This window comes from Rhinopithecus roxellana, chromosome 2 (genome assembly GCF_007565055.1).
Source record: "Rhinopithecus roxellana isolate Shanxi Qingling chromosome 2, ASM756505v1, whole genome shotgun sequence".
Classification (NCBI taxonomy): domain Eukaryota; kingdom Metazoa; phylum Chordata; class Mammalia; order Primates; family Cercopithecidae; genus Rhinopithecus; species Rhinopithecus roxellana.
Genome location: NC_044550.1, coordinates 48,330,518 through 48,618,875, shown reverse-complemented (window position 1 = coordinate 48,618,875; position 288,358 = coordinate 48,330,518). Strand labels below are relative to the sequence as shown.

The 288,358-nt window shown below is 36.7% G+C and overlaps 1 protein-coding gene and 2 pseudogenes across 13 annotated transcripts; 1 reads left to right on the top strand and 2 right to left on the bottom strand.

The window, feature by feature from the left end:
- The first annotated feature begins 57,279 nt into the window (after positions 1 to 57,279).
- Positions 57,280 to 285,709, top strand: PTPN13 (protein tyrosine phosphatase non-receptor type 13). Of its 12 annotated transcripts, none has more exons than XM_030919866.1 (48): positions 57,280 to 57,760; positions 96,273 to 96,392; positions 126,682 to 126,860; positions 140,750 to 140,815; positions 143,029 to 143,214; positions 147,548 to 147,635; positions 155,177 to 155,740; positions 176,136 to 176,231; positions 176,622 to 176,715; positions 181,946 to 182,168; positions 196,473 to 196,547; positions 196,670 to 196,844; positions 198,839 to 198,992; positions 199,269 to 199,407; positions 200,125 to 200,277; positions 206,299 to 206,481; positions 209,589 to 209,751; positions 215,063 to 215,480; positions 215,620 to 215,717; positions 217,578 to 217,634; positions 222,970 to 223,062; positions 223,391 to 223,498; positions 223,670 to 223,801; positions 227,484 to 227,947; positions 229,343 to 229,489; positions 230,176 to 230,269; positions 231,223 to 231,308; positions 232,589 to 232,748; positions 234,168 to 234,382; positions 234,500 to 234,598; positions 236,427 to 236,791; positions 238,031 to 238,214; positions 239,631 to 239,789; positions 240,302 to 240,473; positions 240,573 to 240,783; positions 244,520 to 244,590; positions 246,506 to 246,567; positions 249,468 to 249,612; positions 250,233 to 250,370; positions 250,845 to 250,933; positions 263,841 to 263,896; positions 266,049 to 266,161; positions 274,390 to 274,538; positions 275,957 to 276,047; positions 278,188 to 278,525; positions 280,593 to 280,808; positions 281,862 to 281,924; positions 284,991 to 285,709. In XM_030919866.1, exons 2-48 carry the CDS (start codon positions 96,278 to 96,280, stop codon positions 285,084 to 285,086), a joined length of 7,542 nt encoding a protein of 2,513 aa, XP_030775726.1. In that variant the 5' UTR covers positions 57,280 to 57,760; positions 96,273 to 96,277; the 3' UTR covers positions 285,087 to 285,709. The 12 variants fall into 12 exon arrangements, with proteins under 12 accessions (XP_030775726.1, XP_030775761.1, XP_030775733.1 ...); XM_030919901.1 differs by having other exon boundaries at positions 57,288 to 57,760; positions 222,973 to 223,062; positions 249,468 to 249,561; positions 266,049 to 266,152; XM_030919873.1 differs by having other exon boundaries at positions 57,288 to 57,760; positions 222,973 to 223,062.
- On the bottom strand, positions 186,792 to 188,947 carry LOC104677966 (annotated as a pseudogene).
- On the bottom strand, positions 247,398 to 247,894 carry LOC104677967 (annotated as a pseudogene). Its single transcript, XR_750112.2, has one exon. The product of XR_750112.2 is annotated as a 40S ribosomal protein S12 pseudogene (transcript).
- Positions 285,710 to 288,358: the final 2,649 nt, after the last annotated feature.

Here is a 288,358-nt window from a genome sequence, read left to right as displayed (position 1 = left end):
TTGTGCATTATACTAATCAAAAAGATATTTACATGGAAATATAAAGAATTATTTAGGAAATGATTTGATATAAGTAAAATTATCTTTAAATCATACCACATTCCCATAGATTAAAAAGACAATAGTAAAAATGAAACCATAAAGATTTAGAGGTAGCTCTTGCCTTTCTTCTTTCTTTCCTTCTTTTCCAGAACAATTTGGTCATAAAGCCTTTCAACAGAGACAAGTAGGATAGGATGGTATTTGCAGCAGGATAGGGAAACCCATGGTGGTAAGACGAGGGTAAGATGAGCATCTGCGTAGGAAAAGACCTAGCATAGATGTTGGAAGCTGAGCAGGGTGAGGAGGGTACGCAGGCATTAGGGTGGCCTGACTCAGGTTGTTGGAGCCTGTGTAGGCTGAAGAGGGAATGCAAACAGTGACGTCCAGCAATCGTAGCCCTGCAGGGGATGTTGGAGCTCAAGTGAGATAAAGAAGTCTTTGTTGTGAGAGGTGATGCTGGTGGCAAAGGCAGAGTGGTGCATATGAGAGAATTGAATATGTAAAAGTACTAAGGATAATGAGATCCAGGAATAAAATGAGACTGAACTTCGTGGTGATAGGTTGCAACTACAGATATCAGTGCAAATGCAGTGATTTTCAGTGTTAGTATGTAAATATCCCCTAGCTCTATTCACAGAGAAAGAACGGTGATATCCCAAGAGTAATAATTGCACCCAGCACACAAATCATGGTTTCTAAATATCATTCTTCCCCAAAGGAACCAGGGTTCCTTAGAGAAACAGCTGATTCAAGAGCTGGGGCAGAAAATGTGCAAAATGAGCATGCAAAATCTGATTGTGGCATGTCAAAAGGACGGAGAAGCCAGTCTATCGGGATTCAAGTCTCAAGGTACCTCCCTGAGAAATATTTATGGTTCTATCTCTTGCCTATTATTCTGTTAGGTTGTTTGTGTTTGTAGCATATTGCTTTTTGAGATTCTTTACCTATTTTGCAAACCACTCCTTTCTAGATTTATGTGTGGAAAACGTCATCACCTCCTTTGTGGCTTATCTGGCCACTATTTTTCAGTATCTTTTGATAAATGACCATTATTAATCTTAATATGGTTGAATTAATCTTTTTCTTTATGGTTTGTGCTTTCTGAGCCTTGTTTTATAAATCTTTTCCCACCCCTCATTCATAAAGATGGTGTCCTGTGTTCTAAAAGTTTCAAAGTTTTATCTTTCACAGTTTAGTCTTTAATCCACACAGACTCTATGTTCATGAATGGACTAGTGCAGCAATATAATTCTTTTTTTTTTTTTTTTTTTTTTTTTTGCATATAGGTAATCAATTAATCCAGCACCATTTACTGAATAGTCACTCCTTTCCCACCTAAGTATTTTATCCCAACGCAAATCCCACATTGTGTTAATTACTATAGCCTTATAATAAATCTTTTTTTTTTTTTTTTTTCTGAGACAGAGTTTCACTATTGTTGCCCAGGCTGGAGTGCAGTGTCACAACCTTGGCTCACCACAGGCTCTGCCTCCCAGGTTCAAGCAATTCTCCTGCGTCAGCCTCTCCAGTAGCTGGGATTACAGGAATGTGCCACCATGCCTAACTAATTTTGTGTTTTTAGCAGAGATGGAGTTTCTCCATGTTGGTCAGGCTGGTCTCAAACTTCTGACCTCAGGTGATCCACCCGCCTTGGTCTCCCAAAGTGCTGGGATTACAGGCGTGAGCCACCTCACCCAGCCCTGAGCCACTGCACCCAGCCCAGTAAATCTTAATTTCTGGGAGATAAACCTCCCTGTTTTGCTTTTTCTTTAAGTGCATTTTGGATGCTTTTAGCCTTTTCCTGTTCCATATAAATTTTAGAATAAACTTGTAGGGTTTTACATAGAACCTTTTTAGACTTTGATTAGAATTGCATTGCATCTATAAGCCAATTGGAGAGTAGAGCTGTCTAAAATATTCACGGTTCCTATCCATGAACAAGGTACTCCATGTTAAACTTTCGTACATATAAAAAAAAATGAAATGACCAAAAAAGGGGGAACTACTTCTAACTAATGTGATAGCTCAAGGGCTTATATATTTAATATTCTTAAATCTCACGCTAAAACATCTTGAGGTAATGACAAAGGACTTAACCAGACAATTCATAAACAAATTAAAATATACAGAAAAATGCCTGGTCTCCTTCATAGTACAGGAATGCAAATTTAAAAACCTACAAGATATTTTCACTTACCAAATTAAAAATCTTTTTTAAAAAATGCTGTAATAGGCACATCTGCCTGAGTCTAAGCGAAAATCAATCCCCATCAGTTATAGTTATGAGGTAGGCTTGCAAAAAACCGATTTGTATGCAAACTGAAGAGCTTCTTGCAAAAGAACACATTCTGAAGAACAAATCAGAAATAATGAGCTTAGCCCAGGAAAACAGGAGTTCTCCTAGCAGTCTGATGTGTCATTCAGATTTGTTCTCTAGCCCAGTTCCCTCACTGAACTCCTGCAGAGGAAAGAAAGGGCAACCAGAAAAAAAAAGATAAAGAAAAAAACCTGAAACAATTTCATCAACAACTTTGAAGCACTGGAACATACTAGTGTGTCTGGAATTGGTGGGTTCTTGGTCTTGCTGACTTCAAGAATGAAGCCGCAGAACCTCGCAGTGAGTGTTACTGTTCTTAAAGATGGTGTGTCCGGATTTTGTTCCTTCTGGTGGATTCCTGGTCTCGCTGACTTCAGGAGTGAAGCTGCAGACCTTGGCAGTGTGTGTTATACCTCATAAAGGCAGCCCGTCCACACCTTCGCAGTGAGCATTACAGCTCATATATGCGGGGTGTCCAAATTGTTCATTCCTCCTGGTAGGCTCATGGTCTTGCTGGTTTCAGGAGTGAAGCTACAGACCTTTGCAATGAGTTTTACTGCTCATAAAGATAGTACGGATCAAAAGAATGACCAGCAACAAGGTTTATTGTGAGGCGAGAGAGCAAACCTTCCATGCTCTCAAAAAAGACAAACCAGGGTTCCCTTTGCTGGTGCTGGTGGCCTGCTTTTATTCCCTTTTCTGGCCCCACTCACATCCTGCTGATTGGTCCATTTTACAAGAGCTGATTGGTCCATTTTACAGAGAGCTGATTGGTCCACTTTACAGAGTGCTGATTGATCTGTTTTACAGAGTGCTGATTGGTGCATTTACAAACCTTTAGCTAGACACAGAGTGCTGACTGGTGCATTTACAATCTTTTAGCTAGACAGAAAAGTTCTCCAAGTCCCCTACCCCATTAGCTAGACACAGAGTGCTGATTGGTGCCTTTACAATCCTTTAGCTAGACAGAAACGTTCTCCAAGTCCCCTACCTGATTAGCTAGACACAGAGCCCTGGCTGGTGCCTTTACAAACCTTTAGCTAGACACAGAGTGCTGATTGGTGCATTTACAATCCTTTCGCTAGACAGAAAGTTCTCCAAGTCCCCACCCGACCCAGAAGCCCAGCGGGCTTCACCTCTCACCAGCACAGCTTCGGGCCTATTAGAGTCACACACTGGGAGAAAAGACATCGTCCTACGCTTTTCACAAAACTCTCTGAAGCTCCAAATCTCAACTACTAGATGAGGCAAAGTCAATCAGAGGGAGGTTGGAGTGTAAGCACAAGCATGAAAGCCCTGGTGCTTTTAGAAACCCTTGGTCGCAGGGATTAGTGAGAATTTCCAAAAGCATTAGAGGTCTTACATCAGCTAGCAAGAGGGGAAAATGGCAATATTGAAGTTAGTAGTTTTTAATATATGCCCTTTCTGTTCCCATAAACTAATGAGGGCTGCAAGAGGCTAAGATTAAATCATTATTCAATGTCAGCAAGTGTGTAACAAGTCTCACACCCTCCTATACTGTTGGCTGCGGCACATGTGAGAACAAGCTTTTTGGGAACCGTTTTGCAACATACATGAAGAATATTTTCAAATTTTAACTTTCTGATCCAATAATTGTCCCACTAAAATGCTTGTCAAATAGAATAAGAGGCATATAGAAATGTGTGTCCAAGGATGTTAGTTACAATCTTAATTATAATAAAATCTCAAAATGTCCTAAATATTCAATCATCAGAGGAAGGTTAAATGAGTTGTAGGATGACTAAGCAAATCCGATGCAGCCCTGGATTAAAAAATTCTCTTGATAGTAGAAAACATAGGGTATCAAATTGAATGTGGAGCTGTCATTGGAAAATTTTAACTAAAGGGTTTTCTCCTTTCCACAAATTATTTCTGTTGCCCTGTAACAATTAGATTAATATTGAATCCATCCATTGGGTCAATCAGAGCCGTTGTCTTCAGGAGAGGAGAAATTCATTGCATGCTTAAATGTGTTTTAACTCATAGCAGGATTATCACCCTGAAGCAAAGCATCTTTGATATGTAAGAACTGGGCCATGCACAGTGTGTTAGCTCACACCTGTAATGCTAGCACTTTGGAAGGCCAAGTTGGGCAGATCCCTTGAGCTCAGGAGTTAGATCAGCCTGGGCAACATAGCAAAACTCTGTCTGTATGAAAAATACAACAAATTAGCTGGGCATGGTGTCGCACACCTGTGGTCCCAACTACTCAGGGGGCTAAGGTGGGAGGATCGCTTGAGCCCAGGAGGCGGAGGTTGCAGTGAGCCAGGATCACATCACCACACTCCAGCCTAGGCAACAGAGTGAGACCCTGTCTCAAACAAATAAACAAACAAACAAACTGGGTCATTGAAAGAGAAGGATTTTCTTTTGAATTAATAAAAATGAACATGATTGGAAAACTGATGCAGAATCTAGAAGACTAGAGCACAGAGATTACAAAAGTTAATCATAGAATAAAAATAATGCAGTACTTAATATATCCTTGCCTGATAGCAAGAAAGAAGAAAAATTCCCCTCCTGGGCTGCAGGGAAGAGCATGGAGAAAGAGGTAAAAAAGAGAAGAAAGTCAGATGTAGGAAAAGTCCCTGACGGGACTGGCCTCTTTCCAAATAGGTTTCTTGACATGAGAAAAGAAGGTACTTTTGGTTGAGTGTGGTGGCTCACTCCTGTAATCCTAGCACTTTGGGAGGCCAAGGTGGGAGGATCACTTGAGCTCAGAAGTTTGAGACTAGCCTGGGCAACATGGCAAGACCCTATCTTGAACAACAAAAGCAGTGGTACTTTTGTTAGATTTCTTACATGAAATCAGGAAGGAGCCACTTTCAGAATGCCCACTGATAATGCAGGGTGGCTGCAAAGAGTATGAATGGCACTAAGTCAGGACTGGGGTGGGGTGGGGGCTGAGAGAGGTTCCTACCCTATCAGCCCCCACAACCCCCATGGTTTCTTGAAAGGGGCATGGGAGAGATCTGGGAACAATGCAGCAGCTGGCTTCTGGGGAAAGCAGGGAGTAGGGGAAGGAATACAGCAGAGACTTGGGAGGCCCCACACTAACGCCAGGGGCGGTTGGTTCTCAGCAGCAGCAGGAGAAGATAACCAAACTCCTGGGAGTAATTGCTCTGCACTGCACTGCCCAGTGTCCAGAACAAACCCACAGGCAAAATCCATGTAAACAAGACTTCACAGCCAGGAAGGAATGGAGAGTCACACAAAGACCAGATATGCCTTCCTAGCAGCAGGGTGCTAGTATGAGCTTTCTCTATTCCCAAAGACCTCCACCAGGAAGGGGAGAAAAAGGGGTGGAAAGGAAAAATCTTGAGAGGGAAAAACAGCCCCGAGAGGAAAGCTGAACTTCAAATGTGATAATAACCTTGAAGAGACAGAATTGCACTTAACTAGTGACAAAATAAATTCAGTTACTGAGAAATTTAAAGAAACTCTATCCTCATCCAAGATATGATTGTGAATTTCAAAGCTGGGACATCTATCTACAGTGCTATTTTGGCCTACCCAGTAATTATTCTCTATTCTGAGAAAAACAGCTCTGAGTTTCTGCCACAGAGCTCCCTGAAGCTTCCTGGGTCCCATTCTTCCAAAGCCTGGGTGTTTTTTTATTCTGTAGACCGCCAAGAAATTCCTTTCCTTCCTTAAGTTTGTAACTGGGTCAGTTTCTGTTATTTGCACTAAAGAAGCCCAGCTGATACAAAATATATAATCCCAATTTTGTAAATGCACATGAATACACCAGCACACACACACACACACACACACACACACACAGGTGGGGAAAAAGTAGAAAGAAATAAAATATTAATAGTGATCCTATCTGGATAATCAAGTTATAAAATATTGTTATTTTCTTCTATGTTTCCAAATTTTCTATTTTCCATAATGAGTATGCATTGTAATTTTGTTCAGAATATTGAGAGAGAGAAGTATTATCCATAATGTCCAGAAAAACAACATTAACAAGTCCAATTACATTAAAAAGGCATATCGTGTCATAGGCCTTTGTCTCTTGGCACCCTGGGCCAGCCAGCAGATGCAAGCACAAGCACTGTAGGGCAGTGTGTTAATGCAAAGAATACTAGGCCAGGAGCCTGGAGACCAGAGTTTTAGCTCTGGCTCTGCCACTAACACGTTGTGTGATGTTTAATAAGTCTTTCAACCTCCTAGAGCCCCAAATTTCTTTATCTGTAAAATGAAGGCTTCAACTCCCTAGCTGGACACAGTGGTGTGTACCTGTAGTCCCCGCTACTCAGGAGGCTGGGACAGGGATCACTTGAGGCCAAGAATTCAAGGCTGTGTATGCTACAGCCTTGAGCTCTTGGCCTCAAGTGATCCATGATCACACCTGTGAATAGCCACTGCACTCTAGCCTGGGCAATGCGAGACTCTCTCTCTAAAAAAAAAAAGAAACTCCCTATGATATCACAGAGGTCATTGACCTGTCAACCATATCCTAGCTCAGGTTTCAACTCTCAACATTTCTCAGATATATGCACGACAAGACAAAATTTCCCAGTATGCTAGCCAAAGTCTTAGAGAACTGTCAAGGGAACACTACAGACACTGTTTGCTTGGCTTTTGAGACTGAAACGTAGCAATATCACTAATGTTTTTCATGTTGTTTTCATGCAATCTCTGTCTGAAGGGACACTTCACAAACTAGCATTGCCTGTCACCAGCATGAAAGTGCAGCTAGTGCTTATCGCTGGCATCAGCCCCAGATCCAGCCTAAGAACCCAAATACCATCATGCTGGGAGATACCTTGAGCACACTGCCTCATCATGCAGTTGGTCATCAGAGCCTCAGAGGGCAAAGAAGGGTTCACGTATAGAGAGAACCAGTGAAAGGCAAATTTATTACTGCTGCTTCAATCTGTGAAACTGCAAAGCCAAGGAAGCTAAAGGGATGTGGTGCAATATTTTACACCAGATACTTGATCCGTCCAGGTGGGGGGACCTAGATACCCAAAGAAGTAGGTGCATTGAGAAGAGTACACCAGGAATTGAGCTATAGGAATAACAGGGACCAAACTAGCAATTTTTCATATGTTCCAAACTATGACCTTATCAAACAATTTCTCAGCTATTTTTTTTCTTCTTCCATTCTTGTATCCATGTCACGCAACTTCCTCTGGGAATCTTCTTCCTCTCCCTGTAGTATATGATGTCTAAAAATCCTCCCTGGCTTGTTGGGAACAAAATTTTCCATACACCAGAGTGACACATACCCTGAGACTCTACACGATGGCTGAAGAGGCACGTAACTCACAGGGCTCTAAGGAAAATGTGAGCCCTAAACCTTTTCGCTCTGTGTCGTAAAAATCTACTGTCCTTTATTCTGTTTATCTTTATTTCTAACCTATGAGAAAAAAGCAGAATGGAACAGACTGGGTAATCTATTCTAAGAAAAGCTTGAATGTTTTAAACACAAAAAAGAGAAGAACTGAAATTTGAATGCAGAAAAGATACAATTAAACACATTTGCAATCTTGGCAAGTACATGAAGAGGAGTGTAAAGGGAATTCGACTGTGTGGGAGTCAAGCTGGGTCCAAAGAAAACAGGAACAGGAATGTTTCAAGATGGGATCTGAAGAGATACAGTGAGTCACAAAGTGAAGACGGGAAAGGAGAACAGAAAACACTGGAAGAAAAAGTCATTCCACTAAAAAACAACAACAACAACAACAACAACAACAACAAAACCTCACCGTAACTAGCAGTGAGAAAGTTTAATGACTCTGCATACTGGGTATATTCTGGATCCCTTCAGTAGAAATGTCATTTAAACTAAGACTGAAGAAAAGCAAAAAAGGAGAAACGGTGATTTGTCTCTTTGTCCAATATAGTGTTGCTCATGTGGAGGGAGAGAATGGAGAATGTGGGAAGGGTTGAGGAATTCCAATAAGAAGGTTATTACCCACAAAGAATGCCAGAGACAGGTTTTTATTCTTCAAGAGATTAAGTCATTATTCTTAACCCAAGAGGTGACGGATTGTCTTTCTGGTGCTTACTAGCATAATCCCTAAGCAGAAAATAATTTTCTAATGTGAAGTAGGGGAGCAGGAGATAACATAGAAAGGATAAAAATCCCTCAAATTAAAAACAAAAAGAGCATCAACATGATTTGTGGTTTCAAAAAAACTTTTTTGGGGGAATAAAACAATGCTGACTCTGCAGATGAAGCTGACATTACAGATCCATTATAGTTACTGCCTACATACTATTCTTACTGGAAATGCAGCAGTGTAGGAAGCCACAAACATCTAAATAGTCATTTCTCTCTCTTTCTTGTCAGTTGCTTCAAGTCACAAATGCAGCTTCAATTCAACAAATCAAAGTGTCACCTGTTTACAATCTCCACTTTCAAATCTTTCACCAAAATTAGTGAGCAATACATGCTAATTTAATAAACAGAGAAAATTTTAAAAAACTAAATAGAGTCACTTTTAGAGAAGTATAGTTTATTGATTACAGAAAATATCATTTATATTTTGTTGCCAATGCGGACTTCTGTTAGTATGTCTATCTGATAAGCTTCAGGAACAATAGTTGTATTGAATATTGAAAGGAAGTTGTTATGATCAGATTGCTTCCTGTGGTGAACAAAGGGCTTTTGCTGACATAGCAGCTTCATGGTTGCACACACAACTCGTAATATCCTTCTTCTTTTTTTTTTTTTCTCACTATTTCAACAGGGAACAAAATCTTCAGACTTGCTTCCAAAGGAGAAGTTTGAAATGGAAGGGAGAAAGAGAGGAAGGGAGGGAAGGCAAGAAGGAAAGAAGAGAGGAGGGAAGAAAGCAATGGCATGGCCATGTTTCTGTGTTATTTTTTCTACTACAAAATATGAAGATATTGGATAATAAAGGAGCCAAATAGTGTCACATGGCTCATGTGTGTATCAACAAGGCCCATGTGTGTATCAATATAAGGCTAAGCACACATGACAAGGCATGGATGGCCAAGGAGTCAGGGTTTTGAAATGAGTGCAAGGACTTGTTTACATGAAAATGTTCAAAGGTAGAATCAATGTATCAGGTTAAAGGATTGAGTCTGAAGAATGAGTGCATGAAAAAATGTGATACTTCATCTTTTTTGTCATTTCTTTCTTTCCCCTCATCCGGGGCGGGGAGAGGATCTTTGGTAAGACAGAATTAAGAGGGCATTTTAGTGAGGATGGGAGAAGCCTGAGGCAGGTGTGCTCTCTTCTGAGAACTTTCTCAAAAACCCACACCGTTTCCATGGTGGTGAAGGCGGTGACGAAAAGACCTCAGAAGAATTACTAAAATAGCTTCTGAGGTTGCTTTCCAATGGCACGATGCAGGAAATGGAAAAGGGGCATGTATTGATAGCATTGTCTTTAAATGAACAATATACATGTGTATTGTATTTTTCATAGTGGGCAAATAGTGGGACTTCGGGGAGAAGGACTGAGAGAAGTCCAGAAGTAGCATAAAGATCTTAACGGACAGGAAGGAGAAGAGAGGTGTTAAGGGAGAGAAGGAATACGTTTTAGCACTTTAAATACTTGTGTGACTTCAACTCTGCCCAGGGACATTTTGTCTTAGTGCCTAAGTATATCCAAGTAGAATAAGCACGAATCTCACATTTTAAAAAATTAGCCATGCATTAGACATACCTATCATTCTTCCTGATATTGTTAAAGCAAACCACGGAACAACACTGGCTACAGAATTTTCAGGGCTCAGTCCAAAATAAAAATGCAGGGCTCCTTGTTCAAAAATTACTAGGGGCCAGGTGCAGTGGCTCACGCCTGTAATCCCAGCACTTTGGGAGGCCGAGGCGGGCGGATTGCCTGAGCTCAGGAGTTCAAGACCAGCCTGGGCAACAAAAAATTCAGCCGGGCACGGTGGAGGGCGCCTATAGTCCCAGCTACTCGGGAGGCTGAGGCAGGAGAATGGTTTGAACCTGGGAGGCAGAGGCTGCAGTAAGCTGAGATGGCGCCATTGCACTCCAGCCTGGGCAACAGAGCAAGATTCTGTCTCCAAAAATAAAAAATAAAAATAAAGAATTACTAAGAATTTCAAGGTGGCGGCTGGGTGCGGGGGCTCACGCTTGTAATCCCAGCACTTTGGGAGGCTAAGACGGGCAGATCACCTGAGGTTAGGAGCTCGAGACAAGACTGGAGAACATGGCGAAACCCCATCTCTACCAAAAATACAAACAAACAAACAAACAAAAAATTAGCAGATCATAGTGGCGTATGCCTGTAATCCCAGCTACTCAGGAAGCTGAGGCAGGCGAATCGCTTGAACCCGGGAAGCGGAGGTTGCAGTGCGCCGAGATCGCGCCATTACATTCCAGCCTGGGGTACAAGAGCGAAACTCCAAAAAAAAAAAAAAGGAAGAGAAGGGGATGAGGAAGGAGAAGGAAAAATTTCAAGGTGGCAAAAATGGCATTAAACCAAGCAAGGGGCCCTTCTGAGTATAGGTCCTATGTGACTGCACAAGTCATATGCCCATGAAGCTAGCCCTATTTTAAAATTAAGATCAGATTTGAAAGGGTTTCATGCAATGTTTGGAGGGGGATTACAAAGTGCTGGGATTACAGGCATGAGCCACTGCACCTGGCCCCTAGTAATTTTTGAACAAGGAGCCCTGCATTTTTATTTTGGACTGAGCCCTGAAAATTCTGTAGCCAGTGTTGTTCCGTGGTTTGCTTTAACAATATCAGGAAGAATGATAGGTATGTCTAATGCATGGCTAATTTTTTAAAATGTGAGATTCGTGCTTATTCCACTTGGATATACTTAGGCACGAAGACAAAATGTCTTAGTATAAACTCCAAATGTAAATGTAAACTCTCACTGTGAAATGTAAACTCTCACTGTGAAAGTTAAAAAGGGGTTGGGCGCGGTGGCTGGGTCATGCCTGTAATCCCCACTTTGGGAGGCCGGGGTGGGCGGATCACGAGGTCAGGAGATCAAGACCACCCTGGCTAACAGGGTGAAACCCCGTCTCTACTAAAAATACAAAAAAATAGCCGGGCGTGGTGGCGGGCGCCTGTAGTCCCAGCTACTCGGGAGGCTGAGGCAGGAGAATGGCGTGAACCCAGGAGGCGGAGCTTGCAATGAACCAAGATCACGCGGCTGCACTCCAGCCTGGGCAACAGAGCGAGACTCCGTCTAAAAAAAATTAATTAATTAAAATTAAAATTAAAAAAGTTCAAAAGGGAGAGGCTGATTATTGAAGTCAGAAGACTAGTTATCCTCTGCTTTTCTAGTAGTGCTAGTAGATACTGATATGGTTTGCATCTCTGCACCATTAAATTTCATGTTGAATTGTAATCTCTAGGGCTGGAGGTGGGGTCTGGTGGGAGGTGACTGGATCATTGGGGTGGTTTCTAATGGTTTATCACCATCCTCCTAGTGTTGTTCTTGTGATAGAGTTCTCACAAGATCTGGTTGTTTAAAAGCGTGTAACACGTCCTCCCTCTCTCTCTTTCTCTTCCTACTGCTCCAGCCATGTAAGACATGCTTGCTTCCCCTTTGCCTTCCACCATGACTGGAAGTTTCCTGAGGCCTCCCTAGAAGCCATCATGCTTCCTGTATAGCCCATGGAACCATGAGCCAATTAAACCTCTTTTCTTTATAAATTACCCTGTCTCAAGTGCTTCTTCATAGCAGTGTGAGAACAGACTAATACAGGTACTCTCAGTACCACTCTGACCCTAGTGATTTTGAGAGTCCACTAGACCACAACTTGCACACTATGAGCAATGAGACAGCTTAGAAGGACATCTTATATAGCTCTCTGATATGTAAAGGCTAAAAAACACATTCTGAATAGATGTGTTTCCTTTAAAATGCCTTTATATTTTTGTAACACTATGAGGCCCAATTAAATATATGTTTTCACTGTTATGATTTAGTGATTTCCATTCTAGAGCAAAATGAAAATATTACTAATAATCCACTGTTTATTTCATGGAATACTAAAATACCAATATTAATGTAGTATTTTAATTTTAAAAGGCCAGTAAAAATATTTAATATATGTAAAATATAAAAGCTTATAAATATATTATTAAACATCAAATAAAAATAAAAACTGTAATTTTAACCATATCTTACCATTGTGATAGAAATTATCCAAAGTTTCAATTATTAAAAATAAAGTATTCAAAATACAATCCGGCATCACTTAATGACAGGGATATATCCTTCCAAATGCATTATTAAACAATTTGTCCCTGTCTGAACATCATAGAGTACTTACACAAATCCAAATGGTATAAACCACTATACACCTAGGCTGTATGGTATAGTCCATTGCTCCTACACTACAAACCTGTACAGTATGTTAACTGAATATGGTAGGGAATCGTTACACAATGATAGGTAGTTGTGTATCTAAACATAGAAAAGATACAGTAAAAACACCATACAAAAAGATAAAAAAGGGTATACCTGTATTGGGCACTTACCATGAATGGAGCTTATAGGACTGGAAGTTGCTCTGAGTGAGTCAGTGAGTGAGTGGTGAGTAAATGTGAAGGCCTAGGGCATTACTGTACACTGCTGTAGACTTTATAAACACTTAGGCTGTTTATTGAAACAAAATAATTTCCCTAAACATACTTTCCCATTAATGAAGAGCATGTTAGGCCAGGCACGGTGGTTCATGCCTTTAATCCCAACACTTTAGGAGGCCAAGGTGTGAGGATCAGGAGTTTGAGGTTATAGTGAGCTATGATTGTGCCATTGTACTCCAGCCTGGGTGACAGCTCAAGGCCCTATTTCTAAGAATAAACAACAACAAAAAAATAAGGGAGGAAAGGAAAGGAGAAAGACAACATAAGTCACATTATACCTTAAAAGTCAGGTTTCTAGGAATTTTTCAGAGCAGAAAATAAACCTTACAAGTGATTTATAAGTTGTTATGTATCGATACCTTTCAAGGATAGTTTTCAAGTAACCATGACTTCCAGGTGTATAGATTTACCATCTGCTTCAAAGACAAGAAACTTCTCCATGCAAATTTATATTAAGAGACGTCTTTCTCTCAAACCTTCAGGGCCTGTACCCAAGAGTGAACTACTTCATTCAGGACATGGAAACACATATATATAGAACTACTAGCCATACTCCCCGAGGACTCTGGATCTCACAGGGAGATTCAATGGCCTTAAAGTATGACAATGAACAGTTGTATATTTTTGGTGTGCTAGATCCACAGGGCTAATTTGGCATTCAGTTTGCAACAGAATTAAAAAGCTGTAGCAGCACCATTATATTAACCAGGATCGGCTAAGCAGAGCTTCAGAAAAAAAAAAAAAAAAAAAAAAAAAAAAAAACTCCAGGCCAGGCACAGTGGCTCATGCCTGTAATCCCAGCACTTTGGGAGGTTGAGGAGGGAAGATCACTTGAGGTTAAGAGTTCGAGACCAGCCTGGGCAACATGTTGAAATGCCGTCTCTACTAAAAATACAAAAATTAGTCAGGTGTGGTGGTGCATGCCTGAAATCCCAGCTACTCAGGCGGCTGAGGCACGAGAATCACTTGAACCTGGGAGGCAGAGGTTGCAGTAAGCCAAGATCACGCCATTGCACCCCAGCCTGGGCAACACAGCAAGACTCTGTCTCAAAACAAATAAATAAGTAAATACAAAATACACATACAAAAAAACCTCCAAATGTCATGGGCTTAACCAAAATTTAATTCTTGTTCACATAAAGTCCCTTAAGGCTCATATTCCTCTGTGCGTTGGTCCACCTTCTAGGCTACTTTGGTATTATGGCACCTCCTCATCAGCACATGTTTCCACAAGAACCCTGGCAGGGGAAGAATAGTCTGGGCAAGTAAACATTGGTAATAAATGCATTCTTCTGAAAGTGACATACATCACTTGGGCACACATTTCATGAGCTAAAGCTAGTCTAACTTCAAGGAGACAGATAAGTAAAATCCTCTTGTTTGCCTGAAAATAGAGAAGAACCCTGTGAACACAATAATGCCACCCATAGTGCACTACAGACATCCAGATTTGTGGCAATTTGTATAGTCTGACCTCACTCTTTAATATTTATAGTAAAAAGGATGGGTAGTTAACCAAACTGCCTATGTATATGTGTTAGCCTCTTAAATGAAACTACTTCATTTACATTACTTTAAAGAAATGTGTGTTTTCTACTATTTAATGATCACATCATATATGCTGAATGCAGTAATGTCAAGTTTTTAAATTTTGTTTTGCTTTTGCTTATGAATTTTCTAACTAGGCAAAATGAGATGAAAGAATTTTGAGGCCGGGCGCGGTGGCTCAAGCCTGTAATCCCAGCACTTTGGGAGGCCGAGACGGGCGGATCACGAGGTCAGGAGATCGAGACCATCCTGGCTAACACGGTGAAACCCCGTCTCTACTAAAAAACACAAAAAACTAGCCGGGCGAGGTGGTGGGCGCCTGTAGTCCCAGCTACTCGGAGGCTGAGGCAGGAGAATGGCATAAACCCGGGAGGCGGAGCTTGCAGTGAGCTGAGAACCGGCCACTGCACTCCAGCCCGGGCAACAGAGCGAGACTCCGTCTCAAAAAAAAAAAAAAACAAACAAAAAAAAACAAACAAAAAAAAAAGAATTTTGGCTGTGATTTTAGGAATTGCTTTTATTCGACGCATAATTTTAACTAATCATAACCAGTGAGTAAAATTTTGTCAAGATCATTCCTGATTGTGAATTTTCATTAAAGCTGATAAAGTATACTCTTCAAAGAATAACATGAGTTTCCTTCCTTGCTTGCTTTCTTGCTCTCTTGTTCTCTTTCTCTTTCTCTCTTTCTTTCTTTTCAAGATGGAGTCTTGCTCTATTGCCCAGATTGGAGTACAGTACTGCAATCTTGGGTCATGCAACCTCCGCTTCCCAGGTTCAAGTGATTCTCCTGCCTCAACCTCTCCAGTAGCTGGGATCACAGGAGTGCACCATCACGCCTGGCTAATTTTTGTATTTTTAGTAGAGACAAGGCTTCCCCATGTTGGCCTGGCTGATCTCGAACACCTGACGTCAAGTGATCCACCTGCCTCAGCCTCCCAAAGAGCTGGGATTACAGACGTAAGCCACCACACCCAGTCATGAGTTTTCTTTTTTGTAAATATTTTCTTGTAACTATTTGTTGCCATAACAGTCTGAACCTGAATTTTATTTTCATAGGATTAAAGGTAGATATTTATTTCTGAATTTTTTTTTTTTTTTTTTTTTTTTTGAGATGGTGTCTCGCTCTGCCGCCCAGGCTGGAGTGCAGTGGCCAGATCTCAGCTCACTGCCAGCTCCGCCTCCCGGGTTCACGCCATTTTCCTGCCTCAGCCTTCCGAGTAGCTGGGACTACAGGCGCCCGCCACGTCGCCCGGCTAGTTTTTTGTATTTTTAGTAGAGACGGGGTTTCACCATGTTAGCCAGGATCGTCTCGATCTCCTGACCTCGTGATCCGCCCGTCTCGGCCTCCCAAAGTGCTGGGATTACAGGCTTGAGCCACCGCGCCCGGCCTATTTCTGATTTTTTTTATTAGAGAATGCCTATTATTAAAAATAATTTGAATGGATTAAATTATATTTTAAAAAGAAACAAAGATGAGAAAATAAAAAATATAAAAGGGGGCCAGTTAAGAGAGGGAGAAAGAGGTAACTCTTGCCTGTAATCCCAGCACTTTGGGAGGCCAAGGCAGGAGGATCTCTTGAGCTTAGGAATTCAAGAACAACCTGGGCAACATAGAAAGACCTCATCTTTACAAAAAATAAAAAAAAAAAAATTAGCCAGGTGTGGAAGTGCATCCCTGTAGTCTGAGCTACTCAGGAGGCTAAGGTGGGAGGATTGCTTGAGCCTACGAGGTGCAGGCTGCAGTGAACCAAGATTGCACCACTGTACTCCAGCTCAGGAACAGAGCAAGACCCTGTCTCAAAGAGAAAAAGGAAGGGAGGGAGGGAGGGACGAAGGAAGGAAGGAAGGAAGGAGGGAAGGAAGGGAGGGAAAAAGGAAGGGAAAAAGGAAGGAAGGAAAAAGAAAAGAAAAAAAATAAAAAGGAAAGAATATGCGGAACCTACTTGTGGGGAGACAATCCTCTATGGGTCTCTTGCATTTCTGCACATTGTGTGAGAATAATTATTAGCTTTTTTTCTGGATTATTTTTTCAAGGATATTTTTATAGAGAACAATTTTGGAAGAAGAGAGCGTTTCTCTTTAGAGCTGAGGGCAGGTTTGTTTGCTGCCCAGTATAATTAAGATAATGTTTCCCTCCAAGGCAAAGTTTAGATAGGTTTGCTTGCAGGTCCCTGATGATTTATTAAGATTTCCTATGCTCAGGGTCCCTCAGCAGTGATACTAACCCACTACATGTGCAGCTTTCACCGCGGCTTCCACACATCACATCCATGAGACTTGTGGGGGCATGAAAGGTATGAACATGAAGTTCATGCTGCCTGTTGTCATATGAATAATTAAGTCCTCCTGACCCAGGAGTCTTCATGTCTTCTGCCGGCATCCATAAAACTGTGGCAGCTTACTTGAAAGCTTTTGGCAACAAAAATAGGATGCTGACAGACATGGCTTTTTGAAAGAGAAAGAATAACGCCTGAGTTAGAATTTATGAGATGACTCCCCATGGAGGTATTTACCCAGTAGTAAATACCTAGTAGTGGTAGGCAAGGGCAGTTAGGAAGAGTGAGGGTCTCCCACTGTTCTACCTGTTCTTGAATGTCTAGAGTCTGAGCAGCAAGAGATAAGATTGAAATAAATCATCTAAACGGTGTTTTAGTTGTTCACTCTCCTCTGGAAGGGAGGAGAAAGGATCAAGGGCACCCAAAGCTGAGAGAGGGCTTGGATAATCTGAAAACTTTGAAAATTAGTTTTGGTTGTACCAAGAACAGCCTCTGGGTCACTCAGAGAGGAAAGAAAATATGCTTTGCTTGCTGACATGAAGCCACTCTCTCCTTACACAGCCCCAGATTCCTCCCACCATTGCTTTTACCCTGATCTCAGCTGCTTAAAAGAGGAAGGTGGGGTCAGGGTCTCCCTGTCCCCAAGGGGGAACAAAAGCTATGTGTGCACTTCCAGGTGTGCTGGGGGAACTTAAGGGAGGTGAAGGACTCAAACTTAGATGCTCTGTTGAATACAGACATCCAAGTCACCCATTCTACCCAGTTATGTGAGGAGAGGAAGTGCCTACATTCAATTTGTAGGATTTGGTCAGGGTTTGGAGTAGCGATGTGATGTTAACATGACCTTGTTTTCCAGGATGTCATCCACCCCTTATTTTCCTTCTACTTCTCTAAGTGCCCCTCAGTTTTCTTTAATGGTTCCATCTCTTCAGACTACTTCTTAAATTAGAATTTTTTTTTTTAATTAAGAGACAGAGTCTTATTATGTTGTCCAGGCTGGCTTCAAACTCTTAGGCTCAAGAGACTCTCTTACCTCAGCCTCCCAAGTACCTAGGATTATAGGCACATTCCACTACGTCCAGTGACAGAAATTCTTAAAAGAACGAAAGGGGAGGAGAAGGCAGGAAGAGGGAGTAGTCATGGGCCTTTAAAGGGAAAGATTTGAACTGACATGATTATAGGTGGGCTGAGATTTTTATATTTTCAAAATGAGGCATGGGTTGAAAATAAATAAGGGACACTCTCTTAAATGCTGATTCTTCCAGGGTTTCATCCTTGGTGGTTTGTTCCACATTTTTCGATATATTATTTCATTCACATTCTAGAAGCTATTGCTTATAGTTCCCAAGACTGTATCTCCAATTCTAAACTATCTTCAAGTTCCAGACCAGCTTTTTCAAATGCTAGTTAATTTGTCTATCACAAGGGCACTTGAACCTAATACATTTTTTAAAAAAGAAGACTGAAGTAATTATACTCCTAAATATTCCGAACTTTCCCGTCAAGGTTAATGGAATCAACGTCCGCAAGTTTCCCAAGTAAAAAATTCATCCAGAGTCCCTCTTACCACCCACACCCAAATTGTGTCAATTTTATTTCAGAAATGTATAAAAAATCTGACCATTCTTCCCTATTTCCTCAGCCACTAATTCAGTTTAGGCTCCTACGATTTCTGTCCTAAATTATTGCCACATTGTCCTACCTAGTCCCTCCTCCATCAATCTCTCCTGTAATCCATCTTTTACATTCCTAACATCATTATTTTCTTACCAAGCAAATATGATTACACCCTCCCCTTTATTTAACAATTTCCCCTGATTTTCCACTAGCTGTCCTATAAAAGCCAAGCTCTTTTGTATGGGTACAATGCCCTTCATGATGTAACCCCAATTTAGTGTTCCAATTTCATTTCCTTCCACTGCCTACCACAGCCCTAAGCTCCAAACCACAATGAACTTCTCACATATCGTTTCAAAACTCTATGCCTTTGCACATTTTGTCTTCTTTTCTTCAGATGCCCTTTCTTCCTCTTCTGTATATAACAAATTATCATTCTGTCTTCAAGACTATCCAAAGTTCATCTTCTCTGTCAAGCCATCCCTAATTTTCCTAGACTTGACAATAGCACTTATTTCTGTGTATTCAATTTGTTTATTCATGTGTTTGCCTTTTCCATTGAACTAAGTTCCTTAAAAGTAGGGATCTGCCGGGCACGGTGGCTCATGCCTGTAATCCCAGCACTTTGGGAGGCCGAGGTGGGTGAATCACGAGGTCTGGAGCTCAAGACCAGCCTGACCAATATGGTAAAACCCTGTCTCTACTAAAAACACAAAAATTAGCCAAGTGTGGTGGTGCGCACCTGTAGTCCCAGCTACTCTGGAGGCTGAGGCAGGAGAATCTCTTGAACCCAGGAGGCGGAGGTTGCAGTGAGCCAAGATCGCACCATTGCACTCCAGCCTGGGTGACAGAGACTCTGTCTTGAAAAAAAGAGAAGTAGGGATCATAGGTTTTTTTTAATCTGGGGTGCCTAGCAGAATGTCTTGAATATGGCTGAATAAATGCTTATTGGCTGAATAACTTAATTTCTTATATCAAGTCAAGATTCACTGGATGCTTTAGCCTGAAATAAATTCTTGAGCAACCAAATGCTGGTATTCTGCATGTTTTGTATATTATATAGTATACACATTTTATTATTTGAATCTTTCTTTCCTTGACTACCTTCATTTTGGTTGTTTAAGTAAATATGATGAACTATAGCATAGGAAAGAAAACAACTTTAAATTTGCTCCTTATTAAAAGTGTAAGAAATTGGGTAAAGGAGAATATTGAAACAATTAGCTAAATTAAGGTTGAGGAGCACCTATGATTTGTTCTTGCATCCCTCAGAGTCAGGAAAATAAAGAATGTGACCATTTGATTAGATATAAATATATTACCATCCACACCATTCCTTATAACATCAGGAAGCTCATTAATAAAGTGGTTTAATTTGAAGATCCTCAGGAATGACTTTTAGCTGTAAAGATTATAATCTATTTAGAGTATGAATTTCAATGGTTTGAGTCATAACATTTTACAGTCCATTGCATTTTATCTGGTCCTTTAATCAAACTGACCAAACACCTTCTGTGCTGTTTCAGAAATAGGTGGGAAATGAGGGGCAATAAACAAATCCTGAAGAAGGATGAGAACAATTCATGCTAGCAATGTAATATATGTTTTTAATTTAATAGAACCTGTTCTGTATCCATAGGTTGATGAAATTTGAGAAAATATGAGTTATCTGTATCAGGTACCCTAGTAAATCAAGTTCCCTAACTACAAAGATGTATTCAGAATGTTTTACCTGGGAAGGAGTACATCTCTCCAAATAAAATACATCTTTGTTGAATTTTATTAAATGGAATGCTTTATTTTTTTTTTTACTAAATTCTAGATATCGTAATAAGCCTCACTCATTTATTGTTTGACATATGAAAATATAACACCCGTGCACCTAAAGGAATAAAAAAAATTACCTTTATGTAATATTTAGCACAAATAGAGAAATGTTTTTAGAACATCTTGAGGCAGAGGAACCTGCAAACTAATTGCGGATTCACTCACTGGGGAGAAAACAGTTATTTCTGTCAACTAAAAGAAATAATACATAAAACAAATACCAGAGAAAAGAGAAATATTTTTGTTTCACACAATACAGAGCTGTGATTGCAAAAAGAATTAAATGCTGAACAAAGCAAAAATATGTTTATTTATTTATGGAGCTCTTTCAAGTCTTAGATGAAAAAGGGTAACTAAACCAAATGATAACTTGGAAAATATCCCCTAGAATCTTAAAATCCTTAACATTTTAAATTTAATAATGTGAAAAATGAGAACCATTTTCATAGCACTGGCAAGAAAACAGGTTCTAAGATGTCCTTACAATTCCATGCTCAGTTTATATTCTGTCGTAACTTCCCCAAGTTTTATTTTTCTGAGTGGGCTGGGCAGTGAAACCCATAAGGTTTGCTCTCTGGGACAGAGCCATTTTAAATACAGTGCTCTTCCTACTTTTCAGACAAGAAAGCAGTGAATCATTCATCTTCTAACCAAAATTAAGCTGGTTAATTCCATGGCTATCAATCTTAACATTTAATGTTTACATTCAAAATTTGGGATAAAAGAAAAATGAGTAAAAAAAAATATGAAGTGGACCATTAGTGAAATTCTAACTGAAGTGAAACTAAATCTTTTGTTAAATGGCAATGGTAAATGTTGTAAAGATATAGTGCTTCCTGTTTCCCAGTCTGTCTTTTTCTTGACCACAACCAGTATAAGATATAATAAAACAACAACCTCCCAAGTTATGTTATTATAGAGTACTTTTACAGCCCAACCCAAGGCAAAATAAACATCAGTAATGAATTGTTCCCATGTACTGACATAAAGAAAGACTGTTGACAGTCACTAAAAACTAGTGTATTTTTATAAAATCTAAGAAAAGTAGAACTCTAAGGCACGACAGTTTCATTGTTAATTTATGTCATCCAAGATTTTGCCCAACTGAGCAATCAATTAGGAAGTAATATATCAAGAATCTTATTGGCTCTAGTTGTAATCATTTACAAATTACTGATAAATTTAATAATATTTTGAAGAGTAAATTGTTCATTTCCTCAGCACTAGATGTTGTATTTAATGACACCAAAATACTGTTTAGTTTCAGCCAAAGTAGGCAATTAATATTTTTTCCTAATATACAGTGTAGAGATGACTGACTCATCATCATATTTTCTGTTTTCATATTAGTCAGTTAGCACTCAAGAAACTCAATATGGCATTGGGAGTGCAACAGGAGTCATATTTCTGAAAATGAAATTTCTGTTTTTATATACACTCCTTCTGTTGGCTCCTAAATTTAGGTAGTTTAGAGAAACATACTTTTCCACATTTAGTGCCCTGACTTAGGTAGAAGTTAATAATATCTTTATTCTAAACTGAATCATTGGTATATTGATGCTAAATAGTTGCAACAAATTAAATGGCTTATTCTTTTATGTACACCCAAGAAGCAATTCTAGTCTCAGTCGTTCTTCTGAAACAACCACCTGATTAGTTTACTAAGACATACAGAGGTGAAACAAAAAGTAAATTAAAAATATATATTTTCAATTTTAACTGGCCATAATTTTAATTTTCAAATTAGTGTTCTCTTCTTCTATTAGCCCAGGCTGAAAAATTAAATATAGGATACCTAAATAAAACACATTTATGAACAAATTCATAAATTTAAGTCACATAAATTCAAGAAAGTATATTCTTATTTGATGTTTGAGAAATTTTCCATCAATAGACAAGTTTTTATATTCCATCAAATTCAGTGCTAAAGAGGAGGCTTTGTACTTAGTGTGCTGTCTTTCATCTTTGGCCTTCAAAACTCTTTATGGGCCTTGATTAATTCTCACCACACCCCTCTTAGGCAGGTTGGCATTATTATTCCCTCTTTATAGTTGAGGAAATGGAGACAAAAAGAGATTAGTATGAGATCTGCCCAATGACGTAGAATAAATCAGAGACACATTTAGTGTGAGCTTCAAAATGGCTCACAGATAAACATGTTGTTGGCATCTTCATTTCTCTCTCCTATCAGTATCAATGTTTCAACATTCTCAACAGAAAATGTTTCTTGTTTAGCAACATTGATAAGTTGAATTACTTTTTCACTCTGAGAAGTTTGTATTGCCTCTGCGAGAATTTATTTTATTGCTTTCTTCTTTGCTACAACATGAATTTTTGACATAATTTTGACATGTTGCAACTAAATGTACAGGTTGGTACCCTGACGAAATTAGAGTATGCATTACTTGCAATTAGATATAAAACTTTCAGGAAAAAAAAAAAAAACTTTCCGGAAATGTGTAATATGCTGTACCAGATCATTTATGGGGACATTTTAGGGTCCACGGAGGCCATTCACCTAGAAATCTTGATGGTAATATTATTATGATACCACTTCATGAAGTGACTCATGATGGCTTGTTCAAGCTTGTGTTCTTTGTGAACTGAAGACCTGCTGTAAACCCAGTTACAACTAGTTTCTCTGTTATTATTGCATTATACCTCATGTTAATGGCTAAAGTAAACCTGCATATTTTTTTCTATTGGAATTCAATGGCAAATGTCTGCTACTGAAGCAAAATGAAAAATAAGAAACACTGTTTTTCCTTTTCTTGTTGAGACATCCACAAAAGTTTATGTTTAGGTTTAACCAAATCCAACGGTTTTGCTGTTCTATCCCCTATGTGACTAGTAACTTTTTTTGAGGAGATAAGGCTATCTTTCAAAAAATATATATAAAAATCCCATAATTTTAAAAATTATGTTTAATTTGCCTTGTTTTGGTGAAAATGCCATTGAGAGATATCTCTGTTTTAAGATTTATTGCAAGCTTGAATTCCTTATGCTGTTTGGTTTTCTTATGATACCTTACTCTATTAAATTGTACTCAATCATAATACCAGCAAATAGTCTCTTTCTCCACAGTGAAGTTTCTTGTTTCCCCTGCTCTATTTTGGATAATTTGTATAAAATGCAATGCAAAGATTACCTTTCAGGAAAGGGTGAAGACAGGAAAGGCAAAAATATATCTTGAGTTTTCAAACTATACTACTCAAATATTTTGTTTCAGTCTTAATAGTCACTCACCGGCCAGGCATGGTGGCTCACGCCTGTAATCCCAGCACTTTGGGAGGCCAAGGCAGGAGGATCACGAGGTCAGGAGATAGAGACCATCCTGGCCAACATGGTGAAACCCCGTCTCTACTAAAAATACAAAAATTAGATGGGTGTGGTGGCACGTGCCTGTAATCCCAGCTACTCATGAGGCTGAGGCAGGAGAATCGCTTGAACCTGGGAGGCAGAGATTGCAGTGAGCCTAGATCGCACCACTGCACTGCAGCCTGGCAACAGAGCAAGACTTTGTCTCAAAAAAAAAAAAAAAAAAAAAAAAAAAAAAAAAAAAGCCACTCACCTTCCTTACAAAACCAGTCCATTTTTTTAATTTAAAATATTACTAATAATTGAATATCATGTTGTATTATAAAGACAAAAAATAAAATAAAATAGATTACTAATCATGTAATTTCAGCAGTAACCATTTTGCTTCAAAATTCTGCTAAATTAAATCATGGTGAACTTAAAGTTGTTAAATTTTACACATATTATATGTAAACACACAAACACACTTTAACAACAATGACAAGACTTTTCAATATAGAAAAATAGTTTACTCCAAGGTTCAGAGTCAGAGTGATACTTGTTGTTAGCAAACTTCAATAGGTAGATATTTTCAGTATTTTCCAAAGTCTACCAGTGTGTGCCCCTGTAGGTTGGATGTTACAAAATAATCTTTTCCTTTTAAAATGGAAATACTCTGTATTTGCCTTAAAAGATAGTTTTCAAATAAGAGATCCATCTTCTTTCAATATTTATTGCAACTTATAATGGAATTCTTGTTTAAAGGTTTGTATAGAATTAGTTACACTCCTTTGTCATATACTCCCAAATATTTATTTTAGGGAGTAGTTGATAAACCTGCTGGTTCCATCTGAAAGCGTGAAACTAGGTCAATTTCTCCACTGGGGCTAAGCACCATTCATCACCCTTATCTCTCTAACAGCTAATCTAAAGTAGTTAAGTAGTAATACATTGGCAATTCCCTTTTTTAAGTGATGCAGTAAGCTATAAACTTAGCATTGCAAAACAGAGGAAAAAACTGTTTAATAATCCTTATTGACCTCAGGATAGGAATCTTGGGAAATTATTCTCAGTTCAAAATAAAGAGACTTAAAATCATTTTCATACAGTTAATGGACTCTTTCCTGCACAGTCCTAGGACATGATGAAATATATTTAATGAACTGTGCAAGGAATGAAGCCTGTTTGCCACTATAGAGTCCGTGTCAGAAATAGAGCAAAGCATAGGAAATCCTGCTCACATGTAGTACAATCCCTGTTCAATCTCCTAGGTTAACAGTTGACAACCTTTTTGGCACCAGTGACTGGTTTTGTGGAAAATAATTTTTCCCATGAATGCGAGAGTAGGGGGAATGAAGCTATTCCATGTCAGACCATCAGGCATTAGATTATCATAAGGAGTGTACAACCTAGATTGCTCGCATGCACTGTTCACAGTAGGGTTCATGCTCCTGTGAGAATCTAATGCCACTGCTGATGTGACAGGAGGCAGAGCTCAGGTGGTAATGCTCACTCGCCTACAGTTCACCTCCTGCTGCACAGCCTGGTTCCTAACAGGCCATGGACCAATAATGATCCTGTCCTGCACGACTGTCAGTAGCTGTGTATTATGAGTTCTTAAGCTAAAATGTGAGCAATATAATGCTTATTAGAAGTAGTGGTAGTATTTCAAAAAATTATGCTATAATGTGTTAATAGTCCAGACTCTTATGTGTTTTCGACATATTTGAACCTAGTTTCAAAAGCTCTTTCAGTTTTTACTGAGAGCAATTCTCCAAAACCTCCTTCCTCTTATCTACAATCAACTCTTCATTCTTGCTTCCCTTGTTGATTTTCAGTGAATGAAGAACTAGTTTGGTGTTATTGAGATCTGTTTCTTATGAAAAATTAGCTGTGCTGGCTCTCTCTGTATATGAGGGAGAAATGAGAAGAGAAGGTGATTGATTAGTAGTCTAATAGTTAAGACTTAATTACTTAAAAGCAGACAATATGAAAGTAGATGAAACAGATAATTAAGGAGGATATTTATTCATTATAAGACACTTTTCTATGTCAAGCAATGTACAGTGTATTGGGGAGACAAGAAGCAGACATAGTACTTGCTCTCAGAAAACAGACAATCTGGTTGGAAGAAATATAAACTGTTTCTTCTTTTGCAATTCTTTTTGGATCATTCATTTTTCCCTATTCTAATTTTTATCATCTTAATTTGGACATTTGCCACTTCCTTCTTGGATCACTACAGTTCTCCCATGAAAGGCCTTCCCATGTCTGGTAAATATCCCTACTCGATCCTTTCTAAATTGACTCTTCCTTCTAACTTCTACTTTGATTGCATAACTATCCTGTTCAAAAAGCGCAAGAGTTGGGCCAGGCACAGTGACTCATGCCTGTTATCCTAGTACTATGGGAGGCCAAGGCGGAAGGATCCCTGGGGTCTTTGAGTTCAAAACCAGCCTTGGAAACATAGGGAAACCCCAAGAAGATTATTTGAGCCCAGGAGGTGGAGGCTACAGTGAGCTGTGATTATGTCACTGCACTCCAGCCTGGGTGACAGAACAAGAGCCTATCAAAAAATAAATAAATAAAATAGTTCAAGGGTTAATACTTTTGGAATAAAATTTTAATTGTTAATCTAGCCTCAGCATCAATGCTTCTAACATCAGATATCAATCTACTCATCAATTTTACCTGCTGCTAGGCTGGACACAGTGGCTCATACCTATAATCCTAGAACTTTGGGAGGCCAAGGTAGAAAGACTGTTTGAACCCAGGAGTTTGAGACCAGCCTGGGCAACATAAGGAGACCTTGTCTCAATTAATTAATTAATTAATTAATTAATTAAGCCAGGAATGGTATCCGACACTGTAGTCCCAGCTACTTGGGAGGCTGAGGTGGGAAGATTGCTTGAGCCTGGGAAGTCGAGGCTGCAGTGAGCTGTGATCCAGTCACTATACTCCACCCTGGGTGACAGGACAAGACCCTGTCTCAAAAAAATAAAAATAAAAAAATAAACAACTTTACCCGCTGCACTATCGCCCCACACACTGTAAGTTAAACTATGTTGCAAATCATTGCCTAATATACACTACACACTTTCCCATATTTCTACATTGGATTACACGGCTGCCTGTATTTAGAATGTTCTCTGTTGAAATCCTACCCATCCTACCCATCTAAGGTAATATTCATATGCCACTTCTTCCATAAAGCCTAACCAGAATTCCTCCAGCTGAAACTGCTCTCTGTCATCTAAATGCTTTAAGCTCCTTCTTTGTATAACTCTTAAGGTACCAGTCAAATATTACCTTGTATTGTTATGTTTATTTCTTTCCTCCTTACAAGCACATAAAAACTCCTACATAACCCTTGGTATGTGTCTTATATATATTGAGCACTTAGTAAATATTTGTGCGGTGTTGAATAATTGCAATGAGAGGAACAAGCAAGTGTGCATGAGAAGACAGCAAATATGTAGGCGGAGATAAAAGTCATGGAAACCTTTGTAAACTGAAAGAAGTGGGGCTTAAATTTAATATGGAAGAAAGGAATTTTATTCATAATAGTATCTTGATTTATAGTTTACTTACAGGAAACTTCTGATTGCCAACATAACCATTCATTTACAAAATATGAGGGTGGTAAAAAAATAAATGGTGCTGAGGTTAGCAGGTGAAATCATTGTGAAAATTCCAGGAGAGAAAAGAAATCAGAATATTTGAAAAAGAATTTGTTCAAAGTAGCAGCATTATTTATGCCCACATAATTAAATTACCAGATTTATGGACTGAAGTATCTATTTACTTTTCATCTTTTATGTTTCTGGTATCTAGGCCCATTTAGGATTGGAGTAATTTTTCTGATTACCTAATATAGTAGTGCTTCCCATTTGTCCTTGGGAGATACGTTCCAAGACCTCCAGTAGATGCCTGAAACCACAGATAGTACTGAACCATATATATAGTATCTTTTTGTTTTCTTATAATCAAGAGACCTACTAAGTGACTAATGGGAGGGTAGTATATACAGTGTGGATACATTGGACAAGGGGACATTCACATCCCAGACCAGATGGATCTGGACAGCATGCAATTTCATCATGCTACTAAGAATGCACAGTTTAAAACTTGGCCTCCAAGTTTTGGCCAAGGTAATGCTTGGCCAAGGTAAATATGATTATGGGAATTTATTATTTATTTATTTATTTTTGAGATGGAGTCTCATTCTGTCACGCAGGCTGGAGTGCAGTGGTGTGATCTCAGCTCACTGCAACCTCCACCTCCCGGGTTCAAGCGATTCTCCTGCCTCAGCCTCCCGAGTAGCTGGGACTACAGGTGCACGCCAGCACGCCCGGCTAATTTTTGTATTTTTAGTAGGGACAGGGTTTCACCATTTTCTCCAGGCTGGTCTCAAACTCTTGACCTCAGATGATCAGTCCCCCTCAGCCTCCCAAAGTTCTGGGATTACAGGGATAAGCCACCACACCTGGCCCAAAACGTATGAATTGCTTATTTCTGGAATTTTCCATTTACTATTTTAGGACCACAGTTGACCATGGGTAATTAAAACCATGGAAAGGAAAACTGTTGATAACAGGGACTACTGTACATCTAAACTACTTCTTTTTTGCATAGCTTTGCCTAGGTTTGTATGGCTTTTGAGATGAGCAGTCTCCTGGCCATGGAAAGGTGTTGGATGTATGGTGTTTTAAAAAAGAAATGCAAGAGAAGAGGAAAAGAACCAAAACTGTTAGTAGTACAGAAGTTGCCTCTCCAAAAGCAGCTTGTTTCAGAACCTCTTGCTTGCGTCCTCATTGACATCTTTCCCTCTACCCTCTCTCAAGATACAGTACACAACTGAAAAGGAATGCAAGCCAACCAAAGAAAGAAGATAAGGAACAGTTGTGTAAAACAATTATTTGCCTATGAATGAAGAAATGCGGAGACACCACCAAGTGAATCCAATTCCTGCACTCTCCACTCTGCAATGGAGAGAAATCTGTGTGATCCCATGCACGTATAGAGCCATGGGGAGATACTCCTTCCTCCTTTTCTACCACCTTTTTAAGGAGGTGAAACCGGCAAATATTCTTTAGGCTGGATTTAGATCTCAAAGCTCTGAAAAGGGTGCATTTTCAGTATAGCAGGATAGTCTTGGGGAGGAATTCTTCAAGTGTACACAATCTCAAATTACTCTGGAGAGTAATGCAATAGAGTATTCGCTTAGGCTTGTGGAACAATCTGCATTTATTCAAGCCTGAGATGGTGGAAGAAGTTCAAGGGCCTCCCACACTGGAAACTGTGCTTAATGATTTGGCATCTCGAGAACTTATCTAGACTAGCAGGAGGAAGTCTAACCCTACAAATGGGCTTCTGTGAGACTTCTTACATATACCACTCCTGCTGAGAGTGCAGCTCGGTGCAAATGTGGCAGCCAGATGGCTCCCATGTTCACTCAGAATGTGAGGTATGGGGGAGAGGGAAGATGACTCTGCCTCCTACTGTACACTAACAACACATTAAGCAAATCAAACTTATCTATATATGAATTTACTTTTAAAAACAGCTCAGAACAATATATTTTTATTGGTGAAATACTGAGTATATTCTCACATCATACATATCCTCATTTCCTACTTTGCGCAAAAGAATAAATTCATTTAAAAATGAACTAAAAATTTCCAATTCCAGCATTGTATTACTTTAATTTAAGAGTAAACAGGAACACATCTTAAATTTATAGAATATTAATAAAATATCTTCTTACACCGTTGTAGTCTATAAAGATACTCTCAAACACACAATTTTTCTCTAAAAGCTAGCATTTCCATTCATCCAAAATATAATGATTGATCCAACAAAAGGACAAATAGTTGAATCACAGAAAGATCTTCAAGGTTCCTCTAAAACATCAGTGATGAAATTGTATTTAGTTTTTTGATAATGCTAAGGGAAACAGAGCACAATGAAAAAGTATGCAGATATAGCAGATGCAGCACACATTTATATAGCAAAGATAATTAACAATATTCAATGCTTCCACCCAGGAATAAATTAGATTTAGCTTACATACAATATTTTTTGTGCTTATCTCAACTCCATCTTCCTATTTAAATTTCTTTGACAGCTTATCATTTTTTTTTTTTGCAGTAAACTATCAAACTCCTATATTTGTCCTTCCTCATCACATTTCTTCCTAACACTGAAAATGTATTTTCAACTACTTCCTTAAATAAAACTCCTGCTCACCACAGACTGGCCTATTCATTGTTTCCTGAACACACTCGCATTCTTTCTACCTTCATGGTTTTGCTCAAGCCCTTCCCCCAAGTGTCTTACAACCTCTTCATTGCCTAGACAGTATCCTTTCTTGAAGTTATAGTTTAACTTCTACCTCTTCAGGAAGTCTTTTCCAACCATCTCCCTATCAAAAGATTTTCACATATTAACATCCTTGTGGAACATCCTCTTCCTTGCACTCTTTTGGCAAGTATTGTCTTTACTATCATTTGGTATTGACTTTGTTCCTCCATCCATTCACTTGCTATATGGCACATATTAATTCCCTCTTCCCAAGGTCAAGGATCGTGTCTACTATTTTTATCCCTAGAAATTAGAACCAAAAAGTACTCAAATACTACCCCTGATAATAATGGTGATGTCATGATAGTGGATCTGTGGAAAACAAAGATTAGGATGGAATCTCTTAGGAAATTACTGGGAACAAAAAAAATACGAGTTCATTTCAGAGAAGCATCCTGTTTCCTTCCTATATTCACCAAATGAAAAGTAGTCTAGGCCAGGGAGCGGTGACTCACGCCTGTAATTCCAGCACTTTGGGAGGCCGAGGCAGGTGGATCACCTGAGGTCAGGAATTCGAGACCAGCCTGGCCAACACGGTGAAACCACGTCTCTACTAAAAATACAAAAATTAGCCGGGCGTGGTGGTGAGCACCTTTATTCCCAGCTACTCGGGAGCCTAAGGCAGGAGAATTGCTTGAACCCAGGCGACGGAGGTTGCAGTGAGCCGACACAGTGCTGCTGCACTCCAACCTGGGTGACAGGGTGAGACTCCATCTAAAAAAAAAAGTAGTCTATATTGTAGGTAATCATCATCAATGTCCTTATTTTTTCATTTAAGCATGGTAATCAGGCTGGATGCAGTGACTCTCACCTATAATCCCGGCACTTCAGAAGGTCAAGCGGGGAGAATCATTTGAGCACGGAAGTTCAAGATCCGCCTAGGCAACATGGCGAAACCCCGTCTCTACTAGAAATACAAAAATTAACCTGGCATGCTGGTGCATGCCTTAGTAGTCTTAGCTACCCAGGCAGCTGGGGTGGGAGGATCACCTTCGCCTGGGAAGTAGAGGCTGCAGTGAGCTGTGATCGGTCCAGCCTGGATGGAAGAATAAGACTGTCTCAAAACAAAAACAAAAACAAAAAACCACGGTAATCATATTCGGTTTGGTATACATCTTTCAAGACTGCATTTTAAAATTACCTAGATTGTACACTGTACATAAAAGTCTTATTCAAAAGTATAATTTTTCATACTTGAAAACTCAGTATGAAATATTAGTTCTAAATTTTCTTTTCTTTTCTTTCTTTTTTTTTTTTTTTTTTTTGAGACGGAGTTTCGCTCTTGTGGCCCAGGCTGGAGTACAATGGCACAATTTCAGCTCACTGCAACCTCTGCCTCCCTGGTTCAAGCGATTCTCCTGCCTCAGCCTCCCAAGTAGCTGGAATTACAGGCATGCACCACCACACTTTGCTAATTTTGTATTTTTAGTAGAGACAGGGTTTCACCATGTTGGTCAGGCTGGTCTCAAACTCCTAACCTCAGGTTATCCACCCGCCTTGGCCTCCCAAAGTGCTGGGATTACAAGCCTAAACCACCATGCCTGGCCGAAAATTCTTAAAGGAAAAGTAGTGCATAATGTCAAAGTAGTACTTAATCCCACTAATTGGGTAATGGTATGACTGAAAGCCCAGACTTCACCACTATGTAATACATCTATGTAACAAAACTGCACTTGTACCCCTTAAATTTATACAAATAAATATTTACTTATTAAAATCTTGAATTTCATTTGATACTTAATAGATCTACTGACATATGGAGAAATTTAAAAGAGAAATGTATTATAGAACGAAATTAGATCAGTAAAGAAGTTTATGTCAAGGTGATTTATTTTTTCTCAGGGAAGGTTAGATGCTCAAGAAGATAGCATAAAGGAAAAAATAGTCAACATCTAAAATATATGTAAAGTATTATTATTATAACAGAAAGTAAACCTTTGCAATAAAAATGAGAAGACAGAAAGTTCTAGCTAGAGCAATCAGGCAAGAGGGAGAAATAAAAGGCATCCAAACTGAAAAAGTGACAGTCAAATATCTCTGTTCACTGATGATATAATCTTACACATAGAGAACCCTGAAGACTCCTCCAAAAGACTCCTAGATTTGACAAATGACTTCAGTAAAGGTACAGGATATAAAATCAACATATAAAATTCAGTAGCATTTTTATATACCAATAATGATCAAGCTGAGAACCAAGTCAGAACTCAATTCCATTTATAATAGCTATGAATAAACCAAATACCCAGGAATATATTTAACCAATGAGGTGAAAAGTCTCTACAAGAAAAACTACAAAACACTGCTGAAAGAAATCATAGATAACACCAACAAATAGAAAAATATCACATGGTCATGGATTAGAGGAACCAAATCGTTAATACTGCCCAAAGCAATCTACAGATTCAACACAATTCCCTTTAAACTACCAATGTCATTTTTCACAGAATTAGAAAAAATAATCCTAAAATTCATATGGAACCAAAAAAAAAAACAGCCCAAGTAGCCAAAGCAATCCTAAGCAAAAACAGTAAAGCTGGAGGTATCACATCACCTGATTTCAAATTATACTATAACCAAGGCTATAATAATCGAAACAGTGTGGTACTAGTATAAAAATAGACACACAGATCAATGAGACGGAATACAGAACCCAGAAATAAAGTCACACACCTACAACCAACAGTTCTTCAACAAAGTTGACAAAGATATACACTGGGGAAAGCATACTCCATTCACTAAATGGTGCTGGGATAATTAAAGAGCAATATACAGAAGAATGAAATTGGACTGCTCTCTCTCACCATATACAAAAATTAACTCAAGATGAATTAAAAACTTAAATGTAACACCTGAAACTATAAAAATCCAAAAGAAAACCTAGGAATAGCTCTTCTGGACATTGATCTAGGCTAAGAATTTATGACTAAGCCTACAAAAGAAAATGCAACAACAACAACAAAATAGACAAATGGGACTTCATTAAACTGAAAAGCTTCTGCACAGCAAAACAAACAATCAACAGTATAAACAGACAACCTACAGAATCAGAGAAAATATTCACAAACAATGCATTTGACAAAGGGCTAATATCCAGAATCTACAAGGAATACAAACAACTCAACAAGAAAAAAACAAATAACTCCACTAAAAAGTAGGCAGAGGATATGAACAGACACTTATCAAAAAAAGACATACAAGCAGCCAATAAACATATGAAAATATGCTCAACATCACCAATCATCAAAGAAATGCATATTAAAACCACAATGAGGTATCACCTTATACCAGTCAGAATGACTATCATTAAAAAGTCAAAAAACAACAGGTGTTGATGAGGATGCAGAGAAAAGGGAACACTTATACACTATTGGTGGGAATGTAAATTAAGTCAGCTCCTATGAAAAACAGTACAGAAAATTCTCAAAGAACTGAAAACAGAACTACCGTTTGATCCAGTAATTCCAGTACTGGGTATCTACCCAAAGAAAATTAAATCGTATTTTTTTTAAAAAGACAGCTGCACTTGTATGCTTATCACAGCACTATTCACAACAGCAAGGTCATAGAATCAACCTACCTACCTGTGGGATTAAAAAAAATGTGGTATTGTATACACCGTAGAATATGCTCAGCTATAAAAAGGAATAAAACCATGTCTTTTGCAGCAACATAGATGGAACTGAAGACCATTATCCTTAGTGAAATGACTCAGAAACAGAAAATCAAAAACCACATGTTCTCACTTATAAGTCAGAGCTAAACAGTAGGTACACATAGACATTCAGAATGGAGTCGCAGACACTGGGGATTCCAAAATGTAGGTGGGTGGGAGAAAGGGTGAGGAATGAAATAATACCTGTTCAGTACAATGCACACTATTCAGATGATGGATACACTAAAAGCCCAGATATCCCCACTACACAACATATCCATGTAACACAACTGTACTTGTACCCCTAAATCCACAAAAATAAAGTATTTAATTTCAAAAATAAAAGGCGAAAACTGTTTATTTCAGCTGAGAAAAAAAGTCAAAGTACTATCCATCAAGATAAAAGTCTGAGATAACCAAGACTCAAATCTCTTCATTGCTTAAAACAAAACAAAACTTGTTTAAAGTTACTCAGCACCTATAATGTGCCAGGTAGTTTGTTGCCTGGGAATTCAAAGATGACTAAGACCCACAACAAATCCCATAACTCAAAATATGGTAGAGACAAATAGTTAAATAGATCCAGGCTCAGCAAACGACACTGCATGTTTTCGTAAGACTTGTGACCTAAGAATGGTTTTTACAGATGAATAGGAACAGGTAAATTTATTTTTACAGCTAAATATATACAGGTAAATATTACAGATAAATGTGATGACAGGGAACACTAGCTTTCAACCCCAATTAAGAAAAATGTTATCCCCACCGAAATAATTCCATTCTTCTGATTAGTATACTGGAATTATAAAAATAATACTCAATATTATATTTTTAATTTTGCCAAAAAAAGTTGTGGGAAATTGTTTTCTCTTTTGTTATATAAGTACCTACAGAATATCCTTGATTTTGCCTCTTGGCCTACAAGTTCTAAAATATTTACTTACTGTAAACTTCACAGAAATATTTTTGCTGATCCCTGAAATATTTATGAATAATTATAATTTGGTAAATACAGTGATAAAGAATATACCTATAACCTGAGAACTGAAGTTATTATGAAAATAATAACTTGAGGTAAGGAAGAACACCTAAATTAGCTTAGTAGAATGGTTTCAGGAAAGACTTCCTCGAGTAGGTGACATTAGTCTGAAAAACTACACAGGAGTTAACGAAATAAGGGGGATAGGCAGAAGAGTCACCAAGAGGTTGGAGGAGGGTCTTTAGTTGCCCCGGGCCAGTTTGAGTCTTGAGATAAGCAGACGCCAGGGTGGAATTGAATCTGATTAGTTTCAGTTGTTAATGACACCCAACTTTATATCTCTACCACAGACTCAGTTCCAGTTATAACCAGTTACCTGACAGTGTTTTTAACCAGCTAAGGGAGGTGGGGTGCGCAGAATTCCCTGCTGAGAAGATGCCATAATCTCTACTCTTCCTGTAGACATGGATCCTTCTTTCAGGTTCTATTATCTCTGCGGGCCTGTCCTGTTTATTTTTTAAAGTTGTATTGTTTTATATAAAAGACACTTAATAAAATACTTAGGGTGTTTTTTTTTAGTGATAAGAATCTGTAGAAAATAAAATTAATTTTTAAAATCTTTGCAATGACATCCAAAATTTAAATATAGATTTTTTTTTTTTTTTTTTTTTTACTGGATAGATACACATATATATATATTTACTGGATATATATATGTGTGTGTATGTGTATCTCTCCAGTAAAAGATAGTGAATAGAACACCTACATGAGCTTATCAATTCTCCTTCCCAAACATCACAAAAATGATGGCAGGAAATAAATTTTTAAAAATTTAGAACCTTAAAGAAAAGGAGAACTAGAGATAAAATAACAACAGTGAGAACTGTCAAAAATAGGTTAAAAACCAGAAAGCATATGATCAAGTAATAACTGACTTCTTAGCTGAACAGAGGAAGTTAAAAGTTAAGTATCTGTAGCTGGGAAAATCAAGAAGCAAACTAATTCATTCCTGAAAAGGAATGAATGGAGGTTTCTTTCCTAGAGAAATCAAGGAGAGAAAAGACCTCACACTAAAAATTGGTGGGCTGCCAAAGATATGGTTGGCTATCTCCTGACAACCTTACACGGAAGCCCAATAATTGGATTAACTTGTCTATGGTAAATGTATGTTTAATTTATACGGGGTCAGCTACATTATGTAATGAGCCCTTTGTTCAAAAAGCAGAAAAAAAGTATGATTAAAAATATAAAATATAAAGCTTTTTCCTTTCTTCCTTAGTCTTTTTTTCAGCTTGTCATGGTTTTTTATTTTTTATTTGCTAGTTAAAATTTTTTTGTAAGGAAGGAAAAATTTTAAATTATTAGGCTGAATTTTGTCATTTGTCTTTATATTGCATAATGCTAGCTTTAAATACAAACATGTACATTTAACTCCTATGTAGAATCACCAAAATCACAAAATTCTTATTTTGTGGTTCATACATGCTTATATATTTTATTCTTACCAGAACAGTGGAAACACTACACAAAATTAACTCAATTTTTTATTTCAAGTCTACCAACACATTCTACCAACACTCTCTACCTTTGACTTAATGGCATCATTACTTTCAGCAAAACCAGCTGTGTAATACCGGGAAACAACGGGAATAAGAAAGGATATCACAGGATTCCTTGCTCATTTGTGTTTCTTAGAATGCCATTGTCTTCTTTTTGCATTAGAAACAACTCTCATTCAAATAAAAAACATACCCTCAAGAGGTTATCAGTATTTATGTTTACTCAGACTTAGCTGTAACATGCTTACCTTGTGCTAGCTGTGAGTCTCATTAAACTTCTAGGCACCACTGGGTCTCTTGGAATTCTGTGTTCATGGGGTATCTCCAAAACTACATGCAAACAGGGTAGCAAGTACTGGCAGACGTATTTCATATTCCAGTGTTCCAACAGGCTTACTTATAAAACACAGGTTTAGAGATAAAATTATTAGAATTTCAAGATACTAACAGTGGAATATTAATCTGAGCATGGGACTCCTTTGAGCATGAGACCCTGTTCAGTTGCACAGGTCTCATTCTCATGAATCTGGGTCTGAATTTATAAGAAAATGCCAAATGGTTGTGCCATATTGCATTCCCACCAGCAGCATTTGAAAGTAACCGCTGATTTGCATCTTTACCAGTAATTGGCAGTGTCAAACTTTTAAAATATAGCCATTCTAGTAGGTATATAGTGATATCATCTTAATTTGCATTTTCCTAATTAATAATTTTGGTGAATATCATGTGTTTATTTGCTACGCGGATATCTTCTTTAGTAAAATATTTAAATCTTTTGCCCAATTATAAAAATGAATTGTTTTCTTTAGTTTTGAAAGTTCTTCATATATTCTGGATATAAATTCTTAATCAGATGTATTCTTCGCACATATTTTGTCCCAATCTGTGGCTGGTTTTATTCTTTTTTTTTTTTTTTTTTTTTTTTTTTTTTTTGCTTTTGCAGGAATCTTTTGAAGAGCACAAGGTCTTAATTTTTATAAACTCTAATTTTCCAATTTTTTAATAGTTCATGCCTTTCATGTCCTATCTAAGAAAGTTTTACTATCAAAGGTCCCAAAGAATTTCCCCTAGAAATTTATATAGCTTTAGGCTTCACATTTTTGTCTATGTAAAATTTTAAGTTAATTTCTTTATATGGTGGAGATAGGTTTTAGCTTCAGTTTTCTGTGTATGGATGTTCCAGCACCTTTTACTAACAATGTTTTACCTCATGAAATTACTCTGTCATCTTTGTTGGGATCATTTAATTGTATATATGTGGGCATCTTTCTGCACTATCTTTATCTATATATCTATCCTTACTCCCAATACTACACTGTCTTGAATACTGCATTTGAATAAGTACTGAAATCAGACAGTGTGAGGCCTTTCTTGTTTTTCTGTTTTAAAATCATTTTGTTTATACCAGGTCCTTTGCATTTCCAAACAAAGTTTAGAATATGCCTATCAATTTCCACTCAAAAAGCTACTTAGATCTTGACTGAAATTGCACAGATTCTATAGATACATGTGAGATAAATTTACCCATTAAAAGGAGTCTTTGAATCCATAAACATGATATGTTTCTCCACTTAGTAAGTCTTCTTTCATTTCTCTCACCAATGTCTTATAGGTTTCAATATAGAAATTTTCCACATTTTCTTAGATTTATCCCTTATTATTCATCCTTTTTGATGCTATTGTTATATTTTTTAAATGTCAATTTCTAATTGTTTAATTACAAGTATATAGAGAAATGCAATTTTTTTAAGTCAGACCTATGGCTAAGAAATACAACTTACTTTTGTATGTTAATCTTATGTTCTGTGACCTGGCTAAACTCACTTATTAATTTTGGTAGAATTTTAAATAATCTTTGGGAGGGGAAGGGGGGGAAATTATACCATCTGAGAATGCTGATAGCTTTATTTCTTCCTTTATAATCTGTATATCTCTTATTTCTTTTTCTTGCCTCATTGCTCTGAACAGGGCAGTTAATATATGATTTAACGAAATATGTGTCAACTTGATTGTGCCAAAGTGTGCACAAATTCACCATTATTTCTGCATGTGTCTATGAGGATGTATTTGAATGAGATGAGCGTTTGAATCAGTGGATTCAGTGTGGGTGGGCATCATCCAATCTGTGAGGGCCTGAATAGAACAAAATGACAGAGGAAAGAGAAACTCCCTCCTTTTCTTCCTGTCTGCCTGTTTGAGCTGGAACATTGGACTTCTCTTGCCCTTGGACTAAGATTTGCACTGATTCTCCCCTGATTCTCAGGCCTTCAGACTCTGACTGAAATTATACCACTTTCTTTCATGGGTCTCCAACCTGCAGATGGCAGGTTGTGGGTCTTTTCAGCCTCCATAATCATGTCAGCCAATTCCTCTAATATCTCAGATATTATGGATATTTGATATCATAATATGGATTATGGAGTCAGATGGGAGAGAGATCCATCCTATTGGTTCTGTTTCTCTGGAGAACCCTGACTAATACACAGAAGTTGTTAGAACAAATGTATTTTCTTTGTTCCTGATTTTTAAAAGAAAATAAACATCTTTCACTATTAAGTATATTAGCTCTAGTTTTTTTGTGGATATCCTTTATCAGGTTGAGGATGTTATCTTCTACTCCTAATTTGCTGAGTTTTACTTTTCTTTTTTTGAATCTTGAATAGTTATTACATTTATTTCAAATGCTTTGGGAGGGGATGACACAAGAGATCATATGTTGTTTTTGTTTTTAGTCTGTTGATAAGCTAAGTTACATTGATTACTTTTTAAATGGTAAGGCAACCTTGCATTTGTGTTTAAGAATGAGTTACTACATCATAACCAAATACACTCCATGATGTATGATGGGGTTATGATGTAGCAACTCGTTCTTAAACACAAAAGGGTAGACAAAGATCACAAGTCATTTGAGGGAAACCTCTAACATGAGAGAGAAGATAACAATAAACAGCAAAAAACAGCATTTGAAGTAAATAAAGTATCACTGTCACCTTCAAAGAGATGAAAGAAGATATTGTATGCTAGGTAACATAACATAATATTGTGTGTGTATGCATGTGTGTGTGTGTATTATATATTGCCCAGGCTGGAGTGCAGTGACACTCATAGCTCACTGCTACCTCAAACTCCTGGGCTCAAGTGATCTTCTCACCTCAGCCTCCTGAGTAGCTGTGATTAAAGGCACAAGCCATCATGCCCAGGTAATACTGTGTGTTTTTAAAAAGAATCATTCAAAGAACCAGAAAGAGCTCCTGTAAATTAAAAATAGGACATAAAAGTTCAGGGGAAAAAGGAAGGATGACATCTAAGATATTTCTCAGAAAATGCAAGGGGGAAGACAATAAGAATAAAATTAGCAAGAAGAAGCATAAGAAAATTAGAGGTTTATTTAGCATCTGATTAATGGTAGCACCACAGAGAGAGAACAGAGATACTATACTAGGGTGGGGGTGGGGCAGGTAGTTAATGGAGTTATAATGCAAAAACATTTCTTAAACTGAAGACCTGAATTTCCAGTGCCCAGCATGATTTTAAAAGATCTATAGTAGGTTAATTATTGTGAAATGTCTAAGCACCAGACAAAAGTTTTGGGATAAAGATCCCAAACCTTCCACTGAGGGAAAACAATTTACATTAAAAAACTCAGGAACTAGACTTTTCAGCTGCAATTCTGAAAGTCCAGAGACAGTAGAGCGCTGCTTTTAATATTTTGAGGGAAAATAATTTCCAACATTATATGTAGTATAAATGCATTTTTAGGCCCAGTATAGTGGCTTACACATGTAATCCCAGTTGTTTGGGATGCGGAGGTGGGAGGTTTGTGTTTGAGCCCAGAATTTGAGACAAGCTGAGCAACGTAGTGAGAACCCCAGCAACCACCCATCTCTACAGAAAATAATTGGCCAGATGTGATGGTGCACAGTTGTAATACCAGCTGCTTGGGAGGCTGAGGTAGGAGGAATGCTTGAGCCTGAGCTCACTGAAGTGAGCTGTGATGGTGACACTCCACTCTAGCCTGGGTGACAGAGTAAAACCCTGTCTCAAAAAAAATTTTTTTAAATTGAAACGAAAGATGTAGTCCATTAAATCAAAAGAGCAAACTAGAAGGAAAAGGACATAAGACTCAGAAATAAAGGATCAAACACACAATAAAGATAAAAAGAATCCCCAGAACAAGGGTACAAAGAAATTCCAGAATGACATTTATGCAGCAGGCCTAAAGAACAAGTACATATTGGAGTAGGAGAATGCAAAGCTCTAATAAGAAAGTCCCTGAAATGGAAAAACTTGTTTGCCAGCCTTCTTGAGAGGAGATTAATGTTTCTGATAGTTTAGGGATATTTAGGTACACAGAAAACCAAGCAAGCAAACAAAAAAGGACAATTATTTACTCTAGAAGGAAAATAAAATAGCACAAGAAAATTCATATAATACGAATACACTATGCAACTCAGTTTTGAGTAATTACATGGTTGCAATCGTTATAAAGGCTGAATATTGACAAAATTGAAATTGAGATCATTGAATTGGAAAAACAGGGGCATGGAAGTCTAATGGATAAAACATAGAGATGAAAAATGTTCAATGCCATTTTATTGAGTAAATATAGAATATTTTTTGTGGTCTAGGCAGTAAGTGCCTCACAAATACTGTCCATGATATTAGGATTAAGGTTGGTATTAATTCCAAGTTAATTGGAATATAAGGTTGGTATTATTAATACCTATATTAATAAGGTAATAATCTATAACTGGTATTACTAATCTATAGTTGGTATTACTAATTCCAAGTTTGTTGATGAGTGAGTAAAAGCACAGAAAACTTAGTTAATTTCCCCAAGATCGGTGGTTTTCAACTGGGGTGATACTGCTCCCGACCCCAGGGGACATTTGACATTTTTAGTTGTGATAGCTGGGGTGGCAGTGCTGGCATCTAGTGGGTAGAGGCCAGGGATGCTGCTAAACATCCTATAATGCAAAATACAGCTCCCTGCCACAAATCATTATCTGGCACAAAATATCAATTGTGCTTTGGTTAAGAAATAATATCCAGAATGAAAAGGAATGGCAGTGGGAGAGCTGGGATTTAAATACTAGCAGCTCTTGACCACCTTGCTACTCTGCCTTTCAATAGCAGTCTAATGATGTTGTTTAGAAACATGAAGATAAAAATCAGAAGAAAGAGCTGGAAGAATTAAAGTGGTTGCTTCTACAAAGAGATAACCTGAGATGGAGAATAAAGGCCGTAAACTATGATTGTGTTTCTGTGTGTTGTTTTTCATTGTTCTCTTAAAAGACCTGAAGCGCTATTTGAATTGTAATATGCTTATTTTCAAAGGTTAAAATATTTGTGAGCATTCAAATCATAGACAATTTTCAGCTTAATTATTGTTTTCCATATTTGAGAGTATTTATTAAAATGCAATTTATAAGAGTTTTATAGCAGCAAATATTTGTAATGAATGAAAAGAGGGAAAAGGGTTCATGGAGGAGAAAATAAGAGAACTTTTTGTCTTGATTGACATCTTGCACTTCAAGTTCCAACCTGTGACATAATGAAGTATTTTAAACAGAAAATCCTGAAGATCCAGATTTGTTATGGAAAAAGCTATTCAGACCTTATAGGCAAACAAAAAACAATGGCTTTACTAGATAATGATAGATTACCAATTCTATCATTACATGTATTAAAACATCAACATTAGAGGAACAGTGAAGTCATTCAAAAAACACTGGAAGTGAGTGAAATAAGGATGACACTTTTATTCTTAATAATTATTTCTAAGTTAATAAATGTGATATAATCTAAAAAAGCCATATGGAAAATACAAATCTAACTTGGAAATTCACCCAATATTTTCTGCCAGTAAGATTGTATCTTTAATTGAACAAGATATATGGCAAAGAATAGGAAGAAAGATAGAAAGTTTATGTTACTACTACAGCAGTACGTTGGATCAGCAGATTACCCCACTCCTTAGCCTCAGAGAAAACACAAGCCATCTACAAGAAACTTTCCCATCTCTATTTCCTTCCCCGCATCTCCATTTTCCTTTCTCAGGTGTTTCTCCTCCTGTATAAGGTGCTTGGTTTTTTGGGTTTTTTTTATGACTAGGTAATTTCATATGTTTCAAAAAGCAAAAGATACCAGCATACAGTAAGAAGTCTTGAACCTGTTGCCAGGCACATTTACCTCATTCTTCCCAGTTCTCTACAAATAACCATTTTTATAGTCTGAATCCTCTCAGTAATTCTTTATATAAATAAAAGCAAACATGGATATGTGTACACACACACAGAGACACACATTTTTCTTATATTTCCCGTATGCACTCTTCTATGTCTTGTCTTATTTCACATAACAATGTTTTGGGATACAATTTAATATAACAAAGTCTGACCACCTTGAAGATACTTATCATTTAACAAATGAGAAAATTTAATTCCAGAGATTATATTTCCATTAAAAATATTAACTACCATAATAATTACTGGACAATTTTTAAGTTTTTCAGTTCTCAGATACACTAAAAGAAAAATATTTTTAAAATCAGACATATATTTTCTATGTTTTGGATTTTTTTTTTTTTTTTAAGAGACAGGGTCTTGCTCTGTCACCCAGTCTGGAGTTCATTGGCATGATCATAGCTCACTGTAACCTCAAACTCCTAGGCTCAAGTGATCCTCCCGCCTCAGCCTCCCAAGTAGTTGGGACTACCAATGCCTGCCACCACGCAGACTCATTATTTTTATTTTTTGTAGATAGAGGTCTTGCTATGTTGCCCAGGTTGCTCTTGAACTCTGGGTCTCAAGTGATCCGCCTGCCTCCCAAACTGCTGGGATTACCAGTGTGAGACACCATCCGTGGCCTGTTTTTATGAGTTACTAGTTAAGCCAACTTAAAGAAAATGTGTACTTTTAGTAAACAGTATGTTTGGAAACAAATTCATAATTAGACTAAATATCCTTTGCATAAAAGTTGGGCGGACACTGTGGCTCACACCTGTAATCCCAGCACTTTGGGAGGCCAAGGTGAGCGGATCACTTGAGGTCAGGAGTTTGAGACCAGCCTGGTCAACATGGCGAAACCCCGTTTCTACTAAACATACAAAAATTAGCAAGGTGTGGTGGCACACATCTGTAGTCCCAGCTACTCGGGAGGCTGAGGCAGGAGAATTGCTTGAACCCAGGAGGCAGAGGTTGCAGTCAGCTGAGATCAGGCCACTGCATTCCAGCTTGCATGACAGAGCGAGACTCCATCTAAAAAAAAAGTAAATCAGTGGTCTTAATGTTCTTAATTTGCCTTAATTTTGCATCATTTTCTGTACTTCTTCTAAATTGTAATTACTAAAATTTTAAATTTGCAACTTTATCAAATATTTTAATTTCTCTATTTAAAAAATCCTACGATAGTCAAAGATCATTTTTAAAATGCTAAAAACCTAAATAATCACATTGAAATCAATTTTTTTCTAACAAGATTTTAATGGGAGCTAAGGAGTTTGAGATTGTATAAATAATTAAACCCTGCCCTCTACTCCATGCGACATGGACAACAACTCAGGTGGACACACATTTCTTTGAATGGAGCTCAGAATGCGAAGTTGGTAGGAGAGAGAAAGAAAAATGTAACACATGACAACCATACACCAAGTTAACCCCAAAATATCCCTGCTTCCTGGGGACAAACAGCCTGATTTGACCTAGAATTGTGAAATCAAAGGAAGGTGAGAGTTTCTTTGTGGCCCTTCTAAGATTCTCCCAGAGTGCAAAGCCTACTCTAATGCCACAGGAGAATCCTATTTCATAGTCGGTTGTCTTTCAATAAATGGTGTTTTGCTTCAGTTCTAAATTAATATTATCTTTTGGATACACATTAAATTAGCTGCCCCTCTTCTATTTCAAGTGAAAAATTACTTTGCATTTTATGGATTCAACTTATTCCCAGAAATGCTAGATTTGTACTAGCAGACAATCAGAGGGCATTGTACCATGTCTATTTGAATTTCTTATGGTATATGGACATACCCTTGTCTGAAATAAAAAAAAAAAAACTACAGAAAAAAGTGGAAAGATAAACTCTACTCCCTAAAACAGGAAGAGAAATAATTTCAACACATATAATAAAAGGAAATTCAATATCTATCAAATAACCACCATAGGCAAAGCAATCCAACCTTCCAAAGGTTGAAATTAGTGATGTGTTAATAGAAATATAATAAAAATGTCAAATACAGATTATATTAGTGCTGTAATAAAGAAAAGTCGAGATTCTTCAAAATTATGTATGTTCACGAGCACAAAAATAACAAAGAAAAATGGTAAGCATGTTGTCAAAATGCAATCAATGATATTTCAATCATGCTACATTTCCCCAGCAGAATTTTGTTATGTTTATTCTGGTTGTTTTGTATAACTGAGCTATCTTTTTTTTTCCCCCAGTTATTTTGTGTGTGTGTGTGTGTGTGTGTGTGTGTGTGTGTGTGTGTGTGTTATTTTGGTGAAGATGAAGTATAAGAACTCTAAACTCTTTATACAACTTATATGTATCTTTGAATAGACTATCAATTTTTTTTTTTTTTTTTTTTTTTTTTTTTTTTTTTTTTTTTGAGACGGAGTCTCGCTCTGTCACCCAGGCTGGAGTACAATGGCGCAATCTCGGCTCATTGCAAGCTCCGCCTTCCGGGTTCACGCCATTCTCCTGCCTCAACCTCCCGAGTAGCTGGGACTACAGGCGCCCGCCACCATGCCCGGCTAATTTTTTTGTATTCTTAGTAGAGACGGAGTTTCACCAGGTGTTAGCCAGGATGGTCTTGATCTCCTGACCTCGTGATCCACCGGCCTCGGCCTCCCAAAGTGCTGGGATTACAGGTGTGAGCCACCGCACCCGGCCTAGACTATCAATTTTTAAAAACATTATTAATTGGACATACCAACGGAGCTGTATGTTCTTATGTGTTATTTGCTGGCACTGATAAGTTTCTGGAAATTAGAAAACACTGTAAGCCATATATATATATATATATATATGTATTCTAATACTGCAGAGGCATGTGAATCAAGTGGTTTGCACAATTGATGTCCAAATAGGAACTTATTTTTTGTTAAAATATTATTTATCAGGTATAGGAATTCTCAAGAGTTTCATACTGAATCTATAGGCTTTTTTCTTTGTCTTCAAAAGTACAAGAAATCATTTATTGTCATCTGCGAAAATGAAAGTAATACCAAATATAAAACGCATTTAGGAAAACATAGAAAAAGTAAGTCAAATGTAATCTCTAGGTCTTTCAAAATTAAAAATCCCTTTTGGGAAGAAGAAATTTATAAGTACAAGGCAAATTTGCTAATACATTTTTGCTTACTTTGTTATAAGTACAATATAAAATTAGCATAATTTTCAAGGACTAGATGCCATATTACTGATATAAATACATGCTATTTAGAAAGTGATTACTATAGTCGTTTGAAACAGACAAAAATCAAGCAAGGGTTTTTGCACACATATTTTGCAAATAAAAACTTAGAACCTTGGTTTTACCAAAATTAAATGAACCTTATCTTTATTCATGATCATATCAAATAAGTACCTTGGCTCTTTGCTCTCCCAAAACAGGCCTCCTTTTCCTTAAAGCTATTCCATTTTACTTGGCTTAATCTATAGCTAGAGCAAGACTGAAATAATCATCTGTCATCTAAAAAAACCACTTATACGAACGACACTGTGAGAAAAGAGAGAGGCAGTGGCCTGGCACTGATGACCGTCAAACAGGAATTGGGAACTAAACCAATGAGCTCTGAAAGACTAGTAATTTGATAGGAAACTTTCTACAGTAGCTGAGAAAACAATGATACATTACATAAAATTTAATCTTTTATAAGATTTTTACATTTTAGTTGATAACATTTATATTTTTATCTTACTACTGTGGTTATAGTTGAATGTGTTATTAATATTATTAGGTGATATAAATAAAATTGACACATTATTTTATGAAAATCTTATTTTATTATTCAAAAACCAAAGAATCATTTAAAATTGTTTGTTAAATTGAAATAGTTCATAAAGATCTTTCTTGTTTATTTAATTAGTGATTAATGGAAAAACTTATTGTTACTACATCCAAATAACCTGTTCACCCTACCCTCACCACTCAGTGAACATTAACTCTGCCTATCGTACCCCCGTGCTGGGGATACTAAAGTGGCAGAGACTTACAGTTACCTAAGTAAACTAACATATATTTTCAATCCCTTCTTCTTGTGCCTACCTTTCCTAAAGGCTAGAAAAGCTATATACTTGTTTGCTTGCTTTCCTTGCAATCAGAAGTGATCATATGACATAATTCTGGTCATATGACATAATATGACATCAATATGTAGGTGAAAGAATACTGGAGAGAAGTCTTTTGGGGGAAAGTCTTAGTTTTTCTACATTAAAAAAAGGAAAAGGAACAGCCAAGTCTAGACACATAGTTTTCCATCATTCTTTTGGTCTTGAAAGAGGATAGAATGTCTGGAATTGCTGCAGTCCTGTTATGACTTTAGGAGGAAGGTAAAGATAATTGAAGTGATCCTGGATTGGATATTGTTGAGCTACTGCAGTGTCAGAAGCAGTTGTCTACTACCTGGTTTCTAATGTGAGAAAATAACCCTTTCTGTTTAAGCCACTTCTTATCAGATACTCCGTTACTTGGGGCTACTAGTCATTCTGGTGCACTGCCCTAAAAGAGTTCATATTCTGAGAAAAATATGATCACATGCCCAAAGTAGGTGACAGTGCTTTAAATAAAAAGATATCTCTTTTATCTTATCTAAATTAAGGTATTCCCCTTCCACCCCCTTGCAATATTCTGATTATCAGAGTCTAGCTATTTACTGAAAGAAAGGGCTGGTGATTTCTCAAAGAAAGTGCTGGTGAATGAGTTTATGCATAGATGTGTGTTACTTTTGGTTAAAAGATAGGTAATGAATGTATGAATGTGTGTGAGTGTGTGTGTGTGCATGCATGGATGTGTGTAGGGTGATAATCCATATAAAATAGTTAATTTCATCAGAGACTTTGTGATACAGTGAACACAATTGGTGCTGCTTCAAGAACCAAGTGACAAAGTATGGCACAGTGGTGGCCTCTCTTCTGTAGTTAAGCCCAGCCCAGCTCTAGCTCTTTGGTAGGCAGTTTGGGAATCACTGAGAGACAATCCCTATGACATCAACATTAATTCTGTCACAGAAGGCATAAGAGCAGCAGTAGACATGTCAGAAAACTCTACAGTAAGTGACATTCAGGTATTAAACTTTTAGGAGGTCTAAGTGGAAAAACAAAGATAAAGTTTACAGAGCACATATGAATATCTCTTGAAAAATCCTGGAAATATTGGGAGTGGTAAGAAATTTTTGGGTGTCTGGAGTTCTTATGAGAGGGTCTCACTCTGTCACCCAGGCTGGAGTGCAGTGGCATCATCACAGATCACAGCAGCCTCTACCTTTCAGGCTCAAACAATCCTCCCATCTCAGCCTCCCAAGTTGCTGGTACTATAGGTGCACCCCACTACACCTGGCTAATTTTTAAATTTTTTTTGTAGAGAAGGGGTCTACAGACTGTTGCCCAGGCTGATCTCAAACTCCTGGGCTCAAGTGATCCTCCTACTTAGCCTCCCAAAGTGCTGGGTTTACAAGTGTGATCCACCTTGCTTGGCCTAAATTTGCATTATTAATATAACTGGAATCTACTTTGTAGAAAAACTGATGGGGTTATGAAGAAGGTGATGTTTGGTTTACAGATACTTTAACTCTTCATCCAATTCAAGTTGCTATTGGTGAAGAGAAGCTTGAAGCTGCTATTGAGAAGACTTTTATCCAATAAAAGTCTTGGATTAAAAGTCCAAGACAGTAGCTCAACAATATCCAACCCAGGACTTTTACCTAACACTTTTATCCAACTTTTAATCCAATTCAAGCTGCTATTAAGAAGACTTTCCCATTAAGAGAACTGGACCAGAGAAAGGAAGATTATTCAAACAAGAAAGCAAGAGAATGCTTATTGAAAGCTGAGTAATTGGAGTATACTCTTTGATTAAAGGCAGCAGAGTTTATACTTCTTCAGGTTCATATTCATGGTATACTGTAATAACCATATCATTAGAAGGGTAAAAAAGTCTTTTTTTTTTTTCCTCTCCACACTCCAAGACTTTGTATGCAGTATTAATCTCTCTTCATTTTGTAAAAATGAAATTGAATGCTATGGAAAGACTAATCATTGCAATAAATTACTACGGGCAAGAAAACCAGAATAAATTGCAAAAATAAATTTAATGGAAGCATTCTAAACTCATATTGTTTCACAACTGTCCTCAAGTTATATGTTCCCTTTAACAAAAACTAAAAAAAAAACTGTAGGTTTTGCATTATGGAAAGTGTTTATGTAAATAAGACAATCTAGAACTCCCAACAGTAGATCCATGGTCAAGAGGCCCTGGCCTAGCATCAAAAGATTGGCTAATGAATGCATAATGGTAGGTTGTTAGTGAAAATACAATGCTTACATCATATGTGTGTAATATTTTACAGTTCTTTAACTTCTTAGAATAGCTGAAGAACTACTTATCCTAATCGATTCAGCTCTCTAAGACAAATTTCCCCTCTTCATGTTGTTGAACGTGGCAAGTTCCCCTTTTAATATGAATATCGTTAAGTCTGGGTTTGGCCCTAAACTAACAACTAGTCTCTGTAGATATGACCATTCTCCTCCTAAGTTTTCTACTGGACATTATGGGGGAGATGTAAAAAGCAAGATGATCAACTTAAAAAAAATTATTTTCAAGTGATACCTGTTTAAATTAAATGCTCTAATTCCACCTAACAAAGCCCTTAATGATCAATTTTCTTGCACAGCAGCTCACTCCCATCAGACAATATGAAATCACACTCTTTAAGCCAGAAGATAAACTAGAAAGCTTAACTTCTGTCTTGGTCTTCATTTCTGGGAACACTTTTACAAATCAAGATGAGCAGCCATGAACCCTAAGACAAGTCCCTATGGGTCAGGATTAGAGCATATTCACATTAAATTACTTAGTATATGTTCTAACATGGCTAAGTTTCAAAAAAACAGAAGGGTTATGCTTATTTGCCATATTCCCTTCAACCAAACTGAATAGGCAGTTACATAACTTGCCAGGACAAGTAGTAGAAATGAGTCAGAGACAGGACCAACCCTAGTAAAAATTGTGAATTAGGCAGTTTGACTTCAGTGCCACACCCCTTTAGTACTACATATACTTCCTTCATCCCCTCCCTTGGTATCATTAGCCCCGAGGGCCACCCTCATACCACATAACTCTCCCCCACCAAATTCCTCTCTCTCTCTTCCACTCATCATCGAAACTGTCTTCCCCTCTTTCCCACTTCCCCTTCATTAATTAGAATGTGCAGCTCCAGTATCTCTCTCCCTCAGGGTTTAAAATGACAACTAACTAATCTGATAAACTAATCCACATTAAGGTGTGAAGAGAGAAACCTAGAAAATAAAGTGAATTTTAACTATGACTTTCTAAAGATAACACCTTTGCAGTTTAACTCATTAATGACTAAAAGTGAGAATTTCTAGCCAATAAATTTAGGTGAGAGAAATGTTTTGGTTCAGGTAGAGCCTTGAAGCACCTGGAAAATCAAATAAGAATAGATGTTTGCTTTTATGGTGTAGCCAACTCTAACAAGCATAACTAAGTAGCCTTGGTCAGTTTGGGGCCAGTAGGGGAAAACTGGAAATGAGCTAAATATACAAAAGAAGTTCATTTGCAAAGAAAAGTGGAAGTTACAGGAGCACCACAATTAAATTTTTCTTAGTATTTCATAGCTCTAGCAAGTCCTGGTGCCTGTAAATATTTTCCAAAGTTTCTCTTAAGAATGAAAAAATTATGTCCAAAAATTATCTCAAGCCTAAAATATTCAGTAATTCCCAACGTAAAGCTTTTTGTTGTTTGGCTTTAAAAAATAGTGAACTAAAGCTTACAGTTTTCATGTATATATTGTATTTGCTCCTGCTGAATATTGAAAAAACAGTACAGGCTATCGTGTGGAACATATTCGCTACTCTTATTTCCTTCACTTTGTAAATGAGGAAGATACTGGGCAACAGAGCGAGACTCTGTCTCAAAAAAAAAAAAAAAAAAAAAAAAGAAGTTAAGTGACTTTCCAAGATTTGTACTTAGGTTCTGAGTGCAAACGCTGTGTTCTTTTCAACGTACTTTGTCCCAGTGTTTAGTTATCTGTGTCATTTCAGTCATGTGACTCTGCATCCTAGGAGAATTCTCAAATTTTAAAGAGGGTTCAGCTACTACCAAAAGAAAATAACTTGTGTATTCAATGGACCTGAAGGTAATTGTAGTCCTATCTGGTTTCTATCACTGTTTTTTTTTTCCCTAGCTAATTCTTGGTTCACTTGGAAGTGTAAGCATTGCCTCACAAAGTCTTCCTTAAGCACTGTCGGAGTCTGTGCTTCAATTACCTGCTCATGTTTTGGTGGATTACTTATCACGCTTCTGCTTCTCACCTGGGCAACGTTCCCATCACAGCTCTTACTCTGTAAGCAAGAAAGGATAATATGCTTCTGGGCTTAAAGTAGGGAAAAACACTAACATAGTTGGCAAGTCAGAATACAAATATTGCACATTGAGATGAACACAAGAAGCCAGCTGGGAAAACATTGCTATTTACAGATTTAGATTAGCCCAGAATTCATTTCAGCCTTTGAGGTAAAAGGTGGCATTTAAAAATCACTGGCATTTAAAACACACTCTTAACACTTTGGAGAGATATAGACCCCTTTGTGAATTTGTCAAAAAATTATGGAGGAAGCTGGATGTGGCGATGCATGCCTCTACTCCCAGTTACTTGGTAGGCTGAGGCTGTAGATTCATTTGAGCCCAGGAGTTTGAGGCCACCAAGCAGTATGACTGTGCCTGTGAACAGCCACTGCACTCCAGCCTGAGCAAGAGAACAAAACCCATCTTTTAAAAGGAGAAAAAAAAAGTATGGACATTTTCCCTAGAAAAAAGCACCATCACACATACCTGGAATACAGTCTGGGGGGTCCATTATGTGGTTGTTCATGGGTCCAACATAAAATATTCTTGATTTAGAGTGTGTCGTGAGTACAGTCCCTAAGTGATGAACAGCCTGAGGCCCCATATGCCATTAAAAGCCCAATATTTGTTATGGCCAGTTTTCTAATTTCCTTAGTAGTATTAGCAATAATTGATGTGGATCTTTTATAACAAAAGTAACATATGCTTGTTGTAAAGATTCTTTTTTAATTTCAGAAATGCAATGTTTTCCGTAATTATAATCCTCAAACATTGTTAATAGAAAAATATCTCCATGTGTATTTATAGATATAGGTATTTTTAAACAGAAATCAGATCATACTGTATGGCAACTTGATTCTGTTGCTAGATCATATATATTGGTTTACCAGAGTTTAATCATTCTATTAGTATGGACATTTATTTTGTTTTTGATTTTATAAATATCAACAATAAGGCAATGAATATCCTTGATCATATATCTGGTCATGTATATAAATATATATAGGATACATTTCTGAAGTAGAATAAATTACAGGATATAAACATAAATTGTGAAAGACATTGAAATTGTATTTCCAAATGGAACAAAGTAACCTATGATCTTTCTATTACTTACAGAAACTTTTTATTATATTTTATGTAGTAAAATGTACAAATTCTTTTAAGTTTTTGGTTTTTATCACGTGTGGAAACAAGACTCAAATGCTCTAAATGAATTCACTCATACCTCTTTCTAGTATGTTATGACTCAGATTTTTATATGGAAATCTAAATGTTATTAAACAGAAGAGAGCTTAGAAGTAGACCCTAGAACATACAGGAATTTGTATATGATACAGAGAGGATTTCGTTTCTGTGGGGGGCAGCTATCGCCAAAATAAATTCCATATGGATGAAAACATGTAATGTGAAAAACAGCCATAAAACTTTTAAAAGAAAATATAGGAGAATATTTTTGGTAACAAAAAAAAAATGGCTTGTAAGCATAGAAAAAATCCTCAAATAGAATCAAAAATTATACCTGTAATGAGATATCATTTTATATCTATTAGACTGGGAAAGATAAAAACAGTTTGATAATGCTGTATTGGTGAAGATGTGGGGAAACATGGTGTGCTACCAAACTTTCCATCTTTGTTAGGATGACTGGAACTTGTATCACTTATCTGGAAGGCAGCCTGGTTTTGTCTATCAAAATGTCAAACGTGGGTGGGCACGATGGCCCACGCCTGTAATCCCAGCACTTTGGGAGGCCGAGGCGGGTGGATCACCTAAGGTCAGGAGTTGGAGACCAGCCTGGCCAACACGGTAAAACCTCATCTCTACTAAAAATACAAAAATTAGCCGGGCGTGGTGGCTCGCGCCTGTAATCCCAGCTACATGGGAGACTGAGGCAGGAGAATCTCTTGAACCCGGGAGACGGAGGTTGTAGTGGGCCGAGATTGCGCCACTGCACTCCAGCCTGGGCGACAAGAGCAAAACTCCATCTCAAAAAAAAAAAAAAGAGTAAAACGTTCTTTTACCCAGCAATTTTACTTCTAGAAGCTGAACCTACAGATGATGTACACTACATGTAAACCAGAATCGGATACAAAGAGACATATTTCAACTTGAAACCTCGTCTCCACTAAAAATACAAAAAATCAGCTGGGCGTGGTGGCAGGCGCCTGTAGTCCCAGCTACTGGGGAGGCTGAGGCAGAAGAATGATGTGAACCCGGGAGGCGGAGCTTACAGTGAGCCGAGATCACTCCACTGCACTCCAGCCTGGGCGACAGAGCGGGACTCCATCTCAAAAAAAAAAAAAAAAAAAAAGGAATAGCAAAGGCTTGGAAACAACGTATAAACTCCTTGAAAAGTGAGGAGGTAAATCATGCTACATCTAAGCAACAGAATACTATACAGCCTTTCAAAAGAACTAAGCTCATCTAAAGCATCTGATAATAGAAATAACAGCTGGGAAGCTAAAGTCAAACAAATAGATATTATGAAGTTAAAAAAATCAATATTTTGGATGAGTAATATCCTTTGGAAAAGGATATTTAGGTGTGTGTGTCTGAAAAGATACACAAGAAATAACTAGGTTTCTCAACACTGTAACCTGAATGATACACATCATCCTGCCCTTTACCTGTACCTGGTTGACTGCTTGAGTCTGCTGCTAATCATTCGAATTTATAATTTATTTTAATATTTTTTATGTAACTCCCACTCATTTATTTTCTTTTTAAGACTCTTCTTATTTTTGAATGGCACTCTTCCAAATGAATATTTAAATTACTTTACCAAATTCCTAAAAGTATTCTGTTGGACGTTTGATTAGAATTATACTGGATAGGCCGGGTGTGGTGGTTCATGCCTGTAATCCCAGCAGTTTGGGAGGCCAAGGAAGGAGGATTGCTTGAGCCCAGGAGTTTGAGACTAATCTGGGCAACATAGCAAGACCCCTCTCTACAAAACTTTTTTAAAAAATTAGCTGGGCATGGTGGTGTGCACCTGTAGTCCCAGCTACTTAGGAGGCTGAGGCAGGAGGATAGCTTGAGCATAGGAGGTCGAGGCTGCAGTGAGCTGTGACTGCACTACTGCACTCTAGCCTGGGTAATAGAGCAAGACCCTGTCTCAAAAAAAAACCAACAACAGAAAAACCAAAAGAATTATACCGGATATATAACTTACTTTTAAAAGATAATTATACATTGTTTCAACCTTGGTATTTAAAAGTATATCTCTTTTTTATTTCAAACATTGTTATTTCTCATAAGTCTGTCATGATTCTAAAATTTTTTTTAGAGATGGGATCTTGCTGTGTTGCCCAGGCTAGCATGCAGTGGCTATTCATAGGCACAATCATAGTCCACTACAAATTATATCATTTTTAAAGTACGTCTTATAACTTTTGTTTATATTTTACATTATTTATTTATTTATTTAAAATAAATATGGGGTCTTACTATGTTGCCCAGGCTGGTCTTGAATTCCTGGGCTCAAACAACCCTCCTGTCTCAGCCTTCTAAAGTGCTAGGATCACAGGCATGAGCCACCATGCCCAGCCAGTTTTATAAATGTATTTTAGTGTTTTTTTTTAGCTACTTAAATTTTTGTGGCTACTGTAAGTGGGATGGATTCTTTTTATATTGTATTTTTAAATTGGTTATGATAATACATGAGAAAGCTCTTTTCGTATGTTTTTATTATTATTATTATTGTTATTCTTATTTTTGAGGCAGGATCTCACTCTGTTGCCCAGGCTGTAGTGCAGTGGTGTGATCATGGCTCACTTCAGCCCCAACATCCTAGCCTCAAGCAATCTTCCCACCTCAGCCTCCAGAGTACCTGGGACTACAGGTGCATCCCACCATGCTTGGCTAATTTCTTTATTGTTTATAGAGAAAGGGTTTCACCATGTTGCCCAGACTGGTATTGAACTCCTGGACTCAAGTGATCTGTCCACTTCGGCCTCCCAGAGTGTTGGAATTATAGGCATAAGCCACTGTGCCCCACTCCCTGTAGGTTAATTTTATAACTAGTTATCTTAATTCATCTTTTATTGCCTCTAAGAGTTTTTCAGTTGATGCTTTGGAGTTTTCATATTATTTGCAAACAAATGACAATCCTGACTTATTTACAGTACTTAATTTCTTATTTCTATTTTATATCTAATTGCATTGGCTATCATTTCTATTGTTACAATGTGATAGTGAACATTCTTGCCTGTACTTGACTTCAATAGGTATAATTACAATGTTATGTTTTAAAGGAAGTTGCTGGCTTTAGGATAACACATATATATTTAAATTATTCCAAATTCTAATTTTTACTGGGAATGATGCTGGACTTTACAAAATCCTTTTCAGCATCAACTGAGATCCTCGTAATGTTTTCCTCCTTTGACTTATTAATATAATCAAGCATATGAGAAAATTTTCTATTTTTGGACTATTGCCATACTATATAAATGAAATAATTTCTCTTACTTTTGGTATATCATTTGTAATGTAGTGCTGGGTTCCATTTGTTAGTAGTGACTTACATTATATCCAAAAGGAATTTAACCTGTAGATTTCCCTTGTGTGTACTTTTTATCAGATTGTATTTTAAAACCAGTCTTTCAGCTCATCCAAAACAGAGGGATTACTGGTGAAAATGCCTTGAGGGCAACCACCTGAAATGGCCTTAATGCAAAAAATAAATGAATAAATAAATAAGAAGAAGACAAAGAAAAGGAAAAAAGCTAACAACACTGTGGTTTGTCTACTTTTGTGGAAATTTACAACACTATACTTGCTATACCTTCTTTCTGATGTGAATCCACAAGCTATTGCAGCCATTAATTAAGGATATTGCTTTCTTTCCAATAAATACATGAGCTTTCTTTCAGAGGCAAACAGAGGCAGATGTTTCATGAAAGTTTCTGTTCTTCCCAACCTGCCTTTCCCACCTCCCTAAGAGATGAACCAGAACATTTAAAAACGGGAGAAGAATTCATTCACTTGTGTCTCCAGTCCAGGGAGCCTGGCCTGTTATTTACTTTCACCACTCATCCCTGCTGCTGCTCCTTAGTTTTTGTTGTTTCCCTCAACTGACTTTCCTCATCTTTGCTGCATTCATCAAAGCCCAGGGTAAATTCCCCTCTTTCATAAACTGAGGAATCTAGCCCATTTTACATAGCGGACTTTCTCTTATCTGCTACCTACTCAAAGTTCGGCTGCACATTTTAGCTATTATTATTCTCAAATTGTTTCAAGAGTGCTAGTTTTCTTTCTTAGGTTCCAGGTTAGCTCCTTGGGAGCAGGGACTTATCTTAAAAGCCTGCTGTGCATTTTCCGTTGTGTTTAGCCCTGTGAGTAATCACATTCAATGCATACTTGCAAGGCATATTTGACTGAAGATATCTATCATAGTTATTCATTTAGTAAATGATATAATGAAAATTCAAGTGCTCGCCAAAGATAAATCATTACTATTAATTCCCTCATTTATCATACATGTATGGCAGCCTCAGGGGCTAGGGAACGTAGGATTGCTGCTTTGACTTTCTTGGGGAAGCCAAATAAGCCTCAGATCCCTCCACTTTGGAGCCAGGCATGAAATTCAGATTTACCTAGGGCTCAACATTAACGGTCTCAGACTAAATTTATCTTCCGGTACCCTTTCCAGAGTGGACCAGTTTACCTTATACCTCTGAGAATAAACCAAAACTTTCAAAACTCAAATCACAGGATATTATTTGTTCATGAATTCAGCAAGACTCTTTTGTTTAACTATTGAAACTCAAATATTTCGGCTTGCAGCAAGGAGGGGTATAGCTGTCTGGATATACCTTGGCCAAGTTTTAGTGTATACAGAAAAGCTGGAAGTTATCGACTCTGTTAAACCTTTTCCTTAAAATTTTCAAACTTCGGGATTATTTTAGTCTCACAGAAAAAATAACAAGGCAAGTATTTACAAACTTTTTTCAAAAATATGAGAATTTGAGTTTTCCCTAGGGCATTTGGCGTTGTGCTGTCACCACACCTTTGAAGATCGCTTTACAACCGTGGGAAAACTCACCGGGTTTTTTTCGTTGACCCCGCCATTTCTAAGTTGCTGTATTGCTGTAGGGAGCTGGCAAAGCCACGCTCTTCCTCTCCCCCATTCTCCTCATCCTTTCAAAGTCCAAAGCGCCCGGTGAGAATATAGAAACAAGGCTGCGAGGCAGAGAAGGATAAGGGAGGAGCCAGCACTTATGCATTTTTCACTCTCCTCCTCACTCCCTAGGGTCATGAAGTTCTGTTTCTGAAGTTAGAAGTGTGGGGGCCGTCGGCTGCATTTTCAACTTGGCCTAAAAGTTGGAGTTCACACTGCAGGCGCTAGGAACTTTGCCGCTCGGTCACCAACCTGAGCCTTCGGCTAGTCCGAAGAACGCGAAAAGCCAGGCCCAAGGCACCGGTTGTCATGGCAACTGGGGCGCTGGTCTCCCCGGCTACCTCGTCCCTAGGGAGGAGGCGGAGCTGGGGGCCAGGCGAGCCAATGAGGTCGAGGGGAGCTCGGGGTCGGACATCTGCGGTCCTCCCAGAGCCGGGGAATGGTTGAGTGACACGACCGGGGGGGCGGAGCCGGCGCGGCTGCCCGAGGTGGAGCCCCAGTAGTGCGAGTAGCTCCGGCGGCCGCACTGAGGCGAGGGTGACACACCATGCTCCCGGTCCCTAGAGACCGTCGTGCTGGCGAGCTGCGCTCCGTAGCTCCCCGGTCCGCCTCGGCAGCGGTCAGAGTCGCCTACAGGAGTTGAGCCGCCCGCGCCGGAAGGTTCTGGGGAAGCTCTTGGAGGGGCGTCGAGCACAGTAGGGCGGCGGGGGTGCGTTGAGCGCTCGGGGGTCCGGCATTCGGCTGGGATCGCCGCCGGAGGGGCGTTTCCGAGGCGAGGAGGAGGAGGAGATGCTGCTCCTCTTCTCCCCCTCCCCAGGCTCCTTCTCCAGCTCCTTCAGCCCACGCCCGCAGCCGCTTGTGGGAGAAGAGGTGGTGGCTCTCGGCGCCCGCGGCGGCTGCCGGCGGCCCGCCCCGACGCCGCGTCCCCGCAGCCCTAGCCCGGCGCTCCAGTAGCAGGACCTGGTCTCGGCACCAGCCGGTAAGGAAGAGAGCCGCCCTGGGCTCTGCGTGGCATGTGCAGAAGTGCAAAACAAAGTACATTGCGCTAGCTCTCTTCCTCCTGTCTTTGCTTTTGCTCCAGTCCCTAAACCCAACTCCTCTGTTGCCCTGGTAGAAGGAACTTTTCTTTGGTTGTGGTGGTAGGGTGTTTTTGTACGTTAGAGTTGGGGGTGGGGTGACTGGAGTGGGGAAGAATGAGATGAAACTCCATTGCGGAGTAGGTAGATCCATCTCCTCAGAGAAAGAAAGCCGGATCTCGGGAACGAAACCCACAGGGGGAGTACGAGATTGTGGGGTAATAGGGAGTGACATTGCCCCGTCGTGCTTGCACAGCTCCGCTCTGTGCGTGCTTAAGGGAAGGGCTCCCGGAGTCTGTTTCTGATTTCTGCAAATGATTGTGGAGATGGTGTGGTTAGAGGCCGCCCAGAAGAATGTGTATGTGTAAGGGCTCGAGAAGGGGGTGGGATGGCGGGGAAGCGGAGGAAGAGGGGGCAGAGAGAGACAGACAGACACTGTCTAATGCAAGCTCTTTTATTGCTTTTCTTCTGCTTGCTAAAATTAACACTTACCCTCCGGCCCCCTAGCCCCACCGCTTTGCTCATTACGTGATACTGTAAGAGCAGACAACTGGGAAGCTAAAGTTAAACCAAAGTCAAGAAAATTCTTAAAAAGTTTAATTTCCTTGTGTTGTGAATATAATGGAGAGAGGAAGATGGGGAGAAATATCACTAAGAGATTTACAGCCATACAGTTTTCATTGGCCGACACGTATATGATCGACACCACCGCACACTTCCAACTAATCTGTTCGACAGCCTTGTGTCATTTTCATTTAATTGCATCTTTGAAACAACAAACGCGGTGACTTCATAGGGAGCTGCCTGGAGCTGAGCTCCCTCTCAGAAAATGGGGCAATCGGGTTTGTTTTCAAGGCAGGACCTGAACAAAATGTAGGGCACCTGATCTGTGGGATGAAGGGCGCTGGTAACTAATTATAAATTTTAAGATTTTAAAATTTATATCTAGAAAGTTTACTAAAGGATGGGGGAAAAAAGTAAAAGTGGATGTATTACGAAACAAGCTTTGATATTTTCCCAAATTCTTGATGACTGTGTTGGCAGCGTCCAGGTGAAAACTTGCTTCATGCTCATTGGCTGCTTGTAGTGGTGCCAAGATACAAATTATTTCTCGTTTTAATATCACTAGGAGCATTTTTTAGTAAATTCATACATACATTGATTTAGTAAATTTATACAGAGGCTCATTGACTGACGTCCAATCTTGTTTATTATACTTTGTTCATAACATTGTGTTCTACTTGATGTTCTTAGAGGCTTTGTGGGAGTATGTGTGGGGAGAGGATAGGATGGAAATTAGAACTAAAAATAGAAAAATATTTGAGGTTAGTTGTTAAGAAAAGGTCTGATTTCATAGTGTTTTTCACTTTTACAATTAGAAGTGTATAGCTTGCTTTACCATTCATTATGTAGGTTTATCTTTGAATTTACATTTGTCTCACCATTTTTACTTGCATGTTAAGCCTACTTATATTTTCAAGGGTGATTACCAGCATCCAAAAATATAAATGGTTTTTCATGTCACAAGTTACATACACGCACACCATTAAAACCAGTGTCAATTTAAAAGTCAGATTTTAATACTATGATGGGGTCACGTTATAAAACTTACATTATCTTTTTGTTGTTGTTTTTGAGGGCTGTCTCCTAAATACAGTATGTGAATGTGGGAATTAGCTAATCATTTGTTTTGGAGTAGAAGATGGTAGGTGATCATCTTTAAATGAATGAAATTTATGTATTCTTTGTTGTTGAGAAAAACAGATGTTGATTTGTTCTGTCTTTAATATGTTAAGGGTTGGATGGAGAAGTGTTGTAGCTTCTCCCATGTCAATTGAGTGTATGTTTTTCCAGCTCATCTTAGTGCCCAGCCCCAAATGTACTGGAGAGAAGGACTATAAGGGATAAACTATGACTTCTTTCTTTTTCCTCTTCACCCTCTTCTTTTGACAGAGGGTGTAATTTTTAAATAAACCCCAAAACATTTTATGTATAATTAAATTATAATTAACACCACTTGAAATGGAAAAGAAACACAACCATACTCCAAGCCAGTGCATTTAGTAGTTACTACTGTCAACATATACTTGTTTTGGAATATGCTTTGGGAGAACTGTGTGGTTCAAAGTGTTCTCCCATTGGCCTCTGATGCAACCAAGTATGACTCATTTGAGTTAATATCACTTTACAAGGTAGGGGCCTGAGAAAGGAGAATAGATAATGGGTCTCAGGATAGAAGAATCAGTGCTGATGGGAATGATGAGAATTTTTTGGTCTGGACTTCCTTTTTTTTTTTTTATCCCTGAAAAACTCTCTTTTAATTTGAAAATTAATATGGGTCAAACAACTCAGGAACTAAACTTTTTAGAGATAGCTTTTAAGATAGGGTCTCTCTCTGTTGCTCAGTTTGGAATCATGGCTCACTGCTGCCTCAGCTTCCCAGGCTCAAGCAATCCTCCCAACTCAGCCCCCAAAGTAGCTGGTACCACAGGTGTACAACACCACACCCAGCTAATTTTATTTTATTTCTTTTAAATAGAGACAAGGTCTTGCTGTGTTGACCAAGGCTAAAAGATAGCTTTTAATGAGTACATTAATGTAGGACTTTTGATGGTTTAAGTTAAAGTTGAAAGTTTCTTTTTGTTTGTTTGTTTGAGATGGAGTATGGTTCTGTTGCCCAGGGTGGAGTGCAGTGGCGCAATCTCGGCTCACTGCAAGCTCCGCCTCCCAGGTTCACGCCATTCTCCTGCCTCAGCCTCCCGAGTAGCTGGGACTACAGGCGTCCGCCACCACGCCCGGCTAATTTTTTGTATTTTTAGTAGAGACGGGGTTTCACCGTGTTAGCCAGGATGGTCTCAATCTCCTGACCTCGTGATCCGCCCACCTCAGCCTCCCAAAGTGCTGGGATTACAGGTGTGAGCCACCACGCCCGACCAAAAGTTTCATACTAGCTGTAAACGTCCCATCAAAACTCCGTCTGTAAACTGCTTTGGGAGATGGAATTCTAATAATCCTTGGAGTTTGGGGAAGAAAATGAAAACACCTTTAAGACCATTATTCTTGTTTAGTGTCAGGCACTGTGACTAAGCACCCTGCTCTATCCTGCCCAACCCTGTTCCCAAGAATGCGTGCCTGTCACTAGTAGTAAGGCAGGAGGTGGGCCATTGGTTAATTTCTCAGGATCAAAAGATAGCAATTCCTACATAATCTTGTATAGAGTTAAACCGTAAACTTAACATGTTTTTTTCCAGAGTTTGCTATCAGATGCATAGGAAATACAGGAATAGAGTCTGGTTTAAGTGCTTGTTTAGATGTGTTTGCCTTATCCTGTGCTCTGCCATTGAGTCCTGCTTTTTTAATTTTTGTTTTGTTTTGATTTGTTTTCACACTGGAAAAGTATGAAAATTCTCTGAAACAAGCTGTCTCAAAGAAAATCCTTCTGCCATAGTATAAAGAGTGTGGAGGACTCTGCTGTCTGACAAATATGTGTCCAAATCCTAGAGACTATTAAAGTTTATTTTTAGTAATTTAATAATATATACCCCTCAAGGCTTTTTTATTTTGGGGGGTGTGTGTGTGTTTTGAGATGGAATCTCACTCTGCTGCGCAGGCTGGAGTGCAGTGGCGCAATCTCAGCTCACTGCAACCTCTGCCCCCCATCCTGGGTTCAAGCAATTCTCCTGCCTCAGCCTCCCTAGTAAGCTGGGATTACAGGCATGCGCTACCACGCCCGGCTAATTTCTGTATTTTTAGTAGAGACGGGGTTTTGCCATGTTGGCCAGGCTGGTCTTGAACTCCTGACCTCAAGTGATCCGCCCACCTCAGCCTCCCAAAGTACAAGGATTACAGGCGTGAGCCACTGTGCCTGGTCCCTCTCAAGGTATTTTGAGGGTGAAATTAATATATGCAAACGTGGTTTAAGTGCAAGCTGACACTCAATATTTAATTTGCTTCCTTCCTTGCAAATTTTCTTTAAAAAATTAAAATTAAATAATCACAAACACCTATGACTACTCAAATCATTCTTGAATGTGTAACTTGAATCTGGCTGGGCAAAAGGCACTCTTTACCTACTAGCCAATAAATATCTTTGGTTGCATACTTCATCTGTGCTTAATAAACAGTTTCTTTCTTTTTCTTTTTTCTTTTTTTTCTAGTTTAGTACTATTCAAGTCTGCCCATACCTTAGAATCACCTGGATAGCTTTTTTAAGTTTGTTAAATTTTTTTTAAGAGACAGGATCTCACTCTGTCACCCAGGCTGGAATACAGTGGTGTGATCATACCTCACTGCAACCTTAAATTGCTGGGCTCAAGTGATCCCTCTGCCTCAGCATCCTGAATAACTGATACTACAGGCATGTGCTACTCAGCCAATTTTTTATTTTTTGTAGAGATAATGGTCTTCATATGTTGCCCAGCCTTGTCTCAAACTCCCTGGCCTCAAGCAGTTCTCCCTCCTTGGCCTCCCAAAGCACGGGGATTACAGGTGTGAGTCACTGCCCCAGGTCTGGATAGCTTTTAATAATTTCCATGCCCCGGCCTCAACTCATACTAATTAAACCAGAATCTTTGCGGATGAGACCCTGGCATCCGTATTTTTAGAAACTCCTTAAGAAACTATAGTCAACTTTGGAACCAATGTTCTAGACTCTACTAGAATTTAGTGTAGAAAATTTGGTTCCCACAAATGCAGCAACATTTTTTGTGTTGAACTGTATTTTATGTTTATGTATTTCTTTTACATAAATCTTAAGAATTTAAAACACAAAAATGTCTCAGAAGCATCTATATATATGCCTATCTACAGGACTTTTTACTATTTGGATGAGAATTTAAGGTATAAATATTTCCCTAGAGCTATACTGTCAAATGTAGTTTCCCTGGCCATATATGTTATGTAAATTTATATTTTAATTAAATGAGATAAAATTTAAAATTCTGCTGATTACAACTAGCCATATTTTAAGTGCTCAGGAGCCACTTGCAGCTAGTAGCTACTGTAGCAGACAGCTCAGATATAGAACATTTCCTCATCACAAAAAGTCCTGTACTGCTTAGAGGTTTTGAAATTTGTATATGTTTCTTATCATCTGAAATGGCATATGTATAATTCCTATGTTATTTCCTTCAGATTTATAATTTTAAAATACATTGTGTTTTTTTTAAAGTTACTTTTTTTTTTAAATCAGAAGAAATACCACATTTTTTATACATTTCCTCTTTCCTCAGTCTTTTGTACTTAGTTAAAGGTTTTTCTTTTCAAAGTTAACCAAGAAGAGGAAATTTAGTGTCCTTGTTTTTATTGCTTATATCAGTATGCTGTAAACCTAACTAATGGCTTAATTGCGCTTGTGTACTGCAAAAGTTTCAGGTCTGGAAATGTGATGTCCCAAAACACTGAAAATAGTCTCATTTCAACACAAATGTTAGGATTTGATTGAAAGTTTTCCTTTTTGATAAGGATCTTTTTTCTTTTGCATACAGAAATTCTGAATTATCAAATCATGTGATTGAGTTTTCAACAGAAAACTGTTTTATTAGTTTTAACATGAGCATAAAGGTGTGAGAGAAAATTTTTTCCTACAGGGGAAGACATCTCCTTGAAAATAATGAGATTCCTAAAGAATTCCCAATGTTTGGAAGCTAAGACTGTGTCATCAAACTTAATGGTATTTGACACTTAGGTAACTACTGATGCACAGCTTAGAAGAAACTGCTGTATGGTTCATCCTATACCTCCTCCTTACATACCTAAAAAAGATGTTTCCTAATCAAAGTTTTATTGGTTTAGTATGCTCTGAGTAGAATAGGAACAATAATTAATTTAAATTAAAAATATTCCTTCTTGGTGGATGATATTTTATTTTATTTTATTTTTATATAACCACATGTTTTTTTACCTACTCTGATCAGATAGATTTGTATACAGAACATTGGGAGTTATATTGTTGAAAGAATGCTTGATGGAATGTTTTGTGTACGATATCATTTTCATGTTTTAATGCTTCCCCACTTAGTTGTAATAGAGTCTGTGGAACAAAAGTGAAACATTCTTGTTGAACTTAAATTAAGGTTAGGATGATTATGTAACCTGAGATTGTGTTAAAGATATTCAAAGTTGTGTTCTGTTTTGTTTTTTGAAGAAAGGTATAGCCTGGGAATTTTTAAAAATTATTTTAGCACTATTTACGTATTTTTGCTTCTTCTAAAAAAGTGTAATTTTAAAAATAAACATTTAAATTATTTATGGGATGATTATTTTAGGTCTTAATGTAGTTAAATATTTCTTCTGGAACATGTAATTCAGTTTTTGAAGCAAAAATAATTAGTATTTTAGAACAGGAATTTCAGTTTTTAATGATAACTTCCCTTGTCAGTGTCTTTTATATTTCTGTCTTTAGCTGAGATGTAATTTCATGAAATCATTTGAACACAATATTGATTAAATTCGTTCTTTACACAATCTGTTCTAATTTTATTTTGATGCTGGTTTCTCTGCCTGGTTCAAGGAATGAGCTTAAAGCAATGTGTAACATATGTCAATTTTCTAGTACTGTAGGAAAATTTACCAAGACTGAAATGTATTTTTGTAGCTGTACTTCATGAAAGCTGTGACAGGTGTTTAAAAACAAACAAAAACCTAAAAATTAAATAAAAAATCACTACAATAACATAATAGAAACTTTAGTTCCAGAAGGTTTGGTTATCAAATCTACACCAGATAAAATTATTGTAGCTATACTATTCACTTGAGTTCCATTGGAGCTTAAATTCTGGCACTGTCTTAAGGAGTACAGAAATGAAAAACAGGATATGTGTTATTACATAATACCCAGAGATACTGTAACTTCAGTTATAATTCAAGGTAACATATTCCTCTATGTTCATAGTTTGTGGCATATGATTCTTAGAGTTACAATGAAAAATTTAGAATATATTATTCTGTAATATTAAAACAATATTAATGGAAATTTCTCAATTTTTAAACAAAAGAAAATATTTGAATATGGTTGCATAATATATCACACTCATTGGTGTGAAGACCAAATTGAGCTCTGTTTTTAAGGTAAAATTTTATCTGAATTTTTTTCAGGTTTACGTTAGTACATCAAACTTTCTAACTTTAAAGGGGTTTTAAGATTGTATTGAGATACTAAGATTCAACTGAAAAAATGAGTACTACTGTTCTTCCACCTGCGGGGATGCTTAAGAATCACTGTCTATGAACCACAATGTTTGAGTATTTTTCTAGATGACTCTGTAATGATAAATCTGGGCTTATGCAACATTTGTATACCTAGTTCCCTTTTTAATTGTTCCTTATTCATTAATTCCTGTTCTTTGCCAGACACTACTGGGCACTGGTGGTGCAGTTTCCGAGACATTTCCAAGGCCTTTCCAAGACAGGCAACTTAGTGGAATAGTCTGAGGCCACATAGCTTTAATCATCTGAGTTCATGCTGAATAAATCAATGTATTGGCAGGATGTATTGCACAGAGTAGCTGTGAAGATTAGATTAAATAACATGTAAATGGCCTTGTAAAACTTTACGGACATGTGGGTACCTATCTGAATATATATACAGGTGATTTGTTTTTAGATGTTGCTGTGCATGGTGTTGACCACTTCTGTTTGATTTAGAGAAACAGTATAGTATGGTATTTAAAGCATAGACTGGGAGCCAGAATGCCTGGGTTTTGATCTGACTCTGTGGTTTAGAAGCTCTGTGACCTTGCCCAAGTTGCTTAACCTTGCTGTACTTTATTTTCCTCATCTTCAAAATGAGGATGATAACCAAGCCTACTTTATGGGATTGTTGTGAGAATCAAATGAGTTAATACATGTAAAGCACTTAGAATAGTGCTTAATACATACTATGTATTTAATAAATATTAGCTATTATCATTTTTAGTATACTTATATTTGATTTATAACAGTGTTTTTTAACATTGGGTACAGGTAATACATGAACTTAAATATGAGTTCTTGTTTCAAAATTTATAGGCCTACTTTGTTCCTTGGGCCACATGTTCCTTCCACTCATTGCTTGGGCTTGTTGATATATGTGATGTGTGCCTGATTTTTACACACTTACTAGAACTTGTGAAATGAATGTAATCTTTTTCAAACTACTATAATTATTTTTCTGGTTTTTTTTTTTTTTTTTTTTTTTTTGAGACAAGGTCTCTGTCACTCAGGCTGGAGTGTAGTGGCCCAATCACAGGTCACTGCAGCACCTCAACCTCCCATGCTCAGCTGATCCTCCTACTTCAGCCCCGCAAAGCACTGGGATTACAGGCACCTGCTGCCACACACATCCAGCTAATTTTATTTGTATTTGTTTGTAGAAATGGGGTCTCCTTATGTTGCCCAGGCTGGTCTCAAACTACTGGACTCAAGCAATCCTCCTGCCTCGGACTCTCAAGGTGTTGGGATTACAGGATGAGCTGCAATGCCCGGCCTCAAACTACTCATGTTGAGAACACTGTATTTCCTGTTTGGGAATCACTTTTAGGCCATATGGCATATTGTTTTAAACATCCTTTTTGGTGGCATATCTCTTCTTTGAGAGTAGGTTTGATTTAATTAAATAATATATTTTTTCATGTTTTAGAAAGGTGTATAAGAAGTATAATTTGCATTAAAATGAAAATGATAAGAAGTATAATTTGCATTAAAATGAAAAATGGAGTATAAAGTAAAATGAATATTTTTAAAAATCTAAACATAATTAGAAAAGAAGATTCCAAAAATATTTTTGATAACATTGTCTTTGAGGACAAATGTACTTTACCCTTCTGAAGTGTCTATTTAGAAAGGTGACACTCTCAGATATGTAAATTGTAGTTTGTTAAAATGTACATGTTCACTGTCTCACACAGAATTATTACTTAATATTTGTGAATCTTATGTTGTGATGCTTCTGAGGCTAAGTACTGTGTAATATAACCTAAAATTCTTCAGAAAGTGTTTGTGATCTCATTTCCGAGCTGATATTGTGCATGCTTTTAGCAGTTTTTCTGTTTAAAATTATTTGGTATTTCTCATAGAACTTTAAATATGCTCTAATGTATGTTATGAGTCCCCAAGATATGATATGTATGATTTTTCATGTATTAACTACAGAACTCATGACACATCTCTTAGCACCTCTTACACCCAGTTCCCTTTTTTAACTATATAAAATGAGTCATTACATATATATGTTTTACATGTCATTTGGTCTTCACAGCTATTCTCTGCAATATACCCTGCCAATAAATTGATTTATTCAGCATGAACTCAGATAATTAGCATCACTCAGATGATGCTAATAAAGTACCTTGACCTAGTGGATATTTAAGAAACTGGATTTACTCTTCAGGGAGACTAGTTCATGGCCATTAAGATCATTTGTACTTTTGTGCTTTGCATTGTTTGATATTTAATTATTTGTAATAATGTGATTAATTTATATAATTAAAAAATCAGTATTTGACCTACTATTGAAATACTAAATTGAGTTTATTGTTAACCTTTTAACAAGACAAAATTAATGTCTATTTATATTCATTCTTAAGTATTTAGCTTTTGTGAAAACTGAACTCGGGTAGTGTTATGACTTGTTTATTCATGTTCAGACCTAAATTAGGAAGCACAGTATAATAGAAAGAGCAAACATGTTGAATTTGGGTAGTCCTCGGTTTGAGTTTTAGCTCTTTTAGTAATTAGAATGACTTTGGATAAATTTAATCTATGTCTGATCTGTAAAATGGAAATAATAATATATATCTCAAAAGGTTTTGTGAGCTTTATTCCTGAATTATACACATATAAAATGATTGGGCATAGCCTACTGATTCTGTTTACAGGAATTCTTTACCTTTACTTCCCTCTTCAACTGTGTTACTGAGAGAAATAGTCGCCTAATAAATCTGATTAATAATGCTGAGATAAAAGCAGTTTATCTCTTTATCACTCAGATTTTAGCCTCTTTAGTTTACATTGGTCTAATTAGGCCACTGCTATTGCTTTGGTTATCAGATTGTTTTATATGTAAGATCTTTTTAGGCAGAGTAGCTACATATAAGCTAGACTAAAATGGTTGACATTTTAAAGGAAACAAAATAGGTAAATCTGCCATGTCCCCTTGAATATGTGAAAAATACAGAAATTAACAGAAAAAAATACCACAGCATTATTTGACCATTTAAAAAAATAGCAACAATTATAAATGTCTTATAAATACGTTTAATTTTTTTGAGTGTCCTTTGTCTCTTGTGTAAACTAATTATACTACTGTAACGTATTTGACCACTCTATGTTCAGAATTATTTTCCATAATTTGAGAAATACTGAAAAATAAAAGAAAGTGGTTCCTACCAAAAAACTTAAAATCTTGCTTAAAACACACAGAGAAAAGACAGGAAACCATTGTATATTGTAAAATAATGATTAACTGCAATGAAAGTTTTAAGAAAGTGTGGTCTGATTTAATCAGGATTCACTTGGGGAGTAGAGCGTGAGCTGAGTCTTGAAGACATTAAATGTCTGTAGATGAGAATGGTATGCCATGGAGCAAAACAAAATATATGAGTAAGTGAATTCATTAGGGAAGTGCTTACAAAGAAATGCTGAAGATGCCCTGTCAAAGTGAGAAAAGGATGAGGACAGAGAAGGGAGTGCCTAAGAAACTAGGAAAATGTTACGTAAAAGAAAGTGCCTTAGGAGAGTCGAGAGTAAAGGACCAATAGTTCCAGATGCCACAGGGAGCCTAAGAGAGAAGGCTAAAGAAAAGTAGAACTTTGTGATCAGTTGACTATTGCAAGGATAGAAAGAAAATTGAAATGGGGGATGATATTTGGTTTCAAAATAGTTGAGAGTTGGATGATCTGATCTATGAGGTTTCATAGGATCAGAACATTTTTCCTTTTTAAGATTAAAGGTGGTGAAAGAACAGATTGGTTATATGAGATTAACAGATTTAAAATGGCAGAAAGAGTGAGAATCATCTCCTTTTATGAGGATTGTCTGGATGGTAAAGAATGAGTCCTAAATAGAGGTATTCATTTTAGTCAGGGAGAAACAACTTTTTTCTATAAGATTTAAGAGAAGGCTACAAAGATAGATGTGGACCTGTTAATGAATAGAAATAAAAATGAGATTTTATAGATAATTTATACTTAATGATAGTATCTTCAGAAGGTGCTGTCATAGGAGGCAAGATTATCGCCAGGTATTATTTGGGTAGTGGTGAAAATAAAGAGAGATAGGTAAAGTTGGGAATCATGACTGTTGGGAAAGTAATGAGAGGCTGATAAAGGATTTATAGAGGCTTTGTGAGTTTGAAGTTGAATAATTTGAACAGTGATGGCCTCAGTCCACATTTGCAGAAAATGAAGAGTAAAGTGAAGAAATTATTGCAGTCTATAATAGTCAAGTAAAATATGGGGCTTGTAGTAATGAGGAAATCCCACTGAGGCTGGGAGGACTGGGTGAAATAGAAAGTGATTTTTTAGCACTTTCTAAATTTGCTCAATAAGCCAACTATTAATTGAATTAAAGATATTTATCATTTTCCTCTATCTGCCACTTTTTTAGAACAAGCTGACAAAGGATCTTGATGCTAAAACAAGTATGTGATGTTTGTTTAATTGAATATGCTGTGTGGATTAGTTATTGATTGATTCACTTAACCTGGGATTAGGGATTGTATTTAAAATAAGCCACCTACACTATACATTTAGAAAAACTGTTTAAATAAAAATCTCATTCTGTTTTTTAATATTCTGCTATACTAGTATATTTGCCCCTAGTGTGACTTTACTGTTAGCCTTTATGCTTATTTATTATGATAATCACTAGGATTTATAATTTAAAATTAATTGGAAGTGCTTTCCACAAGTTGCTTTGACTACTTTCTATAGAAATAGAAATGAATGAATGAAATAATAAAAATAACACTCTATTCTCCTCTTACACATTAGCATTATGCTTGGCAGATATCCGTTCCTAAAAAGTTTCTAAATGAATGGCATCTTTCCATCTGAAAATCACATAAATGTTTTATTTGGTGTGCCATCAAGTGCAATGCAATTCAATAAATAGGTTTAGTATTTTACCCACTCAAGACTAGATTTTTTTCTTAATTCTTAAAATAACATTATGAAACCCCTTGACTCTACAAATACGTGGTTGTGTAAAGTCACCTAGTTGCTTGTTAAATAAGAGCAAAATTCAGTGTAGACCTCTAAAAGTACTATCTTAGCTAGCCGTATCATCTAAAGAATTGTCTTTGCCTTGATTAGTAACTGTCCATAATGGTGGCCAGTACATTTTCTGCTCCTTTTTGTATTTCTAAGAAAAATAACTCAAGAGGAAATAATGTTATTCCAGATGATAAATTAATCCTGGAGCACTTAGCGTTCTTTTAAATTCATTAAAGTTCTTAATCATATAAAATAAGACTTAAAAATTTGATTCTGTCTCAAGATAAAAACTATAATGGTATGTGCTATAAACAGCGAAATTCATGTTTATGATTCCTTTAAAACTATTAATCTCTTTTTTTAAAAAAGTCTTTAAATACCCTTACTACCCTAAGGAGGGATATTAGAAAGATTTTTATATATCCATCTACATTTCACAACCTTTTCGTACTACATGAAAATATTTTAAAAGATATCTATGCTGTCTGTAAATAAGATTCTATGCTATTATAATCTGTAGATTAAGCCAATAATTTATATGTGTATGTTTATATTGTCTTTCACATCATCTAAATGAACACTGAAAATGATTCCAATGATAAGGTACTATTTGGATATTATTGTGTGCTAGGCACTCTATTTTAAGAAATTGACACATAGTATATTGTTTATCTTTACAGTCCTATTGAGGTACACGCAATCCTCTGAAGTAAATGCTATTATTATTTTACAGATGAGAAAACTGGGGGCTTAGAGAGGCTTAATGAGAGGTAGTGGAGCACACACTTGAATCCAAGTCTGTCCTACTGCAGTCGGTTATCATAACTATAACTTCTCATATCAATAGTGTCTTTTAACATGAGCAGTATTAAGGTGGAGCAAAAAATCGCCTCAATTTCCTTAGAAAAGATGAAAGAAACCTTGGCAGTCTAATTTGGCATTTAAATTCATGAGATTTTTTATGAGCTTTCAAAACAGTTCTTGCAATGATATATTTTCCTTTTAGCTTTTCTTTTTTCAAGGTCTTCCTCTACTAACTTGTCACTTTTGGTCTTCACAGCACTGAGTTCCTATAAAACTGTTGAGTAAAGATAATGAAGTGCCCTTTTGAAAATCTTTTAACAATGTTTAGATGCTCATCATTTGTAGTAATATAAAATTGGAAACAAATAGGTTAGAGAATAGGAATGATTTATTCTAAATCCTTACAATAGAATTTTGTGGTCATCAAAAATTAGATTGATAAGGAGCTTTTTGTAACATGGAAATATAATGTTAAATAGATAAGGTTAAACCTGGCTAATAAAGCATGATCATAACTATCGTTTTTGTATTGCCTTATTTTTTAATAAAAACTTTCATTTTAAAAAGGCCAGAAAAAAACAATGAGGGACATTATAAAGATTTTTATAAGGAGAACCAACCTATTTTAGGAGTAGAAAGATTAGATTGTGAAGAATTCATTATGTATAGAATCTGATTTGTTAAGTTGGGAAACAAAGTATGATATTTTGCCTGAAGATTTTTTCTTCTAAATATGGAGGAAGCTTACCGATTCTAATGCATTATGTTATTCTAGTCAATTCTTGGAAGATTTACTTGAGGCTGGTTTGCTGCTTTACAAAGATGATTAGGTAATAATAATGATAGTACATGCTTATAAAATTAGGCTGGGTTGCTGCTTTACAAAGATGATTAGGTAATAATGATACTACATGCTTATAAAATATACTGTTTAATAAAAATTTAATTCCTCAAAACAACCTTATGGTAAATACTACTATTATCTTCCTTTTTATAGATAATGGAAACAGAGATGCACTTATATTAATTAATCTGCTCAAATACAGATGGTAAGTGGGAGAGCCAGCATTTTTCATCTAGGCAATCTGGTTCTGAAGCCTGTGTGCCTAAACACTACACACTAGGTAATTTAATAGTGAAAATCATTTATAACTATTAGTTCAGAGTTGGAAATGATTATCTTATTAAGGTAATAAGGTAATGACCTTTTTAAAATGAAAGTTTTTATTAAAAAATAAGGCAATACAAAAACAATAGTTATGATCATGCTTTATTTGCCAGATTTTACCTTTTATCTATTTAACATTGTATTTCCGTGTTACAATGGAGAATAGTTTTAAAAATCATCCTTTGGTTTGGTTAATGGCAGTTATTTAGAGCCCCAAACTGTTGCTGACTGCTAACAAAGTTTCTTTTCTTCTCCTTTGAATTGACTCTTTCAGTAGGACTGGATGCTTTGTATGTGATGTAAAAAGTGTCTGAGGAGAACTATGAAAGTTTCTAAATTTTAGTTTATCACATAGTTTTAGAATTCATTCACAATTGGTTGCCATTTGCTCTTGGTTGGAGAAGTGGACTTTGTAGCCTAGAGTTCTTTAAGACATCAAATTGGAATCACTATTAATCCTTTCCCTCAACTGGCTGTCTTCACATCTGTTTTTTTTCTTAAGAGTTATGTACTATTATCCTGATGCAAATAGTTTAGATGATCATGTAGTTCTTTTATTAAGTAAACAGTTTTGTTGTCCTCTGAAGAGGATGAGTTGTGCAGACTTTAGTTATAACTGATAAAGCTTATTATTAAGTATGTTATTTTATAGAATAGGTAAAACTTGTATTTATATAAGGTTGAAAATGTACAAAGATTGAAAAGTAAGTCATCTTTCTTTTGCTTCCAAGTCTCCTTCCTGGGGTGCTTTTCTGTATCCTTCCTTGTCAGTAATGTCACCGAAGCCAGGAGGAGACATTAATGTTGCACTAAACTGGTATTTTAGTCTCCCTCAGTGTGAAACTTTGTATGTACCCTCGTAGTATGCTATAAAGCTCTTGGCTTTTTAAAAGAATTTATACAAATAAAGTATTCATCTTTTATATATTAAATAGCATAACTTCTTTTTTCTGCTTTTCTTTTTTTTCTCAGATTACCTCATTAGTCAAACATGTTTCACATTTTTGACCTCTTAATCCCTTTCTTTTGTTAGCACTTAAATATCAGTTAGTAGTAAAAGCAAACGTGGATGTCTTAGCAGTACTAATTTTACAGTTTTGTTTAAGTTGAAAATTTTCTTTTAATTGAGTTTGACAAATATTGGATACGACTGAAGTTGGATTATTTTACAGTTGGAAGGAGAACTTAGATCTATTTCAGTTATTTTATACAGCATTGGGGTGCAAAGAAGCTAGATATACAGAAATTTTTAAAAACATGTTTGTTTTTCTAGTTTTCTTTCCTTGGCTTAAGTATGAATACTAAGACTAAATATGGAGTTAGTCTTATTATGTACTTAAAGTTTAGATTCAACATGGTGAAACCCCATCTCTACTAAAAATACAAAAATTAGCCGGGTGTGGTGGCACGCACTTGTAGTACCAGCTACTCAGGAGGCTGAGGCAGGAGAATCACTTGAACCCAGGAGGCAGAGGTTGCAGTGAGCCAAGCTCATGCCACTGCACTCCAGCCAAGCGACAGAGGAGACTCCATCTTAAAGATAAGATAAGAAAAATTTGGGGGGTACTTCCTGCAGCCCCAGTAATCTGTAGTTTAAAAATGTGCCCCAAAGACAGCTTTCCTACTATTAGTAGAAAATAAGAACTCTTTTCAAAGTATCTTTCTAGGAATCTATCTCCCCTTTAGAGAAATTAGAAAATTTGGTCATGCTTTTATGCAGTTATTCTCAAAGTCAAAAAATGTTAGTTTCTTAGAATATTATTGTACGTAGCCTAAATCAAGTGTCACTAGCCTAAATGCCTGCAGGGGCAAAAAAGGGGCCAGGGCAGTTAAGTGAGGAGGAAAACAATAGTGAGCGATGGAAACTGCAGTGAACTAAAGAGCTCAGACTAGGTAAAGTGGGAAGCTACTACCCACCTTCAGTGCTGCCACATTCCCCCCCCCCCCATTTTTATATGAAATCTCTCTAATTTGTGAAGACTTGTAATTTGTAAATGTTGGGCTGCAAAGTTACACTTTTGCAAATATGGTGTAGGCCGTTGTCCTATAGGCCAAATAAAACATGTCAGCAAGCCAAATAAAGCCCATGGGCCACCCGTATGGAGTTTATGCCATAGATTATCTTAACAACCTTACACTTGCATGAACTTGCCTATTTTGTTTTGACACTTATTAAGGGATAATGGTGATAATGATTCCAGCTGTATGTTTTGATTAATATTTTACCTTAACATATTAATGAAGTAAATAATTGGATTTTTTTGTGTAGGAAGAGAGAGCAAAAGACTAGTTCCTAAAATGCATAGAAGATGATGTCATATGTAAATATATGACTTGATTTCCATTATTTTTCTAGAAAAATTTTATTCTGAGTCCCTTTCATTCTCAAGTTCTGCTATTCCTTTTTCCTACTTTCACATTCAGCACCTCCCTGCTTCTCCCACGATTGTTATTTTCATTTGCAAGAGTTATAAAATAAAAATCCTCTTGTAGAAACCCTACAGAAAGTCAATCACTTTGTGATTTATTTAGCTGCACAAACTTCCAGACGTTCTTCCCCATAGCATTACAATTCCTTACTTAGTCTTAATATTACTTCTTTTAAAATTGCTTTTTAAGCAGAAGAATGGACTGCCTTTAAGGCAGTTAGTGAAAAGACCCACAGAAACAATCTAGAGGGATGATCTCATAACCATGTAAGATTTGACCCCACTCCATCAGGGATGATTGAACTGAGATGCCATTTACAGTGGTTCAATACAGAGAAATAAGCATAAGTTAGTGAAACTTGTAGCCAAGATGGAATAACAGGGATAAGATTTACCCTCCTGCCTGCAAAATACTAGAATAAGGACAAAATATGTGAAACAACAATTTTCAGGACACTGTATATCAGATAATAAAGGGCAGTGATCCGTGAGAGATGGAAACAAGATAAGCCTTATTACTACCTCTACTTACTACCTTGAGAGAGTTTCCAGGCTGTGGCATATAGTGGGAGAAACCAGATGGAGAATGGTAGACTCACTGAGTTCAGGAGATGGAGCTGAGAGTCTGAGGAGACCAAGGCAGTTAGAGTTAACAGGAAAGAGTACCAGAGAAGTGAGAACTGCAGAGAAAAATCCCTGGAGATCTACAGATGGTCCCCTTTGAGTATTCAGCTGAGTATTCAATATTACGTGCATGTCAGGAAATGACCAGAGACCTGACAAGGAACCACATGAAAGGATTCAAGGAAACCTTACTTGTGCTCACACAGGGCTAGGAATAGTGCCTGTTCCCACAAACTGGGCTACAAATGTTCAAGATTTATGAGGCACTGGGTAGAGCACACAGAAGAATCTTGCTCAGTAGTGAGGAATAGTTAGCCCTAGACTGAGTACTGCTCTGGACAAGTCCAACAAATCTTTAAAATAAGACCTGAAAAGATCAAATGTTGAAGTTTTCAAATAATTTAACTTCAAGCCTGAGCAAAACTCAAAAATATTTACAAATATTTGGCACCCAACAAGATAAAATTTACGATATATAGCATCCAGTAATTTTCAGGCACACAAAGAAGCAGGAAAATATGATCTATAATGAGAAGATAAATCAATAATCATAACTGTCTCAAAACTGATACAGGTTAGAATTAGCAGATAAATACTTTAGAAATTTTATGTAACTATATTTCATATGTTCAAAAGTTAAGTAGGAACATATTAAACCTCTAAAGACTCAAAAAATGAACAGAATATCTGAGCTGTGGGAACTTTAAATAGCTCAATATATGAAATTTGAGTCTCCGAAGCAGAGGAGAGAAGAAGCATGATAGAAAAAATATTGGAAGAGATAATGGCTGAGATTATTCTGGATTTGATGAAAACTATAAACCCACACCTTCAGAATCTCTGTGAACACAAAGCATAGGAAACATGAAGAACATTACACCAAGGCACGTTGTATTCAAACTGTTCAACACCTCTGATAAAGCGAAAATCTTAGAAGTAGTCAAAGAAAAAGAAAGCCAGAGGAAAAGGCAAGCAAGTATGTGGGACAGAGAGAGGAAACTGGGTTATGTACAGAGGAACACAGATGAGGATTACAGTATATTACTTGTCAAAAACAATGCAAACAAGAAGAAGGCACAGTGACATCTTTAAAGTGCTGAAACTGTCAACCTGAAATTTCTACCCAAGGAAAATATCTTTCAAAAACAAAGGTGAAATAAAGTGGTTTTTTTCCCCCCTAGATATACAGTAGCTGAAAGAATTGATAACCAGCAGATCTGCATTACCAGAAATGTTAAAGACAGTTGTTCAGGCAGTAGGGTAATGATACCAAATGGATTTACACAACTAAATGAAGAACACTGGAAATGCTAACTACATCGATAAATGTATCTGATACTTTCCTAATTATTGAAATTGATAATAGGCTGAGAAAAGTAAATTGGCCCACTTTATAAGACTTTTAAAGTGGAGTAATGAAATAATAATGGCTAACATTTTGACTACTTACTATGGGCAGGGAATATTACCTTGGGGGCCGATCATGTGGGTACCCTCTGCCGAGCACTTACCAAAATTCCAAATTCCCATAAGGAAAGCAGGTGTTCAGCATAAACCATATTGTTTGCACAAATAATTTAGACACACAGTGTGCCACTTTTAAGAGTTTGGGGAGTAGTGGCTGGGCGCGGTGGCTCACGCCTGTAATCCCAGCACTTTGGAAGGCTGAGGCGGGCGGATCACGAGGTCAGGAGATCGAGACCATCCTGGCTAACACGGTGAAACCCCGTGTCTACTAAAATTACAAAAAACTAGCTGGTCGTGGTGACGGGTGCCTGTAATCCCGGCTACTAGAGAGGCTGACGCAAGGGAATGGCATGAACCCGGGAGGCAGCACTTGCCGTGAGCCGAGATCGCACCACTACACTCCAGCCTGGGCGACAAGGTGAGGCTCCACCTCAAAAAAAAAAGAGTTTGGGGAGTAATGAGAGCCGTCCTGAAATCAAAGTTCTCAGATGCCAGCCAAAGGTTAACCTTGCGAGCAGGCCTGCTATGTTAATTCTTTTTTGCATTGCTAGACGAAGAATAAAGACATTTCCCGTCATGTATCTTTTTGTTAGGAAGGAAAATCTTTCCTGGTTTCTCTCTCACTACATTCTATCTCAATACCATTAGCTAGGCTGGGTTGCTTATATCCTCACCGCAGTAAGACTGGGAAGTTAAATACCTGGAATTTCTGACCTCTGTATTGGAAGACAGATTCTGCCAACAAGGAGGAAGGGCAGTGGAAATGGAAGAAGAATATCTGTTAGGAGTTGTGTGTTTTTCTAACTCATAATTGTCAATCCTATTGTTTTTAAGGGTAAGGGACTCAGAGATACATGGCTAGGAAAAATAAGCACCATGGCATTTACTTTTTATATAAAATACAATCAAATTTATTAGCAAATTTTTCATTATATAGGTTAGCTTTTGTTGTAATATGCAAGACACATTTGTAGACAAAGTGTTTAAGACAAAATCTATGTCAGTAAACTGAACAGAAAACCCAAAAATTACCCCTGTTTATAAACAGAACAAAATAACCCCACTCTAAATTACTCTGTTTGATTTATTAGTTTAAATGAATTGTTTTTACTAAAACTGTAATACTGCAATTTTATTTGCACACAAAAATTTTTGTCAACACTATTGTATGGTTGATTTTACAAATTGATAAGATACTATTCTTCAAAAAGGATTTTTTTTTTTTTTTTTTTTTTTTACTGTAAGAAGTTTAATCATTTCTCAGTAAAGCTATTATTTCTTGGTTTGACTTTTAAAAATTTCCTTTACTTCTGACAGAATACTTTTGACATAGTCAATTAAACAAACAGCCAATTCATGCCAAAAAAACAGTTGGAATTATCAGATAAATGTAAATGGGTTTTTACAGTGAAACAAAAACCATCAAGATATATTTCCTGGTAATAAGGTTGTGTTGTCTTGCCATGGACTAAAACAAAGCAATCCTGTAATGGAAAATGTAAAGCTTGCTTACCCGAAAATCTCAGTACTAAAGGAATGCTACCAATTCCAGTAAAGTATTGTTGATTTTGGAAATAACTTCTAACGTTAGACTGCTAAGATGTAGATTTAGATTTAAGAAAGCTGAAATGCCTTTCATAAACCTCAGACCTAAAAATTACACTTGGTTTTTGAATTAAGAAAAAAACCTGATTGTATTATAATTGTACTGATTACCTAAGATGTAATTACTAATTGAAGTTAAGGGATTGTCATCCAGATTCTGAGCATTAACTAACAAGTTTGAATCTGCTACTGAACTACATGTCTAGTCCTAGCATATATTATAGTACACAATTTGTTTTTAGCAGATTTTTCAAGTTCCTAGGAATTAATGGACCTATTAGTTGTAGGTTTTAAGAGTAACTCTTTCACGGTCTGTTGATTGGAACTAAGGATTTATCATGTTTTGTTAGTCCAAGTGAAATTTTAGAAGATGGCATATGCTATTGAATTGATTTTGTTTTCTGTTAGCCGAATACTTTTAAGAATGACTTTCTAATAATGCAGATACAGAAATTACATAGTGACTATGCCAATAAAACCTGACAAGCCATTTTTAAGTTGAACCATAAAGATGATCAAATATTATTAGTTTCATATGGTTCAATCTGATATTTATATGAGTGTATTTCTACAAGCACAGGTACATAGTGTGGTTATTCAGTAGAATATTTGTGTGTTAATTCTGTTTTGATCCTCATTTTCATTCCGTACTGTCTGTCAACCCTGAAAGTTATTACTTGTAACAAGTAGGAAGCAACTTGTTAGAAAATAACATATATTAATTTGTGTTCATTATAGCATTTTACAGACAATATAGTGTTAGACTTGGAAAACATGTTAGAGGTCCTCTGAGGCCACCCCAGTCACCTAATATAGGAAAATCCCTATGACATCCTCTCCAGATGGTTATTTCCCTCTGCTTAACCACTTAAGGACATTATCTCAAGAGTTTTTCTGTATTATTAGAACGTACATACACGATACTGAAAACTACCCAATTTTAACTCACTGGCCTCAGTTTTGCATTCTGTTAGGAATACCATAAAAAGACTACTTCTTCCAGATGGCAAATGTTTTAACATTAAAAGATAGACATCATATCTCCTACTCTCTTCCCCAAGAGAAACAGTTCCAGCTATTTCCAAGTCATAGGCTCGAAACTTAAGATTTAAAGAACTTTAAGGATTATTCCAGCAGTAATCTGATTTATAGGGTCTAAGCTACTTTCAATTCGAATTCCCTGCATTGTCTGATGCAGTGCCTTGTAAATAATGAGCACTGAATAGATATCTGTTATGTGACTGTAAGACTGAGAGGGCAAATGAGATTTGAGTTTATTGTCATTCAGTAAATATTTATCGAGAATCTGTTGTGTACTTATTGAGAACCTGTTGTGTACTGGCAGTTGTCCTAGACATTTGGGGATACTCTAGTTAACAAAAGAGACAAAATCTCTGTCCTCATTAATTTTACATTTTGTTGTCAAATACATTCAATAAAGATTAATTCTATAATATCAAGTGTTGTAAATGTCATGAAGTGTTATGTAATTGGTTAATGGTATGAGAGAGTGAGGGAGTGGGTGATGCTGGTATTTTAGATTGAAGTGGTCAAGGAAGGCCTTATAGAGATGTTACCTCATAGAGATGAGGTAAGAATTGATGAATGAACTGAATGAAGTGAGGCAGCTCAGACATGTGGATATTTCAAACAGGAATTAATATAGTTTAGATATTTGTCCCTGCCCAAATCTCATCCTGACATGTAATCCCCAGTGTTAGAGGTGGGGCCCGATTGGGAGGTATTTAGATCGTGGGGCCATGGCAGGTGGGTGGGCAGATTTCTCATGAATGGCTTGGATCATCCCCTTGGTGATAAGTAAGCTCTTGCTCTGGGTTCATACGAGATCAGGTTGTTTAAAAGTATACGACACCTCCCCACCTACGTTTTCTCTCCCTTGCTCCTGCTTTCACCATGTGACATGCCTACTCCCCCTTCTCCTTCTCAGCTTCCTGAGATCTCCCTAGAAGCCTCCCAACACCATGCTTTCTATAAAGCCTACAGAACCATGAGTCAATTAAACCTCTTTTCATTATGGATTAGCTAGCCTCAGGTATTTCTTTATAGCAGTGCAAGAACAGCCTAATACAGGAGTGTTCTAGACAAATGCAAGGGCTTAATTAAGAGTCACGAAGACTGGAGTTGAGTGTGTCAGGACTGAAGGGGAGAGTGAATAGTTGAGATGAGATAGTTTGAGGAAAAAATCTTGTAGGGAGTTGTGAGCTTGAGTATGAACTTAAATTTTTATTCTAAGTGTGATGGGAAGCCATGAAGCATTGGAATTACGTGATTAGACCTACATTGAAGAGTCACTAGTGAGAATAGACTACTGGGGGACAAGAGGGGAAGCAAAGCAACCTGTTATAATCCTATTGTCATAATTTTCTAGGGCTTTACTATCTAGTGTGGTAGCCACAAGTCCCATGTGGCCATTTAAGTTTACATTAATTAAAATTAAATAATTAAAAATTCAGTTCTTCTGTTGCATTGACCAGATTTCAAATTATATGTCTACAGACAGTCCTCGACTTACAAGGGTTCAACTTAATGATTTTTTTACTTTATGATGGTGCAAAAACAGTAGGCATTGAGTTGAAACAGTACTTGGAATTTTGAATTTTGATCTTTTCTTGGGATAGTGATATGCAGTAGGACACTCTCTCACAATGCCAATCAGTGGCAGAGAGCTACAGCTCCCAGTCAGCCACACGCTCACAAGGGTAAACAGTTGCCACAGTACCCTACAGTGTACTGTATTCAACAAATTACCCGAGATATTTAACACTTTATTATAAAATAAGCTTTGTGTTTGATAATTTTGCCCTGCGTAAGCTAATGTAAGTGTTCTGAGCACATTAGGCCAGGCTAGGCCTAATTCAAATGTAAAAAAGACATTTAAAAAATATTAAGTAAGGGCATTTGGGTATGGTAAGTTTATAAGGGGAGGATATAAATCCTAAATAAATTTTATTATTATTAATTATTATTATTTTTGAGACAAGGTCTTGCTTTGTTGCCTGGGCTAGAGTGCAGTTCAGAAGGTTAGGTATATGAATCAGGAGTAGAAATAAGGTTGATTCTAGAGAAAATAAATGGAAGAGTAAGCCCAGATAATTTCTCAAATCACAGATGAAACATTATAAATCTATGTATATTCCAGTAATTAAAACAATTTCAACTTAATATTTGGAAATTGTCAAAAATTCTATTCAAATTACTCCATTCTAAAAGTGATTTTGACATTACCAGTTTCCATTTTGAAATATTTTACACATTCTAGTTTTTAAAACATCTAATTTTTATATCTGAGCAGTGACATGAGATTTTATCCTGAATCTTTCCAAATATTGAGGCCTTTCATTTCTTAGGAGAAGTGGAAAAGGCGGTGGAGGGAGCGAAGAGTCCGGATTTCAACTCCTGTCACCATACCACATTTCTATATTTCTGAATGTTTTCTCTAACATCTCTGATTATTATATCTGGCTTAAGGTAGAGCTTTTCTAAGAGTAGTAGTATGGTAAGAGAGGTCATTTCTGCAGCTAAATTTCAGAAAATCAAATCCTGCAATAAGCAAGTTACTTTCTTTTCTTTCTTTCTTTTTTTCCCCCCCCAATAGTTGTCTCCATGATGAGGTCACAGAGAAAGTCCCAGTCTGGTGCTAGTTTGTTTGTTTGACTTGCTAATCTCCCTTTTTAACAAATGGAGACATGTCCCAAGCTTGGAGTATTGCTGCACAGGCAGGCCACACTCTTGTGGCTTGTATTCAGTAACATTACTGTGTTCTCATGTATCATATTGATAGTGACTTTTGTATTTACCTTCTATTTATGGAACATTTTACTGGTTTTCCATTTAAGAACATAATATTGATCTAAGATTTCCTTTTTAAATATATTCAAATGTAAAAAAGACATTTAAAAAATATTAAGTAAGGACATTTGGGTATGGTAAGTTTATAAGGGGAGGATATAAATCCTAAATAAATTTTATTATTATTAATTATTATTATTTTTGAGACAAGGTCTTGCTTTGTTGCCTGGGCTAGAGTGCAGTGGCGCAGGCCCGGTTCACTTCAGCCTTGACTTCCCCAGCTCAAGCAATCCTCCCACCACAGCCTCTCAAGTAGCTGGGACCACAGGCACACACCACCATGGCCAGCTAATTTTTGTATTTTTTTTAGAGATGGGGTTTCATCATGTTGTCCAGGCTGGACTCCTGAGCTCAAGCAGTCTGTCCACCCTGGCCTCCCCAAAGTGTTGGGATTATAGGTGTGAGCCACTGCACCCACAGAAATTTTATTCTTAAGAGAAAATAGGTGACTTAGCAAGATGGTTCATTAATGCAGTACACATGTGGGTTATTTGTAAAGGGGAATAGAGCAAAAACATTCTAGGACCTCTTTCTCCAAGTTTCATGACCTAGAACTGTACTAGAACATCATGTCTAAATAGCCAACATTACTGATATAATGAAACATAAATACTACACTGAAATTACATTTAATTTTCAAATTATATCACAAAATGTACTTATTTATGAATAGTTTATGTTTTCCAGTTTAACAAAGGAAATGATATTTCTACCAAGTGCTCTTCCCTAAATCAGTGCATTACTCTTTCTTTCTAGGGGGTCTAATTTCAGGCTAGCTAGCTATACCTCTGGGAATTATAGAAGTGATTTTAGAAATAAATGTCAAATAACGATTACTCCTGCTCTGTTTGCCTCTAATTAGCCAAGTGTTTACAACTAATAGGCATAGCTAAACATTTTTACGTTTTTGTTTAGGTATCTGTTGTCGCAAGAAGACTCACACTGCTATTTTTCTCTTGCAGCACCACCTGTTTCTCCCTAAAACACAGATTTATGACTTAATTCTCTGTCATGTAGGACACCTATTACCTCCATTTGGATCTTGTGCTTCCAGTTTCTCACTTGTTTAATGAATTCTGTATGATTAGAAGGTACACAAAGCCTGGGCTGGGGTACACATGTGAGGATCACACTGCAGGCTGTGAATGTATACAAAAATCCTTTGTTGTGGGTGTGAGAACTTTAACAATTAGTGGATAAAAATCTCTTGTATTCACAATAAGCAATTGCATATTTAAAAAATTTTTATCTCCATTTAAAAATGTAACCCTCATGTATTTAGACTTTACCATATAAATTTTAATTAAGTTCAGTTCCACTCTCAAGTCCCTAGAATTATGGCAAAATGCTCTCAAAGATAGCAGACTTTCTTATAAAGTTAACCAGCCTCCTTAGTGCAATATGTATCCGCAATTTCTTATCTGCAATTCAAAATCCAAAAATGTCTGAAAAAGCAAAAGTGTTTTTTATAACTCATTTGAATGCAAAACTGTCCTTGAGCTTTTTTGGTGGCAAAACCTGACTGAACTGCCATGAAGCTATTTACAGTTTTTATTTATCCCACTTAGTGTAAATATTCATAAGTTTACTGCAGAAATGTTGATGTGTTAGATTACTGGGTGTTGCCCCAGACCTTTGATCCGTGTGTTTCAGAATACAGAGTATAAGCACTGCATTACTTTTTTAAAAATAACACAGCTGGTCCAGAATTTCTCATAAGTAGTTGGAAACCCATGTGTAAATAAGAATATGCATAAGAGATAAAGTGAGGCTATTTTTTTTATTCTTTTCCTTTTCTGTCAGTCATATTCTTCTTTGTCTCTTCCTTTTCCTTCTCTCCTCCTCATCCTCCTTCCTAATAAAAGTCTGTAGCAATAACCCAATAAGCAATATCAAATGTGTCGTGTTCTGTCAATACATTTTAAGTGACCTCAATAAGATCTATAGTTCATTGTTTATAATAGAATCCATAACAGACAGAACCTTAAATAAACATTATTCTTTCCTAAACAACTTATCTGCTTTGTGTCTCCAAAAGGTCATTTGAGTTATCATTGCAACCGCATGTATTTTCTTCCTTCTGAGTTGCACACTGAGTAATTACCACACAAATTAGTAAAATTATGTTACATTTATCTTCAGACTAATAGCGTATGGAGAATAAGACCATTGCCCTTATTTTGTGTTCTGTGAATCAGCGTGAACATAGATTATAAATTTGACTTTTTAACATTTACTGTAGCTTAGATTTTTCTTTTAATTTAATAAAGGCTAATTCTTAAAAAACATACTGTGGTTTTGAGAGAGATAATTACAAGAATACAAGCTTATGGAGAGTCTTTGGTAATAACTAAGCACATAAAGCCCTTTTTAATGTAAGTTAGTAAAACGTTACCCATTTGCTATGAATTTACTTCATTTGTTTCTAATGATGGGACTCTAGGTCTTAAAATGAAAGAAAAAAAAACTGAACTTTAAAAATATAACCAATAACGAAGGGTTTACTGTTTTACATGAAAAGAGATACACAGTGTATGGACCTTGTTTGGATCCTCATTTCAACAAATGCAATTTAAAAGCCAAACCTATTCTGAGATAATCAGGGTTCTCTAGAAGTGGTGGTTTTTGGGCAAAGCCACTTAGTCTCCTTTTCTTGTTAGTCTTCATCTCTCTGTCCTTGGATGTGTCTTCTGTCTGTGTGTACTACTTTAGAGTCTCATGAAATTTCAGGGCGTTAAAATACAATCTGTATGTTGACTATTCTAAATGTTTATGCCCACTGCATATATTCAGTTATCTACTTAGCATCTTCACTTGAATGTCTAATCAGCATTGCAAACATAACATATAAAATCAAACTCTGAAACTTTCCCTCCAAACCAACTCCTTTCACAGTCTTCTGTCTTAGTTAATGGTAACTCCCTCCTGCCAATTTCTTAGGGCAAAGAGCATCAATATCAACAAAAACTTTTGGCCCTTCCTTCAAGATATTTCCAGAATCTGATCGCTTCCCACCTGTCCCACCACTACCAGTTTGGGAGCTGAATGTCCCAAATGTTTTTATGTTAAGAACCAGGGAAGCTGATGCTGTAACTCAAGTCAGAGGCTGAAAACCTCCCAGGGGTCTGCTGGTGTTAAGTCATGGAGTCTGAAGACGGGCAAGTATGCAGTTCTGATGTCGAAGGCAGTGGAAGAAAAGTTTGTTCCAGCTCCGAGAGACAGACCAGTTCACCTTCTGTGTGTGTCCTATCCAGGCCCCTGACTAATTGGATGGTGCCTGCCAGTATTGAGGGAAGATTTTCTCTACCAACTCCACTCAGACTCATATACTAATCTCTGGAAACCCCCTCACAGACACACCCGAAATAATGCTTTACCAGGTTTCTAGGTATTTCTTAATCCAGTCAAGCTGACGCCTAAAATTAAATCCACAAGTCTACTCCTTGTCAACTTGGCACTCACATGCATCTCCTCAAACCATAATTCATTTCCAAATAAAGACAATAACAAGGTAATAGTTTCACCTAACATGATGCAACTATCCTGTGATTGTGATTTTCAAAATTTTAGAATTTAGGGATTTTGATCTTTTGAAATTTCAACATTTGGGATTATGACTTTCAGGATTGTGTCTTTTGGAATTATGATCCAAATTCTTTACTTGCTGCCCAGAATGTTCTTTCCTGTGTATATGCACATCTCACTGTCTCACCTCCTTTAGATCTTTGCTCAGATGACAGACTCTCAGTGAGGCCTTCCTTGATTGTTTTATTTTAAATGTCTACTTTCTGACTTTCTTGCTATTCCCTAGGCCTCCTTCTTAGTTATTTTCCTCCATCACATGTATTAGCATACGATATTCTAGTTGTACTTATTTATTTATTGTCTGTCTTCTCCATAGGACCAGTTATTTTTGTCTGGTTTATTCACTCTTAAATCCTCAGCATTTAAAACAGTGCCTGGCTCATAGTAAATAATAAATATTTGTTAATTGATTAAATAAAAACCTAGCACCTATCAATGCATAACACATAATAGTTGTAATAAATATTTAAATAAATGAAGGAATTAATAATCTAATTGGTGGATCATCCCATTCTCTTCCAATTTATTTGACTTTCTTATAGCTTTATTTTCTTTTTTATACTGCATAGACCCCATAATCTTCCTCACAATAACTTCTGCCACAACTCTCAACTCTCTTGCTGCAATATCCTCCAAGCAAATCTTTGACTTCTCTGTACTTATTTGTTGGTTGCTAAATGCAACCAAGAATTAGCTGAGGATCTGATCTCTGGCTCAAGGGACAGCCAAAAAGAGAATACCCAGGGACCGGTGCTCTCATTATAAGATGATATATGATTCTGTGGTACCTGAGCTCTGCAGCTCTAATAGTCCCTTTGCTTTGTTTAGTTTTCTAGTTTTGTAGACTTAAAATAGCCCTTTGTTGAACAGTTAGTTCAGTTGCTAAAATCAAGGATGAGCATGGTAAGGAAGTATTCATCTAGCTGACCTCTGAGTAATTAGGAAAGTCTGGCATTGACTGCTCCTCTTAGAATTAACATGAGAGGAGTTATTGGAATTGAGGGTTAAAGCTTTATCCAAAAGCTGAGTGCAGTGGCATGCCTATAGTTGCAGCTACTTGGGAAGTTGAGGCGGGATTGCTTAAGGCCAAGAGTTTGAGGATGCAGTGTGACATGATCATGCCTGTGAATAGCCACTGTACTCCAATCTGGTTAACATAATGAGAACCTGACTCTAAAAATCAACAAAAAAGCTTTATCCAAAGATGCAATGGTTCTTTAACATTATTGTGTATGGGACTTACCTGGGGAGCTACAGATTCCTGAATACACACTGAAAGCCATTCTTTGAGGGTATATAGAAGCAAATGGGCAGGTATATATAGCATTTGAAATAGATCATGAGGACTATCTCACTAAGCCAATGAATGAGGCCATTAGACAAGAAGTCCTCCACCTAACTTATTTCCATCTCTACACATGCTTCTTTCCATTTGACTTCAGCAGACCAGATGAAGTATCATTGGAAAGATAAGCACTCTCTAATCTTTGTGACTTTACCTGTTGCTTACCCACCTCCTCCTGTACCTTGAAACTTGCATGATCTGACTGGTATTTACCACTTAGCTTCATCTCTTGTCTTCTCTTCCCCTTCTCTAGATAATCTACAGAATTTGAATACCTCCTACTGTTTCTTGTCTCTCTCTTAATACAGGTTATTTCCTCTACCTGGAAGACCTTAACTATACCCCCCTTATATCTTCTTTATCTACCTTCTTCCTGCTTATACCCTCTTCCCTCATCCCAACCTCAGAATCATTTCTAAAATCTTTCTTTCTGGTCTAATGAAATGCCCTTTTTGGAATCCCATGGCAGTTTGAACCATTATGACATTTAACACAATATAAATTGTAATCATTGATTTATCCTCTCACCTGCTAGATGTTTTTAGTTTTTTCTTGTTGTTGTTGTTTGTTTGTTTGTTTGTTTGTTTTTGTGTGTGTATATGTGTGTGTTTAATGTCTGGTACCACACCACACCTATTCAACTTTTAGTCCAAGACTCATGGTCCTGAAGTCTAAAGGCTTGTTGGTAGAATTCAGTCCTTGTGATTATAGGACCTTTTCTTCCTGGTCATTGGCTGGGATACACTTTTGGCTCCTAGAGGCCACCCTTAGGTCTTTGCTATATGCCTCACTACATGGGGAGTTTACAACATGAAAGGAATATTGAGGACAATCTCAGAATGCTGCTTAGCACGCTATTTTTTACAATGTAAAGGACAAATATGATTTTTTACTTGATCTTTTGTGTTTTATCCATATTTGTTTCCTTTGGTTGCTGTCCACTAGACATTTTAAGTCTATGTAATTTAGGAAGATCAGCAGTATCCTAAAGCAATGATCTTAATGTAAGTCTGTGGGTAGCAAGGAAAGGTGATATAGAACGACAATAGTCAACATCAAAATTCTACCATTGCATTGTTTTCTGTTGGTGCTTTCCAGTTAGTGAAGAGAAAGAACAAATGTGAAATTAGAGATTTTCCTCCTAGTTTTACTTTTCTCCTAAGTTTAAGTGATGCAGAGAGGGACTGAAGAATTCTAGAGTTTTTCTTCTTATTCTTTGAAGCTGTCCTTTGAAAGCAGGGAATAGGCATGGATGATTTCTATTTAGATAAGTAGTTGACATGAACCAGAGGCCCCGAAAGGCAATTTAGACTTGTGTTTATTTTAGTTTATCTTCTTTCACACGGAAAGCATAATGGAAAAGTTGACAAATACTAAACATTGCTCCAACTGCAACAAAAATATTTAGATACATGCTGTTTCTACCTTGTGGCAACATCCAATTAAAACTTAACTGAGCTTTGTCCCCTTTTCTCCTTAAAATTCCAATTCTTTCTTAGTTTTTTCTAACATATAGGCAATAATTTTTTTTCTCTACTACCTGATCTATAACTACTCCTAATGGAAATAAATATTAATGTATTTTTTATTAGGGAGATGAACCCTTAATCTTTTACACCTCTAATAGTGCTTTTATTAGTGAGAGTGCAAAGATAATTTGAACCCTTTGCATTGTTGGTGGGGATGTAAAACGGTACAGCTACTATGAAAAACAGTATTCCTGAATAAATTAAAAATAGAATTACCGTATGATTTAGCAATTCCACTTTTGGGTATACAGTTGAACCTTAAGTTTTGGGTGAGTCAAAAGTTATATGTTGATTTTCAGCTGTGCAGAGGGTCGGTTCCCCTAATGCCTGCATTATTCAAGGGCCAACTGTATATCCAAAATAATTCAAAGCAGGATCTCAAAGAGATATTTGCATACCCATGTTCATCACAGCATTATGTGTAATAGCCAAGAACTGGAAACAACACAAATGTTCTAAACAGGTGAATGGATACAGAACATGTGGTATATACATATACGGTAAAATATTTTGCAGCCTTAAAAAAGAAGGAAATCCTGTCACATGCTACAACATGGATGAACCTTAAGGACATTATGTGAAGCAAAATAAGCTAGTCACAAAAGGACAAATACTAAATGATTCCACTCATATGAAATATCTAAAATAGTCAAAATCATAGAAACAGAAAGTACAAAGTTGGTTACCAAGGGCATTAAACACCGTAAGTTGGTGTTTGATGGGTATAGAGTTTCAGTTTTACAAGGTAAAGTTCCAGAGTCTGTTCAATAATGATGTGAATATATTGAACACTACTGAACTATACACTTAAAAATGGGTTAAAATAGTAAATTTAACATTACATATTTTTTACCACAATAAAAAAAATGGGAAAAGTTAACTTTTAGAAAACAAATTTACCATTTATTATTATTTCTTAAAAAGCAAGTGTTACTTGAAGTTGTGCTTAGTTTCTTCTAACAATAAAAAAAATCCGGCAGCTTCATGGAACAAAGAAAAGGATTGCTGTTTCACCTTTGGTTGGGTTTAGTTTTTGTTTTTGTTTTTTTTCTTCTCTTTTTAAATAGCTTTATTGAGGCATGTTTGACATATTTAACTGTACATATTTAAAGTGTATAATTGGTTAAGTTTTGACATATGTATGCACCTATGAGATCATCATCAGAATCAAAATAATGGACATATTTATCACCTCCAAATGTTTTCACATTTCCTCATGCCACTTTTTAATCTTTCCCACGTGCCTCTCCGTAGGGCAATACCATCTTTAGGCAACCACTGATCTGCTTTCTGGAACTGTAAATTAGTTTGCATTTTCCATAATTTTGTATAAATATAATCATACAACATGTACACTTGCTTCTGTCTTGCTTTCTTCATTTAGCATAATTATTTCAGATTTATCCATGTTGTCACATGTATCAGTAATAATTTTTATTGCTGATTAGTATTCCATTGTGAGGATATACTAAGATTTTTTTTTTTATCCATTCACCTTGTGAATTTTGCTTGTTTCCAGTTTTTAGCTGTTACAATTAAAACTGCTATGAACATTTGTGTACAGGTCTTTGTGTGGACATATGCTTTAATTTCTATTGGGTAAGCAGCTTGGCATGGAATGGCTAGGTCATATGTTAAGTGTGTATTTAACTTTTTAAGAAACTATATTAACAGTTTTCAAAGCGTACCATTTTACATTTCCACTAGCAATGTATGAAAATTCCAGTTTCTCTACATCTTTGTCAACGCTTAGTATGCTTTGTCAACACATTGTGGTTAATCTTTTTACTTTTAGATATCCTCATAGCTATGTAGCCATATCTCATTGTTTTATTTTTATTTTCCTAATGACTAATGATGTTGAGAATTGTTTCATGTGCTCATTTGCTAGCCATATATCTTCTCTGATGCCCATTCAAATCTAAAAATACTGGATTTTTTAAAATTATATATCCTGGATATAAGTCCTTTATCAGTTATGTTATTTGCAGTATTTTTCCTTAGTTTGTTATTCATTTTTTAACAGTTCTTTATTTTCAGATAGCAAAGATGTTTAATTTTGATGAATTCCAGTTTATCAATTTTGTTTTTCTATTTTTTCTATTCTGGGTCATGCATTTGTTTTCATATATACAAAAACATTGGCTAACTGAAGCCACAATGATTTTCTCCTAACTTTTTAATGGCCTTCAAGACCTTATTGTGCACAGAAAAGCCTATTGAAAATTGTTTTTAAATGAACATTCTTATTAAATTAAAAATTCTAAAACCTAGGTCTTAAGTTGTTTTGTTTTGTTTTTAATGGGGTCTTGCTCTGTTGCCCAGGCTGGAGTGGAGTAGTGTGCTTATAGCTCATTGCAGTCTCCACTCCCAGGCTCAAGCAATCCTCCCAACTCAACCTCTCAAGTAGCTGGGACTATAGGTACGCACCACCATGTTCAGCTAATTTTTTAAAAAAGTATTATATGTAGAGACGAGGTATTGGTGTATTGCCCAGGTGGCCTTGAACTCCTGGACTCAAGTGATCTTCCCACCTTGGCCTCCCAAAGTGCTGGGATTACAGGCGTAAGCCACTGCACCTGGCCATAGTTCTTAAGCTTTTAATGTCAATTTAATTATATTTTCTATTTATACATGCAGAAAGTTTCAAGGGACCCTTTGTTTGAGTATATAATCCCATTTTCAAATCTACTCAATTAACATCCCATAAACATTTTCAACTGCATTAATACAATTAAAAGCCAATTTAAAAGTATTTCATGTATCTGACTGACAAAAAAACCTTCCCAAGTACCCAAATAAGACTTCTAATGAATGAAAACTTATATAGTAAGACTTATGTATGGCAAGCCTTTAAGGGTCTCTTGTATGTTCCAGTGGCATTTTGTATGTTTTAAAATACAAGCCTTAACCATTTTCTCATTACAGTATTTAAATTGGAATCACCATGCTAAACTGTTGTTCTAACTCACCTATTTCTCTTAGCTAAGATACTATGTATGTACAGATTCTTTAATTTAAAAAAATACTAATATATGGGCTTGTGTCTCAAACTTTTCTATACTTAATTCTGAATCTTCCTGAATGAAAAGATGCTTACAATTTTGGGGTTGCCTTCTCAACTCAGTGTGGTTTCTTAATGACCAAAGGTGTCCTTAGCCGGGATGCTGAGTGAATCTTTGCTCAAAACTAGTGGCATACACAGAGCTCTATTTTATAGCTGCTTTGTTCTTGAAACAGCATGTTTCTATAACCCTATTTCTTTAGATTCAAGTTAAACATTCCTAATTAATCTGTCTCCAGACAGGTTATTTTATCACTTGATTGGATTTAGTTAATCTGTTTACTATTCATTCTGTTCTCAATCACTCTTACGTGCTTCCTGTGAGTGCCACAGCCCTTCAGGATTAAAATGACATCTGTTAGAATCTCTTTGTGGCTTTGTCTCTGTGAGCAGTTTTAAGGTCATGTCAGTAATACCTGTGTTAACCAAAAACATAATAATGATTCTGGTTATGTGATAGAAATAATTTTTCTTATTTGAAATTTTTTCCAAAAACTTTCTAGTTATCATGTAGCATACAACTTTCAAGAGAATAAAAGTAAGTAATATGGCTATGTTTATCGTAAAATTTAGCCTTTGTCATAGGTTAACGTGATAACGCCTGTCATGTATCTGTACTCCCAAGTTATCTAGTACTGTTTCTAAAGGAAACAATTGAAGCAATAGGCTTTAAAAATTTTTTTGTAACTAATTCTGTCCTCATCTGTTGGTTGACTTCAAGCTTTTTTTCCTCCACTTTCCTTTTTCTTTTTTGCATTCCTCTTCAACTTCTGCATTTCCTTCATTCCCTTGTTATCTTTGGAGCTAATGATCTAAAGTGCTATAATAATGGTAAATAAACATATGTAAGAGAGAAAGATGGTGCTAGTAGGCAATTTATAAGCTGATAGCTTTGTTGTTTGTTTTCTAGGAAGCTGCTGTAATACTACATTAAATTCTGACATTGGGTGATCAGAGTGAGGCAGTTTTAAAAAAAAGTCTTTAAGTTCTTGCTTAGCAAAGCTGTAGATTAAAAATATTAAATCTATTCTGATAGCTTGATGATAACTTTGAAAAACAAATGTTCCTGTCTATGTTTTGGAGTTCTAAGATGTTCTAACCAGAAATGTTCATAAAGATCCTATATTGAATATACAAAAAAAAGTTTAAATAAAAATTAACAGGTTATTGTTATAATTTATACCCTTATCAATCAAGCAGCAGACATATAATTAGTAATCTTTGTAGCTAGAAAAATTAATTGCTGAAAAAATTCTATTGTGTGAGAAGTTACTTTTAACCTTTTCATTTTTTTATTTGTAGGGAATAATTATATTTTAAAATCCAATTTATTTTTAAAAAGTAAGTAAAAACAGTATCTTAGGATTTAAAACCTAGTCTGTCTCTTGTGCTCTCTATATATACACACATATATGTATGTGTGTGTGTATGTATATATAAAGCCAACATACTGGTTTTACAATGGGATACGTAAGATATCATCATAAGCAAGTTATTTTGTTCTCCTTTTTTCCTTCCTTCCATCCTTCCTCCCTTATTTCACCAGAGGAAGTTCTGCCTCTATATAAAAACCCAGGTCCATAATTCCCTCCTTGCCCTTTGGTAATACTAATGACTACAGTCACTTAAACTCCATAATTAAAAGTACCTAGTCAGTATATTAATCAATATTTCAATGTCCATTCAGAGCTAAAACTTTTCCCTTCCCTAGCTAAGATGATCTATAGATGGAAGACAGTGTGATTAGCTTCTCTTTTTGTTACTTTTCTCCTCACCCACTGGCAAGTTGCTGTATCTCACCCCATCAGGATCTAAAGAAGAGAGAAAGTGAGGTAAACAGTTTTTGTTGTTGTTTTTACCAGACTCCTATTGTGAAATTGCTTTACTGTTTTTGAACTTCATATGTGTTTAAGGCTGGCCCTTTTTTCTTGTATGTACTTTTGTGGGTTCTTCACAGTCCTTCACTGGAACTATACTACATGTGACACTACAGAAATTTTTCCCTCCAGCTAGCCAGTAACCCCTAACCCTTCTAGCCCTCAGCCTAGTTTTCTTTCAGGCCATTCCACAGTAGAAATAATTCTAATTTGAATACTTCTTCTTTCTCTTTCTCCTCTTCTTTCCCTTCTCTCCTTTTCCCCTCCTTCCTCTGCTCCTCCTCCCTTCTTCATTTTTCTTGGTGGTGGTCTGGGTACTTCCAACCCAGAGTTCTGGGTGGAACTCTGGGTAGAATTTTTTAAACAGCTTTTCGAGATATACTTCACATACAATAAAACTTATCCTTTAAAAAAATTATTTTTAGTTTTTTAGAAACAGTCTCACTCTGTCAACCAGGCTGGAGTACAGAAGCATGATCATAGCTCACTGGAACCTCAGACTCCTGGGTTCAAGTGAGCCTCCCTTTTCAGCCTCCTAATAGCTAGGACTACGACAGGCACCACCATGCCCGGCTAATTTTATATTTTGTAGAGATGAGGGTCTCCCTGTGTTGTCCAGGCCGGTTTTGAACTTCTGGCCTGAAGCAATCCTCCTGCCTTAGCCTCCCAAATTGCTGGGATTACAGGCATAAGCCACTAGGCTCAGCCTTCACCCTTATAAAGTATATCTTTAGTGATTTTTAGAATTTTTGTGCAACCACTGCCACTATCTAAATTTTAGGACATTTTAATCCTCTGGGTAGGATTTCGTATGGGTCCAGACTGGCCCTCTGTGTGGCTGTGCTTCCTTGCTGCTCTCTTACCCTGAGCAGTGGAAGTATAGCTGGCTCCTGATACCGTATGCCTCCTCACTCTTGTGTACCCTCACCTGTCTACCTCTTGTTGCTGCCTCAGAGTGATAGGCAACACCTTTAGATTCCTAAAGTGTGTATTAGGCACTGTCTGCTGTGCCCTCCACTAATTCCAGAGAACATATATCAAGGACTCCCAGGGGTACCATTGAAGCTTCTTTCACTGGCTTGAGGTAAAAGGAAGGTACCTTTCCACATCCCTCCCACTTTGGAGGAGACATGAAAATCAGCACACAACTCTCTTCAAAGAAATTCTTGTGCAATCTTTGCTCTGTTCTTTATACCCTGAGTATAGGCTTTAGAGCTATCTAACCAGTTCTCAGACATATTACTTTGGAAATTTGCTACAAGGTAGTCCTTCTTACAAGTCATGTTGGTGTCTGATTGCTAATAGTATCTGATCCCTCTGTTGAAACTTCCAGTTTATTAATATTTTTCATGTAGAAGATAACTCACATATCTTTAGAAAGGAATGAAGCTTCTACTTTTTTCTCTTGAATAAATATGCTATTATATCATAAAGTCAGTGAGAACCTAGAGACTTTGGCGTGGGCAGGGGTTCTAAATAAATAATCGCACTTCTTGTACAACCGAAGTAAAAGCGCTTTTGGCTTTTTTAAAGTAGTATCTTATATTTTCCTTTTAACTATCACATTGTGTATATAAGTAGACACCCTGGAGGCAGACTTTAAGCCTAAAATGTTTTAGTAAACATTTAAAAAGGAAAGTGAAAGGACAAGACTGGCCTCATTTGTAGTTGGAATTGCTTTTTTCAGTCAGGATTAAGTATCATAAATCTAAATTAAAAGAAAATAGTAGCTTGTCTTGTTAGTTGAGTAAACAAAGTCAACTTTTATCTAAAACAGATGTTTTTATAGGTTAACTTTTAAACTCCTTATTTGGCCTCTTTTCCAAATCTGCTTCTCCCTTACAATAGAAATATACTATATACGTTATGCTTAAATTGTTTTTTTCTGGGTAGAAATCTTACGAATCACTCTAAAGAACAATTTTCAAGCTGTGTCAATTTAGGAAAATTTATATAGAAGGATTTTAACTAGTTATATTTTCCTCTTTTAACATAAAAATAGGTTTATTAAGCTCCATAGAAAATCTTAAGTTTTATCAGTATATCATCTACTTAATTGAACGCCATTGGAAAAATTGACCTGACAAAAATTTCAGGACAAACACTTTTCTGATCTTTTATTAATCCACCGTCTGTAGAATCATATATCAAAGCATGTTCACAAGCATAACCACTTCCCTTGTCATAGCCACCCAAAATGACATTTTTATTGTTACTATCATTCCTATGTTACAATAGGGAAACAGAGGTTTAATGGAAAAGTGACTTTCCCAGGGAAAATGGTGAGTTGCCAACAAAACTGGGTCTGGAAATACTTAATTGCATTTAGTGCAAAATATACAGTTACAGTATATATAGGAGATAATAGAAATCAACTAAAGAATGGAAGAAATGTGTTCCATCTTATTCCCAACTTCCCCTACCATGGCTATAGGTTCTCCTGTCTATTTCTCTCTACTTTTATATCTGGGATGGATAGGATGAAACCTGGAACAGAAATCTGAAAGGCCTTCATTCAGTTCAGTCTGACTGCTTTGGTTTATGATCTGTATTTTTGTGCCTCCTAGTACCCTGGGGTCTCTGCCTTTTTCCATGAAGTAGTCAGTCACCACCCCCATTCTCCAGTTCTGTCTCTGAAGTTGACCATGTTGGGCTTGGGCAAGTGGTTATTTTGAGGATTTTTTCCTCCAATTCCTTTACCTTCTATGAGTTAAAGGTAACATTTAGATTGATAGCCATATTGAGAAATTAGGTAGACAGGGGGCTTATAGTCTGTCATCACTGATGTAGAGCTTTCACTACTGCAAGTACAGTTAAGTTGCTGATGCATCAACCGTCTGTTACCTTTGTTTCCCAGGTAATATGCACGTGTCACTAGCTGAGGCCCTGGAGGTTCGGGGTGGACCACTTCAGGAGGAAGAAATATGGGCTGTATTAAATCAAAGTGCCGAAAGTCTCCAAGAATTATTCAGAAAAGGTAAGCTGCTGATGCTGCTGCTGTTGTTGTTGTTGTTGTTTCAGTATTCCGTAGCTAAAAAACAGATACAGGGTCAGAGATTAGATTTTTGTTTCATTATTCCTGTGCCTTTGGCAGAGTATGAAAGGAATACTTTCCTTATCTCGTTTAGGGCTGAAAAAGCTCAGCTATTATCTATATTCATTAGAATATCTTCTATGTGCCCAGCATTGCACCAGGCAGCAAAAGTTTAATGGTGATTGAAACCAAAACAGTTCCTCTCAGTTTAGAGCTCACAGTTCAATGTGGAAAATAGCTATTAATAAAATATTTGGACCAGGCATGGTGGCTCACACCTGTAGTCCCAGCACTTTGGGAGGCTGAGGTTGGGGGGTCACTTGAGGTCAGGGGTTTGAGACCAGCCTGGCCAACATGGTGAAACCCCATCTCTACTAAAAATACAAAATTTAGCTGTTGTAGTGGTGGGTGCCTGTAATACCAGCTACTCAGGAGGCTGAGGCAGGAGAATCACTTGAATCCAGGAGGCGGAGGTTGCAGTGAGCCCAGATTATGCCACTGCACTCTAGCCTGGGTGACAGAGTGAGACTCCATCTCAAAAAATAAATAAATAAAATAAATAAATAAAAATTATACACACACACACACACACACACACACACATTTGTACTGCACAAACAAATGTAAAAAATGCAGCCATGTCAAGGGCTAAAAGGGAGGGATTCAGTGACTCTCTGAGAAGTCATAATAGGAGGATTTGACTTGGTCATGGGGCAGAAAAGGAAGGCACTCCTACACAAGTCATTCTTGTGCTAAGACCCAAAAGAAAAGTTAACCAGATGAGAGGGAGGGGAAAAAAATCTGGTAGAGAGAATAATACAGGCATCCCTGTTACTCTAAATTGGAATAATATAGGGTCGACAAGTATTTTGGTGTTTCCCTGTAGAGGGGATCTCTTGGTCCAAATGGTTGTGTGGCATTGTGGAGTTAGAAAAGTTAGAGTCATCTTTTGGTTGTCCAGAAATATTTGATATCATGCCAGGAGTTGCACATGAAGATGGTGTTTGCCATTCATAGCATGTGACCAAAACTTATTTAGAATGGTAGCTTCATCTAAAGAATTAGTCTCTAAAATTGATTTGAATGCATGATATATCAGGCACAAAAAAGCCTGACAGAAATAAGTAAGGATTGAGGGTAGTGATAGTTCTGAAAACATGGTACCAGCAACATTAGCATCTTTTGAAAACTTGTTAGAAATGCAACAATAAAACACACATTAGAGACCTACTGAATAAGAAACTCTAGGGGTACAGCCCAGCAATTTGTGTTTTAACAAGCCCTCAAGGACATTCCGATGCATGCTAAAGTTTGAGAACCATCTATAGGATAGAGTTGCTAAAGACCAGGAGCCATGGGAACCTTTTGAAAGATGTAGGGATAACTACTGATTGAGTACAGGAAAGTATAGAGACAGGGGAAGAGTGTTTGGGGACAAGTGGTAAAACTTTGTTGTTTTTGATGTAGTTTTTTAATTCAGAGACAGGATTGTGAAGAAATAGTGTTAGGGCCCATGCTCTGGTGCTATAACCTTTATGTTTGATGATCTTTAATTAGAGTTAGTATTAATTTAAAGAACATTATTCATTTGATCTAATATCACTTAACCAAAAATCTGGGTATTTTTAATAAACATTATTGCTTTGTTTGCTTTACTTTATTTTTCAGAAAATTGGAAAGTATAGACACTCCAGAGTATTCAGAATGTAGCTGTGCTCCAAAGGTGTTATTGAAGGAAAGATATGTTGATGGCATTATTTAGTCAATTAATAATTGTCAATTAATATTTAAGAAATACTTTCGGCCGGGCGCGGTGGCTCAAGCCTGTAATCCCAGCACTTTGGGAGGCCGAGACGGGCGGATCACGAGGTCAGGAGATCGAGACCATCCTGGCTAACACGGTGAAACCCCGTCTCTACTAAAAATACAAAAACTAGCCGGGCGAAGTGGCGGGCGCCTGTAGTCCCAGCTACTCGGGAGGCTGAGGCAAGAGAATGGCGTAAACCCGGGAGGCGGAGCTTGCAGTGAGCTGAGATCCGGCCACTGCACTCCAGCCTGGGCGACAGAGCGAGACTCTGCCTCAAAAAAAAAAAAAAAAAAAAAAAAAAAAAAAAAAAAAAAAAAGAAATACTTTCTACTTGTGAGGTATTGTGTGGAAGATCCTAATAAGTGGGTGTCACTTTTGCCCTTAAGGAATTTATTCAGATAAAAGACACAACTGCAAATTTACCACTTCAAAACAATGTGCCAGATGAGTGACATAGACAATAAGTACTGTAGACAATAAGTACTACAGATATTCAGAGGAGGAAGAGAGAATACCTCTTTTTATTATACTAATGGCAGGAATTATTGCTCAGGCCATGACTCATAGAATATAAAGCATCTTGCATACTGTAAGTACCTAAGGGTTTTTCCTTGTTTTCACATTTCATAATGTTAATAGAGATCAAATGAATATAAAGGTGTTGTCATTGAGAGGCAATTATTGCATAACATATTGGCACATTATAATTAAAAGACTTACCAGATGTAGTATAAAATTAATTGTGAGGTAGCTGTGTGTTAAATGCTGTGCAATAGGAGCTGGTTAGCATAAGGCCTCCAGTCTAATTCACAGAGTATTATCAGTAATACAGAGAGATTGAATTTGATTTCTTTGGCAGTTTGAAGATTACCAATTGTCATGATTGCCAATTGGAAATTTCTATGTATTTGGAGGAAATAAATTCTTATTTGATTTAATTTATCAGAAATTTATGAGTTTTCATTCTTTGTATTTGATTACACAATATCTTTTCATATATTTGATTACACAATATCTTTCTGTCACAAGTTCTTCTCCTGACTCTTGTAACAAATTGAAATAAAATATTAGTTTTTTTATTTTATGGATGAATGTTGGTTGTCTTAGTTCTCTCGTAGAGTCCTTTTGCATAACACTGGGAGTGGCGGGGGGAAAAAAGCTGGTAAAATATAATGGTGTCCAAGAAGTTTATTTGTTTTTTTAAAATGCTTTCTTGTCAATGACCTTTCCGCCATATCATCTTGAACTTGCACGTTGTTCCCGTTTCTTTTTCAATAGCATGAGTGCAAGCATGCTATTGACATTCCTATAAGAGGGGGCTGTAAATAAGCATTTCTATTGGGGTATTACTGAACAAAGGTCAAGAAAATTATCTGTTTCTTCATATTTTCGAGCCTCCCAGCAATTGAAGGCTTTCCATTTTTAAAAGCAAAATTGCTATGGTTATTATTCATAGGATAATGATATCTAAGCATGGCCTTGTTGAAAGACACCATCTTCAAGTGAACTTCTCTTCAGAGGAGGGAAAATGTAAAACTTTTAATATTCATGCACTTCTAAACATGTAGATGAAGGTGATGATGAAAGCTGGTTCTTCTTTTGGTGTAAGTTTCTTAGTTTTGTTGCCTTGTGGTTACTAAAACATGCCATCTGTATGACTACCCTGAGAAATCATAAGATAGTATTTTTTGAGATTTTCTTGTTATCTTACACATGATCTATCTTTGTAAATATTCTGTGGTTTGAAAAGAATCGTACTGTCTATTCCTAGGCTATAGCCTAAGCTCATTAATGTTTGTGCTTACAATTTTTTTAAACTTTATTAGTCTGTATTCTTCATCTTCAAATTCCTAGGGATAGTCAAAACTTCCCACTATGATTGTTTTTGTCTGTCTTCTTCTGTAGTTACATATTTTCATGCAATTTTGTGTGATACATGTGATGGCTAACAACTAATATAAATGGACAAGATATTTTATTAATATAAAGTAAGCTTTTTTCTTTCTACAAGTCATTGCAATAAATTCTGTTATCTGCTCTTAATATTGCCACCTTTGCGTCATTTTTGTTGACATTCACCCACCTTTCCTATCTCTAGTATAGCTTTCCTCCTTCCTTAATTTTCACATCCTCTGTGCTGTAATTTAGGTACTTTTTGTGAATAGTAGATAGCTAGATTTTATTTTTACCTAGCTGAGGAGTTGCTGTTCTTTAATTAGGAAGTTAATTGCAGTTATTGAAATAAAAGTTCTGGGAAACTTTTACTAAGAATCTTCCTGTGTTATGATTTCCCAGTTGTATGCCTTTCAGTTCATCTTTTCTTCTCTTTTTTTTTTTTTTTTTGAGATGAAGTCTCACTCTGTCACTCAGGCTGGAGTGCAGTGGTGCAATCTCAGCTCACTGCAACCTCCACCTCCCGGGCTCAAGTGATTTTTGTGTCTCAGCCTCCTGAGTAGCTGAGATTACAGGCATGTGCCACCACACCCGGCTAATTTTAGTAGAGACGGGGTTTTACCATGTTGGCCAGACTGGTCTTGAACTCCTGACCTCAGGTGATCCACCCACCTTAACCTCTTCAAGTGCTGGGATTACAAACGTGAGCCACCGTGCCTGGCCCACTTCATCTTTTTAACCGATTGAGAATCCTAGCTTATGTCAGAAAAACATATATACATTTAAGATTTTAACTTTTATATCATGGATGAATTCATATAGGAGCTCAGTCTTCCTACATAATAAAAAAAGATGCTATTCTCTTGCTTTTTATGAATAATCTTTAAAAGTGAGGTTATTGCTACCTTGGAAAACTTAGCTTACAAATGTAGTAATTGTCCAAAACAGTATTTTTTTGTTTGTTTGTTTGTTTGTTATGGAACTGTTGCTCTCTGCAGAAAACAGCTCTTTCGAATCTTGAGGTTCTAGGGTGTTAGGTTGATTGATTAGTCAGAGGAAGAGACTGAATTTCCCTCACTTAGGCAAGGATATAAATCCCTGTATAAGTAGTCACTTCTGGTTCCCTATTTAATAAATAAAAGAATAATTAATGAAATGAGTAATGTCAATAAACAGTTAAAAGATGATAGAATAGGCTGGGCTCGGTGGCTCACGCCTGTAATCCCAGCACTTTGGGAGGCCGAGGCAGGCGAATCACGAGGTCAGGAGATCCAGACCACGGTGAAACCCTGTCTCTACTAAAAAATACAAAAATTAGCCGGGTGTGGTGGAGGGCGCCTGTAGTACCAGCTGCTCCAGAGGCTGGAGAATGGCGTGAACCCGGGAGGCGGAGCTTGCAGTGAGCCGAGATCCCGCCACTGCACTCCAGCCTAGGCGACAGAGCGAGACTCCATCTCGAAAAAACAAAAAACAAAAAACAGAAACAAAAACAAAAAAATAATAGAATAAAGCATTTGATAAAGAGAAATATTAAAAGCAAGCCAGGTTCATTGTTTGCATTAAAAAGTTCCAACAGATACCAGCAAGTGCCCTGGGAACATTGAAAGACCACGTTGTGTTTCTTATATTCTTTGAAAGACAAATTTGGATCAGATTGTAGAGGACAGAGCATATATAATTATTTGGCTGTATTTCATTTTTATAAAGTCTTATTATAGTGAAAATGACAAATTACTATAGAAAGCTAAGACAAATATCAGACTTCTCTTCACTCCTAAAAAAGTGCTTAAAAATTAGAATTTATAGATAACTTTAAAAAATCTTATTAGGGAATAAATCTATTAAATAATATCAGCAAAATTTCGTGAATATTATGTTCTATTTTTTATACAATTACTTTTATTGCATAAATACTTTCAGGAAAATTCTCTTGCTACTAAAATGAAAAAGTATATATAAGAAATATCTGCATAAACTCAGAGCCACACACATATTTTTTAATTTATGGAATCAAACTCTTAGAGCTGAAAAGGTTTTAATCTGTTCAGTCTAACTAATTATCTTAGAGATAAGGAAACAAAGCCCAGTTTAAATGACTTATAGGAGTTAGTATTGGCAGAGCAGAAATAACTATTTTAAAGCAAGTCATTATGAACTTACACCTATTTAGAGCTATAAAATCACTTCATGTATAAAAAACAATAAAGTTTAAAAATTTAGCACTCTTATGAATACAGCAACAGGAGGTTTACAAAAACAGTATCAGGTGACATGATTTCAGATTCTGTAGTTACTAAAAAAAATAAGGGAAAATGATGAACAAATTGTTGGAAGTATTCAACAACTTACATGAAATGGACACCTTAAAAGACACAAACTACCAAAGCTCACTCAAGAAAAAAAAAGACAGCCTGAATTGCCCTATATCTATTAAGATGATTGGTTTTTTCTTTTTGAAGACAGAGTCTCACTCTGCCACTCAGGCTGAAGTGCAATGGTGTGATCTTGGCTCACTATAACCTCTGCCTCCCAGGTTCAAGCTATTCTCCTGCCTCAGCCCCCCGAGTAGCTGGGACTACAGGTGTGTGCTACCACGTTTGGCTAATTTTTTTTTTTTGTATCTTTAGTAGAGACATAGTTTCGCCATGTTTGCCAGGCTGGTCTTGAACTCCTGCCCTCAAGTGACGTGCTCGCATCAGCCTTGCAAAGTGTTAGGATTACAAGCATGAGCCACCACACCTGTCCAAGATGATTTAATTTATAGTTTAAAATACTCCACAAAGAAAATTCCAGGCCCATGTTGTTTCACTAGGGAATTCTACTAAAAATATAAGGAAAAAATAATAGCGTTCTATACAAACACTATTAGAACATTGAAGAGAAAGGTATACTTCCCAACTCATTCTACGAGGACAGCATTACTATGATTTCAAAATCAGACAAATACATTAGAGAAAATAAAACTACAAACCAATATGTCCCTCCTGCCTCAGCCTCCCAAAGTGCTGGGATTACAGGTGTGAGCTGCTTGAGTTCAGGAGTTCATGACCAGCCTGCGAAACATGGTGAAACCCCGTCTCTACAAAAAATACAAAAATTAGTCAGGCGTGGTGACATACACCTGTAGTCCCAGCTATTCAAGAGGATGGCTTGAGCTCAGGAGGTTGCAGTGAGCCAAGATAGCACCACGGCACTCCAGCCTGGGCAACAGAATGAGACCCTGTCTCAAAAAAAAAAAGAAAAAAAAGAAAAAAAAAAAAAAACCTCTCATATAGGAATAGAAAGGAACTACCTCAACCTAATAACAGGTATCTTCACATCATACTGGTAAATCATTGACTCTTCCCCTGAGATCAGGAATAGATCAAGCGTATCTGCTCTCATTACTTATATTGAACATTGTATTCTAAGTTCCAACTAGTGCAAATAAAACAAGACAAAAGGCATCCAGATTAGAAAAAGGTAAAATTGTATGTATTTGAATATGACATGTTCTATATAGAAAATTTGATAGAATCCAAGAAAAGCCACTTGAACTCATAAATGTTTAACAGGTTGAAAGATACAAGATCAATATGCAAAAAACAACTCTTTTACCATTTAGAAATAGTAAAAAAAAAAAAAAAAAAAAGTAAAATATGGAATACAAAATTTAATAATATGAAAAAATTAGGAATAAACCTGACAAAAGATATGAAGGCCTATGTAACAAAAACTAAAACACAGTGCTGAGAGAAATTAAAGAATACCTAAATAGATAGAGAGCTACAGTGTGTTCCTGTATGGAAAGACTCAGTATTGTTCAGATGTCAATTTTCTCTAAACTGATCTCTAGATTCAGTGCAATTCCAACAGGCTATATTTTTTTGTAGAAAATGACAAGTGGATTGTAAAATTCTTACGGAAATTCAGTGGACTTACAGTAGCCAAAACAACTTTGAAAAAAGAACAATGTTTGAGGACTCTCACTACCTGGTCTCAAGATTTATTATCAAGCTACAGTAATCAAAATAAACAACTAGATCAATTGAACATAATAGCGTCCAGAAATAAATCCACACCTATATGGTCAATTGATTTTCAAGAAAGAAAGGATGCTCTTTTCAATGAATGGTGCTGTAATAATTGGATATCCATATACCAAAAATTAAAGTTCTTAAAAAAAATGAGACAGTAGTTGTGTCCCTGAGTTAGGCAGAGATGTAAATAAGACAAATGTATGATCCATAAAAGAAAAAAAGAGATACAGTGGACTTCATCAGAATAAAAAACATCCACTCTTCTAAACATATTGTTAAGAGAATGAAAGGAAAAGACCTACACTGGGAGAAAATATTTGCAATTTTTTTTTTTAAGACGAAGTTTCCCTCTGTTGCCCAGGCTGGAGAACAATGGTGAGATCTTCTCACTGCAACCTCTGCATCCCAGGTTCAAGCGATCCTCCCACCTCAGCCTCTCAAGTAGCTGGGATCACAGGAGTGTGCCACCATACCCAGCTGGCTATTTTCTTGTATTTTAGTAAAGATGGGATTTTGCCATCTTGGCCAGGCTGGTCTGGATCTCCTGGCCTCAAATCATCTTCTGCCCACCTCGGCCTCCCAAAGTGCTGGGATTATAGGCATAAGCCACTGTGCCCAGCCAGCGACTGAAAGTTTCATAGACTGCTAGTGGAAATGTAAAATGATACAGCTTTACATTTGGGAAACTGATAGTTTCTTGAAAAGTTAAATAAACCTGCCGTATACATTCCTAGTTACTTAAAAGAGATGAAACCGTATGTCCACACAAAGACTTGTACATGAATGTTCATAGTACATTTCTTTGTGGTAACCAAAAGCTGGAAACGATACAAATGTCTATCAACAAGTGAATAGATAAACACATTGTGATATATTCATATAATGAAATGCTACACATCAATAAAAAGGAGTGAACTATTGATACATGCAACAACATCGATTAATCTCAAAATAATTATGTTGAGTGAAGGAAGTCAGACAAAAAATAGTACGTTCTATATGATTCTAATCTAAAACTCTAAAACATACAAACTACGCTGTAGTGACAAAGCAGATCAGTGGTTTAGGGATGAGAGATGATGGAGATGAAGCAGGGAATTATAAAAGATCATGAGGAAACTTTTAGAGGTGATGGACATATTAATTATCTTGATTTGATTGCCATAATAGTTTCACAGGCTTATTCATATGTCAGAACATCAAATTGTACTCTTTTAGTATGTACAATTATTGTATGTCAGTTATTCTCTAACAAATCTGCTTAACAAAAAGGAGTATCATCAAATATTTTTTCAAAAATTGTTTAAATTTAGAGCTTGATGTTTTTTCTTATTAATTTTAAACTGTGTTTTTAAAAGAAAAATGTTTTTCAGTCAAATGCTATACCTGACTTTTTTGAGCCAAATGTTCATTTTTTCTCTTTGTAGATCAGCAGGAGTAGACTACCCACCTTTAAAATATGTGTATAATAGAATTTTCTAATAAGTATATTTAAATTAGTTTATGGAGTTTAGTTTTTAAAATGACTAAAAACATTTTTTAAAATGAAAAAAATTCAGAACACTGAAAACATTAAAAATAGACAATGTTATGGGATTGTGTTCCTCAAAAATTCATGAAGTCCTAACCCCTAATACCTCAAAATAGGACTGTATCGAAGATAGGGTTTTCAAAGAGCTAATAATGTTAAAATACAGTTATTAAGGTGGGGCCTAATCCCATATGACTAGTGTCCGTATAAGAAGAGGAAATTAGGACATAAACACATACAGAAGGAAAACTATGAGAAGATACAGTGAGAAGATGGCCACCTATAAGCCAAGAAGAGAGTCCTCAGAAGAAACCAACCCTGCCAGCGCCTTGATTTTGCACTTTTACGAAAGTATAGAATTGTGAGAAAATAAATTTCTTTAACTTAAGTCATCCATTCTATGGTACTTTGTTATAGCAACCCAAAAAAATGAATACAGGCAGAATGAAAAATAATAATAAAACATCTAGAAATAAAATATGTGGTGACTAAATTTAAAACCTCAATGGAGATCTTCAACAGATTAAGCAGATTATCATTATTTATTTATTTATTTATTTGTATTTTTTTTTTTTGAGATGGAGTCTTGCTCTGTTGCCCAGGCTGGAGTGCAGTGGCGCAATCTTGGCTCACTGCAAGCTCCGCCTCCCAGGTTCACACCATTCTCCTGCCTCAGCCTGCTGAGTAGCTGGGACCACAGGCACCCGCCACCACACCCGTTTAATTTTTGTACTTTTAGTAGAGACGGGGTTTCACCTTCTTAGCCAGGATGGTCTCGATCTCCTGACCTCATGATCCGGCCGCCTCGGCCTCCCAAAGTGCTGGGATTACAGGCGTGAGCCACCGCGCCTGGCCATTTTTATTTTTAATTATTATGCCTACATACTAGTTATTTTTGAGGTACATGTGATATTTTGAAAAAAGCATACAGTGTGTAATGGTCAAATCAGGGTAGCTGGGGTATTCATCACCTCAAGCATTTATCATTTCTTTGTATTAAGAACATTCAAATTCTACTCTTAGATATTTTGAAATATGCAATAAATTCTTAATTGCAGTTGCCCTATTGTACTACTGAACATTACATCTTATTTTTTCTTTCTAACTATTTTTATACCCATTAACCATCCTCTCTTTATCCCCCTTCCCTACTAACCTTCCCAGTTTCTGGTAACCATCATTCTACTCTCTATCTCCGTGAGTTCAATTTTATTTTTGAAGCTCCCACCTATGAGTGAGAACATGTGAAATTTGTCTTTCTGTGCCTGGCTTGTTTCACTTAACATAATGTCCTACAGTTCCATCCATGTTGTTGCAAATGAAAGAATTTTATTCTTTTAATATGGCTGAATAGTATCTGTTGTGTATATATGCCACATTTTCTATACCCATTCATCTGTTGATAGATACTTGAGATGATTCCGTAACTTGGCTATGGTGAGTAGTGCTGCCGTAAACATGGGAGTGAAGATATCTCTTTGATACACTGATTTCCTTTGTTTGGGATAGATGCCTAGCAGTGGGATTGCTGAATCATATGGTAGTTGCTTTTTTTTTTTTTTTTTTTTTTTTTTTTTGAGGAACCTCCATACTATCCTCCATAGTGGCTGTAGTAATTTACATTCCCACCAATAGTATACAAGGGTTCCCCTTTCTCCTCATCCTCACCATCATTTATTATTGCCTTTCTTTTTTATATAAGTCATTTTAACTAGAGTGAGCTGATATTTCATTGTAGCTTTAAATTTCTCTGATTAATGATTTTGAGCATTTTTTATATACTTGTTGGCTGTTTGTATGTCTTCCTTTCAGAAATGTCTGTTCAGATCCTTTGCCCACTTTTTAATGGGATTATTTTTTTCTCTTAAGTTGTTTGGGTTCCTTATATATTCTGGTTATTAATCTATCAGATGGATAGTTTACAAATATTTATCCCATTCTGTGGGTTGTCTTTTTGTTGTTTCCTTTCCTACGCAGAAGCTTTTTAGCCTGATGTGATCCTATTTGTTCAATTTTGCTGTGAACAAAAATGGTTTGGTTGTCTGTACTTCTGAGATCTTACACAAGAAATCTTTGTGCACACCAGTGCCCTAGTGTTTTTCCCCAGTGTTTTTTCCTAGTAGTTTCATTGTTCCGGGTCTTAGATTTAAGTCTTTAATCTATTTTGATTTGATTTTGGTATATGGCAAGAGATAGGAGTCTATCTTCATTCTTTGACATATGGATATTCAGTTTACCCAGCATCATTTATCGAAGAGACTGTCCTTTCTCTAATATATGTTCCTGGCACCTTAGTCAAAAGTCAGTTCACTGTGCATGTACGAATTTATTTCTGGGTTCTCTATTCTTTTTCCTTTGCCTATGTGTCTGTTTCTATGCTAGTACTATGCCGTTTTGGTATCTATAGCTTTGTAGTATAATTGTAATGTTTCCAGCTTTGTTCTTTTTGCTCAAGATTGCTTTGGCTATTCTGGGTCTTTTGTGATTCCATATAAATTTTAAGATTTTGTTCTATTTCTGTGAAGAATTTCATTGATATCCTAGTAGTGATTGTATTGAATCTGTAGATTGCTTTAGACATGCATCATGTCTAAACATGTGTCATATCTAAACACATGTCAACTACAGACATGTGTCATGCTTGGTTAATTTTTATTTAAACATTTAAACAATATTGATTAGTCCAATCCATGAACATGGAGTATCCATCCATTTTTGTGTATCCTCTTCAATTTATTTTCATCACTGTTTTGTTTTATTTTGTTTTGTTTTGTGGTGGAATCTTGCTCTGTCACCCAGGCTGGAGTCCAAAGGCATGATCTTGGCTCACTGCAGCCTCTGCCTCCTGGGTTCAAGTGATTCTCCCTGCCTCAGCTTCACAAGTAGCTGGGATTACAGGCGCTCACCACCACACCCAGCAAGACAGGCTCAAGTGATCCTCCCATCTCAGCCTCCTGAGGAGCTGGGACTGCAGACATGCGTCATGCCTGGCTGAGTTTTGTATCTGTTTGTAGAGAAGAGGTTTCACCACGTTGCCCAGGCTGGTCTCAAATTCCTGAACTCAGACTATCCACCTGCCTCAGCCTCCCAAAGGGCTGGAATTACAGGCATAAGCCATTGCAACCAGCCTATTTTATAGTTTTAATTGTAGAGATCTTCTACTTCTTTGGTTAAGTTTATTCCTAGGTATTTTATTTTATATGTAGCACTTGTAAATGGAATTACTTTCTTAATTTGTCATATTGTTTGCTAATGGTATAGAAATGCTACAGATTTTTGTATGTTGAGTTTTGTATCCCTTAGCTTTACTGAATTTGTTTATCAGTTCCAAACGTTTCTGGTAGAGCGTTTAGGTTTTTCTAAATACAAGATCATATCATTTGCTAGTAAGAATAACTTGACTTCTTCTTTGCCAATTTGGATGTCCTTTATTATTTCTCTTATCTAATTGCTCTGGCTAGAACTTCTAATTCTATTTTGAATAAAAGTGGAAGTAGGCATCCTTATCTTGTTAATGGATCTTAGAGGAAAAGCTTTCAGTTTTTCCCCATTCAGTACTAGCTGTGGGTTTGTCATATATGGCCTTGATCATGTTGAGGTATGTTCCTTCTATACTGTTTGCTGAGAGTTTTTATCATGAAGAGATGTTTAATTTTATTGAATGCTTTTACAGCATGTATTGAAATGATCATATGGTTTTTGTCTTTCATTCGGTTGATATGATATCTCCCATTTAATGATTTGCCCATGTTGAACTATCCTTCCATCCCTGGGATGAATCCCACTTGAACATAATGAATGATCCTTTTACTGTGTTGTTTAATTCAGATTGCTAGTATTTTGTTGAGGATTTTTGCATTTCTTTTTATCAGTAATACTGGTCTGTAGTTAGTTTCCCTCCCTCCCTCTGTCCCTTCCTTCCTTCCTTCCTCATGTATTTTTGTCTGGTTTTAATATCAGGGTAATACTAGCTTCAGAGAATGAGTTTGAAAGTATTCCCACCTCCTTGATTATTGGAATCATTTGAGTAGGGTTTGTATTACTTTTTTAAAAGTTTAGTAGAATTCAGCAGTGAAGCCATCAGGTCCTGGGCTTTTCTTTGATGGGAGACTTTTTACTACTGCTCTTATCTCATTACTTGTTATTGGTCTATTGTTACTTGGATTTCTTCATGGTTCAGTCTTGGTTGGGTGTATGTTTCTAGGAATTGATCCATTTCTTCTAAGTTTTCCAATTTATTGGGGTATTGTTTCTCCTAGTAGTCTCTAATGATCCTTTGAATTTCTGTGATATCAGTTGTAATGTCTCCTTTTTCATCTCTGCTTTTATTTAATTGGGTCTTGTCCCTTTTTTTTCTTACCTTGGCTAAAAGTTTGTCAATTTTGTTTATCTTTTCAAAAAACCAATTAGCCAGGTGCAGTGGCACACATCTGTGGTCCAAGCTACACAGGAGGCTGAGGCAGAAGAATTGGATCAGCTGAGACTAGGAGTTTGAGGCTTCAGTGCACTATGATCACACCTGTGAATAGCCACTGTATTCTTGGGCAACATAGTGTTGGACCATCTGTTAAAAACAAAAAGCAAAAAAAAAAAAAAACCCAAAGAAATCCAATTTTTTTGTTTGGTTGATCTTTTGTATTTTTTTTAAATCTCAATTTTAATTATTTTTGCTCTGATCTTTCTTTTATTCAAATTTTGGGTTTGGTTTGCTAATGCTTTCTCTTTAAAAGTTATTGTAGTTATTGTTTTTGATGGGTTTTTCTTTTAGTCTACTAAAATATGCATGATTTATACACAACAATTACAGTGTTAGAGTATTCTGTATTTTTTGTGTACTTATTATCACCAGTGAATTTTATTCTGTCAGATGATTTCTTGTTGCTCATAAACATTCTTCCATATTGAAGACCTCTCTTTAACATTTTTTGTAAGACAAGTCTGGTGCTACAAAATCCATCAGCTTTTCTTTGTCTGGGAAAGTCTTTATCTATCCTTCATGTTTGAAGGATAATTTTGCTAGATATAATACTCTAGGTTGGAACAGATTTTTCCTTCAGCATTTTGAATGTGTCAGAGGCCCTCCTGGCCTGTGAAGTAGGTGTCCAGTAGGAATTCTGCTGTCAGACATGTCAGAGCTCCTTTATATGTTATTTGTATCTTTTCTCTTGCTGCTTTTTGGACCCTTTCTTTATCCTTCTTCTTTGAGTTTGATTATTATATACCTTGAGGTAGTTTTGTTTGAGTTAAATCTTCTTGGTGTTCTTTGATCGTTTTGTACTTGGATATTCATACTGTAGGTTTGAGAAGTTCTCTGTTATTAAACTTTCTATTGCACTCTCTTTATATCCTCTTTAAGGCCAATAATTCTTAGATTTGCCCTTTTGAGGTTATTTTCCAGCTCTTGTAGCCAAGCTTTATTCTTTTTTTTCTTTCTTATTTTTCCCCCAACTGTGTATTTCCTTGTAGCCTGTTGTTGAGCTCATCAGTTTTTTCTTCTGCTTGATCAGTTCTGCTGTTGAGATTCTCTGATGAATTTTTCAGTTTGTTTGAATTTTTCAGTTCCAGAATTTCTGCTTGATTGTTTAAATTTTAATCTCTTTGTTAAATTTCTCTGATAGAAATCTGAATTCTTTCTCTTATTGATGTTCATTGAGTTTCCTCCAGAGAGCTATTTTGAATTTCCTTTCTGAAAGGAATATCTTCATCACTCCAAGACTGGTCACTAGTGCCTTATTTAGTCCATTTGGTGAAGTCATGTTTCCTTGTGTGTCCCTGATGCTTTCGGACGTTCGCTGATGTCTGGGCATTGAAGAGTTAAGTATATATTCCAATCTTTGCAGTCTAGTCTTGTTTGTATCCAACTTTCTTGACAAGACTTTCCATGAATTCAGAGGGGATTGAGTGTTATCTAAGCCTGCAATTACTGCAGCCATTTCAGCACTAGGGGGCGCCCTAAGCCCAAGAGCACTGCAACTCTTGCAGCCCCCCTAAATAACGCTGACTTGGTGAACTTGGATAAGATAAGGAAGATTCCCTAGGTTAGCAGGCAAAGCCACTTGCTCTCTTTTCTCTCTTTTCCCCAGTCAGAAGGAACCTCTCTCTGTACTAGGCTGCCTGGAGTGGAGGGAGAGGTGACACAGACTTTCCTGTGATCACCACAGCTAACACTGCAGAGTCTCACCTGAAGGCTTGCAGACCAGCACAGTACTGGGGTTCACCCAAGACACATGGCCACTACCGCCTAGCTGCTGCTGATCTTTATTCACCACCACTTTAGTCAGCAGGTGGTGAATCCGACTGGGACTGAGTCTGTTCCGTCAGGACAGTGCATTTTCTTCTGGCCCAGAATGGGTCTAGAAACACCATCTAGGAGCAAAGACTTGGAATTGGGGGCTTCAGGAATCTGCCAAGTTGGTGCCCAAGTTGTGAGACAAAGTCCTCTGTGCTCTTCCCACTCCATCTCCCCAAGAGCTGCACTGCCTGGAGTTGGGGAGGGGTGATACAGGCACTCCCTTAGCAGCCACAGTTGGTTTTGCACTGGGTTGCATCCCAAGTCCACTGCCTCTGAGACTAGTGCAGCACCAGGGTTTGCCCTAGGACTGCAGTCCTTGTGGTCTGACTGCCACTCAAATTTATTCTGTGGTCCAGGTCACTTTAGTCAGCTGGTTGTGAAGCCCCACTGGCCTGAAACTGGGTTCTTCTCGCTGGAGTTGGGGATTCCCCTCTAGCCCACTTGTGGTCTGAATGCTCCCTCATAGGCATTGACAGAATTCCTACCTGTGTTGTGTTCTGCTGTGACAGAGCAGCACTAAGCTCCATTGTACAGTCCCCCACTGACTTCACTGTCTCCTCCAAGCACATAGACTCTGTCTCCTCACTGCACTGCCTGGAATTGATGTAGTCAATGCACGACTGTCTCTCCTACACTCTTGAGTGCCTCTTTCCTTGATAAAATGTGCCTGGTTTGAACATAGGTACTTTTATCACTCACCTGACTTTTTTGTTCTTATGAAGGTGCTTTCTTGCATGGATGGTTTGTTCAATTTAGTGTTCCTGATGGGGGATTATTGCTCAGGGTTCTATTTGGCCATCTTGCTCTGTCTCCTTCTTCCTGGTTATTTTTAAAAACTTCTATTTTCTTTTCAAACAGAAAATTAGTAAACTAGAAAATAGGGCTGAAGAGATCACCCTAATACTAAAAATGGGAGAGAGTTCAGGTTTATGGGGCATTGAATGAGAAGGTCCAACATACCTCTGAGTTCCAGAAGGAAAACCAAGAGGATAGGAAACAGAACAATTAATGAAGATATAATAGTTGATAATTTTTGAGAACTGATAAAATATATAGATCTTCAAATTCTAGAAGCTTAAGTCACAGTCAAAATTTAAAAAAAAAAATTCTCCACATAGATTAATGGGATTGGAAATATAGGACACCATAAACAAGCAGAAGGGTTTTAAAGCAGTCAGAGAGAAAAAGAAAGCTGAATTATCTACAAAGAAAAAAGAATTAGCTTCAGAGCAGACTGAACAGTAAAAATAAGGTCAGAATTTGGTAGAATTAAACAAATTCTTAAAACTGCTTAATTTCACTAAGAAATAGAATCTTAAAACTGCTGTGAGGATACATCATAATTATTTTAAGAAAAAAGAGAAAATATTATCACTATAACAACCTACAATAACATTGTCTAATAGAAATATCGTAAACATCATGTATAATTTAATGTTCTCTATGACCTGCATTAAAAGGATTAAAAGAGATAGATGAAATTAATTTCTATGTTTTATTTAATCCAATATATTAAAATTTTATTTTCATATGTAACTGGTATGAAAAAGTATTAGTAAGATGTTGTACACTTCATTTGTACTAAGTCATCATCAAAATCTAACACTCATAGCATATGCCAATTCAGACTCTAAATTTTATCAAAAATATTTATATTTCATAAAATATACAGGTGAAAAAGTAATTTACATGCCTAAGTTGTTATAATCATACTTAGAAGTTTTCTAATATCTGATTAAGAGTTCATCTGAAAATTAAATTTTAAATAAATTAAAAACTCAATCCCTCAGTTACAGAAGCCACATTTCAAATTTTTAAAAGTGACCAGGCGTAGTGGCTCACACCTGTAATCCCAGCACTTTTGGAAGCCAAGGTGGGTGGATCACCTGATGTCAGGAGTTCAAAACCAGCCTGGCCAACGTGGTGAAACCCCAATCTACTACAAATACAAAAATTAGCTGGGCGTGGTGGTGCATGCCTGTAGTCCCAGCTACTCAGGAGGCTAAAGCAGGAGAATTACTTGAACCTGGGAGGCGGAAGTTGCAGCGAGCCGAGATCAAGACACCGCACTCCAGCCTGGGTGACAGAGTAAGACTCTGTCTCAAAAACAAAACAAAACAAAACAAAACAAAAAACTTAAAAGTCACACGTGGCTGATAGCCACTGCATTGGAATGTATAGATAGAATTTGATGTCTTTCTAAACTTTGGTTCAAGATTAAGGTCAAAACAAAACATTTTCATATGAAAACTGTGAGTACTTATGTATTTCAGGAAGAAGGAAATAAAACCCAGAAGGAAGAAAAAGGTTCAAGAAGGAACAGTAAGCAAAAGAATCAGTCAACTTGATGATCAATCTAAGCAATCAATGGCTGTATAAAACATCAACAGCAATCATCTCAAATTTAAAATTCTAAGTAAAACAGTAGTATGAGAGACAGATGTAGGTGATAGGAGTTAAAGCAGTCTAAGGGTTGATCTGCTTATGAGAATAATATCTATAATTAGCCTTAGAGTTTGCATAGTTCAAATATCCTTAAAGTTTTTGGCAATAATCACAAAATAAAAAAGAAAATGTAGAACTTCCAATCTGGTAGAAACAAAGGAGAATAAGTAACACAATTAAATCATAAGAAGACAGCCAAAGCATGAACTTCAAATTGATTTCCTGAGGTTTTTTTTTAAAAAAAGACTTTATAGGAAATATAGAAAATTTTTATGGGTTAAAAGTTTTAAAGTAAATCTTTGTACAGGGTATGCAGCTTTTAAAAGATCAAATCCTAATGAGTGCCTTAATATTATATTCCTTATTATCTATAGCCATAATTTTGTTGATTAAGAGGGTGTATCAGTTCTCTTTGACGTGCTACATCTTGCCCTGCATTTGTAACTCCGGAATTAACAGGTCCTTCAAGTTAAATGTGTTTGAACTATGTGAAATTACCCATTTGTTCCCTGGAAACAAACTGTAAAACACAAAATTAAATTTAGTATCTAAGATGCTTAATATGAATAATGTAGGTTATTTGATAAGTATATGACACGCTTGTAGCAAACAACCCCTTCCCCACAAACAGTCAATACCCTGTGTTTAATTTAAAATTATTTTGACTTCAGATGTTCTAAACAGCCAGTTTTATAAATTTAAATAACCATACAGTTAGATAGGAGAGTTGCTACAGTTCATCTTCTCTAGTCCTATCCTTGGTGATAAATGTTACTTTTACTCACTATATTTATTGTTTAAATTTTTATACTTAACAGAGATTTTATTATTGTTGAGGTATAACATATATTGCAAACAGCATTAGTCTTAATTGTACAGCCTGATTAATTTTATGAATGTACACACTCATACAGTCACCACTCAGATTCAGATACAGAGTATTTTCAGTACCTGGAAGGCTCCCTCATGTTCCTTCCTAGTCAATTCTTGTTTACCAAGGGTAATCACTACTATGACATATCACACAGGTAATGTTTGCCTGGTTTTGAACATCATAAAAATAGAATCATACAATGTGAACTCTTGGGTGTCTGACTTCTTTTACTCAACATTCTGTGAGACATTCAGATTATGTAACTAAAGTTTTTACAGAAAACATTTTGCAGGTATTTCTCAATATCTTTTCTCCAATATAGAAATTAAAAGAGAGCTTTACACCTTGTATCATTTAGTAACAAGTTAAAATTTTACTTTCTTGGGGTGATGTGTGTCAGTCATAGTTACCATTTTTATAAGAAATGTATACTATTTTTTAAAAATTGAAGTGTTTACCATTCAAATAATCTTCCTTCCTCCTTTTCTTTTTGAGAAGGAAAATGTCTTTACAACGTAAGTGGCAGGGCAGAGAGGGGTGAGGGAGATATGTCAGTAGCAGCAGAGAATGGCATTAGTGATCAGAAAAATATTTTTCATGAGTACCTACAGAGAACGTGGTTCCATGTAAACACAAGACAAAGCCAGTTCCTCTCTGGAAAGATATATATTTTTTTTCCTCTGGAAACTAAAAATATACTGTTCTTCATTGACCTTTTCATCCAGTTCTCCAAAATGAAATAAATGCCAGTCACCCTTGATATTATTGATGTTTCTGTCTTTGTATAAATTTCCGGCCCTTGAAAGTAAAATGAAATCACTGGGTTTATTCTTTAAATTCTGTATCTGCTCCTCTTACACCCCTACCCCCAAGATTTATGCAGATTGCAGAGGTGGAAGAAAAAAGATCTCTTCTGAAACTTTGTCTGCACTTGCAAAAACAAAAAACAAAAAACCTGCTGCTTTATAAAAGTCCTTTACTGTAAAAATTTTTTTTTACTGGTAATTATCTCTGTTGTAGTTTATTTTGTCTGGCAAAATGTAATGTGGCAGCTGTAAAATCTACAGAGGCTATAATGAAATTGTTAGGTGGCAACAGAAATACTAGCATTTTAAAAGGCTTAGCACATCATTCCAAAATTACTTTGACAAAATTGTTAAGCTAACAATAAGATCAAGTTTTTAAATATAATTTACCATTCATAGTTAACATTTTTATAGCTGCTTTAACAAGATGGTCAAATAAGATATGATTGTTATATTTTTATTTCTTATTTATTTACTTATTTATTTATTTATTTGAAACGGAGTCTCACTCTGTCACCAGACTGGAGTATAGTGGCGCAATCTCGGCTCACTGCAACCTTTGCCTCCCAAGTTCAAGCAGTTCTCCTGCCTCAGCCTCCCAAGTAGCTGAGACTACAAGCGCACACCACTACGCCCAGCTAATTTTTGTAATTTTAGTGGAGATGGGATTTTACCATGTTGGCCAGGATGGTCTTGATCTCTTGACCTCGTGATCCACCTGCCTTGGCCTCTCAAAGTGCTGGGATTACAGGTGTGAGCCACCACGCCCAGCTGTTATATTTTTAAAAAGAAACCACTTTTAAGCAAACTGTCTTTTAGAAGTCTGCAGCTAAAATATTACATATACATAGAGTAGTTTTGCTCTCAAAGTTTGGGTACTCTTCAGGGAAATAAAAAAATTGATATGAATTCCATGACCTTGAGGTACTGGTTGTATGCCTAATGCATTTGTGTATCAGACAGGGTGAGAGATTAAAGGTGCTCACCTCATACACTATGGATATTTATTGGATTTATAGAAAGTGTTGGATTACAGGCACTTACCACAGCTACTTGGAAGCAGAAGCAGGAGGATTGCTTGAGCCCAGAAGTTTGGGGATGCAGCCAGCTATGATTGCACCACTGCTCTCCAGCCTGGGTGACAGAGTGAGACCCCAACTCTTAAAAATAAATAAGTAAATATAGAAAGTGTTACAGAAGAAACAAAATGCTTAGGAAGTTCATTTGTAGTTTGTTTTACTTTGGGAATGAGATAGAAAAAGCCAAATGAAGTTAATGTTTAATTAAGTGGTGTAGGGGAAAAGAAATATCTTTTTCTTATCTATTGCTAGGTTCATGGCTGAGGCCCCTGTAATAAAAGACAGATTAACAAGAGAAAAGCATACAAATTTATGGTATATAAGTTTTATGTAACACAAGAGCCTTTGGAATTGAAAACCCAAAGGAATAATTAAACCTGTGGGGGGTTTTGCGCTGTTTGATGGAGAAGTGGATGGGATTGAGAGTATAATTTGATAATAAAGTGTGATCTAATGGCAATAAACTGGGGGAAACTTAGCACAGCCTTTTTGATCAGATTCTTCTTTGTGTCCTTGTGTCTTCAGAGATGAGGATGTTTCTTTCCTCCAGCTATACAAAGGGCAGCTCTTGAATGAAGGTCTTATGTCCTATTTCAGAGGAAAAGGGTGGGAGAAGGTCAGAGAGTGACCTTCCTGCTTCTGTGGTTTTCTCACATACCAAGGTGCCGTAATTTGGGGCAGCATGTTCTGAACCCCATCAGTGGATAAGGCAATTTATTTCTAAATGTCAGTGGCAGTCTCAATTTGGTACTCTTTAATCAGCCTCCATATTATAAATAGAGAAGAGCTATTTAGGTCTCATTTGTAGTCTGAAATTACTGATAGTTATTCTGCCTTTCTAATAAAATGACATAACTATAATTTGGATAAAATAGTTACTTGTAACACTTTCCAGCTTGCTGTATCTCCTGTAAAATGCCTTACTTACAGCTTTGTAAGCTGCAAAACAAACAAACAAAAAGCATTAGGAAAGAATATAAAGTTATACATATCTCATCTTGTTATATATTTAATACCAGTTAATTGACATATAATTGGAGCAAGTACAAGGTCAAGAAGCAACTTAATTAGTGATACCATTTTAATGTCCCTAATGAGAGCAGTGGTTTTTATTTGCATGTAGGGTAGGTTGATACACATATTGGAATCTCCAGGAAGTTATTTAAAAATACTGTGTAGATTCCCATGCTCTGTCTCCAGAATTCACACAAAGTCCTCAGTGGATCAGGAAACAGAAAGCCTGCATAGTTTCTTAATTACCTTAAACTCCCAAAGTCAGACACTGCAAGTAAGTTTGTTTCAGTATTCAAATAAGCCAAGCTGACTCTTATCTTAAATCATACTTGAAAATGTAACTAAAAGAGATTGGAGAATAAAGATCAAGAGTATTCTCTGGGTGAATAATTTAGAGTTTCTGGTATCTGAAAGTTGAAATAAAACTTTGCTTTTCTTGATAGTGGAACTCCAAAATAGTTGTGTGTGTGGTCAGCAAAGTCTAAATTAGTAAGTTATTCTCAAGCAGTGCAGAAGGGCAACTTTAAAAGGTTGTGGATCTGTGTGGTATAGATTTTAAATAGGAAACAAAATCTTTTTCTTACAAATATTTCAGTTAGATAATTATAATGGCATTGTACCTGATCTTTAGGGAAATTATAATTTGTATCCTTAAACCACTTTTATTCTAGAAGAAATACTGAAAACAGAGTTACAAAAACTTTTTTTCAGCATTTTGGCATATAATTTTGAGAGATACAGTTTTTATTGATGGTAAGCATAAAGCAGTTGGTGGAAAAGGTGGAAGTGAAAGGCAAATCAAAGAGGAAGAACATAGCATTTCAAAAGAGTAAAGTGAGCAGCTCCTCAGCATATGATAAGAAAGGAAGGAGGAATGAAAGGAACTGCTACTATTTCTTTCATGCTGCTTGAATCAGGTGGCCAGGCAGGCTTGCTGAAGAAGAAAGCAAGAGACCTGCTTCCCTCTATCCACATTGTCCAATCACTTAAGCTTTGTTACTTTTAATAATAACCAATTTGGTTTTACTAATATAGATTGTCTGTATATCACTTGTTTCATTAGTGTTTTGTTGCCAAGTAGCGTAGTTCTGGAAGTACATAACAAAACACAACTACTGGAAGCCTAATTGATCAGTAGCCATACCAAGATTCCAGTGGCTGTGGTTTGGGCAAGCAGCCTGCTTGTGTTTAGTCATTTTAAAAAGAGAGAAAATGTGTGTGTTTGTGTGGCTAATGTCATCATTAAGAAATAAAAATATCTTTTATCTCCTATTCATGAAACAGACCAATTTGGAGTAACAAGTTTGCATGATGTCATGTTATTAGAATACTGCAACTTGTATTACAAACAAAATTTCTAAAACTATGCTGATACTGTACTGATAATGTGCATTCAAATAAATGTCTTCATTTAACAAGTCATGTTTTACCTAAAGTTAATGACTATGTATAGTAAAATACCAATTTGACAAATGTAGTTACTCAATAAGTACTAATTGGTTTGATCATCAAATCTTAAAGCAATTGTTCTAAATTGAGGATCTATGCTAACTAGGAATGCTATGTAATAAGTAATAAACAGACTACTTACAAAAAGGATATTCCCCAAGAAATTAATTTTAATTAAAGAACAAATTGATATTTTGGGATACTTTGTACCTTAAATCATTTGTATTTCTCACGTTTTTTTTTTTTTATGTAAAAGATGCCAACAAAATATCCCAAAGATCTAGAATAGAACAGTTTGAGAATTAAATCTATTATTCTGAAACTACAGTACTTGTCATGGATGATACGCTCTTTGTCTTCTGTGGGGGGAAAATGCTAAGTAGGTGATTGAGGACAAATTCAAGGAGTGAATTTTCTTAGCTGTGTAGTCTGCAACTGGTATCTTTGAGAAAAGGTTTATTAAATAGTAACAGTCACCACTTTTATATGGCACTTACTGCTGTATGCCAGGACCTGTTCTAAGTCTTTGGTTTTGGTTTTTGTTTTTTCATTAATCCTCACAGCAGCCTTATCTATGATGTGACAATGATTTTTATAAATAAGGAAATTCAGGCACAGAGGTGCTAAATAACTTACTGAAGATCACTGTATAAACCCTAAATATCAAACTTGGGATTTGAACCCAGGGATTCTGGCTGACACTGTACTGTCTCTCAGAAAAATGAGACTACATACTTAAATTACTGAAGTCAGCTACTATAAAAAGAATGAAATGAAGCTGACAGTTTCTCTGATATTGAAGCGGCATCGTTGTCTGGGGTAAATACACGAGGTTCATAGACTCGCACCAGGAAGATTAAGGACAGGGACACACATAAGGAGTGAGTTTAGGAGCAGAGGTTTTAATAGGCAAAAGAAAGAGAAAGGAGAACAGTTCTCTCTTCTCTCTCTTCTCTCTCTCTCTCTCTCTCTCTCTCTCTCTCTCTCTCTCTCTGTCTCTCTGTCTCTCTCTCTCTCTCTTTCTCTCTCACTCTCTCTCTCTCGAAGAGCAACTTAAAAAGGTTGTGGACCTGTGGTATAGATTTAAAATGGGAAACAAATTAATTTTTGCAAATATTTCAATTAGATAATTATAATGGCATATTACCTGATCTTTAGGGAAATTATAATTTGTATCCTTAAACCACTTTTATTCTAGGAGAACTATGTCAAAACAGGGTTACAAAAACATTTTCTTTTTTGCTAGAGAGAGAGAGTGAGAAAAGAAAAAGAGACTCCTGAATTGGAATTCTAGCCTGGAATGGGAGTGTACCAAATTGTATAGGCAGGCTTGAGGAGGCGGTATCTGATCTACACAGGGCCCACAGATTGGCTGGACCAGGTGTGATGTTTACATGGTGCATGGTGAAGTCTGGCCACCCCGTCCAAATCTTATTATGCAAATGGACCTTCCACTTGGCCGGCATCATGTTATCTGCTACTTGCTGTACAGGTGGCTGGCAAAGAGAAGGGAAGATGGAGCCGCCATTTTGAACATGTCTAGTCCCAGGTAACCTTTTCCTATTGGCACAGCTGCCAGTATTCACTCGTGCAAGCTTCCAGCTTGTTTGTGTGTCGGCAGCTCAATTGTACAGGCTGCTCTGTTAGAAAAGAAAATGGTTTTGGTACTGCTTTTCATTAAAGGAAAACCTTACTGAGGACTTCCTTACTCTCACTATCTGCCTAAATAATTCCTTTTTAACTCCTATATCAGTATCTTTCCAAATCTTCTAGGTGAGTTTAGGGATTTGGGTGATTAGCAAGGTCTGACCAACTACCACCAGAATATAAATTCCTGAGAACCAAAGGCTCATAGGAGTTTAGTAAATGATGTTGCATGATTAGCTATACCAAAAAAACTTACATGTAAAATGTCTTTAAAGAGACTACGATTATCAATTTACGTCATTGTAGATATCAATTTCAATCGTTTACACAATTTTATTTTCCACAAAGGGTTGCTATTCTATCCTGTATGGTATTAGACAAACAGAAGTTTTTTTAAAGTAGTAACAAAACTTTTGAGGAATTAATACAGCTTTATTTTGTAATCAACTTCTAGCATATACTACAATTTCCAGTGAACCTTAAATAATTTATCACAAAACTTACTATCAAGAAAATGTTAAGATATAGGGGAACTATTCTAAACCATTTATTTTCTGTTTGTGCATTGTTATGCCAGATTATTGATTTAACAATGTATATATTGTATGAACATATGGACTGAATTTTTGAGAGAATTCCATATTATAGAGGGACTTTATCAAATCCTTCAGAGTTTGGAACAGTGGCCTCTGCATACATTTTTGCCAGACACCCTAACAGAACATATAAAATAGGAAGACTAATTTCTTGTGCTTGAATAGGCAAAGGGATTTTTCCGATCAAAATGGTGTCATTGTTGCTCTAAGTCTCAAAATGATTTCCTGATACTTTTGATTAGTGTTTCCTTACCATGTTTGTTGCCTATTTAAGATTATTTCCCTAATTTTTAATAGTATATGTGGAAGATGAAAAATAAGGGGACAATCTAAAGGAAACGGCAAGAACCCTCAGGGAAAAAAAATGGATGAACATAAAATGATCTTAGTTTAAAAGAACATTGGAAAGAAGCTCTAAGGTGTTACTTTGCATATCAAATTTCTGCTTATCCTTAACCTTGCCTCTAGCTGCTTGAAATTCTGTTTAAGCAACTTTTCTGTGGAATGTTGGTAAAATCCATAATCATTAGACTACTGGAATCAATTCATATCAGATTTACTCTTTCATAATAGCATTCTTGAATGCAGTTAGCACACAGTTAAAACACAGTGAATGGAATTACAAGCTTCTAGAATCCATTTTTAAATATTCTTTTGTTAGCATTTTTTGAAGGATTTTAAATACATTGCTTTAAATTTCTTCTTTTTAGTTAGACAAGATGAGTGAATTAAAGACTGATTCTAGCCACAACTCTAAATTCCCTTACTTTCAGGTTTGCATAACCCTTTAAAATTATTTAAAAATATTTTCTGTGGTTTCACTATGTTTTCTCAAGAGTCCAGTACTTAAATGTCATGTGTGTGTTTAGAGAATTTGACAGCAGTTTGTTGTCACAGTTGCTTTAACTTTATTACAAGCCATTTAAAAATCACATTTGAATATACTTGTGTAATTTCTCATTTTTCTTTCTTTCTTTCTTTCTTTTTTTTTTTTTTTTTTTTTTTTGAGACAGAGTCTCACTTTGTCACCCAGGCTGGAGTGCAGTGGTGTGATCTCGGTTCACTGCAACCTCTGCCTCTCAGGTTCAAGTGATTCTCCTGCCTCAGCCTCCTGAGTAGCTGGGATTACAGGTACCCACCATCTCACCTGGTAATTTTTTTTTCTTTTTTTTTTTTAGTAGAGACAGGGTTTCTCTATGTTGGCCAGGCTGGTCTTGAACCCTGACCTCAGGTGATCCACCCACCTCAGCCTCCCAAAGTGCTGGGATTACAGGCATGAGCTACTGCGCCCAGCCTGTGTGTATTTTTTTTAACAAGCAAAAGTGTGATCCTTCTTGGTAATTCTGTTTCTCACTGCTCTTCACCATTTCTCTGCCCAAAATTCTTGCTGTTCTTTGTACAAACGTAGTAATTTCCTGACCCACATGCCTTTGCTTTGGCCATTTCTTCTTTTTAGAATCCTAATCTTAGCCATGGTCAAGTCTTACCTATTAAAGGGCCACATATAAAAAAAGAAATTAATTCTTTATTGTAGCTGAAGTAATTTTGCTATCCTCCAAACTCTTTTTTTTCTTAGATACCTAATACTTTCTATCTTGTATTTATGTACATATTATCTCCCCAATAATACTTTAGACTCTATTAGCAAATGACCTGTAATGTTGGGAAGAAGATGTATATATATATATATATATATATATATATATATATATATGGTGGTTAAAATAAAGATATACTTTAAATGTTCAATAAAAGCAAACAATATATTGTATAAAAGTTGAAATATACAGTTTCATCATTACACATTGTACATATGTACCAAAACATTACACTATACCCTATAAATAAGTATGATTATGTGTCCCTTAAAAACAAAATACAACTTAATAAAAAAGGAGAGATATATGTGGTTCTTAACTGAGTAATAATCAGTTTACTGACCTTGGTTGTGCTGGTAAGTGAATAAATCTCTTCATTTTATAGTGATAAGGAATTATGAATTGCTTTCACCTTTGGCAGTTTCTGATTGGTGCTCCCATGCTGAGGAGGGGAGAGCATCAGTCTGTAGCCAAGGATGAAGAGGAAGAATTGTAGCAAGCCCTTTTCTGGTCTAAGTGGATACCAGAATCCACAGTGACAGGACAGGGCATAGCATTTAGGCTTTTAGGTGGCATTCAGGCCTCTGTGTTAGCTGTGATCCGCAATCATTTATAAATTTGAAGTGGTAACAGTTACACCCAAAATCATACTTTTGCCTCCAAAAGAAAGACAATCTGGAATTAGCCATGACAGTTAGAATCCCAGCTTCCTAACTTAGATTCAGGACTTAGGTACTAAAGAACTGGACAGAAAGTCTAGTTAGTAGAATTAATTAAAATAGTGGGATGGAGATTGGCAGTGCTGAGTGAAAGAAGTGTTAGAGGGAAGTTACAGCACCATACATGCATCAGTCTCCAAGAGAAGAGGAAGAATCTGGAAAAAAAAAAAAAAAAGACCAAGAAGAAGCAGTCTTCATGTTGGCGTATCCCAGTCCTCAGTCCCCTTGGTCTTGATTTCTTTTCTATCTTAATTCTTTTTTTTTTTTTTTTTTTTTTGATGACCTCATCAAGTCACATGGCTTTAAATACCATCCAGTAGGCCAGCAACTCCCAAAATATATCTGTAATTCTGATTTTTATCCCACATTTCAGATCAAATTGCCTAACTGACATCCCCATTTGAATATATAACAGATATCTTAAATGTAATAGGTCCCAAAGTTCTAATTCCTGCCGCCACCTCCTAACCCCCACCTCAGCAGCCTGCACTATTTTAGACAATCTCTGTTGATGGCACTCTGTCCTTCTAATTACTCAGATCAAAACTTTGATGTCATCCAGAGTCTTCTTTTTCTGAGTCTTCTTTTTCTGTCATTCCACATCCAATCTGTCAGGAAATTCTGTTGTCACTACCTCTAAAACATCTTCAGTTTCCAGCAGTTTCTCACCACCTCTGTTGCCACCACTGTGCTTACAGGCCATCATCATCTCACAGCAGATTATTAGTGCATTGCCTTCCCGATTGGTCTCCTAGTGTTTGTTCCCCTTAGTTGATAATTTGACATAAATTGATTTTAGATTGTTTTATAATATCTGTGACATGAAATCTCACGGTTTTGAATGGTATATTTTGGCAAGGGAAATATTGTTCCGCTTTGTCAGTTCTTTTCTAGCTAGATTGTGTGTTCTCTGTGTATGAAATAACTAAGAGGTGGCTTTGAACAGAAAACTTGTACAGTGACTGTAAAATACAACAGCATACACCTAAGATTGTGAGCTGTGATGATTAATTGAAATCATTCATTGAAATGTATTTGGCAATAACAATTGTGAACTAAGTTTCAGAAGTCTGATGTATGATTGGTTAAGGCTTTGAGGACCATTGGTCTATAACACCACTTCAGTGCAACCTAAGATGTGGTGATTGATTAAAAGATGCATTCAAACACATTTTTCTTCTTTGACACCATTATTAAAGACATGTCTCAGATTCATAAAAATGCAGATTTTTAACCTTCAAAGGAGGAATGACTCTTAGTAATTTACTTTTTAATCATAAGTCATATTCTGATCATGTTGATGATAGAGGTTAAAAAGTCAGAATGATTCAGTTCTGATAAAAAAAATTCAGTTCTGATTGTTTTCAGGAAAGTATAGATACTGTATGATAAACTTTTGCATAAACTTCTGTTGATGTCTTATCATTTGACAGAGTGATATCAGTATAACTTATTCAGATTGAATAATGGAATTTCAGTCATAGACCTTTTGTGATTTTTCTATAGCTGTTATCTAGAGTCTGTAACCAAGTTCACCTAGCAGTTTTCTTAAAACCTGTATTAACTTACTTTTGAGATGAGGGACAAAATGAAGTTTATTCTAATCAGTCTGTTTTGTTGAGCCTAAAGTACAGCTTTACTTTTAGGTGGAGGTCTGCTGGTGTCTAGGGAATGTATTTTTGTTAATACTCTTAGGTGTGAGCTCTTGGATGTCTATACAGCCAAGCATTAAAACAAAAAGTTAACAGACCTCATTGATCATATTTGGTAGTACAAAACAAGCTGCCTGAAATGCTAGTGAAATAATGAACAAAAGTAAATAAGATAAAATCTAAATTCAAGCAAAATATATACTTTGACTCAACACATTTCATTGTAGTTAGAAACCTTGTGAATGCCTAATAGGAATTTTCAAAGGAATTGATTTCTATCCATTTCAGGACACTATAGTCTAAATCGGAATCTTAACTTGGGAATCTATAAATGGATTATAAGTAGATCCATAAAACTTCAGAATTTATACAGAGCTTTATATTTATGGGCAGTGTCCTTGAGAGAGAAACCACACCTTTCACCAGTTTCTTAAAGGAATGCATAATTCATAAGTTAAAGAGCTATTAATCCTTATCCTATATCTATATATCCCTGTGATAAAACATTTGAACCAAGTTTAATTCTTAAGACCAACAATGAAAGGGCTCTATTTCTAGTTTCTAGGATCTGCTATCCAGATTTTGAAAAATTAAGCCAAATCAAGGCATTGTTGTTAATAATGCTACCTTTTGTATTTATATGAAACCCAATCTTTTTGTAGCATGTTGATTTGGTATATGTTAACTACTCATTAATATCTATACAAATAGGCTGGATTATCCACTGAAGTGATTGCTGTTTCCTGTGATTATAATTTTAAGCAATTTTCTTCTTCTTTTTTTTTTTTATTTTGGTGCAATTACAAACCAGTAAGCCTAGCTGATCCTGCTGCCCTTGGCTTCATCATTTCTCCATGGTCTCTGCTGTTGCTGCCATCTGGTAGTGTATCATTTACAGATGAAAATATTTCCAATCAGGATCTTCGAGCATTCACTGCGCCAGAGGTTCTTCAAAATCAATCACTAAGTTCTCTCTCAGATGTTGAAAAGGTAACTGTTTAATTTTTTTATTTGGGTGGGGACAGGTCAAATAAAGATAATGTGCTACCCTGTTTCAACCCTCTGAAAAATCTATTGAGTTTTAAATGATCATATATTCCAAGAAGTTCAGTTATTTTATTTAAGAATCCAAAATAGTTTTATAAAGATTTATAGATCTGAGAAATACATGAAAAAAGTTAGCCATTGTTTAAGTGCATGTTTACAAATACTTATTAAATACCCACTATGTATAAAACACCGTGCCCGAGGAAGATATAGAAAAAACTAGAAAGTTGACCCTGATTAACATGTACAGAACAATCTGTAACAGTGATCCTCATCATTTTTGGCACCAGGGACTGGTTTCATGGAAGACAGTTTATCCAAGGATGGGGTGGTGGGGAGATGGTTGTAGCATGAAACTGTTCCTCTCAGATCATCAGGAATTAGATTCTCATAAAAAGCATGCAGCCTCAGTCCTTCACACATGCAGTTCATAATAGGGTTCGCATTCCTATGAGAATCTAATGCCAGCATTGATCTGACAGGAGGCAGAGCTCAGGTGGTAATGTTCACTTGCCTACCACTCACCTCCTGCTGTGCAGCCCGCTTCCTAATAGGCCATGGGACTGGTATGGGGCTGGAGGTGGGGGTTGGAGACCTCTGATCTCTAATATGTGGCAGGATGACATAAATGCTATGGAGAGTGATAGTGTTTTGAGAATGTACAAGATGAGCAATTAATTTTTAGTGTAGAATGATATCACAGAGAAGGGGTGGCATTTGTGTTAGGCTATGAAGAATGAATAGACTTCAGATAAATAAAAATAGGTAGAAAGGGCATTCTACTCAGAGTAATTGGTATGGGTAATGACAAGAGATAAGAAATTGTCCACTGTGATTGGGGAATGGTTGGTTAGACTGGCCAGGCTAGAACATTACTACCTAGAGGGATGTGGGTAAAGGAAGGAAGAAAGATTCTAGGTTAGAAGGAGGACGATTTTTTTTTTTTTTTTTTTTTTTTTGTATTTTTTTAGTAGAGACGGGGTTTCACCATGTTAGCCAGGATGGTCTCAATCTCCTGACCTCATGATCCGCCCGTCTCGGCCTCCCAAAGTGCTGGGATTACAGGTTTGAGCCACCGCGCCCGGCCAGAAGGAGGACGATTTTTGAATGCCAGAACTTGAGGCTTTCTTCTTAGGCAGTGGGGATCTATCATATTTTTAGGAGCATGACTGATGTAATTTGTGATTTTGGAGGTTAAATTTGACAAAAGTAGATAACTATGGGAGAAGGAAGATTTTGTGAGACTCTAATTGGGAAGTTGTTTTGTTTTGTTTTGTTTTGAGACGGAGTGTCGCTTCTTTGCCCAGGCCAGAGTGCAGTGGCGTAATCTTGGCTCACTGCAACCTCCGCCTCCCGGTTTCAAGCAATTCTCCTGCCTCAGACTCCCAAGTAGGTGGGATTACAGGCACACACCAGCACACCTGGCTAATTTTTGTATTTTTAGTAGAGACGGAGTCTCACCATGTTGACCAGGCTGGTCTTACACTCCTGACTTCAAGTGATCCACCTGCCTCGACCTCCCAAAGTGCTGGGATTACAGGTGTGAGCCACCGTGCCTGGCCAGGGAGTTTTAATACTCTGTGGAAAAGAACTGAAAATGGCATAATGATTTTTTTGATGGCATAAGGAAGAAGTAAAGGTTTATAATAGAAGTATCCAGTATGACTATAGTGATATAACTGACTTCAGACTAAGACCTAATTTTATTGTCAAAGTTATGAAAAAAATTAGGCATATATATTGTGTTTTATAGCAGACATTGGGTAATTGTATTATATAGCAGGCTGTGGGTAATTTAGCGCTATGGGGTACTCCAGATAATACAGAATTAGCTATGAACATTCCCATGTATCGTTCCACGTAAGTGTAAAAATTAACCTAGTAATTTCCTAATAACAAAATCGTTAAATCAAAAATATACACATGTTAAACTTCAATATACATTGTCTAATTGCCATCTAAAGGAATTCTACCAATTTCTTTCTACTGACAATCATACTTTCGTTTTCAGAGATTGAATGTGTATGAGTGTGTGCGTGATGGCTAAGCTAAAGGAAGGCATCTTGATTTGAGCCGTCAATTATGTATCTGAAAAAAGACTGACAAGAATTGGTAGAGTGAATTCTGATTTAAGTTTATCTACCTTTGATATTCCATGAGCTACTGAAGAATTTTGAGAGGTACAAACAACCATTGAAAGGAGATGATAGCTATGAGGTAGGGGTAATGCTTAAGGCATTAGACTAAAAAATTTCCCATTACGTAAGATGAAGTACTTGAAAATAACTTTTTGTATATTACAGAGTAGATAGGGTCTTGGTCATTGTTATGTATCATGAAAGTATTCAAGTGTAGCAGTAATGTTTTATTAAGCTGGATGTATATATAGAGTTATTCATTTTTATTATTTAAATAGGATGCAGTCATTCTGTACCCTGTATGATTCATTTAATAATCTTTTAAAAGAGGGATTAGAACATTCGAAATAGGTACGGTATGTGTGCATAGGTATTATGAATTCTTTCTGTAAGCATTTAAAATCCACCATACAATTTAAAAAGTGCTTAGTAGAAATTTGAGATGCACAAGTGCTTTTCTGATTTTCTGAGAGGTTTCCCAATTTGCCTTGTGATGTCTAGACCCCCAAACAAGTTAACCCTGTGTTTAGGAATAGCTGTTAGACCACGTGTTTCAGAAAATGACTAAAGCCACTCTATTATTTTGCCAAGTGTTTAGAAGCAATATTGGGGATGAAATGGGTGTGGGGTTGTCGCCATTATCATGTTAAAGTTGATTTCTTAGTCTGTCTAATTGGAACTTCTAGCTTCCCCATGCCTCAAAATCTTAAGAGTAATTTTAAATACAAAGAAAATCAAGTTTCTTGAACCTATTCATAACAGGAAGCAAAGGTCAGAAGAGTAGCCATATAATCTAGCACAGTATTCTGGTTTTAAAATGGCAAGGGCATTTTGAAAACGAGGAAAGTAGCTGCACTTAATGACTTTCATGAGTTAAGAATATGCTATTAACTAGCACTCAATAAATGTTTGCAGTTGATGACATATAAATTTTTTTATAATGCTCGGTGCCTAGCGCTCTTGATACATGCAAATGTTCTCTTCATTCAGAGGGACTTACACTTAAAAGTGTTTTGTAAACTGTACACGTTTGTATGAGAAAACTCTCTTACTATATCAACTATGTAAGTAGGCATTTTCATTTATTTACCTTAAAACTTTACTTTTCAAGATAACATCCCTTTAAATGAGTATACAGGTTTATACAGGCCACACTAAGCTTTTTATCCTCTGGCTTTTCCCTTTTATTGGGTAATTTTCTACTTCCTGCTTGCTTGGCAGAAGGTGTATTTATTTGACAATTCTTTTGAAGTCAGTTTGATGGAATGGAACTTGAATCAAGTTCCTGTTGTGCTTTCTGTTCAAAAATATTGATGTGCACCAGAGATTTGTACTATGTCTCTGATAAATTAATCTTGTTTATTGCCACGAATTTGTAGTCTAAATATCAAGAATTATTGCTCTCTGTGCTTTTTGAAAATCAAGGATCATCTTTAGAAGGACAATAACAGTAAATCTACTTACCCAAGCTTGGCAGAAGCCTCAACCGAACTTGACCAAAAAACAACCAAATGCCCTTAATCACACTTTACCGTACATACTTTGTGTTAAATCTTGTTAATCCATTCTCTGTCCCATTTTCATTCATTCATAAATTTGACAAATGTTTGTTATATACCAGGACCCTGTGCCAGTGAAGAAGAAACTCTAGGATTATCTAGTGACAAGAGTTCAACGTATAATCATATGATTAAATTGAAAATGTTAAATGTTGGGGTTGTAGAGGTACCATCTCACATCCATTAGGATGGCTACTATCAAAAGAACAGGACGTAACAACTGTTGGTGAGGATGCAGAGAAATTGGAACCCTTGTGTGTTGTTGGTGAGAATGTGAAATTGTACAATCACTATGGAAAGCAGTATAAAGGTTTCTTAAAAAATTAAAAATAGAGTTACCATATGGTCCAGCAACTTCACTTCTGAGTATATATATCCGAAAGAATTCACAGCAGGAACTCAGAGAGATATTTGCACACCCATGTTCATAGCAGTGTTATTCACAATAGCCAAAAGCTGGAAGCAACCCAAATGTTCATTGGCAGATGAGTGGATAAAAAAACTGGAATATACATACAATGAATATCATGCAGGCTTAAGTAAAAGGCAATCTTGTCACATACTACAACATGGATGAACCTGGAAGGCATTATGTTAAGTGAAATAAGCCAATCTTAACAAATGCTATGTGATTCCACTCATATGAGGTATCTAAAGTAGTCAAAATCATAGAAACAAAAAGGGGAAAGGTGATTGCCTCTCTGCCTGGGCAGAGAGGGTAGAGGGAAGAATTCGTGTTTAATGAGTATAGAGTTTTAGTTTTACAAGGTGAAAAAGTTCCAGAGATTGTTGCACAACAGTGTAAATATGCTTAATGCAACTAAAATATATCCTTAGATGGTAAATTTAATCTTTTTTATTTTTTTTATTTTTGAGACGGAGTCTAGCTGTGTCACCAGGCCAGAGTGCAGTGGCACAATCTCAGCTCACTGCAACCTCCACCTCCCGAGTTCAAGCAGTTCTCCTGCCTCAGCCTCCCAAGTAGCTAGGACTACAGGCACACGCCACCATGCCCAGCTAAGTTTTGTATTTTTAGTAGAGACAAGGTCTCACCATGTTGGCCAGGATGGTCTCGATCGTTTGACCTCGTGATCCATCTGCCTCAGCCTCCCACAGTGCTGGGATTATAAGCGTGAGCCACCGTGCCTGGCTGGTAAATTTAATCTTGTGTGGGTTTTTTTGTTTTGTTTTTTGTTTTTAACCACAATAAAAGATGACACCAAATCCTAGAGTTTTAATAGGTGCAAAAGCCTTATAGAAAGTTAGGTCTTTAAATATCACTTCACCATACTATGTTCCACTAGCTAAAAAACTAATTTCTGGTAATGTTATTGGAGTGTTAATGGCTTAATGTTTTGCTCTATTCAGATAACACATTTCCATCTTACCAGTCTTTAAATCTATATCATCTTAACTTAAAGGAATAACTCTTAAGATGGAAATTTAGCCCCATGAGAGAGGATTTAGGGCACCAAAATGGATCCTAAAATAATTCTATTTCAGCAGATCCCAGTCGGTGGGTCTCCTCTAGAGCACTAGAACATGTTTTGGTTTGCAATATATGATACTGGTGTTCCTAGTCCTACAGTAAGTAGCCTAGAGTTAAATAAGTTGTCAGATATATTATTAAGCTATTATATCTTAGAAACTAACCATCACACTCAGTATGTAAGGTGTGACAAAATGTGGAAGATAACGTGTTGTGGGAAAAGGGTTGGTTTTAAAATTAGAAAATAACAACCTGCTGTTTTGAGCTTTAAAAATAATTTTGGAGGTGATTTTAAGAAATATCGAAAGAAAAGAGTTATGACTAAGTAAATTTGTGCAATTGCTTTATATATCAGATCTTAACCTAAGTTCCATCATACCCTCAGAGGTCAAAGGAATAAGTTCAAGAGGCCATTAAAAGTTTAAAAATTGTATGCATACCAAAAAAATGTGTCTTCATATATTCTTCTGGATAGAGGGATCATAACAGTTGTTCTTGCTTCTTTCTAAAGAGCTAAAAAATCATTGGCTATTTGCTGACAGATCCCAAATGTATATATCTCTAGCACCATGCTCTTGACTTTTATGTAAAGCTACTTATTAGCTATCTTCACTGGAATGTGCCACAGGCATCTGAGACTCAATAGATCTGAAATTAAACTCATTGTTTCTTCTCATACCCTGAAACTTTTCTCCCTTCCATTGTGTTTCCTATAAATGAATGGACCATCATTTCCCCAATTTCCAAGGAAAAATCTAAGGTGTCATTCTTAATTTTTCATTCACCTCTGGCCCAATTTCCTAAATCCTATGATTAATTTCTTTTGAGTCTACCTTTTTAGTATATCTCATATATGTCTACATATATTAGCTTTCACTGCTTCCACATCAGTTCAGTCCATCACAAATGACCAGTGCTGCAAACACTTCTCATAATCTCCCAACTCCAGTCTTGCCCATGGCTAGTCCATTCTTTAAAGTGCGGTCAGTGCAGTTTTGAAAGCCCATATATGATCGTGTTCTATTCCTGTTTAAAATTATTCAAATTCTCCATGTCCCCTGAATGAACTCTTGACTCCTGAGCATGGCTTTCAAGGTCATACTGTATTGGCCTTGTCTGAGTCGTCTTTGTGTCAAACTCTGTGCTTCAGTCATTCTGAATTTACTTCAGTGTCTGAGATATGCTACATACTTTCTTTCTTCTCAACCTTTGTGCATTCTCTTCTTTCAGCTTCGAAAACTCTTTTCACCCAGACTGATGTTATTTTGACTCTCGACTCATCCCCTCACTGTCTGGCTAACTTTTACTGTAGATGTGAAGCTTTCTCTTATGCTCTATTGTTCTCTCTGTGTACTTCTCATATGTCACGTTATCTTATCTTGTATACATCAGTGAAGATTGGATATGGAAGGGACCCTGTTTGTCCTCATTATTGTATCCCCTATCCTCTCTACTAGTGGTTCTCAAAGTCTGCTCCTTCCAATCAGCATCACTATCACCTGGGAAATTCTTAGAAAAGCAAGTTCTCAGGCTCTACTCCAGACCTACTGAATCAGACATCCTGGAGGTATGACACAGCCACCTGTGTTTTATCAGACCCTTCAGGTGATTCTGATGCATAACATAGTTTGAGAACTGTTCCTCTATGCCATATTTGGTAATGAGTAAAAATTTTTTAACCCAGAGGTATCTATGATTTGTTACCACACAGTCCCAGGGCTGTGTTGCTAAAAGGAGCTATGTAGCACATGTAAAGCAGCTCATATTTCTTCACAGAGAGCCAGAGATGGCTGGAAGAGAGGTATGTGCACATCAGACTGCAGTGTCTCACCCAGCCTGTCTCTTGTGGTCAGTGAGGCAAATCTTTGAAGGCTTTTCATCTCCTCATTAGAGAATGGATCAAGAGGTAGAAAGTATTCTGTTAGCCTTCCCAATGATGATAATTTTATTATCCCATTTTATATTTCAACAAATATTTATCATGTGCGGACTCTGGGTTGAATTCTGGCTTTGTCACCTAAGGGATATATGAACTCAGGCAATTTGCTTAACCTCTTCATGCCTCAGGTGCCTTATGTCTATGGTGTTAATAATACTTACCATGTAGGGTTGTTAGAAAATGAAATAAGGTAATACTTATAAAGTGCTTGGGACAGTACCCAGCATGTAGTAAGCATCCAAGAAATAGTGACTATCACTATTGTATGTCAAATGCTGTGCTAGGTCTAGGGATAGAGTGGTGAATGGGACAAAATCCCACTGTGCATGGAGTTTATATTCAGTACATTATAACTGTGCAGACAGAAATGTATTTCTATCCTACAGGAGTTATATTAATGAGCTTCCTTGACTCTCATCTTTCCATGTCACATTTTCTTTGTATCCCTATCTCTGGTTCCTCCCTTTTCACATATATACTTAACTGCCTGAATTTCTCAAGTCTGCTTTCTAAGTTTAGCCATTCCAGTTCTTTCTTCTTCAGCCCTATTGCTGGCACTATGGTGAAGTTCTCATTTCTTTCTCTTGGACTTTTGTCATGTCTCCTAACTCTTATTCCTGCTTCTTGACTGTTCTCTTTGCCACTGTCAGATTAATACCCCTGATCATGTCATACCCCTGATCATGAGGGATTTTTCCCCTCAAAAACCTTCATTGTGTTGCTACAGATTCCTTAACCAAACATGAAAATCTCTCCAAAGTCTGGTCACAACTACCTTCTCACTCCTCTTTTTTAGATGCACAAGCTGTAGCCAGTGGTTTTTAGGCAGATCTTGTGCTTCTGGGATTCACTTCTTTGCATGGCAATGCCTTTCTTCCCTGTTTTCATTTTTCCACATCCTATGTACCATCCATTCTTTCAATGAGCATCTACTGAGGACTTATAATATGTCCAACACTATAAGAGGTCAAGGAGATACAAAGATGAATAAGGAGTAGACCTTACTCTCAAAGGGCCAGGAGGCTGAGAGACAAAGAAATGGTGATGGTGATGATGATGATGATGATGATGATGATGTGCAGGGAATATACACAATGATAATAGATCTATACAGAATATTAAGAGCAAAGAGAGGGACACATAATCTATGTTCCAAGTCTCAACGTAACTCCTCTCTACTTTAAGTTTTTTCTAATCCTCTGTAGTCAAAAGGAACCTTTTCTTGTCTCCTTGAGTTTCCTTAGCACAAATTTATTACTACTTTGTTTAATACATAGGTGCATACATATATATTTATATCTCTCTCCTGTTAGACTTCTAATTCTGGAAAAGGATATACAGATTAAATTACTAGTTTTCAGCCAGAGGCAGTTTTCCCTCCTGTGGAACATTTGGCAATATCTGGAGACAATTTTGGTTGTCATAACTGAGAGGGTACGAGTAGATAGTACTATTGGCATCTAATGGGTAGAAGCCATAGATCCTGCTCAATATCCTACAGTTTACAGGGCAGCTCCCCACTGCAAAGAATTATCCAGTCCCAAACATCAGTAGTGCTGAGGGTAAGAAACTGAAGCCAGAGTTAGAATTTTGCCTCTGTCAATTAAATAGCTGTGTGATCCTGGGCAAGTTACCTTCCCTCTGCAAGATTGAATGAGCTAATGTATATAATGTAGGCCAGGCATGGTGACTTACACCTGTAATTCCAGCACTTTGGGAGACCAAGGAAGGCAGATCACCTGAGGTCAGGAGTTCGAGACCAGCCTGGCCAACATGGCGAAACCCCATCTCTACTAAAAATACAGAAATTAGCTGCGCATGGTGGCAGGTGCCTGTAATCCCAGCTACTCAACAGGCTGAGGCAGGGAGAATCACTTGAACCCAGGAGGCAAAGGTTGCAGTGAGCCAATGGAGTGCACCGCTGCACTCCAGCCTGGGCAGCAGAGTAAGACTCTGTCTAAAAAAAGAAGAAGAAAGGAAAGAAAAAGAAATATATAATGTAAGCTTGGCACACAGTAAGCATTATGTGTATGCTAGCTGTTTATATTTAAATACATATAATAATATATATTAGCTTATGATAGTGGTGTTATAGATACCAGGATGAAATATTTGTATCTTATCACACTCCATAGTTTAGTGACTTTCAGAAAAATGTTGACTGAATGGGTAGTTGTCTAGCTCTTCTATACATGCATGTCATCTAGAATCAGCTCTTCCATCTTTTCATTGAATCCTGTATATACAAATCATTACTATCAAAGGCACCCACCTCTATAGGACTGTGTCCTGGCCTGCTATACTGCTATACTAAGGAAGGGAAATAGAGTATCTCTGTGCTGTCCGTAAGGTACAGATGGACCAACAAAGGTCACGAAACCACAATTTCCCTGAGAAGCTAAATAAGCAATACAAGTGAGAAGCAGATCAAAACTTTTTTAAACTTACACTGCCTGATTCTTTTTTGGCCCTGAACTTGTTGATATCTTTAGTAGAAGATATTTGTCAGCTGGATTGTGGATTCCCCTTTTTTCTCATTACATAAAAAGCAAAGGAAAATATGTATATCAAATACTTGCTTGTTTTTGAGTAATCCTTCCTGTGTGTGACCTCCCTCCTTTCTACACAATATACATATATGCAGTCTGTAACCCATCTACTGCTGCTATTTATGAACCAGATGAACTAAGCACTGTCAGTGATGTCAGTGCTACTGAATTAATTTAGTTACATCTTTGTATTAGTGATCTTTTTCCCTGTGTCTTTTCAGGCTGCATCAACAGTACAAACTCTTTTAATTTATGAATAATATGTATGAAAGCATCATGCACTGACCCTGTACCGACTGTTTGGAATAGATGTAAAAGCATTTTTCTTTGTATTCTGTAAGAAATATTCTTCTAATATTAGATACCAGGTGGTATTATCGTGTTATTTTAACAAAGATCTGACATACCTGGAGTTATCTAACAACTCAACAATGTATTTTTAATTATGATTTAAGATGTTACTAAAAGTATGGAACCCATATAAAATATCATACTAGTAAAGTAGCAATTATCATTTTGCATATTTTATTTTTTCTGTAGAGGTATTCCATACCTATATGTATTAGTCAAGGTTCTGCAGAGAAACAGAACCAATAGGGTGTGTGTGTGTGTGTGTGTGTGTGTGTGTGTGTATTTGTATATAGAGAGAGATTTATTATAAAGGGTTGGCTCATGCAATTATGAAGGCTCACAGGCTCCAAGATCCTCAGGATGAGTTTGTAAACTGGAGATTCAGGAGAGCCAATGGTGTAGTTCAAGTCTGAGTCTGAAGGTCAGAGAAACAGAAGAATTGTTGGTGTAGTTCTAGTTCAAAGACTGGCAGGCTCAAGACCCAAGAGGGTTTCAGTTTGAGTCCAAAGGAGGAGAATGCTGATATCCCAGTTCTAAGGCAGTTAGGCAGAAAGAATTCTCTTACTCAGAGGAGAGTTAACCTTTCTGTTCTTTTCAGGCCTTCAACTGACTGGAAGGGGCCCACCAGTGATAGGGAGGGCAGTCTGCTTTTCTCAGTCTACTGATGTAAATGTTAATCTCACCCAAAAACACTTCCACAGAAACACGCAGAATGAGATTTGACCAAATATCTGGGCATCCTTTGGTCCAGTCAGGTTGACACATATAACTAACCATTATACGATATACATAGGTGATCAGCAAATGTACAATTTTATAACCTAGTTTTAAGAATGTTTTATTATAGTCATATATAAAAATTATTAACATATAGTAACTCACTTTGGCATATTGAGAAGTAAATATAATAAAGAATCTTAAAGCATGGGCCACATCTCAAAGAATCATAAACCAAAATTAATAGAGCATTCAATTAGTCCTTTATGCTAAAGCTATGAAAAATGTTTTTCATATATGAGGCTCTTTGAAAAGGTATTTACATTTAAGACTCTTTAGAAAGAAACTTAAAGAGAAATATGATAAAAATAGTCTGCACTAGCCTAGCCTGTCTTGAACTTCTTGCACATTTAATTTAATTCAGCAGACATGTATTGAATATCTACTATGTAAAGTTCTGTGTTACTTGCTAAGAGGGACACTAAAACAAAAAGCTTTTCCCCTCAAGGAAGACAAACAAGGACTCATCTAACTATACAACAAGATATTAGTTAACTACATCATCAGAGATACTGTTGAAGTGTGATGCAGGAATATAACTGTATCATATATGAGATAATGCTTTAACTTGTTTGGAAGTATTTATACAGCATATATAAGGGGAAACATCATCTCTGGCCTATCAATAATGGCCAGAGACAAAGAAAGAATATTTTTGGTGGAAAGAACAGCTCACGAAAAGCTGAGAAAGAAAAGGATGTATTTTGCCAACAGAAAATTATCTAGATGTGCTGAGTGTTTAGGTTGTGATAAGGGAAGGAAGGATGACAGAAGAAAACTTAAAAACCTGCTTGCAGAATGGAAATAGAAACAGGTCAAAGTGACCCCTGAATGTCGTTGTTTTAAAATTTGAATGTTTAAAAATTGAGAGCCATGAGCATATTTGAAAAGTGGAACAACTTTTCTAATCTGTAATTGAGAAATAATTTAGGAAGCAATTTAAGGGATATATTAAAGTGTTGTGCGATTGTAAGAAGGGTACCTGCTTTTATTACATATATCTGACTGATTTCTAAAGAGGATTTGAGATAGTTTATAGCATTGAAAAATAAAGGTGAAAAAAAATAGGAGCCGAGTAAATAAAGGCAAGAAAATAAGATGAAGCTGTAGTAATGAAACAAAATGAAACAACAACAAAAGCACATGGCAAGAATTCAGTATTGATAGAAGTGGCCCAGAAGATTAGCTCTGAACCTCTTAACAGAAGGAAATAGGAAAGATGATTACTTATTACTGAGATCTTGCTTCTTGTGTCACAGAAAAAAAAAGAAGCAATCAAGACTTTCCCTAGCATTCCTCTAGCAGCCTCCCCATGTGAATTCCCATATGCTCTGCCATCTTACTACAGATAAACTGTCCATGCTCTTCTATAAAGCCAACTCTTCCATTTGTGCTTTAGCGTCTATCTCCTTGTCTACTTAACAGTGTTCCTCTAGCAATCTCCATTCTCTCCTGCATTTCCAGTTTTCCCTGTTGAATCGTTTCTATCAGCATAAAAATATGTTGTTTATTTTTAATCTTTAAGAAACAAAAAAAGCAAACAACCTGAAGAAAACTCCTTTGATTCATCTTCCTTCTCCTTGTACTACGCTACCCATTCATTGTGAGAAAATGTTAATCAAAACTGCACTGAGGAAAGACAAAAACCAAAAAACTGCAGTGAGGCCAAGTGAGGTGGTTCTTGCCTATAATCCCAGCACACTGAGAGGCCAAGGCAGGAGGATCCCTTGACCTCAGGAGTTTGAGAACAGCCTTGGCAATATGGAGAGATCCCCATCTCTACAAAAATTTTAAAAATTACCCAGGAATGGTTTTACATGCCTGTAGTCCCAGCTACTTGAGAAGCTGAGACAGAAGGATCACTTGAGCCCAGGAGTTTGAGGCAACAGTGAGCTATGATTGGACCACCTCATTCCAGGCTGGGCAACAGAGAAAGATCCTATCAAAAAACAAAACAAAACAAAAACTGCAGTGATGCAGTGAGATTTATTGGTCAATTTTTAGATTGGCAAAACCCTAAGTCTTCATAATACCTCTATGGACAAGGCTTGTGGAAAAACTCTTACATGTTACTGGTAGAAGTACAAAATGGTACAACTGTTATGTAAGGGAATCTGACAATCTGTATAAAAACTACAGATGATTTACTTTCTCATCCATTATCTCAGAGAATCAATTTAAGAGAAATACATACAAGGCTGTTTGCTGAAACATCATTTATAGTAGCAAAGGTTTGAAAAAAAATTTTTAATTCTCTGTTAATAACAGATTGGTTATATAAACAGTGCTACAACCACTAATGGAATTCTGTGTACCATTTTTAAAAAATAAGATCTCTAAGCATTGATATGGAAATATCTATTGATAAGTTAAAAATGCAAGGTACTTGCCGGGCGCAGTGGCTCACACCTGTAATCCCAGCACTTTGGGAGGTCGAGGCGTACAGATCACCTGAGGTCAGGAATTCAACACCAGCCTGGCCAACATGGCAAAACCCCTTCTCTACTTAAAATAGAAAAATTAGTCAGTCATGGTGGCGGGCACCTCTAACCCCAGCTACTCAGGAGGCTGAGAAAGAGAATCGCCAGGGGACGGAGGTTGCAGTGAGCTGAGATTGGGCCACTGCACTCCAGCCTGGGCGACAGAGCCAGACTCTGCCTCAAAAAAAAAAAAAAAAAAAAAAAAGCAAAGTGCCTAGTAATTTTTAAGGTTTCTGATCTTTTGTAAAAGGAGGAAATAAGAATATATATTCATATTTGCTTGAATTTGCATAAGGAAACTTTAAAAGCTAACAGAAATGATTATTGATAAAGGATGGGCTGGGGAATTAGAAAAACATCTGTTGTAATAATTTCCAGTCTTACTATCTCTTTTAAGCTCTCATATACTTTTATGTAAAATATAAAATGATGATTTTTTCAAATTGTGTATTATATTTTCTTTGGAACAAAATAATCTGTATTTATAGCACTTGCTAAATTTTCTATTGTATTTTATCATAAAATTATTTCTTAAAAATTCTATTCCTAGATCCACATTTATTCTCTTGGAATGACACTCTATTGGGGGGCTGATCATGAAGTGCCTCAGAGCCAAGTAAGTTACATGTTTACAGTTGTTACACTTTTTACATGTGTTCAATTTTACACCTTTTATCATAGCTCTTCAACGTATTTATATGTGTTCTACAGCATGCCATCAGGTGTACCAGCGTTCCTATGGAGGTTGTTTATATTAATAATGTCATACTTTCAGGATGAACTTACAATAAACTACTAAAGACACTATTTTTAAGGTATTCCTAGAACTACCCAGGTTTCAATAACTCAATCTGTGAGATGGAGCTGGCCTCTTCAAAAATCATAGCAAGATAAATGGGAGTATACTTTATTTTATCTAATTTAGTGACTGTTAAGAGGGATTGGAAATCTCTTGTCTTTGATGATTCATTCTACTGAATGTGATAGCTTTTTTGATGCAAAAACTCTAGGAATAGTAGCCCTATGTCTCTGAGTATTGTATTAGAGAATGTCATAGCTTTTTCTCTTGGCACTTCAAATCATACATCATACTTCACCACCCCTATAGCAGCAGACACAGGTATTAAAGTAATACTTGCTGAGGTCCTGGGCCATGTTTGCCATTGGGCTGCTTCTAATCATTATTTTCTAAAATAATTCTGATTCCTAAAGACCAGTATAAACATAGTAGTAAATAGTAATTGAAAATTTAAAAATAGTTATATTTTATCAAGGCAAGATATAACATATAGAATTAGGTTTTATTTTAGGCATTTATAAGTAAAAACTAAAAATAACTAGGTGTGTTTTTTTCTTATCAAATAAAAGAAGTAACAAGCATTTTAGCCTTTTATTCTAAAATACAAACATCTTAAGATCCATAAAAGATAAATGATATTCTTTACTTCATTTGGTTTTATTTTGTATCATGAAAAATAATGTATATTTTCTTTCTCTCTTCAGTTTCAATTCTGTAAATATAAATGAGAAAGTTAAAATATTGCTGGAAATATTGGTGTCATGTATTATGCAACCTAACTTGTAAAATGTGATCACAGTCTATAACACTTTATGTTCTTTTCCGATAACTGGAAATAAAGTCAATATCAAATATAAATAGAGAGTCAATATCAATAAATATAAATTAAAGGGGAAATACAAACTAGTGTTTTAGGATCAGAAATCAGAATATTTTAGAAATATTTAATATTAATTTAAAAGTATTTATTAAGTACCTACCTTGTGTCAGATACTTTTAGACACTAGGACTATAGTGACCCATGCCTATACAGTTTTTTGGAAGGAATAGACAGCTAAACGGTCAATTACAACATAATGCAATAAATGCTATGTTAGGGAAAATGGAGGATGCTATGGAAAACAGAGTTGGGACTTCTGGTTAGGTTTGGAGGATCAGGACAGATTTCTTAAAGGACCTTGCATCTAAGCTAACCCTAAAGGATGATATATTAATAATACCCAAATGGATAAGAAGTGGAAGGGTCGTAGGAAAGGCATTTGTTTAGACCAAGGTGGATATACCAGTTTAAACTCCCATCAGCTTGGATGTGGGTTTTAATTGCTCCACTCCTTACCAATTCTTGTATTGTTAGTATTTTTATTTTTAACTGTTTTATTGGGTGTGTAGTAGCTTCTTTTTGTAGTGGTTTTAATTTACATTTTTTAATAATGATATTGGCCACCCTTTCATATGCTCTTTGGCCATTCAGATATAATATTCTACAAAATACATTAACTAATAAAAAAACCTCACATTCTGGCTTGTCTGTTTGACCAACATAATTATAATTTATATTTAAATGGTCTTGAGGCATTGCAATATTTTAAATCTCTTTTCAGTTATCATGGGAGTATCAAATTATATTTATACACGTTGACTGTATTATGTTTTATATAATATTAGGAAACAGTTTATTCCCCCAATGGTGTGTATGTTTGTGTGTGTGCGTGTACATGTAGTAACTGTTCATCAAAACATTTGAATAAGCCAAGAATTTCACTCCTTTACTTTATATTTTAAAATGCCCAGAGTTTTTCTGTACTTCCTGTATAGGGAAGTATAAGTTAACTATCTTCTGCTAATATTTTTTAGACCATAAAAAGGTAAAACACAGTAAGATGCATATGCTTATAAGGAAGGAATTTATTTCCTCCAAGTATGTGAAGCGTGTTTTAGTGTAGTTCCTGTGATTCCTAGAATGATTTGTCTCATTAGAAAGAATATTTACTCACATTTATTAATGTGGCTTTCCCTTTATTTATATTCAGCCTATCAAGCTTGGAGATCATCTCAACAGCATACTGCTTGGAATGTGTGAGGATGTTATTTACGCTCGAGTTTCTGTTCGGACTGTGCTGGATGCTTGCAGTGCCCACATTAGGAATAGCAACTGTGCACCCTCATTTTCCTACGTGAAACACTTGGTAAAACTGGTTCTGGGAAATCTTTCTGGGGTAAGCTACAATTACAATGGTAAATATAGTCATATTTTTAAAATTGAGTAGATATCACAAAATTTTCTTTAAGGATACTGTATAGGTAGCGTTTTCTCAATGAAGACTAGAAATGGAAAATTGAATTTCTTCTTCTAATATAAATTGTTTTTTTGAAACAATACTTAAAATTTAGAAGCTCATTGCAATGAGTCTAGATTTTGTGAGAGTTATTCCCCAAAATATCATAGAATGATAGCATGTTTGAGCTGAAAGTGTCTCCTCTTGTTTTCTTTCTTAGATCTTTTCCTAAGGAGCTTTTAGCAAATGGTTATACTGTGTACACCTAGAAAAAATGTGTTGACATGAAAATGGGTTTTAGAAATATTTAAATGTACTTTCTGTTGCTTTATACCTATTTCGTGACCACTCGTTTTTCTGGATCTTCTAGGTATTTCCCAAACCTTCTCTACTTTCCCTTCTTCTCTGAACACTGCTACCTAGTGTATACAGGAAATCCATGCTTGTATCCCTGCCAGATTTCCCCAAGACCCAGACTCTTCTGGTTTTTCTCTTGTTTTGGATATGAAGAATCCCAAGAATAACCAATGCTGTATCTTACCTGAAAGTCCCACCTTTGTTCTGCATTTCTAAAGCTGTATTTTATCTTGTTTGCCGTATCTGATCTGGATCTATACTTTATCTGCTCTTATCCTTAGGGTTATAGTCCCAAAGTGTTGGTCCCTCTTCCTTGTACAGGTTACAAATTGATCACTGCCACACAGTGTTCTTGTTAGCTTCCTCAGAATTCCTTATTGGTAGGGATTTAGTTCCCATCTTAACCAGGATGTCAGATGGCTGCCAGGAATATATTCAAATTCTGCACAATTTTTCAGTTGATAACAGGCCCAGAGATCTTCTAGACAAATGGTTTGTAAACTCTTCCCCTAAGAAACCTTTGCAGTTCTATAGTGAAGGGAAGTGTAGGAAGTAGAGGCTGAATAAATGGAGTTCTTTGTTGCCCATTTTCCCTCTTTAACTAGAGCAGCTCCAGTTTTATTTGATCTGTTTATGTTTCTGCATGTGAGTTTTTTGGACAAAGGTAAAGCTATTAAAAAATCTTTGAAAACCCTCTGTCCAGACCAACATTTCTCACATTGTTTTCAATATTTTTGTTTTAAAAATTCCTTTATGACCAGAGAAGCTTGGGAAAAAATTATTTAAAGGAAATTCGATGTATTTTCAGTGAAGAACTTCTTAGAGCCTTTAATGTACTAGACTATATTACTAACCTTCAAGAAGAATAGACATGTAAATGAAGCATTTCCCAAACTTACTTGGTCTTTCAGGTCTTTTTTTCACAGACATTTTCATAAGGCTAATATTCTTTAAAACTTCGCTTTATGGTTAAAGAAACTGATACCCAAACAACTATGGGATTTGAGTTCCCTATTAGTCAGTCCAGGGACTTTTTTATTATACCACACTTTCTCTAAGACTCTTGTACTGTTTGCTAATTTTATTCCTATAGTAAAATTGTGAGAGAGATTTTTTTCTGTCTTTGAATGAATATTTTTTTCTGTCTCCGTAGAAATTCTATTACCTATCAATAATTGCCCATATTACACATAAAATCTTCATCCCTTTAAGGTTTAGCATTTAGTTCTCATTATTATAGTGGATCTTTGTTGCTCATTTATGTATGAAACCTGTGCTAGGGATTGTATAAGATAAAAATTTGAATAAAATATTTGATCTAGGCACTCTTTTCTAAAATGCCATAACCATTTGCTTATAAAATGAAAGAAGGCTATAAAAAGATACATAGTAAAAATTTTAACAGCTATGAGAGTTTAAAGGAAAAGGATACTAATTAGGGTTGCACTGAAAAATAGCACTTTGTAGCCGAGCATGATGGTGCATGCCTTTAGTCCCAGCTACTCAGGAGGCTGAGATGGGAGGACCACTTGAGCCTGGGAGGTCAAGGCTGTGGTGAGCCATGATCGCACCTTTGCAGTCCAACCTAGGCAACAGAGTAAGGCCCTACCTCAAAAAAGAAAAAAAAATTAAAATTAAAAATAGCACTTCGAACTATATCCTGTAGGCTAGATAGAGTAATCTTGGCAGAGGGAAGTGAACCTGGATAAAGGCTGTGAAATGGGAAAACAGGAATGTTTGGGAAACAGTATGGCATGGGGTGTATGGTGGGGTTATTTAATGGGAGAGAAAAATAGAAGAATCAGTTGGAATCAGCATGTAGATAGCCTCTCTTCACAAAGACAAATTTTTACTAAGTATAATCATGCTCCCCTTACCTTTCTGTTGCTCTTCCTCATCTCCTAGACATCACTGGGTAGAAGTAACTCCAACAGCTACTGTTTTTTAAGTGTTTGTTTACTTTGTGCCAGGCACTATGCTAAAGGGTTTATGTACATTATCACATTATTCATCAAAATAACCTCAATTTAATAGAGATACTTTTATCCTCATTTTAGAGGGCATAAAACTAAGGCTGAGAAAGATTAAATAACTTACACATAGCCACAGATAAGGTAAATGACGAAGACATAATTGGAACTGGGGTGTTTCTGACCCCAATAGATTCCTTAAAGCTTTTGTTGTCTCCAGTAGCTGATAGAGTGAGTTAGTCTTTCACTGGTGTGAAATTCATTCTAAGTGACCATCATTCTTACTTAAAATTAATTAGCGTGGGGTAAAAGTCAGCAAGGCAGCTTACTTGTCTAGGTTTTTCCACTCATTTAATGTTACAATATTTGGGCCACAATTTTACTTATCTGCAAAATAGGAATAATATGTATCAATCACCCATATTATCGAACTGTTGTAAAAGTAATTATTTCCATATTAATGAGCTGCTTTGTGGTCCTTAGAAGTTTCTTTGCTTTTTCTCCTTTTATTTGTAATATGAGGATAATATTGTCTACTATATGAGGTTGTTTGAGGATTAGATAGCGCAAAGTATGTGCCTAGCATATATGTTCAATAAATAATAGTTATTATTAATAGTAACTAACTTCAATGCAGGAATTTTCAAAGATATGGGATGTTTACTGTCTTTTCAGTCACTGACAGTACAGTATAATCTGGACTAACATCATTCATGCAACTTAAATGATGACATTATTTCAGAAATACTTCCATTTACAAGTCTTCTTATAGGTAGAAAGCATAATGCTTGAACCTTGAATATACTACCTTAAACAGGTTTTTAATCCATACTCCAGCAAGATTCCCTAATGGAGCAATATTAAAACATTTCTGTAGTATGTGCGAGTGTGTGTGTGTAAACAAATATGTATGCGTGCTCTTGGTGCTAGATTTAAGTAATTTCTCTTCACCATTCTCTCTTCTTCCATTTATGTTGACATTTCTCTTCTAATTGGCCACCAGAATGAAATAGTGATCTGTCCAATTTTTTATCCCTTATAATGTGGAGTTTGACCTAATCTGACATACTTTATTTCAAGCAAATACCCTTGGCTAAAGCTATTAAACTTTTAAGACTACATTTTGTTTTAAAGGGAACTTAAAAAAGCATTGATTTAAATGTGTTATCCCTCAGAGGGTCCACTTAAAGACCTAACATTTCTCAGCCAGGCATAGTGCATCACGCCTGTAATCCCAGCACTTAGGGGAGTCAAGGCAGGCAGATCTCTTGAGGTCAGGAGTTCAAGACCAGCCTGGCCAACATGGTGAAACCCTGTCTCTACTAAAAATACAAAAATTAGCTAGGTGTGGTGGTATGCACCAGTAGTCCTAGCTACTCTGGAGGCTGAGGCATGAGAATCACTTGAACCTGGAAGGCAGAGGGTGCATTGAACCGAAGTCCTTCAACCTGGGTGACAGAGTGAGACTCCAAATGCAATTTCTGAAGGGCAAGATCTATAAAATTATTTCTGAAAGTAATTTAAATTCCTCAATTCATAGTTATAATCAGGAGAAAGCTTTATTATACCCAAATTAATGTGGTTTTTAAATTATAATCTAACATGAGTAGTTATTGGTTGGGGAAAGAAGAAGACTTCAAGTTTACTGTTTTCAAATAGAACTCATTTTAACAAGTTTAATCTGATGGTATTTTCTAGTTAGTAGGTTACTCTTCAGTCACTCCTTCTTCCCTTTTAATTTTCTGTAATGAATTGGCCAGCACTGGGCTACATAAATCTTACCCAAGAATACAAATTACCCTACAAATACAAGAGGACATAGAATCTCATTATTTAATATTATATTCTCCAAAAACTGTGTAACTAGCGTCATTCTGTAAACAGTTACTGTGAAAACAAAAGGGAGATCCTTTTGTCAAACTTGATTTGTTATTACCTGTGTGCAGACAGACCAACTTTCCTGTAACAGTGAACAGAAACCTGATCGAAGCCAGGCTATTCGAGATCGATTGCGAGGAAAAGGATTACCAACAGGTAAGAGTATATTAATAGGAAATTTCTAGGCTTTAACCTTATCCCAGTGTTTTCTTTACAAAAATTATACTTACCTGGCTTTGAAATCTGGTAATTGAGACTATGATTAGAACATAAACGTACAAAGTGGAGTTAGGGAATGGGCAAGAATACTAGCTACATTAAAAAATAGTTTCATTAAACTTATACAGAAAATATTATTAATATAGTTAGAATTCCCAGAGTAAATTATTTCCCTTTCCAGTATTGGTATATCAATAATAATATTATTTATTTACTTTATCATGGTATTTCATATTAAAAATATATTTTAAAGCGTGACTAAATAAACACATGCATATGTTTATGAACATAAACACTAAAACAAGTTTCAGAAAACGTTTTTCTTACTGCACTGTGATATTTTGTATCATATTTCTTTTTTTTTAATGCTAGTAATAACCCACTAAATAGATATTACTATGGAGTTATCAAATACTACCTTAGGTCATGAGTGATACTTAGTAAATACAAACTAATGATGAATAGTGATTTTCCTATTTGTCAGTAGCATTATATAATTATGTATCCTATGATAATTAAATTTACTTTTTAAAAAGAAATGAATGGAAATTTCAGGCCAGGAGAGGTGGCTCATGCCTGTAATCCCAGCACTTTGGGAGGCTGAGGCAGGCGGATCACCTTAGATCAGGAGTTCGAGACCAGCCTGGCCAACATGGTGAAACCCCATCACTACTAAAAATACAAAAATTAGCCGGGCATGGTGGCAGGTGCCTGTGATCCCAGCTACTCAGGAGGCTGAGGCAGGAGAATCGCTTGAACCCGGGAGGCAGAGGTTGCAGTAAGCTGAGATCGTACCACTGCACTCCAGCCAGGGCAACAAAGAGTGAAACTCTGTCTCAAAAAAAAAAAAAAAAAAAAAAGAAAAGAAAAGACGTGAATGGAAATTTCAAACACTTGAAATAAAAGTAAATATAATTTTATGTGACAATTTGTTTTTCACTGTTAAGTTTCAGGCATGGCTTATTTATAAAATGAACTTTTGATTTTGCTGATTATCTTTGTTCTCTTCTTATCAAGCAATATTGAGAATCATAATAATCTAAACATTAACAAAAAATACGTTTTAAATCTTGTCTTAGATCTTGGGCCTAGGTAGAAGTAAATGTACAGGTTACTTAAATATATTCTAATTGATATAGTTTAATAAAATAGATGAAAAAGTTAAGATTTTAATTTAATCAGAACATCAGAGAAAGCTGTCTTATTTAAAATCTATGAGCAACTCTAGTTGTGAAAACTAAACGTAGACCTTGACTATCTGGACCAAATGTTTTGCAGAGTCAGAACTCTCATATCTGAGAAGAAGGAATGTGTAAGTCAAAGAAAAGCAGTAAAATTGTTTCTGAAGGAGTGATTTTGTAATGGTACAGTTAGTTAAGTATCTGTTTTGGTGCTTCCATTTTAATTATTGTGAATAAAGATTATCTTTCTGAAAAGATATTTTTGCTTTCATTTCATTGGTATAGTAATTTATTTCTGGTTAGATCAGGGTTTTTTTTCTAATACATACGTGATTAGTTTATATGTGGGCCAAAAAAAATACAGTGTGGTGACAACTTTGAAACTATTTTTAATCCTTTCTTGCAAATATTTCCTTCCTACACTTGTATCCCCATACTGTACTTTTGTCACTTTGTTTTTGTAAGTAAAAATCTGTTTATTTTTATAGTATTCTAGGATTTGAGATAGTATATAGTGTAAACTTTGCCACTAACAGTAGCAGCAATTTGTTAATTGATGAAATTTTCAGTCTCCTATTTTAGAATCGATTAATAACAGAAACTTATAAATGAATGTCAATAGCAAGCTGAAAGAATCTTTTGGGAGATATAATGAACATTTTAATAAGTGGAACATTAGATTTAAAAGACATTGTTGTTTTTCTTATTTATCTTTTTCTATTTTCTCCCTCTCTTTCCTCTCTCCACTTCCCTCTTTTCTTTCCTCTCTCCCTCCATCCTTTCTTATTTGTCTTTCTTGTTATTTCTCTAACCTCTTTCGGCAGTTCCCTACTATCATTTCCTACTACCATTAAGTGGCCATGTTATGTAATTGAAATTTATTTGCTTATTTGTTACTTCTTGATTTAATAACTGTAATGTTGTATTATTAATTTTTGCAGACAGTGTATTTTTTCTAAGAATAAAAAATATTCATATATATTTATTTATGTATATATGACTCCCATTCTATCTCCCTTTCCATTGTGGGTCTGTAGAAAGAAAAAGGTGAGCCTTGCAATATTTATCAAATTGTAAGGATTATCAAATGCTAACATAGTTTAGATTTTATTACTTTCAATGATTCAGAGGCTTAATATTTCAGAAATTAATTGTTACAGAGTATTTTAAAGATAGCAATTAAGAGATTTTACTGAGTCTATACCTACTTGGTAACATATTTTAAATAGCAGGTTGTCATTTACATATATACATATATTTGTTTCATAAAGGACATTCATAAAAGTTAAGCTTTCTGGACATGTAGATGCTGGGGATAGGGAAAACCTACTGTATTAAGTACATTAGTTTTTATAGATGTTCAGTGTCTATTTGTTGATTGAACGAGAAAAGGTTTTATGGAAATACTAGATTTTGAAGTGTAATATATTTGTACTATAATTATTTAATAGTTCCATAAAGAAATATGTGAAACTATGGTTTATTTATTTAGCCTATTTTAAACATTAAGTTGTATGCAAAAGAAAAAGAAAACATCTTGGCTCATATTATTAGACCATTTTCTTATTATAACAATAAAAACATCAGAAGTTTTAATTCAGATTTTAATACCTTTTATTTGTAATTTTGTTTTTATAATACTAAAAAAGATTTAGTATTACTGTCTAATAGTTCCTTAGAATTCTTGTTATTAATATGCTGTTCTAATACAGATAAGGAAGCATTGACTGTCAGGACTTTACAAAATTAACAGAAAAATCAAATCCTCAAGTAGATTGTTTGTTGATTTTATCCTCTAATAGTCATATTGGAGAATAAAATCTCCCTTATATCTAAACTCAAGAGAATTTGTGAGTGATTACAATTAGTCACTCAGGATAAACCAAATTTTGTTTAATGTTTCTATTTTTTAATAGAGTTAAAAGTCCTAATACTGAAATAACAGTCTTATTTGGATAAAATATAAGGGAAGAGTATTCCTCAGACCTTCTTAGCCATCATTGCTTTGCACAGTAGTATTGCACGAGTGCTCTTTTCATTTACCTTTTACAGATTCATAAAACCTTATTTTAAGGACAAAATCAATGTAAATATACTAATTACAGCCATTGCCAGGCAGAAGTATTCAGCAGCTAACAGTCAACTGCATACACTAATTTTAAAAGTTTAAGATTGAAAAAAAAATTATTTCTTGAAGAAGTAATTCTTCTAACACACCTAGGACACTTGGCAGTGCCAGTTCTTAACTGTCAATGGTCAAATGCAGCAAAGCAACCTTATGATACATTATTAGTAAAACATTTTCTTCAATGTGCACCAACCTAAAATCTATATGTGGTGATAGCATTAGTTTATTAGGCTCCTGACTACAGTCTTTAATAAAGAAAATGTTAAGATGGACAGTGAGATACAGAATTAGATGGAAAGAAGTATGCAAATTTGGGGATAATGCCTTATACCTAGTGATTTCATTGTTCAGCTCAAATACAATAAAATTTTTTTATCTATAAGTAAATGACCTTAAAAGTTCTCTTCTTATATCTTACCTCTGAGATCTGTCACAGAAGCTAAGGCCTAAACTAGTGGGCTGTCTGCCCCTGCTTTGTTACCTAATACTGCCAATGCTGATAAAATAGCTTCACTGAGCAGAAAGAAATCAAACATTTCCTGCCAAGCTTAAGGTGGAAACTTAAACTATTATTCAGATCAACATGGTGGTGCTTCAGAACTTAGGCATATTAATAATATCATGTTTCTTTCTTTTAAAATGCACTTGTACACATTTGTGAGGACACATGGGGACTTGGGGAGCCTCTTTTAATATTGAAATGTCATTTTGAAGTTTACTTCTAAGAGATGTGAATGTTTGAGTCTGGGTGAAGTGAAAGGTGAATGATGGTATCCAGTGTGGGATAATGTTAATCACATATAACAAAAATAGTTAAAACACAGTGTAACTTACAAGGAAGTTTTTTTCAACTTAAATAAATGGGATGTGTTCTATTACAAAGACTTTTTATACTCTTGAAATCTTACCCAAGGAATACAGATATGAAATCTTTTATTTGTAAATAAAGTCTATTTATTGTTTCCCATTTAGCTTTTAGCAAGCTATTCATTCTCCAGAAGGAAAATGCTTAGGGCCATTGCAGTGTTATAGTCAAGCAATAATGTTAATTGGAAATAGGGTGATGGCAGCGGAATTAGAATACATGAAATAATAAGATATCTTTGAGAATTTAAATAGCCATCATTTACTGATGGATTTGATATGGGGATTAAATAAGGTAAAAGATTTAAGGATGGTGCCCATATTTCTGTTTTGAACAATCAGTTGAGTAATTGGGCCATTTATTGTAATAGGAAAGACTGGGGGAGAATGGACAGTTCTGGATGTGGGAAGCAAAAGATCAGTTTTGAGCATGTTGCATTTGAGGGTCTTCTGAAATGTAAGTAGAAGTTTCATTACATACGATTGGAACTCCCAGAGGAGGTCAGTGCTAAGCGTATCAATTGGGAGTTGTCAAGGTATAGATGATATTACTGCCTTGTTAATGGAAGAAATTACATAAAGACAAAGTGAGTAGATGGAATTCTAAAACTGACACCTGAGGAAATCCAACATTTGGATATCTAATAAGGGAAGAAAAACCAAAGACTAAGAATGAGCAGTCTGACAGGTAGGATATATAGGTATATAAAGACAGGAAAAGATTGAGTAAAGGATGGTCATCATAACCAGTTGTTACTGAGAAGTACGATATGTATACCAAAATGTCCATCTGATTTGGCAAGCAGAGATCATTGGTCATAACTAATGAGAGTTGCTAATGTATGGAGTAGTTGGAAGCTGATTAAAATGGGTAGAATAATGAATGGGAAGTAAGAAATGGGAGACAGCAGTAGCTAGGGGGAAATGTGGTTAACAGAGGAAGATTTGGTTTGGTTTGGTTTGACTATGGTAGATACTAGATTATGTTCACATACTAATGGGAATATTCAATGGAAAGGAAGAATAATGAAAATATGAGGAGTTAGCAACAGAGAATTAACCATAGAAGTAAAGTCTTTGATAAAGCAAAATTGTGAGGGGAGAATCCAGAATACGTATTGGGGATTGGCCTTCAACTGGTAGGAAATTTCATCTTTTAAGATGGCAAAGAGAAGAGTAGACATAGCTGGGTGCGGTGGCTCACGCCTGAGATCTCAGCACTTTGGGAGGCTGAGGCGGGCGGATCACGAGGTCAGGAGATGGAGACCATCCTGGCTAACACAGTGAAACCCCGTCTCTACTCAAAATACAAAAACAAAATTAACACGGCGGCGGGTGCCTGTAGCCCCAGCTACTCGGGAGGCTGAGGCGGGAGAATGGCGTGAACCTGGGAGGTGGAGCTTGCAGTGAGTCGAGGTAGCGCCACCGCACTCGAGCCTGGGTGACAGAGCAAGACTCAAAAAAAAAAAGAGTAGACATAGGTATTATAGAATTTCTCATGGAAAGATGAGAAAGCCCTCCTCCAACAGCTCTGGTTTTCTTGGAGTTATGACAACAGCATCAGCTAAAAGAGTAGGGAGAAAATGTGAAGAATGAGGAAAAGTGAAACAGTCATTGTGGAAAGTAAACAGACTTACTATTAACACGTGGTGTTGCGTGTACAAAGTGATTGAGTATGAATTTATGGTGTTGCCACATACCCACTTGTTTGATGTTTTTCCAAGTTTTAACTGCTTGTTTGGTAGTCAAGGTAGCAGAATAAGGCAGATGGTTGAGTTCATCTATCTATGGTTTATGATCCTTGAATCCTTTACATTCTTTTTTTTAAAATATAATGTGTTCCATCAATTTTCGAGAATATCTCTGTTCTCTATTCAATAAAATTTTAAATTAATGAGTTCCAAATGTGGTTTAAGAATATAACTTACCCCTAAAATAATGTAACACAGACATATGTTTATCAGTTTTCAAATTATCTTAGGTTAGAAGCTGGAGTCTGTGGCAATCTGTGTTTGGATGTGGTATGGTATATTTCTTGGTGTTCTTTATTTGATGTGCCCAAAATATAGATGTTATCCTTATTTACACTTCAGTAGATTCATGGGAAGATGAGGTACAATAAAAGCACAATGTTTTAATCTTATGCTTAAGCAATTATTTGCTGCCATTCTGAAATGAATTCACTTTTTAAAGATTTTTTAAGGTAAAATTTGTGTTCAGGGAATTAAAGCTTATAGTTGTTACACTACAGAGGCAATTGATGTCTTTAAATAAATTAACAAGCCAATTTATTATTACTAAGAAGGTTTTAGTCATTATTTTATATTGTATAGCAGATAGATTATCAAAAAGATCACAGAAGGTAGCACAGGAAATCTTCAGTGTTTGTGGGCTATTGAGTTAGTAACTATAAAGTATTTACCCACATTTCTTTTTTCAGTAGTGGACATATATATGATTTTTTGCTGAATCTATGGATTCACAAAATTACTGGATGGACATTTTTGGTGTGTGTCACATTTGTAGACTACTGCCTTTAAAAAAAAAGTAAAATGACTACTGATTTTAACTACCTCAGGAACTAAAGAATAAGAGTTGGTACTTTATTACAAATGGCAAATAATGGTAAATTATGTTCTAGAGGAAAAAACTTTTTAGTGCATGAGGGTCTGCCATGGAAATATTAAGTTTCTTTCATAACTTAAACACAGTCAAATTATTTGGATTTCAAACACAATAAAGTTTTCTGAAAACGAATCTAATTATAATAAAATCGTGATACTTAAGAATTCCAAATGCTACAATCCTGTTTCCATCCAGAATATAGCAAGAATTCTTTGTTTCTTCCTTAAATGTATTTATTTAAAAGATCGGAATATACCCAGGCTTTATAGTGATATGACATAATGTTTGAGTTATACCTGTAGAAGTTAAAGTAGTTCACTATACATTCCATTATTGCCCCAAATCATTTCTTGGATAGTGAACATTCTTCCAAACTGGATAGTTGTCTGCTTTTTCAAACCAAATAATTCACATTTGATGAATAGAAAATAATACCACTCAAAAATGTCAGTTCAGTATATTGATTTTATTAGATAAGAGACAATGAACTACAAAAAGTTATGCAAACATAGCATCTCTTTCCTCTTCCACTATCACCATCACCACCATACCATTTCACCTCTGATCTTCCATTTGGAACATTTAGGAAATTGCCACCACTTTCATTGTCAATAGTGGATTACATTTCTATTTATTTTCTAAAAATTCTGTGCATACATGATAGATTCTTATCATTCCAGGGAGAAGCTCTACTTCTGATGTACTAGACATACAAAAGGCTCCACTCTCTCATCAGACCTTTCTTAACAAAGGGCTTAGTAAATCTATGGGATTTCTGTCCATCAGAGATACACAAGATGAGGAGGATTATTTCAAGGACATTTTATCAGATAATTCTGGACATGAAGATTCTGAAAATACACGCTCCCCTTACCAGTTCAAAACTAGTGGCCCAGGAAAAAAAACCATCCCTGGCGTTGATGTACTTTCTAAGAAGAAGATCTGGGCTTCATCCATGGATTTGCTTTGTACAGCTGACAGAGACTTCTCTTCAGGAGAGACTGCCACATATCGTCGTTGTCACCCTGAGGCAGTAACAGTGCGGACTTCAACCACTCCTAGAAAAAAGGAGGCAAGATACTCAGATGGAAGTATAGCCTTGGATATCTTTGGCCCTCAGAAAATGGATCCAATATATCACACTCGAGAATTGCCCACCTCCTCAGCAATATCAAGTGCTTTGGACCGAATCCGAGAGAGACAAAAGAAACTTCAGGTTCTGAGAGAAGCCATGAATGTAGAAGGTTAGTAATTTTGTGCATGTTTGAGAGAGAATTGAAGTATTTTAAATGTTTTTTCAAAATAAAGAAGGGTTATTAAATTATTCCACAAGTCTTATTTTCACTGCCAAACATTTTTACCCTGGTTAATCTCGTACTTCTCTGTCAATTTCTGTTCTCCCTTCCATCAAAACCCTAATTGAAGTACTCTGCTTCCACAAAGTCATCCCTGATAAACATGCCCAGTCATGTTATAGTCTCTCAATATTTGGGGTAGCATATTTTTAGATTGCAAGCTTCTTAAAGGCAGGAGGCATATTTTCTACTTCTTTTTGCTTAAATTCTCCACCATACCATGTACCATGCACTATCTCATGGGAAGCTTCAGTAAATAACTGGTTTGTGGAAATAGAAAGCAGTTCATCAAAGTCAGCAGTGCTAGAGAACCTGAATACCATGGTTATGGTGCATTGCTTCTCAAACCACCAGCTTCAAATTGCAAATTTTGGGGTGCAACTGTAGAAGATTATAATTTACTTTGTCTGGAATAAAGTTTTGAATCCATACCTTTTGAATCATAGTACATTTTAGGTTTACAGAGTCAGCCTAGGTTTGAATTAGTTCCTCCATTGGTAACGATGTGGTGTTTACTTGGGCTTCATCTCTCCAAGTCTAAATTACCCCATCTATAAAATGGGCTTCTCAAAGCAGATTAATTAGGTAATGAATGTAAAGTGATTAATATTACATTATTAGTGTGAGTAATATAAAAATAACTTTATAAATGGTAAATTCTTATTCTAGGGGAAAACTCTGTTTCAAAAATACTTGATTTCACACACAAAACTCAATATGTTGATTGGAGTAAAATTATGTCCAAGACATATGGATAGAGGCTATTTTCAGTATAAATAGTTGTGACATATAGATAGAGGCTATTTTTAGTATGAATATAAGCAAGAGAAGATATAATTTTTAATCTAATTCTGTACATTTTTTAAGATTCGAGTTTTATAACTGCCCTTGCTTCCTAGACAAATCCTAGGACATAGCTGATTAAAGACAACTTTAAGATGCTTTCTAGTTCAAAGAAAAGAATGACATAATTAAGGATCATATTTATTTTTAAGGTCATTGTTCTAGTGTAATTTTTTTATTCATATATTTCCTTTAAAGTACTCTAAAGGTCTGTTGCCCTGTTACTTAAGTTTTAAGCATAGCTCTGGAGTTGAACATACTTTCTGAGTTTTGCTTTACTTCGAGTAAAAGAAGCTTTGCATTTTTTTTTCAATTTCAGGAATTGAAAATTAGTAAAGAGTTTGAAATTAATGGAGGAAATTATTGAATATTTAATTTATATGAGTTCCTATATAACATGAATTTTTCAAAAACATTAGCCAACTTTATGAGATGGTTACATATAATCTTGATCAAAAACTTTCAAAGATAGGAAGTAAAATTTTAGAAATGTGTGTTATACACCACTTCACAACTTTTGGAATTGTGATAGCAAAGAGATTAGGCACCTTCTATGGTTTAAAAGAAAAGTCTCCTTTTTTATGTTGTACAACAGCTAGTATATGAACATTAATTTAGTCTGACCTTCTGTCGAACATGTCATCATGGAAACAATTATATAAAGAAATCTTGTCCATTGTGGGAAAAAAAAAAACCCTTCAATGATTCAAATAAATAAAACCGTTATAGTTTTGAAATAGAAATAATGAAGGTATGTACCAATCTAGATGAATATTTCTAACATTTGAAAGGCTGAGTAGTATCTTTTTTTTAATGTGAATATTAAAAATGAAATTATAGGCCAGGCATGGTGGGTCACACATGTAATCCTAGTACTTTTGGAGGTCACGGTGGGAGAACTGCTTGAAGTCAGAAGTTTAAGACCAGTCTGGGCAACATAGCAAGACCTCATATCTACAAAAAAATTTTTAAATTATCCAGGTGTGGTGGTGCACACCTGTAGTTCCAGCTACTCGGGAGGCTGAGGTGGGAGGATCACTTGAGCCGAGAAGTTTGAAGCTGCAGTGTTGTGTCACCATGCCACTACACTCCAGACAGGTCAACAAAATGAGACCCTGTCTCTAATGATAGTAATAATAAAATTGGCCAGGCGTGGTGGCTCATGCCTGTAATCCCAGCACTTTGGCAGGCTGAGGCAAGCAGATCACCTGAGGTCAGGAGTTCAAAACCAGCCTCAAAACATGGAGAAACCCTGTCTCTACAAAAAAAAAAAAAAAAAAAAAAATACAAAAATTAGCCAGGCATGGTGGCACATGCCTGTAATCCCAGCTACTTGGGAGGCTGAGGCAGGAGAATCACTTGAACCCAGGAGGCAGAGGTTGCAGTGAGCCGAGATCACACCATTGCACTACAGCCTGGGCAACAAGAGCGAAACTCTGTCTCAAATAAAAATAATTATTATAATTTCTAATTTTTTTCTGTGTGATCTAAGTTTCAGAACATTCCTTGTCTTAATATTTGGTAAATTAGTAGTAATGTGAATTAGCAAAGCTTGAGATTTTTTTTTTACACTTGAACCTTGCTTTGAGAGTTAAACAAGAAAAACATCAAACATTAATGGAAACATATTTAATCTGTTAAATTATACCATCATAGTCTATTTAATATATTTCATTTATTTTTCATTACCAATAACAAAATATATTAGACTATTGTACCATATGATTCTATTATCTTCTCAGATCATGTGTATGCACATGTGTGTAAGTGTTAAGGAAACTCAGACCATCTTATTTCTACATACACTTTTATATCTGCAAAGATAATACATAATTCTTGTAGAGTCTTATTTGTTCAAAAGGTAATTATGTATTTGATACATCATTTTCAGATTTAGAAATTTTGTATTTGTTATAGGATGCACAAACAAAAGAAAAGCTTTTAAAAAAAAATGTACTTTGAATGGTTTGATATAGGACAATCCTGAAATCTTTTTAACCAGGGTTTTCAAAAGCATTTGCTCTCATGAAGAACCTACCCATTATTCCCCCAGAGGATATTTTACAACCCAGTTAAACAAACACCTAAAAATGTTGGATTATTATGGAAATACACTACCTTAAATCTCCATTATTATATAGTAACTTGAAAGCAGCAATAAATTATGTTTGCTTTAGACTATAAGCATTAATCAAAAGGAACGTTAGAGGTTTAGAATTCAAAAGCACTAATTCTTACTAGTTATTTAGTTGACTAACCTGCTGGTCTTATGCTGTGCTTTTTCTGAAGGTAAGGTAATTTATGTTGCAAACAAGGCCGGGCGCGGTGGCTCACGCCTGTAATCCCAACACTTTGGGAGACCAAGGCGGGTGGATCACAGGTCAGGAGATCAAGACCATCCTGGCTAACACGGTGAAACCCCGTTTCTACCAAAAATACAAAAATTAGCCGGGTGTGGTGGTACATGCCTGTAGTCTCAGCTACTCAGGAGGCTGAGGCAGGAGAATCACTTGAACCCAGGAGGTGGAGGTTGCAGTGAGCCGAGATTGTGCCATTGCACTGCAGCCTGGGTGACAGAGCAAGACTCCATCTCAGAAAAAGAAAAAAAAAAAAACAAAGATATGCAAGCAAACGTGCAGATTGGTAATAGGAAGATTTTAGCTACTATACAAAAAAAAATAGAAAATCATATAAATCCCATTTTTCTCATTTAATTCTCATGAGAGACAGGCTTCACAGATCCCTTTTATATGTGATAAATCAAGCAGAACTGTAAATATCATTAATGTACACATTTTATTGTACACATTTCTTTCTTAAAATATTTGTGTTTTAAAAGTTAAATGTTTTCTACAATTTTTGTGATCTTTAAATTTGGCAGTTGCTAATGGGTTTCAGTAATTATAGAATTAGAAGAGGTCTTAGAGCACATGTTATCCAAACATATCCTTGGGCTTGTGGAGATTTAATAACATACCCAAGATCACATAATGAGTTAATGATAGAGTTTTATTATTTCAGAGATTGTAGATTTTCATCATGGATTTTCAGAATATCAGTCTTAAAGATTTCCCACTACATGTGACTTAAAAAAAAAAAATGTATTCCCACATTCATTGAGCTGATATAATAATTGGAAGAAACAAAATTGCTAAATTTTAATTTTTTTCTTTGGGTGTGCAAGGAGGGTTATTGAGTTAATAAGAAAGTTTTGTCCTCCAACCTCTGATACATAGCTTTTTCCTTAACCCATGCCCCATTCTCTTCAAAGGATCCTTTACCCAAGTAATCTCCTCAGCATTTCCTCAGCTAACAACATCAACCAGCTAACTAGTATAGGGGACAACAGACCTTCAAGTCATGGAATTTCAAAGTGGAAGGAATCTGGATACCATTTAAACCAAACATCTCATTTTCAGAGGTCCAGAGAAGTAGACTAGTTTGCCAAAGGAGATACATAATTCATAATTCATAACAGAGCTGTATTTTGAATCCAAGTCTCTAGAGCCCAATTATAGGATTCTTCCACTCTGCTGTCCTCATTTAGAGATACATGTCACATACATGATTGAAAAGATGTTGTTACTGCCTGGGACATTGGACATTCAACTAACTGCCTACCAAGTCCCTTAAGTCTCTCCTTAACAAAATTATATACTTTTTAATACAGCAAAACAAGATAGTGTTATGAAAGAAAGGCTAAAAATGAGGCACTTTTGGTTCTTCATTAAACCATACAGTGCAGGAGTTAAGCTGGAACTCCATTATGTCATCTATTGTAGTAGATAGTATTTTGGTGGGATTATACTATGGTCGGATCTTTAAGGCAGCTAATCCTATGACTGACCAGATAGACCATAAATTATCAAAAAGCAGTGATTGACATTGAGTCGTCTGATTTCTTTGGGAACAAAATGAGATAGGAACAAAGATCTCAAGAAAGAAATTGTAGTTGAAATTGAAAACGTATAAATAGAAGATTATTACTGTGATTATTAAGTTAACAACTTTTCAGATAGTTCTCCACATATGTAAAGCAGTAGGAAAGGGGCAGGAAGAAACATAACTTAGTTTTCTCTTGTGAAAACTAGTTTTAAAATTTGATGTTGCTCTTTTTTGCTTCATTCTTTTAATTCTACTTTTTTTCACCTCAGCACAGGACTATCTAATTCTCTTCTTTTTTCTCAGTATTTTATTTTCTACCTCTTCAACTGCATCCCAAGATCTGCGTAGTTGTTTGTTTTCTAATAGGAGTATCTGACAAGTGTCTCTTTCTCTCTTTCTTGTAATGTGATTACCATACACGCCCTATCCATTGCTCTGTGGGTTGGCAGTAGATTCCTGATTATGAGAGATTGACTTGGAACCAGTACTGTGAGTGTAGTATGAGCAGTACTCCCACACCCTGGGTGGGGATCATGAATAGCATTTGGCTTCCAACAGTTGCAACTCCTCTGCATTCTGCACAATACTAGAAAGGAAAGTATGAAGAACAGATACAACTAATTTCTACAAAAGTGGTTATGGTTAAGTGTTATTTGTTTAATGGGTTGTTAATCAACCTAGTTCACATCAAAATGAAGTATTGTTTTCTTCCTTCTAGTAGTGTAATCTCTGGTCCTAGCCTAGTTTTGCTATCCTGTGACTGCCCTGTGAACACAGCTTAGACTCTGTGTTGTGCAACTAGAATATGTAAACACTCAAGTATGGGAACCTATTCTCATTTGAGGAACCTTAATGTTTCATTGGAGAAGACTGAATTTAAAAGTTTACATTCTTATAGTTACACTTAACAAAAGCAAAGGGATGAATTTATAAGTGTGTGAATTCAAGTATTATATGTGGTACTTTTAGTATTTATAATTTCATGGAGAGTTATGTATTTTTCCAAAACTTATTTTGCTTTTTTAAATTCCAAAACTAGTAAGGATGAACTATTTTAATTTTTATTTCTTTGCTGCATTTCCCTTTGAATAGCAAGAAAAAAATGATTGAGTTATTAAGTTACTCCATGAGCTAAAATAAATAATTTTAATATTCAGTTTCTATTTGATTTATATCAGTTCCACAGAAGTAAATGAGAAGCAGGGATTTTCTGTCATATTGGTCAAATATCATATGTATTTCAGGCATTAATGACTTAATTACTAGATTAAGAAAACTTAAGTATTAGATTATAAATGAGACGCAAATATATTTTGTATCTCTGAATTATAATGTAGATAGAATCAATGTCTTAGAAAGAAAAGAAGTGTCTACTGTGTTTCCATGGCTGGATTTTAAAGAGATTTGTAATTTAGACCAGTATTGTCCAACAGAATTTCTTCAATGGAGGAAATATTCTATATTTGCACAGTCCAACTCAGTAGCTACTAGCTACGTGTGACTATGCAGCACTTGCAATGTAGGTAGTACAACTGAGGAACTGAATATTTTATTTAAACTTACATAGTTACATGTGGCTAGTAGTCACCATATTGGACAGTGCATCTTTAGACTATTCCCATATGACATTAGGTCAGTGTAAAATACCAACAATCAGTTGAGAAAAGACCGGTTTTAGAACCATTTGGGAGAAGGTGAGCGATAAGTCATTATTTAGTTTAAGAATACAACTGAGAATATATATTTACTTCTCTTCTTTTGGATTATACAAGTGGAAAAATAAAATTACATTTTTAAATACTAGGGAAAATTGAAGGTCAAACCAATACAGACTTTCCAGTGTCTGTATTCATGATAACGTGAGAGCAGAGTTCACAGAAATAATATGCTCCTTTATTGGAAATGAGAGACCTAATTTAAATCTACCCATAGCATGGTTCACATAGACCCAGTTGGCTTTGACATACACTCTAAGGACGGACTGATATGTCTTAAGAAAGATTGAAAATTGATCTTACTAACAATGGACATCATCACATTTTTTAAGACACAGCAATTTTAAACTTAAGTGTTTCCTCATTTCATCGCAGTCCCCTTGTCTCTCCATTTGTCTCTCTGCCATGCAAGTTTGAATACGTTTGTTCTCTGCTGTCAGCCATTTACCAATGTTCCATCACCTGAACAGGATAAAATTCTAGCTCCTTGGATCATCATACTTAAGGTTCCCCATGATTATATCTCTCATCTCATCTTTTAGCTTTTTCCATATCACACCTCACACTATCATTCTCTCCTTTTCTCTGTCTCTCCCTCCCTCCCTTTTTCTTTCTCTCCTCCCCACTCCCTTCCTTCTTACTCTTTTACCCTCTTTTCCTCCCTCCTTGCCTCCCCAGCTCTGAATTTGTGTGTATGTAGAGAAAAGAAATACACACACACACAAACACACACGTGTGTGGATGGATGGATGATTGATTGATCTACCTACCTACTTACCTACCTACCTATTTATAGACCATTTTATATTTCTTTGCCTTTATTCACACAGCAATCTGCCTTAAGACTCAAAGCTTTCGGACATTGATGTTTCAGGAATCTTTCTCTCACCTTCCCAGTTTAGGATGATGATGGGCTGTTTTTCTTTCAGGAGCTTGTCTTTCCTCCTACAGACCTCGAAAATTTGGCCTGGTCTAATTCATAGCTGTATCCTTAGCATTTGCCACTACGCCTGACATATAATAGGTACTCAGTAAGTGTTAATATAAACAGAGTATTACAATGTGGCTATTAAAGAATTTTAATATATGCAGTGGTGCTATTTCAGATAATGGGTTACAACAATAGTCTCTGGCAAGTTATACATATAGTGAGAAGAAATCATACCTCCTCTTCCTCTGTTTTGTCCAACTCTAAGAGTAAACTCATATACTTTTCACATATAACCTGAACAACCAACAGAGAATGTAATTGATTTCCTGTTGAACTCTGTACTCTTTGAAAGTTTTGAAAAGGACAATGAAGTCACAGTGAATCCTTGAAGATTCTGGAAGAATGATACAGTGAGCCTAGCCCACATCACAGCCCAGCTATGTGGCTACTGTATCACACAAGACCCCTAGAGAAGGAGGTGGAAACTGTTCATTCTTTTTGATATCCCTACTCTGCATATATTTTAGGTCTATAGAGTGACTAACAGTTTACAGAGCATTTCTCCATACATCTTTCCTTCCTTACATACATTCACACTTGTATGAGCTTTGTTCACCCAGGTTAAAAATTTTATTCATTATGTCTAGCTCTCAAGGGATTTAGAACATATTGTATTCATTGCAGTGTGGTGTAATATGGAATACAGTAGACTAGTAAACACATAAAAAAGACAGTCGCTAATCTCCCAAAAATTATTCTCCCATAAAGGAAGCATAGAAAATAACACTTAATGTATGAGTACATAATATTATTACTGTGTTTTTTGCTTTTTTTGAAAATTGAAATATTTTGTTAGGACCCATATCCTTAAAAATGTGGAATTTTAAAAAATGTTTTATACTTCTGCACTACAAAAGCAGTCATTTTATTTCTCTTTGAAACTTGTATCTGTAATTAGGATCATGTATTAAAGGTAAAGAAATATCAGGGTAAAAGTGGTTATTTAATTCTTGTTGCAATTGGCTGAGTCTCACTTTCTGCATATTACTTGTCTGAGCTTGAATATGTATCACTTGTAAATGGTGTTTCTAGATTACAGTTTATGCTGGCTTAGAATCATTTTAATGTGAAAATTGTAGACTTGAATGTTTCATTTGAAATAGCTTTATATAATCCCAGAATATTATGCAGATCTTCATAATCCAAGTCTGATGTCCTAAACATTTAAACTCTAGTGTACATGATCACATGCCACAACTTTGTATGATAAAAGTGCTAATTGTGTTAAGTGGTGGCAGAAATTGACACTCTTAGTTGTCAAGAATTTATGGCAAAACACACTTGCCTGTTGAAAAACTGCTTTTCATTGTTGCTGTATAAATGGCATCAATATAATAGAGTCACTGTGAATTTTGTTCAGAGGACAAGATTACAGATAAAGGCTAATAAAATATTTGTTAGGTTTTTATATCTCATATTCTAACAAAAAGTATACTTTTCATTATGGTAAAGTAGTGCTAGAGATGAAAGGATATCTTCTAATTTCAGAGTATATGTGATTATAGAATCTGTATAACTAGACTGCTGTCCAAATCTCAATTCTTTGTTTTCTGTTTTTTCTTGAGACAGGGTCTCGCTCTGTTTCCTAAGCTAGAGTGCAGTGGCATCGTCTTAGCTCACTGCAACCTCTGCCTCCTGGGCTCAAGCAATTCTCTTGCCTCAGCCTCCCAAGTAGCTAGGACTACAAGCATGTGCCACCATGCCTGGTTGCTTTTTTTGTTTTTGTTTTTGTTTTTGTTTTTGTTTTTGTTTTTGGAGAGATGGGGTTTCACCATGTTGCCCATCCTGGTCTCAAACTCCTGGGCTTGATCAGTCCACCTGCCTCAGCCTCCCAAAGTGCTGGGATTACAGGCATAACCAAACATGATGGCCCAAATCTTAATTCTTTAAGCCATTCTTCATTAGTCCTTATTCTTTTCATTCTTCCATGACTATTCTACAAAATGGTTTTGGAGAGAATATATTGATATAAATTTTATGTGTTTGTGTACATTTATTTACACACACCCTATTTGGTACTTCTTTTTTGGGGACATCACATTTGGTGACATAAAACCTAGGCTGATTTTACCCTCCCATTTGCTCTTTTCTTCTCATTAATATTTCTAACACTGTGATTTTTTGCTGAAACTTCATTTTTTGTAGCTGAAAACTAAGTACTCATAGGAAGTCAAAAAGAAGGAAATTGTCTAGTAAAATGAGGAAAAACTATGATTCTGAATGGACCCTAGTACACTAATTTTTACATTGTAGGTTTCGTTTAGATATTTACTAGCTGAGAAAAGAAATTTGCAAACCAACAAATTAGATATTGAGACTAATTTTCAACCCCACTAAAGGCAAATAAATTCAATTTGACAACTGTAATGGTGAAAGCTTAAAATTTTGCCATTACAGTTATAACATTGCAATGAAGGTGGCTACATGTGTATTTTATAAAATGTGTATTGGTTATTCTAATAGGTCCATTGCACATGATTCAAGAATTTTGGCATTCAGAAAACTTTGTAATATTCTGGCCAGGCGCGGTGGCTTACATCTGTAATCCTAGCACTTTGGGAGGCCGAGGCGGGCGGATCATGAGGCCAGGAGATCAAGACCATCCTGGCAAACATGGTGAAACCCCGTGTCTACTAAAATTACAAAAAAAATTAGCCGGGCGTGGTGGCGGATGCCTGTAGTCCCAGCTACTCGGGAGGCTGAGGCAGGAGAATGGCATGAACCCGGGGGGCGGAGCTTGCAGTGAGCAGAGATTGGGCCACTGCACTCCAGCCTGGGTGACAGAGCGAGACTCCGTGTCAAAAAAATGAAAAAGAAAACTTTGTAATATTCTGTAAGTATGTAGAAGCATCCTTTTTGTTTAAAAAAATAGTAATAATAACCTGATACTTTCTAGTTTAACTACCAGCCAGGTTTTGTTGGTACTGGGAAATGGGTACATGAAGATTCATCATACTCTTTATTTTTGTGTCTGTTTGGAAGTTTCCACATACACAATTTTTTGAAAATCACCCGATTAATACCACATTCCTGGGATCTGTACCAAATCTAAAGTGCTGGAATTATACACTCAAAAATAGAAAACATGTTTGTGTGTCTGAATCCTCTAAAAAGAAAAATAGTTAATAATGTTAGCATACCTCATTGACAATTAGATATTACCTCTCTTCAGCAGACCAGAACAGAGGAAGAAAACCACTTCTATCTGGTTAGTGCCTACTAGATATCTTTATTTGCAGGTCATCTCAGAGAACCAAGAAATGTTTCTGCTCAGATGACCTATAAACATGGAAAATGTGCCTCTCCATATATACCACTGCAAGATTCTCTTGGTAAAGAATATGTAATTTTATAACAACACCTGAAAACGTTAAATTTATTATTCAGAAATTTTCCAAGACACACTTCAGAACATAAGAAGCTCACAAAAAAGAGTCTTACTACTTCAGTTAACATAGATACACCCACCCCTACCTCAGTATTAGAAGAAAAAGAAAAAAGTCTTTCTACCCCTAATAGGCAAAGCAAGTTATCCCATTTGTGTTTTGGAGTACCAGTGCCCTATTATTATAAAACAGTAAAGTATCATAAGGTAATAACCTCCTCCCCGAAGGTATATTACTGAAAACATTTACAGACCAATAGTTCATCAAGGGAAAATGATTTATTATGTTTTTAAGAATGGTTAGTCAAAGTTGCGTTTATTTGTTTTACAGAAGGAACCCAGAGATTGAAAAAAGTTTATTAGTAGTGTCAGAGTAAACTGAAGAAAAAAGAAAATAAAACATAGGGTAGTAGTAAGGGTGAGGAAATATGGATATGTGAAACAATATGAGAACAATTATAAAGTACCACCAAAGAATGGAAATTCAGATTAAAATTTATTTATCTGAAATAACTTTGCAAAAATAGTTGTGAAACAATAAATTCGTTTATTACTTAATATGGGGTGTGAAATTGTAACAAGGCATAACATCCAATTGACTAAAAGTTATTTACTCAGTTTATTGAATAGGTTTATTGTGACTTCTACTTTTCTCTGTAAGATATTAAAACCATACTGTCTGTTTAGATTTGATTCTTATCCATGGCCTTATTGGTCTTACTGTCCTGTGTGTTGCAATTCCAGGTTTGCAGTTTGGTTAAGTTTTTTTGGAAAATTTCCTTAAAAATTTAGCATGAGGATTCTGTAACAATAAAACAAATGTACTTTGGTGTTCCTTGAAAATAGCAGTTCTTCCTAAGTAAAAATGTAACTTGTATATAATGTACCATATTCATTCAATTTAAATTAGTATTAAATAAAAGTATTGTTTTCCATCTTCTATAGTCCTTTCAGATTACATTCATAGTAAACCAGAGAATTATTTTAAAATGTTTAGTTTACCATAAGACTTTCCTGTGATAGGATGCAATCATTTAGGAAAAAAAGAACTGGTAAATACCTTGGTTTTTCAGTTTTAAAACTCAATTGTTGTATTATTGATATTTCTGTTCACCATACCCAAAGCCAGACAGAGTCAAGTATGCAATATTATTCCTAGTTCTCCAAGTAAACATTATCCTAGAAGCAGTGCAGAACTTTCTCTCCATGGAGTCTGTGGCCAGTCATCTATACTTCTTCTCGCATTTATTTAAAGCTTTGTCTCAACATGACTTATCCTTTCTGGGGCATGACCTCTCAATTTCCAGTTCATCATCCCTATTCTGGTTCCACAAACGTGGTTTCTATGGTACCATTTAACTATTTCATTTTTTCTTCTTTTTCTGTTAAGAATGTCTATTAAACATCTTCTAACATAAGGAATAATTTCATCATGTGAATGAAGACTGTCCTCAGGTTTGCAGACTAGCAAAAAACAATTCCGCACCAACCTTGATTCTCTTTTTTTTTTTTTTTTTATACTTTAAGTTCTAGGGTACATGTGCATAACGTGTAGGTTTGTTACATATGTATATTTGTGCCATGTTGGTGTGCTGCACCCATCAACTCGTCAGCACCCTTCAATTCATCATTTATATCATGTATAACTCCCCAATGCAATCCCTCCCCCGCCCCCCATGATAGGCCCCGGTGTGTGATGTTCCCCTTCCCGAGTCCAAGTGATCTCATTGTTCAGTTTCCACCTATGAGTGAGAACATGCGGTGTTTGGTTTTCTCTTCTTGTGATAGTTTGCTAAGAATGATGGTTTCCAGCTGCATCCATGTCCCTACAAAGGATGCAAACTCATCCTTTTTTATGGCTGCATAGTATTCCATGGTGTATATGTGCCACATTTTCTTAATCCAGTCTGTCACAGATGGACATTTGGGTTGATTCCAAGTCTTTGCTATTGTGAATAGTGCTGCAATAAACATACGTGTGCATGTGTCTTTGTAGTAGAATAATTTATAATCCTTTGGGTATATACCCAGTAGTGGGATGGCTGGGTCATATGGTACATCTAGTTCTAGATCCTTGAGGAATTGCCATACTGTTTTCCATAATGGTTGAACTAGTTTACAATCCCACCAACAGTGTAAAAGTGTTCCTATTTCTCCACATCCTCTCCAACACCTGTTGTTTCCTGATTTTTTAATGATTGCCATTCTAACTGGTGTGAGATGGTATCTCATTGTGGTTTTGATTTGCATTTCTCTGATGGCGAGTGATGATGAGCATTTTTTCATGTGTCTGTTGGCTGTATGAATGTCTTCTTTTGAGAAATGTCTGTTCATATCCTTTCCCCACTTTTTGATGGGGTTGTTTTTTTTTTCTTGTATATTTGTTTGAGTTCTTTGTAGATTCTGGATATTAGCCCTTTGTCAGATGAGTAGATTGCAAAAATTTTCTCCCATTCTGTAGGTTGCCTGTTCACTCTGATGGTAGTTTCTTTTGCTGTGCAGAAGCTCTTTAGTTTAATTAGATCCCATTTGTCAATTTTGGCTTTTGCTGCTGTTGCTTTTGGTGTTTTAGACATGAAGTCCTTGCCCATGCTTCTGTCCTGAATGGTACTACCTAGGTTTTCTTCTAGGGTTTTTATGGTATTAGGTCTAACACTTAAGTCTCGAATCCATCTTGAACTAATCTTTGTATAAGGAGTAAGGAAAGGATCCAGTTTCAGCTTTCTACTTATGGCTAGCCAGTTTTCCCAGCACCATTTATTAAATAGGGAATCCTTTCCCCATTTCTTGTTTCTCTCAGGTTTGTCAAAGATCAGATGGCTGTAGATGTGTGGTATTATTTCTGAGGACTCTGTTCTGTTCCACTGGTCTATAGCTCTGTTTTGGTACCAGTACCATGCTGTTTTGGTTACTGTAGCCTTGTAGTATAGTTTGAAGTCAGGTAGCGTGACGCCTCCAGCTTTGTCCTTTTGACTTAGGATTGTCTTGGCAATGCGGGCTCTTTTTTGGTTCCATATGAACTTTAAAGCAGTTTTTTCTAATTCTGTGAAGAAACTCATTGGTAGCTTGATGGGGATGGCATTGAAACTATAAATAACCTTGGGCAGTATGGCCATTTTCACGATATTGATTCTTCCTATCCATGAGCATGGTATGTTCTTCCATTTGTTTGTGTCCTCTTTGATTTCACTGAGCAGTGGTTTGTAGTTCTCCTTGAAGAGGGCCTTTACATCCCTTGTAAGTTGGATTCCTAGGTATTTTATTCTCTTTGAAGCAATTGTGAATGGAAGTTCATTCCTGAATTGGCTCTCTGCTTGTCTGTTACTGGTGTATAAGAATGCTTGTGATTTTTGCACATTAATTTTGTATCCTGAGACTTTGCTGAAGTTGCTTATCAGCTTAAGGAGATTTTGGGCTGAGACGATGGGGTTTTCTAAATATACAATCATGTCATCTGCAAACAGGGACAATTTGACTTCTTCTTTTCCTAACTGAATACCCTTGATTTCTTTCTCTTGCCTGATTGCCCTAGCCAGAACTTCCAACACTATGTTGAATAGGAGTGGTGAGAGAGGACATCCCTGTCTTGTACCACTTTTCAAAGGGAATTTTTCCAGTTTTTGCCCATTCAGTATGATATTAGCTGTGGGTTTGTCATAAATAGCTCTTATTATTTTGAGGTACGTTCCATCAATACCGAATTTCTTGAGCGTTTTTAGCATGAAGGGCTGTTGAATTTTGTCAAAAGCCTTTTCTGCATCTATTGAGATAATCATGTAGTTCTTGACTTTGGTTCTGTTTATATGCTGGATTATGTTTATTGATTTGCGAATGTTGAACCAGCCTTGCATCCCAGGGATGAAGCCCACTTGATCATGGTGGATAAGCTTTTTGATGTGCTGCTGAATCCGGTTTGCCAGTATTTTATTGAGGATTTTTGCATCGATGTTCATCAGGGATATTGGTCTAAAATTCTCTTTTTTTGTTGTGTCTCTGCCAGGCTTTGGTATCAGGATGATGTTGGCCTCATAAAATGAGTTAGGGAGGATTCTCTCTTTTTCTATTGATTGGAATAGTTTCAGAAGGAATGGTACCAGCTCCTCCTTGTACCTCTGGTAGAATTCAGCTGTGAATCCATCTGGTCCTGGACTTTTTTTGGTGGGTAGGCTATTAATTGTTGCCTCAATTTCAGAGCCTGCTATTGTTCTATTCAGGGATTCAACTTCTTCCTGGTTTAGTCTTGGGAGAGTGTAAGTGTCCAGGAAATTATCCATTTCTTCTAGATTTTGTAGTTGATTTGCGTAGAGGTGTTTATAGTATTCTCTGATGGTAGTTTGTATTTCTGTGGGGTTGGTGGTGATATCCCCTTTATCGTTTTTTATTGCATCTATTTGATTCCTCTCTCTTTTCTTCTTTATTAGTCTTGCTAGCGGTCTGTCAATTTTGTTGATCTTTTCAAAAAACCAACTCCTGGATTCATTGATTTTTTGGAGGATTTTTTGTGTCTCTATCTCCTTCAGTTCTGCTCTGATCTTAGTTATTTCTTGCCTTCTGCTAGCTTTTGAATGTGTTTGCTCTTGCCTCTCTAGTTCTTTTAATTGTGATGTTAGAGTGTCAATTTTAGATCTTTCCTGCTTTCTCTTGTGGGCATTTAGTGCTATAAATTTCCCTCTACACACTGCTTTAAATGTGTCCCAGAGATTCTGGTATGTTGTATCTTTGTTCTCATTGGTTTCAAAGAACATCTTTATTTCTGCCTTCATTTTATTATGTACCCAGTAGTCATTCAGGAGCAGGTTGTTCAGTTTCCATGTAGTTGAGCGGTTTTGATTGAGTTTCTTAGTCCTGAGTTCTAGTTTGATTGCACTGTGGTCTGAGAGACAGTTTGTTATAATTTCTGTCCTTTTACATTTGCTGAGGAGTGCTTTACTTCCAATTGTGTGGTCAATTTTGGAATAAGTGCGATGTGGTGCTGAGAAGAATGTGTATTCTGTTGATTTGGGGTGGAGAGTTCTATAGATGTCTATTAGGTCCGCTTGGTGCAGAGATGAGTTCAATTCCTGGATATCCTTGTTAACTTTCTGTCTTGTTGATCTGTCTAATGTTGACAGTGGAGTGTTGAAGTCTCCCATTATTATTGTATGGGAGTCTAAGTCTCTTTGTAAGTCTCTAAGGACTTGCTTTATGAATCTGGGTGCTCCTGTATTGGGTGCATATATATTTAGGATAGTTAGCTCTTCCTGTTGAATTGATCCCTTTACCATTATGTAATGGCCTTCTTTGTCTCTTTTGATCTTTGATGGTTTAAAGTCTGTTTTATCAGAGACTAGGATTGCAACCCCTGCTTTTCTTTGTTCTCCATTTGCTTGGTAGATCTTCCTCCATCCCTTTATTTTGAGCCTATGTATGTCTCTGCATGTGAGATGGGTCTCCTGAATACAGCAGACTGATGGGTCTTGACTCTTTATCCAGTTTGCCAGTCTGTGCCTTTTAATTGGAGCATTTAGTCCATTAACATTTAAGGTTAATATTGTTATGTGTGAACTTGATCCTGCCTTTATGATATTAACTGGCTATTTTGCTCGTTAGTTGATGCAGTTTCTTCCTAATCTGGATGGTCTTTACATTTTGGCATGTTTTTGCAATGGCTGGTACTGGTTGTTCCTTTCCATGTTTAGGGCTTCCTTCAGGGTCTCTTGTAAGGCAGGCCTGGTGGTGACAAAATCTCTAAGCATTTGCTTATCTGTAAAGGATTTTATTTCTTCTTCACTTATGAAACTTAGTTTGGCTGGATATGAAATTCTGGGTTTAAAATTCTTTTCTTTAAGAACGTTGAATATTGGCCCCCACTCTCTTCTGGCTTGTAGAGTTTCTGCCGAGAGGTCTGCTGTTAGTCTGATGGGCTTCCCTTTGTGGGTAACCCGACCTTTCTCTCTGGCTGCCCTTAAGATTTTTTCCTTCATTTCAACTTTGGTGAATCTCGCAATTATGTGTCTTGGAGTTGCTCTTCTCGAGGAGTATCTTTGTGGCATTCTCTGTATTTCCTGAATTTGAATGTTGGCCTGCCCTACTAGGTTCGGGAAGTTCTCCTGGATGATATCCTGAAGAGTGTTTTCCAACTTGGTTCCATTTTCCCCCTCACTTTCAGGCACCCCAATCAGACGTAGATTTGGTCTTTTTACATAATCCCATACTTCTTGTAGGCTTTGTTCATTTCTTTTTCTTCTTTTTTCTTTTGGTTTCTCTTCTCGCTTCATTTCATTCATTTGATCTTCAATCGCTGATACTCTTTCTTCCAGTTGATCGAGTCGGTTACTGAAGCTTGTGCATTTGTCACATATTTCTCGTGTCATGGTTTTCATCTCTGTCATTTCGTTTATGACCTTCTCTGCATTAATTAGTCTAGCTGTCAATTCTTCCACTCTTTTTTCAAGATTTTTAGTTTCTTTGCGCTGGGTACGTAATTCCTCCTTTAGCTCTGAGAAGTTTGATGGACTGAAGCCTTCTTCTCTCATCTCGTCAAAGTCATTCTCTGACCAGCTTCGATCCGTTGCTGGCAATGAGCTGCGCTCCTTTGCAGGGGGAGATGCGCTCTTATTTTTTGAATTTCCAGCTTTTCTGCCCTGCTTTTTCCCCATCTTTGTGGTTTTATCTGTCTCTGGTCTTTGATGATGGTGACGTACTGATGGGGTTTTGTTATAGGTGTCCTTCCTGTTTGATAGTTTTCCTTCTGACAGTCAGGACCCTCAGCTATAGGTCTGTTGGAGATTGCTTGAGGTCCACGGCAGACCCTGTTTGCCTGGGTATCAGCAGCAGAGGTTGCAGAAGGTAGAATATTGCTGAACAGTGAGTGTACCTGTCTGATTCTTACTTTGGAAGCTTCCTCTCAGGGGTGTACTCCACCCTGTGAGGTGTGGGGTGTCAGACTGCCCCTAGTGGGGGATGTCTCCCAGTTAGGCTACTCAGGGGTCAGGGACCCACTTGAGCAGGCAGTCTGTCCATTCTCAGATCTCAACCTCCGTGTTGGGAGATCCACTGCTCTCTTCAAAGCTGTCAGACAGAGTCCTTCGCGTCTGCTCAGGCCTCTGCTGCTTCCCCTGTTGTTTTTTTAGCTGAGCCCTGCCCCCAGCAGTGGAGTCTATAGAGACAGGCAGGTTTCCTTGAGCTGCTGTGAGCTCCACCCAGTTCAAGCTTCCCAGCGGCTTTGTTTACCTACTTAAGCCTCAGCAATGGTGGGCGCCCCTCCCCCAGCCTCGCTGCTGCCTTGCGGTTAGATCGCCACAGACTGCTGTGTTAACAATGAGGGAGGCTCCGTGGGCGTGGGACCCTCCCGGCCAGGTGAGGGATATATTCTTCTGGTGTGCCCGTTTGCTTAAAGCATGGTATTGGGGTGGGAGTTACCCGATTTTCCAGGTGTTGTGTGTCTCAGTTCCCCTGGCTAGGAAAAGGGATTCCCTTCCCCCTTGCGCTTCCCAGGTGAGGCGATGCCTCGCCCTGCTTCAGCTCTCGCTGGTCGGGCTGCAGCAGCTGACCAGCACAGATTGTCCGGCACTCCCTAGTGAGATGACCTCATTACCTCAGTTGAAAATGCAGAAATCACCGGTCTTCTGTGTCGCTCGCGCTGGGAGTTGGAGACTGGAGCTGTTCCTATTCGGCCATCTTGCTCCACCCCTAACCTTGATTCTCTACAGCTGTGCGCTTCGTGTCACTCCCCAGTTTTAGCTACTTCCCAGGGTCTCTTTTCTTCAGTGTCAAAAAAAAAAAAAAAAGACACAAGAAAATTCTAATTGGTTCCACTAAAACTTAGTTATTCTAGCCTATCCTACATCTTCATGGCTACATGAAAGCTTTCATGTATGTTTTGCTGACTTTCATCAACATTGTTCACAGCAGAATTTCTTTAATCTTCTCAAGCTTCAGCCAAACAGGCTCCCAAGAGGTGATTGACTTTTTATTTCCAGGCAACTTTCTGACATGAATATCCTGGGATTGCCTCTGTATTTTCACCTTTTCCCTTGTCTGTTAGTTACTTCTTTTAAGAAGGAAAGATTTTTCCTCCTTGCCAGTCTACTCATCCCACATGTGTTCTTTTTTCCATCTCCTGTTTTCTTCAACACATTTTTTATCAGTTTTTCCCACTACCATTTGCAACTTCAGTCTCTCCCACTCAACGGGCCTATTATCCACCACCTGAAATCAAGCACATTCATTCATTCCTCTGTGCAAAAAAAAAACTCTATTTTTTTAAATCTTTTTTTCTTTCCCAGATCCTCAAAAATTCTTGAAAGAATACTGTGTACTCATTTTCTCAAATTCTTACCATCTAGTTCTTCTTTAACTCTCTCTGATTTGGCCTCTGACCTATTCATGCAATGAAAATAGTTCTCCTAACAACCACCGGTGACCTTTATGTACCACTTATATACATTTATTCACTCAGAAAATATTAATTTTGTGCTTGCTATGTACCAGGTACTTGCTAGATTGCACCACTGCACTCCAGCCTAGGCAACAAAGTGAGACCCTGTCTCTAAAAAATAAAATAAATCTAGTTGAGGATCAGCTTATAAAAGGCTTTGAATACCAAGCTAAGAAGTTTTTAAACTGTATGTTGAAGACTCTAGTTTCAAGGATTTTAAGAAATATAATAGCTCAGGTTTTCATTTCTGGGAAGTTTACTTTCTGTAATGTGAATTATGCAAAGGAGCAAAACTGCAGAAAGGGGATTTAGGAGACAGGTAGTAGCTCAGGAGTGACATGAATAGTGCTCAATGATACAAACAGTGGGGCTGAAGAAGAGGGGATGGTTCAGAAATACTTAGAAGGTAAGATTTAGATTTTAGTCCACACTTGCCCCTGGGCCCGGCCCCCTTGTACAGTGCACACTTTGCACAAACCTACGCAGTACCACCTTCCAAATGCATATCTTATTCTGGTGGAACTAAGCATTCTGTGTCAAATTAAGTATTGAGTTATTTATCTTCCACATTTCAAATTCTTTGAGATTGTTTTGTCTTTGGAGTGTCTATTCCTCATAGAATCTAACAGAATTACACATAGTAATCATTCAAAAACTATAATAATGATGCTTACATAGTATCCGCTCTAAAAGCTTTGCGTATGTTAATTCAGTTAATTATCACAGTCTTAGGAGATGTGCACTATTATTATACCCCCTTTCTGGCTGAATTAAAAGAAGAGTCATGGGGAGGTTAAATTACTTTCCTGAGGTCACACACTAGAAAGTGGTGGAACTGAGATTCAAACTGAGGCAGTCTGGCTCCAGAGTCCATGCTCATAACCAACTCAAAAATTGGAGCCCATTATTTGAATACACTCCAGTGACTGGTAAATTTAAAGCAATGTATAAAATGTTTTAGTCCCACAAGATTAAAAGTAATATTTTGATTTATGTGGAATAGCTAATGAGTTTGTTTTCTAATCTGTGTGTTTTCATCCTTTTAGAACCAGTTCGAAGATACAAAACTTACCATGGTGATGTCTTTAGTACCTCCAGTGAAAGTCCATCTGTTATATCCTCTGAATCAGATTTCAGACAAGGTAGGAGGCATCTGAAACAAGCAAACTGTTTGTAAGAAACCACGATTATTATTATTTTCAGTAGTGTTGAAATATTAATATAAATTCTCAGAAAGAATAATACTACCTAAAATTGCAAAATTTAAAAAAACTGCTGGTTACTTAGTAGTAGCATAAGAACTAGATAGCAGTTTCATCAAATAATGATGTAGTCCTTTTCATTACAGAGATAATTCATTGTCTTTAAAAGTAACATGATTTACCTCAAAAGAGTTTAATAACATTATGTCATTAATTTTGTTCTGTGAATTTGATTTGTACAACTCTGTCTGCTAAGTGTTTGAGTTTTAAATAAAATTACTCTCATGTTTCTATCACCTGTGCCATTATTTCTTTTTCATTCATAATTAGTGAAAAGAAGTGAAGCCTCAAAGAGGTTTGAATCCAGCAGTGGTCTCCCAGAGGTAGATGAAACCTTAAGTCAAAGCCAGTCACAGAGACCAAGGTATGTCATGAAAAAGTAGTGATGATACAGTTTCAGTGACCAGTGTTTGTTTTTTATTTGAATTAAATAAATTTTTTTTTTTTTTTTTTTGAGACGGAGTCTTGCTCTGTCACATAAGCTGGAGTGCAGTGGCGCAATCTCGGCTCACTGCAACCTCCTTCTGCCAGGTGCAAGCAATTCTCCTGCCTCAGTCTCCCAACTGGCTGGGATTACAGGTATGCGCCACTGTGCCTGGCTAGTTTTTGAATTTTTAGTAGAGATGGGGTTTCACCATATTGGCGAGGCTGGTCTCAAACTCCTGACCTCAAATGATCCACCTGCCTCAGCCTCCCAAAGTGCTGGGATTACAGGCGTGAATCAAGTATAATTTTTTTATTATTATCCTTCTCCCTTTATTTCTTGTATTTTCCTTTTCTCTTCGTTTCCCTTAGCTCTCTTTGTTTTTATAAAAGTTCTCAGAAATTCATCAATTATGTGAAAGACAGAGTATTGGAATCTTTTAAAATCATGATGATTTGCTCTAATTATTTATAGTTGTGCTTAATTTTTAAAATTATCAATATGAATATAAAATAACAGGAAGTTGAAGGCATGGGATTAAAAATCTGTGAGAAGATAGTAAACCTTGATTTCTAAGAGAATAATACCTCTCTTGAAAGGTTGGAATAGGCTCAGCCAGCAAGCTTTCAGTGAGTATTTATTTATTGAATGAATAGTGAGTAGGTTACCACTAAGTAACCTATTATGTAAAAAGTTAATTATTCACTATCTTTCCTGGCTTAAGAGAGGTTATGCGGTATTTTTTTTAAAGCCTGATTTAGGCTATTTAGAGTTCATTTTTATAGTGACATACTTAGTGAATTTCTTATAAGGTGTTAGTATTATGTTTGTGCTCAGCTTAGGGTGGTGGTATTATAGCTGTGTGTTGATTTATGTTGTGTAAACTAAAAGGTGTCAAGTCAGCAGTGATGTGTGTCTTTGTCATGTATGCCCAGGTCCCTTATGTGAACAAAAGATGTAGTTAATGCTAAACATTAATTTCAAATTTGTAATATATTAGAGAACCAGAGGTTGCTTCAGAATTTACTTCTAAAATGTGGGAATCCCAGACTTTATCACTATACAATTCATCCATGTAACTAAAAACCATTGTATGTCTAAAGCTATTGACATAAAAAATAAATAAATAAAAATAAAGCTGCTAAAGCAAAGAAAAAAATAAATAAATAAATAAATAAATAAAACGTGGGAATCCTTTCTAATTCTGTATTTCAGTTTGTTTAATTCAGGTGCCACCAAATAGAAAAGAATCTCTTGGAAATAAACAGAAACTTGCCCCTTAGCTAATTAATTCTGCTAGACACTGTTTCACACTTGTAAACTATTAATAGGTCAGGTAACCCTAGCCATGTGATTAAAACAGACTATTCACAGTTCAGACTCTATGTAATTAAATACTTTACACTAAAATTATTGTTTAGTTAATGGTCCACTTTTTTTTTTTTTTTTTTGAGACGGAGTCTCGCTTTGTTGCCCAGATGGAATGTAGTGGCGCTATCTCGGCTCGCTGCAACCTCTGCCTCCCAGGTTCAAGCAATTCTCCTGCCTCAGCCTCCCAAGTAGCTGGGATTGCAGGAGCCTGCCACCACGCCCAGCTAACTTTTGTATTTTTAGTAGAGATGGGTTTCACCATCTTGGCCAGGCTGGTCTTGAACTACTACTGACCTCAAGTTATCCACCCACCTCAGCCTCCTAAAGTGCTGAGATTACAGGTGGGAGCCACTGAACCTGGGCTAATGGTCCACTTTTATTTAAAGTTGTTTCTTTTGTTTCTTGTACTTTTTAAAATAGTCTATAATTTTTTTTCTTTGAGGAAAACTCCGGTAAGTATTCATTTACATAAAGCAATCTATATTTGCATAATAGCATTTTATATTACTGTGTGCTTGTGATGACCCTATTTTGATAATTTTGGACAAAGAGGTAGGAGACAAAGATCTATGCTTTATGTTACACAGTTTTCTTTTTCTTTTTACTTTTTAACATTTATTTTCGATTTGGGGGTACATGTGAAGGTTTGTTATATAAACACGTGTCACAGGGGTTTGTGTACATACTATTTTGTCAAGTAGGTATTAAGCCCAGTACCCAATAGTTATCTTTTCTGTTCCTCTCCCTCCTCCCACTTTCCCCACTCAATTAGACCCCAGTATGTGTTGTTTCCTTCTTTGTGTTCAGAAGTTCTTGTCATTTAGCTCCCACTTACAAGTGAGAATACGTGGTATTTGTTTCTGTTCCCGCATTAGTTTGCTAAGGATAATAGCCTCCAGCTCTATCCATGTTCCCACAAAAGACATGATCTCATTCTTTTTCATGGTTGGATAGTATTCCGTTGTGTATATGTACCACATTTTCTTCGTACAATCTGTCATTCATGAACATTTAGAACATTTAGGTTGATTCCATGTCTTTGCTATTGTAAATAGTGCTGCGGTGAACATTCGTGTGTATGTGTCTTTATGGTAGAATGATTTATATTCCTATGGGTATATACCCAGTAATGGGATTGCTGAGTCTAATGGTCATTCTGCTTTTAGCTCTTTGAGGTATCTCCATATCGTTTTCCACAATGGTTGAACTAATTTACACTCCCAACACTGTGTAAGTGTTCCCTTTTCTCTGCAACCTCACCAGCATATATTATTTTTTGACTTTTTAATAATAGCCATTCTGACTGGTGTGAGATGGTATCTCATTGTGGTTCTGATTTGCATTTCTGTAATGATGAGTGATATGAAGCTTTTTTCAGTGCTTGTAGGCTGCATGTATTTTGAGGGTGCCTTTTCATGTGCTTTGCCCACTTTTTAATGGAGTTGTTTGTTTTTCTTTTGTAAATTTAAGTTCCCTATAGATGCTGGCTATTAGACCTTTGTCAGATGCATAGTTTGCAAATGTTTTCTCCCATTTTGTAGGTTGTCTGTTTACTCTGTTTTTCTAATGAAGCAAAAGCATGTGGGAATAACAATAAGAAACCAATACTGAATTGCACAAAGCTCAGTGTTGAATTGAGGGAGAATGTGTTTTAGAAGTGACTTTTCTCTATGCATAATTTGGAACCTATGAATAGTTACTATTATGCCCACTTTAGCCAATTGAAAACTCTTGCTTTTAATATAAACAATAGAAATAGAGATAACACCTGAAGAAGCATTGGGATATGTGTAAACAATTGATTTACAGCCAATTTGGTTTGGATTTTTAAATTTTAAAACATACTCATTGAAGCAAAATTAAATCATTTTGGGAGCCTTATGTTAATTTTCTTGATAAGGAACCTCAAAAGTGTCAAGGTTATGAGAGAATCTTAATTTTGATTGTTTCCATATTTTATTTAAGGAAACATTAAGGCAACCGTATTTGTCAAATCTATGTTTAAGGGGTAAACTGTATTTTTTTTTCATACTTTATGGGGAGAAAAAGCCCATGTGGTGTTCATAGCGTCTGAGTCAGATATAGGTTTAGGAAATATTTTAAGAAAAATATTTCAGGAAATAGATTGTTAGCTGTATGTATGTATTATCTAATGTTACGTTGCTAAACTCTGTTTCTTTTTACTAGTTCCATCTTTTTTCTACCCACTTAAATACACGTTAGCTTAAAATACTGTCCAAATTCCTATTCACTTGCAGAATACACTCTGATAATATCCTTAACATACTGGTACATAGTCAGGAGTCCTATTTTCTTCTTTAGGTCACACATTTGTAAAATCTATAAATAGTGCTGTATTTGTACATGTTGCATGCTTCTTTACAAAACTTTCCATTCCCTTTAGCTGGAATAAAATGGCAAAACAGATCCAGAGAGTGCTATTGATTTGTATCATAGTGGGGTGGGGGGAGATTAACAGGAAATTATGAGTCAGATGCAGCAGAATGAGTAATTTTTTTATTCTGAGCTATCAAAAGTGTCTTTCAGTGACCAAAAAGGACTTTTATATATTAGCTTTTGAAGTAAGTTTATCCATAGTACATTCCCACTGCCTCTGTGCCTCTCTGCTTGTTGAGGTAACCTTTGTTTCTAACTCCAAACAGAATTGCTTTTGTTTTTGATTTTTGTCTCAAACTTTTCAGTTTTTATAGAAGTTTTGGTTAGATATCATATTTGGAGAGATAACAGTGATCATTATTTTTGCTACCTTTTAGTAGCTCTGATGTAAAATAATTTTAGCTAGAAGACTGTAATATTTTATGAAAATAACAGGTTTGAGTGTAAATGTGTGCATTCAAGGTCTTATTATTATTTTTGACCCTCCCCTTAAGTGAGAGTGAGCCATAAAATTACATTCAGTTATTGACTTTACAAGTAATCATTGAGCACCTGCCATGTAGTAGGTGCTTTTAGATACTGGAGATAGAGTTGTGAACAACACAGAAAGTCCCTTGAGGGAAATGAGAGATAGCCAATAACTATGAAAAAGCAAGTAAATAATAATACTGCCATATAATGATGGTGCCTTGAAGAAAGATAAAGCTACTTAAGGGGATAGGGAGAGCAGGGAGTAATGTCCAAATTCTGTTTTACATAGGTAGTATGATCAGAGTTTCATTACTAGAACAAGAGGCTCCTAACACCCAAGAGACTTCAAGGGTTTCAGGAGCTCTTTGTCAAGAACTGGGGACAAAGATCAAATACATATTTCCTTCCCTTTCCCCCTTCCCCCTCTCCCATCCCCTCTTCCTCCTCCTTCTCCTTCCCCTCCCCCTCTCAGTCTCCTCTCCTCTCCTTTCTTCTGTCACCCAGGGTGAAGTGCAGTAGTACCATCCCAGCTCACTGCAGTCTCAACCCCCTCACCCCCAGGCTCAATCAATTCTACGCCTCAGCCTCCTGAGTAGCCAGGACTACGGGTGTGTGCCACCCTGGCCAGCGAATTTTTTGTATTTTTTTGTAGAGACAGGGTTTCACCATGTTGCCCAGGCTGGTTTCGAACTCCTGGACTGAAGTGATCCACCCACCTCACCTCCCAAAGTGCTGGGATTACAGGCATGAGCCACCACGCCCGGCCTATATATTTCTTCATACTATACTGTGTAATGCAAAGATTCTTCTGAGATGGGAAAATAAAATTTGTTTAAGCTCTTGCAACCTTACTTAAAATGAAGTTTGCTTGATTAGCCTTAAAACAATTGTTTTCCTCCCAGTCCTCACCTGTCTGCTCTTTTCTATATAGCAGACAATATGAAACACCCTTTGAAGGCAACTTAATTAATCAGGAGATCATGCTAAAACGGCAAGAAGAAGAACTGATGCAGCTGCAAGCCAAAATGGCCCTTAGGCAGTCTCGGTTGAGCCTATATCCGGGAGACACAATCAAAGCATCCATGCTTGACATCACCAGGGATCCATTAAGAGAAATTGCCCTAGAAACGGCCATGACCCAAAGAAAACTGAGGGTAAGTTGATTCTCAGGTCACTACACATCTAGACCTGCTCTCACAGGGAACTCTTGGGCAAAGTACTTTTAAAAATTGCTATAGGTATCCATCTAAAGTTACCTGTAGATGAAACTGAAATCCCATATTCATTTCCACTGGGATTAAATATCTTTTGGTTGATATTAAAATAAACATTTAGCCATTTTCATTATTCCATTTAAAAAATAACTTAGATGAATTTAGAGTGTCCTAACCATATACTTTAAAAGTATATTCATAATCCTTAAAGTTAACTGGCTGTATTTGGTATTGTGGGAGATTATTTTTTAATATTAAGAAATTTATTATTCCATATGTTGAGAAGCTCAGACATGGAAAGTTCAAGATTAGTTCCAAAGTTCAAGAATGTTATCAAGTGCATTTCATCTTGCTGCTCCGTCATTCTCAGAATTATAGTAATAATTGACTTTATAGTTAAAAGAGGACTCCATTAGCTCCAGACATCATATCCTCACATTTACAGTATCCAAAGACAGGAAGGAACAAGTCTGTGTCTTGTATCATGTGGAAGGATATTTTTATGTGTCTGTTCTTCTAGTTGGTATATTTTTCTTTCAACCTGACTTTAAATGTATTTTTATAAACATAAAATCAAAATGAACGGTTCTTTTCTCATGTAAACTATCTTAAACATTTTACAACTTCTATATTATTGTTAGTGTTATAAAATACTTTATTATGTGACTTTACTGTGTGCTATAATTTCTTTAGTCAGTTCCAATTATTGGACATTTTAAATGTTTCTAATTTGCTGTTGAAAGTAATGCTCTAAAGCAGGGCTCCACAGGTCTGCATTGGTCCATGGCCTGGTCACAGCAGGAGGTGAGCAAGGAGCTAGCATTGCCACCTGAGCTCCACCTCCTGTCAGATCAGCGTCAGCGTTAGATTCTCATAGGAGCATGAGCCCTGTTGTGAACTGCGTTACATGTTCCTTATGAGAATCTAATGCCTGATGATCTGAGATGGAACAGTTTCATCCCAAAACCGCCCACTCCTACCTGTCTGTGGAAAAATTGTCTTCCACAAAACCCATCCCTGGTGCCAAAAAGATTGGGGACAGATGCTTTAATGAACATCCCTGTAGCTAACTCATTGCAGATAACTTTCTCCAAGCAAAATAGCCTAGGCAAAGGCAGACACCGTTTAAGACATTTGATACCTATTGTCAAATTACCCTTCCAAAAGTTTGTGCCAGTTTTTTCTTACTATGATCGTGCCTGTTTCTTCATATTCTTACCTATTCTGGATATTATCATTCTTTTTTACTATCACCAACTTGAAAGGTGAAGCAATATTTTATTTGTAATGTTAGTTTAAAATAATTCTTCAAAAGCAAAATAAATAATAGTCAACCTGGTAAAATCTAGAATGATTTTTTCTTTTTAGTTCTGCACTAAGAAATTATATTACCCTATACTATTTTCATTTTCTGTTCTTTGCTTCAGAGAATTATCTTAAAAGCACATTTGTATGCTCTGAAGTTAATAGAATTCAAATTTCCTTAAGAAAGGAAAAAAATTTCCTTAGAGAAATTTTTTCTCTAAGGAGAAAAAACTGTTGGGTGGTGAAAATTGTGTTGAACTACAAATTGGAAGACATGTATTCTATTCCTTATGATACTGTTATATGACTTTATGTAAATTTTAAAACCTCTTTATTCCTCATTGTGCTAATTTTTAAAATGTGGAATTGGATTGTAGTTTATAAAACACTATCCAATTTTTGAAGTTTTTAGATTCCAATAAAATGTAACTGAACATATTTCAGGCAAAAGGAAGAAACTCAATAAGGTTTCATCAATTTATTACCAATATCTACATCAAAACTAAGTAATAGGTAGGATGTCATACAATATAGTGTGGGCTTCCAATATAATAATTCAGTGAGCAGCACAAATGGCACATACATATACACCCCTTTTTCCTAAACCTTAGTTTTAGAGAGCTAAGCTAGACTTTAGTTCATTCACAATTCATAAATTATAGATCATACCTTTATAGCATGCCACTGTTATATGTCATTTTGCTAAAAACCTGTTTCCTTTCTTGGGCAGTCAATTTCTAGCTATTTCAAACAAAACATTTCTTCATCAGAGATATTCTGTGTCAGTGATTAGATAATTTGAACTACTGGTCATTAAAGGACTACATAGTGTTTTTTCTGAAAAGAGCTGGAGGTTATATTTTTGAGGCCGAAAAGGGTAATGGGGTTTGGAAGTACAGTTTAAATTAATATTCTTTCCCAAAACATAAATTTTTAGGATTTTTTTTTCTTTTGGTGCAGACTCATCTTAACTTCTTCATACCCTATTGCCATGGTTGATCTTTATTAGATTCTGTGTTTCCCATGGCAGACTACTTTCATTCTTCTTTTATATATATATACTTTAAGTTCTAGGGGACATGTGCACAATGTGCAGGTTTGTTACATAGGTATACGTATGTCATGTTGGTTTGCTGCACCCATCAACTCGTCATTTTACATTAGGTGTTTCTCCTAATGCTATCCCTACCCCAGCTCCCCACCCCCTGGAAGGCCCTGGTGTGTGATGTTCCCCGCCCTGTGTCCAAGTGTTCTTTTTTTTTTTTTTTTTTTTTTTTGAGGCGGAGTCTCGCTCTGTCGCCCGGACTGGAGTGCAGTGGCCAGATCTCAGCTCACTGCAAACTCCGCCTCCTGGGTTTACGCCATTCTCCTGCCTCAGCCTCCCGAGTAGCTGGGACCACAGGCGCCCGCCACCTCGCCCGGCTAGTTTTTGTATTTTTAGTAGAGACGGGGTTTCACCGTGTTAGCCAGGATGGTCTCGATCTCCTGACCTCGTGATCCGCCCGTCTCGGCCTCCCAAAGTGCTGGCAAGTGTTCTTATTGTTCATTTCCCACCCATGAGTGAGAACATGTAATGTTTGGTTTTCTGTCCTTGTGATAGTTTCCTGAGAATGATGGTTTCCAGCTTCATCCATGTCCCTGCAAAGGACATTAACTCATCCTTTTTTATAGCTGCATAGTATTCCATAGTGTATATGTGCCACATTTTCTTTATCCAGTTGGACATTTGGGTTGGTTCCAAGTCTTTGCTATTGTGAATAGTGCTGTAATAAACATACGTGTGCATGTGTCTTTATAGTAGCATGATTTATAATCCTTTGGGTATAGACCCAGGATTGGGATTGTTGGGTCAAATGGTATTTCTAGTTCTAGATTCTTGAGTAATCACCACACTGTCTTCCACAAAGGTTGAACTACTTTACACTCCCACCAACAGTGTAAAAGCATTCCTATTTCTCCACATCCTCTCCAGCATCTGTTGTTTTCTGACTTTGTAATGATCACCATTCTAACTGGCATGAGATGGTATCTCATTGTGTTTTTGATTTGCATTTCTCTGATGACCAGTGATGATGAGCATTTTTTCATGTGTCTGTTGGCTGCATAAATGTCTTCTTTTTTTTTACATTTAACCTAATTTTATTCATGCTTGCCTTGGGATGGGGAATAGATCATTCAGTAAAAACATACAGTAAAAACAAAATGTCTTATCATATACAACTTTCAAACTACAATAATGATGCACCTTAATTACTTCCATGCACACAAGTCTAACATTCGTTTTTTTAAAAAACAAACACAATTAAGACTTCTAGGAGCATTTTATAATAAAGTAATTCCCAATTAATTTTTCTTTGTAGATAGATCAAGCACCTCCAAAATACAAATTCCTATACACAGTGAGCACGTTACTTGAAATGAACACTTAAGTAAATTAAGTACGTGGACAGCCTTAGGATAAGCTGACATTATAGATTCAGCTAGGTAGGCAACAAACCACAGTGACAAATGGAAAAAGTGTATTTGCAAATAAGTTTTAAAAACTAAGCCAATTTTTATAATTAAATACAGAAAATTTACTGATTTGCTAAAATAAATAAGATGTGATGTATTAACACTTTACTATAAAGAATGCATACCAGAACATTTATAAACAGTGAATGAGTTTTATTAAGAATAGTTTACTACAATAAACACTGGCTAAATAGAAGTGCATTTTGTGAAGCACTATGAGTGGTATATGTTTTGCCACATACTCCTGTTACCTTGAGGTAGATAACACATGTGTACCTAATTCGGCATTCATTTTCACTTGTTGCTGGTATCATGTATTTTAAGAAATGTGTACAGTATGAACAACTTGAAAATACTCATGAATGAAAAATGTCTTTAAAAAATAGCTATTTTCATGCAATTATGTACAGTCTCACTGTGTAAATTTCAAGACAAGGTTTGTTTCCTGTAAAACAGATCATTTTTCTATGAGAGAATGTTCTTTACTTAGTGCATTTCTTTTCTCCTCCTGCGTTACGTTATTTTGCTCTAGTCTTTATTTTTGTGTGCAAATGACATGCCAGTTAAAATGAAAACTATCTCACATGTAGAGAAAGAAAGTTTTGATTTTAAAAACCAATAACTCATAAAATCCTTACTAAATGACACCATCTGATTCAAGTAAAAAATGACTTAAACACTAGTAATAAAAGAAGACAAAACACATTTCATAAAGAATACAAAGATAAATGTCTGCTGAGTGTTTTAGTTCAGGTGCTTCAGAATGCTGCTGTATGTTTTATGAGGAATTTGAGGGGAAGATTTCATAGCAGAAGGTATTAATGTGGACTGTATTGACTTAAGTGGTGACCCAGCTGGACTGTGAAACTGTGGGATGTCTATGGACTGGAGCTGCTTGTTAAAGAGGAACTCCCCACTGTTGTTCAGAAATCCTTCCTCATGTCCTTTCTCCCCAAGCCTCCCATCTTCTACTGGCTCAGTTTCTAGCATTTCAGTATCTTCTTTCCTGCTGGAGAACTTGTCCAAGTAACTAGTGTGTTTTCCTTCTCAACTTGTTCATCCTTCCTTACCTCACAAAACTGATTTATGAGAAAACAGTCCTCCCCATCACTTACAACTGGCTGTCCCAAGAAGAGTGGTACAAGGCTTCTAATTGAGCCAGATTTGTCATTCCTTTTTCCTGTTTTTCTCAGCTTACTGACTTTGATATCAAACTTTTCAATTCTAGTTGGGACACTGAGCTATTCAAGTCATTTAATTTATCAACATCAGCAGGCTCATCCTGGGAACTAAGTTGAATAGTTCCTGCAATAAAGGAATCAAATTCAAATCCTTGATTCTTTTCCCTTTCTTTTCCAGCCATTTGCTGTAATGCTTCCTCTAGTGCTATCTGGGCTTTAACCAATGCATTCCTTTCACATTTTGATTTGCCTTTCTTATCAGATTTTTCTTTGCTTTGTTCTTTCCAATTGGAAAGATCTATAATAAGCTTGGGTTCATAGTAATGGTTAACTTCACTCTCTCTCCAAACTAAGTTATCTAAATATGATGATGAGCTCGTTTGGTAGTTACAAGTATGGCTACACTCCAGATAACAATATTTGTTTTCATGATGATCTGAGTATTGCCAACAAGCCTCAGTAGAGTAATTGGTATCAAAAGCAGAATCCTTCAGATACTTTTCCCGATCTCCCTCCAAATATTTTCAGGGATCATCTTGTACTTCTTCTTCATCAGTGACATCGGGCAGAGCTCTTGGATCAAGCTGAACTTCATCAATATCAAAGTTGTTATGTATAGGCCAATCATGCTCTGAAAACTGACAATCATGGTACCTTTCCCAGTTATAAATGTGACTGTGAGTTTCATCCATAAGCAAAATATCATCAACTTCATCTTCAATATGAAAGGATGGCTTGAAATTGGCTCATCCATTGGAAAAGAATATATGCTCATGTAAGGATGGGAGAGCGCTTCTTCTGCTGTTAACCAATCCATGGGGCTAAATATCAAAATTTGTTCCAGGAAATCCAGTGCTTCTCGACTGATTCCTGGAAGCAGCTGAGTTAAAGGTTTGTGTGACTCAGTCATGTCATTTCTAATGTAAAGTGGAATTATGCTGAGAAGCTCCTGATGATCTTCCTCGTGTACAACAGGAATAGATTCTAAAATGAGCTGCATCTGTTCAAGTTCATGTGCACCTGCAAAAAGGTTTTACCAGTCAGCATTTCAGCAAAGAATGCAGCCTGCAGCCTACATGTCAATGGCTTTAGTGTAATTATTAGGAGAAAGTAAAAGATGTGGAGATCTGTACCATTTAGTAACCAATCCTTCAGAAAGATGACCCTTTTGGGAATAATGAGGATCCATGATCCATGCAAGACCAAAGTCACCTATCTTCAGCACCAAGTCTTCAGTACTGATGAAAAAATTAGCTGGTTTGAGATCTCTGTGCAGTACATTTGCAGAATGAATATACTTGAGCCCCCGTAGCAGCTGATACATGAACAGCCTGGCATGCTCTTCCAGTACAGGGCCCTGCTCCAGCACATTAGCCAAGTCTGTCTCCATGTACTCCTGAGCAATGTAAACACTGTTCAGTTCCGTAAGAGAGCCCACATCATCTGTTAATTGGCTTCCACTGGGAGCAAGAATTTCAAACACTTTCACAGTGTTATTATGGTCAAGTCTTCTAATAATTTTGATTTCACGTAGAGCATGTTTGATACTCTAGGGATCAGTAAGGGCAATTTTCTTGATGGCTACTCTTCTGTCACAGTCATTGTCTACAGCAGAAGAAACCAAGCCATTGCCTTCATAACCAATCGTTTTAAGTCCATATACCTAGAACCCAGATCAAAACCATGAATCTTCATGAGACTTTCAAATTTCTCTGCCATTTTGAAACCCTTACTATTGCCTTTTCCCTTCTAATTGAACTTGTGTAAACAAGGAAGAAAACTGACATCAAAAGGAAAGATCTTTCAAAAAGGGAGAAGAAAAATAATTATGCTTCCACAGCAAGATGGTTTCTTGATGTTCATTGCATATGCCAGACAGGCCTGTTGAGTTCCCCTTAGATTTAAAGCTCAAAAAGCTCTACTCATATTGAGAATTAAAAAGATTGCAGTACTCCTAGCTCAAGAAAGGGGCAGCAACTCTGCAGACATTTAAAGAAAACAAGAAACTCAAATGGAATGAAATGACATACTGTACACTCAAATTACCTTGCTAAACGATTTAACATTTAACAAAAATGTGAATAAATATGCACACAACAGGCTTCTATGAACATTTTCCTCACAGTGAAGATACATTCAGTGTTGGATTGGTCCTGAGCAGCATCATTCTAAGGTGCTGATAAGCACTATTTCTGTTTTGCTTCTTTTCTTCCTTTGTTGCTATATATTTATTTCAACAGGAAGCCGTGGCAGTTGTTGGTTAACAGAAGATGTCTTTTGTTCGTGATCAGGTGGCTCCAGCTCACCACAATCACAATCAAAGCTCCCATCCATCTTACTCTGATACAACGAAACTTCTCTGACTCATCGAGAGTCCCTAGTGTCGGCTCAGGTCTCCAGCTGTGCTGGCGGCAGCGGCGGCGTCTCCGAGGCTCTCGCTTTGCCACAGTCACTGCCATGTAACCCCGACCCGCGAGAGAGGGCGAAGACAAATGTCTTATTTTGAGAAGTGTCTCTTCATATCCTTTGCCCACTTTTGATGGGGTTGTTTGTTTTTTTCTTGTAAATTTATTAAAGTTCTCTGTAGATTCTGGATATTAGCCTTTTGTCAGATGGGTAGATTGCAAAAATTTTCTCCCATTCAGTAGATTGCCTGTTTACTCAGATGCTAGTTTCTTTTGCTGTGCAGAAGCTCTTTAATTTAATTAGATCCTATTTGTCAATTTTGGCTTTTGTTGCCATTGCTTTTGGTGTTTTAGTCATGAAGTCCTTACCCATCCCTGTGTCCTGAATGGTATTGCCTAGGTTTTCTTCTAGGATTTTTGTGGCTTTAGGTCTAACATTTAACTCTTTAATCCATCTTGAATTAATTTTTGTATATGGTGTAAGGAAGGGATCCAGTTTCAACTTTCTACATATGGCTAGCCAGTTTTCCCAGCACCATTTATTAAATAGGGAATGCTTTCCCCATTTCTTGTTTCTGTCAGGTTTGTCAAAGATCAGATGGTTGTAGATGTGTGGTATTATTTCTGAGACCTCTGTTCTGTTCCATTGGTCTATATATCTGTTTTGGTACCAGTACCATGCTGTTTTGGTTACTGTAGCCTTGTAGTATAGTTTGAAGTCAGGTAGCGTGATGCCTCCAGCTTTGTTCTTTTTGCTTAGGATTGTCTTCACTATGCGGGCTCTTTTTTGGTTCCATATGAACTTTAAAGTAGTTTTTTCCAATTCTGTGAAGAAAGTCATTGGCAGCCTGATGGGGATGGCATTGAATCTACAAATTGCCTTGGGCAGTATGGCCATTTTCACGATATTGATTCTTCCTATTCATGAGCATGGAATGTTCTTCCATTTATTTGTGTCCTCTTTTATTTCGTTGAGCAGTGGTTTGTTGTTCTGCTTGAAGAGGTCCTTCACATCCCTTGTAAGTTGGATTCCTAGGTATTTTATTCTCTTTGTAGCTATTGTGAATGGGAGTTCACTCATGATTTGGCTCTTTGTTTGTCTGTTATTGGTGTACAGGAATGTTTGTGATTTTTGCACATTGATTTTGTATCCTGAGACTTTGCTGAAGTTGTTTATCAACTTCAGGAGATTTTGGGCTGAGACAGTGGGTGTTCTAAATATACAATTATATCATCTGCAAACAGGGACTATTTGACTTCCTCTTTTCCTAGTTGAATACCCTTTATTTCCTTCTCTTGCCTGACTTGCCTTGGCCAGAACGTCCAACACTATGTTGAATAGGAGTGGGGAGAGAGGGCATCGCTGTCTTGTGCCAGTTTTCAAAGGGAATGCTTCCAGTTTTTGCTCATTTAGTGTGATACTGGCTGTGGGTTTGTCATAAATAGCATTTATTATTTTGAGGTAGGTTCCATCAATACCTAGTTTATTGAGAGTTTTTAGAATGAAGGGCTGATTGTGTTGAAGGCCTTTTCTGCATCTATTGAGATAATCATGTGGTTTTTGTCATTGATTCTGTTTATGTGATGGATTACATTTATTGATTTGCATATGTTTAACCAGCCTTGTATCCCAGGGATGAAGCCAACTTGATCATCATGGTGGATGAGCTTTTTGATGTGCTGCTGGATTCGGTTTGCTAGTATTTTATTAAGGATTTTTGCATCGATGTTCATCAGGGATATTGGTCTAAAATTCTCTTTTTTTGTTGTGTCTCTGCCAGGCTTTGGTATCAGCATGATGTTGGCCTCATAAAATGAGTTAGGGAGGATTCCCTCTTTTTCTGTTGATTGGAATAGTTTCAGAAGGAATGGTACCAGCTCCTCCTTGTACCTCTGGTAGAATTTGGCTGTAAATCCATCTGGTCCTGGACTTTTTTTGGTTGGTAGGCTGTTAATTATTGCCTCGATTTCAGAGCCTGTTAATAGTCTATTTAGGGATTCAAGTTCTTCCCGGTTTAGTCTTAGGAGAGTGTATGTGTCCAGGAATTTATCCGTTTCTTCTAGGTCTTCTAGTTTATTTGCATTGAAGTGTTTATAGTATTCTCTGATGGTAGTTTGTATTTCTGTGGGGTCAGTGGTGATATCCCTTTATCTTTTTTTATTGCGTCTATTTGATTCTTCTCTCTTTTCTTCTTTATTACTCCTGCTAGCAGTCTATTTTGTTGATCTTTTCAAAAAACTAGCTCCTGGATTCATTGAGTTTTTTGAAGCGTTTTTTGTGTCTCTGTCTCCTTCAGTTCTCCTCTGATCTTAGTTATTTCTTGCCTTCTGCTAGCTTTTGAATGTGTTTCCTCTTGCTTCTCTAGTTCTTTTAATTGTGATGTTAGGGTGTTGGTTTTAGATCTTTTCTGCTTTTTCTTTTGGGCATTTAGTGCTATAAATTTCCCTCTACACACTGCTTTAAATGTGTCCCAGAAATTCTGGTACACTGAGTCTTTGTTCTCATTGGTTCCAAAGAACATCTTTATTTCTGCCTTCATTTCGTGATCTACCCAGTAGTCATTCAGGAGCAGGTTGTTCAGTTTCCATGCAGTTGTGTGGTTTTGGGTGAGTTTTTTAATCCTGAGTTCTAATTTGATCACACTGTGGTCTGAGAGACAGTTTGTTGTGATTTCTGTTCTTTTACATTTGCTGAGGAGTGCTTTACTTCCAATTATGTGGTCAATTTTAGAATAAGTGCAATGTGGTGCTGAGAAGAATGTATATTCTGTTGATTTGGGGTGGAGAGTTCTGTAGATGTCTATTAGGTCCACTTGTTGCAGAGCTGAGTTTAAGTCTCCCATTACTGTTGTGTGGGTGTCTAAGTCTCTTTGTAGGTCTCTAAAGACTTGCTTTATGAATCTGGGTGCTCCTGTCTTGGGTGCATATATATTTAGGATATTTAGCTCTTCTTGTTGAATTGATCCCTTTACCATTATGTAATGGCCTTCTTTGTCTCTTTTGATCTTTGTTGGTTTAAAGTCTGTTTTATCAGAGACTAGGATTGCAACCCCCACTTTTTGTTTGTTTGTTTGTTTGTTTGTTTGTTTGCTTTCTATTTGCTTGGTAGATCTTCCTCCATCCCTTTATTTTGAACCTATGTGTATCTCTGCGTGTGAGATGGGTCTCCTGAATACAGCACACCAATGAGTCTTGACTCTTTATCCAATTTGCCAGTTTGTATCTTTTAATTGGGGCATTTAGCCCATTTACATTTAAGGTTAATATTGTTATGTGTGAATTTGATCCTGTCATTATGATGTTATCTGCTCATTTTGCCCATTAATTGCGGCAATTTTTTCATAGCATCGATGGTTTTTACAATTTGGCCTGTTTTTGCAGTGGCTGGTACCGGTTGTTTCTATCCATGTTTAGTGCTTCCTTCAGGAGCCCTTGTAAGGCAGGCCTGGTGGTGACAAAAATCTCTCAGCATTTGCTTGTCTGTAAAGGAATTTATTTCTCCTTCACTTATGAAGCTTAGTTTGGCTGGATATGAAATTCTGGGTTGAAAATTCTTTTCTTTAAGAATATTGAATATTGGCCACCACTCTCTTCTGGCTTGTAGGGTTTCTGCAGAGTGATCTGCTGTTAGTCTGTTAGGCTTCCCTTTGTCTGACCTTTCTCTCTGTCTGCCCTTAACATTTTTTCCTTCATTTCAACCTTGGTGAATGTGACAATTATGTGTCTTGGGATTGTTCTTCTCTAGGAGTATCTTTGTGGTGTTCTCTTTATTTCCTGAATTTGAATGTTGGCCTGCCTTGCTAGGTTGGGGAAGTTCTCCTGAATAATATCCTGAAGAGTGTTTTCCAACTTGCTTCCATTCTCCCCATCACTTTCCAGTACACCAGTCATACGTAGATTTGATCTTTTCACATAGTCCCATATTTCTTGGAGGCTTTGTTTGTTTCTTTTTACTCTTTTTTTCTGTAAACTTGCCTTCTCGCTTTATTTCATTAATTTGATCTTCAATCAGTGATACCCTTTCTTCCACTTGATCAAATCAACTAATGAAGCTTGTGCGTGTATCACGAAGTTCTTGTGCTGTGGTTTTCAGCTCCATCAGGTCTTTTAAGGTCTTCTCTACACTGTTTATTCTAGTTAGCCATTCATCTAACCTTTTTGCAAGTTTTTTAGCTTCCTTGCAGTGGGTTTGAACATGCTCCTTTAGCTCAAAGTTTGTTATTACCAAGCTTCTGAAGCCTACTTCTGTCAACTTGTCAAAGTCATTCTCCATCCAGCTTTGTTCTGTTGCTGGTGAGGAGCTGCGATGCTTTGGAGGAGAAGAGGCACTCTGGTTTTTAGAATTTCCAGCTTTTCTGCTCTGGTTTCTCCCCATCTTTGTGGTTTTATCTACCTTTGGTCTTTGATGTTGGTGACCTACAGATGGGGTTTGTTGTAGATGTCCTTTTTTTGTTGATATTGATGCTATTCCTTTCTGCTTGTTAGTTTTTCTTCTAATAGATCCCTCAGCTGCAGGTCTTTGGAGTTTGCTAGAGGTCCACTCCAGACCCTGTTTGCCTGGCTATCACCAGTGGATGCTGCAGAACAGCAAATATTGCTGCCGATCCTTCCTCTGGAAGTTTTGTCCCAGAGGGGCACCCAACTGTATGAGGCGTCTGTCAGCCCCTACTGGGACATGTCTCCCGGTTAGGCTATGGGGGGGGTCAAGGACCCGTTCTCAGAGCTCAGATGCCATGCTGGGAGAACCACTGCTCTCTTCAGAGCTGCCAGACAGGGATGTTTCAGTCTGCAGAATTTTCTGCTGCCTTTTGTTCAGCTATGCCCTACCCACAGAGGTGGAGTCTATAGAGGCAGCAGGCCTTGCTGAACTGCAGTGGACTCTACCCAGTATGAGCTTCCTGGCTGCTTTGTTTACCTACTCAAGCCTCAGCAATGGCAGACATCCCTTCCCCCGCCAGGCTGCAGCCTTCAAGTTGATCTCAGACTGCTGCACCAGCAGTGAGCAAGGCTCCATGGTTGTGGGACCTGTCGAGCCAGGAACGGGAGAAAATCTCCTGGTCTGCTGGTTGCTAAGACTGTGGGCAAAGTGCAGTATTTGGGTGGGAGTGTTCTGTTGTTCCAGGTACAGTTTGTCTCAGCTTCTCTTGGTTAGGAAAAGGAAATCCCCGTACTCCTTGGGCTTCCTGGGTGAGGCAACACCCCCCTCCCCACCGGCTTCAGCTTGCCCCCGAGGGCTGCACCCACTGTCCAACCAATCCCTATGAGATGTACCAGGTACCTCACTTGGAAATGCAGAAATCACCCATCTTCTGTGTCGATCACGCTGGGAGCTGCAGACTGGAGCTCTTCCTATTCGGCTGTCTTCCACTTTCATTCTTTCTACTCTATTTCTATTCTTGCTTAAAATGTGTCCTATTAGTTCATTGAATATTAATAAGCCCCTTATGTTAAACTTTTACTTTTACATAAATGTTATCTGTCACATGTTACACAGTCAATTAACTTGAATAGAATTCCTACACCAAACAATCAGTGTGCTGTACAACCAAATGCAAAGAAGAAACCAACAAAAATGAAACTCTGGTAACATCCATTAGTTCAAGCACAGACCTACACATACACACAAACCACCTGCCTCTGGCCTTAAGATTAGCCCTGGTTTCATTCTACCTTTTGCCCATTAAGATATAATCTTTCAGTCTTTTCTCAAACCTTCTCCCACCCAGAGTCTAACTTGTTTTAAGTTGTCTCCTAAACTAGTTCTCCCCTTTGGCCAAAACCCCAGAATATACAAGAGGAGAAAGGGGAAATCATAGATTGAGAAGCAGTAAGTACAGAGTTTGCACTCCACTTTCCCCATCTCATGGGTCCTTTATTTCCTGAGATATTTTCTTGCTGGGGACATTAACAAGGATCAGAGACTATATGACTGATACTATCCCTAGTTGCCACTATTTAAAACAAAAAGTACAGTGTCAAAGGGTTCCAAGATAGTGATTACAGGTAAATATATATAGACACAAAGTAGATGTCTTTTAACTATGACCAGTTTTTTTTTGTTTTTGTCTGTTTGCTTTTAATTTTTTTAGAGGCAGGATCTTACTTTGTTGGCAAGGCTGGAGTGTAGTGGTATGATTATAGCTCACAGCAGCCTGGAACTCCTGGGCTCAAGTTATCCTCTGGCCTCAGCCTCCTAAGTAGCTGAACTACAGGCATGCATCACAGTGCCCAGCTACTTTTTTTATTTTTTGTAGAAACAGGTTCTGTGTTGCCCAGGTTGGTCTCAAACTCCTGGCCTCAAGTGATCCTCCTGCCTCAGCCTCCCAAAGCACTGGGATTAGTTGTGAGCCACACACCTACCCTACGATCTATTTTAGTCTGAATGTCACTTTCTAAGACAATGAGATTCTGTTCAATCACTTCATGCATTAGCAGTATTAAACCAAATCCTTATATGAGCTTAATAACTCTTTATTACTTCTTGAATACTATTTTTTTTTTTTTTGAGTCTGAGTCTATCTGGATGCCAAATAGTGAAAACCCTGTAAAACAGTATAAAAGTCAGGCATTATTTTTGACATCAGCATCAATAGTAGAAAACAAAGATGGGGAAAAACTTGTTTAAAGTTAATGTAAGGCATACTCCATTTATTTCTGTTCTTGGTAAATTCCGGCATACTTCTTCATGAAAGCTTCGACTTTTTTTTTAGATCACCTAGTTCTAATGTGGTGATTTTATAGTTACATAAGTAATTTATTGTTGTTACATTATTTTTCCTTTCAAGGAAAAAACTAGAATAAATAGTAAAAACTATTGATTCTGCTTATGTGATTTGCAGAATTTCTTTGGCCCTGAGTTTGTGAAAATGACAATTGAACCATTTATATCTTTGGATTTGCCACGGTCTATTCTTGTAAGTAATAAAACCAATTTGTGTCACACTTAGAAAATAATTTCACTAATTTAGTGCTAAAAAACAGTTAAAATTTTAATAATGCTTATTTTCATGAATGCCATTTATTTTTTCAATTGTAGACTAAGAAAGGGAAGAATGAGGATAACCGAAGGAAAGTAAACATAATGCTTCTGAACGGGCAGAGACTGGAACTGACCTGTGATACCAAAACTATATGTAAAGATGTGTTTGATATGGTTGTGGCGCATATTGGCTTAGTAGAGCATCATTTGTTTGCTTTAGCTACCCTCAAAGGTACCAAGACATTTTGTATTCAGAGTACAGTATAGAAACTTAGCAACAAGCTGACTTCCTATGTTTGTTACCATGCCTGACCTCATTTTGACAATTAGTAACTAAATGAACTAGTCAGTAGAAGTGAGTTAGGAACTCCCTTTATTCTCCCAGATATTTTCATTGTTTTAATAGCTGTGTTTGTTGAGCATCTTCTGTATCTGACTGGGAAGTTTTTTTTTATTTTTTGCTATGGTTATATAAAAATAGATTCTAATTATATTTTAGGGACCATTTTATATGTTAATGGCCTACATGTATACTCTAGAAATTAGTATCCTAATATGAGTCTGAATATATAGCAAGACCCTGTTTCTGAATTTCCACATCAATTTATTTAGCCTACTATCCTAAAATCATAGTGACTTTTTAAAATGTCAATTGATGGCTAAAAATTAGTTATTTCACATATCTTTTAAATATTGTATCCACTTAACTCCATGATGTTTATAACCACAGTGGTCTAAGACACAGCTTCAGTAGAAGCCTCTCCTACTTACCAGTTAGAGTTGCCAGAGCAGTAAGAAACTTTTTGGAATTTGTCTCCTTTTTAAATAAGTCATTATATTTGTAAGTTACTCTTTAATATTTCAGATTCCTGTTTACCTCAGAATTTAACTTGGAAAGCTTAGACAGCAAAGTACCATAAATGACAACTGACAGGTTAAAGGATCCTAAAACTCTATAAGCTCATAATATCTTCTGAATCCTAAAAGAAATATTTCCCTCAATATAGATTATTGAATTATTGTGCCTTAAAAATGAATAATTTATGCTGTAGACTCATCCAATAAATAGTCAATTAGTACCTACTGATGTTCTATCACTACTAATTTTACTTTTAGACTAATCAGTCAGTATTGTCTACATGAAGCTGATTCAGTTCATCCAAATTTCTGTTTATACTACACCTAACTTCTTATAGATTCTGCTCAAATCAAATTGTATTTGATTTGCTCCAGATGACCACCAGAGTAAATGCCAGAGAATAGACAAGTAGGCAAAGTAAAAGAAAACTTTATTTACAAGCCAATGTGAAGGAGGGGTGAGGTTCACCGGTCTCCCGCGGTGGAGGCCTACGAAGTCACTCCGGCAGTTCTCGGCGAGGTTCCTAGGTCCGCACACAAGCAAGGGCCAAGGAAGTTCGCCCCGCGCCCCGCCGGAGCGGCTTTTATGTCCTGGGCCCGGGAGTGGGTGGGCAGTGGGCGGGACATAGGCGGGTCGGGGGCGGGGCGGTAGGAGCGGCTAGGTAGGTTTCAATTTTCTCCGTCAGAGGTGGGGTTGCGCCTGCGCAGTCGACCCGTGTCTTTCCCGGGCGCGGGAAAGTTAACAATGAAGAACCCGGAAATGTGCCATTTTAGTCCCTTTGTTCTTTTGTTCCCTCCCTCCCTCCGCCCAGACAGTATTGAGTAATTCTTTTATTTGGAGAGAGTAAATAATAGTTAACTAATGACATTAAAAAATAAAATGATGAATGTCATTCCTCCCAGGTTTCAGCTGGTAACTCAATAATAGTAAGTACTAGCTAATATTTATTAAATGTTTACCATATACTGTGTGCTTTAACAAGTGTTTTTATTCATTATGTCATTTGATCCTTATAACAATGCTGTAAAGCAAGGATTACCACTATCCTGATCTTAAAGACAAGAGAACTGATGTCTAGAGAGGTAAAATAATATATCCAGTGTCATACAGATAGTAAATGTTGTGGCCAGGTGTTGAATCTAGGACTGTATGTCTTTAGAGCCCCCATTCTTAAAAGAGTGGGCCATATTGCCTCCCATCTAAATGGAGTGTCTCAGAGCTCCCTGCCTGCCACATTTTTAACAGTCTTGTATTTATATTCTCATATGATACTCTTTTATGCAAGTCTGACCAAAAAGTGAAGAAATTAGAAGAAAACACTAAAGTAGTTTTTATTTTATCTGAACATTTTTCTCATTCTGTTTTAGATAATGAATATTTCTTTGTTGATCCTGACTTAAAATTAACCAAAGTGGCCCCAGAGGGATGGAAAGAAGAACCAAAGAAAAAGACCAAAGCCACTGTTAATTTTACTTTGTTTTTCAGAATTAAATTTTTTGTGGATGATGTTAGTCTAATACAGTGAGTACACAAGGTTTCTCTTTTGCTCCCTTTGGACACTGGTCTTTTGACCCTTTGCTTACTGATACTGGATTACTTGATTCCAATCAATGATAATGTCTGCTTTATGATAAAAGTAGTATTTCCTTCAACACAGTTTATTTAATCTTTATGCCTTAGAAGCTTAATAATAAGCTTAATAATAAACTCATGGAAACTAACCTTACATGCCTATAATAAAAATCACTGTAGTATTCAAAATCAAAGACCAAGATGTCTGTGTATTTGTTTTTTTAGACATACTCTGACATGTCACCAGTATTACCTTCAGCTTCGAAAAGATATTTTGGAGGAAAGGATGCACTGTGATGATGAGACTTCCTTATTGCTGGCATCCTTGGCTCTCCAGGCTGAGTATGGAGATTATCAACCAGAGGTAGGATTTATGTTTTTATCCAGGACCATTTTTGTTTGGTGTTCTTACCTTTAACATAGTTAATGACTAAACATAATTCACGTGTTTGATGTTTAGATCTGAAGATTTAGAGACTTCTTTGGTACCTCAAAATGACCAAGCACTCCATGTATATCAATTATATAAAATCATGAAGTGTGGGATTTTTTTTTCGTGTTTAGAGTTATCCTGTTTTGGAGTTTAGGAATATCTACCACTTACTCCTTCTTCCAAGTTCTAACCTACAGAGACTAGACACAGGAGTTATTAGTTAAATATAAATTAAAAGGATCTTCTGCCTTCCACATAATGGGCTGGTAGCCTGGCAGAGCTTACTGTATGGAGAACTCACAGTATACTTAAAGCCTGATGTTTCTAAATAAAAGTGATCTAAGAGGAAGCAAGGGGCTGGAAGCTGTGCCACTGGAGCAGCATCCTTCACAACGTTCATCCTAAATTACAGTGATATGAGGCCCTTGAATGTCACACTCCTCAAACTTGCTAATCAGTTCAGTCATTTTATCTCAGTGAATAAAAAAAGAAAGACTGATGCATTTCTTCTAAAACTCATTCCTCAGAGAGAGATGTAGAAATAGAAGTACTTCATCTCTTAGCCAAAGCAAGAACTTCTTTAAGATAGAAGAGGGTTTGTTCCAATAAAAGGCAAGCAATTGCTTATGAAAACATTCTTTTTTCTAGGTTCATGGTGTGTCTTACTTTAGAATGGAGCACTATTTGCCCGCCAGAGTGATGGAGAAACTAGATTTATCCTATATCAAAGAAGAGTTACCCAAATTGCATAGTACCTATGTGGGAGCTTCTGAAAAAGAGACAGAGTTAGAATTTTTAAAGGTAAGCATGCAAGATTACAAATGATAAGCTTTGTATCTTTTTCAAGTAAGCAAGAAGTGTTAGAGAACACATATCTAAGAGTTCAAGTGCCAAAAACTGATACTGTGCATAATCTCATCTCATTTATTGCTGACTAAAATTATAGTATTTTAATTCCCATTTTGTAAAAAAGGGAAATGAGACTCAAAGAGGAAATGTAATGTTCCCAGAGATATGGGGCAAATATGATTTGAACCCATCTCTACCTGGCTGTTAATCCTATGCTTTTATCTTATTCCATACGCAAAATCAAAATACATTATACAGAATAAGCAAATTAATTTGGTGAATGGCTTGATAAGAGAGGCAAGTTCATACTGATTCTAGAATTGTTTGTTTTGCTTTTTCTCAAAAGGCTTAAAATTCAGTTACATCCTTTAAAAATGGTCTTCCCACTAAATGCCAATTAATGTAGATAGGGGTAGAGAGTCAGAAAAAAATGACTTACTAGGTTACAGTTCTATTAGACCTATAACCAGCTTCTATATGACCTCAGATAAATAGTGCATTTATGATCAAGAAAAATAGTACCATGTAAATTTCCAATGCAAATAGCAAATATAAGATAGTGTTCCATTGAAAAGACAAATTTTCAGAACATTCTTCTGTTTTAGCTTCCTAGGATATAACAGTATGCCTTCCGTTCGCTGCTACATATAGAAAGAAACCAAGTTTCCCAGCCCTATGAAAATTTATGAAAGGATTTTATTCACAGACTTATATAACCTTTAATCTAGTGTTCATGGAAAGAAAGAAAGGCAAGATGGTTTGTTCTGTTTGAGTCTAAATTTAAAAATATTAAATTATGGACCTACACTTTTCTTAGTTATTACATTTTTATACTTGTAGAAAGTAAGAAGTTACACTGTAATTTTATTAATAAAGGTAGAAGGCAGATTGGCACAGTGAAAAGAATTTGCATGAGGATTTGCAGGCAGACAGTCTTGCATTTGAATTCTTTTTTTTTTTTGAGACCGCCCAGGCTGGAGTGCAGTGGCCGGATCTCAGCTCACTGCAAGCTCCGCCTCCCGGGTTCACGCCATTCTCCTGCCTCAGCCTCCCGAGTAGCTGGGACTACAGGCGCCCGCCGCGTCGCCCAGCTAGTTTTTTGTATTTTTAGTGGAGACGGGGTTTCACCATGTTAGCCAGGATGGTCTCGATGCATTTGAATTCTTATTTCAACTAGCTGAGTGACCTTGGACAATGTATTTAACTTCTCTAAGTTTCAGTTTTCTCCCTGTAATTAGCATGCCTAATGAATATTAGGTTGCCCTACTCCTTCTAATAATATATTCTGTTACTTCATTTCCCTTTAACTTCAGCATCTTTCTTCTAACTTAAGAAGTTTTATCTTGTTAACACAACCTTCTAAGGCTTCACTTTTGCTATATATTATGTTGCTTTTGAAATATCTTTTGTAAATCTGCTTTATTGAAGTATAATTTATATGCAATAAAATTTACCATTTGTATGTGTTCGGTGAGTTTTTAAAATACATATGCCATTGAGCTTTGGCATAGTTATGCATGTCTATAATCCCAGCTGGTTGGGAGGCTGATGTAGGATCACTTGAGCCTGGGAGTTTGAGGCTGCAGTATGCTTTGATCTTGTCACTGGGTTCCAGTCTAAGCAACAGAATGAGATCCCATCTCAAAATAAAATAAAACAGTAAAGTAAAATAAAATATAAAAATATGTATTCAGCACAACAGTCTTGAGAACAAGGGTTAGCAAACTGTGGCCTGCCTGTTCTATAAATAGTTTTATTGGAACTAGTCCATACTCATTTCTTTATATATCATCTGTATCTGCATTCATACTACAACCGCAAAGTCCAGTCATTACAATAAAGATCATATGATCCACAAAGCCTGAAATATTTACTATCTGGCCCTTTACAGAAAAAGCTTACCAACTCCTGATATAGCACATTTCGAATACAGAAAGTTCTCTCATGTCTCTTTATAGTCAGTCCCCTCCCCCTACCTGTAACCCTTAGCAACTACTGATCTGCTATTACCATAGTATTTTTTTGTTCTAGAATGTCATGTAAAAAATAATATACAGTCTTTTATGTCTGGCTTCTTTCACTTAGAATAATACTTTATTTGTTTCTGTTTTTGAGACGGAGTCTCACTGTCGCCAGGCAGGAGTGCAGTGGCATGATCTCGGCTCACTGCAACCTCCGTCTCTCGGGTTCAAACATTCTCCTGCCTCAGCCTCTGGAGTAGCTGGGACTACAAGCACGTGCCACCACGCCCGGCTAATTTTTTTTTGTTTTTAGTGGAAACGTGGTTTCACCATGTTGTCCAGGATGGTCTCGATTTCTTGACCTTGTGATCTGCCTGCCTCGGCCTCCCAAAGTGCTAGGATTACAGGCATGAGCCACCATGCCTGGCCTAGAATAATACTTTTAAGATTCATCCTGGGGGTGGTATATATCAGTAGTTTCTTTTCTTTTTTTTCTGAGTAGTTTTTATTTGTGCAAATGTATAATTTGTTTATTCTTTTCATTAGTTGATAGATATAAAGCTGTTATAAACATTCCAGTTCACATTTTTCTGTGAACACAGTTTTTATTTCTCCTGAGTAAATATCTAGCAATAGGATTGCTGGGACCTATGGTAAGTGCGTGTTTAACTTTGTGAGAAACTTCCAAACTGTTTTCCAAATCATTGTACAGTTTTACAGTCCTACCAACAGTGTGTGAATTTCAGTTGCTCCACATCCTTGACAACACTTGGTAGTTTCAGTCTTTTTCACTTTAACATTTGAAATGGGTGAGTAGTGGTATATTATTATGGTTTTAATTTGTACTTCCCTCATTACTATTTATGTTGACCAGTCTTTTCATGTGTTTATTTGCTATTTATATATCATCTTTATTGATGTGTCGAATGAAACCTTTTACCCCCTTTTGTAACTGGTTATATGTTTCCTTACTGTTGAGAAGTACATGTTCTTTAAATATTCTGCATACAAGTCTTTTATCAGATATATGTTTACATATATTTACTCCTAGTCTGTGGCTTGCCATACATTTTCTTAACATTGACTCTTCTTTTTTATTTTTAAGAGTCTCACTCGGTTGCCCAGGCTGGAATGCAGTGGTGCAATCTTGGCTCACTGCAGCCTCCACCTCCCAGGTTCAAGTGATGCTTCTGCCTCAGCCTCCTGAGTAGCTTGGATTACAGGTGTGCACCACCACACCTGGCTAATTTTTGTATTTTTCACAGGGATAGGATTTTGTCATGATGGCCAGGCTGGTCTCAAACTCCTAGCCTCAAGTAATCTGCCTGCCTTGGCCTCCCAAAGTGCTGGGATTACAGGCATGAGCCACTGCACTGGCCAACATTAACTCTTGATGAGCAAGTTTTCAATGTTAATGAAGTTTCCAATTTTTTTATTTTCTAGTTTATAGTTTTTATGTTCCATCTAAGAAATTTTTGCCCAACCCAGGGTCGCAAATACTTTCTAAGTTTAATGCTTTTAGTGCCTGTATTTAGGTCTGTGATCCATTTTTGGTTACATTTCATATGTAGGGTGCAGTAAGGGTTGAAATTCACTTTTTTTGGCGTGTGGATATACAGTTGTTCCAGTAACCTTTGTTGAAAAGATTATCCTTTCCACATTAAACTACATTGATACAGTGTGTTAGTCCTTTTTCACACTGCTGATAAAGACATATACCCGAACTGGGCAATTTACAAAAGAAACAGGTTTAATGGACTTACATGTAGTTCCACATGGCTGGGGAGGCCTCACAATCGTGGTGGAAGGTCTCACATGGTGGCAGACAAGAGAAGATAGCTTGTACAGGGAAACTCCCCCTCTTAAAACCATCAGATCTTGTGAGACTTACTCACTATTATGAGAACAGCATGGGAAAGACCTGTCCCCGTGATTCACTTACTTCCCACTGGCTCCCTCCCACAACATGTGGAAATTCAAGATGAGATTTGGGTGGGGACACAGCCAAACCATGTTCTGCTTCTGGCCCCTCCCAAATCTCATGTCCTCACATTTCAAAACCAAGCATGCCTTGCCAACAGTTCTCCAAAGTCTTAATTTGTTTCAGCATTAACTCAAAAGTCCACAGTCCAAAGTCTCATCTGAGATAAGGCAAGTCCCTTTTGCCTATGAGCCTGTAAAATCAAAAGCAAGTTAGTTACTTCCTAGGTACAATGGCGGTACAGGCATTGGGTAAATACAGCCATTCCAAATGGGAGATATTGGCCAAAACAAAAGGGCTACAGGTCCCATGCAAGTCCAGCAAGGCAGTCAAACCTTAAAGCTACAAAATGATCTCCTTAGATTGCATGTCTAACATCTGGGTCACGCTGATGCAAGAGGTGGACTCCCAAGGTCTTGGGCAGCTCTGCCCCTGTGGCTTTGCAGGGTATAGCCCCCCTTCTGGCTGCTTTCATGGGCTGGTGTTGAGTATCTGTGGCTTTTCCAGATACATGGTGCAAGCTGTCATTGGATCTACCATTCTGGAGTCTGGAGGACAGTGGCCCTCTTCTCACAGCTCCACTAGGTGGTGCTCCAATTGGGACTCTGTGTGCAGGCTCCAGCCCCACATTTCCCTTCCCTACTGCCCTAGCAGAGGTTCGCTATGAGGGCCCTGCCCCTGCAGCAAATGTCTCCCTGGGATCCAGGAGTTTCCATACATCCTCTGAAATCTAGACAAAGGTTCCCAAACCTCAGCTCTTGACTTCTCTGCACCTACAGGCTCAACACCATATGGAAGCTGCCAAGGCTTGGGGCTTCCAGCCTCTGAAACAACAGCCTGAGCTGTACCTTGGCCCCTTTTAGTCACAGCTGCAGTGACTAGGATGCAGGGCACCAAGTCCCTAGATTCTACGCAGCAGAGGGACCCTGGGCCTGGCCCACAAAACCATTTTTTTCTCCTAAACCTCCAGGCCTGTGATGGGAGGGGCTGCCACAAAGGTCTCTGACATGCCCTGGAGACCTTTTCCCCATTGTTTTGGTAATTAACATTTGGCTCCTTGCTACTTATGCAAATTTCTGCAGCCAGCTTGAATTTCTCCTCAGAAAATGGAATTTTCTTTCTATCACATTGTCAGGCTGCAAATTTTCCACACTTTTATGCCCTGTTTCCCTTTTAAAACTGAATGCCTTTAACAGCACCCAAGTCACATATTGAATGCTTTGCTGCTTAGAAATTTGTTCTGCCAGATACTCTAAATCATCTCTCTCAAGTTCAAAGTTCCACAAATCTCTAGGGAAAGGGCAAAATGCTGCCAATCTCTTTGCTGAAAAAAATAAAATAAAATAACAAGAGTCACCTCTGCTCCAGTTCCCAACAGGTTCCCAGCAAGTTCCTCATCTCCATCTGAGACCACCTCAGCCTGGACCTTATTGTTCATATCACCATCAGCATTTTTGTCAAAGCCATTCAACTAGTCTTTAGAAAGTTCCAAACTTTCCCACATTTTCCTGTCTTCTTCTGAGCCCTCCAAACTGTTCCAGCCTCTACCTGTTACCCAGTTCCAAAGTCACTTCCACATCTTCAGGTATCTTTTCAGCCATGCCCCACTCTACTGGTACCTATCAGCTGTATTAATTCATTTTCACGCTGCTGATAAAGACATACCTGAGAGAGTGCAATTTACAAAAGAAAGAGATTTAATGGACTTACAGTTCCATGTGACTGAGGAGGCCTCACAATCATGGCAGAAGGTGAAAGGCATGTCTCCCATGGAGGCAGACAAGAGAAGAGAGCTTGTACAGGGAAACTCCCCTTTTTAAAACCATCAGATCTTGTAAGACTTATTTGCTATCATGAGAACAACACAGGAAAGACCTGCCCGCATGATTCAATTACCTCCCAATGGGTCCCTCCCATAACACATGGGAATTCAAGATGAGATTTGGGTGGGGACACAGCTAAACCATATCATACAGCTTTATGTCACCATTTACCAAAGTGTATTGCTATGGTATGATATTATTCCAACAGGTCTGCCAAAGACTGACAGAATATGGAGTTCATTTTCACCGAGTGCACCCTGAGAAAAAGTCACAAACAGGAATATTGCTTGGAGTCTGTTCTAAAGGTGTCCTTGTGTTTGAAGTTCACAATGGAGTGCGCACATTGGTCCTTCGCTTTCCATGGAGGGAAACGAAGAAAATATCTTTTTCTGTATGTCCATTTAACCTCTTTTCATTATATTTTCAAATGTTATTACCAACTTCTGTGTAACATATTAACAGACTTTCCTTAGACTCTGCCACTCAATGGGGATAATACATCTTAATACTATTTAACTCTTCCTTTGTAGTTGTAGAAAGTATTATTGAGATTTTATTTATGTCTGGTTTTTTCAACAGGTGATTTTTAAGATTATTACACATTCCTGACTGGTTATATGCTCAATTAACTTTAGTTAAATTACAACCAGCTTGAATTCTCTGAGTAAGTCAGAACTTATTCTAGGGTTGTAACGTCTCACACAGAGAAATCCTCCTAATGTTTTTAAGATAGATAATTATCTTAACCCTAGTGAACCTTGTCTGGCCCAATAGTAGACCCCCTCGTAGCAACTGTTATTTGAATCTCAGAGGTACAGAGACTTACTGGATTTTATGAATTAGTCCCAGGACTTTCTGCAGTTTTAGATTTTTGGTGTACAGCTCTCTATAGAGATAAAGTTAGAAAATGATTTTTAGAAAATAATATGTTTATGGAAGATAGTTAGCGATAAAGGCATATTTTGATTTTGGACCTAGTTGGGATACCTGAACATTAAAGTTCCATTGGCCACCTTCAGAGATGAATAAAAAATATCAATATGTTCAGATGTTTGTTTTCCTAGTGGTATTCAGGAACTACTGATACCTTTAGTTCATATTTAGGCTAAAGTATAGTCTCAGCAAAACAGTGTTTATATAGTTACCAAGGTCCTGATGAATCTGGATAATCTTCAACCCTGAGACCCTTTCTAGACCTAATGGTTAGTTGATTGGTTTCCTCTGAAACCAAGAGATATCACAAGATTGCCAAATAATATGTTCTCCAGACCACCCACATCTTCTCAAGATTGTCAGGACCAGGAAATTACCTGGGTTTAATTTACCTTCCCCAGTGGAAATGCTGGCAGAGCCCACGTCTGAAGGAAATCTTAAATTAATTAAGTAGAAATCCAGTTTGGACCGTTTTGAAAAGGCAACAAGTCAAATAACCACACAGCATTCAGCTCTATGTAATTTGCCAAGCTACCACACTGACGCCCATATATAGAACTAGCCGTGATTCGTTCATTTTTAAAGATCTGCGGGAATAGAGAATAGTTCACATTCCCACTCAAATTATTCCTATATTTAATAGCATTCATTTATCCTGAAGTTCTTTCTCTAACACAGAACTCTGTTTTTTTAACCCTCCTTTTTATTTCTGCTAACCTCTGGGGAAGTGGAAAAGTTACCATTTGTCTTCTCATATCTCACAACTGAGTTCTCTCAAGCACATTTCTTATCCAGTCCATCCATTAACACTTGGAGAGAATCAAATATTCTTCATTTGTGTTTCAAAACTATACATCTTTCTTAGATATTAAATCATCTATACTATCACTTTTCATAATTAATATGAACCTCTAACCTATCTCTGCATTTTTGTGTGTGTGATCTTTGCTGCCTTTGGGTTTTTATTATAGGTACTGGTTCTGTAGTTCTTTTGACTGATGAACTAAGAAGATTCTTTAATGTTAATGCTTGAATCAGTGAGAGAGTTTTACAACTATGGAGTTCAGTGTCTTTGCAAATTCCTTGACAGTGGTTAAGTGGTATGTTTGTTAGGAAAGAAAAAATGTTCTCCAAGTATTTGAAGAGTTACTTGGTATACTACTGATAATCAAGATACTAGTTTGTTGCTACTGTATCTTTAGCTCCTCTCTAATACTTACTGATTTCTGTTTCTAACAAAGAAAACAGAGTTAATCCTGGAGCTTTAATTGGCAACAATATCTAGCTAGAATTTAGCAATGTTGTTTTATTTCTAAAGTTTCTTTGAATTTATACAAGTAAGAAAAGTCCATTGAAAAATTTATAAATAACCAAGGCTAGAAATTGTAAAGATGACATGATTGAAGTCTGGGTAATACTCTGTTATTACAACTCTTGTAAGCCTACTAAATTTGGCTTTTCCATGCCTATTTCCACATTTGAAGTAAAGACAAGGGACATGAAGTAGAATAATCTGCACAGTAGCCAAGAGCTAGAGTACAGTCTAACTGAACTTAAGTGATTCTCCAGTGATATTAGTCTTAGATCCCTGACATGTTGAACACTGGTCTCTTAAGACATGGGTCACCATTTGAGTATGCTCTCTTCCACAAGAGACATTCACTTTTCAAGAAATTTCAGAGAGATGAAACTGATTTGGTGATTCTCCTACTTTCCCTATATTTGGCACAAATCACTATCTCTAAATATCAGTGTTTTATCTCTCAACCCAGCAGTTATGTTACCAGTACCTCTCCATCTCGCATTTTCTTTAATTTTCCACAACTTCTATTCAGCCTTTGTGCCACCCAGACTCTACTTAACTGAATCCCAGCTCTTATCGTTATATATTAATAAAAATATCTTGTTAAACTTTCATTTTCTTTACCCAATAGAGTAGAACACGTATTTATTATTTCCTTTCCAAACAGTTTTGGTGTTTGTAAACATTACTATAAATTCAAAATATCAATAATCTTATCAAAGGAATCAGTTTCCTTTGTTGATGACTGATATATACAATCTAGATTTAGGCTACAATTTCTGAAAGTGGCAAACTATTAATTTATATCTTGCATTTGTTTATAATAATACAGTCATGTGCCATGTAATGACTTTTCCGTCAACAACTGACCACGAGCAATGGTGGTCCCATAAGATTATAATGTTATATCTTTACCACACCTTTTCTGTGTTTAGATACATACTACACAAACAGTTGCCTACAGTATTTAGTAGGCTATACAGGTTTGAAGCCTAGGACCAATAGGCTACACCATATAGTCTAGGTGTGTAGTAGTAAGCTATCCCATCTAAGTTTGTATAAGTGCACTTCAGGATGTTTGCACAATGACAAAATCACCTAATGATGTATTTCTTGGAACATATCTTTATTGTTAAGTGATGCATGACTATATAGGATTATATTTATATTAGATGTAAGTCAACACCCAGTGCCTAATAACAGGAAATATAAATAATATCTCTACTTATTATAATTATGAATACCCTTGGTTAATATTGTAGAAAAAGAAAATCACATTGCAAAATACATCAGATGGAATAAAACATGCCTTCCAGACAGACAACGGTAAGGTATGCCAGTACCTGCTGCACCTCTGCTCTTCCCAGCATAAGTTCCAACTACAGATGAGAGCAAGACAGAGCAACCAAGACGCCCAAGATATTGGTAAGGAGAAACAGACTATTTCAGATGACTCCTGGGAATATGCAGAACTTTTGCCACCAAGTTTTAAAAGAACTGCCATGTTTAGGATGAAAACTTACAATGTATATACATGTTAAATGGCTAAATCAAGTCTATAAAGGTGTCACAGATGAAACCACTATTTCAGCTTCATGTTCACCCTGAGAAAAGACTCCTAGGGAGTACCTGTTGAAATGTCCATTTTGTGCTTAGCAATGAAAGGCTAGTTGATGTAGACATTATAAAAGTTTGATCATGTTCTCTACCCTCAGTAAACTTATCCAATATTTCGAAAGGTAAGACCAACATGCTTGAAACAGCAATACACAATAGAAGTTCAGGATTTCAGCCAGGCACGGTGGCTTACGCCTGTAATCCCAGCACTTTGGGAGGGCGAGGCAGGTGGATCACGAGGTCAGGAGTTTGAGGCCAGTCTGGCAAACGTGGTGAAACCCTGTCTCTACTAAAAATACAAAAAATTAGCCAAGTGTGGTAGTGGGCACCTGTAATCCCACCTACTTGGGAGGCTGAGGCAGAAGAATCGTTTGAACCCAGGAGGCAGAGGTTACAGTGAGCTGAAATCGCACCACTGGACTCCAACCCAGATGACAGTGCCAGACTCCGTCTCAAAAAAATAAATAAAGTTCAGGATTTCAATAACAGATTGTATTGTACAGACTTTATGACCTATACTGTTAGAAGAGGGAAATCAGAGACTAGAGTACTGGACAGATGGCACTTGAATTGGATATGAAAGATAAAAATAATGCAAGTACTTTGGAGATAAATGGAAGGGCTTTAGAGATGAGGGAAAGACTATAGGAAACAAGGCAGAGGATGGGGGAAGTATGCGCCCAGAACAGGACAGTGAAGAGACACACTGTATAGTTTTCTGGGTGGCAGATTTACCACCTATTTGTTTTACTTGGGTGCATCCCTGTTCAGAGATTGAGATGGATAATCATAGTGCCTAATATAAATGGTCAGGAGAATGGTTTTACTTTCTTTTGAAAAGGAGTCAGCAGAAGAAACTAATCTGACTCTGAAAAAATATCTCAATCAGAACTGAAATGTTTAAATTTCAGAGAGATAAAACTGATTTGGTGATTTCTGCAATTAGAGATTAAAATTATACAAAATTTAATTCTGCATAGTAAATTCTTACAGGTATAAGTGAAACAGTGAGAAGTATGTGATTTAAAAATTTAATGGAATAGCACTGATGACCTTGTGCAGCAGGGTCCTATGAATTCTTTACCCAAACTGTTTCACATTCAGAAAATATTTTCCCCATAAGAGCAGACTGGGGCGATGGCAACCTATGACTAGATGTTTCTCAACCTTTCAGAATCATGATGGGGGGGTGGAGGTTGTATGCTGATTTAAAATGAAGATTCCAGGAACTTACATAAAACTCAGAAAGCTACAGTCTTTGGGAATTTGGACCCTAGAATATGTACTTTAACAGGCTTTCCTCAGTAATTATTATTATTATTTTTTTTTTGAGACAGAGTTTTTCTCTTGTCGAAATCTTGTTTTGGTGCAGTCTTGGCTCACTGCAACCTTTGCCTTCTGGTTTCAAGCGATTTTCCTGCCTCACCCTCCAGAGTAGCTGGGATTACAGGCACCTGCCACCGTGCCCGGCTAATTTTTGTATTTTTAGTAGAGACAGGATTTCACCATGTTGGCCAGGATGGTCTCAAACTCCTGACTGTGATCTGCCTGCCTTGGCCTCCCAACTCGGTAATGATTTTTACACATGCTAAAATACAATAACCACTGCCATAAAGTAATCTCATTATTCTCTTTCTGCTTTGCTCTGCTAGAAAGTTTATATGCTCTTATATATTTTCAAAGTATAGTGAAATATCAGACCTATTAGAGCCATCACCATTCTTACTTTGACTAATATTCTGTTCAGTACAATCCATAACAATTGAAGGTTACTTCGTTACAGTTGTAGTATAGTGAACAGAATCAGAAGACAAAGTTTGAAGTTAGTCTCTCATCCTCAACATTTCTTATGCTGAAGAACAATATAGTATAGCAGTTAAGAGCATGAGCTCAGGAGCCAAATTGCCAGTGGTAAACTAGGCTCTGTTACTTACAAGCCCTAAAACCTTGGGCAAGCTACTTAAACTCTTTGCCTTAGTTACTTCATCTATAAAATGATTACCGTAAGATAATACTTATATCAGAAAGTTGTGAAACGAAAATTAATTCATACATGTAGAGCCCTTTAAAACTACCTGGCAAAAAATATTCAGTAAACATTTACTGAAGTATTCATTATCATTATTGTCATCACCATCATCAACATTGTTTTACCACTAGAAGATAGTACTACTACTATACTATATGCTTCTACACTATGTAATAGTGGTAATAGTAGCAGCAGCAGCAGCAGCAGTAGTAGTAGATGAATGAATGACCTTAGCAAAGTAAGTGACTTTTTGGAATCTCAATTTCTTCATCCATGGAGTGGGGCTGGGGATACTGTTGTATATATATATCACAGGTTTACCCCCAGGATCACAACAGCTATGTATCCTTGCCCTCATACATGAAAGCATTTTAAGATGGTGTGATCTGTATCTTTCCCCTTGGCTTATAAGTAACTGTCTGCCTATTTATTTGTACTACAAGTGAAAACAACTGGTGTTATCTGTGGCAGGTTAATGGGCTAACAAATGTATGCTGCTTCTTTAGAGTCATGGAATATTGGTGCTAGAAAGAACCTTACAGGTCATTAAGTTCAAAATTTTACTAATGGCAAAACAGGTTGAGAGAAGATAGTGTTTTGCCCTCATGTCATATATAGAGGTCATATCTCTTAATTCCTAATCCAGTGCACTTTCTGTTTGATGAATTTCCCAAGAACTGATTTGCATGGATTTAAGATTAATCAGTTATTGAGCATTTACTGTTTGTAAGTGCACAGTACTATGGGATAAGAGAATAAATGAAGTCCCTCTCCTAAAAAGAGAATATGATTAAGCTGACGATATAAGAAATCACAAAATGGTAGCAGGGACTGAACAATAGCAGAAACAGATTAGGAAGTATGAATTGCAGACTAAGTATGGAGCTAGCAAGCCTTTGTGTTCTAATTTGAAACATTAATATTAGGATACAAGTTCATTCTAATCCATGTTGCAGTTCTTTCCAGGTAAAAGGCAGTAGGAAACACCAGATAAATGCTTGGTTTATGATCCCATCCCATATCCAAGAGTAGGCTACAAATGGATTTGAATATCTTATTCCCTAATATGTTCACAAAGCTGACTAAACTGAGCCAGCTATCCTTATTCCTGCCAAAATTTGGCCTACATTTTCTTTAAGGATGGAGGAATCTATTGGGTGTAAAGGCATTTCCTTCTGAAGACTTCATTTTGCTTGTTGGATTATAGGCAACTCGTAAAGTAAATGAAAATAGAATAGTGTTGTTTGCTCTAATAAAAACTTTGTATTTTGAGGTAAATATGACAATGGGAATTTTTTTTTTTTTTTTTTTTTTTTTTTTTTTTTGTGACAGAGGCTCGCTCTGTCACCCAGGCTGGAGTGCAGTGGCGCCATCCCAGCTCACTGCAAGCTCCACCTCCCGGGTTCACGCCATTCTTCTGCCTCAGCCTCCCTAGTAGCTGGGACTACAGGCGCCCGCCACCACGCCTGGCTAATTTTTTGTATTTTTAGTAGAGACGGGGTTTCACCGTGTTAGCCAGGATGGTCTCAATCTCCTGACCTCGTAATCTGCTCGCCTCAGCCTCCCAAAGTGCTGGGATTACAGGCGTGAGTCACTGCGCCCGGCTTGATTATGGGAATTTTTAACGAAGGTGTATTTTTAAAAGTCTTTGGTTTTTTAAGGTCTTCTTGTAACTTGGTGCCCACTTCCATTTCAGAGAGAGATCATTGAATTTTCCTAGTGACAATAAGGCATGTTTCTTTAAACTTAATTCTGATGCATGAATATTAAAAACCTTTAATGTTTTCCTACCTCTTTATGCCTGAGAGAAAATATCAATTATTAATCTTCCTAGGAAGTAGAAGATAAATGAAACAATCCAAGAATCTAAGTCAGTAATCATTTGATATTTTCTTTCTTTCTTCCTCCTCCCCTCCCTCCCTCCTCCTCTGTCTCCTCTTCCTCCTCCTCCTTTTTCTTCAAGGGAGACATTTTCTTTATAAAAGGAAGTTCCCAGTTGTTGTATGTAGCAGTCAAACTTAATTCCATGTAGAATGCAACAACATAGAATTGCTGCTTTCCAGAGGGGATCAAAGGTAGTGCCTTGTGATATGGGTCACTAACTGCATGAAAAACTAAATCATTTGAAATCCTGTGCTCCTATTCTTCATTTACATATACTGCAATGCTTTTGTTATTAGCCTCAAATATTAAAATATCACTGTGATATTACAAAATAGAATTCTTACAAAATAGAATAGCCAAACACTTGTTATAAAGTATCTGTAAATTTAGCCCCTATAAGACAACTTTGGATGTGTATTTGGGAGTGAAACAAATTGAAGCATAAAGAGGTGCCGCGCTCCCTGATCATGTTAATTTACAGATACTAAAACAGACAGATTAGTACTGCTTGATTCTCCCATTCCTCTGTTGCCTCAGATAAATCATTAAGTCAGCCCAGTGAGAAGGTAGGTTTGGCATAGTAGTGAAATAACAAAAGGAATAATTTGCCATAAATGCTTTTTTTTTTTTTGTAGCAGCATTATTGAGATATAATTCAATACCATACAGTTCACCCATTTAAAGTATGCAATTCACCATCACCACAATCTGCCTTAAGCTTTAAAAACTCTCTGGGCAAAACTCCTCTGCATAGCTTTTACAGGTGTGTGTTCACCATGTCAGCCCATCCAGGTTTCATCTCTCCCTCTCCCTATTCTTGGGTGCTGATATTTTAGTAGAGACAGTACTAGCATTGAAAATTTCTGTGTTAAATGTCATTCTCATTTCTAACTGAAACCTATAAGGAATTTGGTGTCAGCAAGCCTGACCCCCAAACATTGTTGAATCCAAGAAAATCATTAGATGAAGCAGGAAATGTTGAGTAGGCTGCAACTAAGAGAAAGCTAACGAGATGAAGATATGGTATGAAAACCAGATCTTCAACCCTCCTTTTTAAAACCCTGATTGCCACACTTTGAAAGCTACCTACTTTATGCTGGCAATCAAAATGATTAAAAACTACATGCTGCTTATTTATTAACATAATTATTCTCATAAAGGTACTGTGGCGTTTCCATCATGTAAAGCAATCCTATTTCCTTGTAGAGAGAGCTTCGTTTAGGAGCCTGAATCTCCAAGCAGAGTCTGTTAGAGGATTTAATATGGGACGAGCAATCAGCACTGGCAGTCTGGCCAGCAGCACCCTCAACAAACTTGCTGTTCGACCTTTATCAGTTCAAGCTGAGATTCTGAAGAGGCTATCCTGCTCAGAGCTGTCGCTTTACCAGCCATTGCAGAACAGTTCAAAAGAGAAGAATGACAAAGCTTCATGGGAGGAAAAGCCTAGAGAGATGAGTAAATCATACCATGATCTCAGTCAGGCCTCTCTCTATCCACATTGGAAAAATGTCCTTGTTAACATGGAACCCCCACCACAAACCATTGCAGAGTTGGTGGGAAAACCTTCTCACCAGATGTCAAGATCTGATGCAGAATCTTTGGCAGGAGTCACAAAACTTAATAAGTAAGAACATATTAACTAACCCAATTACATATTTGTAAATTCTACATTTCATACATTTCTTTTTGTTTTGACGTTTTATTATTTTCACCATATTTTTTTACATTAACACTTCCCTCCTACCTTCCTTTTCCCTCTTCAGTTCAAAGTCTGTTGCGAGTTTAAATAGAAGTCCTGAAAGGAGGAAACATGAATCAGACTCCTCATCCATTGAAGACCCTGGGCAAGCATATGTTCTAGGTCAGCAAAAACAAGCTTACCTTCTTTGTCCCGTACCTCATGCTCAGAGGGAAGTGAACAAGATCATCTTAATTATCAAATTATTTTGGGTTCCATGTCCTGATTGCCAAAACTGAATATAAATTTTAGGCTACTTAAAATGCACCAAATCAAATTAACACGTGATTTAACAAGTGATTGCTTCATGGTACAGACTATTAGCTTCTCTTTTTTTCCCCCTCAGACAGGGTCTTACTCTGTCACCCAGGATGGAGTGGAGTGATCATGGCTCACTGCAGCCACAAATTCCTAGGCCCAAGTGATCCTCCCACCTCAGCCTGCTGAATAGCTGTGACTACAGACATGCAGTACCACACCTGGCTTTTTATACTTTTTTTATAGAAACAGGGTTTTACCATGTTGCCCAGGTTGGTCTTGAACTGCTGGACTCAAGGGATCTGCCTACCTTGATTGGCCTCCCAGGGTGCTGAGATTACAGGCTTGAGCCACCACGCCCAGTCTGTTAGCTTCTCTTGGTCACAGTAGCCGTGACAGTCTTGCTAAGACTGTCATGTGCCATTACTTTGGATTACCTTTTTTGGCTTTTCCTTTCAAGCCAGTGTGAATGAACTCTGGTAATGCTATAGTTTTGGAAAAACACTTACTTAGGATGCTTTCAGCTTAGCAGGAACAAAATTGTCTCTAAAACCTTAGATAATTTTATGAAATGTGCTATGATTTATAGGTAGAAATGCTTAAGTTGATTTCAGTTTCTTCAAATTCTCCCAGATAGCAGGGCATATTATTTAAGTGAGGTTATGTGTGTGTGTGTGTGTGTGTGTGTGTGTGCATGCATGTGTGCATATATATCTATATATATGCACATACACATGCTACCTTTTAAGATAAATAGTTCAAGTTTCCTGTTGTCTTGTGCACCTTAAAAAGGAAATGCACTGGAGTCGATCTTTTAAGCACAGAGATCTGAACTACTACTCAAAATATGAAACAGCATGGGAAACAAAAGGGAAACGAGGATTGTTTCCCTTCTGTTGTCTCACGAAATACTACTAAACGCTCTTCTTAGGCCCAAGGTTTGTTAATTTATCTCTAATTAACCACAGTTTCCTTTTTTTATTCTATAATTGGATTCAGGGTATGTGGAGTAAATGAAGACAAAAGAGAACTCTGCATTATAATACATAAATATTTATGGAAGCAACATTACCTTATTAATGTAGGCTTTCGCAGCTTTCAGAGATTATACTATCATTAATTTAATTTCAGTCAGTTAAAAAAACTTAGATAAAAGGCAAGATTTCATTCTATAGGTAACTATGTGTTGAAAATAGGCTAAGAGATTGATCTTTTAGGAAATACTTTTCGAAGTATGTTCACATATAATGGGGCCTCATACATTCTAAACTATTTTCATTAAGAAGACTTTGTTCTACATGAAAATTCATTACATATCAGAAGGAAGATAGTAAATATTCTACAGAAAACATAAAACACTCTTAAAAGGAAATTTTTCTGCATTTTGTATTTATTCATTCTTACTATTTGAATAATGAATTTTCTTTTAACACTTGGACAAATGAAAAACTCATTCCAGTTTCATCATTTTCTTATTTGATATATCAAAATATTTTCAGAAACAATATGTTTGTGTTTAAATTTATGCTGCAAAATAAGTTATTATTCTTAGCTACTGTTTAAAATAGTGAAAATGCCCATTGGAGGATGTTTTCTCAATGTAAATACAAAATGTTGCTGCTTTATTGTTTTATTGATTTTTTATGAACTTATCAGAAGAAATTACTTTGATATCTAGCATCTGACCATCTTATGAAATGTCTAATAATTTAATTTATGCCACAGGAATGACTATGCATAGTTCTGGAAATTCTTCATCCCAAGTACCCTTAAAAGAAAATGGTAGGTTTACAAAACGTTTTTCCCCTCATTTCCATCATTTCTTTTCTCTTTTCTTGTAACTTAATGAGATAGTCTTAGACCTAACAATGAAGAGTCTTGAGTTCTATGCCGAGGATTTAATCTTACACTGAAGTTAAAGGAGAGTTGTATTTTTCAGCATCATGGTGATGTAATGGGACCTCTGACTGAGGCTAATGTTGATGAAATGACAAATTACAGATAAGGACACTAATTGGGAAGCTAAGATAATAGTTCAGGTGAGAGATAATTTCTATTAAAAAGAGTTTTAACTGAGGCAGTTATTTTAAAGGGATGCTTGAGCTGAATCTTGGGGGGAAAGGAGGATTTATTCAGACAGAACAATAAAGATAAGCATTCCAGATCAAGGGCATAGCATGGTCAGAGACATGGAATATGAGAAAAGAGATTTAGGGAACTGCAGGAGTCTCAGTATGGTGGCATGTGGGGGCCAGGGTGAAGTTTGAGAACTAAGTAGGACCAGTTTTTAATCTTATGCTAAATATTATGAGGAGACTTTAAAGACTTTAAATGCTGAGATTATAGTTTAGAAAGAATCTAAGAAACAAAATCGTAGGAAGAAGACCAAAAATGTCCAGTGACTTGAACATCACTGGCTTCAAAATTTTTAGAATTTAAATTGCAAAGTATTTTCATATACATTATCTTATTTGATCTTTCTGACAACTTTCATGAGTAGAAAATGTTTTATTACTATCTATACACTACTTTCCTCCAAAAATGTTTCAGTCTTAGACTCCTAAAGTTGAAATAATTAAAAGTCTGATGAAGAAAGAAGCCATTCTGTTAATTAAAATTACTAATACATCTAAACTTGATAAAGTTGTAAATTTAGTTTCAATATTCCTATAGCCAGGGTAAAACAGAAGGCATAACACTGAACTATATAGAATTGCTGGGGTTTTTAGGTCAAAACTGTCAAACACTAGAGTGCTATTTTGTATAATTCTCATTCTTTAATTAAAATACACATACTAATTCTTTAAGAGAGAAAAAATTTTCTTGGAATTAAAATTGCTTTTAAAAGTAAAACTACACACAATGTCTTCAATACTCATAGCAAATGAAGGTGAGGTTTCTTTCCTTCTCATTTTATTTTTGAATGTATCAGTCCTCAATATGAGGGTCTATCATTAAAGAAAAAATTATTGAACTTATACTTGGACCTAAATTGGTAATCCTGTTATATAGCTTTCTAGTGATCAAACTCCTTACATGAACTGAATTTATACCTGTATAGCTGAAATACCTCAGTTATTAACATGTCCGTATGGTAGTAGAATGCCTGTATACGTGAAATGCCTTAGTTATAAACACGACCATATGGTAGTAGAATGCCTGTGTACCTGAAATACCTTAGTTATTAACATGTCCATACGGTAGTAATTATTGCCTAACAGTTATTAAGTACTTACTGTGTGCCAAGCACTGTTCTGAGCATTTTTTATTATTTCTCATTTAATGCCCACAACAATCCTATGAGTTGAGCGTTAATGTTATTTTTTTTTTTTTTTCACAAATGAGAAACCAAAGCATAGAGAGTTAAGTTGTGCAAAAGGTCACAAAGTTAGCAGGTAGTAGAGCTGTGATTTGAACAAAGGCAATCTGTTTCTAGAATCTATGCTCTAATCTACTCTTTAGACCACCTCATAATGTGATCATGCCTAAGTATTATTTCTCCCTGCTAAACTTTTGAAAGAAGCTAGATAATAATCTATGCAAGTATGAGAATTTTAAATGTGTTTTAGCTTAGGTTATGGTGAAAAAGAATATGAATGTACATTGGATAGCCCATGAGTATGAATTTACACTGGGTAGTTTCTCTATTTAAACCTTCAGAAGCCTTAAAATCTCACCTGCCCTGGACAGTAGGGCCAATCCACCTTCATATAGAGGTATGCCTCAGTTAGCTTGCAAACAAGGCTATATTTTCCTGAAAACTCTCTTTGAATCTGGCCAAGTAGCCTGAATTAGTACTCTGTTGAGAATCAAGTTTTCACATAATAAAGCATGGCAAACATGTTTTTGCAAATAGTGTAACTAAGGATCAAAAAGTAAAATTACTTGCCCATGCATCAAATATGGGACCTGTTACTCTAATTTCAGTGTTTTTCCTGCTGGTCAAGATTATTAGATGAAAACTGTAAATGAACATCAGTTAATATTAAATCATTTATCACTTAGAACAAGGATGAATGTATTATATTCACTTTTACTTTTTATGACCTCCGGAGATTCTTAAAGAATGTGAAATTTGAAAGAAAAAGTAAAAAAGTCATGATTCTTCCAATCTCACGCTTTGAAAAGGTAATATGGAAAGGATTCTAATCCCTTGATTAATTGTGATTTCAAAAACAAAAGTTGCTCAACTTAAAAAAAAACACTCGTTATTTTCCTTTATAAGAGTAAAAACAAAACTATGTAAAACTTTTCCAAGAATTATGTAAAATTGATTTTAATGTTTCTTGTTTTACTATAATTATTATACAGCAATTGAAAAGTAACTTTTAGCTAAGTTTGTCATGTTGCTTCCTGAAGTGTCCAAACCACAGACTGTAGATGGTCACCGACTTATCATGGTTTGACTTTACAGTGGTGCAAAAGAAATAAGCAGTCAGTAAAAATTGTCCTTTGAGTACCCTTACAACCCTTCTGTTTTTCACTTTCAGTGCAGTATTCAATAAATTACATGAGATAGTAACCACTTTATTCTAAAATAAGCTTTGTTTTAGATGATTTTGTCCAACTATAAGTTAACACAAGTGTTCTGAGCATATTTAAGTTAGGCTAGGCTAATGCTAGGACATTTAGTAGGTTAGATGTATTAAATGCATTTTTGACTTAGGGTATTTTCAACTTTTGATTGGTTTGTCGGGATGTTTAAAATCCACCACAGTTTAGTGCCTTTTTATTCTTAGTTGGGATGAGAACCAGAGCAACTCAGCCATTAGTCTCCTCAAGCCATTTTCTCTTTCTTCTTTCATTTTATTCTGTCTTTACTGCTTGGGATTTTCCTTTTCTGGGAACTGTATGCCTAATGGACTTATTAAGTACCTATCATAGAATAATAGATTTCATCAGTGTCCAAGTATCCCAATTCCTGAACAGTGGGTGATTAAATGTGAAACTTGAAGGAAGAAATGGAAATTTAAAGCAATGATCATCGTTTAATCATTTTACAAAGCACTTTGATTTAACATGTTCTCTCTTACCACCTCATCAGTGTGGTCACTTAAAGGCTATACTGATTTCAATTCCTAATGTGACCTCACCCCCTTATTTGTTTTATATAATTGTATGGGTTTTGTTCTGTGTTGTTTTGTATTCGTTCTAGCTAAAAAATAGAGCTAATTGCCTACTTTTTGATAAAAGGATCTTGGATACTTAAACTCATTAAGCGAGGCATTAAATAATGGATGGGCTTTTGCTTAGGATTACCTAATATGTAAAGTACTTCACACCATTGTCCAATGATACTTTTTGTAATTTAATTAATAAAATCATTAGAAATGCTGAATTACCACTACTCTTATTGCTAATAACTAAGTTTGGGTCAAAAAGAAACAACAGAATAGGAATATATACTCTACAGAGAACTAGCAAACTTTCACCAAAACAGTATTGAGATACAAGGCTAATTCACTCCTGAGAGGAAATTATTGTTGTTACTGTCTTTTGAAATTAAAAGAATTTATTTATACAATATGAAGTATCACATTACATCATTTAAGCATCAGTACAAGTTTTGTGACAAAATTACTATTTGTTTTGTGACATATTAATACGGTGTTAAGTCCGTGGGTGGTTATATGTTGCACATACAGAAATAAAGTCTGTTTTCATACTGATTTGGTTGTTACAAAAATGCATACCAAGGTTTAAGGAAATTCTGGCTTACAGTTTAGTGAAACCAAAACCTCTCATTTTCAGAAAGCTTCAATATACTTGAGAAGTATGCAGAGTTGAATTTGAAGATTCACTTTACAAAAATATCCTTAGGAATATGTTGAACAAACTCACCATCACCAACACCTTCACACACAGACCAATTTGAACTGTCGTTGTAATTGATGTTAGGAAGTGTGTGTGTGTTTGTGTAAATGCTTGAATTGCAAAGTGGATGAATTAACTTGATAAGCATGTCAATTAAGTGTCATATTTATTGGTTTGAGAAGTTATTTGTGAATGATTAGCCTACTTTAAAAAACCTAGTGGAAATAAGAAAAAATAAATTCTAGTTCTCATGATGACATTCATTCAATTTATTTAACTAGGATTTATCAAGTACTGACTTCAGGCATTTTAATGGGCACTGATACTAGTTATTATGTTGAGCAGGTCACAAAGTGTTATTCCTCATCTGCAAAACAATGGTTAAAAATCTCTTTACTTGCGAGATTGTTGCACAAATAGAATTTGAAATGAATGAAGATCCTTTGAGAGTACATGTGCTAGACAAGGAATTATTAACGGGACTATTAAAAATAGTCCCAGTTTCTGACCAGGTGCCGTAGCTCACACCTGAAATTCCAGCTCTTTTGGAGGCCTAGACAGGAGGATCACTTGAGGCCAGGAGTTCAAGACCAGCCTGGGCAACATAGAGAGACTCCATTTCTACAAAAATAAAAAATTAGCTAGGCGTGATGGCACATGCCTGTCATACTAGCTATTCAGGAAGCTGGGGTGGGAGGATCTGCTTGAGCCCAGGAGTCGAGGCTACAGTGAGCTGTGACTATGCCACTACACTTATCCTGAGCAGCAGAGCAAGACTCTGTCTCAAAAAAAAAAAGAAATCTAGTTTCTTCTTGCTATTTGACTCAAGAACCTATTAAGAATATTTTACTAATTATAAATTTAAATGTCAACCATTAATTAGAAGGAATGTTTTAATATATTGAGCACTGTCAAATTCAGGGAGTCGATTGTGGTATAACAGACAGAAAACCTAAATTGAAAAGTTCAGCTCTCTCCTGTGCTAGCTGAGTAAATTTGTGCAAATCATTTAACCTATTGAGGTTTATTAAATCATTTGTAACTGAAATATACTTATTTCAAAAGGATAGCTTATGAAGAATAAATGTAATATGTAGTCATTTTATAAATCATAAATCACTATAAAAATATAAAATGTTAACAGTATCAGTAAACTTAAAATATATGAGTATCAGTAAACTTAAAATACATGTTTAAGTGACTGAGCAATTAACATATTTAGTTAACATTTAAATTGTTAAAACAAACTGACAGTCTTAATGCCTGAACATGTTATATTTATTTTTAAATTATAAATTCCCAGTAGATGTGCTACACAAAAGATGGAGCATAGTATCTTCACCAGAAAGGGAGATCACCCTGGTAAACCTGAAAAAAGATGCAAAGTATGGCTTGGGTAAGTCACTGTGAGATTCTTAAAGGTCTATGATTCTTGAGGATTCAGAGGAAAAGTCTATAGCATAGCATTGGCATTGCAGCACCAGCTCACTTCTGATCTCAAGATACTGACTGGCTGCCCACTCACAAGCCCATCACCCTACCCGCCCAGTCCACCAAATGCCAAATATGAGATGCCTACAAGAAATACTTCCACAAAATTTAATATGTGTTACTTATTAATCATTTGATATCAACAGTCCCCACATTTCTGTGTTTCAGGCAGGCTAATCATTAGTCTTTGAAAGCAGCAAATGAAACTCTTTTTTAAATGTGTTGTTTTACAGGATTTCAAATTATTGGTGGGGAAAAGATGGGAAGACTGGACCTAGGCATATTTATCAGTTCAATTACCCCTGGAGGACCAGCTGACTTGGATGGATGCTTGAAGCCAGGTACTTTACATTTTGGTAATTCTCTAAGTATTTTCTGACAGGCATAAATTTGCACGGGTGGAGAAAATGGAACTTAGGCCAAACAAAAATATTGAGAAAGAGATGATATTTCTAAGATTCAGAATAAATGTATCTTTGTTGTTGAAAATACTGGATTCTCTATTTGTACAGGAGACCGTTTGATATCTGTGAATAGTGTGAGTCTGGAGGGAGTCAGCCACCATGCTGCAATTGAAATTTTGCAAAATGCACCTGAAGATGTGACACTTGTTATCTCTCAGCCAAAAGAAAAGATATCCAAAGGTAATGTTTTGAATGTCTCTTATGTATTCTGTGTCACTTTTCTGTCTCATTCCTTGTTAGTGGTATTTGCACAAAAGTGGATTCATTGTGTACAAAATTGATGCAACTTAAGTGAACTCTGATTATTTCGTGTGTTCCATCTCCTTTTCTCAAATCAGAGATAGACTCATTTATCATTGTGTAGTTAATATTACATAACAGTTATATATAAAGTCCTGTCCTGAACCAGATTATGAAAAGGAAAGAACAACCACCAAAACCCAGAAATTTTAAAACAAGAATATATCATTTTGTCTCATTATTCCAGTCTTTAGCAGTTTAGAGACAAAGCACTTGATGAAGATCAGATGACCAGCATTTGAGCTTCACCTGTGCCTTTTATCAGCTGTATGACTTAAGTCTTCTTGAGCCATAGTTTTCTTTTGTTTTTACTTAAAGAGTAGACAGTGATGTTTGTCCTGCTTTGTCTGCCTTGCACAGAGTTATTTGTTACAAGGATCAAGCGGTAGCACAGTATTTGTGGAAGAAGCACACATAGCCCCTGTGGCATAGAACAGTGCAGTGGGAAACAGAGAGGGTTACAGAATCCAGGGTCAGATTCTGTCTCTACCACCTAAAACTGTACACCTTGAGCAAATCACATAAACCTTCTAAGTCTCATTGTGCTCATATATCAAATGGTGACTATAAACATGCTTATCCTATAGATTATGAAAATTAATTGAGATAATGCATGTAAAGAATAAGCACATTGCCTGGTGCATAGGAAGCATTTAAATGTGAATTTTAGCTGTCATTAATATTGTTTTTCAAAAACGTTGAAGTGCTAGATATAAGTAAGTTACCTTCATGCCAAAGATACTGGGAAATACATAAAAGAATTAGTAAAAAAAAATTAGCTGAAAAACAATTTTAGATAGTGAATTTTAGACATAGCTTTGGATTCTTACGATAAAATAGAAGATGAAAAACGTGAACATATTGTATGTTGTGACAAAATCTTATTAAAATATAGATGTGTCATTTTGACTATGGTTTCTTCTTACTGAATATTATATGCATTTTGTATGTCTGTAAATGTACATATATAAATAACATGTTACACACTTGTTTACTGTGAGCAAACACAATGGATAGAAGGGAAATAGAAGATACCACCACTGCCCACAGGAGGCTTATATAATCTAATTATAATTTAGTCACATTAGGCAAAGAAAGACAACTGCAGTTGGAAACGTTATAACATGCTTCTAAGTTTAAAGCAGCCAAGACCAGAAATTTTTCACTGGGTCCCATTATTCACCATTTTTTAACCAAAAGGATAATAGGAATTCAGAATAAATGTATTGCCCCCTGAATAAAGCTCTAAGGGATTTCCATCTTACTCATGCTTTCAATAGATGTTTTATAGAAAATTTATTCATTTGTTCAACATTTGAATGTTCAACATTCATTTCTTCAGTGCCTGTGATGTGCAAGATAAAAAAACTCTGCCCTAATGGAACTTACTCTTTATCGGGGGAGGCAAGTATTCTTGTCTGACTAGACAGATTTTTAATTGTAACTATAAGTTTTAATTGTAACTTTAAGTGTTAACAGGAAGCCCAAGGTGCCAAGAGGGCATATAACAGAGGAACTTTACCTATTGTGAGGATCAGAGAAGGCTTTTCTTCTCAGCAGAGTTTTGTGTGGTTTTTTTCTGTCCATGCTAAATAAAAATTAAAAGCATAATGTTAAAAGTATACATCTGTGAAATTGTTTCTTCAGAAAGGTAGGTGAATCTTATCATGGTCTGTAACTATTTTGTAGTGTCACTTTGAAAAGAGGTAAAACCCAAAAGAACTTAGAAAATTACCAATGTGTATTCTAGCTACCCCTGTTAATTGTTAGGCACCAAAGAGGAAGGTTTTTAGTTTTGTTTTTGTTTGCTAATTTTTAAAGTTACAGAATACATACTCGTTTATTAAAAATAAATCCAATTTATGCAAAACCTATGAAATAAGAAGTCAAAGTCCCCTTACCCCATTTCCTAGGGAAACTTTTTGGCATACATGTAGCCTTCTGTGTAGAATAGATATATATGTGATGTGTGTATGTGTGTGTATATAAAACAACATATATGTACACTATTTATTTTTTAAAATCTGTTTTATACTCTAAATACCATTCTGTAACTACTTACTTAGCATATTCTGTTGCTATACATGTGCATGCATATCTTTTTAATGCAACATTATATTTATGTTATAGGCATATCAAAACTTATTCAACTTTTCTTCTATTATTATGTATCCAAGTTAGCTATAATTCTATTATAAATGTTACTCCAACAAATACGCTTTTTAACACACCATTGAAAATGTATGTATTTCTAGAGGTTAGTTGCCTGGAACTAGATAAAAGAGTATGTACATTAAAATTTTGACAAGTGCCACCAAATTGGGCTACAAAAAGTTTTACCAATTTATAGACTAACCAAGTAGATATAGCAGTGCTTTTCTCCTCATACCATCAGTGGTGCTTGAAATTATCAGTCATTCTCATTTTTGTCAGCCAAATAAGTAGAGAACTGCATTAAACTGCAGACCCCTGAGCAATAGTGAGAATGTCTTTTTATATATTTACTATTTGTATTTTACTCTGAATTTCCAGTCTACATATCTCTTGGGAGTCTACATATCTCATGGGAGTTTTGAAAACCTCTTCTTTGTTGAATTTTAGCAATTCTTTGTATATTAGGGACACTAATTCTTTGTTTATTGTTTGTTGTCAGAAATATTTTCTCTCTAGTTGCTCATTACTCTTATTTTTTCCCTTGTTGTCAATTACTACATAAAACTTTTAATTTCTTATAAATTCCCATCTTTAATTCCTTTACACGTGCCTTCCGTGGTTTGTGTCTTCAGAAAGCTTTCTAAAGTGGCTTTTTGTTTGTTTGTTCTTTGAGACAGTCTTGCTCTGTCACCCAGGCTGAAGTGCAGTGGCACAATCACTGCTCACTTCAGGCTCTGCCTCCCGGGTTCAAGTGATTCTTCTGCATCAGCTTCCTGAGCAGCTGGGACTACAGGTGCACACCATCATGCCCAGCTAATTTTTGTGTTTTTGGTACAGACAGGGTTTCACCATGTTGGGCAGGCTGGTCTCGAACTCCTGGCCTCAAGTGATCTGCCTGCCTCCACCTCCCGAAGTGCTGGGATTATAGGATTACAAGCATGAGCCACTGTGCCTGGCCTAAAGTGGCTTTTGATAAGAACTATATATAAGCAATTTGGAGTTGCCTTCCATGATAATCACTTGGAGTCCAAAAAATGCAATTTAATAAGTCAATATAAAGTAAGTGTGCAAATAACTATTTAATAAGGACAAGGTATGTTGGATACTAAGAAAATAGAAATTATGGAATCAGTAGAGTCTTCACAGAGGATACCGGTTTGAAGTGGGTCTTGGAGAATGGAAATGGGGAGTTAAGGTGAAAAGGGTATGCATTTCAATAGAGGTTGTCACAAGAATGACCGAAGGAGAGAGCAAAGAAAGTCTACCAAACACATGACCTAATGGTGTTTTGCATGTACCATCCTTATAAAATCCTTCCAACAACCTTCAGGAAACATTGTGTATGTGTGTAAGCACAAGCATGTGTGTCACTAACTTGTTATTCTCATTGATGGATTTTGACTTTTAGTGCCTTCTACTCCTGTGCATCTCACCAATGGGATGAAAAACTACATGAAGAAATCTTCCTACATGCAAGACAGTGCTACAGATTCTTCTTCCAAGGATCACCACTGGTCACGTGGTACCCTGAGGCACATCTCGGAGAACTCCTCTGGGCTGTCTGGGGGCCTGCGGGAAGGAAGCCTGAGTTCTCAAGATTCCAGGACCGAGAGTGCCAGCTTATCTCAGAGCCAGGTCAATGGTTTCTTTGTCAGCCATTTAGGTGACCAAACCTGGCAGGAATCACAGCATGGCAGCCCTTCCCCATCTATAATATCCAAAGCAACTGAGAAAAAGACTTCCACTGATAGTAACCAAAGCAAAACTAAAAAGCCAGGCATTTCTGATGCAACTGATTACTCGGACCATGGAGATTCAGACATGGATGAAGCCACTTACTCCAGCAGTCAGGATCATCAAACACCAAAAAAGGCATAGTTTAATTTTAATATTTTGGTTTTCTCATTTAACAAAGCAAAATAGCAGCAAATACATTACAGAGCACAATAATCTACAAGATGCTTTCATTATTCTGGAAAAAAGAAATAGTTTATATCTTCTAATTGCTACTGCATTTGATTCTAACTTTCAGAGAAATCCACAGCTTTGGATGATAACTTTAAATGGCTATGACTCTGCAAACTTGCTGTCTAATAACCCAAAGAAGGAATATGCAGATTATGATTGTTTTCTTACCAGTTGTCTCTAGCATGTTAATGTTTATATTAATAAGAGAATTTTAATATCTGAAAATTGTTTCTAAATAGTTCATATAATGGCCATTTGAATTTACTATTTATAGTCTAAATTCTTCTGAAGTTCTGAATGAATGATAATAACGACATTGAAAATAGCTCATTCTGGCTGGGCACAGTGACCCACATCTATAATCCCAACACTTTGGGAAGCAGAGGTGGGAGGATTGCTTGAGGCCAGGAGTTCAAGATCAGCCTGGGCAACATAGGGAGACCCTATCTCTACAAAACATTTCTTAAAAAATTATCCAAGCGAGGTGGCATGTATCTGTGGTCCTAGATCCTTGAGAGGCTGGGTGGGAGGATCGCTTGAGCCCAAAGCCCAGGTGATTGAGCCAGACCCCAACAGAAAGAAGGGAAGGAAAGGAGAAGAGGAGGGAGAGAGATAAGGAAGGAAGGGAAGAAAGAGAGTAGCTTATTCCTAGAAATGGTATAAATTTAAACCCAAATTCACAAGCAGTTTTAGAAAAAAATCTTACGCCTTTCGTTGACTGAAAAATTAACATTCCTCATAAGAGTTATACTGTTATGAATAGGGCTTAGCTGTTGTTCCTATGTTTATATTATTGGATTAATAAATATAAGTAATGTAAACATGAAACCTCATTTTAGAGGCTCGGGTTAAAAGCTACTGCTTGATATATATTGATTATTAAAGGAAATAAAACTAATTTGTAAACTTAGGAATATAAAAAGCATTGGACCAGGATTATATAAAAGCCAAGTTTGAACTGGGTTCTGTATAGACTTCAATCTACCATATCTAGCAGTTTGACCTGAAGCAAGCGCTTTAATCTCTAGACATCAGTTTCCTCAACCATAAAATATGAATACATTGGACTAGAAGATCTCTAAGATCTCTTCCAACCTTTATGTTCTTTGACTATACTCTATCCTTTAATATCTTGCTTTTTCTTAATTTTTCCAAAAACACATATTTGTCTTTCGATAATAATTCATTTTGACTCTAGTCAGCTTTGTCCTGAGCTAGGTTTAAAAAATAAATAAAAAAGAAAAATTATAATTCATTTTGACTCTAACAAGAAATCTTCGTTTGTTTTTCTTTGTTAAGGAATCTTCCTCTTCAGTGAATACATCCAATAAAATGAATTTTAAAACTTTTTCTTCATCACCTCCTAAGCCTGGAGATATCTTTGAGGTTGAACTGGCTAAAAATGATAACAGCTTGGGGATAAGTGTCACGGTACTGTTTGACAAGGTTTTCAAATGTTTTCTCTTCTTTAATTTCCAGCAGCCTATTGTATGTCAACTTTTTAACTGAATTATTTTGCATCAAAAGGGACACATCAAATATTTCCAGAATCCTAAAATTGAATCGTATCTTAAAACTTTTTTTAAAATTGTGTTAGTCACTTTTTCCTGTGATTTTAAAAAAATTAGACAAACACTACTTTTTTCTCCATAGATTTAATACTTGCTTTATCTGAATATAAAACTTGCTAATTGTAAAATTAATGCAATGCTTTGTAGATATTTGACAGTTTCTACGTGAGCATAGATGATATATTTCTAAACTACATTATTAGTAATTAAAGACTGTATATTTCTATATACTCTCCATAATATATAATACCTTGTAAACATGTTAGTATCTTAAAATTAGAAGTTCCCAAGGAATATATATATATTATATATATAAAGATATATATATCTTTAAGATAGTTAGAAATGTGAGCATAGGCTATTTGATAAAATTATTTTTGAATTATACTGATGAAGATACTATCCCTCATTAGTATACTAATGAATATACTGTACATCAGCACGTGCTGATGGGATGCCACTGCTTTGGCTGATGAGTTGAATCCTTTCTAGGCCTGAGATTTGAAAGAGAGTGCAAAATTTTTCATATTATAAAATATTATTTTGTCTTTTTCTCTTTAGGGAGGTGTGAATACAAGTGTCAGACATGGTGGCATTTATGTGAAAGCTGTTATTCCCAAGGGAGCAGCAGAGTCTGATGGTAGAATTCACAAAGGTATAGTGTTTATATTGTGTAGGAATTATATACATGAATATTACAGCAAATAGATAAGGAATTATAAAGTTGATAACTGATCTTCAAATTTATAATATAAAATAAGAACATACTCAATTATGAAACTGTAGCATTAAGAAACTCTTTGATGCCATTTCAAAAACTATTCTTCCCAGCTTATTTTCTTGTATCAGAAGATATCTATACATCAACATTGTGTGGGAAGTTAAAAAAATTAAAAAGGAAAGAAAATACCTAGACAGTGCTTTCATTCATATTTTACACGTACTACGAAGCAAATTGCTGTAAAAACACTGACATCTACACTTGTTTTTTTGTTTGTTTTGTTTTGTTTTTTCAAGACAGAGTCTTGCTCTGTCACCCAGGCTGGAGTGCAATGGTGCGATCTCGGCTCACTGCAACCTCCGCCTCCTGGGTTCAAGTGATTCCTGTGCCTCAGCTGCCCAAGTAGCTGGGACTACAGGCACACACCACCGACTAATTTTTGTGTCTTTAGTAAAGACAGGTTTTCACCATGTTGGCCAGGCTGGTCTTGAACTCCTGACCTCAGGTGATCCCCCCCCACCTTGGCCTCCCAAAGTGTTGGGATTACAAGCATGAGCCTCTGAACCCAGCCTGATATCTACAGTTCTAGTAAGAACTAACTAGGAACTTTCCTCCAATCTCTAAATATTTATAGTTCAACTTATCTTTTCTCTTGATTTAAATTTATTTTTATAAAGTTATTGTTCTAAAATATACTTAACATTAGCCATAAAATTGGGGATAAATTAAATAACATATTAAAGAAACTCTGTAACACAGTTTCTTCCAGAGTTTGCCTGAGTCTGTCCTCAAACAAATTAATATGAAATAAGGCCATAAGATTTAAAAGAACATGTAGGATTTTTATTTATGATTTGTTTCTTTCAAAATAACTGCCTAATTTTTAGGTGATCGCGTCCTAGCTGTCAATGGAGTTAGTCTAGAAGGAGCCACCCATAAGCAAGCTGTGGAAACACTGAGAAATACAGGACAGGTAACAGATCATTACACCAACCTTTTACAGTACCTTAGAAGAGCAAAACAATGTGTGAATAAAATCAGTTCTCACTGAGATCTCTAAATTTGTTAGCTAATCAAGAAACCAAGCCTGATGTATATAACCATCTGAGTTGTTTTTTCCTTCCAAATTGAAATGCAAGTATTACAAGACATTTTTTACTGAGGAAGCTAACTTTCTATGTCATATTTAGCACTTACATTACCAAAGAGATCTGATGGGGGAGGGGTGGAAATTGCGTTTTAAATTTGTTGTATAAACATCTGATTTCTAGTGGTTTTCACTCTTATTCTTTAGCCTGAACATAAAATTTATTTTGTTGAAGTACATTTTGAGTCAGGGAGTTTACCAAATTATCTATAATGGTCTTTGGAAGTTTTTGTTGTTGTTTTGAGACAGGGTCTTGCTGTGAGGCCCAGGCTGGAGTGCAGTGGTACTATTGCGGCTCACTGCAACGTTGACTTCCCGGGCTCAAGTGATCCTCCTGCCTCAGTCTCCCAAGTAGCTGGGACTACAGGCGCATGCCACCATGCCCCGCTAGTTTATTTTTTATTTCTTGTAGAGATGGGGGTCTCCCTGTGTTGCCCATGCTGGTCTCGAACTCCTAAGCAAGAAGTGATCTTCTTGCCCCAGCCCACCAAAGTGCTGGGATTACAGGCAGGAGCCACTACACCTGGCTTTTTTTTTTTCTTCTTCTTTTTTTTTTTGAGATGGAGTTTTGCTCTTGTCACCCAGGCTGGAATGCAATGGCATGATCTCGGCTCATTGCAACCTCCGCCTCCCAGAGTCAAGCAATTCTCCTGCCTCAGCCTATCACATAGCTGGGATTACAGGCACCCATCACTACACCTGGCTAATTTTTGTATTTTTAGCAGAGATGGGGTTTCACCTTGTTGGTCAGGCTGGTCTCCAACTTCCAACCTCAGGTGATCTGCCCACCTTGGCCTCCCAAAGTGCTGGGATTACTAGCATGAGCCAGCCACTGCACCTGGCCATTATCATACATTTCTAACATGTATTATATTTATAATATATTATTTTTAATCATTTATCTTCCTATACAGAAATGTAATAAAAACTTGATTTTGAAACCTTCAACCCCTTGCTTTTGTTCCTCTGTATTTTTTTTCTCCCTCTTCATTTGGTGGACCAAATTTGGTAGTTACTTTAAATGATTTTATACCATTAAGTCCTGAAAATGTATCTATTTTCTTAGCATTCTTCTTAATTAATGAAATGCTATTTTACTTATCCAGGTGGTTCATCTGTTATTAGAAAAGGGACAATCTCCAACATCTAAAGAACACATCCCGGTAACCCCACAGTGTACCCTTTCAGATCAGAATGCCCAAGGTCAAGGCCCAGAAAAAGTGAAGAAAACAACTCAGGTCAAAGACTACAGCTTTGTCACTGAAGGTCAGGCCTTGGGAGACTACAATCTCACCTTTAAATTATTCCTCGCCTATTCAAAATTTGATTCTTACATTTTGGATTACAGTTAATGCCCTAGTTTTGTTCATTATTCTTGCCAAGGGCAAATAATAATCTGACATAGCACCATACTGAATAAAGACAGAAACATATTTGCAGCTCATAGAGTCTGAAAGACTTTGGATAATGAAGCCATGCATGATTATGCTCTTTTAAAAATCCTTTAAATTGTTGTAAAAATCAAAATGAAATTTTGTAAGTGAAAAAATAAAGAAAAACAAATGCTGAGATGCCTTCAAACCCGTGTGAAACCTTGACCCTTAGTTTTTTGTTTTTGTTTTTGTTTTTGTTTTTTTGAGATGGAGTCTCGTTCTGTCGCCCAGGCTGGAGTGCAGTGGTGCAATCTTGGCTCACTGCAACCTCCACCCCTGAGATCAAGCTATTCTCCTGGCTCAGCTTCCCGAGTAGCTGGGATTATAGGCACACACCACCACACCTGGCTAATTTTTGTATTTTTAGTAAAGACGGGGTTTCGCCATGTTGGCCAAACTGGTCTTGAACTCCTGACCTCAGGTGATCCGCCCTCCTCAACCTCCCAAAATGCTGGGATTACAGGCATGAGCCACCACACCTAGCCCCATCATTCTTGCTTTAAATCAGTTTGGTTTTTTTTTAAACACCCAAATCAACCATGAGCAAAGACTTTAAATATGTTTTTAAATTATTTTCTCATTATTGTTCTTTTAATTTATTTAGCTGATAAGAAATTTATTGAAATACTGCAATTTATCTAAGTTAAATTACACCTCCCCAGAATATTACAATGTCAGTTTATTTCCACATAACCTCCTCTAACGTTTATTTTGTTCTTCTTTTCATCTTTCTCACACTGTGTACCTGAATTTCTCCCATATCTGTCCTTCCATGGAATTTCCCCCTTTTTTTTTTCATCTATTGTCATACTTTGTTTTGTTTTGCTTTTGTAGAGATTGGATCTCACTGTATTGCCCAGGCTGGTCTCAAACTCCTGGGTTCAAGCAACCCTCCTACTTCGGCCTCCCGAAGTACTGGGGTTATAGGCATGAGACGCTGTGCCCGACCATAGTGTCTTTTAAAATACATGAGTTTGATGCATAATTCCATTTTCAGAATCCTACTTTCAGAATTCTCCTTCCTAATCAAACAGCTTAGTTCATGCAGTTACTTGATAAGATTTCTTAATGATGGAAATAGACTGTAGGATACAGCTTCAGTATACTATAAGAGTGCAGTAAGTACACACAGAGCTGTAAATATGGGAAAATAGACTTTTTAAAATGTGTCTAGAAGTATATATGTTTGTATGTTCATATGTAAACACAGCATGTTAACAATATCTCAATTTTTTTATATCTTTTTCTCCAGAAAATACATTTGAGGTAAAATTGTTTAAAAATAGCTCAGGTCTAGGATTCAGTTTTTCTCGAGAAGATAATCTTATACCGGAGCAAATTAATGCCAGCATAGTAAGGGTTAAAAAGCTCTTTCCTGGACAGCCAGCAGCAGAAAGTGGAAAAATTGATGTAGGAGATGTTATCTTGAAAGTGAATGGAGCCTCTTTGAAAGGACTATCACAGCAGGTGAGCCCCTAGCTTGTGGAGTATAGCATTTTTAGTGATGAGATGGATTGACCTTTCAAAATGGTTTCATAATGCTGGTTTAACTATACCTTCATTTGTCATTCATGGTATCCCCAGGAAGTTATATCTGCTCTCAGGGGAACTGCTCCAGAAGTGTTCTTGCTTCTCTGCAGACCTCCACCTGGTGTGCTACCGGAAATTGATACCGCGCTTTTGGTGAGACTTATGAAAAGTAATTTACATTTTTATAGCCTATCAACTTAGCAACTAACTAATTCAGCTATGGTGGTTTCATCATGAATTGTCCTCCTGGGTTTCATACCTGGCTACTTGTTTTTAGGTAGGCGTGTTATCTTTACGTGACAACTTCTTTGAATGTATTCCATATTTGTATAATAATATAAAGTAATTTAGTTCACCTTCTCTTCTCCCCTTTCCAATTCTGCAATTATAGGATTTTGGGGATTTGTTTTCTAAGCATAAATAGAAACAGAAAAATACATAAAGTAATGTTACAAAAACCTTTTGTCCATATCTCCATTGAGCCAAACAAGGAAAAGTGATTCTTATTCTGAGCTAGTTTGGATTAAAATGAGAATTCTTCAGAATTTTAGCCTTTTTTAACACGAGGTCACAGAGAAAGGGATATGTTTATCCATTTCCCTTTTTTACATCAAGGAATAGCTGAGGGATCCAAAATGGTGACTTATAAATTATTTGCTGACAGGTAGGAATCTGAATGTAACTGAATTTAGATTTGACTGCTCATGGCTCAGAAGCCATACACAAGAAACAAGGGTTGGTAGGAAGAGAAGCAGGTTTATTTGGAAAGCCAGCAAACTGAGAAGATGGTCATCCTAAAATACTATCTTAAGTCAGTACAGATTTCAGTCTCTTTTTAAGTTAAGGGCAAGAGGAAGAGAAGGGGGTTGAGATCAAGAGGTGACCGAAGACCACAGATATCTGGGTGCCAGCAAGGGCCCGAGGAGGTTGGGAACCTCTTTGTCCTTAGTCAGGTGACAATGCTCCTATAAATCTTTAACATAACATAGATAGTTGTTTACATACTTCTTCTTTGATCCCAGAGTTACTTTTTAAAACTACATGATTGTTGTTTTTGCATATTACCTCAGTGCTCTAAAATTATCCTTGCCTACGTGCAGAAATGGATAAAGGCCTCTTAAACAAAAGTGGAGTTAGTTATGTTCATTATTGCTGTTTCAGTGTTACATAGACATAGATGAATACTGTTCTCATTAAAGAAAGACCGCTTTTGGCCTGTCTACTTAAAATAGCCTTCTGCTACCAGTGAATAGTGACTCCTAGGTATGAAAGGCAGGATTATCTGGGCCAGAAGTTTTAACCCTTATTTTGGGGGAAGAGGAAAATAATACTATTAGGAGAACATTAATAGGAAAATAACATTTCTGTGAGATGCATTATAAATAGCATTTTAAAAAACTACATTGATTTGAGGCACCAGATAGGAAAAAGTGAATGGAACTCTCTTGATGTACATATAAGTTGGTATCAGTTTTTAGAAAACAATTTGGAAATACTTAAATAGCCTATTAAAAATGTGCTATATTCTGACAGTATAGAAAATTACAAAGTAATAGAAACTCGGGTAAAAATTCACATACAAAGAGGTTCTTCTAGATTTCTATTAATAATGAAAAGCTAGAAACAACTCTATGCCCAATAAAAGGAGAAGGCAGAAATAAAGGTATAGCCATCCACTGGACCATTATACAGGTATTAAAATTGTTTTAAAGCATATTTAAGGACTTAAGAAAATATTTATGATAGAACCCTAATTTTTGACAACATGAGACAAAATACATATTACACTAGTTCTAACTCAAGATATAAATTGTACAATATTAACTGTTTTATATATTATTTTCTCTAGTGAACATAAATTACTTTTATTAGAAAATTCAATGCATATTTTAGTAGAAAGTTGTTCAATGGTTTATTTTCAAATAAATGCTTCTAAAATTCATAGAATGGTCACGAATCTCTTTAAATGTGTCCATTACAGACCCCACTTCAGTCTCTAGCACAAGTACTTCCAAACAGCAGTAAAGACTCTTCTCAGCTATCATGTGTGGAGCAAAGCACCAGCTCAGATGAAAATGAAATGTCTGACAAAAGCAAGAAACACTGCAAGTCCCCATCGAGAAGAGACAGTTACAGTGACAGCAGTGGGAGTGGAGAAGATGACTTAGTGACAGCTCCAGCAAACATATCAAATTCGACCTGGAGTTCAGCTTTGCATCAGACTCTAAGCAGCATGGTGTCACAGGCACAGAGTCATCATGAAGCACCCAAGAGTCAAGAAGATTCCATTTGTACCATGTTTTACTATCCTCAGAAAATTCCCAGTAAACCAGAGTTTGTGGACAGGTATCATCAATATAATGTGAACAGCTCAAAGCAACTGGTGGTTTTTATTAGCAGTAGCAGCAACATGCATTTCTGTAAGAAGGAAATGTGTGTGTCTGTGACCTTCACAGTGGTTAGGCAGAGGATGACTCTATTGGATGTCTAGCTATTGTGACTGATAGTTTTAGTTAGCAAACCAATAAGGTCTCTAGTCAGTCAGCCTGAGTCTTTCTTCCATCTTGAGCATATTTACTAGTTAACTAAGAAAGTTATTTGTATTTCACCGTTAATCATACTACTTAGACAGAAACAGAAGAGACTTATTTAGGCAGTAACACAGTGGGAGAGTAGGGACCAGAAATATAGAGGGGAGATAAGGGCAGAGAGTTTGCAAAAGGTAAGACAAAGAAGATGGGGAAAAGAAGAAATGATTGAAAACATAGAAGCATACAAAGAGAAAGACTACATCAATACATCACATAATTATTCATACATTTTACTCTTTGTTTATGTCTTTGTATCTATCCGCATCCAACCATATTTGTTCAAGTTTTTTTCCTTTGTATTTTATCCAAAATAACCACAGGAGTCAGACTTTTATTCTTCTTTCTTCTTTTCCTTATTATGTTGAAACACACATTAAGCTTCTGATAACATTAGCTTCAGCTTTGAATTAACAACTAGAAATCAAAAGAATTCTATTTAACCTATCTTGCTGACTTTATGCAATTTAAAGAGCTTCATCAAAATAGAACCTAGGCCGGCGCGATGGCTCACATCTATAATCCCAGCATTTTGGGAGGCCAAGGCAGGCAGCTTGCTTGAGCTCAGGAGTTTGAGACCAGCCTGGGCAACATGGCAAAACCCCATCTCTACTAAAAATACAAAAATTAGTTGGGTATGATGACACACACCTGTAATCCCAGCTACTCGGGCGGCTGTGGCAGGAGAATCACTTGACCCTGGGAGGCAGAGGCTGCAGTGAACCGAGATTTCACCACTGCACTCCAGCCAGGGCAACAGAGTGAGACCCTGTCTTAAAAAAACAAAAAAGAACCTAGACAGAGAATAAATTATTGTTAATTTTAGCATTTAACAGACATAGAGTAAATTCATAGTCCAGAGTCATACAAAAAGTAACTAGGATCTCAGTTCAAATCAGACATGAATATTTGTTAAGCATTTTCTGTTTCTGGCACAAACTTACCATATTGACATCGAAATGTATCTGAAAATAGTCTTACTTCTTTGTCTCTGTAGTAATCCTTCTTCCCCTCTACCACCGGATATGGCTCCTGGGCAGAGTTATCAACCCCAATCAGAATCTGCTTCCTCTAATTCAATGGATAAGTATCATATACATCACATTTCTGAACCAACTAGACAAGAAAACTGGACACCTTTGAAAAATGATTTGGAAAATCACCTTGAAGACTTTGAGCTGGTAAGTTGTTTTCTCTATATTTAAAAAAAAAAAAAAATCCATATTTTTTAAAAGAAGGTGTGTTCATAAAGTTTCCCTTTAGGGAAAAAGCTATCTTTTAAAATAGCTTCATATCTGTGTCTAATAAATGGATAGCATATCTGGTATGTTTCTATGCTGAGAAATTAAGAAATAAAGCAAAAAGACCTGAGTATAAATCCTGATTCTACCACTGACTTGCGACAATTTGGCAGACTCCTATGGACCAATCGCTTAATTCTTCTGAGTCTTGGTAGCTTTGACTATAAAATGGAGCAAGTAACCTCACCGAACTGTGGTGAAGATTAAATGAAATAACATATGTAAAGCACCTGGTATAGTATCTGCTACAGAGGAGACCCTTAGTAAATATTATTTTTATCTGCTTCTCAAATTCTGATGAGTTACCTATTTAATTTTTAACCAAGTTTGAATGTAATTTTTTTTCTCCTCCACACTTTTTTTGTGTGCTCAAATGGCATCCTTTACATTGTAATAATAATCCTAGAACTTCTAAACCTACAAATAAGATCTGGAAACAAAATTTCCAAGTATAATATCCTTTACATTCATTGAAAGTTAGCCTTTTTAAATACTGCTTTTATTATCCAAGTAGTAAATGTTTATTGTAGAAAAATTATTAAACAGAGAAGAAGATTAAAGCCACTATAATCTTATTACCCCAAAACTGTTAACGTTTTGGAGCTAAGTTTCCAGGTCCTTTTTTTTTTTTTTTGGCCTATAATTGTGCATGTGTGTATTGGAGATGAGGGGTGTGCAGCATCTGCATCTTCAGTTTCATTCTTAAAAATAATCTTTCATTCTTCTTAGAAATCTTTCACCCTTCTAAGCAACCTCTGTGTCTCATTTGAAATATTTTAAAAGTATATTTTATTTATACAACAAAATTATTAAGATTGTGATAATCACCAAAAGACTTCATATTTTTACCAAAAAAAAAAAAACTTTTTGTGGCTCTTTGCATCTGTTTAGAAATATGTGGCTCTTTGCATTTGTTTAGAAATATATGAATTTTTTTTCTGAACCTTTCCTCCAAAAAGTATTCTTTGATCATCAAAGTATAACCACTATTGTGTCCTTATTTATCCTAAAAATATAAGAATGAAAGCATGAGTAAATTCTGTCTCTGCTGTCTCTAGACAAACACATAATGTTGTACTTAAACTTAACTTTTACGTGGGATGCAGTCAGGGGACAGTCTGTCTAGAATCAGACAAACTGTCTAGAGTCAGACAGACTTGACTTCTTCACTTGGACAAGTTAAGTAACCTTTTAAGGTTTGACTTTCTCCTCTGTTAAGTGAAATAATAGTCATCTTTCTGTTTGTCTATAGTGCAGAATAGACAACCTGAAAGTATTACTGTTTTCTTCCCTTAGGAAGTAGAACTCCTCATTACCTTAATTAAATCAGAAAAAGGAAGCCTGGGTTTTACAGTAACCAAAGGCAGTCAGAGAATTGGTTGTTATGTTCATGATGTCATACAGGATCCAGCCAAAAGTGATGGAAGGCTAAAACCTGGGGACCGGCTCATAAAGGTGAGACATTTAAGAGGAATGGATTATTTGTGTAACTGTAGACAAAGAGCAAGCCAAAAAAAGAAGGTTGAATTATTGTAATACTGTATTTCTCTATTCGGTTTATGCTTTCTATTTCCACCACTTAAAAGTAAAGGCCTTTATATCGTTAACAGTTTGGGAAATTATTTTTAATTTGAAAGTCCTTTTAATCTCAGTTAAAGCATAAAACAAGCTGTCTTAGGTCTCAGGGACAGAAAGTTTAAATTACTTAGAGGATGAATTTCCTGGATTTGCAAAATAATGATGCATTTGTTAGGGATTTAACATTATTATTTCATTGTAATGGCTTGATCGTTGTGCCTATGATTTCCGTAATAAAGGGGATTACCAATAAATCAGAGATCACTGTTGTGAATCTCTTACTAGCTAATATATATTATAAATTAGGAAGATTATTATATTTTATTGGCAATTTAGCTTCTCTTTTCTAAACATTGTGATTCTCACTTGCTCCTTTCTTGGTTTTGTAGGTTAATGATACGGATGTTACTAATATGACTCACACAGATGCAGTTAATCTGCTCCGAGCTGCATCCAAAACAGTCAGATTACTTATTGGACGAGTTCTGGAATTACCCAGAATACCAATGTTGCCTCATTTGCTACCAGACATAACACTAACGTGCAACAAAGAGGAGTTGGGTAATGAAAAGTCAAACTTTGTACAATATGATTTTCTTGGTTAGCTTAAGAGTTAGTACTCTTATGACTGAGAAAACAAATATTTTCTATTCTTTCAAGGTTTTTCCTTATCTGGAGGTCATGACAGCCTTTATCAAGTGGTATATATTAGTGATATTAATCCAAGGTCCATCGCAGCCATTGAGGGTAATCTCCAGCTATTAGATGTCATCCATTATGTGAATGGAGTCAGCACACAAGGAATGACCTTGGAGGAAGTTAACAGAGCATTAGACATGTCACTTCCTTCATTGGTATTGAAAGCAACAAGGTACTCTGCAATTATTTATGAGTTTTGATTGTGCATGTGTGTGCATATCAGGTCATTGATTATACTTACATTCTCCGAAATTATATTACTGAATTAGTAATTCATAGACTACATTGGCAGGACTTAATAAATTTAAAACAGACTTCTTCATAGGCGATTTTGAGAACACTAAGGGAATAATAGAATGGTTACCACATTTATCAGTTAGGATGTTTTCACTTGCAAGTAATAGAAAATAGAACTCAACTTTTGTTTAAACAAGAGAGGGAATTTATTGGGAATTTTTTTTTCTTTTTTAGACAAGAGTTTCACTCTTGTTGCCCAGGCTGGAGTACAGTGGTGCAATCTTGGCTCACTGCAACCTCCACCTCCCAGGTTCAAGCGGTTCTCCTGCCTCAGCCTCCCGAGTAGCTGGGACTACAGGTACCCGCCACCACACCTGGCTCATTTTTGTATTTTTAGTAGAGACACGGTTTCACCATGTTGGCCAGGCTGGTCTTGAACTCCTGACCTCAGGTGATCCCCCCGCCTTGGCCTCCCAAAGTGCTGGGATTATAGGCATGAGCCACCCTGCCCAGCCCCAGATTTATTGGTTTATATTGGACTTTTAAAATTCCAGAGATAAGGTGATCATCAGGTGAAATCTGATCAGGGCTCTATCTTATTTGCTACTTTTAGTTATTTCCTCCTCCCTGTATCAGTTTTCTTTATGATAATCAAATGACTACATCATCTTCATACTTCCCACCTATATACCACATCACATCACCTAGAGCAGTATTCAAACAGAAATCTCACCAATCACTACTATTCAAGCAAGTAGCATTTTGCCTAAATTAAGGTCTATCTCTAAGTTGGAAGCAAGGGATAAGAATATACAGGTGCTCCTCATACAGTGGGGTTACATCCCAGTAAACCCATGGTAAATTGAAAATATCTTAAGTCAAAACCGCATTTAAAATACCTAGCCTACCAAACATCACAACTTATTAGCCTAGCCTAGACTACTGTAAACAGTTTTACATTACTTACATTACATTATCCTACAGTTGGACAAAATCATCTAACACAAAGCTTATTTTATAATAAAATGTTGAATATCTCATGTAATTTATTGACTACTGTACTGGAAATGAAACACAGGATGATTGTATGGGTATTCAAAGTATGGTTCCTACCAAATGTGTGTCACTCTTACAGTGTCATAAAGCTGCACCATTGTAAGTTGGGGACCATCAGTATTGATTGGCTTAAGCCAGTCCTGGCTCATTCCCAGAGCTGGGATAGGATTAATCCTACTGGAACCTCATGACTGCTACCCCTGAGGCATAGAACTACCACATCTACTCAACCTTATACAGTTTTACATTATAAAAAAAAATGCTAATAGCAACATTGCTTTCACTTATAATGGAAATAGATTGAGAAAATGTATTAGTTTCCTATTACTATTGTAAAAAATTACTATAAGTTTAGTGGCTTAAAATAACACGAGTTTATTACATTAACTTTCTGAAGGTCTGAAGTACAAAATGGGCCTTCCTGTGGTAAAATCAAGGTGTCAGCAGGGCTGCATTCCTTCTGTAGGTCCCAGGAGAAAATCTGTTTTCCACCCTCTAGAGACTCCCCATACACCTTAGTTTATGGCTCACTTCCATCTTCAAAGCCAGCAACTGCAGCACCCTCTGCTTCTGCTGCCATATCTCTTTCTCTGACTCAGACTTTCCTGCCTCCCTCTTTTACTTATGAGGACCCCTGTGATTGTAACGGGCCCACCTAGATAATCCAAAATAACCTCCCCATATCAAAATCTGAACCTAATCATAGCTACAGTTTCTTTTGCCATATAAATAGTAATATCTTCAGAGGTTCTGAGGATTAGAACAGAATCATTAGAACATAAACATCTTGGAAGGGGATTATTCTGCCTACCACAATTTACAGGAATCCAGGCTTTCTAGATTACAGACTTAAGTTATATAAAGGGAAATTCTCATTTTTGTTTGTGAATTATTTCTTTTAAAGTATGGGGACTTGTTGATCAAATCGTTGATTATAAACTTGTTTATTCCTTCTGAACCTGTAAATTAGATTATGTACTTTTTTTCCCCTTGAACATAGTCTTTGACTTGATTCCTTCATATATTATCTAAAAATTGGATTGGCATACAATTGTTTTCATAGGTCTACTTGAATGTTAATTAGGAAGGGAGGGAAATCTTCAAACAATCTGGAAAGTATTTATGTGAAAATTAATATTTTTGCTAACTTTAAGTCCAACTGAATATTTTGCCTCAAAATTAGTAGAGCACTCTTCAGCCCAGCCTTGAAGTAATTTTCTTTTGTCTTTCTGCTTTTATCTTAGCTGTAGTCACCAAAAATACAGTCATGGTAGTCACAATTACTTTCTCCTTCATTCTTCGTCTAGCTCTCTCTTCATTGTGTGTGTCTGCCCTCTTTTATTAAAGCCCATAGGGTAGCAATAATGGAGGGATGCATACTTGTAGTAATTATCTGTATGTCCACTTTCTAGAGACTCCTCATACTCCTTGGTTTATGACCTCCTTCCATAAAGGGAACTGTAAAGGGTTTGGAATTTTACTGTACTTGCAAGCTAATAAGCTAGCCTGTCTTTGTTACATGGATGCTGGCAGAAGACATAAAACTCCTGAATCAGAGATAAAAGACTATTACTAATGCATAGCAAGCAGCGTGAGCATGGCATCCATGTCAGTTCCACTGTCTTCCAGGTCCCACAAAAATGACATATGTGGGCCTGTGGATTTGTACACATGCAATGGGTTGTATTATAGGAGAGGAATGCTGTAAGAAGAGCCTTGGGAACCCACCATTTTATAGCAGTCTGTAAGAAAGCCTGTTTTTTGCTGGGGGAGAGAAGTTACCACATCCTTCATGGTTGCTCACTGCAGATATAACCTTAAGAAGTAGCCCAGATAAAGAAAAGGTCAGGACCTTGCATTTTGGGGCTAGTCAGCAAGAACATACAGGGGTACTCAGAACTTGAAATATATTGCGCCACCCAATACTGTACACCTTAGGCAACTCCCCTTTTCTCTCAATTATCAGCAACAATAAGATTGCATACTAATCTTCTTATTTCTAAGGTGCTATCTTTTTGGCTGTTTTGTACTTTGGGTGGTACCATTCTTCTTATAGTCCTTTGAAATAGAAATATTTCATCTAGATTTTCACTTTAATTTAAAAGAAAAACACGTATCAAGGGCTTTAGATATATAAAACTTAATGATCTGTGACTTCTAAGTTATCTTTGAACTATTGACTAAGTGACAGTGAACTGAGTTATTAGATAATGAATATAGCAGTGTTTTCAATAGAAGGGGAAATAGGGTGATATGTTAAACTGAAGCCCAGAGAAAAACTACGTAAAGAAGTGATTCTTAACCTTTTTTGGGTCAAGAATATCTTCCGGGCCAGGCGCAGTGGCTCACACCTGTAATCTCAGCACTTGGGGAGGCCTAGGCAGGTGGATTGCTTGAACTCAGGAGTTCGAGACCAGCCTGGGCAACATGACAAAACCCCATCTCTACAAAAAATACAAAAAAATAGCTGGGCATGGTGGCACATGCGTGTGGTCCCAGCTACTTGGGAGGCTGAGGTGGGAGCATTGCTTGAGTCCAGGAGGATTGCTTGGGCCTGGGAGGTCAAGGCTACAATGTGCCAAGATAATTTACAGTAGTCTTTTTTTACAACACAGAAATGATCTTCCAGTGGTCCCCAGTTCAAAGAGGTCTGCTGTTTCAGCTCCAAAGCCAACCAAAGGCAATGGTAAGGATATATTCATTTTACTGTACTCTCCTACGGTAATGGGAATGTAAAATGGCACATCCATTTTGGAAAACAGCTTGACAATTTCTTAAAAATTTTAAGTTACACCTAAAATATAATCCAGCTTTTCCACTGCCAGCTGTTCACTTGAAGAAAGTAAGCCTATACTCTACATAAAAAACTGGACAGAAATGTTTCTAGAAGTTACTTGTAATAGTCAAATTTGTAATAGACAGAAATGTTTCTAGAAGTTACTTGTAATAGCCAAAATTTGAAACAACTCAAATGTCCAAAATCTATTGAATTGATAAACCAAGTGTAGTATATCCAAACAATGAAAAACTACACAGCAATAAAAAAGAATGAACTATTGATACAAGCAAAAAAAGTAATTAAAATAACCTCATAATAAATGTTCTGAGTTAAATAAGCCAGAGCAAAAAAAAAAATAGTTCATACTGTATGATTCTATTACAGAGTTGTAGACAATGCAAATTATAGTGACAGCAGCTCGGTGATTATGTGGGACAAACAGGGAAGGAAGCATTTAGGGGAACAAGAGAGAGAGATTACAAATAATAAACTATTATGTTTCATACTATGCCAATATGATTATTTTGAACCAGTGGTGTATTATTGCTATATTTTTTATTTTTCTTAGAAGTTTAATAATATTTTTCTTGCAAGGAATATTAAAACCCATTCTTGGACTCTTTGTAACATCATCCACAGAATTCTAAAGATTTGTCTATAAAAATTCCATCTCAGTTTTTATCTTTCTAGGCAGAATTATTTTGGGGTCTTCCCCAAAAAGAGGTTCTTTTTTTTTTTTTTTTTTTTTTTTTTTGAGACGGAGTCTCGCTCTGTCGCCCGGGCTGGAGTGCAGTGACCGGATCTTAGCTCACTGCAAGCTCCGCCTCCCGGGTTTACGCCATTCTCCTGCCTCAGCCTCCCGAGTAGGTTCTTAAATGTACTTACCTATATTTGTTTCTTTCTTTGTTTTCTTATAAAGTTTTCCAAACTCTACCATATTTTTCTCAGTCTCTTGAAAATATAATTTAATGAATGAAGTTATGTTTAAATATGTGATGTTCTAACTGTAAGTGAAACATAATCTCCTTTTTAATATATTGAATTGTAATGATAGCTAAGGATTAAAATTAACATTTGGCTTAAAAATATATTAAAAGTTCTTTTCTGTTTTACCCATAATTTATTTTCCTGTGTTGAATTGATAGTCTTTTTGAAATCAGACTTTAAAAATCGTACTACCTTCTTTTAAATAGTAAATTGAACATAGTTAAGCACCTGTGATGGCTCACCCATTCAATGGGAGAAATTATAATCAGTGTCTCACACGAACCATTCAGCCCAAACTAGCTTTTATGTGTACTATTTTTTTTAAGAAATTAGCTTTTTCCTCAAGCCTGTAATCCCAGCACTTTGCAAGGCTGAGGCAGGCGGATCACAAGGTCAGGAGATCGAGACCATCCTGGCCAACATGCTGAAATCCCGTCTCTGCTAAAAATACAAAAATTAGCTGGGCATGGTGGTACATGCCTGTAATCCCAGATACTTGGGAGGCTGAGGCAGGAGAATCACTTGAACCAGGGAGTCAGAGGTTGCAGTGAGCTGAGATCGCGCCTGGCAAGAGAGCGTGACTCTGTCTGGGAAAAAAAAAAAAGAAAAGAAAAGAAATTAGCTTTTTCCTTGGGATAAACCCCCAAAATATTAAAGCTTTGGAATCAAATAATATTCCATTTATTTGTTTTTTAATCATTTTGTAATATGAATTATTTTAGTATACTAATAAAAATAACAACATCCCAGAAATGTGAGTTTTCTTTAATTATTTTGATATCCCTCTTGTGGTTTGGATTGGCTCATCCCCTTACTTCCTATATTGTCCTTTCAGGTTCCTATAGTGTGGGATCTTGCAGCCAGCCTGCCCTCACTCCTAATGATTCATTCTCCACGGTAAGAAGAAGTCCACCCTCTTTCATGTCATACCTCCTTATCTAAGTAACAGCATGTTTGTGTTTTGAACCAAATTGATTTCATATTTAAATATTTGTCTTCTTTAGATATTCATATTAATAGTAAGGCTATATTTTACTGAACTAATAGGCCTTGCTAAGTAAATCATACAACATAGAGCCTCACATAGGTAACCGTATGTCATTTCGCACACACTCAGCTTTTAAATACACTAACCAGTTAAATAGATAACTTTAGTGCAGAGATTTTTCTTACTAATATGTAAAATTCTTTTGATTGTCTCTTAGACAATGGGAAGAGAAGAATAATATAATTAAGAGTGGAATTGTTCCTTTGGGCTATTTTTGGCAAGCAGTAACCTTCAAGTTCAAATCTGTGCAACCAGTGAGGAAAAAACAGAAGTAGCAAATAAATAAATAAATAATAGGTTTACTTGCTTTTGAAAGACTTAGAAAATGCTTTACCAAATGATTAAATGAGACAGCTTTAATCATTTAAGATTAGCACAGAGAAATCTAGGGCTGACTTAACAAAACTAATACATAGTTAAATTTCCATTTCATGCTCTCTTTAAGTCTACTTATATGCCCATTTGTGTGGCTAACATCCCTTTTTGTGATTTTCCTCCTGGTTTGTAATTACATTTCTGCAATGATCACAGCTGGATCTTCATTTCATGGAATTGTTTTATTCCACATGCATCCCATACAATATGTTCTGAACTTCAATATGGAATGGCTTGCCATGTAAAATGCAGCACTGAGGGATTGCTCTTTTATTAATCTGAAAGTCTTTTTTTTTTGTGTGTGTGTGAGCCAAAGATTTATTTATTCATTTCTTGCATTTGAAGTACTCTTCAATAACATCCTTGGCCTGAGACTCCTTTCCATAGTCCTTAACTACTACACAACTGCAACCAACCACTTTACGGGGTTTCCCCTCTCTGTCAATTTTACAGAGGCCTACCAATTCTCCTAGTTTCTTGTTGTCATCAACCTTAATTAGGTTGATCTGGTGTTCAGCACAAAGGGCCTCCACCAACTTGACATACATAGGCTCATCACAGTTGGATGCAAGCACACAAAGATGGGCTTGGCGCTTGTCTAAGGCTTTGGCAGCTTCGCGAATTCCACGTGCTAGGCCATCGTGGATGAGGGCTGTCTTCAGCACCTCTTGTAAGGCAGTGTTAACGTCCATTACACCTCCAGCAGCAATGCCTTCCTCGGCCATGGCGGTGGGTTACGGGTGAAGCGAATCTTGAACGCACCCAAGCCTCCGCCTCCGCGCGACTCCGCGGCGGCAGGGAAAGAGCTAATCTGAAAGTCTTACTATGTCAACATGAGCTGGCTTTAGTGTGGAAGGAGAAAAATAATTTCATGACCAGAATTCCAAAATTCTACACCTTTCATTTCATTATGTTGTCTCACACTTGTGACTTGGTCTAGCAAGCCATGAAAAGATAATTACAGCAGAACATTTTAAGGCAGTAATGGTTGAGACATAAAAACAAAAATTTTTTGTTATTTGTATGTGTTGAAATTGAGCTACAGCAACACTCACTATTCATTCACTATGAAGACATTATTCGGAATGTCTTCAATTTCACTTAGCAAAGCAACTGAATTTGCCTGTATTTCTAGTAGTATTCACACTGTATAGTGCTCTTCTTTTTAAATAATCAGCATGTTGCTGAAAGAAAGAAGAGTAGAGTTTTTGTTAAATTAACATAAAACCCTAGAAACCAAGACTTTTGCTGTTCATGGCTGCCAGGATTTTTTTGTTAAAATCTTCCAGGAAGTCTCCCAGACAATACTCTGTCGTTGAATGCTAATATCTATACTATTAATTTCTCATTGAGAATGGAGTTTCATAATCCAGTGAAGCTTTTTGATATTATATTACCATTATTTATTTTTGAAAATTCTATTGCATCTACCATGTATACTTTTTATCTTAATAGAATGAGTGAAACCTTTAGAATAAAGCGCAACCTTTTATTTGTATAAAATTATTTTAATTTATTCCAAGCATTTATTTTTGCATTTTTTTCAAGTCATTTTTCTTTTGATAGGGTATGCTCCATGAAGTGCTTCACAGTTGAACATTGCATTCAAAATTTACATTCTATTCAATAATTATTCTATTGTTACGAATTCATTGTCTTAAATTTATATGAGACTTAGACTAGATTTGAAAGTCTTTATACCTAATAGATTATCAGGTCACTAAATTAGAGACTATATCCATGTAATAGACCGTTGAACATTGCGTTCAAAATTTACATTCTATTCAATAATTATTCTATTGTTATGAATTCATTGTTTTTCTTAAATTTATATGAGACATAGACTAGATTTGAAAATCTTTATACCTAATAGATTATCAGGTCACTAAATTGAAGACTATATCCATGTAATAGACTCAGAAGTACTTGAAAAGTTGGTATTTTCTCTTTCCCTCAACTTCTAAGCTTTAATAGTCCTATTAAACTTTTTTTAAATTGTATGAAAAACAAGTCTTACAAAATTGCTTCAAAAAAGAGATGTCTTCAGTCAGATATTTTAAGAAGTACTACATAATAGAGTTCTCTTTTAGCAACTCAAAGTTTGTATTAGCAAGGACTGTGAAAATTCCTGGAATAAAAATTTTGAGTTAATGTTGTTTCACCTAGTGTTTCCAGATATATTTAATGATGGGAAGCCCCATGCCCTATGCACATTGCATTGCACTGATATTTCCTTCAAACACTGATCTAAGGTGGAGAGACATAAAATGGATCTTGTACTAAGAAAGAAGAGGAGAGAGACAATGTGCAGTTCCCCCGATCCTGGAAGTTAGTAAAATACTATCTGATGATTTGCTTTGGTTTTATGCTTTAGGTTGATGGGGAAGAAATAAATGAAATCTCGTACCCCAAAGGAAAATGTTCTACTTATCAGATAAAGGGATCACCAAACTTGGCTCTGTCCAAAGGTAGTTTTCCAAATCAGTCATCTAATTACTCTAAATGCCCTAATAACTCAGGTAATTAAAAAAAATAGGTATCCTCTTTTCTTTGCTTTATGTATTACTGTAGCTTTAAAGGGAAAGATTATTGCTCAAATAAACAAAAGAACAATATACAAATGTCCCAGTATTCATTCTCGTCTCTGAGACTGATTTTTTTTAAGTGATTGAAAAGATAGCTGCTGTGTTCTACAGTGTTTCTTATATTTTATGAAGTAGCAATTCACAGGCTACCTAATAGTTTAGAAAAAATGTCTTGAGGATGTTTTGTCTGATCTATTATATCCTTAATCTTTGTAACATAACTTTGTTTCTTTCATGAATTAATACATTGAGAGTCATTTAAGAAAATAAACATTAAATTATTAATGCCTTGTGAAAAGCCATATCACCAACATTGATTTTGGTTTATTCTTTGTAATTTGCATTTGTGTGGTCTTTTGTCATAGCAGCCAGGGTAGTTTTAGAACTAAAAATGACTGGATCACATTAGTGTAAACTACTTTTCCAGTCATTGCTACTTTTAAAATTGGTTGCTTAAAATTTGAATGCACCTAGCAAATTCTATTTAACGCCTTGTCCCTTTCTCGTGTCAATATTTTTAAAGTAAAATCCCATGTAAATTATTATTTTTCAAGAATCCTATATACAAGAAGATGACATTTATGATGATCCCCAAGAAGCTGAAGTTATCCAGTCTCTGCTGGATGTTGTGGATGAGGAAGCCCAGAATCTTTTAAACCAAAATAATGCAGCAGGAAACTCCTGTGTTCCAGGTACATGAACCAGATGAACAAATTAGTATACTATGGAGTACAAGAACATCTCTAGGGAGCATTTTTTGAGTAAATATGTAATGCATTAGTTCTTCCTCTATTCCTCATTAGTGTGTATATTTCAGAAACAAAATAGAATTTATCTCCTTTTTTTTAATCTTCCATATTTGTAAGTGGGTTACCTTATTAGTGAGATCTCCAAATGTATCATTTATATCATGAATTTTACTTCTAGAAGTGTTAGTCCAAACATTTTCCCCCAGCCATTCTCATTTTAATTTTAGTAGATAATTGTAACCGGAAATTTTATACTGATATATACTTGATCATTTCTTCCTAACTTTTCTAGTTAAAACATTGAAACTATTTATGGATACTGGTTTATACACTGCCTTCTTTTGCAGGCAAATGAAAACTTTTCTACCTCCTCAATAGTTTTATTAATTCATCTTGGCCTATATATTCCTCTCTCAGGTACATTAAAGATGAATGGGAAGTTATCAGCAGAGAGAACAGAAGATACAGACTGCGATGGTTCACCTTTACCTGAGTATCTTACTGAGGTAACAGTAATACCTAAACAACCTAGGATATGTCAACTTGTTAGAATTATGGGTTTTAACCCAGAAGGTGAAATAATCAGAGATTATTTCCTGTTTTACGCAAAAATTAAATATAGGAGGAAAACAGATTAATTTCATGTGTTACATTACAGTGTCATCCTATCCTAGTGAAAGAATCATTACACAAATTTTCTCAAATTAAAAAAAATAGAAAAAAAAATTGGTTTTCAAAAATGTAATGCTAAACTTTCTAAATTATTCTTTAAAACCTTAAAACTTAGGATCTTCTAGGACATTAGACTAAGGAAAAGCATGAAATAGTGGATAAATTATATTTAAGGTTCTTCAAACTCAGCATCACCCTATGTATACAAATCTGACCTTGCTTAATATTCTGGGATAATTCTTCTCATTATCCTTCTTAATCTTCCTGCTTCATATCTTCAAAATTATCAAAACTGTGCTGGTTTGAATGTTCTTACACTAGTTATCATGCATGCTTGTACTTACAATCTCATTCATACGTAACTGTTCATTAAATATTTACAAATAGTGTATATATATACACGGAAGCTTATGACTGATAAGTATGTATTTCTCAAGCTACAAAAATAATCATACAAATATTAGATATCTCAAAATGTGACATTCGCTAGTGGTTTTTCTTAAGATGCACTTTCATATAATCAGAATATTAATAATTATTGTAAAAATAGGCTCTTTAGAAAAGGTTTTCTGAACATTTTAAGTCATGACTTTATCACATTTTTATTAATATTTAATAGTAACATTAAAATGCCCCTTAAAGTGTATGTTGTAATGTCTTTTAACTAAGAAAGTAAAAATCTTTAATTGCCGTTTCAGAAATGTGATGTAGGCTGAGCGCATTGGCTCATGGCAGTAATCCCAGCACTTTTGAAAGGCCGAGGAAGGCAGATCACTTGAGGTCAGGAGTTCAAGACCAGCCTGGCCAACATGGTGAAACCCTGTCTTTGCCAAAAATATAAAAAATTAGCCAGATGTGGTGGTGCACGCCTGTAATCCCAGCCCCTCAGGAGTCTGAGGCAGGAGAACCACTTGAACCCAGGAGGCAGAGGTTGCAGTGAGCAGAGATCATGCCACTGCACTTCAGCCTGTGCAATAGATCGAGACTCAGTCCCCCCAAAAAAAAGTCATGTCACATGCTTTTTCTTTTAAAGAATAAGGAAAGCTTGTTAACATAATATAGATTCTCATTTATCCTGAGCTATGACTGTTTTATGGCAGAAAACTTCTTTCAAGTTATCTTTTTTTATTATTTTCATTATGAAAATATATTACATCCTTACTGTAAAAAAGTTTCCAACAGAATCTTCAAAAATGTAAGTCCCAGCCAGGTATGGTGACTCGTGCCCGTAACCTCAACACTCTGGGAGGCCGAGGTGGGCTGATCACCTGAGGTTGGGAGTTCAAGACCAGCCTGACCAACATGGAGAAACCCCGTCTCTACTAAAAATACAAAATTAGCTGGGCAAGGTGGTGCATGCCTGTAATCCCAGCTACTTGGGAGGCTGAGGCAGGAGAATCGCTTGAACCTGGGAGGCAGAGGTTGCAGTGAGCCAAAATCACGCCACTGCACTCCAGCCTGGGCAACAAGAGTGAGACTCTGTCTCAAAAAAAAAAAAAAGTAGGTCCCTTTTTAAAAACATATTTATCTTATTCATCTGAGGTAGCTATTGTTAAAAATTTTGATTTCTACCTTTCTACTGTGTATATCAAAACATAAATATTTGTATACATACATAATTTTTTAATATACATTTTATCACATGGTTCTGAATTTGGTTTTCACTTAAGAATTGATCATTACCCTCTTTCCATGTGAGATGTATAAATTTGCCTCATACTTTTTAATGACTTCCTATTATTTTATTGTAAGGTTATACCATAATTTATTAAATTGGCCATCTGTTGATGAATTTTAGATTTCCTTTTTGTCAGTAAGAGGACACAAATTATTAGGAACTATATAATTGTCTTGCCACTGAAGTACAGATAGATCCTGCAAATACATGCATTGAGAATACATTTTGGGCTAGATATATTAAATTAGTACTTCCTGAATATATGGGACTTCTGCTTTAGAATCTATTTTAAATAATGGTAAACAAAGCAAAGAAAGTGAGGGAACAAATTTAGGAAAGGAGTAACAGGGATCTTAGATTAAAACATTTAAAATTTTTATTTGTATCTAATTCTAGGAACATGTTTAAATCACTATGGCAATTATATTCATAAGCAGACAAATTTAAAATTTGCAAATATGACTAATCTCCCCTAGCTGAAAGAAGACCGAGCTAGCATTCTGGAAAAGTTTTCTGTTTCATCTTATATTTCTAGAATATTACCTATATTTTAGAACTGGCTAGTTTTAAGAATTATTTAGAACTTCTGATAATAGTCTTTTATAAGTGCTTGAAATCACCCTAAACAAATTGTGTATTATTTACTGAATTGGTTCTAACAGTATATTCTGTAACTTTGAAAGTTTTGTCATGTACCAAAAGTTAAGATGCTAACCATTGGTATTAAAAAGTATAGGAATATAGGAACATCTTCTTATAGAAGAAAGATTATACATGATAGCTATTTATACATTCATTGTGTTTCTCATTCAGTATTGTAATTGTCTGTACTCTTTAGTACCTCTTAGTGAAGTACTTTAGGTCAATGCCTATGTCTTATTTAAGAATGAAAGAATGAATGCTAATCATATACATTACTATAAATTATTGTCTACAGTTTCAAAACCATTTAGCTATTGAACTCATTTGACTAATTTTGCTGGAGATGATGGGGTAAGAAGAGGTGTTAGGGTTTCTGTCCTAAATTTGCTTGTCCACTCTGGTAGTCAACTTGAGAGAAGTACACATGTAAATAAGTAAATGTAATTTTTAAAAAGCTGTAGAAACATTCTATTAAATGTTTATATGGAGTTCAGTGGGAGCTACAAAGAAGGGAAAATGGTCGGGGCTACACAGGAGTAGGTAGATAAAGTTATTAAAGCTTTCTAAAGAATTAGCATCTTAAAGGTGTTTGATAGTTAAGATAAGCTGGGAAAAAGTATTCCATACATACTGTGGAGCTGCTTAGCAGAGGAATGAAGGTATAGATGAGCCTGGAACATTCAGGACACTAAGTCATTGCAAGTAGGGTATCACAGGGTGTCTTGAAAGCTAAGCCTAAAAAGATAGGCAAGGTGTTAGTTCATTAAGTGACTTACATGCCATGCCAAGGAATTTGATCTTGCCACATCTCTTGCCACTGAAATGAATCAATATGCTTTCTAATTCTGGTTATTTTTTAATGGTTTTAATTTCTTCAAACATATTCTTCTTAGGTAGTGTTTTTAATTTCTTAAGCAAAAACAAGGCAAAAACTTTCAGTGACTCTCCAGCACCTGAGGATAATCCTGCTTGACTGTTGGATCTCAGAAGGACTGGCTTTATGGGCATTCAACCAGTGCAATCACACAGAACCCTGTGCTTATAAGAGCCTCCTACTTCGAATATGCTATAGTGCTGTACCATCCCCAACTTGAAGTTCTTAATAAGTTTTTAACAAGAGGTCTCTTACTTGCATGTGGCTCCTGGCACTGCAAATTATGTAGTTCATCCTAGATCCAGGAGATATCTCCCCTACTCTCAAGTTACTGGATCTGGATTCCTTGAGCACTAGAATTGTAAAATAACCTTCAAATGGGCTGACCACTCTTTTAAAAAATCTTAAGTATATTCAGTGAGGCAGTACCACAGCTGCCTCCTCTTCCAAAGGTCCTTCAGTCCATACTGACAAGAAACTGAAGGCCAGTCTTCTTAACCAACCCTCCCCCATACACAAGTGAACTTTACAAAAATAGTAGTAATTGGTTAATACAGGTATCACTGTAGCTTATTTCTAATTGAGTTTTACCTCACCATTTTCATTTAATAATAGTATTATTAAAATTTTCATATTTATAACAGCATTTGACTCTTATAAAAGGCTTTGTACTTTCTAAAATCATTATACACATGCTATATTCTTAGACCAGGATTGTAATGGGAAATAAGAAATGCAAATGACTTTAGTTGGAAAAAAAATTTAATCCAGACTAAAATGAGCAGCTTCTCAAAACAGATGAGGTCTAGGAAGTTTCCTTTTAGTTGACAGTGGATTAAAATCTTTTTCCTTCTACTGTAGAAGTTCTACATTTACATCAACTAAATTGAAATTATTATCAGGGTAATTTAATTATGGTACTTTTTAACTCTACAAAGTCTGTAACTGAAAGGTCATATTACAGGTGTCATTTTTATTAAATGGATGTAATAAACTAGGTCTCAGACATACGCATGTGTGGGCACACAGTGGTGAACAGACCGACATGATTCCTGCCTTGGTAGAGCTTACTAATGGAGAGGAAAGGAGGAAAAAATCAAACACACAAATAAATATGTAATTACAAGTTGCATTAAAGTCTGTGAAGTTTGTTTGTTGTTTTTAAGTGCCACACACACAAAAAAAAGAATAACCAAGGAAACTTGCTTTAGATTGGGTGGATAGAAAACATCTTCAGGAGGAAAAGACACCATCAGAAGGGCTTTGTGGTAAGAAGGGATGAGTGATTTTGAAGAACTAAAAGACCCATGAATTTGAAGCCTAGTGGGTAAAGGGGAGATTATAAAAGTAGACAGGGGCCAGATAATTCAGGGTCTTCAAGGGAATTTCCTATTTGTTAAGAAAATTTGTCCTCATAAAGGTTCAATCGTATAATTTACTAACCATTTAAGAATACAATTTGGGGGTGGTCACTTCCAAAATGGCTGAATAGGAACAGCTCCAGTCTGCACCTCCTAGCAAGATCGATGCAGAAGATGGGTGATTTCTGCGTTTCCAACTGAGGTATCTGGTTCATCTCAATGGGACTCATTGGACAGTGGGTGCAGCCTATGGAGGGTGAGCTGAATCAGGGTGGGGCATCACCTCACCCAGGAAGCACAGGGGGTCAGGGGATTTCCCTTTCCTAGCCAAGGAAAGCTGTGACAGACTGTACCTGGAGAAACGGTACACCCCTGACCAAATACTGCACATTTGCCACAGACCCAGCAACCAGCAGACCAGAAGATACCCTCCGATGTCTGGCTCAGCGGGTCCCATGCCCACGGAGCCTTGCTCACTGCTAGCACAGCCATCTGAGATCAACCTGCAACACTACAGCTTGACCAGTGGGAGGCATCCACCATTGCTGAGGCTTGAGTAGCTCACAGTGTAAACAAAGCTGCTGGGAAGTTCAAATGGGACGGAGTCCACCGCAGCTCAGCAAGGCCTACTGCCTCTCTAGATTCCACCTCTGGGGGCAGGGCAGAGCAGAACAAAAGGCAGCAGACAGCTTCTCCAGACTTAAATGTCCCTGTCTGACAGCTCTGAAGAGAGCAGTGGTTCTCTCAGCACGCTATTCGAACTCTGAGAACAGACAGACTGCCTCCCCAAGCGGGTCCCTAATCCCCATGTAGCCTGACTGTGAGACACCTCCCAGTAGGGGTTGACAGACACGTCAAACAGGCAGGTGTCCCTCTGGGACGAAGCTTCCAGAGGAAGGATCAGGCAGCAATATTTGCTGTTCTACAGCCTCTGCTGGTGATACTCAGGCAAACAGGGTCTGGAGTGGACCCCCAGCAAACTCCAACAGACCTGCAGCTGAGGGACCTGACTGAAGGAAAACTAGCAAACAGAAAGGAATAGCATCAACATCAACAAAAAGGTCATCCACTCCAAAACCCTATCTGTAGGTCACCAACATCTAAGACCAAAGGTAAAGAAAACCACAAAGATGGGGAGAAACCAGAGCAGAAAAGCGGAAAATTCCAAAAACCAGAGCGCCTCTTCTCCTTCAAAGGATCGCAGCCCCTCGCCAGCAAGGGAACAAAACTGAACAGAGAATGAGTTTGATGAGTTGACAGAAACAGGCTTCAGAAGGTCGGTAACAACAAACTACTCCAAACTAAAGGAGCATGTTCTAACCCATCACAAGCAAGCTAAAAACCTTGAAAAAAGGTTAGACAAATGGCTGACTAGAATAAACAGTGTAGATAAGACCTTAAATGACCTGATGGAGCTGAAAACCATGGCACGAGAACTTCATGACGCATGCATGAGCTTCAGTAGCCGATTCAATCAAGTAAAAGAAAGGATATCAGTGATTGAAGATCAAATTAATGAAATAAAGCAAGAAGATTAGAGAAGAAAGAGTGAAAAGAAACAAACAAACACTCATAGAAATATGAGACTATGTGAAAAGACCAAATCTATATTTGATTGGTGTACTGGAAAGGACGGGGAGAATGGAACCAAGTTGGAAAACACTCTGCAGGATATTACTCAGGAGAACTTCCCCATCCTAGCAAGGCAGGCCAACATTCAAATTCAGGAAATACAGAGAACACCACAAAGGTACTCCTAGAGAAGAGCAACCCCAAGACACCTAATTGTCAGATTCACCAAGGTTGAAACGAAGGAAAAAATGTTAAGGCAGCCAGAGAGAAAGGTCAGGTTACCCACAAAGGGAAGCCCATCAGAATAACAATGGATCTCTCAGCAGAAAGCCTACAAGCCAGAAGAGAGTGGGGGCCAATATTCAACATTCTTAAAGAAAAGAATTTTCAACTCAGAATCTCATATCCAGCCAAACTACACTTCATAAGTGAAGGAGAAATAAAATCCTTTACAGACAAGCAAATGCTGAGAGATTTTGTCACCACCAGGCCTGCCTTACAAGAGCTCCTGAAGGAAGCACTAAACATGGAAAGGAATAACTAGTACCAGCCACTGCAAAAACACCCCAAATGGTAAAGACTATCGAGGCTAGGAAGAAACTGCATCAATTAACAGGCAAAATAGCCAGATAACATCATAATGACAGGATCACATTCACACATAACAATATTAACCTTAAATGTAAATGGACTAAATGCCCCAATTAAAGACACAGATTGGCAAATAGGATAAAGAGTCAAGACCCATCGGTGTGCTGTATTCAGGAGACCCATCTCACATGCAGTGATGTGCATAACCTCAAAATAAAGGGATGGAGGAAGATCTACCAAGCAAATGGAAACCAAAAAAAAAAAGCAGGGGTTGCAATCCTAGTCTCTGATAAAACAGACTTTAAACCAACAAAGATCAAAAAAGACGAAGAAATCCATTACATAATGGTAAAGGGATCAATTCAACAAGAAAAGCTAAATATCCTAAATATATATACACCCAATACAGGAGCACCCAGATTCATAAAGCAAGTCTTTAGAGACCTACAAAGAGACTTATACTCCCATACAATAATAATGGGAGACTTTAACACCCCACTGTCAATATTAGACAGATCAACGAGACAGAAGGTTAACAAGGATATCCAGGACTTGAACTCAGCTCTGTACCAAGTGGACCTAATAGATATTTACAGAACTCTGTACTCCAAATCAACAGAGTATACATTCTTCTCAGTACCACATCACACTTATTCTAAAATTGACCACATAATTGGAAGTAAAACACTACTCAGCAAATGTAAAAGAACAGAAATTGTAACAAACTGTCTCTCAGACCACAGTGCAATCATATTAGAACTTAGGATTAATAAACTCACTCAAAGCCAAACAACTACATGGAAACTGAACAACCTGCTCCTGAATGACTACTGGGTACATAATGAAATGAAGGCAGAAATAAAGATGTTCTTTGAAACCAATGAGAACAAAGACACAATGTACCTGAATCTCTGGGGCACATATGAAGCAATGTGTAGAGGGAAATTTATAGCACTAAATGCCCACAAGAGAAAGCAGGAAAGATCTAAAATCGACACCCTAACATCACAATTAAAAGAACTAGAGAAGCAAGAGGAAACACATTCAAAAGCTAGCAGAAGGCAAGAAATAACTAAGATCAGAGCAGAACTAAAGGAGACAGAGACACAAAAATCCCTTCGAAAAATCAGTGAATCCAGGAGCTACTTTTTGAAAAGATCAACAAAATACACCACCAGCAAGACTAATAAAGAAAAAAGAGAGAAGAATCAAATAGATGCAATAAAAAATGATAAAGGGGATATCACCACCGATCCCACAGAAATACAGACTGCCATTAGAGAATGCCATAAACACCTCTATGCAAATAAACTACAAAATCTAGAAGAAATGGATAAATTCTGGACACATACACCCTCCCAAGACTAAACCAAGAAGAAATTGAATCTCTGAATAGATCAATAACAGGCTCTGAAATTGAGGCAAAAATTAATAGCCTACCAACCAAAAAGAGTCCAGGACCAGATGGATTCACAGTCAAATTCTACCAGAGGTACAAAAGGGAGCTGATACCATTCCTTCTGAAACTAATCCAATCAATAGAAAAAGAGGGAATCCTCCCTAACTCATTTTATGAGGCTAGCATCATCCTGATGCCAAAGCCTGGCAGAGACACAACAAAGAGAATTTTAGGCCAGTATCCCTGGTGAACATTGATGCAAAAATCCTCAATAAAACCGAATCCAGCAGCACATCAAAAAGCTTATCCATCACAATCAACTCAGCTTCATCCCTAGGATGTAAGGCTGGTTCATCATATACAAATTAGTAAACATAATCCATCGCATAAACAGAACCATTGACAAAAACCACACGATTATCTCAATAGATGCAGAAAAGGCCTTTGACAAAATTCAACAGCCCTTCATACTAAAAACTCTCAATAAACTAGGTATTGATGGAATATCTCAAAATAATAACAGCTGTTTATGACAGATTCACAGCCAATATCATACTGAATGGGCAAAAACTGGAAGCATTCCCTTTGAAAACCGGCACAAGACAAGGATGCCTTCTCTCACCACTCCTATTCAATACAGTATTGGAAGTTCTGGCAAGGGAAATCAGGTGAGAGAAAGAAATAAAGGTTGTGCAGTTACGAAAAGAGGAAGTCAAAATGTCTCTGTTTGCAGATGACATGATTGTATATTTAGAAAACCCCATTGTCTCGCCGGGCGCGGTGGCTCAAGCCTGTAATCCCAGCACTTTGGGAGGCCGAGACGGGTGGATCACGAGGTCAGGAGATCGAGACCATCCTGGCGAACACGGTGAAACCCCGTCTCTACTAAAAAATACAAAAAACTAGCCGGGCGAGATAGCGGGCGCCTGTAGTCCCAGCTACTCGGGAGGCTGAGGCAGGAGAATGGCGCGAACCCGGGAGGCGGAGCTTGCAGTGAGCTGAGATCCGGCCACTGCACTCCAGCCCGGGCAACAGAGCGAGACTCCGTCTCAAAAAAAAAAAAGAAAAAAAAAAAAAACCCCATTGTCTCAGCCCAAAATCTCCTTAAACTGATAAGCAACTTCAGCAAACTCTCAGGATACAAAATCAATGTGCAAAAATCACTAGCATTCCTGTACACCAATAGTAGACAGCCAAATCATGCATGAACTCCCATTCACAATTACTACAAAAAGAATAAAATACCTAGGAATCCAACTTACAATGGATGTGAAGGACCTCTTCAAGCCAAACCACAAACCACTGCTCAACGAAATAAAAGAGGACACAAACAAATGGAAGAACATTCCATGCTCATGGATAGGAAGAATCAATATCATGAAAATGGCTATACTGCCCAAGGTAATATATTGATTCAATGCTATCCCCATCAAGCTACCACTGACTTTCTTCACAGAATTGGAAAAAACTAAAGTTCATATGGAACCCAAAAAGAGCCCACATAGCAAAGACAATCCTAAGCAAAAAGAACAAAACTGGAGGCATCACACTACCTGACTTCAAACTATACTACAAGGCTACAGTAACCAAAACAGCATGGTACTGGTACCAAAACAGATATATAGACCAATGGAACAGAACTGAGGCCTTAGAAATAATACCACACATCTGCAACCATCTGATCTTTGACAAACCTGACAAAAACAATCAATGGGGAAAGGATTCCCTATTTAATAAATGGAGCTGGGAAAACTGGATAGCCATATGTAGAAAGCTGAAACTGGATTCCTTCCTTACACCATATACAAAAATTAACTCAAGATGGATTACAGACTTAAATGTAAGACCTAACACCATAAAAACCCTAGAAGAAAACCTAGGCAATACCATTCAGGACATAGGCATGGGCAAAGACTTCATGACTAAAACAACAAAAGCCATGGCAACAAAAGCCAAAACAGACAAATGGGATCTAATTAAACTAAAGAGCTTCTGCACAGCAAAAGAAACTATCATTAGGGTGAACAGGTTTTGCAATCTACCCATCTGACAAAGGACTAGTATCCAGAATCTACAAACAACTTAAATAAATTTACAAGGAAAAAACAATCCCATTAAAAATTGGGCAAAGGATATGAACAGACACTTCTCAAAAGAAGACATTTATGCAGCCAACAGACATGTGAAAAAATTCTTATTGTCACTAGTCATCAGAGAAATGCAAATCAAAACCACAATGAGATACCATCTCATGCCAGTTAGAATGGCGATCATTCATGTCACCTGCAAATAGAGATAGTTTTACTTCTTCCTTTCCAGTCCATATGCCTTTTATTTCTTTTTCTTGATTGCTATGACTAGGACCTGTCATACAGTCTTAAATAGAAGTGATGAGAGAAACATCCTTGTCTTGTTCCTGATTTTAGGAGAAAAATGCTTTTAGTTACGTTAAATATGTTGGGTGTGGGTTTTTTTAAGACAGCCTTTATCAGATCAAGTAAGTGCCCTTCTTAATTTGAGACAGAGTCTGGCTCTGTCACCCAGGTTGGAGTGCAGTGACATGATCTCGTCTCACTGCACCTCTGCCCCATGAATTCAAATTATTTTCCTGCCTCAGCCTCCTGAATAGCTGGGATTACAGGTGCGCACCACCACACCTGGCTAATTTTCTAAATTTTTTAGTAGAGAAAGTATTTCACCATGTTGGCCAGGCTGGTCTCAAACTCCTGACCTCAGGTGATCTGCCCACCCTGGCCTCCCAAAGTGCTGGGATAACAGGCATGAGCCACCACACTCAGCCTGAAGTTCCCTTCTGTTCCTAGTTTATTGAATGTTTTCTTATCATGAAAGGTATTAAATTTTGTCAAATGCTTTTCCTGCATTAATTGAGATTACCATGGTTTTTCATCCTTTATCCTATTGATATGATGTATTATATTAATTTATTTTCATATATTAATCCAACTTTGCATTCCTGGAATAAATCTCATTTGGTTATAGTGTCTTATTCTTTTTGTATGTTGCTTGATTTGTGTTACTAGTACTTTGTTGAGGAGTTTTCCATATATATTCCATTTTTATTTCAATAAAGAAATTAGTCTGTAAAAAAAAAAAAAAAGAATGGTGATCATTAAAAAGTCAGGGAACAGCAGAAGCTGGAGAGGATGTGGAGAAATAGGAACACTTTTACACTGTTGGTGGGAGTGTAAAGTAGTTCAACCTTTGTGGAAGATAGTGTGGTGATTCCTCAAGGATCTAGAGCTAGAAATACTCTTTGACCCAGCAATCCCATTACTGAGTATATACCCAAAGAATTATAAATCATGCTACCATAAAGACACATGCACACGTATGTTTTTTGCATCACTGTTCACTGTAGCAAAGACTTGGAACCAACCCAAATGTCCATCAATGATAGACTGAATAAAGAAAATGTGGCACATACACACCATGGAATACTATGCAGCCTTAAAACAGGATGAGTTCATGTCCTTTGCAGGGACATGGATGAAGCTAGGAACCATCATTCTAAGCAAACTATCACAAGGACAGAAAACCAACCACCACGTGTTCTCACTCATAGGTGGGAGTTGAACAATGAGAAGACATGGACACAGGGCGGGGAACTTCACACACCAGGGCCTGTCACGGGTGTGGGGGGTTGGGGGAGGGATAGCATTAGGAGAAATACCTAATGTAAATGATGAGTTAATGGGTACAGCAAACCAACAAGGCACATGTATACCTATGTAACAAACCTGCATGGTATGCACATGTACCCCAGAACTATAACAAAAAAAGGATACAATTTGGCATCTCTAATTGTAGCAAACTGCTCCTGGTGCAGTATTTGGATCTTTGAAACATACCATACTCAGTTAAAGTATGAGTTGATTAATCTTTAATGATAAAGGGGCAATATATTATAATTTAACATATTTGAAACTACTTAGATTTTCTCAAAGCTTTTTTCAGATTTTAAAATTGAAGTAGTAGAAAAGCATATACCAAATGTGCATATCTAAATAATCATTAATTCACACTTTCATCTTTTTTCCTCTTTACCTCTTTCCTATTAATATTTTTAATATAAGAAATGAAGGCCAGGCTGGCTGCAATGGCTGGCACCTGTAATCCCAACACTTTGGGAGGCTGAGGCAGGAGAGTGACTCAAGGCTAGGAGTTTAAGACCAGCCTGGGCAACATAGTGAGATCCCATCTCTACAGAAAAAAAAAAATTTTTTAAATTAACCGGGCATGGTGGCATATACCTGTAGTCCATAGTACTCAGGAGGCTGAGGGGGAGGATTGCTTGAGCCCGAGAGTTTGAGGTTACAATGAGTCATGATTGTACCACTGGACTCCAGCCCAGGCAACAGACTCCATCTCTTTAAAAAAAATGAAAAGCCAAGATGAGTGTGAAGATAACTAAGTGGGAACAGCAAAGACTGTTGGGCCACTGATGTCTCAGCCACTATTTGGAGTGTATTAATTGAATGTCATATGTGTCTTTGTAATATAAGATGAACCATAACAGTAAATATAGGAAGTAACAGGAAAAAAATAGTATGAGATTGATTTTGTTACAATGGGCTGATTTGATTCTTATTTATTTTTATTGTAGCCCACCAAAATGAATGGCTGTGAAGAATATTGTGAAGAAAAAGTAAAAAGTGAAAGGTAAGAAAATAATTTTCAAAGTATCCATAATGCTTCTATCTGTCTGTCTGTCTGTCTATAAATGCTCTGAGTAAAATAAGCATTGTTGAGTAAATTATGAAACTATGGTTGAATATTAAGAATGTTTTAAATTTTTCAGGCCAGGTGCAGTGGCTCATGCCTGTAATCCCAGTGCTTTGGGAGGCTGAGGCAGGCGGATCACTTGAGGTCAGGAGTTCAAGACTAGCCTGGCCAACATGGTGAAACCCCGTTCTCTACTAAAAAGACAAAAACCCAGGCATGGTGTCTCATGCCTGTAATCCCAGAACTTTGGGAGGCTGAGATGGGCGGATCACTTGAGGCCAGGAGTTGGAGACCAGTCTGGCCAACATGGTGAAACCCCGTCTCTACTAAAAATATAAAAATTAGCTGGGTGTGGTGACACGTGCCTGTAATCCCAGCTACTCAGGAGGCTAAGGCAGGAGAATTACTGGAACCCGGGAGGTGGATGTTAACAGTGAGCCAAGATCACGCCACTGCACTCCAGCCTGGGCAACAGAGCGAGACACTGTCTCAAAAAAAAAAAAGTTTTAAAATTTTTGTTACTAGGAGACTCTAGTGACATGTGAAAATGTGTTTATTATACCATTGCTTCAAAAAAGCGATATTCTCTCAATCATGGGAAAAAATGAATGAAAGAGTGACCTAATGGAAATGTGCCAACAATCATGATAGTGACTGTCTTCTCATGTTGGGTTATGGGTCATTTATTTTTCAGTTTCTCTATTTTTCTATACTTTAAAAATTTGTAAATTTTTAATGAGAATATGAAACAAAAAAAAGTAGGAAAGTTTTTTAAAACCCACAAAAATATGTTTTAAACAATTTCTAATTATAAAATAAGGTCTTTTTTAACCAAAATATATGTGAGGGAAAGGTTTTATATATATGAGGGGATTTCAGAAAGTTCATGAAAAATAGAGTTAAAAGATAAAAGTGTAAAATATAAACTTTATTAACATAAGCTCCATCAAGTTTAGCACACTTTTGTAGGTGACGATACCAGCCATTTAGTTCATCCCTAAAAAACAGAAGGTCCTGCCAATTTAACCATATCAATGCAGTCTTTTTAACATTATTAACTGAAGAAAAATGCATGCCCTTTACAGATATTTTGAGATTGAGGAACAAAAAGTCAGAAGGACCCAAATAAGGACTCTAAGATGGATTCCTAGTAATTTCCCACTGAAGCTCACAAAATTGCCTTGTTTGATGAGAGGAATGAGCAGGAACATTGTCACACAAGAGGAGAACTGTCTAGTGAAGCTTTCCCAGACATTTCATGGATATAGAGCTTTTTAACCCAGCAAAATAAGTGTTGTCACCCACAGTGAGTTAGAATAGGGGGAAACATCTGTCATAAAAGCAGCATAATTGCTGCCCTGTTGACATTTTGGGAGCATTAGTCCATGTCCTGGTGTATATTAATGTCATCGGATGAAAGTACTCTGCTTTGTTCCCCTGAATATCAGAAAGTTCAAAATGTATTCAGGCTTTTACATAATCCTTTTTCACCTCACTTTAGCACTAAACACCGTTCTCCTACCTGGTTTCTCTGTCCTAGCCATCCACCTTACCAAAGAGGGCATCTGTTTTGCACTCCCAAAATATTGAGAACTTGTACTGGGTTTCATTACATTAAGTGAGTGCCCAGGTACAGGAGTGTCCTTCTGGCCTCCTGTTGTAGCAAAAGGCTATACCCATCAATAGAGACTTCTTTAAATAAATTAAGATACATTGCTATTTTGCAATAGTGGGCAGCTGCTGAAAAGAAGGAGAAAGAGCTATATGCCGATACAATTGTAATCACTCATCCATGTTGAAGGATAGAAATAAAACCACCACCTTCTACATCCTCAAATGGACTCCTTCAGTCTGAAGTTCAAAGACTTGGGATCTGTCCAAGGATAAATTTTAAAACTGTATTAAACCATTCTACGTCTCAGTTGTTTACATCTACCAATAAATTTTAAGAATTGTGGATTTGGTTTTCTTAATCAGACATTCTATTTTAAAATACTGTAATAATTGTAGAGAAAATCATTCAGGGCTGTAGTGTTTAATTTGAGTACAAAAATGAAGAAAATGTTACAAATGTGTTTTGTTTTCATAGCTTAATTCAGAAGTCACAAGAAAAGAAGACTGATGATGATGAAATAACATGGGGAAGTGATGAGTTGCCAGCAGAGAGAACAAACCATGAAGATTCTGATAAAGGCAAGAATTGTAATGACAGTTTTTTCCTCAAAAATAATGAATTGGGAAAATAAGTTGTTTTTAAGTGATTATTTTCAGACTATATGGATTTGCTATTTTACCATATGTATACATTATTTGCTTTTTTTTTTTTTTTGAAACAGAAACTGAGAGTGCAGTGGCACGATCTTGGCTCACTGCAACCTCCACCTCCCCTGTTCAAGCAATTCTCCTGCCTCAGCCTCCTGAGTAGCTGGGATTACAGGCGGGCATTCAAAGGGAATGCTTCCAGTTTTTGCCCATTCAGTATGATATTGGCTGTGGGTTTGTCATAAATAGCTCTTATTATTTTGAGATACGTTCCATCAATACCGAATTTATTGAGAGTTTTTAGCATGAAGGGCTGTTGAATTTTGTTAAAGGCCTTTTCTGCATCCATTGAGATAATCATGTGGTTTTTGTCTTTGGTTCTGTTTATATGCTGGATTACATTTATTGCCAGGCTTTGGTATCAGGATGATGCTAGCCTCATAAAATGAGTTAGAGAGGATTCCCGCTTTTTCTATTGATTGGAATAGTTTCAGAAGGAATGGTACCAACTCCTCCTTTTACCTCTGGTAGAATTCGGCTGTGTCCTGGACTTTTTTTGTGTCATCTGGTCCTGGACTTTTTTTGGTTGGTAGACTATTAATTATTGCCTCAATTTCAGAGCCTGCTATTGGTCTATTCAGGGATTCAACTTCTTCCTGGTTTAGTCTTGGGAGAGTGTAAGTGTCCAGGAAATTATCCATTTCTTCTAGGTTTTCTAGTTTATTTGCGTAGAGGTGTTTATAGTATTCTCTGATGGTAGTTTGTATTTCTGTGGTGTCAGTGGTGATATCCCCTTTATCATTTTCTGTTGCATTTATTTGATTCTTCTCTCTTCTTTATTAGTCTTGCTAGCAGTCTATCAATTCTGTTGATCTTTTCAAAAAACCAACTCCTGGATTCATTGATTTTTTGGAGGATTTTTTGTGTCTCTATCTCCTTCAGTTCTCCTCTGGTCTTAGTTATTTCTTGCCTTCTGCTAGCTTTTGAATGTGTTTGCTCTTGCTTCTCTAGTTCTTTTATTTGTGATGTTAGGGTGTCAATTTTAGATCTTTCCTGCTTTCTCTTGTGGGCATTTAGTGCTATAAATTTCCCTCTACACACTGCTTTAAATGTGTCCCAGAGATTCTGGTATGTTGTATCTTTGTTCTCATTGGTTTCAAAGAACATCTTTATTTCTGCCTTCATTTCGTTATGTACCCAATAGTCATTCAGGAGCAGGTTGTTCAGTTTCCATGTAGTTGAGCGGTTTTGATTGAGTTTCTTAGTCCTGAGTTCTAGTTTGATTGCACTGTGGTCTGAGAGACAGTTTGTTATAATTTCTGTCCTTTTACATTTGCTGAGGAGTGCTTTACTTCCAACTGTGTGGTCAATTTTGGAATAAGTGCGATGTGGTGCTGAGAAGAATGTAGTATTCTGTTGATTTGGGGTGGAGAGTTCTGTATATGTTTATTAGGTCCGCTTGGTGCAGAATTGAGTTCAATTCCTGGATATCCTTGTTATCTTTCTGTCTCATTGATCTGTCTAATGTTGACAGTGGGGTGTTAAAGTCTCCCATTATTATTGTATGGGAGTCTAAGTCTCTTTGTAAGTCTCTAAGGACTTGCTTTATGAATCTGGGTGCTCCTGTATTGGGTGCATATATATTTAGGATAGTTAGCTCTTCCTGTTGAATTGATCCCTTTACCATTATGTAATGGCCTTCTTTGTCTCTTTTGATCTTAGATGGTTTAAAATCTGTTTTATCAGAGACTAGGATTGCAACCCCTCCTTTTTTTGTTTTGTTTTGTTTTTCCATTTGCTTGGTAGATCTTCCTCCATCCCTTTATTTTGAGGTTATGCACATCACTGCATGTGAGATGGGTCTCCTGAATACAGCATACTGATGGGTCTTGACTCTTTATCCAATTTGCCAGTCTGTGTCTTTTAATTGGAGCATTTAGTCCATTTACATTTAAGGTTAATATTGTTATGTGTGAACTTGATCCTGTCATTATGATATTAGCTGGTTATTTTGCTCACTAGTTGATGCAGTTTCTTCCTAGCATTGATGGACTTTACATTTTGACATGTTTTTGCAATGGCTGGTACCTGTTGTTCCTTTCCATGTTTAGTGCTTCCTCCAGGATCTCTTGTAGGGCAGGCCTGGTGGTGACAAAATCTCTAAGCATTTGCTTATCTGTAAAGAATTTTATTTCTCCTTCACTTATGAAACTTAGTTTGGCTGGATATGAAATTCTGGGTTTAAAATTCTTTTCTTTAAGAATGTTGAATATTGGCCACCACTCTCTTCTGGCTTGGAGAGTTTCTGCCGAGAGGTCTGCTATTAGTCTGATGGGCTTCCCTTTGTGGGTAACCCGACCTTTCTCTCTGGCTGCCCTTAACATTTTTTCCCTCATTTCAACTTCGGTGAATCTGACAATTATGTGTCTTGGAGTTGCTCTTCTCGAGGAGTATCGTTGTGGCATTCTCTGTATTTCCTGAATTTGAATGTTGGCCTGCCTTACTAGGTTGGGGAAGTTCTCCTGGATGATATCCTGCAGAGCAGTTTTCCAACTTGGTTCCATTTTCCCCCTCACTTTTAGGCACACCAATCAGACGTAGATTTGATCTTTTCACATAATCCCATACTTTTTGGAGGCTTCGTTCATTTCTTTTTACTCTTTTTTCTCCATGCTTCTCTTCTCACTTCATTTCATTCATTTGATCTTCAATCGCTGATACTCTTTCTTCCAGTTGATTGAGTCAGTTACTGAAGCTTGTGCATTTGTCACGTAGTTTTCATGTTATGGTTTTTATCTCTATCAGTTCTTTTAAGGTCTTCTCTGCATTGATTATTCTAGTTATCCATTCATCCATTCTTTTTTCAAGGTTTTTAGTTTCTTTGCACTGGTTATGTAGTTCCTCCTTTAGGTCTAAGAAGTTTGATCGACTGAAGCCTTCTTCTCTCAACTCATCAAAGTCATTCTCCTTCCAGCTTTGTTCCATTGCTGGTGATGAGCTACGTTCTTTTGGAGGGGGAGATGCACTCTGATTTTTTGAATTTCCAGCTTTTCTGCACTGCTTTTTCCCCATCTTTTGGTTTTATCTGCCTTTGGTCTTTGATGATGGTGATGTACTGATGGGGATTTGATGTGGATGTCCTTTCTGTTTGTTAGTTTTCCTTCTAACAGTCAGGACCCTCAGCTGTAGGTCTGTTGGAGATTGCTTGAGATCCACTCCAGACCCTGTTTGCCTGGGTATCAGCAGCAGAGGCTGCAGAAGATAGAATGTTGCTGAACAACGAGTGTTGCTGTCTGATTCTTGCTCTGGAAGCTTCATCTCAGGGGTGTACCCCGCTGTGTGAGGTGTGAGGTGTAGGTCTGCACCTAGTGGGGGATGTCTCCCAGTTAGGCTACTCAGGGGTCAGGGACCCATTTGTGCAGGCATTCTGTCCGTTCTCAGATCTCAACCTCCGTGCTGGGAGATCCACTGCTCTCTTCAAAGCTATCAGACAGAGGCATTTACCTCTGCCGAGGTTTCTGCTGCTTTTTGTTTAGCTATGCCCTGTCCCCAGAGGAGGAGTCTACAGAGGCAGGCAGGCCTCCTTGAGCTGCGGTGGGCTCCACCCAGTTCGAGCTTCCAGGCAGCTTTGTTTACCTACATAAGCCTCAGCAATGGCAGGTGCCCCTCCCGCAGCCTCGCTGCCGCCTTGCAGTTAGATCTCCGACTGCTGTGCTAGCAATGAGGGAGGCTCCGTGGGTGTGGGACCCTCTGGGCCAGGTGTGGGATATAATCTCCTGGTGTGCCATTTACCAAGACCCTTGGTAAAGTATTAGGGTGGGAGTTACCTGATTTTCCAGGTGTTGTGTGTCTCAGTTTCCCTTGGCTAGGAAAAGGGATTCCCTTTCCCCTTGTGCTTCCCAGGTGAGGCGATGCCTCACCCTGCTTCAGCTCTCGCTGGTCGGGCTGCACCAGCTGACCAGCACTGATTGTCCAGCACTCCCCAGTGAGATGAACCCAGTAACTCAGTTGAAAATGCAGAAATCACCCGTCTTCTGTGTCACTCACACTGGGAGCTGGAGGCTGGAGCTGTTCCTATTCAGCCATCTTGGGCACGCCCCCTCAGTTTGACCATCTATACATACTGTAAGTGGAAATATGAAGTCGTAATTTGCCATTCTGGAAGGAGAAGTCAAGGGGCGTTTTGTTTTTTTTTTTTTTTTTTTTTTTGAGACAGAATATTGCTCTGTCGCCCAGGCTGGTGAATACAGTGGCACGATCTTGGCTCACTGCAACCTCTGTCTCCTGAATTCAAGCAATTCTCCTGCCTCAGCCTCCCGAGTAACTGGGATTACAGGTGCGTGCCACCATGCCTGGCTATTTTTCTCTCTTTTTAGTAGAGATGGGGTTTCACCATGTTGGCCAGGCTGGTCTGTAACTCCTGACCTCAGGTAATCCACCCACCTGGGCCTCCCAAAGTGCTGGGATTACAGGCATGAGCCACTGCACCTGGCCAATAATTATTATTATCCTAGAATCCCAACCTTATCTTTTATGATCGGGAATCCATTGGTCTGTTTCACTATTACTGCCTTTGCATGTTATTACTGAGCCAATAGAGAAATGAAATTCTATCCAGCGTTTCATTCCTCTTACTTCATATCAGGAAGTGTTACTATAATGAAAGAACATGGTTTTGTCATTCAAAGCAAAGTCTTAGTTTTTTTAAAAGAAATTAACAGCTTAGGCTGGGTGTGCTGGCCCACGCCTATAACCCTAGCACTTTGGAAGGCCGAAGCAGGCTGATCACCTGAGGTCAGGAGTTCGACCAGCCTGACCAACAGGCAAAACCCCATCTCTTCTAAAAATACAAAAATTAGCTGGTCATGGTGGCGGGCACCCAGCTACTCAGGAGGCTGAGATAGGAGAATCGCTTGAACCCAGGAGGCAGAGGTTGCAATGAGCCAAGATTGTGTCACTGCACTCCAGCCTGGGCGATAGAGCAAGAGGTTGTCTCAAAAAAAAAAAAAAAGAATGAATGAATGAATGATATTAACAGTTTAATTAACACTTTCTTGACTTGGCTAGACTGTTGGTATGTGTAAAACATGCATGTCCAGCACTGTAGCCCTTGCTCATCCATCCAGCCTTTAAGTTCCTGTTGCATTGACATGCAGTTCTGTAAGAGTTGTTATTTCATATGAGTAAATTTTGTAGTCCCAGCCAAACTCTGCCCCAGCTAAGTGTTAACCTTTTTGAGGTGTCTTTAGTTTCGTATCCCTCACAGTGCCAGCATCATTGTTGCCTGTATCTTAGCTGCATCATGAAAATGCTTTAGTCAGCTGATTGACATAATTAAAGCTACACTTGTGCAGTCTATAGCAAGAAGTTTCCCCTCGCTTTTTCTAGGATAACGATTGCCTTCAATTATAAATAATTTCCATACAGCAGGTACTAAATCAGACCCATAGCTCTTCTATGATAGTTGACTCAACTCCCAAAGAACTCAAGGGAATTCTTTATTTGCATGGAGAAAGCTATCAAACACCAGGGATAACTGGCCCTGAGTGCCAAGGATGGATGGTGAAGAGAGAAATCAGTGTTCCTAGAGTAATCTCCCATAGTAAGGAATTTCTGAAGTGTCTCTCTTACTTTCCCCATGTTCTTAGAAGTTAATTTAAATGAAAAGTAGTAATAGAACTAAATTTGGTAATTTTTTGTAATGAGTTCCTGGGGTTTTTTGGGTGGGGAGGGAGCAGGTAACAGTTTAAGCTGCATGTGCTATGCAGATTAGAATTTCAATTACAGCTAAGCATACTTGTAAAACTTTAGGACAGCATTTCTCAAATTTGAGAACATAAGAAGCACTGAGAATGTTTATGGAACAGTTTGAATAACATTTAATGCCGTTATTTTAGATTATCATTCTCTACTGGTGCCAGGGTGAGCAACACATTGCAACTCAAGGCACTGAAATAATTCAGTGTTTAGTTACGAGTTGGTTATTCAGGTGATCTAGAATGTGCTTTTTATATTATCTTGAAATTAAAACAAAATTTTTAAATGCTTATGTAGAAATACTTGCCTCCATGGGTCAGCAGAGCCCAGTTTAAGAAAAACTAGGCTAAGAAATATCTAAAATACGTTTGGTTTTCTGCAATCAAACTGTTCATAAAAAGGATGTATATACATATGTTTTACTTACGGTCACATTTTAGAGTAAAAGTACTGAAGCAAAGGATAGTGTCATTATAATTCTCAATTACCTGCTAAAATGATGGTTCCATTGACTCTGTTGTAACAATTTAAAGGTATTTATTTAACTAAAGTTTGTTTTTTAAAATAATTTCTGTTAGGCTTAACACATACCAATTTTGTATTTGTTTGATATGCTGTGATTTTTTCATCTTTTCCCATCATTTATAAAACCTTTCTCTATATATGAGATCAAGATTTTAGTGTGTGTGTCTGTGTGATGTGTGTAAGGAGTCAGGGGAGCATAAAATAGAGAATATTGTGAAGTTTGGGATTCTTCAGAAAAATTCATCTTCTCTTACTGTAACAGAGTTCTGTTGTTGAAAGAATCCCATTTACTGTTATCTAGAATACTTCTTTTAAAAAATTGCCTACCTATTATGTTGTTTCTGAAATTCTGAGAACTAAGTACAATTACCTTTTTATGGCTGGTTTTGCAGGGAAAAGAAACAAGCTGTCCCCAGGCTGCCCATGATAAATCCCTTATCAAAAATGTTTAAAAAGTGCCATTTGAGTCAAGAGAAGCAAAAAGAAATGACATAAGCTCCTTTAGAAACTGTAAATAAATGAGAGCCGAGAATCTTAAACACTTCTGAACTTCAGTGAGGTATCTCCTTAAAAGTTGGGTGTGAGAATGTGCTAGGGCAGACTTCCCTGTGTTAATTGTAGTTATCAGCCTACCTATTAATTCTATTACCTTATTTATTCTCTCATATTTAAAGACTTTCCCTTTTGTATGATGAGGTAAGAATGGGCTGAAATTAGTTCATTTGTTAATTAAATCTGTTCTGGGGGAAATATTATTAGTTGTTGCGTATTTAAAGACTTTCCTGGCCAGGCACAATGGCTCATGCCTGGAATCCCAGCACTTTGGGAGGCCAAGGTGGGCGGATCGCTTGAGCCCAGGAGTTCAGGACCAGCTTGGGTAACATGGCAAAACCCTATCTCTACAAAAAAATACAAAAAATTACCCAGGCGTGGTGGTGCTTACCTGTAGTCCCAGCTACCAGGAAGGCTGAGGTGGGAGGACAACCTGAGCCAGGTGGTTGAAGCTGCATTGAGCTGTGATTGTGCCATTGCACTCCAGCCTGGGCTACAAAATCAGACCATGTGTGTGTGTGTATAAAATAAATGAAATAAAATAAAGACTTTCCTAGCCAGGTAGAGTGGTTATACATATATATATACACACACACACATATTTATATATATACACACATATACATATATATTTATTACGTGTGTATATACACACACACATATATAAATATATAAAATAAATAAAATAAAATAACATAAAGACCTTCCTAGCCAGGTGCAGTGGCTCACGTCTCTTGTCCCAGCACTTGGGGAAGCCGAGACAGGAGGATCACTTGAGGCCAGGAGTTCAAGACCAGCTTGGACAACATAGGGAGACCCCATCTCTTCAAAAATATTTAAAAATTAGCCAGGCACAGAGTGGTGCATGACTGTGGTCCCAGCTACTTGGGAGACTGAGGCAGGAGGATCCCTTGAGCCTGGGAGATCAAGGCTGCAGTGAGCTGTGATTACAGAACTGTACTCCATCCTAGGCGACATTTGACTTTAGAATTGACTTTAGAACCTAGGACTGTCTGACCACAACAACACCCCACATGGAATGTTCTATAACCCTCACAGACAATACTGTCAATAAATTGTGCTCTAGCTCATCACTTTGTGGCAGAGTTGGGTTTTTTAAATTGTATTTTTTTCTAAAATATAAACACTTTTAAACAGAAGTTAAAAATTAAGACACAAAGTTCTGTCTCATAAAGAGATAGAACAAGATTCTATCTCTAAATAAATAAATAGACTTTCCCTTTTGTAAGATGAGGTGAACGTAGGCTGAAATTAGTTCACTTAGTTAAATCTGTTCTGGAGGAACTGTTTGTAAATTGCTGTCTTCCTATTAGATCATTCCTTTCTGACAAACGAGGAGCTTGCTGTACTCCCTGTCGTCAAAGTGCTTCCCTCTGGTAAATACACGGGGGCCAACTTAAAATCAGTCATTCGAGTCCTGCGGGGTTTGCTAGATCAAGGAATTCCTTCTAAGGAGCTGGAGGTAAGTGGCTTCTGCCAATGATTCTCTCCCAAAGTGTATGCATTTAGTTTGTAAGGAAAATGTATCTTTACTAGCCCAAGATTAGAAGAAATTTTGAAAATTTTCCAACTCTAAAAGCACCACCTTATCACTTCTAGCAGAAAATTAATTTTTCTTATTGGGATTCCAATAATAGTGATTTAAAATGTTAACTACTTGGAACTTGATACATTTCCCTGAAGATTATCCTTCCTGCCTCATAGTTAAGGTAAAAATGTTAGGAAAAAAAAAAAAAAAAGGCCAAGTATAAATTTCAGCCATCCACTAAACTTTATAATTAGTGTATTGTAGACGTGTTTCATCATTAACAGCAGGTTCTAACTGAATACAGCTCCAAGAATGTGTGTCCTAGTTCAAAGCAGCAATGGCTCAGAGCCCTAGCTCCTGTGGTCTCATGGCACCGTCCATATTTACCACTAGAAAAGAGAGTGGTTTTGAGGTTGACCTTGCCCCTCTTCCTCAAACCACCGGCTTATTTGCCTAGTTCCTAAGCTTTGTAGCCACTAAAAGGAGTTAACTTTAATAAGAGCTTCTGCTGTGTGCTTGTTGCTTTGTATATATTCCTCAAAATATTAATTCCATTATGGACTGTGAAACTGAGGCTCAGTAATTAAGGTATTTTCCTCTCCTCATTACCATGCTATGGAATGATTTCTTCTTTAAGTTCTTAGATTTAAATGTCACCATCAGAAAACTTCCATTACAACCCTTCTAAAGTAGTGTTTATAAGGATTTATCTGCCACAGCAGCTTATTGGTTTCTTCAAGACATATACTACAATATTTGTTTACTTCTTTATTGTGTCTTTCTCCCAATAAGCTGTAAAGTCCAGGAGAGCCAAAATCTTATCTTCTTGCTCACCCACTGTATTCCCATCACTTATTACAGTACCTTGCATATAGTGGGCATGCAATTATATTTTTTGAATGAGTGAAAGAATGAAAAGTGAGCAAGAATTGACTTTAGAACCTAGGACTCTCTGACCACAACAACACCCCACATGGAATATTCTGTAACCCTCACAGACAATACTGTCAATAAATTGTGCTCTAGCTCATCATTGTGGCAGAGTTGGGTTTTTTAAATTGTATTTTTTTCTAAAATATAAACACTTTTAAACAGAAGTTAAAAATTAAGACACAAAGTTCTGTCTCATAAAATTGACTGCAACGTGTTCAATTGAAGATACTTGTAACAATATTATTTCAGTGCTGACTTAACAAATCACTGTTGACTTTAGGCTTATTTAGGACATCTGTATTTGACACTAGAATCAGCCCTCATCAACCAATTTTGCACCCTACGCATTTAAAGTATTTGCAGTTATTACTGAATTTACTGCTTATCTTAACAAATTTATTTCCATTTTTTGCTTACAGAATCTTCAAGAATTAAAACCTTTGGATCAGTGTCTAATTGGGCAAACTAAGGAAAACAGAAGGAAGAACAGATATAAAAATATACTTCCCTGTAAGTTCCAGTTTGGCTTCAAATTTAATATGTGATCAGTATAATTTGAATGGATAAAAATTTTTTGTGTTTAACTTACCTATCTCTCACATAACCATGTGCATACACATACATTCACAGATTTATATCAGTAAAAAATACATTGAAATATTCCGTGTGAATTCCCTTTTAAATTACGTACATATTCTGAAAATCAGTTAGAGGAACCTGAAATATTTGTTAGAATAGTCCTGAATTTTTACTAGTATACAGTATTTGAAATTAGTCAGTGATGCCAAATCATTAATTTTAAAATCTTTTTAAAAATATGAACTGGCTTCTGGATGAGGATTTTCTTGGTTGGATTCATTTATCACAACCACCATCAATTTATTCCCCTTATTTTTAGTTTAGAGAAATATCTATAGTAATGAATTGCTGTGTACATGCATATGACTACAGTGGTACTACCAGCCTATATTAGACATTTCAGATACCAGAAGGGAATAAAAACAATCATTTTGGCCCAGTGCAGTGGCTCACACCTGTAATTCCAGCACTTTGGGAGGCCGAGGGAGGCAGATCACTTGAGATCAGGAATTCAAGACCAGCCTGGCCAACATGGTGAAACCTCATCTCTACTGTAAAATACAGGAATTAGCCGGAGTGGTGGTTCATGCTTATAATCCCAGCTGCTTGGGAGGCTGAGACAGGAGAATCGCTTAAACCCGGGAGGTGGAGGTTGCAGCAAGCCGAGATCATGCCACTGCACTCCAGCCTGGGCAATAGAGTAAGACTCCATCTCAAAAAGAAAAAGAAAAAAGAAAAGCAGTCATTTTTACCCATGTAAAAATCACATGTAAAAAAAATCACACTGTGATTTTTTTAAATTATGTATGAATATATGTGCCAAAATACCTCTAGAAAATTCTTATAATTACGAGCCACATGTATATATGTTAGCACTTTGAATTATAACATATGACACACTGACCCTATCTTTACCAAGAAACCATAAATCTAAAGATAAATAATAAACTCAATAGTGACAAGTCACGTGATAAGTAATAATGCAATTGTATTTTTTCATTTTGGAAAGCTTCATGTAAAAAATGAATCTTAGACAACCTTTAAGAAGTGGATCAGATCTTTGTTTGGCATAAAGTGTATGGGAGTTACTTTAGACAGCATAATGACCAGTTGAATATCTCAAAATCAGAATAGAACAAGCCATAAATCCAAAACTAATGAGTGGATTTGTTCCCACAAAACAAATGACCAGTATGGACTAAGAGATAGAAGTCAAGTAAAAAGGGCAATTGGTAGGGGATTTTGAAACCTATCATTAAAAGGTTTTAGCTTGGTAATCACAGGAATTACCAGTTAAATTTATGGATATTTGAAATAGAAATAGAAATAACTTCTAAGGTATGTAATACATGTAAATTTATTCTCTTAGATAAATCTTGGACAATACAACCTCAGTGAATGATAGCTTATACATACTTTTCACTGGGGCAGCCTGGTTTAAAAAATTACATTTTAACTATATGAAATTATAATAAAACAAAGATAAGGGCCTTTATGCCTGGAGAATAAAATGATCTGTTATTTTATTTATTGTGTTAATTTGTTGTTTTGGCTGCTAAGAATATAATTTTATTAGGTGAGTGAGAGTTATGCCAATAACGTTTGCAATATATACTTTAATAGTGTTATTGTAATACTAAATTTTGTTCTATGAAAAATTTTTTGGCGTTGCCTTTCAGTGCTATTATTATTATTGTCATCATCATTAAAATAATCATGGAGAAGTACCAGTTCTTTTTCTTTGTTTCTCTAGTTACTTATTAGGCAATTCTAAATGCATTTATTAACTTACTAATTTTAATTTCAACTAAATCTATGTAAATAATACCAAATTTCATATGTCAGAAACTCACTAAACTGACACCTTAGATACTTGTAACATGAGCAAAAAGAATAAATATAAAATAATTTGGCTGTGCTACAATTTTAAAATATACTTCTGGTAAAATACGTTGGTGATTTCATCTATGACTATGAGGATTTCTCATGACCTTTGACTCATGCAATTTGTAAGACTCTTGTTTAAAATGCATGATATGGATGGCTCTGTTTTGTTGTGGAAAATTCACAGATGATGCTACAAGAGTGCCTCTTGGAGATGAAGGTGGCTATATCAATGCCAGCTTCATTAAGATACCAGTTGGAAAGGAAGAGTTTGTTTACATTGCCTGCCAAGGACCACTGCCTTCAACTGTTGGAGACTTCTGGCAGATGATTTGGGAGCAAAAATCCACAGTGATAGCCATGATGACTCAAGAAGTAGAAGGAGAAAAAATCAAATGCCAGCGCTATTGGCCCAACATCCTAGGCAAAACAACAATGGTCAGCAACAGACTTCGACTGGCTCTTGTGAGAATGCAGCAGCTGAAGGGCTTTGTGGTGAGGGCAATGACCCTTGAAGATATTCAGGTAAGTGAATTAAATCTTTCCATATTGCAAGGTGTATCTCCTAGTTGTAATCCAAGCCTGGACTCTTTCCATGATTGCACCAATGTTATTTCTAGATAAAAGACAGTGACTTCCTAGTTCCCATGCAATGGAACTAATGCTAGCTATTTTCTCTTTATGTAGTATAAGTTTAAATGTGACCATCTTCATGAATACTGCCAGGTTCCTCTAGTATGTGCTGTACTAAAATGAAAATGAAAACGCAGGACTTTTAATATGATGATCATCCTTGGTGATAGCACAAAATGGCTCAGAAATTGCATGTTGGAAACTTGTGTTTTTATGGTCAGACCTCTAAGTAGACTCATTAAAACTATTTTTAAAATCTATAAGTAGAAAATATTCCCTCATAAAGGCAACTTAACGTATTTAGGAATACATGGATAATTTTACCATAAGCAACAGTTATTCAGATCATTCATACTGCAATTACCTAACCACTGGATCAGTATAGCTTGAATTAGATAAGTGGCAGTACCTGAAGTAAAGCTGCTACTGTTTTCTCACTCTGTGTTCTCGTTCACCTTACTACACCCCTGTGCACAGTATCCCAGCTAGGTGTGAGTAATGTTTCCCATAGAGATTTAACTATCTTAAGGAAACAGTGATTTTACTTTTATAGAAACAAAGCATATCGTATCAGTTAAGTTCTATTGGTGTCATGTAAATGTAGTCTGAGAATTTCTTTCATAATTTTTGATTCATGATTTTTTTATTGATTTACACTAGCTTACCTATTACTTAGGCTAGCACAGTTGTTCAATATTCTGCAAGTGATTTATCCACTTAATCCACACATTTTTATAGAACTCAACCCCTTTATAGAGATTTGGCAGTTTGACACACACAAAAAAATTTCTAACCTCATGGAGCTTACATTTTGAAGAGGAAATACCAGTCCTGATAGTGCTGTGGGAAAAAATAAAACAGAGAAGGACAATTGGTTGGGGGAGAATGAGAAGTATGTCATAATTTTCAACAAGCAGCCAGGGAAGGCATGAGAAAATGGCATTTGAGGAAAAATGTGAATGAGTTGAGTGAGCCATGGAGGGAATATCTGAGGAGAAAACCATTCCAGTCAGAAAGAGCCAGTACAAAAGTCCTGAGACCAAACTGTGCACACTGTATTTAAAGCCACAGAGAATCATTTGGCTTGAGAAAAGTGACCATGGGGAAAAAGAGGAGGAGGTGAGGTCTAAGAGGAAACAGGGCCAGATTAGGTAGGGTTGCAGTGACTCTGACTTTTATCTGATGTGCATTTGGAATGGGGTCACCAAAAATGGTTGTTATCCATATCAAAATGTAATTTGTTTTTAGGGTTCCCAAAAAGTAGTTTTTATCCATATTTCAAATGTGGCTCTAGCAACCTTGATAGAAGCCTTCCATGTTTTTCTTAATGGAGCCATTTAGTTTCTTCCACTTTTCCTTTGATCTGGTCCTATAGACAAGCCAAAATTTGACAGCACAATAGAATATTAAGAATTAATTGTGGCCAGGCACAGTGCCTCACGCTTCCCAAATCTCAACACTTTGGGAGGCCAAGGTGGGTGGATCAGTTGAGGTCAGGAATTCAAGAGTAGCCTGACACAACGTGGTGAAACCCCATGTCTACTAAAAATACAAAAATTAGCTGGATGTGGCAACGTGGGCCTGTAATCCCAGCTACTCTGGAGGCTGAGGCAGGAGAATTGCTTGAACCTGGGAGGCAGAGGTTGCAGTGAGCCAAGATTGTACCACTGCACTCCAGCCTGGGCGACAGAGTGAGAACCTATCTGAGAAAGAAAGAAAGAAAGGAAGAAAGGAAGAGAGAAAGAGAGAAAGAGAGAGAGAGAGAAAGAAAGAGAGAAAGAGAGAGAGAGAGAGAAAGAAAGAAAGAAGAAAGAAAGAAAGAAAGAAAGAAAGAAAGAAAGAAAGAAAGAAAGAAAGAAAGAAAGAAAGAAAGAAAGAAAGAAAAGAAAGAGAAAGAAAGAAATTGTATGTGAACAATGTAACATGTCATGATCCACTTATTCTATTGTACAATTTCAGACCAGAGAGGTGCGCCATATTTCTCATCTGAATTTCACTGCCTGGCCAGACCATGATACACCTTCTCAACCAGATGATCTGCTTACTTTTATCTCCTACATGAGACACATCCACAGATCAGGCCCAATCATCACGCACTGCAGTGCTGGCATTGGACGTTCAGGGACCCTGATTTGCATAGATGTGGTTCTGGGATTAATCAGTCAGGATCTTGATGTGAGTACAAGATACAGGCTGAGTAAGCATTTGTCCAGAAATAATGATGGAGTCTAATTTTTGATAATGTGTTGTGATCTTGGGATTTTTTAACTTATGAATTTATATGACTGCCTTCATTTTCTTATTATATTATTATAGAAAACTGTATTTTTGTAAACATTGGAATTCAAAACTACATAGGCCATGATCAACAAAAAATAATACTTCAGTTTTATACTTGTTTACTGGGTTTTTTTAACTGTGTGCTCAGAGGCCTTTTGTGCAGTATTTCATTTTACCCTTTATAGTCTTTAAGCTGGTGTAAGATAGTATTGTTATCACACGTTAAAGATAGAAATAATTGAAGTACAAAGGAAAGTATTTTTTGAAATGAAAAAGCTTGTATTTTTGTATGTATGTGTAAAAATATATACATTTTATTATAAAATTAATGCTAAATAATTTCTCTCTAAACAATTACTCTACATAAAAAATTATTATTCTAAGAGTATAATCTTACTTTTGAACTCTAATATAAACCTTATTTAAAATACTAGAATATCTTACCATAATGTGTAATTAAAATCATAGTCTCTTAAAGAATTTTAGTTAAAAGCACTTTACACGCTAGCTATAGTAATTTATAGGACGAAACCAAATAGTCTTTTTCTCCCTGATTTCCAACTGTTCAATCTCAGCTGAAGTCAAAAGATCTTTTTTAGGGTGGAAATATGTTTATCAGAAGAGCAATGTGTAGGAAAAATAATTTACCTTTTTTATATTGTAATATTAGAAATTAGTTACATTTCATGGGGAAGAGAATTTCTTTTCTTTGGGAGATTTTCAAATAGATTAACCTTTCCTAATTCTTAGAAAGATCAAAAACAAGAATACCAAGTGATGACAAAGTCCACTCGCCAAGTCATTTTGTCAAGGAGAGTTTCCCAAGACTACCAGAAGGGGAAGAAGAATGGGATACAGAATTTTACATAAGCCTCCCCTCTGTGATCCTTTTGAGGTTCAAATCCAGTTACCCGTTGAATCTAACACACATGTGGTTTCCTCTGACAGTTTGACATCTCTGATTTGGTGCGCTGCATGAGACTACAAAGACACGGAATGGTTCAGACGGAGGTGAGTCATGGCTGGGCCTCCTAATGAGAATTTTCATAAAGATTCTAATTTTTTTTAAGTTCCTATTAAACCATTTTTCTTTTTTGAGAGTTCCCATGTTAGAGCATAAAACCAAACATTTACTGCAGTGAGGGGCTTTTTTTTAAACATGAGGACTAATTCAGAAAAAAATTAAAATACTTCCAAGCTTTTTAAAATGTTGCCTTTTAATTTAAAAATGCAATCTCTGCACTGAAGAGATTACAGAGAATGGGATAGCATGCTGCGGATAGTTTGAGAATGGTACAAAATACTATGTAATTAATGGCATTCCTTCCCTATTTCCAACCTGAAAAAGAGATAGAAGGTAACATTCTTGCTACAGAAATTCCCTGAGAGGTAATGGATTCATCAGCATTGACTGGAACACAGCAAGGCAGGCTGGAGTTGCTTAGCTTCAAGAAGACATTCTGTAAGGAGTGTGAATATATGGGTCCATTTATCCTCTTTTGATGATTTTCGTTTCTCTTGCCTGAAAGGAAACCATCACCCACTGAGACAATTGTGTCCTTCACAGAGAGTGCCTTATTTAGAGTGTCTGTCTTCACTGAAGAGTTCCACAATCCTTTGTGTTTATAATGGGAGAGTGGGGGATGTAGAAGCTATTTTCAAATATCCATAAATTAACATTTCTCTACCTCTTGAAAAATAGAGAAATTTGCTATCTTTAAAAATTAGCATTTGCCTATTTTCCTTTCATAAACCATTTAAATTCAACTTGTCTTCTAAATATTAAGCTGATTTCTAATCACACTTTTGAGGTAAGGAAAACATTTTGATTGGTATACGCAGCCCTTTACACCTAGGAAGTTCATTAATTCATTTGTTCATTCAACAGGTATTTATTGAGTTCTTACTGTATATTAGGAACTCTTCTAGGTGCCTGGAGCACATCAGTGAATAAAACAAAGATCCTTGCTAGAATAACAAAGATATTCTTGCAAGATACTGATAAGGATGGAAGATGATAAACATATTAAACGTGTAAATTATACAGGATCTCTGAAAGTGATAAGTGCTTTAGAGAAAAGAAAAGTGAAATAGATAAAGGGAATCAGTCATGGCAGGTTGGGGGTATAATTTTAAACAGGGTAGCACCATTGACAAAGTAACACTTAAGCAAAGATTTGAAGGTAAAGGAGAGAGTCCTGTAGATCTCTGGGGAAAAGAGCCTTTCAGGCAGAGGGACAACCTGTGTGGAAGTACAAGGGTCTTGTGTGTTCAGGTATGGTCACAGCCAATGTGGCAGGCAGGGCATGAGGAAAAGAAGAGGGAAGGAGGAGGTGAGGTTAGAGGGAAGGTGACGGGCCAGGAATTTGGCTTTTCTCTGAGTGAAATGGGAGCCTGGAGTGGCAGGGATCTGACTCACATTTTAAAGGACTACTGACCTGCTGTGTTAAAATGACACCAAGTCTGGGGAGGAAGGTGCAGGATTATAAGCAAGGAGATGAATTAGGTGACAAGCCGGGGGGGGCTACAGCTGGAGTGGTAAGTGTGGACAAAGTGAAGGAAAGAGGACATGATGTGAAGTGAATTTGCTAATGGGTTGTATGGTGTCGGAGAAAGAGTCAAGGATGAATGTGTGGAAAAGTGAAAATACAGATAAGCAAAAAAGAAACTTAAAAGGCCACTTGTATTCTTACTCTCAGAGAGCTGTTAATGTTTTTAGGGGATGTTCTTATATTCTTTGTCCTAAACACATGTGCACACTCATTCATGCTCGCACATGCATACATGCAGCTATTTTAAATGAGATTCAACTGTGGTTGTTGTTTTATTACTTTTCATTTAATATATTGTGAAATTTTTTATTTTCAGACTTAGTTCCTTCCCAAATAACAAAAAAGTCAGATCTCTGCACCATCAACTTAATAGAAAATAATTTTACCAAAGTAGTTCATTTTCAAAGAAACTTTGATTTTCATGCTTTTGTTCCAAAATATTTAAAGACTGTGTGTGTGCGTGTGTGTATGTATATATATATACACTTTTTTTGTTTTTTTTCTGGGATGAAGTCTCGCTCTGTCGCACAGGCTGGAGCGCAGTGTGTGATCTCAGCTCACTGCAACCTCCGCCTCCCGGGTTCAAGCGATTCTCCTGCCTCACCTTCCTGAGTAGTTGGGATTACAGGTGCCTGCCACCACACTTTAGTAGAGACAGGATTTCACCACATTGGCCAGGCTAGTCTTGAACTCCTGGCCTCAGGTGATCCACCTGCCTCGGCCTCCCAAAGTGGTGAGATTACAGGCGTGAACCACCATGCCTGGCAAGACAATTATTTTGAATCGCTTCTTAGCTATTAATTTTTTGACATTTTAAAACATCAAAATGAGCTCAACAAATCCAGAAGAAATTTTGTAGGAAGGTTATTTTTCCACTAAGTATAATCAAAGCACAAAAAATATTGTAGTAGCCCACCAATCAAAGACAACTTCAGTTAGCATTCTGGGATAGTTCCATCCCCCATCCATCAGGCTTTTTCTCTCTTTGTTTTGCCAATTTGGTTTCTATATTTTTATAATTTTTATAATACCACACAATTCTATACCCTGCTTCTTTTTTTTTTTTTTTTTTTTTTTTTGAGACTGAGTCTCACTTTGTTGACAGGCTGGAGTGCAGTGGCACGATCTCAGCTCACTGCAACCTCTGCCTCCTGGGTCAAGCAATTCTCCTGCCTCAGATTCCCAAGTAGCTAGGACTACAGGTGTGTGCCACCACACACAGCTAATTTTTGTATTTTTAGTAGAGACAGAGTTTCACCATGTTGGCCAGGATGGTCTCAATCTTTTGACCTCGTGATCTGCCCACCTCAGCCTCCCCAAGTGCTGGGATAACAGGTGTGAGCCACCACGCCTGGCCTACACCCTGTTTCTTACATTCAACATTCTAACAAAATTTTTCCATATTTTTCAAAACTCATCAAACATCACTTCCAATAGTGGTATAGCTATATATATATATAATATTTACATTATACATCTAAAGTTCTACAGTGTTATCTTTTTTTTTTTTTTTTTTTGGCCATAGGATCAATATATTTTCTGCTATCAAGTCATCCTTTATGTCCTGACACGTCTTCAAGCAGAAGAAGAGCAAAAACAGCAGCCTCAGCTTCTAAAGTGACATGAAAAGAGCCTCTGGATGCATTTCCATTTCTTTCCTTAACCTCCAGCAGACTCCTGCTCTCTATCCAAAATAAAGATCACAGAGCAGCAAGTTCATACAATATGCAGGTTCTCCTCTATCTTAGAGGGGTATTCTTCTTGACAATAAATAATATTGAAATGCTGTATTTTTTTACAGCTACTTTAACCTATGATAATTATTTACAAAATTTTAACACTAACCAAACAATGCAGATCTTAGGGATGATTAAAGGTGCATTTGATGATAGCAGACATTGTTACAAGGACATGCTGAGTCTATTTTTAATGCACGCATCTTGTTTATAGCAAAAATGTTTTCCAATATTTTAATAAAGTAGTTATTTTATAGGGGATACTTGAAACCAGTATTTAAGCTTTAAATGACAATAATATTGGCATAGAAAAAAAGTAGCAAATGTTTACTGTATCAATTTCTAATGTTTACTATATAGAATTTCCTGTAATATATTTATATACTTTTTCATGAAAATGGAGTATCAGTTATCTGTTACTGCATCATCTGTTTGTAATGCATTATCTCACTTTGTAAATAAAAACACACCTTAAAACATGAACAAGCCAAAACTGTGTGCGGACAAATTAGTCATTTTCAGTGTGTTATTTTTCAACAACACCTAGGCCCGTGGGAAGACAAGGACCTCTAGACGCCACTTCCCATCTCCCTAGTTGGCCCCAGTCATGACAACCATGGAGAGTAGAGGTGTTGTCAGAGATCCTGATAGATCTTCACTAAGTACTGATGTGGGTGTCATGTACTGGCTTAAAAGTAGCTCAGAAATTCAGATTCTTCCTTCTACCTCTATGTGAATGGTGCCCACTTACAGAGTCCAATTTATATATACATCAGAATATTTTCAATTCCTAGCCACAGTACTCAACTGACCAAGGGCTAATCAAAGAAAACATATCATACTACCTGGGGGTTTATATTTGGTTCTGCCAAACAGGAAGGAAAAGAGATTGACTTCAAAGCTGCTTTAACTTAGTGGTTCTCTGTTCTCAGTACTAAATTCATTTCACTAAATTCTAATTCTAACAGTATTTCTTCATTCAGCCATGACACTGTAACCAGATGGATGTTCTTGACTGTGAGTTGTCCAGGTTCTTGGCATGTTGAACAAAGAATTGAACAAAATACTCAGACAAAGCAGTGGAAGATGAAAGCATAGATTTATTGAAGTGAAAGTACACTCCACAGAGTGGAAGTGGGCTTGAGCACATGGCTCAAGAGCCCTGATTATAATGTTCCTGGGGTTTTTATTGAATTACAAGAGCATGGTAACACCCCTAAGTACTCTTTAGAGGCCTCTGATAGGTTACACCCTACACAAATGAGGAATTCAGCCCAGGACCAGAGGCAGGATTCTGCCTAGCACCAATCAGAAGCATCCTGCCTGTGATGTATAAGCAAACGATGGTTTCAGAATGGACCAATTACAGACATACCCATTTATGACATAGGGGAGGGGAGGTTCAGAGGGGCATGGGCATTTGGCCCCTCATTACTTGGTCCTGGAAATGCAGGGTTTTCCTCTTAGTCCAATTACAAGGCAGCCTTGGGCTTCCTGTCTCTAGACTCTGTTTTGCCTCAACACCCTTCTAAGACCCAGGAAATTGCTTGGCTTATCCTCATAAGACTGCACCAGTTCTGAGCTAGTTGACTTGAATTTCCAAACTTAAGTGCAGCAATTTGCTGGGACCTATTCCCGAGAATCTGGGGCTATTTGAAGGCAGAAAACAGTATCAATAAACATATAAAGCTCCACAGTAACGATCTAAAGCCCCAACAGATAACAGGTTTGGGTCTTACCTCAGAATTGGCTCTGAATACGGCAAGAGAAGCTTTACCACCACCATTCCCACTTCAATCAGGAGTTTTATAGACTGGGTTGTAGCCGGAGATTTCATTTGAAAGAAAGGTTTCTATTGCTTTAAATGACATTTGGAAATCTCTGTTCTGAATGAGTTGGAATCATGAGGCCTTGTTTTCCTGCACTGGCATGTGAAACTAGGCCAGCAGAGCGCTGGGGGCCAGTACAGCTGGAGGTGATTAGCTTCCATCCGAAGTCAACATAGATGGGAGAGGGTGGAGCTGGAGGTTGCTTTTTCTGAAACGAATGTCACCAGGAAATGGAATCAGGGGAAGGAAAATGCAGATTTAGCTTTACGACCTATGAATGGAAACTTCATTATAGTAAATATGTTACTGCCCTCAGCTGGGATCTGGCTCCACCAGCATAGAATGGTATGAGCCACTTGCTAGGGCTACTCTGGTTAGAAAGCAAGGTGAGGCCACGGAGCGGGGGTGGCACATGGGAACACTCATATCAAATTAATGAACAAGTACAATTCAGCTCTTAAGACACCTTGTATTAGCTAAGTGCTAGAAAATACAAACTGAAGATATGGAATGGTTTAAACATAATAGTTTATTTCTAGTTTATCTAACAGTTCTGGACAAGTGAACAGCTTGGCAATGCAGATCTATTTGGCTCAGTTTTTAGCCCAGGCTGATGAAAGTTCTATAATCAACACATAGCTTCCAAGGTTGAGAATCGCCTCCATTCCCCATGAAGGCTTGCCTGTGGAGAGGTTTTATGAGCCAGACTTACATGCAAAACACATTACTGCCACTCATTCCATCAGTAACAACTGGCCAAATGATGGCCAGTGACGACTCTATGCTATAGAAGGAGAAGCACATATTGTAGTAGAATATATTTACAAAACTGAACTCAAGTTATGTATTCTAAAAGATTGAGTATCTTAGTATAGTCCTGAGCATTGCAGAATTAGAAACAATTTTATTCCAAAATCAAAACGTTGGTACATGTCATTAGTAGAGATAATTCTGAATTATTATGGCAAACAGGAAATAAATGGCTGTTGAGAGAAGATTATTTTATATCAGTGGTCCCAGATAGCCTGCCAGATTTTTTGGTTTAAAAAGGACTAGTTATCTATATGTAATGTGATAAACCCAATAAATTTTAAAAACACCTTAATACAGCTATATTCCAGATATAGATGCCTTGATAATGATAGGCTGTCTTTCCATTTTACATAATTCAGAAATATTCATAATTCAGAAATATTCATAATTCAGAAATATTGTTATGGTAGAGATAAATGTAATAAGTTATGGGCTGACCTGCATAATATTTTAAAGCCAATCAAAACTTTACTGTATCAACTTGGGATTGTATTTGACTGCAAGTAACCAAAACC

Excerpts from the sequence above, each read along its gene's own strand:
- PTPN13 (XM_030919866.1), top strand. The coding sequence starts at position 96,278 with ATGCACGTGTCACTAGCTGAGGCCCTGGAGGTTCGGGGTGGACCACTT. Across the intron at positions 250,934-263,840 it reads TACCTGAGTATCTTACTGAG|CCCACCAAAATGAATGGCTG; the intron begins GTAACAGTAATA and ends TTTTTATTGTAG. Across the intron at positions 276,048-278,187 it reads ATATAAAAATATACTTCCCT|ATGATGCTACAAGAGTGCCT; the intron begins GTAAGTTCCAGT and ends GAAAATTCACAG.